Here is a 248,826-nt window from a genome sequence, read left to right as displayed (position 1 = left end):
AAACAACAAATGTCATTTTCTTTGGCATTCGTGATCCTTGTGTTCTGATGTCATGTGATGTTTCCAAGACTAGTCCCTTTCAAGGACGTCAGCGGAGACCAGTGACATGGCTTAAAATCTCTTTTCTCTTTCCCCTGTTATTCTTTTTGATTTCTTATCTCACTTTATCTCAATCCTACTGATTCCTAAGCCTCCCCCACACCCCTCTACCTGGGCAGAAACAGTTTCTCTCTCCTAAGGACACTTTCATCAGTATCTCTCATGAGATGTCTCCACAGCACCTTCTAGTGTGTACTGTGGTGATGAGCCTATCATATTTCTTTCTCCCAGACCACAAGCTTCTGGAGAGGAAGCAAAGTACACCAATCTGACTTACTGTCAAATATTTGATGGCACACAGTGGAGCGCCTAATACATATGGAACAAATGAATAAATGAAAATCTTCTTTGCAAAGCTATGAATTCTCACAGTTAGAAAAAATTATGAAATGGCCCCTGTAGAAATAGAAGGCAGCTTAAAAAAGAGCATGCATGTAAAATATTACAGCTGTAAATATGCTAAAAACATTTTATTTACTCATAGTATCAGAATGCTGGAAGAGTTTTATTTTTATGTTCCTCAGATCTGACTGCTGTTTCATCTTTTTTTTTTTTTTTTTAAATCAGAGACCCAGAGACAATTGTTTTTATGGGAGTGAAATAATGGATGGAGGTTTGGGAGGGGCAAAAATATAGAACTGTCCTTTTTTTTTTTTTTTTTTTTTAAATCTAAAGCAATTACCATGAAGATAAACAGCTTTCTTCTCAATAAAGCAATTCCATAAATAATAGTAGAATTCTTGATGTCCCCGCAGTAAGAAGTGTGCAGGGCAGTGCCAATGATATATATTGCTGGCTGGGAAAAACTATTGTTTACAAGCTAATTATTGTACAATAAGTCAGCTTTTGTTAGCTCTCTGAGAGGTTAAAACAGCAGGTTCAGAAAGATAAAGTATGTCAGCATGTATATTTAAAAAATCTGTAATTACAAACAATGGTTTGAGAGAATTGAAAAAAAAAAACAAGTTAGAAAAAAACCAGTTTATTAAGTAATATCATATAAATAACTTGTTACAAAAATTGATTTGCAAAAGGCATATTTACTCTTTGTGAGAAATCAGTTTTTAAATTGCATTCTTTTGAAATTTATAAGTCGAAGAAAACAAAACAAAATAAAAGAAGCCATTTCAAGGAATGCGTATTTGCCATTTGACTGCAACAAAAGGCCTGGCCACACTGAGCTAAAAGTTAATACTCCATTCTTCTAACACAGAAAGCTTTCTCAGGTAAACTGCGAGGTTATGAGAATCCCCCTAACTAGAAATGTTGATGGGAACTGAGCATTGCTTGCTTTTGTTAGGTGTTCTTGTTGCCAAAGACATGAACGATACTAAGAAAACGACAAGAGCTGAGCATTCCCGCCAGTAAATCTTCAAGGGTGGCATCCGTTTCAATTTATACTTGGAAGTATTTTTAATTAAAAACAATCAATACCAAAATGCTTTTATTTTCTGGGTTTAAAAATCACAAATCACAGTGGGAGAATGCCAAATTGCTTTAGCCTGGTACTACTGAAGACGCACATAGCATTTATTATAAGGCCTACTCTTATGCAGTTCACTCTCAAAGCAGTGAAAATAATCTTAAACCAAACAGTACAGTGGGTTTGAAGCGTTCCTACGTTTCTTTCAAGGAGATCAGTTTTACATTTGCTGCACAGCACTCCCCCCGAATGCCTAGTAATTCTATACATTTGATTCTTTAATAAACACTAAACTAATAGATCATAGAAAACTAAAAGCTTAGAGAAGGTGCCTCCAGACATATTTACATGAATAGCGTAGACTCACAAGAAAGACCAAGATCTCATTAGCGTGGAATGCTTTTTGCACAAAGCTGGGTCCATGCCTCATTTGTCAAATTAACCCCATTTGAGGAGAAATTTGAGTTTGTGGTTCATGGGTTTTTGAAAATAAATGGAATTAAGCAACTTGTAAAAGCTCTTTTGAAATTAATCTAATAACCCAGTAGCTCCTCGGGTAAGTGCCTCAGTCCTGTCTGAAATACAGCGGGTAAGAGCCTTTGTTTCCATTTGACCTCTTTTCAACACTTTCATCTGCCGGCTCTGTTGGGCTAATGTTTCCCCCAAATAAAAATGAAAATGCACCATAAATAAGGTATTACAAAAAGGGGAGTAGATTAAAGATTGTCTCAGCAATGCTTAAATTAAATTGACGATGCAGAGACCGTAAACTTCTGGCTTTAAAAATGAGCTATTTCTTTATTAACTTTTAACAAGTGTATGAGTCAATGTATTTTCTTTCTAAGAGGGTATTGCTCTCCACATTAAATATGGTCGGGGTCTGATATTTTTAGTAGAGAATTATCCCTTTAGAAAATTATTCCATAAAGATGCCATAGGGAGATTAAAAATGTTGTGACCGTAAGAGCTACTGAACGTTTAAGGAGACCATAGTGTAATTCTATATTCTCTGGAAAAGGAAGCTGCTTGTTTGAGCTTAGGAAATAGCTCATTTTCCTGAAGATTCACATGCCAAGTGTTAATTTTTCTACGCTTATAATCTGATAAGGAAGGTTGTGGTGTTAATTTAAACACAGTAGACTGCTTGGATTTTGAGTCCCCTTTTATAATGTCACAATTCAAACAAGATTTCATCTTGATAAAACATAAAAATTAAGATTACACTAAAATGATCCTTGTTAGAGGATACATTTCAAAATAGTGGGGGAATCATGACTTTTTAGAGCCTTTTTCCAGAGTAATTACACTGCTTCAAAACTAGTTATTAGGATAAAATAATTTATTTGGCGGTCTGTTCCTGGTGAAAATGAATTTAGCTGATAAGGATGAGTACCTGATGTAAATATTTATCAGGAATATTGCACCCAGGAATCAACTTTGATCTTTCTTTTCAACTGCATACTTTTTATGGTGCTTGAGTATACAGAATCGTCCAAGTCATAGTTTACACACCATTATCCCCAATGGGATATCTATTACCAGGCAAAGCATTTGATGTGAAATATTGTTCAGCCAATCAGGACATTGAAAATCTATGTACGTAAAAGTGAAAGTAATGGAAACATTCTAAAGTTAATTTGGATTCATAAAATTTGGATGCCTCTAAGATACAGATTCAATTTTTAAGTACTTTCTGCACAACTTTTCGGGAGCTGAAAATAAAAACTAAACCACATGTTAAACTGAGTTAAAATTAAATGGGCAGGTTTTGTTCCATCTGAAAAGGGAGTAATTTCATTGCTGAACATCCCTTTATGGACCCAAACTGTAAAGGCAGGAAAGTGCTGAAAGAAACATCTATTTACTGTGCCCAGATTCCCTCTCTTGTGGTTCTATGGAATAATATTTGCTTCCTTCCCGTTTGGTTTATTTATTTATTTGGGCACGACTGTTTTTTAGACCTTTCAGAAGAAAGTGGCCAGGAAGTGAAGGGGCTTTAAACAATGGCTTAATGTTTTTTTAAAATTCAGCTTATTCTAGGGAACATCTTAGTAGTTTAAAGGAACTCTTGCTTTTGAATAGAGGGTAAAAATATATCATCAGAAAGCTCTCAATGTCCTTGAAACAACCCACAAAAGCAATCTGGTTATGTTTAATGAATTTTCGTTTCTCAGTGATTGAAACAAATATTAAAATTTTACTTCTTCCCACTCTCCTTCCATCTTTCCCATCACCAACATCTAAAATTAGGAAACAGACAATGAAAAAACTGAGCTGAAAATTATTTTTTTCTCCAGTAATCTTTCATGTTGCCTGGGACATAGCAATTAAAAAAAAAAACAAACCTGCGCATGCACTGATGTTTGACCTGATACTCAGGTGAGGTGGGAAGGAAGTGAGACGAAGCTGGAGAATGATGGAACTATGGCTCTTATTGGTTCCACAATGTCAAAGAATCTGAATTATAGGAAAATGTCACTCCAACTTGATACTTACAATATCCTGGTACTAAATATTTAGCCCCAGTCTCAAATTATCCAATTTCCTATAAATTTACTTCATCATCAGCTTTTGTGATAAGAGATTAAAGTTATTTCCATAAGTAGTCACATTAACCTGTTCTTGGTATGCTGTGTCATCTTCAGGGAGGGATAAAAGACCTTGCCAATTACATCTCAGATATTCCACTATAGAACTACTTCCTTTCACTTATTAGGAGAAAGCAGACCTTACCCTTAAACATTGGAAATTGCTAGTGTCAATCCTCAACTTCAGATGATACCTTTCTTTTTACAGGACTATCTTCCTTTATTCAATTTGTTACATGACATGAAACATAAGGATAGAGACCTCTTTAATTTTACAGTAAATCGTGTGATTAAGGTGCTGTTCTATTGCTATGAATAACTAGCTTCTAACTTTACTAAGTTTTTTTCAACACTTACCTGTGACTATGATACATATCAATTCATTAGAGTGAAGACCTCACATAGCCTTTTGTTTGCATTAGCGCGCGCGTGTGCGCACGTGCGTGTGTGTATGAAGAACTAGAAAAAAAAAAACCCTGAAAGCAGGAAATAGCTCAAGCATGAAATACTTGTTACTATATAGGGCAGTCCATTATAAAATTGGAAACCATTCAGAAGATACAAGGAATAATATGGTTGTACAAAATTTTCACTCTAATCAGGTAACCCAAAATACTACATTTCTCTTCTTTTAAAGTTTCCATCTTTACTTCTTGGGTAATATGCCTATTTGAAACTTAACTAAACAACAGTGTGTTTCCAAACAGAAAATATGTACTGATATGACAACATCCCCAAATGGAAATGACACTAAAATTATTCATAGAAAATTAATATTAATTGAAAATAAATCCCTAAGACTAATAAGTGAAGTCAGCATATTCTTAAGTGTATATATATACAGAGCCTGTCTTTTAGGTTTTCGAAACAAGGATGTTTTCATTATAGTACATTGGAATTTCTGATGACTGCACAAGGTAAGATTCTAATGATAAATGCCATTAGAACAGCCATGTGAAATAAACGATTTGAATCTGCCAGAAGGATTAGTTCAGTTCAATTGGGTCCTCTGGATAATAACTGACTATGAGGCTAATTGCATAATTAGAGAAATAATAGATTGGATGGATTTTACATTACTTTTCTGTCATAATTTGAGACCATTACTTTATCATTAGTTCAAAGTCAAGGATGGCAGGGTGGTCATGAAAGCAAAGTTAAAAACAATGAAAAAAATTACTGCTTTTGAAAATCAACTATCATTTTAATTACAATCTTAAACACTTTTGTTTAAGGGAATCCAATTTTCCCTTTGCAAAGGTCTTCCAAACATGGAATATGTAGGTTTTCATCATAATCTCAATGTTGTTTATCCAAATGTATCAAGTTATATAAATATGTAGAGGTTTCCAGATGTCAAGGGCAGGGTATTAGGTTCAAGTGTGGCTGGCTCTAACCTCTCCACTGAACTCCTAGAGTGAGATTTAAGTTTTATTTAATCTAACTTTACTAATTCAACTTAGTCGTGTAAGAAGGATATGAAGAATCTGAATTATTGTACTTCACACTGCTACTTTCATGTACAGTATAGTGGAATGATACTGACAACTATAGACAAGAAGTTAAAATTTGTCTCAGGAAAATTCTTTCAAGAATTTTTAGACAATTTTGGCGTTAGCCTACTGATAGCTGAAAGAATTTCAAGTGACCCGTGATACATGTGGTGGCCAAAACTTTTAATGTATGCTAAAATATATTTCCTTTGTTAACATTATTAGCTATTTCCCTCCCCCTTTATATGGTACAAAGGCAAACTTTCGCACGTCTAGTCTAGGATATAACAAACTATGAGTTAGTGGAAGGAATGAAGTCGTACTAGGTTTGTGGTTGTTTTTGGATGTTACAGTTTAATTTGCTTCTATTCTTTAAGAGTAATGAGCATTTTAACATATGGGTGGATTTGAGGTTTTGAATAGTAGTTGATGCCAGAGAAAGTTCTTGAAGAACAAATAGGATGGGCGAGTGTTATTTTAAATTCTTTGTGACACAAATAAACACCCCTATGTAGTTTATCTCCTTGTGAGCCCATATGCCCTCATTTCTTTTACTGTGATGGTATTTTTATCTGTAAAGCACAGTCCTTTATCCATTAGCCTGTGAAATGTACAGTTAGGGCAGTTGGCTGACCTGACATGGAGTGTAGTAAAACACCAGGCCAGCGGAAGTGGGCACATTGCCCTGAGAACAAGTGGATATACTGTTCCCTGTACTCCCCTCCGGCACCTGCCTGTTGGGCTGACTTGGTTAACTGGATGCACTAAAAAATAAAAATTGGCCCCTTGGAAGCTCATAAAAGTGTACTAGAAAAAAGTCTCTAACATTGGATCCACAGGGACTGCAGCCATTGGCTTTTGGAACGGGTAGAACAGAGAACCCTTCACGGAGTAGTGGATAAATATAAAGAAATAGCCACTTCACATATTTCAGTGTCGTATTGGAAAATGAAAAAGGCAACAGATTAGGAGTCTTTGTCACTGTCCACTCCTCCATACATATCTGCAAGCTTTTTGAATCGAGGTCCCCAGTCACTAAGGTAATCATAGTCTTGATCTCCATCCGTGGTCACTGACTCCAGCGAGCTCAGGGAATCCGCCACGGAGCCAGTGCCTTCATAGGCGTAAGTGGCCAAGGAGTCGTATGGCGGGGCAGTGGGATCCGTGTCATTTTCCTTTAACCTTTGGTTAATGAAATCTCTGACATCGGTGTTGTCGCGAGCTGTTGGAGTCCGTCGGGGTAGAAAAAGGGCTTCAGGCACAATGTCCCTTCGTAATTTGTTGTCCTCTATGGCTTCAGGATTCCTCAGGGTGCCGATATCAAAAGCCTGGGTGTCCTCCTCTCCACCACCTTCGTCGTTGTAACTGACAATGTTATCTCTGATGTCCTCTTTGGAAATGATCAAAGGCTCTTTTTTTCGCTGCCGCCTCAGAGCTGCAAACAGCACCACTGTCACTGGAAGCAGAAAACAAAACAGAAAGGGAAGGGAAAGTTAATTTGCTGCCCAATTAATGTCAGGAAGAAACACCGTGCTCAAATGTGAAGTTTTAAAAGTTCTCTAGAAAACGCAGACTCAACTTTTATTTCTTTAAGGATGCACTTGCCTCCATCCATGATCAAACCGGGACCCATAAAATGGAGTAAATATTTGAAAGAAGGTTATAATTTAGGTAGAGGATAAAACACCATCACATTTTGGCAGTAGTTCCTTTTTACTTTGAAATGGCAAACTGGTTTCAAGGTAAGGAAAAAAAATGATAAAAAAAAGAAGCTCGGCCTCAGTGAAAGTACTGCAATCAGGGTGCAAATTATGCTGAACACCTAAAATGCTCTGAAACTGGTTACAAGGATAAGACTGGCACCTTTGGGAATGTGTTGAAGGGTTTACATAACTCCACATCTGAAATAACTTTTGCGCTATGCCTTTTTTTTTTTCCCTAAGAAAAGTGTAAAATTAGTTTAAAACCCAAAGTAGACATTGAATATTTGCATACCTTTCCTACATATAAAGCAATATTATTCCAGAAAATACCTGGAGAGACCCAGATATAATTCAGAAACCCATTTTGGATTTTGAGATTGGCTAATTTGAAAGAAGCAGGTAAGAATCCACATGCCATATTATTTCTGACTGAGCTAAATGAAATAAACACATGTAAGTGAGATTTTTTATTTTTTATTTTTCAAAGGTTCATGTTCTATAAGTTTGTTACTCGGGACGTTCATTCTTTTGATTTTTCCCTCCTAACTCAAATTAGAGGCAAAGCAAGAATTGTGTTTAAATAGCTCCTGATCTTTCTTCACAGCTGGCTGGGTGGAACACAGCTGGCTACTTGTAGAGAGACACATCTATCTACAAATGGACAGATGGGTGAAAAAATAAAAACACAGTAAAAGCTTAGGGAGAAAACAGCCATCTAGGTCAAAAAGTGCATTGTTAAAGTGGGTTTGTGCAGAGGAGTGTATTACAGGAAGTCACAGTAGTATCTCTTTACTATTTCATCCACAACAAGGCCCAATTTTTATGAGCCACGAAAACTGAGTTACTGCAATAAGAATTACAGAATAATGTATTTTCAATGAGTGTACATAACTACCTGTATAAGGATAGATGTAGGCACACCCATGTATCTACATATTAAAATTTCGTTAGTATTAATAATAATTGGTTACCAACTGAGAGCTTTCTATGTGCTAAGCACTGTACTAAGTGCTTAACATACTGAATCTCATTTAATTATCATAATAGCCCTACAAGTAGATACCATCATTAAAAATCCCATTTTACATAAGAGGAAATTGAAGTTTAAAGTTGTTACATGTACATGCAGTTCAAATCCAGGTTGGTCCGACTAAAAAGCCTGCACTCATAATTGCCATGTTTTGAAGCAGGTCTGGAGTATAGACTATTTCCAAAGAAAATGTAACTTTGCCCCTTTCAAGTGTGTGGTTTTGTAGTTGTACACACCCTCTTTTGCTGCCAGAAAGTATCTTGATGCCTTGTTTGATGCACCCATTCAGGGTATTTATTCATTCATGCATTTGATAATATTTATGTAGTGCCTACTCTGTACCAGGTACGGTTCTAGGCACTGAATGAGTGGGTAGGGTGGGGGACAGTTGGATGGAGACAAAATAAACAATATGTATGATAAATAAGGAAATTGTTAGAAGGTGATAAGTGCAATATGAACATGAAAAAGCAGAGCAGAACAAGGTGGAGAAAAATACTTCTGTATATATTTGAGGAGCCCATATGAACATTCAGCACAGTTTTTTTTTTTTTTTTTTTTTTTAAATGGAGTCTTACTCTGTCATCCAGGCTGTAGTGCAGTGACAGGATCTCAGATCACTACAACCTCCGCTTCCCAGGTTCAAGCAATTCTCCTGCCTCAACCTCCTGAGTAGCCGGGGTTACAGGTGCCCACAACCACACCTGGCTAATTTTTGTATTTTTAGTAGAGACGGGGTTTCACCATGTTGGATTAGGCTGGTCTCGAACTCCTGATCTCAAGTGACCCACCTGCCTCGGCCTCGCAAAGTGTTGGGATTACAGGCGTGAACCACGGCGCCCAGCCAGCAGAGTTTTGTATATGTTATTGGAGGGAGGTTGCATAATTTGAGCAAAGACATGAAGAGAACTGCAGGGCTTTGGGCAGAGGGATGCACATGATCTACCTTTCAGACTGGCTGCCAGTCTGAACAATGACATGGATTTGCAAAACAGACGGTTGTAAGTAAGGACATCCACTGGGATTAGAGAACAGAATCAAGCCAATTATCTCTCCAAGAATTAAGCTCTAATGTACATGGGCTCATTCAGTCATGTAAGGCAAGAGGCAGGCATTTATCACCTCCTAATTCTTCCCTGGCTTAAGGTATCTATAGCTTTTATTTTAGTCTTATGCACATCTGAAAGTGCAACTGTCTGGAAGGGAGAGGGCACATTAAAAAAATCAAAGGCATTTATTCATGGTCTAATTCTTCTACAGCTAAAACTGCCTATATCTTTTCTTATTAGCCCAATGCACATCTGAACAGAATTTCTTGAGAGTATCGCTGTCTAGGAGAGCTCTCAGAGCTAACTTTTATAAAGTGAAAATGTGATTGCTAAGCACATGGGGCAAACACATTCTTAGAAAGTGATGCCCTGATGAGGTGCCCTCAGCAGGAACTGAGTCTCCCCTTTTCCCTTACCCTTTTGAAGCCAGAGGATAGCAGTAAGATTTTTGGGGGGATAGAGGGACAATTGGGCAAATTTGTGTTCAAATCTCATCGTAAAACTAGAGGGTCAAGAGATCTGGGTTAAATTAAATGATTTGACCATTCTAAGCCTGTTTTCTTATTTGTAAAATAAAATCAATAGCACGGTGCCCAGTCCTACTGTCATGAATGTGAAAGTTTTGTAAACTCTAAGGCACCATAAGACATGAGATGTAGCAGTTGTCTAGCTGTTTTTACTGTTGTTTTATTTTTGTAAAATATCCATTACCATATGATCCACTTTCTGGACTCCAGATTTCTTCCTATATCAATGTGGCTTTCCTTCATTTTCCTCCACTTTCTTCAATTGCCACATTTTAAGTTTGGGCTGTCTTTCGGCCTGGAAATCACCCTGCATTTCATAAGTTTGAAAAGAAAGTACAGTGCAGGCTTCAGGCACCAAGCCTGGGGAAGAAAATTTAGGTCGGGAACTTTAGTTTTACCACGTGTTAGACACATGACTTGGCTACATTACTTCACATCTTGGAGTTGCAGTTTCCATATGTAAGGTACAGATAAATATACACCAAATGGTGCTGAGGATTAGGTGAGAAAAACCTTTGTAAAGCATCTTGCACTGCATCTGACCTATGGTGTATACCTAACAAAGGCTAAATCCCATTTTTTCTCCTTTTTTATTAGGTACAGAGTTCCAAAGAGATTAAACAAGATGTGGGAGGCACTGAGGCCAATTAGAAGTCATGAGGAGACAGTGAATTCATTGGAGGAAGGAAATGAAAGGGGGAGATTCAGTGAGTTGACTAGAAGGAGAAAAGGGGGAAGAGATAATGGGTAGATGATGATAGAAAGGAAGAATCACCTCCGTCAGATGAGAGTTATCTCTCCTTCCATAGACGACAAAAAGAGTCCATGGAATATGCCTTGGGTACAGCCCTACCAATCCAAGGCTTCTAAAAAAATCACCCTTTTGATCAAAAAGAACATTCATATCTTTCTCTTCCAAAACAATGTTACAGACTCACACCATTAGAAACACTGATTTGTCTTTGCACACTGTCAGTTTTTATTTATGCTCATATCTTAAAATACTTTCCCCAAGTCTTAGTTGACAAAGAGAATCACAGTTCTGTAGTTGAGTTTCAAGGCTTCTGTTATAGTTAGCAGGGTTGATGTGGAGTGTGAAGGAGCGCTCGAGCAGGGATCCCTAGGCATTCTGTTCTTGGCGAAATGCAGGTTCTCTTTTGCTCTTCTCAAAGTCACTCTGTCTTCATTTTTTAAAAAAGAGTATTTCCCCCTGTATAATTCAGGTTGACTCTGAACTTCTTACCTTTTCTTTTCACTATACAGGCAAGCTTTACAAATCTTGCTTTTATTTTTGGAAGGGCTGCATTAACAAATATTTGTTTTCTTAGTTGACAAACAGCCAAGGGCCTGTTGAGAAATCTGAGCTTGACTTGTAGGCTTAATTAGTTGGTTAGGGGTAAAAATTTCATTTGAATCATTGCTGGACCCTGATTTCCATTTTTATTACATTCATTTCTTTTGCGCCCCCATACTTATTTCCTCAGTCACAGAAGTTATTTATTGTTGAGTGTGAGAAATAGACCTTATGCATGTGGCAATCAGAGAGCAATGCTAAGAAGGTAATCATTTAAATGGTAAATCAACATTAGTTTGCTGGGTTAAAAAAATTTCGTAGCTTTTATTTTTCTAGGATGAGAGAAAAGTCAGCACACTCCTCTTCCCACTTTCCCACAGATCTTTAAACTTTACCTTTATAGAAAGGGCCCTCATCATACACTCCATGCCAGACATTTAACAACAATGTTTTCCAAGTAAAAAAAATTACACAACAAATGAAATGAAAAGGGCACATTTATGTTGCCCTGAAATCCCCCGAGATTCATTCCCAGTCTGATAGACAAGAGATTCTTTTGGTGGAACGATTCCTGGGCAAGCAAAGACACGGGCAAGTTTCACATCTGTTCATTTCCCAAAGCCATTTGCAAGCAAAAATGAGTTCACATCGTACAGCACAGATTCTCAGTATGTAACTCGACTCACCTAGATCAGGCTGTATGCCTTAATGGGGGAGGCAGATAAATCTAGAGTGTCACAGTAACAGTGTGAGCCCCTCACCATGGGGAGATAGGAGGCAGGGAGAACCAGTTTACCTAGTAGGATCACGATGCACAGAAGGATGGCAACCAGAGCCCCCGTGCTCAGTCCCGTGGGGTGGATGAGCGCCTCCGCATGGCAGGACTGCATGTTCCCGTGGTGGTCACATGCACAGACCCGGACAGTCACTGTCCCAGTGCTGCTTTGAACTGGGTAGTCGTTGTCTGAAATGACCACAGGCAAGAGATAGGTGCTCATCTCGTGTCTATTATAGCCATTTTTCCGAGTTAAGATTCCCGCCGTGTTGTCTGGAACCGGAAAGCAGAGTGGTGAATGTTTGTGGATACTGCGTCACGTATTGAATCAATTGTGATGGGAAAAGATAGATATAGATACAGATACATACACATACATATACATACAGATACAGGTATGGATATAGATGGAGGTAGAGAAGGTAACTTGAACTCATTTACCTTTGTTGTCTTGAATGGTAAAGTTTGAGCCACTGGCTGCTTCAGGGGCCAAAGAAAATGAAAATTGGTGCCCACTATAAGGGTCGTCCTTGTCAACAGCACGCAGGGTCTGAATCAACTAAGAGAAAAACCAGAACACTGCCATAAAATTTTGATAACTCAAAAGTGTTTCTTACCGTTTTGCAATAAATTGCTTGACAAAATGATTTAACATTTTAAGTATAAAAATGATAGCCTTTAAGTAATGTACAGTGAATCTGCTCTATTATGGGTTAGAAAGCCAAAGGGCAGGGAATGATTCTTTGTTGTGGGGACACTGTAGGACGTCCTGTGCATTGTAGGATGTTAAGCAGCCACCCTGGCCTCTACCCACCCGATATCAGTAGCAACTTCTAGTGTGACAATCAAACTCTCTCAAGATACTGCAAATATCCCCAGGGAGGAAATCACCCTGATTGAGAAACATTTGGCCTTGAGTGATGCAAAGCTATAAAATATCCCAATAGTCTGTGACAACATCGCACTTCACAAAGTAGAAGTTCTCTTTGGACAGTCTGTCTAGAAATGCACTCTTAGCATTACATAAGCTATCAACTTGCAAAAAATGGAAAAGAAAATAAGTATGTAGAACACGATAACTTCAGCTTTCTACCTGCACGTGTACTTTAACAGTGTACTTCTATTTTCACAAACTGAAACATAATTTTTATATCACTGGCAGCAAAGACCTATTTCACATGGGGACGAATGTGTAAAATAGGAAAACATTCATGAATTTGTATTACTTATACAGATGGTCAATGTAAATAAGTGAAATCATGAATTATAGGCAATTATAAAGTATGTTCTAGTTATTACTTCAAGTACATATGGTAATTAAACTATCTGTTCACCAATAAAGATTTTTCCAATAAAGCTGTGACTAATCTATTTTAATAAAAACTTAAGATCAATTTGGAATCAGCCTCAGTCTTTGATGAACTTCCAGTTCTTCGAAACTGTTAGTTCTCATATGTAAGTCCTGGTTCTTATTTATAGTATTAATTTCCGTGGCATTCACTTCATAGATAATTCACAACTCTCCTTCAGCTCTGTGAATCATCTCAATGATTAGAAGATCTAAATTAATCTGACGTTCAACTTGAATGTACTTTTTAATGAAACTCACCTGATCTGCCTTTGCTTTTTCACAGACAAAAGTTTCATAGAACTCAGCAAATTCTGGGGCGTTGTCATTGACATCTAGAACTTTAATATATAGAGGTACTCGACTACTTTGCTTTGGATTATCTGTCACATTCCAAAAAGAAAGAAAAAGCCATTTACATGTTGATTGCCGAGTCCCTTTAGACAACATCCACTCAACTTCTTCATTCTCATTCATGCACAGATTCCCCAAGCTACTGTACTACTGGGCATTAAGTATCAGTGTGGTCACAAAAAGTAGAATTTGATTATTTGGTACATCTGGAGTTGGATGCACCTGTTAGAGATACATGGGTGACAAAGCTACTTGTGTTGATATAGTTCAACTGTATAATAAACCTTAAGATAACACAAAACCAAGAAAGGCATTTTAAAGGTAGATTTTCAAGGAAGCAGGCTGATGGGGAGCATATGGACAAAAGGAAGAAGAGGGAAAATGAATGAACCACCAGAAGACCAAAGGATAGTTATTGGTCTTAGTGTTTTAGTTTGAGTGCTGAACGAGAGCAAGATGTCATGCTAAACACTTTGCTATATTATGTTATTTAATGTTCACAAACTTCTGAGATAGACAGAGTTACTGCCCCCATTTTACAGATGAGGAAACTGAGACATGGAGAAGTTAAGCAATTTATCTGTGTTTACAGAGACAGTAAAGAGAGAAGTCCAGGTTCAAACTTGGATCTGTCTGACTCCAAGCCCAGGCTGAAAGCCCAGGCTTTTCATCTGGAATTAATGATAGAGCGGAATCAATGTTTGCAGACCTGAGATAAATGAAGTATTTTGGTTGCCTTCTGTGGTAATCTTTTAGCACAGTATGGAAGACAGATTCCTGGTGTAAGAATCAGGAGTTAGAATCTATCACCTCAGCTCTCTTCATTTACTTCGCTTGTATGTCTATTGTTTTTTCACTTTGTAAGTATTTAGGGGGCATCTAATACCTAATCTATAGCAGCCTCTATTTGGGATGTTGGGGCACTAGGAAACATAACAAAGATCCTGTTTCCTGCAGCTTTGTTGTAATGGGGATGGACAAACCATAAACACATAAATGTATAATGTATCAGATGGTAAATGCTATAGAGAAATTAAGTAGGTAAAAAGGATTGAGAGAAATAGAGCTGTTACTTAGAATGATGACCAAGGACTGCTTCTCTGATGAGACATCATTTGCCCAGAGACATGAATGAAGAGAAGATTTAAGCCATGTGAATATTTCCGACTCTTCAGGTCGAGGAATCAGTATATGCAAAGGCCCTGAGGTGAGTGGGAGGTGGTTTTATACAAGCTTTTGGTTTCTGTTATATCAAAGGTTGTTAAGAAGATTAGACAGTAAGATTCTTTAAAATGTCTGAAATTTTACTCACACTATTCTTCGAAAGTTAGAGTAGCTGAATACTAACTTTTAAGAGATAGTCACCAATACTTTCAAATGTGTCATAGAAACATTAAATCTTAAAAACAATTTTTTTAGGCACAAAGCTTAAAATACTTATGAAATGACTGCTTTGGTAAAAAATAAAATTTCGTGGTTGTCGGAAAAATGGCCATTTTCAGTGGGAAAGAATTTTATAATTTTAAAACTTCAAAGATGCTCTGTCTTTGCTATCTACATCAGTCTCTTAATATAAATGAACATGAACTTCAAGATAAATCTTGACATAAGTTCTGAAGAGCAAATTCCTACCTAATTTCTAATGTGCTGTCCTTATCACTATCTAAAAGCAATGCTTCATTTTGCCCGTATTGGTTACTGTTCTACCAAATATCCTGTAGTCACTTCAAATCTCATGAGTTATATTGACAGAGAATACAAATGTAATAAACTACTCGATAAGGAATATTTCACACTAGATACCCAAAGTGAGCTAAAAATGTTTAGAACTTTTAAAATTAAACACAAAAACTAAAAAAAAAGTAAGCTATACTTTAGAAGCCTAGTTTTGTTGTTGTTGCTGTTGTTGTTTGGAGTTTGAGTCTCACTCTGTCGCCCAGGCTGGAGTGCAGTGGAGTGATCTCGGCTCACCGCAAGCTCCGCCTCCCAGGTTCACACCGTTCTCCTGCCTCAGCCTCCCAAGTAGCTAGGACTACGGGCACCCGCCACCACGTCCAGCTAATTTTTTTGTATTTTTAGCAGAGACGGGGTTTCACCGCGTTAGCCAGGATGGTCTTGATCTCCTGACCTCATGATCTGCCCCCCTCAGCCTCCCAAAGTGCTGGGATTACAGGTGTGAGCCACCGTGCCCGGCCTAGAAGCCTAGTTTTAAACATTGAAATTCTATTTTAAAGATGGTTTTCACTTATATTCTTCAGCCCGTACATTGTATTGACCAACTACGTTAGTTTTCATTGTGTGTAATCATTTTATTTAAAGCATTCTTTTGGCACTATTGTTCTTTGCCTTCAATTTCATGGGGGCTACCATAAAATTCATTCTAATCATTTTATTGATTACTTGGTGGTTTGTATTAGTCACTTTGGTATACCATGGAACAGTGATAATTTATATCTCTTAATTCTGTAAAGACTTCGAAATAGAAATTCTATAGTAAGCTAGAGAATTGATATCTAAAAAATTTCTAAACAATGCCCACATTTTACAATATACTTGACCACTCTCATCTTTTGCCCCCACACGCAATGTCTAATTGAGAGTCTGTTTTTTTCAGCTGTTTATGTAATGTTCTAATTTATAAGCTTTTTGGAATTAAATCCACCCAGTACCAATTCAATCTCATTTGTGAGATACATTCCCATTTTATTGTTTCCAAACCATAGAACTTTCAGGGTTGCCTCTCCATTTATGTATAAGCCAATGCATATATAGAAGAAGCATTACTGCAAATCACTCCAGGGCTCTTTCCCTCAATATATATCAAGTGGGATTGTCAATACATGGTGACAAGCTATGCTCTGCCAGCCCTTGCTGGGACACTCAGTCTATTAATGGGGGACAGCAGTGGTATTAGGTAGGACTTACTGATTTCTGTTGCTATCACTGTAATGTTGTGCCATAGCAGTGTTTCTCGGTCAAGAAGTTTCGATGTAAAAATTGAACCATTTCCAGAATCAATGTTGAATATTCTGTCCATATCTGTGTGTCGATCTACAGAGTACCTGAAAATGCAGAGTGGAATTAAGAAAGGCTTTTCTTTCTATTTCCTATTCTCACATCATAGAACATCATAACACATCTGGTACACAACATGTCCCAGAGTATCTGTGGCATGAATTTTTTTCCATCTCTAGTGCATATTTGAATATCTACAACTTGACATTAAGTAAAATATTTTGAGAAATTAGTTCTTCACAATGGAGGTCTTAATAGTAAACTCACTAGACAAGTTGCATGACTTTGAGGATCACCATTACATTTTCTTTTCTAATATGTATAAATTTGGATCAAGTTTATATAGTAATTGTTTCATTTTTAACTCAAGTTTTTACAACCTGAGAACTTTAATATGTGTGTGTGTGTTTGTATGCATATGTAGGGTGTTGGTTATTTTTCTACTTTCCATTTAATTTAAAAAATCATCTGTTGAAATAAGCAAAAGACAGCTAGTGTGGCCAAGGTTAGTGAGGCAGAAGAGGGAGATAGGAGATGAGACTAGGGAGAGAGCCAGAGTCTAGACTGCAGAAGGCTGTGATAAGAAGGTGGAATTTATTCTAAATGCAATGCGAATCTACCCAAGGGTTTTTTTGTTTGTTTGTTTTGAAATGTGGTCTCACTCTCTCACTCTGTCACCAAGGCTGGAGTGCAGTGGCATGATCTTGGTTCACTGCAATCTCGACCTCCCAGGCTTGAGCCATACTCCCACCTTAGCCTCCCAGGTAGCTAGGACCACAGGTGTGTGTTACCATGCCCTAATTTTTTGTATTTTTTGTAGAGACAGGATTTGGCCATTTTGCACGGGCTGGTCTTGAACTCCTGAGCTCAAGTGATCCACCTAACTCGGTCTCCCAAAGTGCTGGGATAACAGTCATGAACCACCATGCCTGGCTACAAAGGGTTTTAAGCAGGTGAGTGCCACAATCTAAATTATGGATAATAAAGATCACTGGTTGAATTGAGGAGAATGCTTGGACAGTGCTGCCACAAACAGAGAAAAAAGGAGTGAAAAACAGGATTCGGGGAAGATGGGTAAGTTCCATTTTTGCTATGCTGAGGCTAAGGTGCCTGAGAAAAGTACGGGAAGAGATATTTAGTCTGAAGCTCAAGATCAAGATCTGGACTGATTCCAGATTTCCTATTCAGCTGTCCAAGAAAACAATGTCCAGTGGAGGAAGAAAAGCACTAAAGACAGAATCATTTACATCACTTAAATCAGTGGGAGACCAGAGACACACAGTGGTGCCTGGAACAGACGAGGAACTTGATAAATATTTAAGAAGGAGAGTTTGAATACATTCAAGGAAAACCAAGAGAAGCATTTGGAAACCAAACATTCCAACCCTAATACTGGTGGAAGACTAGTGGATTTTGAGAAATGTTGTCTTATTTATAAATGTATTACTAGTTTTTAGAATAGCTATGTGATATGGTTTGGCTCTGTGTCCCCACCCAAATCTAATCTTGAATTGTAATCCCCATGTGTCAAAGGAGGGGCCTGATGGGAGGTGATTGTATCATGGGGGCAGACTTCTCCCTTGCTGATCTTGTGATAGTGAGTGAATTCTCATGAGAGCTGATGGTTTAAAAGTGTAGTGCTTCCCCTTACCTTTCGCTATGATTACAGGTTTGCTGTGGCCTCCTAGCCATGCTTCCCGTACAGCCTGTAGAACTGTGAATCAATTAAACCTCTTTTCTTCATAAATTACCCAGGCTCAGGTAGTTCTTTATAGCAGTGTGAGAATGAACTAATACAGAACATTGCTACCAGGAAAGTGGGGGACTGCTATAAAGATAGCTGAAAATATGGAAGCAACTTTGGAACTGGGTAACATGCAGAGGTTGAAACAGATTGGAGGGCTCAGAAGAAGAAAGAAAGATGTAGGAAAGTTTGGAACTTCCTAGAGACTTGTTGAAAGGTTTTGACCAAAATGCTGACAATAATATGGGCAATGAAGTCCAGGCTGAGGAGGTCTCAGATGGACATGAGGAACTTATTGGGAACTGGATTAAAGGTCACTCTTGCTTTGCTTTAGCAAGGAGACTGGAGGTGTTTTGCGTCTGCCCTAGAGATCTGTGGAACTTTGAACTCAAGAGGGATGATTTAGGGTATTTGGCAGAAGTTTCTAAGCAGCAAAGCTTTCAAGAATTGATCTGGCTGTTTCTTAAAGTGTATGCTCATGTGTGAACAAAGAGATGACGTGAAACTGGAACTTATATTTAAAACGGTGACCATGTGGTAGAAAAGAAAGATCCATTTTCTGGGGAGGAATTCAAGCCTGCTGCAGAAATTTCCATAACTAAAGAGGAGCCGAATGTTAATAGCCAGGATTAGGGGGAAATGTCTCCAGGGCATTTCGGGGACCTTGATCGCAGCCCCTTCCCTCACAGGCCCAGAGGCATAGGAGGAAAAAAAATGGTTTCATGGGCAAGGCTTAGGGCCTAGCTGCTCTGTGCAGCCTTGGGACATGGCATCCTGTGTTCCAGCCACTTCAGCCCCAGCTGTGGCTAAAAGGGGCCAAGGTACAGCTCAGGCTGTGGCTTCAGAGGGTGCAAGCCCCAAGCCTTGGTGGCATCTTCATGGTGTTGGCCCTGAAGGTGTGCAGAAAGCAAGAAGTTGAGGTTTGGGAACCTCCACCTAGATTTCAGAGGATTTATGGAAATGCCTGGATGTCCAGGCAGAAGTCTGCTGCAGTGGTGGAGACCTCATGGAGAACCTCTCTACTGGAGCAGTGTGGAGGGAAAATGAGGGGTTGGAGCCCCCAAACAGAATCCTCACTGGGGCACTGCTTAGTGGAGCTGTGAGAAGGGGGCCACTCTCTTCCAGACCCCAGAATGGTGGATCCACCAAAAGCTTGCACCATGAGCCTGGGAAAGCTGCAGGCACTCAATGCCAGCCCATGAAAGCAGCCTTGGGGGCTGTATCTTGCAGAGCCACAGGAATGGAGCTGCCCAAGGCCATGGGAGCACACCCCTTTATCAGTGTGCCCTAGAGGTGAGACATGGAGTCAAAGGAGATTATTTTGGAGCCTTAGGATTTAACGATGGCCCTGCTGGATTTCAGTCTTGCATGGGGCCTGTAGCCCCTTGGTTTTGGCCAATGTCTCCCTTTTTGAGTGGGAACATTTACCTAATACCTGTAACCCCATTGTATGGAAGTAACTAACTTGTTTTTTATTTTACAGGCTCATAGGCTGAAAGGATCTGTCTTGTCTCAGATGAGACTTTGGACTTGGACTTTTGAGTTAATGCTGGGATGAGTTAAGACTTTGGGGGACTGTTGGGAATGCATGATTGGTTTTGAAATGTGAAAAGGACATGAGATTTGGGAGGGGCCAGGGGAAGAATGATATGATTTGACTCTGTGTTCTCACCCAAATCTGATCTCAAATTGTAATCCCCATGTGTTGGAGGAGGGACTTGGTGGGAGGTGACTGAATCATGGGGCAGACTTCCCCCTTGCTGTTCTTGTGATAGTGAGTGAGTTCTCATGAGATCTGATGGTTCAAAAGTGTGTGGCACTTTCCCCTTCCTTTCCCTCTTCTTCTTCTGCTATGATTGTAAGTTTCCTGAGGCCTCTTGGCCATGCTTCCTGTACAGCCTGTGGAAATGGGAGTCAATTAAACCTTTTCATAAATTACCAAGTTTCAGGTAGTTCTTTATAGCAGTGTAAAAATGGACTAATACACTATGTTTATGAGCAGGGTGGGGGTGGGGTATTACAGAGAAAACTGAAGAAAGTTGATCTGTTAAGGCCATTAGAAAAAAAATTGCCCATTTCAGCTGGATTTTTAAAACTTTATGAGGTTTAAAAACATTGCCTAAGAAATTCAATTCAAGTAAATGACCTAGTGAGGCAGACATATGTGGAATCATTATGAGTGCTCTAAGAAAAATAAACCCTTGTTACTAATTTGCCATAGTATACTGCATCCAAGATTCTACTTGAATATGTTATTTTGGTTTAAAACACAAGTAGTGAATTATAATGAACAATATATTTTATCTTCATAAAATTTATTTTTATTATCTAGTGAGTGTCTAAATGAAATAGATATTCAATTATTGTAGGCCATTTAAACCTGATTTTAAAGAGAATTAATGAAGTTCACAATGGGTGTAATATTAAGTTGAATTGGAATTTCAGTTTCAATGGATATAAACTTATGTTTTTATTATCAAAAGGGTTGAAACAAATGAAACAGCTATTGTTTTGCCATTTATGTCATGAATCAATATTTATTAAGAATTTAGGCAACAGTATTGTACTTACTTGATCACGTCTTATTTTAAATTTGAGAATGACAGATATTTATAGCACATAGTTAATTACAAAAAGGAAACCTCAATATTCATAGACTTTGTAAGAAATTTTATAATTATCTATATACATATTTTTTTCTCATGGAAAATGCTAAGCTTAAGATGTGCTGCTTCTGTAAGCTGTTACAATTACATACAGCAATAATCTTGTTTTCTTCTTTTCCCCCGCTATAGTTTTAAATTTTACAAGTCATTATATTTTCCTATCAAGGCTTGACATAAAGGGTAAGAGGCGAGAATTTTTAGTTGAAGGCAGCTTTCAATTTGAAAGAGAAAGTAACTATTTAGGAAATACCAAAATTGTATTTTTTCTTTGTGTTGGGACATTTAAAAATTAATAGAAAATCTAAAATGCCCACATCATTTGGGAAAGATGTTTGTACACAAGCCTTGCTTGTTTGTTGTTTTTTCCTTCCAAGGTAATTTAAATTTATATCAAAGATATTTATTGTCCAATCACATTAATTGTAATTATCACTGATAAGAAACAAGATAATCAATCCCATCGTGATTATAGCAGTTCCTTCTGTTAGGTAGCTCTTTTTTTTTTTTTTTCTAGGACTTAATTGTATTCTGTGATTAAATAATTTGTCTTCTAATATATCCTCAAGTCAGGAAGATTTGTGGTTCTTCCTGGAAAGGATGTATGTTTGCATAAATTTTTCATAATTTGTATGTACAGTGACATATTATAAGATTATTTCACAGAAACCAAAGGGAATTTGAGATGAAGTTATTAGAAGAAAATAATTTTACGTGATTAAAGAATTAAAGATTTGTACCTGCATAATGATAAATTAGTGCTCTGAGGAAGAATTCTCTAGTGTTAATTTTGCACCTACCATATTGTCTAGCACTTAGTTGTTCAACATTTATGTTTTGAATAATCAAAAATTATGTATGAATGTATTTTTCTAATATAAGAATGAATTTTATCCTATAAAAGGACACTGGAATACCATTTATATACCAATATATCTATAAGTATTTCTAGTCTCAAATGTATATGTATCAAATCCATATGTACCAAGGAAAGGCTGGCAGCAAAAAGCTTAAAAATTAGCTGACAGCCAACATAATCTGACAAGCTAACTACTTTCTTTCATAAAACAGAAAATAATGCAGTGGGTAAAAATGGTATTTGGTATAAAAAGTAATATAGATATGGAAATATTGCCTGAATTCACAGAACATTCTCGCTTTTAATTAAAAAAATGTTGATCTATCAAGGAGATAACCAAAGCTCATATTTGTAAACTTCTAGCATTAACACTTTCAAATTGAATTTGATACTTACTTGCTAAGATTTTTTTCCTTATGCAGTTAAAATAAACTCTAAGAGAGTAGTTGTGAAAATACTTACACATGCATTAGTGAAAACTATATTAGTGAAAGCTATATTAGTGAAAACCACATTCATTTTCCTTATTAACAATATTAAATGTATGTGGAGAAACACTTGATCCATGGAGCTCACATGGTTGACCATAGCCCAATTCAAAGTGTCTTATAGATATTCCAGTAGGATGATAAAACAAGAGTTTATGTGCCCAGTGATTTAAAATTATTCCCTGAAAGTAAGCCAGGAATTTTTGTGTTTGAGATGTAGGGCTTGTCATAAGGTTTTATTTGAACAAAGGGCTCAACTGGGAAAAGTTGGAAAATGACTGCTGCCTTAGAGCCCCAAATTCTTTTATCTGCAATAATAGTCTTCATGTAGCAGCTAGTGTTACCCTTTTAAAATGGAGTTTTAGATTAGTTAACTCTTATACTCAAAGGTTTCCAGTGGCTTCTCATCTCAATCAGAACAAAATCCAGTCTTTACCATGAACTACAAAGCCCTACAGGACCTGCCACACTCCTCATCAGCTATCAAACCTCTTTGAGGCCTCATATCTGACCTCCCCTCCCTCACTCACTCTCTTCCAGCTGCGGAGGCCTCCTCACTGCTCTTTCAACTGTCAAGCAAGCTCTGGTATCAGACTTACCCTTGCTTTTCTCTCTTCTTGAATGTTCTCCCCCCAGCATCAACATAGTTCGCCCTTTAATTTCTTCTTGGAATGTTCTCCCCTCAGCATCAACATGGTTCGCCCTTTAATTTCATTCAAATCTTTACTAAATGGTCCCCTACCAAGAATGCCAAACCTGACCCCATTATCTAAAATAGTACTCCAGGTGCTCTTTATTTCCTTATTCTGCCTTATTTTCCTGCTTAAAATTTACTTTTGCCTGACGTATTACATATTTATTGTTTGTCTATTTCTGCTTGCCCCAATTAGAATGTAAGCTTCATGGGATCAGGGCTGTATTCCCTAGTGCCTAGAGTACCTGGCACTTGGCTGGCACCTTGACCAGAATCTATTTGCGAACTCACTGGCGAGAGTTTCTCTAGTTTTTCAATCTGCTTACTTTGTTTATGGGTAATAATTGACACAATGCTATTCTGGTCTAGCACTTTTCTTGAACTCCTGACCTCAAGTGATCTGCCCACCTTTGCCTCCCGAAGTGCTGGGATTACAGGCGTGAGCCGCCGCGCCCAGCTAGTACTTTTCTCATTTAGTCAACTAAGCTACTGGCTGAAGGCTGGAGGTTGGTTGACTCCAGCATTTTTCTGTTAAGATCCGAGAATACTGAAGCATCGGTGGTCCCAAAGAGCAATAAGGCCTTATTGTAACATGATTTACAACTAAGGTGTAAGGAAAGCATAGGGAAAACAGAACTAGTTTACATAGCATACATTTGGACTCTGTTGTATTAATTTCCCTAGGATTTCACGGACGTATATCATGAAACAATTGTTGTTTTTATCTACATCTACAAAAGGAAAATGCATCTGAATGGAGGATAATTCTGTCTTTTAGGTGTTACACTTGAAAAACACTTGAAAAACACTTGAAAAACAGGCTCTCAATCCCAGTGCTTGATTTGTTAAAAATCATACTTTTTCTTTGCTACTCTTTGACAAATCTTAAACTTAAAAAAATCTCAAACCTTGAAAAATAATCCCAGGTTATTCAGCCACATCACCTTATACTACTTCTATTTAAGCAGTAAACTCCCTATAGCTTGCTTTCCTTCCCAAATTTGTGTTCTTTTAAGGTTTATACAGTTAGCTCCGTGTATCCACAGGTTCTGCAACTGTGGATTCAACCAACTGGAAATCAAAAATGTTTGGAAAAAACAAAAAGCAAACAATAAAAAATAGTACAAATAAAAACATCAAGATAACAACTATTTACATAGTATTTACATTGAATTGGTACTATAAGTAATCTAGAAATGACTTAAAGCATAGGGAAGGATGAGCTTCGGTTGTCTGCAAATCTGTGTCATTTTATATAAGGAACTTCCGGATTTGTGAATTTTAATATGGGGGTGGTCCTGGCACCAATCCCCCAGGGGATAACAAGGGACTACTGTATTTCTGCCAAAATAATATTTATGCAGTGAGCAAAGAGAGTTAAAGGTGCTGTTTAGAATAGTTTTTTCAGGAAAACATAATTGTCTAATTGGAACAAAAGGGATTCATCTTTTCTAAAGTGCAGGCAGATATTTGAATATAAATGGACTGAAGCTTATGAAACAGACACATCGCAGAAGCGTGCTTACTTGACAGGATTCCTGGCAGCGTCTGGATCTTGGGCTGTGACGGAGCCTATTGTGGTGTTTATCTGAGCATCTTCTCTTATTTGTAGGATGTAGGCCAGCTTGCTGAAGACAGGAGGCTCATCTACATCCTCCACCACAATTCTAACTGTGGCTGAATCTTTGAAAGGCCCCAAGTAGAGAAATCGTGGCTCAACATGAGGATTGGAGGCTTCCACTTTAAGGGTATACACTTTCTTCTTTTCAAAGTCCAAGAGCTTGGGGTGGGGGGTGGGGGGTGGGGGAAGAAGTGACATATTTAAAGCAGCCAAGACACAGAAAGCCAAGACATGAAACATTTTTGGTGTAAATCACTGATAAATGAATGGAATCATATTGCTTAGGGAAACACATTAGTGTGATATTGGGCACAGGGAGAAAAGATAAGATGTAATTTTTTTTCTTACATCTAGGCTGTTAGGCAGGAAATGATCATAAAGTTTGTGAAGGAGTTCAGATGCCACACAGCCCTGAAAAGTGTATGGGCTGAGACCGTGCCTGCTGTTGACTTAAAAGTGGGTCCTGAGGTACAAGGCATCATACCAGGCAGGAAGGGCACTTGGAAGCAGGAGTCTGGTAGAGCCCACTCTGTCCCCACTTAAAATATACTCGCATTTTACTAGAGGGGGCCATCAGGGGCAAGTTGGCAAATACACAGTGTGTTATTCCATGTCAGATGTTCTCACATCTGGCTTTTTTTTTTTTTTTTTTTGAGACAGAATCTTGCTCTGTCGCCAGGCTGGAGTGCAGTGGCGCGAGCTCAGCTCACTGCAATGAGGCCTCCAGATTCAAGCGATTTTCCTCAGCCTCCCAAGTAGCTGGGACTATAGGCACATGCCACCAGGCCCAGTTAATTTTTGTATTTTTAGTAGAAACGGGGTTTCATCATGTTGACCAGGATGGTCTTAATCTCTTGACCTCATGATCCACCTGCCTCGGCCTCCCAAAGTGCTGGGATTACAAGCGTGAGCCACTGTGCAGGCCATATCTGGCTTTAATTACACCAGTGAGTGTTTAAAACTGGCCAATGTCTTGGCCCCACCCTGGACCATTAAACCAACATATTGGGGCATGCAGATTAAAATCGACATGATTAAACACTTCCCCCAGTGATTCTATGGTGCAGCCAGAATTGAGAGCCACAAGTTTGCATTGTGAATCCCTCGTCGTCATTCAAAAAAACATAGATTAAAGTTTTGTGTTTTTTTTTTGCATGAGGTAATGAAATATTCCAAATGGTATCCTGAAAAGGGCATTGGGCTAATTATTTGCCAAAGAAAGAAAAGATCATTGTTGTCAATATGGTATCCTGAAAAGGGCATTGGGCTAATTATTTGCCAAAGAAAATAATGATCATTGTTGTCAAGGGTCTTTAGGAAAAGTAGCTCTGCTTTTGGAGACATGGTGAACCCAAATGCTTATTGCTGACTTTTAGTTTTTGATGATAATATGACAAGGCTCACTAGAAACACAATTAATCAAGACGTTAGTGAATGTGATTTAGTCGTCTAGGCAAAATTTCAGTTCGAATCTGATAAGGCACCAAGAAAATTAAAAAGGTTAATGCACACTAATGGGCTTCCTAATTATATTACAGTTTAAAACATTAGTCTGAGTGTCACTTAAACATGTTTTATTGTGTTTTCAGATACTAAGACACGTAATCCTAAGTTTGGGAGGCAAAAAGTCTCTGTTATTTACATCCACCGATGCTTATATTTACCAGAAAAGTAATAGTATGCTAAAGGAGAGAGAAAATATTACACCATACATGATAAAAGTGAAATCATAAAAAGTTAACCAAAATTAATATTTTTAGTCTCGAAGCATACCATTCATTGGTTTTTAATTTTTGCCATATTTTTGTATACTACTCTGTGGTGCTAGACAATTTGGGGGATAAAATAATGAATCAGTACTTTGGAAAAAAATAGAAATCAGAAAAGATTTATTGTTGTGTTCCAAAAAGTAGCTAAAGAGGTCACAGGAAATTTATGGTATTTAATTTAAATTTGTTATGGTATTTAATTTAAACTTGTGATCTTTATATATCCTCTTTCTGTGATGCAAGTCATCTTGATCACTGCTTGCTGTACTCTTTTCCTTCACAGCATGCATCACAATTTGTAGTAATGTATTTGTTTGTTTGTTTACTTGGCTCCTCGTCTCTTTCACCCAGACTGGAAGTACCATGAGGGCAGAGAACATTTGTAGTATGTACCAGTGCACCTCCAGCACTTAGAGCAGTGTCTGGCACTGTTTATTTACTGTTCATTTAAAGTATTTACTTAATGTATTTTTATGAATATCATTTGTTTATATTACTTATTTACTTAGCAGCTTCCTAATAAAAATTCATTGGACGTATAGAATTAACATGAATGCATATCATTTTAGGTTCTTGAAAGCCAACCCAGGAGATCTCATTGTCATTAGAATTGACTTTCTTTCTTCCTTTCCTTTCTTCCTTTCCTTCCCTCCTTCCCTCCTTCCCTCCCTCCCTCCCTCTCTCCCTCCCCCCCCTTTCTTTCTCTCTCTCTGTCTTTCTTTCTTTCTTTCTTTCTTTCTTTCTTTCTTTCTTTCTTTCTTTCTTTCTTTCTTTCTTTCTTTCTCTCTCTCTCTCTCTCTCTCTCTCTCTTTCTTTCTTTCTTTCTTTCTTTCTTTCGACAGAGTCTCACTCTGTCACCTAGGCTGGAGTACAGTGGCGTGATCTCACTGCAACCTCTGCTGCCTAGGCTCAAGCAATCCTCCTGCCTCAGTCTCCAGAGTAGCTGGGATTACAGGCACCTGCCACCACGCCTGGCTAATTTTTGTATTTTTAACAGAGATGGGTTTTGCCATGTTGGTCTCAAACTCCAGAACTCAAGAGATCCTCCTGCCTCGGCCTCTGAAAGTGCTGGGATGACAGGCGGGAGCCACCATGCCTGGCCAGAATTGGCATTTTTTCTGAAAATAATAAGTCAAATAAAAATCTAAAGGAATGTTTATGTGAGACATAATTGCCCCTGGTAACTTAGGAACTGGAGAAAGGTAAATGGGTTCACTTTGTATGGTGTTTAAGAAGCGGCATTACCTTTTTGACAGTTATAATCCCTTCCTGGGTTTCCTGGTCAGTGATGACATCAAACATATCCAGCCCCTCACCGTCTGTGATGCTGTACTCAATTTCAGCATTTTCTCCCACGTCAGCATCGCTGGCTTTGATTCTGCCAATTGGTGTACCCGGTGGAGAAGATTCAGGAGTTTTAAACTGGTATGTACCTATTAATCACCAGACAGATATAAGTCAAACATACACTAACCACAGTCTATTATCATAAAAACAAAACCTATTCTCTAACAGTTCTTTAAGACACTACCATCAGGTAGATTTGTGCTTTCCTCAAAATAACTAATGGTGGCCTGTTCTTCTTATGTCTACTTTCATGGTTGTTAAGAATGTTTCTTCTATTTCATGACCTGTCTCCTTGCAAATGGAGAACACTTTTCTTGTCCTGTAAACAGGCTCCAAAGTTTACAGTGTGATTGTGAGAACAGCTGAACTGCTACAGGAGGCACAGAAGGCTTCAAAGCCCTTTGTTAACTTAATCTAACAGAGTAGAGAAGAATTTAATCTGAACTGCGACTTTAAGTTAATTACTAGGTATTCTTTAAAAGAGTTCTTTCTACCATTGCTAATAATAGCTGGAGGTGGAAAGAAATTATAGCAAGTTGGAAGCTGTATCCAAGTAGATATTCTTTAACTCATACATGGAGCTGGACCTAGCTGCAGAGTTAGAGATATAGGTAAATACATTAAGTGATAAAACTCCTAATTTTTTTCTTTTGACTCCTGAATTTTATTATTTTATGCATAGGTTTCTCCCATACTTATATTTGTATTACTACTTTGAAATCCATTTTTCCTATACAGAAACTTTTTTTTTTAAAATATGCTCCTGTTGCAAACTTAGTTTAGAGAGACTACATATGAATTACAGTTTAGATTGGCCAGACTATGATGTACTTAGCACCAAAAATATAAAATAGTAAAACCAAAGCTTATTCTACCCTTTTCCATTACATTTTGTCAACCATTCATACAAATGATTTGAAAAGAATTTAAACAGTCTATGGCACTACTAAAATGTAGGCATTCAATAATAGTAATCCCCTAAGTAATGAGTTCATACTTGGTAAAATGATAAAGCAAGTTAACTCAAATATGCAACTCAAAAAGAGCATTTTTTTTTTTTTTTTTTCGGACAGGGTTTCCCCCTGTTGCTCAGGCTGGAGTGCAGTGGCATGATCATGCTTACTGCAGCCTCAAACTTCTGGGCTCAAGCAATCCTCCCACCTCAGCTTTCTGAGTAGCTGGGACTACAGGTACACACCATCATGTCTGGCTAATTTATTTTTACTTGTTGTAGACACAGGGTCTCACTATGTTGCCTTGGCTGGTCTTGAACTCTTGGCCTCATGCAGTCTTCCTCCCTCAGCCTCCCAAAGCTCTGGGATTACAGGAATGAGTTGGTGCACCCCAGGTTAAGTATTTCTCTAGTGTTTTCAACTTCCATTTTTAGGGCCTCCTGCCCCTTTCTATCTTCTCCCCTCCCTTGCCTTGGCATATTGCTCAATAACAAGTCACAGGCTATCTAAGCAGAGCAGAGTGAGTTACAAATTCCTGTGGTACCAGGGTGCAGGGGAATCCTTTTGTTATTCTTCCCCAGGGAATCTCCATGTTAAAAAGGAGGTTTTGGGCAAACTGTTGGTGATCCTAATAGTTTTCGTTTCAGGCCTGTGTAAAGGAAATGGTAGGCCTCACAGAACCTTTCTTCAACTTGTTATATCAGATATTCTTTAATTAGCTCTGATCTTTTTGCATTTAGCTAACTCTGATTAAAAACTTGAAAAAATAAAGAAAATACAACTACTTTCTGTTGATTCATGTATATCTCTATTCTAAAGGAAGCCCATATTAGCTGATTCGTTTTTTTAAAAATGCCATGATAGAATGAGTGGGTTTTCTATTTAATAATTAAGATAGCTTTTGTAGGAGATCATGGTCCCAAAGGGATTTTGTTCCTGGAAGAAAAGTTACGTTAAAACCAGTTCCCTCTTGGGTAGCTTTTTGTGGGAATTTTTAGCATACTTCTGATACCAAGTTGGTATTCATGGATGTTGGTTTTCCTTCTTCTTCCTTCTTATCTAATCACGAGAGTTAATGATTTTGGAGACGACTTTCGGTATCTCAACTAACCATAATGTAGAAAACGATTTATGATTACAAATGGATTAAGTACCTAGTTACTTCCACAGTTGTATTTTTAGAAACAGTAAAATGATAAATCCTCCCCTTACAAAGCTTTGTGAGGATTTAAAAGAGATTACATGCCTGATTAAATTCACAAAACATAAAGTCAAATTTTTCCTAACAAATTGCAGCATGCTTGTATACATATGTTCTGCATGAGCAGATTTATGTCTGTGGTAGTTTTCTTAATAAGGAGAAATGAAACAATGATGTTGCCTTTACAACAACAGCAGAAATCACTCAGCTAATTACCAATACAGGAACATAAATGTTCACATTTCCTGAGCGTTGCCATGTTGTCAACTCATTTTTTAATAAAAGTACCAGTTCTTCTTAAGTCCACTAACTTTGACAATAATGATGACAATGGAAAACAAAAACTCTTAATGTTCAAGTTTTATAAAAGCACATTGAAGAAACTCATTCGATCAAATGTTCCTACTCTGGGGGAATCGGGGAGGGTTGTCGTTGACATCAGTCAGTGTGATGTTCACGGTGGTGGTCCCAGATAATCCTCCCATCTGGCCGCCCATATCCTTGGCTTGAATCACCACTTGGTACTGCTCCCTGTTTTCTCGATCCATGTTGAGCAAAGCTGTCTTGATGATACCTGTGGATGTGAAATTTAAGAATGCAAAGGGATGCATTAAGAATACTTTATGGAATCATTTATTTATGCAAACAAACATAAACTGTCACCCACAATATGCAGAATGCTATGCAGATGTCATGATATAAAAATAAGTATATACAGCCTTTATACTGAAGGATATTACAATCACACAGGGGAGATAGATACGTTAAAAGAAGACTGTAATACAAGGAGAATAAAAATAAGTACAAGTCAGATTCTGCAATAGCTTAGATTATTAAGGGTTATAAGACACTCAATATTATAATTACATTATGGATGTATAAATATGAAGTGTTATAAGATGACACAGCAAAATCTAAAACGACTTGTGGTATAAAGGTGTACTACAATAGCTGCTTGATAAAAGACATTTAGGTGAATTATGAGGAAATTGTTAGGAAAGTCACATACTTGAACGACTCTTGAGTTTCCCATTATGAATTAACTAATTACCCCTCAGATACACCTACCATAATGAATGCTCTGAGGATTTTCTAAATTGTAAAACTATGGTCTTTAGAAAATAGAAAATCAATTCTTTCATAATGATCATCTTGTATGATTCTAGAGAATTTTGGAATTAAGGTTCAAGGTCTTTAAGCCTTTTAGAATTCCTAAAGCTGACCGTGAACTTTAGTTCAACTGGCCCCAATGGCAACCAAAATTTTTAAGTTAGGTTAAATTTATCTCTGTTGTTAGGTCGTTATAAAATAGTTAAAGAACTTCTAAAAGTTTGCCCAGTTTCTATGTAACGTTTATGCTTAAATTAACTTTCTTTCAAATTTCACTGGAGAAGCCTTTATAACCTTCTGCAGAAACACATTCTAGTGCTTAACAACTAATGAAGCGAAAATATCTTTTTTAAAATTTTTAACAAGAATACTTCAGACAACAGATCAATTTTATTCCTATAGTCCGGGCTTCAGTGAAAGTACAGCTGCTTTCTGTTCTCCAAATAATAGTACTTCTCTATTTAAATACAGGAGATCACCTTAGCCTTTTGTCCTTTAAGCTGAATAATTCTAATTTTTCATCCTCATTGTTTTTCAGCTCAACATTTTCTTTCTCCTTGGGATTCTTTCCAAGTTCATTGCACCACTTAACACAGAGATTTCCAACTGGATGTGGGAACCTAGGGAGGTTTTGATTTCTACCAAGAATAATGGATGTTTAAAAAATGTATAAAAGGAAATTGACTCATTATAATAAAAATACGCGTAGAATTTACTATACAATACAAATGATATCTGCTAAAAACAGATCATTATAAGACAGGTTGCTACTTTGTGGAGAAAATACAGGAAACAGAAAACTGAGATGTTGAAAAGAGGATTCCAGATGGCATTTCACTTTGATTAGGACTCCATCAGTTAGGATGGGCTAGACAATGATGTGATAACAAACAATGCAAAATCTGAGTGGCTTCACACAACTAAAGATTATTTTTTGCTCAGGCTCTGAGTAGGTAAGCAGATAGCTTGGTTCACCATACCACTCAGACATTCAGGCTACAGACTACATCTCAACATTGGTTTCCATGATAACTGTGGCAAGGGACAGGAATGTGGCAGATCGTGTACCAGCTTTGAAAATTTTACTAAGAAGCAACTTGTATCATTATCACATCTATTCAACCAAATAAATCACATGGCTACATCTAGTTTCAGGGCAGAATAGAGAGACACAATCCTACTAAATAATTAGAAGAAGAAGATTCCGAGTATCTGTAAACAGGCCAATAGCTATCAAAAAGGGGTTGACCTTTTAGCTTCGCCCCAAACTGGAAGAAAACTAAGGCAATACATAATTTTTCTCAATCTACTCCATAGAAAGGGTGGGTGAAAGATTCATTGCCAGACTTTTTGATTACAAGGATTCAGATGTCATGTTTACAAATACAAATATATCATTAGTGTTTGGTGGATGTATGTAAGAAAATCCAATCACACTGATTATTTTTATTAAAAAATATGCTAGCTCAGCTGTGCATGTCAATTAAAATTACAAATTATAAAAAGGAAGATCAAAAAGTCTAACCTGTTTCTGATTCAACTGAAAAATAGGGCTGTCCCTGTAGAATACTGTAGACAACTTTAGCACTGTTCCCATATGTTGGATCATCCGCATCTGTTGCAGTGACTTGGACAACAAATGTACCTGTAATGACAGAAACATAAACTGAAAACACATCGAGAGTTCGTGTCAATCTTTGACACACACCAAAACCAGCACGATCTTAATTTTGTACAGGAATATCATGCTGAGGAAGTCGAAAACTTTGGTAGGATGCTGGGTGAAAAAGGATTGGCTTCTTTATTGTAAAGAAATACAACCAACATTTAGAAATATTGTTAAGGATTAGGTTACAGAGAAGCATGGGAATGATCATGACTTGGGGTAGAACTGATTCCAACCCAACTCCAATGGCGGGGTTTGACTAGACTCTTGCTTTAGTGATTCTTTTGAGTTCTCCTGGACAAAGTCAATCAGCATCTTGCTTCCTTTGTCCACAGGAATTAGTTTAGGAATTGATCAATCAGGGGCCACTCATGATTTTGCTGGAAATTCTGTCACAGATACTCTTTTTCTTGGACTGTAATGTGCTGATATACATTTGCAGCAGCTATTTTGTGATCTTAGAAATGCCAGCCTGAGGACAAAGCTGGATAGAATAGAAAATTACAGAAAAACAGCTAGAACTCAGATCAAATCCTGTCCAAAGCCCACTTTACTTTTTGACTTAAGTAATGTGACCAATAAATACTTATTTGTTGTTGTTTAAACTAGTTTGAGTTGGATTTCCAGTTACTTACCAATAAAAGCATCCTAAATGATAAATCTGACAATTCTAAACAGTTAAAAGGCCCTGAACCTTAAAGATTGTAGTTATGGATTACATAAAGAATCAATGAATTGGAACACCAGAGCACAAACATCTGGAATCTGTAATTCCAAAAGGTTATTATAATTAAATATACAAAGAACACTATTACATTTCAGATCAGCATTCTTATTTTAGTGACCACAGTTGCCTAATAATCTTCAAAGTATTCCTAACCCCCTGAAATTCCACATGAATTTTTATGTGTATGCCTACATGTCTATTTCACTGAGGAGAAATTCCATAGATTTTATATGATTCTCAAAGGACTCTGTGACTTCTCGAAAGGATGAGAGTCTCTAATTAAGATCACTTAATGGCTATTTTTTTGTTATTTGTATCAGATAACCAGTAAGCATACTGCTGGAGTTCCCCTTTCCATGAAAGAGGTAGGGAAGTTACATCCGGGGAATATTAGGAATTCTACATTGCTTTTGTAATATCTAGCCAATTTCCCTTATTGAAGAAACAGATTGTAGTATGTTAGGATTGGATGCCCTGAATGTATAGTGCTGATGCACAAAACAGAGCACTCACCCTTGTAATTTGGCAAGGGAGGTGGGGAATCTGAGAACATCTTATGATTTTAAGGTGAAAGTCAAGTCAACAAACACTCAAGTTCTTATTTAACATTAACACAAAATTTGATTGCTTTTAGAATATGATATCTGGACATTTTAAATGTCTATTCATTGCCAGATATTGTACTAGGGGCTCTGCACCTGTTTTCTCATCTAATCCTCATGATAGCCCTTAGGAGTTGACATTTATTATTTATTTTTTCAAGATACAGAACTGGAGGATCAGAGAAATCAAATAATTTGCCCAAGGCTACACTGCTGGTTCTTAGTGGAGATAGTTTCAAATGCAGTTCTGTTTGATACTAAAGTCCATTTTTGTTCCCATGCTGTTGTCCCACTGCCTTTATGGAATTTCTTGAAGATGCCTTTCTATAATCACAATAATGAGATATCAATTAAGGATCATGAATATCAACATAACTGTGTCTGTGTGCAAACTGAAAAAAGCCTTTTTATTTTTCTCAAGACATGTTACTGTCAACTACCCCTAAATGTTCGTAATACAAATTTAATTCTATAATGGCTTCAAAAGTGAATGGCACCCCCTAGAATTGTGCAGTGCAATACCTGCATATCTGGCTACAGTTGCCCTGAGTAGTGCTGATGAAGAGACTATTCTTCATGAATTCTTCTGCCTTTTACCACATAGAGGAGAAACTTTTCCTAACAAATTTAAAGAATGCCATTCTATTGCTGCTATAACCAGTGAAGAAGAAGAAGAAGAAGCAAAAAAATCCAATCATCTCCCTCTTTGCTTTGTGAGGCTTGCAATTTTTGTAACAAAACAAACTGGCTTTAAATAATGAGAGAAGCAATTTCTTCATAAGAAAAATGTAGATGTTTTACAATGATTTCCATGGATTGGTTATTTTCTATGTCTTGGATCTGTGAACTACAACGTCTCTGATATCTAACTGACAGAATCATAATAAAGTTATTATGTAATTTCAGCCCTTTTGAATTTGACAGAGTGAAAATAAAAATAACGCTTTATATAAGTAGTTTAAAATTTGTCACTGTCTCCCATGAAGTATTTCAATGTGGCTAAGAGTGATGTCAGTAGAATTCTTTTTCTTAATTTAAATCCTATTTACTTCTCTCAATTTAAACAAATTAAATCCACCATTTGAAACAAGTAGTAGAATTGTGTATAAAATATTAATTCACTCTATGTATGTTATGAAAGTCTTTTCATTTCCACCATGTAGCAAAGGATCCACTCCCTAGACATAACGTGCCTATTGTTTATGGATTAAAAAAATGTTCTCTGAATTTCCTTCCCAAATATAGAGTTACTAGTTACTTAAACCAATTATCACTACTTTTTAGACTGGATTGTAAATTTAAGTTTTTATTTTCTATTTGGGAGATTGTTACTTGGACCCTAACACCCATGTAGGCTAAGAGAAGTGGAGAAGTTTGCTGTCTTTCAGCCCAAGAAAGAGAATGGGCATTCAGGGTGGGAGAGAAAGGAGATGGTCTCTCTTTCGACCTCCCACTCCCACCCTGCCACTTTTCAGACCCTCTTTAGAGGAAATGTGGTTGTAAAAATAATAACAAAATGAGACTAGAATAATATTAGGAAACATATGCACACATGGATTGAAGAAGTTAGCATCTAAATTCATGCAGTTCAGTACTTTGAGCTCACGGGATTCCTTACTCGGTGGATGCACCAGGGGAGAGCCAGTTTTTGGTTGAAGTCACATCTCACTCACCGACATCAGACATTTCGGGGACAGTGGCTGTGTAAACCTCCTTGGTGAATATTGGTTCATTGTCGTTGATGTCATGGATCTTGATGATGAATTCAGACTCTGGCTCCACGGGTCTCCCTGTCCTTCTGTTTATAGCTTGAGCTCGAAGGATGTAAACAGGTTTTTCTTCCCTGTCCAGCCTCTTGGTGGCCTGTATGTCGCCTGTGTTTTCATTAATAATGAAGAGATCTCCTGCTCCATCTCCTGAAAGGATATATTTAAGTGATCCATCTCCTCTATCCTGGTCTGAATGTAACTAGTGTAGAAAAAAAAAAATTAAAGAAAGTAAAAGTCAAGCATGTGGTTCTAAACTGTTTTTGTCTTTTTGGTGCATGCTATGTTAACTTTTATTCAATCCTTTCTAAGGTATACAGGATTTTTTGTTTTGTTTTGTTTTTACTATTTACATAACCTCTCAATGGTAAATACCATGCATTAATGCACATGTTTCTTTATAATCGTAGAGTTTTTCAGACCTGGAACAGAGTTTGGGAGAAAATTTAGTAATCTTTATTTTGAAGAAGGGAAAACAAAAGGCAAGAGCAATAGCAAGGTGGCCAAGGACATATTAGGGTGGCCAGAATGAAACTCTTCAAGATTTTCCAATTTTTCACTATAGCTTTCACATTCTGCTAATACACTCTTGTCCTCACTTGCATGTACACAAACATATTAGAGAAGCAATATCCTGTTGAGAAAAGGACTTTGATTTTTGAATCAGAGAGACTTGGGTATATTCTATTTCTACCTTACATTTATTATCTTCGTGAATTTAGGGAAGCTTGGCAACTTCCTTGAGTCTTTAGTGATGGAGATTATAATCATTTTTTTCTGGGAAGATGTGATGTTTATTTATTTATTTATGAAATTCAACTCAAAGCATTTGAGAAATATCCTAAGTGCTGCCACGGGCAATACCTTGAAAATCACCTGACTAGATAATTTACAGGTCACTTGGAACAGTAACATTTCACATTTAGACTTTAGTATAAGATAGGAAAGGACCTTGTAATAATTTGAGCCAACCTAAAATTGAAATAGTCTTATGAGTAGTGAGTTCCCTCCTCCTAAAGGTAATCAAGCAGAGATTCTGATGACTAACTGTCGGTGAAATGGGTTTGGGTAAAAGGCAGAATTAAATGAATACTAAGGATACCATGGAAAGAGAAGATGAGAATCCTAACTTGGATAAGTAGGATTCTTATCCATTTTTCCTTTCCCAGAGATTATATCCACAGTGCTGATTTCCTATTGTTTCCTAAATTCCCTTTTTCCCACCCAGCAAAAGGTTAGAGGATACCTTTGGATGGTACCTAGACCTAACTATAGGTCTATAGGACATATATATACACACATATACATATACATACACACACACACACACATATATATATAAATTCAGTTTGTAGGTTTTCAGATAATTTAACCCTATTTGCAAATTTTCAAAAAGTGCTTTTTATTGAGGAAGACTATTTATAAACTCCCAGAGTTTTAAGCATCCACAGTATATAGAGAAGTTAGTCTTAGTGGGAAGGCTGCTACTCTCTATCTTGTTTCAACTCTGCCTAAACAGAGTACGGGCTATGCTACAACAACAGCAACAACAGCTACGCCAAGTCTTTCTCCTGTTGATTAATACTGCACAAAATGCTCGGAGAAGCATTACACATTTGAAAATAGACTCTTAGGGCAAAAAGAGACTTTAAAAATCATCTAACCTAGTCTAAAAGTGTATTCCATGGAATGTCATTTCCAGGAAGTGCTGAGGGGAAGAAATACTTTACATACGGTCTCTTTTTTAGAGTCACTGTTAACATGTCAGAGGCTCTGAGTGTCTGCAGTTTGAAACTATATTCGATTCTGTGTAATCTAGTTTACCCTTTCTTGTTGAAAGAATCCTTTTTGGGTATAACTTATATGGATATTCCCCATACTAGTTTTCCAAAAAAGATACTTTGGGAAACATGAACTAATTTAAAAATCCAGCACTGTAGAGTCAAGAAAACCGAGAATCCGGTGCGTGCTGCGTTTCCAAAATCACACAGCTCATGGGAAAAGAATCTGAAGATTAACTCTGGAGCGCAGGAAGAGGCTTTATAGATTATTTGGTGCAACTTCCTCATTTTTAGAGGTAGGGAAACTGTGTTTAATGTAACACAGCTAAAGCTAGTTAATCGTGGTGTTTAGGGAGGAGAATATTATTCATATAATTAGTAGCCTTGAAAGCAATTTGGCAGAAATATTGGAAGATAAATTCGAATGGGGAGGAAATTGCTTAGAAGTGAGATAAATGCAATCAGAAATGTAAAACAAGAGCATCCCATGATTTGAGTGATGGGATATGCTAAGGAAACGCTGAAACCATCATAACACACAAAGAGCCACTGGGGAAAGTTTAACTCTCCATCGTCAAATTCAAATGACTGAAGAGGCTCTTAAAAAGCTATTTCATTAACCCATGAGTAAGGAAACCAATGTCACCACTTGGCGGATCCTTGCTCTAGGGCAGCTGTGGTCAGCAGCCTGGCACAGTGTCGGGGGCACGGTCCTAGGCATGAGCCATGTTCATTCTTTTTCACTCAGCAAGTGTAAGACCACAGCAGAGTCAATTAACCTCCCTCAGCCAGGATTCTTATCTGCAAAATGAGGATAATAAGAACTACACGGCGAGGCTGTTGTGAAGATCTAATTGAAGACCACATGCAAATAGTACATTAACCACCATGTAAACATGCAATAAAAGCATAATATGGGTCTTATAAATTACAAAGTGCCTCCCAAATTTAAGCCAGTGCTACCGTTATTAACTCTTAGTTTATAATCAGCTTGTTTTTTCTCCTATTTTGACTTTGAGAACTTTGTTTTGAAGACTTTGAAAACCCAATTTTACAGACACATGGTATCTCTAAGGCAAAATCTGTGATCAAAAGCCAGTATTCTTTAACTGGGCAGTAGGGGACAATTGCTATCTTTACATGTGATTTATCATATTCTACATTCCACTAGATTATACACTCTCCTCCACCAGTTCTTCCATCGGTTTCAGTATGTAATTGTTGCACACTTAGTAGGTGAATTCCACATCTGGGCACAAGATTTATTCAGGTAAAAGTAATCAGAAACTTATTTTTAGCTGTCAGGCGAGACCATTTCGATGACTTATAGAACAAACACCTGAAACAATGTTAAAGGGCAGAGGAGAGGTTAAAGAAGAGTGTGAGCAAGGATTGCTTTGCAGATCACAATTTTGATTTATCAATATTTGAAAACTAGTGGGAAAATGCATCTCTTCTCTTCGCATTGTCTGGTAATAAAGCAATTTAACACCCTCCCGCTTCCTCCCTCCAAAGTGCATTTTCTGGGTCTGACAGAGTACACGGAGCAGAAGCCTCCCAAAGCCTCCGCTTTTTCTCCCCACTCTCCTCCTCTGCCATCAAACTCCCCTGGGGCCAGTTCTTTTCTTGGGAAAAAAAGGAAACCTAAGACATCAGTGCCTGTGAAAGTGGTGGTGACAGCGAGACATGAGGGGTTTATTGAGCACTTAGATTTTAATTGGATTTTTTCTTTTGTGATGTCATTCATCATGGTCACTGTAAAAGACAGACGTTAAACAACAACAAATAAAAGGTTGTAGGCTGCCCGAGGCGTGTTTTCACTAATTTCAGTTTAATGTGGCTGTTCCATTAAGTTTAATCATCTGGTTCACTTTTAACGATTCACCATCAAGTAAAAATTATCCACTTGCCTCAGAAAGTCACATCTCACCTGTGGCTGGTATGACTTTTTACTACTGTACCTGCAGCATTTTGTGCCAGAGGGAGCACTTGGTCTTTGTCTGCTTCCTCTGTTGATTTATAAAATTAATTAATTAATTAATTAATTTAGAGATGGCGTCTCACTCTGTTGCCCAGGCTGGAGGGCGGTGGCACGATCTCGGCTCACTGCAACCACTGCCTTCCAGGTTCAAGCGATTCTCCTGGCTCAGCCTGCCGTATAGCTGGGATTACAGGCACCCCCCACCCCCCCACCACACCTGGCTAATTTTTTTTGTGTATTTTTAGTAGAGACACAGTTTTACCATGTTGGCCAGGGCGGTCTCAAACTCCTGACCTCAAGTGATCTGTCTGCCTTGGGCCTCCCAAAGTGCCAGGATTGCAGGTGTGAGCCACTGTGTTAATATATATATATTTTTTAATGCAGCGTGTTGGCAAATAAACACAGGGATTTTTGGTTGTAGACGTAGCACCATGGTGGGTGGGACCAAAATCATGGCAGCATCTTTGCCAGCTGGGTGTTGTGCTTTCCTGGGGACACAGCATGTTTTTACATGCTAAATGTGCCTACTTCCAACTTGACTTTAAATCAGATTCAAAGGCATAACAAAGATGTTTAGTGGCCTGTGAAGCCAGCTACTGCTGCCCTATTCCCATTTCCTGTGTGTCCCCGAGTCACCATCTGAGTCAGTGACCAAGTGGAATCTCCGAAGCATATGCATTGTTGAGACACTAAACAGTCCAAACAATGCTGGCGAGGGTGTGGAGAAAAGGGAACGCTCATACACTGTTGGTGGGAAGATAAATTAGTTCAATTTCTAGGGAAAACAGTATGGAGATTTTTCAGAGAACTAAAAATAGAATTACCATTTGACCCAGCAATTCAGTAAATCATTCTGTAATCTATCCAAAGGAAAAGAAATCATTCTATCAGAATGACACCTGCATTCATATGTTTATCATAACACCATTCACAATAGCAAAGGCATGGAACCAACCTACACGTCCACCAACAGTTGACTGGATAAAGAAAATGCGGTACATATATACCCCAGAATACTACAAAGCTGTAAAAAAGAAAGAAATCATGTCCTTTGCAGTAACACGGATGGAGCTGGAGACCATTATCCTAAGTGAACTAACACAGACACAGAAAATCAAATACCACATGTTCTTACTTGTAAGTGGGAGCTAAACAAAAAGTACGCATGGACATCATGATGGGGAAAACAGACTCTGGGGACTCCAAAGTTGGGAGGAAGGGGAGTGACGGCTGAAAAATCACCTACTGGGTACAATGTCCAATACTGGGGTGATGGGTACACTAGAAACCCAACCCCCACCATTACACATGTAATACATAACAAGTACCCTCTGAATCTAAAATAAAAATTAAATAAAATAATCCCCTCTCCCCCAGCAAAAACAATCCAAACAGAAGTTTGCCTAGATGACACACATAGGAAAGTACCTACAGCAGCCTTACATGGGCTTAGGAAAGGTATGAAGTGATGTTTGGCTAAAATGGAAAATTGAAGTTTGGCTAATATACTTGTAGGGTGTAGTGCAAATGTAATGTTGCTCTTTAAGAAATGTTATGGTTGCTAACCTGAGACGTTACAAGACAATTACAGAACAGTGGTGTTGAAAAGATGCTGTCTGACTGGGATTGAGGGAGAGAAACAGGAATTACAACAGAGAGAGAGAACATCTTTGTGTTAAATATGTAGAATGTTACTTTAAATTAGCACAAGAAATCAAGTTATGACAAATTGAGGCTTAACTGCATCAATATCTATGTATATGTATAGATGTCTGCATGTATACATACATCTTTATATATAATGCATGTATACGTAATGCTAATAAATAGACTTAGTGTTGTGAAGGCTGGGAAAAGCTTGTTGGGTAGAGTTTATATCAGGTGGAAACTGAACCTTGCTTGAAGTACGTGGCAGGGATTAGAGTTGTTTCTGTTTTAGAGATTATAGAATTACGTAAATCAAAAGCATATTTTAATAAAATTCCATGTGACACGTTTTATGCTGTATTTGAATGTTAATAATTTGGCATGAGTTAACTAACTTATATCTGATGATTATTTTACCAATTAAAAAGCTGATGATGGCAGCATAGGATTGTGGCAGGTTCCCAGCTGTGGGTCGGCTGGGTGTGCGGCTGTTCGGCCCTGTGATTCAGTTTTCACATTGTAATATGTGTGAATGTAAAGGGTGCAACTTCAGTGTCCCTGGTTTAGCAGGACTTGGCTTGCTCTAGTCCTCTTTTTTTTCTTTTTTCCACAGGTTGCGATGTAAGTGAGGCAGTGACCTGGTTTCCACCAGGCTGAGGAGGACAGTGCCCAAGGGAATGGCAAGCCACAAAGTGGAAGGAACCCAGGTTCTAGAATAACCTCATATCCAACCAGCCTGTCATGTGAAAGATGAAAGAAAGGCATTGCACTTCAGCCATTATATTTTTGAAGTTTTGTTGTTGTTTTTGTAGTTCTGCCTTGACCCTAACTCAGTGGTTCTCAAAGTGCTGTCCCTGGACCAGCCGCATTGGCATTACCTGGGAACTAGTTAGAAATGCAAACTTCCGGAATCAGAAACTCAGGGGATGTCCACCAGTGCTGTGTTTTAAGAAGCCCTGTAGGTAGTTCTGACAAGTGCTCAGGTTTGAGAGCCACTGCCTTAACTAGTACAATCATAATAATTATAAGCATGGACATAGGCAGGGAAAGAGGTGAGTGTAAATTTATGCTACGTACGTGTCACATAACCTTGGGGAACTTAGTTAACCTCTCCAGGTCTTCATTTCCTCATCCACATGATGGGAATAATAATAATACTTAATTTACAAGTAGGTTTCTCTGACAATAAATAAAATAACAAATGTAAGATGCTTAGTAGAGGGCCTACCTCGGAGAAAACCTTCAATAAATTACTCTTGAATTGATAAACACCAAGTATCCAAAAGTGGATTTTGGGAAAGTGGTGGGATTTGGATCTGAATTCTGACTTTCCTATTAATCAGTGAAATAAATTAAGTGATCTTAGTCTCCATTCAGTCCTACTATAGAACTGGAAATGATTAACTTTGCCTCCTCTATCTGCCCCTTAAATGCTGGTATCCTGTAGGCCTGTGTCTTTGGTCCTTGTTTCCCTCCTTTCACATGCTCTCCCCACATGAGATCCTCTATCTATTTTCATGGATTCAATTGCTATCTCTGTACCATGAGTGCCCAAATCTATCTATTACCCCAGGGAAGAGCATTTTCTTGAGATCTGGAGAGAATATAGTCACCTCTTAGGCAAGTCTCTTAGACAACTTACACTCAGCACATCCATATTGACCTCATCACCTTCTCTCCAAATCATTTTCCTCCTCTCATCTTTGTGAAAGCCACCAGGGAGTCATCCTAGGCCATCCCCTCTGCCACTATCCCCACATTCATTAAGCCACCAACTCTAGTCGATTTTACCTCTTATGTATATCTTGATTCACCTAACTTTTCCCATTTTCACTGCTGTCACCCTGGTCCATGCTATTGCCTTTTCTCATTGGTCTATTGCAAGGAGGCCCTCCAAACACACACCCAGGCTTGCTTTCTTTAGATTTTCCTTTCTGTAACTAGATCAACTTAAGAACAACACCAACTCTGAAGATGCCACTCTCCTCTAATTAAATCCTGCAGTGTCCTCTTTAGTCTTGGGATAAAGCCCTCATCCCCACCCCTTCACATGGCCTCCAAAGCCCAGCAAGGCCTCTGCTCTCCTCCTCTCTTTGGCTTCATCAGCCATCATTCTCCCCTTAATTCTCCTGGTTCCAGTCATACCCTACTTCTTTCAGCTTTTTGAAGATAACATCACTAACTAGCTCTTTTGTAGCTAGGCCTTCCCACATGTGGTTCCCTTGACATCAAGCCCTTTTAACATCCTCACCTGGTTAAGCCAACTCCTGTGCCCGGTCTGCTTAATCTTTATCACCTCGGGGAAGCCTTCCTTAAGCTGCTGGTCTAAGTTAGATTCTCCTCCTATACGCAATCAATTCATTCCCCACTTAGCCATCAGCACATTCTATTGTCGTTGATGATGTGTTTTACAGCTGTTTTCCTAGCTAGATTGCAAGTTCATAAAGGAAGGCACCAAACCCGTTTAGGTCACTTCTGTATCCTCAGAGCCTGATATACAGGCACTTTATAGATACTAAGAGTCAATCAAAGCAAGGAATGAATGAATGAATGAATAAATGAATCTTCTAAAAATTAAATTGGATAAGATATCAACGATCAGTGAAGGTTTCTGGCACATAGCAGATACTCAATAAATCTTAGTGTCCTCTATCCTCTTTCTTGACTTTAGGATAATTCTGTAGATCAAAAATATACATTCCTGAAATTGCCAGATAATTTATCAATTACTACTAAACATTAGACACATGGTCTAATCTGAACAATCTGAGGAAGTAATTCAAGTTATTGCCTCAGACTTGAAAAAATTTAATAACAAATTCAACCCCAATACAATAGTAAAACCAACTTGTATTGGATTTGTTGACAAAAATGGACCAATTGTAAGTACACTGAATTCAATGACTATCATAAATACATTGGGTGCTGGGTCAGAAGTCGTCTGTTAATGGTGAAAAAGCTGCAAGATTTTACTGAACTATATTTCAAGTATCCTCCTGTTGCAGCAACTAAAGAGAAATGCTCCATTTCACAGAAACATTATTTCATAATAAAATAATTTAACTCTGTCAACCACGGCCATTAAAAACACCGGTCTGACGAGTTGCATAAAGCAATGAATAAAAGCATCTAAACTCTGCCTTCTATAAACTTGCCATTTACATTGGGATAAAATATATAGAAAAAAAGCAGAAATTAGACACTTTACTATTGTTAGGTATTAGGATTCACAAGGTAAGTAAAAAGCTGGAGAATAGCATAGAAGGAACTTGTAAGTTGGAGACGACCGAATTGGGGAATGTGTAAGCTCTTTGATGGTTTTAGGAAGACTTCTTGGAGAAGTTTAGACTACTGATGGGAGAAAAATGATTTAGCAACCAACATGAGGACATGGCATGGTTTCAAGGCTCAGTGTGGGAGAAAATCAGAAGAGGCCTTGAGTTTGTGCCTGGGGTAATAAAAGCCATAAAGTCAGCAAAAATAGAAACACTCCTTCCCTTAAGTTGCAGGGTCACATATTTTCTCACACTGCACTCAAATGTGCAAGGAAAGATGCAGCTTCCTTATAATTATTTTCGTTTATAGCTTTTCCCTCAAGCTCTAGTCCCATTGAGGATTAGAAGCTCAATACAGTTGAATATTGACTCAGTAATTTAGTGAAATCCCAATAAAGTCTTCCTGATTCCGTAATACGGTCTCTTTTGGATAAATCTCAGTCTTTCTGGTTTCTTTCTCCTCCTGCTTTGCTCCTGATCCAGTCCAAGATGACATCTGCCTGTATGAAGGAGAGGTAGCCACATGGCCTTTGTCAGTGACAAATTTGGGGGCTTTTGGAGCCAAGGATGGTCCTCAGAATGCCCTCTGACCCTCTGGTCTCTAGAGAATATCTCTTATCTATTACTTTCCTCAGTGGCATCTGTGGTTCTGGCAGATCATGACCTTTGCTCTCCAGTGATCAAGGTGACTAGCTACATCTTGCATCCCCCACTGCCATCACATACTGCCCTTGAGGTCTGGCTATGTCTTCTTTATCGCCCTTAGCACATGTAGTCCTAGTTACAGGATTGCTTTGTCCTTCTATTGGACCATTTATTGGATCAATCCACCCCCTTCTTGCTCTGGAGAAGCCCAGGAAGGCTCATGGGAATGAAACAGGGCTTCTCCCTCACCACATGATTGCCCCAGGGGGAAGTGGGAAAAACCCACTCTAGTTTCACCTTCACCCAAACCTTGCCACTGTTCCACCCTGGGGATTCAGATTCATGTGTCTCAGGGCAGTAGAAGTAAGTCTGTCCGTGTCATTTGAGAGCCAGGAATGTGAAGTTCCGTGGTTTCAGGAATATCCTACCACACAAACTGCTGTAGGTGGAAGGGCCAATTCCTAGTACAGACCCTGTGGAGATAGCTGGGGTGGAAAAATGACCTACATGCCAGAGCATGCTGCAAGTAATTCTTGGTGACTACATTTATAAATGGAATTAGTGAATTTTATTTTGGTTGGCCAGCTTATTTCTTGATCTACAAAATGGACTTGAAAAGGATCTAGAAAATAGGGCCATGCATGGTGGCTCACGCCTGTAATCTCAGCACTTTGGGAGGCAGAGGCTGGTAGATCACTTGAGCTCAGGAGTTTGAGACCAGCCTGGGCAACATGGCAAAACCCTGTCTCTACCCAAAACACAAAAAGTAGCTGGGCGTGGTGGTGCCTGCCTGTAGGCCTAGCTACTTGGGAGGCTGAGGCAGGAGAATCGCTTGAACCCAGGAGGCGGAGGTTGCAGTGAACTGAGATCACGCCACTGCACTCCAGCCTGGAAGACAGAGTGAGACTCCATCTTAAAAAAAAAAAAAAAAAAGGGGGAATCTAGAAAATATATTTTTGTGACAAAACCTGGGATCAGGCTGCCTTCATATCTCATGTTCTTTTTCTGTTACACCATGTTGGCTCTTATGACCCCCAAAATTAATATTTTCCTTTACAGTAGAAATGATTTAATTGATTTTTATAATGGTGTAAAGATTTTATCTTTAAAGTCTTCTCTTATGTGATTCATCATCTGGCAATTGGTCTGGCTGGGATTTGGGAAAATGATAATAGCAGATATTTGTTAAGCCCATACTATGGACCAGGTCATGACCTGAACTCATCACAAAGATTACATAAATTGTTACTCATCATGATTCTATTGTTTTCTTTTTTTTAATACTTTAAGCTCTAGGGTACATGTGCACAATGTGCAGGTTTGTTACATATGTATACATGTGCCATGTTGGTGTGCTGTACCCATCAACTCGTCATTTACATTAGGTATATCTCCTAATGCTATCCCTCCCCACTCCCCCCACCCAAAACATGCCCTGGTGTGTTATGTTCCCCACCCTGTGTCCAAGTGTTCTCATTGCTCAATTCCTACCTACGAGGTGAGAACATGTGGTGTTTGGTTTCCTGTCCTTGTGACAGTTTGCTCAGAATGATGGTTTCTAGCTTCATCCATGTTGCTACAAAGGACATGAACTCATCCTTTTTTATGGCTGCATAGTATTCCATGGTGTATATGTGCCACATTTTCTTAACTCAGTCTATCACTGATGGACATTTGGGTTGGTTCCAAGTCTTTGCTATTGTGAACAGTGCTGCAATAAACATACATGTGCATGGGTCTTTATAGCACATTTATAGCATTATTTATAATCCTTTGAGTATATTCCCAGTAATGAGATGGCTGGGTCAAATGGTATTTCTAGTTCTAGATCCTTGAGGAATCGCCACACTGTATTCCACAATGGTTAAACTTGTTTACACTCCCACCAACAGTGTAAAAGCACTCCTATTTCTCCACATACTCTCCAGCACCTGTTGTTTCCTGACTTTTTAATGATTGCCATTCTAATTGATGTGAGATGGTATCTCATTGTGGTTTTGATTTGCATTTCTCTGATGGCCAGTGATGATGAACATTTTTTCATGTGTCTGTTGGCTGCATAAATGTCTTCTTTTGAGAAGTGTCTGCTCATATCCTTTGCCCATTTTTTGATGGAGTTGTTTGATTTTTTCTTGTGAATTTCTTTAAGTTCTTTTTAGATTCTGGATATTAGCCCTTTGTCAGATGGGTAGATTGTAAAAATTTTCTCCCATTCTGTAGGTTGCCTGTTCACTCTGATGGTAGTTTCTTTTGCTGTGCAGAAGCTCTTTAGTTTAATTAGATCCCATTTGTCAATTTTGGCTTTTGCTGCCATTGCTTTTGGTGTTTTAGTCATGAAGTCCTTGCCCATGCCTATGGCCTGAATGGTATTGCCTAGGTTTTCTTCTAGGGTTTTTGCGGTTTTAGGTCTAACATTTAAGTCTTTAATCCATCTTGAATTAATTTTTGTATAAGGGGAAAGGAAGGGATCCAGTTTCAGCTTTCTACATATTGCTAGCCAGTTTTCCCAGCACCATTTATTAAATAGGGAATCCTTTCCCCATTTCTTGTTTTTGTTGGGTTTATCAAAGATCAGATGGTTGTAGATGTGTGGTATTATTTCTGAGGGCTCTGTTCAGTTCTATTGGTACCAGTACCATGCTGTTTTGGTTACTGTAGCCTTGTAGTATAGTTTGAAGTCAGATAGCATGATGCCTCCAGCTTTGTTCTTTTGGCTTAGGATTGTCTTGGCAATGTGGGCTCTTTTTTGGTTCCACATGAACTTTAAAGCAGTTTTTTCCAATTCTGTGAAGAAACTCATTGGTAACTTGATGGGAATGGCATTGAATCTATAAATTACCTTGGGCAGTATGGCCATTTTCACTATATTGATTCTTCCTCTCCATGAGCATGGAATGTTCTTCCATTTGTTTGTGTCCTCTTTTATATCGTTGAGCAGTGGTTTGTAGTTCTCCTTGAAGAGGTCCTTCTCATCCCTTGTAAATTGAATTCCTAGGTATTTTATTCTCTTTGAAGTTATTGTGAATGGGAGTTCATTCATGATTTGGCTCTCTGTTTGTCTGTTATTGGTGTAGAGGAATGCTTGTGAATTTTGCACATTGATTTTGTATCCTGAGACTTTGCTGAAGTTGCTTATCAGCTTAAGGAGATTTTGGGCTGAGACAATGGGGTTTTCTAAATGTATAATCATGTCATCTGCAAACAGTGACAATTTGACCTCCTCTTTTCCTAATTGAATACCCTTTATTTCTTTCTCTTGCCTGATTGCCCTGGCCAGAACTTTCAACACTATGTTGAATAGGAGTGGTGAGAGAGGGCATCCCTATCTTGTGCCAGTTTTCAAAGGGAATGCTTCCAGTTTTTGCCCATTCAGTATGATATTGGCTGTGGGTTTGTCATAAATAGCGCTTATTATTTTGAGATACGTCCCATCAAAACCTAGTTTATTGAGAGTTTTTAGCATGAAGGGCTGTTGAATTTTGTCAAAGGCCTTTTCTGTATCTATTGAGATAATCATGTGGTTTTTGTCTTTGGTTCTGTTTATATGATGGATTATGTTTATTGATTTGCATATGTTGAACCAGCCTTGCATCCCAGGGATGAAGCCAACTTGATCATGGTGGATAAGCTTTTTGATGTGCTGCTGGATTTGGTGTGCCAGTATTTTATTGAGGATTTTTGCATCAATGTTCATCAGGGATATTGGTCTAAAATTCTCTTTTTTTGTTGTGTCTGTGCCAGGCTTTGGTATCAGGATGATGTTGGCCTCATAAAATGAGTTAGGGAGGATTCCCTCTTTTTCAACTGATTGGAATAGTTTCAGAAGGAATAGTACCAGCTCCCCTTTGTACCTCTGATAGAATTTGGCTATGAATCTGTCTGGTCCTGGACTTTTTTGGTTGGTAGGCTATTAATTATTGCCTCAATTTCAGAGCCTGTTATTGGTCTATTTAGGGATTCAACTTCTTCCTGGTTTAGTCTTGGGAGGGTGTATGTGTCCAGGAATTTATCCATTTCTTCTAGATTTTCTAGTTTATTTGCATAGAGGTGTCTATAGTTTTCTCTGATGGTAGTTTGTACTTCTGTGGGATATCCCCTTTTTCATTTGTGTCTATTTGATTCTTCTCTCTTTTATTCTTTGTTAGTCTTGCTAGCGGTCTATCAATTTTGTTGATCTTTTCAAAAAACCAGCTCCTGGATTATTGGATTTTTTGAAGGGTTTTTTGTGTCTCTATCTCCTTCAGTTCTGCTCTGATCTTAGTTATTTCTTGCCTTCTGCTAGCTTTTGAATGTGTTTGCTCTTGCTTCTCTAGTTCTTTTAATTGTGATGTTAGGGTGTCCATTTTAGATCTTTCCTGCTTTCTCTTGTGGGCATTTAGTGCTATAAATTTCCCTCTACACACTGTTTTAAATGTGTCCCAGAGATTCTGATATGTTGTGTCTTTGTCTCATTGGTTTCAAAGAACATCTTTATTTCTGCCTTCATTTCGTTATGTACCCAGTAGTCATTCAGGAGCAGGTTGTTCAGTTTCCATATAGTTGAACAGTTTTGAGTGAGTTCCTTAATCCTGAGTTCTAGTTTGATTTCACTGTGGTCTGAGAGACAGTTTGTTATAATTTCTGTTCTTTTACATTTGCTGAGGAGTGCTTTACTTCCAACTATGTGGTCAATTTTGGAATAAGTGTGATGTGGTGCTGAGAAGAATGTATATTCTGTTGATTTGGGGTGGAGAGTTCTGTAGATGTCTATTAGGTCCGCTTAGTGTAGAGCTGAGTTCCATTCCTGGATATGCTTGTTACTTTCTGTCTCGATGATCTGTCTAATGTTGACAGTGGGGTGTTAAAGTCTCCCATTATTATTGTGTGGGAGTCTAAGTCTCTTTGTAAGTCTCTAAGGACTTGCTTTATGAATCTGGGTGCTCCTGTATTAGGTGCATTTAGCATAGTTAGCTCTTCTTGTTGAATTGATTCCTTTACCATTATGTAATGGCCTTCTTTGTCTCTTTTGATCTTTGTTGGTTTAAAGTTTGTTTTATCAGAGACTAGGATTGTAACCCCTGGTTTTTTTTTTTTTGTTTTGTTTTGTTTTCCATTTGCTTGGTAGATCTTCCTCCATCCCTTTATTTTGAGCCTATGTGTGTCTCTGCATGTGAGATGGATCTCCTGAATACAGCACACTGATGGGTCTTGACTCTATCCAATTTGCCAGTCTGTGTCTTTTAATTGGAGCATTTAGCCCATTTACATTTAAGTTTAATATCGTTATGTGTGAATTTGATCCTGTCATTTTGATATTAGCTGGTTATTTTGCTCATTAGTTGATGCAGTTTCTTCCTAGCATTGATGGTCTTTACAATTTGGCATGTTTTTGTAGTGGCTGGTACCGGTTGTTCCTTTCCATGTTTCATGCTTCCTTCAGGAGCTCTTGTAAGGCAGGCCTGGTGGTGACAAAATCTCTCAGCATTTGCTTGTTTGTAAAGGATTTTATTTCTCCTTCACTTATGAACTTAGTTTGGCTGGATATGAAATTCTGGGTTGAAAATTCTTTTCTTTAAGAAGGTTGAATATTGGCCCCCACTCTCTTCTGGCTTGTAGAGTTTCTGCTGAGAGATCTGCTGTTAGTCTGATGGGCTTCCCTTTGTGGGTAACCTGACCTTTCTCTCTGGCTGCTCTTAACATTTTTTCCTTCATTTCAACTTTGGTGAATCTGACAATTATGTGTCTTGGGGTTGCTCTTCTCAAGGAGTACCTATGTGGCATTCTCTGTATTTCCTGAATTTGAATGCTAGCCTGCCTTGCTAGGTTGGGGAAGTTCTCCTGGATAGTATCCTGAAGAGTGTTTTCCAACTTGGTTCCATTCTCCCTGTCACTTTTAGGTACACCAATCAGATGTAGATTTGGTCTTTTCACATAGTCCCATATTTCTTGGAGACTTTGTTCATTTCTTTTTACTTTTTTTCTATAAACTTCTCTTCTTTCTTCACTTCATTCATTTGATCTTCAATCACTGATACCCTTTCTTCCACTTGGTCGAATTGGCTACTGAAGCTTGGGCATGTGTCACATAGTTCTCATGCCATGGTTTTCAGCTCCATCAGGTTATTTAAGGTCTTCTCTACACTGTTTATTCTAGTTAGTCATTCATCTAGTCTTTTTTCAAGGTTTTTAGCTTCTTTGCGATGGGTTGGAACATCTTCCTGCAGCTCGGAGAAGTTTGTTATTACCCATCATCTGAAGCCTTCTTCTCTAAACTCGTCAGTCATTCTCCATACAGCTTTGTTCCTTTGCTGGTGAGGAGTTGCATTCCTTTGGAGGAGAAGAGGCATCCTGATTTTTAGAATTTTCAGCTTTTCTGTTCTGGTTTCTCCCCATCTTTGTGGTTTTATCCATCTTTGGTCTTTGATGGTGGTGACGTACAGATGGCGTTTTGGTGTGGGTGTTCTTTCTGTTTGCTAGTTTTCCTTCTAACAGTCAGGACCCTCAGCTGTGGGTCTGTTGGAGTTTGCTGGAGGTCCACTCCAGATGCTGTTTGCCTGGGTATCACCAACGGAGGCTGCAGAACAGCGAATATTGCAGAATGGAAAATGTTACTACCTGATTCTTCCTCTGGAAGCTTCATCTCAGAGGGGCACCTGGCTGAATGAAGTGTCAGTCGGCCCCTACTGGGAGATGCCTCCCAGTTAGGCTACTTGGGAGTCAGGGACCCACTTGAGGAAGCAGTCTGCCCGTTCTCATAACTCAAACTTCGTGCTGGGAGAACCACTACTCTCTTCAAAGCTGTCAGACAGGGACGTTTAAGTCTGCAGAAGTTTCTGCTGCCTTTTGTTCAGCTATGCCCTGCCCCCAGAGGTGGAGTCTACAGAGTCAGGCAGGCCTCCTTGAGCTGCAGTGGGCTGCAACCAGTTTGAGCTTCCCAGCTGCTTTGTTTACCTACTCAAGCCTCAGCAATGGTGGACACCCCTTCCCCAGCCTCTCTGCAGCCTTGCAGTTTGATCTCAGATTGCTGTGCTAGCAGTGAGCAAGGCTCCATGGGCGTGGGACCCTCTGAGCCAGGCACAGGATATAATCTCCTGGTGTGCCATTTGCTAAGACTGTTGGAAAAGTGCAGTATTAGAGTGGGAGTGTCCCGATTTTCCAGGTACTGTCTGTCACAGCTTCCCTTGGCTAGCAAAGGGAATTCTCAGACCCCTTGCATTTCCTGGGTGACGCAATGCCCCACCCAGCTTCAGCTCACACTCCGTGGGCTGCACCCACTGTCCGACAAACCCTGAGATGAACCTGGTACCTCAGTTGGAAATGCAGAAATCACCCGTCTTTTGCGTCACTCATGCTGTGAGCTGTAGACTGGAGCTGTTCCTATTTGGCCATCTTGGAACCTCCTCCCATGATTCCATTCTTATCCCCTCTTAAGTGATGATGCAACTGAGGCAATACAGGAGGTAAATCACTTCTCAGCATGACAGCATGAATAAGAGCAAGATTTGAGTCCAGGTGGCCTACTCTATTAACCACAATACATTTTTTCCTCCATTTTTACATTTAGTTCTACAAACATTCATTAAAGGCTTACTCTGTACCAAACAATATTTTGAGTTACAAAGAATTATCTAGTTCAGTGTTTTTCACTGCTCTATTGGCATTTTGAGCTACGTAACTGTTTGGGGAGCTGTCCCATACATTATAGGATGTTCAGCAGAGTCCTTGGTCCCTACTAGATGCCAGTAGCGTCATTCCAAGTTGTGACAGCCAAAAATGTCTCCAGATATTTCCAAATGTCCCCTGGGGCCAGAAAATTGAGAACACTGATCAAGCTTTTAAATCTGTGTGTCTGTCTATCTATGTATCTATCTCCTATCTGTCTTTCCATCCATCCATCCATCCATCCATCCATCCATCCATCCATCCATCCATCCTTCCTTCCATCTTTCTTATCAATACGTACCTTGTGACTTTTAAAATACACTTAAATAATATCATAAAGGATCTGTATTTGCAGAGATTCTGCATAACCCTACTCAATTCAATTTTTTATCTTTTGTTACATTTAATAACCCCTGAAACAGACTTGTGTCGTGTGGAGGATAATTTTTGACAAAGTGCTAAAAGCAAAAGAAGTTTAAGCCTAAACACAACAGAAATTTACTAATTCCCTTGACAATCATTTTTTTTACACTCAATACCTTGAATTTCATGTCAGAAGTAACAGAATAACTTAAATGAACACAACTTTAGAGTGATAATAGTGGTAGTAGGCAGACTAATGCACCCACTCCCCTAAAGATGTCCACGTCCTAATTCCCGGGACCTGTGACTGTGTTTCCGCACATGGAAAAAAGGACTTTATGCATGTGATCAAGATAAGGATTTTGAGATGGGGAGATTATGTTGGATCACCCAGGTGAGCCCAAGGTAATGGCAAGGGTCCTTACAAGGGAAAGAGACAGGGGAGAGTTGGAGTGAGAGATGGAAATGTGATGATAGGAGCTGAGGACAGGGAGAGAGAGAGAGAGAAGAAGAAAGGAAGAGAGAGAGAGAGAATTTGAAGCCCTTATGCTTCTGGCCTTGAAGATGGAGGAAGGCGCCATGAGCTGAGAAGCCGAGGAATTCAGGTGGTATCTAGAAGCTGGAAAAGACGGGAAATGGATCCTTCCCTGAAGCCTCCATAAAGACATCTTGCAGACACCTTGATTTAAGCCCAGTGAAACCCATTTCTGACCTCTAGAATTATAAGATGATAAATTTGTATTGTGTTAAGACACAAATCTGTGGTGACTTGTTACAGCAGGAACAAGAAACTAAGACAGTAGCTCCATATTTCTGAAATGCAAGGTGAACTGAAACTGCCTGTGGTCCTTCAAGAATCCCAATGGAGGAGGGAAGAAAACTAACCCTTCCTGAATGCTTTACTGTGTATCAGGTACTGCAAAAATGCTTAGTGTGTTGCCATCCATTAATTCTCACAATGACTCCAAGGGGCAACTTTTATTTTCTCCATTTTTTCAGGTTAGGAAACTGAGGCCAGAGAGATTAAGTAATTTATCCAAAGTTAAGTGCAGAGCCAGAAAGGATACCAAGGCCTGCCTGACTCCAAAGTCTACTCTCATTCACATCAAAGCAACCCTACCCACACTGATTATAAACATTTCTGTATTCCTTGTATTTATTATATCAGACCCCAGGCTAAGTTATTCGTAAATTCTACTGGCACAAATGATACAAACTATAATAAATGTTATTGTTCATTTGGGATTTGTCAATTAAACAAATGCCTTTTGGTTTATTAACTGCATAAAGTTGTTTCCCCAAAAAGGCATTGTTTACTGCTTTATGCTTGGCTTTTGAAGTCCAAGGTCCCTCTCGCCTTGGCAGACTGTGACATTAGTCTCAGCTCCTGCTTAGTCTAACATTTTCATTTTCAAAAAGCCAGTGGTAAATCAAGCTGAGAGCCAGATCCCAGTCAAAAATTGATTTAGTAAGGCATCGTAATTCACCAGTTAGAATACTACCTTTTTGCCTTATGTGTAATCTCTTCAGCAATCCCAAAAAAGAACACACACACACACACACACACACACACACACACACACCCCACACACACACACTCCCCCAGCCCCCTTTCTCTTTCTCCCTCTCTCTCTCTTTCTGTTTGACACATATGCCTTGGAGGAGAACATCAATAGATAAAATGCAGGCGTTTGAGATATGATAATTCAAAGGGCAGAAATTCAAAAAAATGTGTTCCTTAATAGCAAATGGACTTTTTCCAAAATGTGTTCTTCTTGAAAGGTAAAAAATATGTTGGATATTATATTCTTTTATGTTGACTTTTACTTAGGATCTAAAAAGTTAAAGCTATGTATCTCTATAAGACAAATGACTATTTTTTACTTAAATTCATAACTCTCAAGCATCCTGTATGTGCACAATAAATGATGAGTAAATTTAATTCTATAACCTCTCATACTGTCAGGGAATTAATGGCAAATGATTCTAGGAAAGAAGATAATGAGTTCATTTATTAGTTTTTTTTTTTTGCTTGGGAACCAGCTTAGATTTCAAAAGCTCTCCTCCTCCCTCCTCATATTGAAAGCTCCCTTTCTCGTTTCTCTTTTGTCCTTCTTCTTCTCCTCCTCTCCTCTTCCTCCTCCATTTCAAAAGCTCTCCTTCTCCCCGTCCTCCTCCTTCAGTTAAAGAAACCAACTGGAACACTAGTGAACAGAAATTCATACTATCTGATGGCCCCGGCTGGGGAAAGTGTCCTCACTGTGATGTCAGTGGCATGAACTTTTGTGCTCCTCTCCCTCCCATTTATGTCATTGTTTCATTTGTCCACCATATCTGAAATACTCTCTGCTACTTTAATATTTTAATAATGTGATATAGGGAAAGAGTATCAGACTTAAACCCCTAAAGAAAGCTGAACTCTAGTCTCAGCTTTGGTATTGTGCTGGCAATAGCCCTGCAGTCCCTGAACTCCTCTGAGCCTATGTTTGCTCACACGCAAAAGGAATGAATCATGTTCAACTAGACAGTGGTTATGTGGATTCTCTGAGGAAGTTCAACTAGACAGTGGTTCTGTGGATCACCTGAGGAAGTTCAACTAGAGAGTGGTTCTGTGGATCACCTGAGGACGTTCAACTAGAGAGTGGTTATGTGGATCACCTGAGGAAGTTCAACTAGAGAGTGGTTATGTAGATCACCTGAGAAAGTTCAACTAGACAGTGGTTATGTGGATCACCTGAGGAAGTTCAACTAGACAGTGGTTATGTGGATCACCTGAGGAAGTTCAACTAGACAGTGGTTATGTGGATCACCTGAGGAAGTTCAACTAGACAGTGGTTATGTGGATCACCTGAGGAAGTTCAACTAGACAGTGGTTATGTGGATCACCTGAGGAAGTTCAACTAGACAGTGGTTATGTGGATCACCTGAGGAAGTTCAACTAGACAGTGGTTATGTGGATCACCTGAGGAAGTTCAACTAGACAGTGGTTATGTGGATCACCTGAGGACGTTCAACTAGAGAGTGGTTATGTGGATCACCTGAGGAATGCTTGTGCATGTGACAGCATTTTATAAGCTGTAAAGCTAGACACAGTACGAGACAATATTATCATTGCTCTCTAGTTTCACTACAAGTTTTCTGCCATGAAACTCTGCTAAAAGGTAATCTGTGATGACTCGTAGCCTGCCAGGGAATACTTTCTCTTGTGTTGAATTCTCTTTTCTCTCTCTCCCATCCTAGACCTTCCCCTTCTTTAGGTGTTACTTGCTGGTTTGTGTGGCAGTCAAGATTTTGACGGCCACATTATCATTTTAAAACTCAGGGAAGCGATGTCTACTGTTGAAAAGCAGGTAAAATGAAATGAAGCGCCACCACTCAACTTAGCCCAAGTCACTTAATTTTCTCGATTTGACTTGAAGACTCTATTTTCCTTTAAGAGGCAAGTGGATTGGTAATCAGCAAGATCATAGCTTTAATATAAGCTAAATAGCCACCCTTTGTTTTTTCTTTTAACATATATGTGGTTGGGAGGATAGACAGAATAGTCAAGGCACAAACAGGATAAGAAAGTACAGTTGGCCTTTGAACAACATGAATTTGAACTGCATGGGTCCACTTATACTTAGATTTTTCTTCTGCCTCTGCCACCCCTGAGGCAGCAAGACCAACCCCTCCTCCTCCTCACCCTCCCAAACATGAAGGCTATGAGGATGAAGACCTTTAAGTGATCCACCTCCACTTAATCAATAGTAAACATATTTTCCCTTCCTTATGATTTTCTTATTTATTTTTATTATTATGAATATATTTTTGAGGCAGGGTCTCACTCTGTCACCCAGGCCAGAGTGCAGTGGCATGATCTTTCTCACTGCAGTCTTGACCTCCCGGTCTCAAGAGATCCTCTGACCTCAGGTAGCTGAGACTACAGTGCATGCCACCATGCCTGGCTAACTTTTTGTAATTTTTTCTTTTTTGGTAGAGATGGGGTTTTGCCATGTTGCCCAGGCTGGTCTGGAACTTCTGGGCTCAAGTGATCCACCCACCTCGGCCTCCCGAAGTTCTGGGATTACAAACATGAGCCATTGTGCCCAGCCATGATTTTCTGAACAACATTTTCTTTTCTCTAGCTTACTTTAAAAGTACAGTATATAACAATATAACACACAAAATATGTGTTAAGGCTTCCAGTCAATGGCAGGCCATTTGTAGCTAAGTTTTTGGGGAGTCAAAAGCTATACAAGAATTTTCAACTGTGCAGGTTGGTGCCCTCAACCCTTGGGTTGTTCAATGGTCAAGTATAACGCTTTTCTTATTTCCTAAAGGGGAACTTTGCTTCCTGGCGGGGGTATTGATCCTCACTGACCCCTAATACCTCTGACCCCTCAAAAAGTCTCATGCTCCAGAGTAATAAGGAAATGGGCCAGATTTTTATGTTTCACAATTTATGAAAACAAAACAAAACAAAACAATCCAGCATGCTAAAGCTTTGTATAACTATTTTAAAGCAGGATTTTCTCTACATTTCCTCTTTTGTGCTGCTTTTCTGATTTGTACTCACAAGTAGTAGAAAGCATTAAGATGAGATTATTTTCCAGAAATGATTGTTTTCTGTGAGAACTCAAAATATGTTGATTAAAAGATACAGTTGGTTAAAAGAATGTCATTATATAGAATTTTTCTGTCCCTACATTATCACATTTCTCTCTATAGCTGATATTTTTGTGAATCGTTGCAATCAACAATCTCAGGTTTTAAATGATTTCTCTTTTACTGAACACTTGAATTGTCTGTACAATGTAGCTTCCTAGCAATTTTAAGAAAAAGAAATTTGCTTTCCATTGGCCAAATCTGTTTGCCTTTTTCTCATTTTGTTTCAAACTTTCTTCTACCGAGACACTAAATAATGTCTGATTTTAATTTGTAAATGTCTCAAAGGAACCAGCTTTCATGATACAATATTATTTGTTATGTCTTTTCTTATTTTTCTTGTTAGTTTGTGCATGGACCACCACAGTGTTGTCTTCAGTTTCTTTGTTTTGCACTAAGGAAGCTTGAGTTTTCTTCTTTTGTATTATAAAATATTTGTGCCATTTTGATATGAAATTTCCAGAGGTAGTTTTCATAGAAAGACTTTCATAATATACTTGGTTTATATGTTTACTATCTAAAATATCCTTGAACTTTAAAGACATTAGATTTTCCATTGTCAAGCTAATACCACAAAACACTACCAATGATACTCATACCAAATCATTGCATCAATCAATTGGGAGGCATAGAAATCAAATGTCAACGTGGTGACTGTAGTTAATATTGTACTGTATACTTAAAATTGGCTAAGGGAATAGATCTTAAATGTTCTCATCACACACACAAATACACATGCACACAAATGGTAACTATGAGGTGATGGATATGCTAATTAGCATGATAGTAATCATTTCACAATGTATATCAAAATATATTGTACTTCCTAAATATATATAATTTTTATCAATTATACCTCAATAAAGCTGGAAAAACTAGAAAGTAGCTTTTAGATAACAAGGTGGTTTTTTAATATTTTGTGCTCACTGTAGCTTAATTCAAGTAGTATTTGGCTGTTTTTATGTGCAAAAATATGTGCTAGGCACTATTGGGTATATAAGGATGAGTACGACATGTAGGCTAGGGTCTTGCAGAGTTTGCAAAGATGTAAGTATTCCAAAGTTTGCATTAAATGTCTGAAGTACTAATTGAAAGAGTAGGTCTGGGATCCAATTTGAAACACTGCTCAATATATTTAAGGTCAAAGTTCAACCTTAAACAAAGAATTAATTATTCTACTCTTAAAAAGGTGAAACATTCAGGGTAATTAAGTAATTAAATCAATAGCAATTTTCTCATAATAAAACTTTGGTTCAATTATATAAGGAGATTATGATATTAATCCTAACTTAACTGTGATAACAATTCCTATTTAAAACCTTATTATAACCCAAGTGAAAAGATCATTTAAAAAATTGTTGGGCATCTTAAACTTTCTTATTACAAAGAAACAAGAGTTAACCAGATTCTATAATAACATTCATGGCAATTGAAATAATATAAACCCCAAGCTGTACCATAAAATGATGATGATTTCAAATGAAAGGATAAATATCCTTAAATAGAGGGGAATCTACCAGTTGCCAGGGATCCTCAAACAATGTGAGGTGTCGTGTGCATATTATTTTTCTTATAGTTAGAATAATAAAGGCAACTTCATATTTTTATATAAACTCATGCCCCGAATTGCTGTTGATGCATCAGACTCAGCTGCCTTCACTGCTTTGGCACCATCTTCTGACCCATAATACTTGGCTTCACAACATTGGCCATGAGTGGGATCACCTGTTCACCTTCGGCTCTTCTTTCTCTCCATTTCACCTGTTGTTTGAAGGCACCCTTCACAGCAGGGCACCTTCCCTCCTTACGCGGGTCTTGCTTCAGTTCCTTACTACTAAGTGTGATGTGTCGGGCCCTGTTCTAAGCCTTTTCTGTGTATTAACTTATTTAATAATCACCTCGATAATTTTATGACTCTTTTCATTTAACAGTTAAGGAATCAAGGGGGCACAGGGAGATTAAATTACTTGCCTAATATTACACACATAGTCAGAAGTGCAGCTGAAGCTGAAACATAGACAGTCTGCCCATGCCATTGACTTATACTCTCTAGCGAGTAACTGTGGAATGAATGAAAAGGATTTTCTCTCCAAATCTATTCCAAAAAGGCCATAACTGAGATAACTTCAACTACCTTCCTAACTACAATCTCTATTCCCTCTAGTGGGCATTAAATCTCACATTCAGAGTGATATTTCAAGCTTTTTGTTATGCCCTCATCACTGCCCTTAAGTCCTTTGAAACACACCAACTCACCTAAAATATTTATTCATATTTTTCTCACATGTATATATTTAATCTTTTAAAATGCCTCTCTTTTTTGTGCATATATATTCTCTGTGAAAAAAAAAAATGGAAGAAACTATAAATGCTTTCCCTGGGAAATATTTTGGCATGCTTCTTCTCTTCTTATTCCAGGTCACGTAATTTCAAATTTGACTCCTTACATGGGCCTTTGAGGATACCCATTACTTTTACATATGTATTGATAATTGTGATAAAAAAGCTCTAATTTTCTTGTGGGGAATTCTGTACTTCTTTTTGATCTACCTTCAATTCTAAATGGAAAGAAAGGTTTGCAAAGAACACTGATATATTTAGCATGTTCATGATGGTTATATTTTGTTGTCATCTTGGTAACTGGCAAAATAAAAGCTTGTAGGAAGATAGGAATTTGCTCCCAGCAGCCTACACCAACACACACACAGAGTTGCCCCCTCCAGGTTGCAATGGCACATTGACATCTAAACATAATCTCCTAATTTGATGAAGCCTATCAAAGGGAGGACCCCTCCCAAACGTCTGTTTATTTTTGGTAAATGTGGGTGGAACATAAGGAAGACATTTTTAAATTTGGCTAGAGAGGTTGAGGCCTCTAAAAGTTAAATGTATAATTCTGGTTACAATGTATTTTTGGCTTTTCATATCAATGTAAATGAAAAATACCAGTGGTTTAGGAATCTGTTGATGCTTGGTTACAATATGTCAGGAATTTATTATCTGATTTTTTAAATAAAGTTTAGTCACAATTAAAATTAGGGATTTTTGTTCTACCAAAAAGAGACACGGACTCACATGTTCAGTGCAGCATTATTCACAACAGTAAAGACATGGAATCAACCTAGGTGCCCATCAGTGGTAGACTGGATAAAGAAAATGTGGTATGTATACATCGTGGAATACTATGCAACCATAAAAAACAATGAAATCATGTCCTTTGCAACAACATGGATGTAGCTGGAGGCCATGATCCTAAGTGAGTTAACACAAGAATAGAAAACCAAATATGGCATGTTCTCACTTATAAGTGGGAGCTAAACATTGGGTACTCATGGACGTAAGGATGGCAACAGTAGGCACTGGGGACTACTAGAGTGGGGAGGGAGGTGGGAGGGAGAGGGGCAGAAGTGGAAAAACTTACTGTAGAGTACTATGCTCAGTACCTAGGTGGTGGATCAGCTGTACCCCAAACCTCGCTTCACGGAATATAACCAACTAACAAACCTGCACATGTACTCTGAATCTAAAATCAAGTTGAAAACAATTAGAGATCTTGATTTGAAAAGAAATGTAAAGTAGGATGTTGGCATTCAGCTTATTTATATTCCCATCTGCTACTACAGACCCATATTATGACAAAAAAAATGAACTCTGGTGCAATCAGTATTTACATGGTTTACTAATACTATGAACAAGTTATGCTGATCAATAAAGAAATACTTAAAAATGCCTATGGAAGAGATGCAAAGGGCTGTGTCCATAATGAGCACGGGAGCCTCTCTAACCTTGCAACAACTTCTACTCTCTGTTTAACACGTTGGGGTGTGGAAGTAACAGCTACAGTGGGAACAAAAAGGATGCAAACCCTTCACTCTTTACTTGACTCCTTGTTTGTTTGTTTATTTTTTTGAGACAGAGTCTCATTCTCTTGCCCAGGCTGGGAGTGCAGGCGCAGTCTCCGCTCACTGCAACCTTCGCCTCCCAGGTTCAAGCGATTCTCATGCCTCAGTCTCCTGAGCAGCTGGGATTACAGGCACGCGCTACCACGGTAGCCCGGCTAATTTTTGTATTTTTAGTAGAGATGGGGTTTTGCCATGTTGCCCAGGCTGGTCTCGAATTCCTGACCTGAAGTGATATGCCTGCCTCGGCCTCCCAAAGTGCTGGGATTACAGGCCTAAGCCACACGCCCAGCTCTAGCCCTCCATTTTGTTCAACAAATTGAATTCAAGCAGGAGGCTCTAGGATTCCACCGGCATGATGAAAGGGAAGGTGGAGGATCTGGGATTGGCTCCTTATGAGGCTGTGTCTATTACTCTGCTGTGCGGTTGGCCAAGGTAAGAGTTGCCTTGGGTTTGTGACGAAGGCCAGACATTTTAACTTTTCTGCTTTCCACATGAGCTGTGCACAGAGGGAAGTTTAAGAGCCAGAGAACTGCTGCTATACAAGACATTCGTTTTCTTAGTATCAAATAGCAAATTGAAACTTTTGTCATTAAGAAAGTGAAACCAGTTGGTTTCACTTTCAGTGGAAACAAATGAGGATTATTTCCAATAACGGCTGTTGAGAAGTTACTTCTAGAAATATTTTCTAAGAAGTATATCCAATGGGCAAGTGTGTGCATGCACTTTCTCTTAAATATGCTAACTCATAGAAATATAAAAATGTTAGTTAAATGGCTGAGCATTAAATTTAAATGAAGAAGAAGAGAGATATGCCCAACGGCACTTGCCCTGATTCAGGGAGAAAAGATTATTGCAGGTCATTGAACCAGAACAGAAGTTTAGAGAGGGTTATCAAGGGAAAGAAAAAGACACTTAAAAAAAAATCACAGTGACCAGAAAGATCACTAATTGTGTATCTCCTTTTAAAATGCTCACATGTAACTATTTTGAATACCACTAATGTGTTCTGGAAATTAAAAAGTAAAAGGAATGTGCATAACAATAATGCAAACATATTCGTGCAGCTCTTTAAAAGTCGCCTTAAAAAAATTTTTTCTCTCTACCTTTGGGTTTCACACAATACATTCTCAGTAAGTTTTTGTGGTATTGCGTAGAATGCAATCATTGAACACCAACGCACGTTCCGGGTTTTTTTTTTTTTTTCTACTTGTGCTTCAAAATGGCTTTGTAAAGTGGACATACAGGGGAGGGTATATAACTGAGTAGCTAGGTGGCCAGACAGTATCGTCTGTCGGGGTCTTAGCAATGTGAGACAGTGGCCTGAAATACTTGACTGCTCTGAGCCTTAATTTACTCATCTGTAACACAGGGATGGAAACAGTATCCATGCATTAGGGTTGCTGCGATAATCCAATGAGATAACCCATTTGAAGCGCCTAGACAGGGTTTAGAACAAAGTAGTGCTCAGAAAATATCAGCTATGACGATGCTTTCATCTGACATTGCTATTTGAAGCAATAAGTGGTTCAGAGACTCGCTGAATCACGCATGGAATTAGTGCCAGGAGGTTTCTACTCTTCAGCTTATGCTCTTTTTAGGAAAAAACAAATTAGTGTAAGAATTAAAAAAAGCAACATTTCAACGATGGCATCTTTTAACCTTTCAGAATGGATAAAATATTGCTTCATGTTTACTAATTTGGATCATGTAATTATAGTAACAAATAATTGCTCATTTCTAATTTTAAAGGTGTGTATGGCTGACAACTTTTATTTTTACGGTCTGTTAAAACATTACTGTCTAATTATCTTGAGAAGAGTGGCTTCACTGAATTGGGTAGACATTAATTTTAAAGACTGAGGATAAAGGCATATTGGAAAGCCTATATGTTAGAGCTTCAAATAGAACCCACATTTTCATAATATTTAAAAAAAATACAGGCTATCAATTTTTTTTTGAAAACTGTCCCCCCAAAACCATCACCAACTTCCATCAGAAAATGCCTGTGAAAGTATACAGTTCATTATATTCCATAAAAACAGATCTCCTGGCATGTTACTAAAAATAGAAACACCTCGAATGCTTTAGTGGAGGCTGGTCTTATGTATACATCGTGTGGAAGGAGGAGTTAAGGAACATTGTGGAAGATAAAATGGAGCAGATGGGAATTAAGTGTTGCTGTAGCTGTTGAATGGCACTGTGCAAATCATCTGCCTAAAGTTAGGCATAATTCTGATATTTTAAGTAAATTCATCTTTGTATTAATGAATGCCTGTGTCTTTAAAATCTAATCTGTATCTACATCTACCTGTGCTCTTTTTTTCTTATGGAAATGATGGTTTCCCATAAGAATGGTAGACTATCTACCAAGATGATCGGTAGACTATCTACCAATCATCGCCAGGAAATTGCAACATTACAGAAAACAGGCTACAGAGTTACAGGGATCTCTGAAAATGTGGAATGATAAGGCTTCCCTCCATTTTTCTACTATATTAAGTTTACATAAGCCAAAGATAACCGAAGTGGATTTTGTACAAAAATAAAACACTCTTTTCTTTAGCCCATGACAAGAAAATATGTACCTCTTTGTGTTTTCTGTGTCAGTGTGAGGACTCTTTCACTCTGCTGGTTGTTCAATCTCTAAATCTCTGACCCTTTGAACTCCAGCTTTCAGACCTTTGGCTTCTCCATCTGATTAATTGGGAGGTCCTGGCAATTCTCCCTCTGCGGTACAAGCTAACACTTGCTCTGTCTTTAGATGGGGTTCAAACACCTAGGAAGCTCTGCTGAGCCCCAGAGCCTGGTTGGCTCTTCTCCTTTTTATTTTGATAACACTTTGTGGATGCCCAATTTATCACTGAACTTGCCACATTTTGTTATCACGATTGGCAGTAACATCCTCCTAGGACAGTGGTTCCCAAATTTGGCAACACGTTAGAATCATAAATAATTAAAAACCAACGAAATCAGAATGTCTGGGGAGGTGAGACCCACGGAAGGCATTTTTAAAAGCAGCACTTCTCAAATTTTAACATGCATACGATTCACCTGGGGATCATGTTAAAATGCAGGTTTCTGATTCACTCAGATTGGAGGTGGGGCCTGAGACTCTGCATTCCTAACAAGTTCCCAGGTGACGCAGATGCCACTCAAGCTAAAGCAGCTCCAAGCAGCCCCCAAATGGAGATGCGGTTTAGAAAACAATCACATCCCGGTTTTATATCTGAAACTCACAAACTCAGAAACTTACCCAATACAGGACCATTTATTTCCTCCTATCCTGTTACCTCTCCCTGCCAGCACCATTTTAAGTGAGTGGAAGTTGACATTTTCTCGTAAATCAGAATTTGTTTTGTCAATATTTCAGCTATAATGGGCTTTCTCCACTATTCCTCCCCACCTTGTCTTGTCCGTGTCTCTGCATTCATCTCACTGGCAACAGAACGCAGTGGAAGGTTGAGCAAGGTTAAGATGGAGCAGCAAGGTCTCGCTGCAGTTGCTTGTGCTTCAGTTGTAAAGCACCATCTTGTCTATTCTCGTCATTGCCACTCCAGCCCCTGGACTCCTCTTTGGCTGCTGTGACGCCCACCGCCAGCCATGACCCTCTCTCTTTTTTTTTTTTTCTCTTCTACACCTGAAAGCCCTTTGTTTCCCTCACTGATTCTCATTTTCCTCACTCCACCATCCTCATGATGACTTACCACAAATTAATTTGCGTCATCATAATTTCGAATCAACACAAAGACAGATGTTTATAATGTAAACATTTCTTCTATGTTAAGTTTTATTTTCTCAACAGTATTACTTTTCCTCAGTTAATGCTTCTATCCTTCCACATACAGATAGATCCTTTGAGTGTTAGGCACCCACGATGGGCTCGGAGTGATTTTTATTTAGTAGTAATCTGCTTAAATAGCATGATTAAAGGTTCTATTAGCCTTGGTACACCTTTATATGTCAACCTAACTATTCTAATTGTTCCCAGAGTATGCACTGAGGCAACCTGGGTTGCAGGAGGGAGCTGACCAGGAAATATTTTTAAATTTGGAGGGATGGCCTGGTGTGGTGGTTCGTGCCTGTAGTCTCAGTTAGTTGGGAGGCTGGGGCGGGAGGACAGCTTGAGCCCGGGAAGCCAAGACTACAGTAAGCGGAGATTGTGCTGCTGAACTTAAACCTGGGTGACAGAGCAAGACCACAGTTCAAACAAGAAGAAAAATAAAAAATAAAAAAAAAAAAGGAGGGAAAAGGAGAGAAATTCAGCAGCACGTGACCTCTCCAGACCCCTTGCGAATTACTCGCTCAAGGTAGTTCACAGTTTCAACAGTAGGTGGTGCTGCATTCCTTTCAATGATTTATATTTATAAAGCTGGGTTTTCCATAGTGGCTGTAATAGAAAGCAATTACAGTGCAAAAATCAAGGTGGAAAAGGAAAGGAGAGGGCTGTGTCCAATCTGATTGAGAAATTGTGCCATGCTCAAGAGATGCACACATACCATTTGTAACTGTGGTTAAGAGTGAAATAAATTTTTTTTGTCCATTTATGTGTATTTTTTCAAATAATTATTCAGTTGTTAAAGCAAAAATTCTTATTAAGTTGTTTGAGTCTAAGTATTTAATACATGGCACTATAAGGTATTTCTTTGAGCCTAAGGGCTCTGTGAAAAAGGGCTCTGTGAACCAAGAAAGTTTTGGAACCTCGGCTCTGGTCTAATCATTTTTTTCCTGCCAAGAGCTTGCTGACCTAGTGGAGCAGGATAATCGCATCAGGTGTATCTTTTATTCCAGGTAAATTAAAGGTGGACCAACTTGTGGCCACAAATGAGGGGCAACTCTCTCCTTTATCTTTTTTAAAAATGTATTTTTTCTATTATTTTTAATTGTGGTAAAAAATACTCATCTAATTGTTTGATCTGTTGATATCATATAACTTCAAAGAGGAATTTGAGAAAATGTCATATCAACAGTTCAGAACCACCTTTAACACATGTCTGATACAGCCATGGCGGCAACTTTGACAACTTCAGCCCTTGATTTTTTTTTCCAGCAAATATCTCATGTGTTATAACTACAAGGAGAAGAAGGAGGGGCAGCAGGGAAGGACAGGTGATGAGGAGGGAGGGAAATTTATCTAGTTGCCAATAAAATATCCAAATCCAACTAATCCAGTCAAAGCTGTGGTTGTGAAGAGATTTTGCCATGATTCTCTGTATTTTCCACCGAGCTTTGTTAATTACCTCATTTTACTTCTGCAGTGATATGAAAGTCAATATGCCACTTCAATGTGTTACACATGGATTTAATAGAACATGTACGATGGATTTTTACCAATAATAGTAACTTCTTTATGCACCTACTCTGTCCCTGCCACTAGTGCCTGTATCACTTTACTGCAACTCCATCAGGTAGGTATTGCTGCATGCACTTTCCGGATGAAGAAATGAAAGTCCAGAAAGGTGAACAACATGTCCTGCGTCACATAATTGGCAACTGGCAGCACAGTGACGCATTCTTGGATCTGCTCGAGTCCATAGCTTGTAACTTTTCCCCATGGCACTATTACTTCTCATAATTATAATTGTAAAACTGATTCTTATGTGGGTTTAGCCACTGCTGTTTGTAGTATCCTGAAATAACCTGCCCCAACACCCCCACCCCCACTTTTTTTTAACGAATATGTGGCATTATAGGTGTAAAATGGCATCACAATTGGAGAGGAAAACTGGAAAGGAAAAAGGGGAACCATCACTTAGATAAAGCACTTTTTAAAACTTAATCTTCTATGGCAACAATGCTATTTGTGTTGTAAAAAGTGCGTTAAAGATTTTAAGATGATGATTATTTTTTACAACCATCACCCGATTCACCTAGTTCTCTTCAAATTTCACAAAGGAAATGGAGTGAAGTACAAGTAGCTGAACTGTCTTTAGTAGTCACACAGAGTGTGAATTTCACAGCAAATACATGGCTAGATCCTTGGGGATCTGTGTTGATGTTCACCCCTTCACCAAATGCTTCCTCTCTCACTTTATTCCACATTAATAATTCACATCATTGGAATACTTCCTGGTTACGTCAGCCCAAGCCGAGGATGGCTTCTCTTCATTTATGGTGGTAAATACTTAAAGAGAATATTTACATATGGTTATTCAGGGATATTTGATCACAGATTGAAGTGTGAACATGCAGCCTTTAGAATCTGCAGAATGTATGTTTTTTGCATGATAATATAGATGTCTTAAAATCATAGCTGTAATCATAAATGAATGCCTTTTCTCATGTATCTATTTATGTTCATTATCAGTTTGTTTAGGAAGGGATATGTGACAATGATTTTTAAAAAAATCAATATTACCTTATGAGGCATGGAACCTACAAAGTACAAGCCTGTAGCCCTGTTTTTTCTTTGACATCTTTTCAGTATGCAGATATTCTGCAACAAGGAGGGAGCCGATGATAAAATTCCAACGAAACTCATGATGACAGGCTCACCAAGCTGTTTCCCTGACTCAGCTCCAGTAATCTGTGAGGGCTATAATAAGCGATGCCTCCTCACTTTACTTTCTGGAGTCAATAAAATGGTCAGATGATATTTGGAAAGAGTACTTTTACATAAGCATTTTTCTCTTTTACAAATTTTGCCACAGTTAAATCACAAGATTTTGAAATACCTGTTTTTTTTGCCAACTATTTGAGATAAGACTAAACAGTAGCAGCAGCAGAAGCTGCCAAATCTAAGGCAGTGGTGGGTTTTGACAGCCAAGGGCTCCATTTGGCCAGAGAATGATGGTGCTATAGGTAGCAGAGTTAAGGAGTAGTTAATTTGAACTGGGCCAAAGGACTATAGCTCAGAATATTTGCTTTTAGAATGAGAGAAAAAGGAGCCTTCCTTTCCTTACAGCTTAATCTCTCCATTCCTATTTTTAATACACCCGACTTTATAGAATAGCCAGACCACATTTTTTAAGCTACAGTAAAAATTAAAGGATTTATGATAATCCTATGCGGTTGGTTGTGGGTGTTTCACTTTCAACTGGAGCATTTTCTCTCTCTTTGTTGCAGGGCTAACATTTCTCAGCTTTTTGCTACAGTCTTCTTTCCGAAACTACTCAAGTGAAAAAAAAAAAAAAGTCTTAACCAGATAAGCAACAATTCTTACTATATTGGGGAATAGTTCACATCCTCCCCGTCTATTTATTAGAAGTAACTTCTTCGGGCTTTTAAACTCAGAATGTCAAAGCACTCAAAGGAATCCTACCTTGCCCACATACTGATAATCCGATCCTGTGTATTCCTCCAGGAGAAAGAACTGATTCCACATCCAGCTCCTTTTTGAACGGTTCAGCTCATTTTTGCTGTTTCCAGAGAGCTCCAGGGCCCTTTTCTTTGCTGGGAAACCACTAGTCCTCTTAGATAGTGGAGTTGAGAGGGTTGGGTAGGGCTGGCCCACCCAAAAGAGCAGCAAGAAGTAGCGGTAAGTTCTCATGCTGATGGCACCGTCGCGTCTCTGGGTAGTGAGTGCCCCTCTCTTGGAAGTGCCTTTTTCACTGCACCGTATCCAGCCTCATTCCTCCTTCCTTCGTTAATGTTCTTTGCTTGGCTCTCAGAGGATATCTGGAAAGAATAATAACATATCAAGCATTTTTAGAGATGCTTAAAATTCAGTGTTAGAGCAAATAGGCTGGAAAAAAAGAGGACAGAAATTTGAATAGCAAAACAACAAAAAAAGTTGGCTATCAATTTTGAAATGAAGGAGACGATCTTCCAGACATGCTAAATGGAAGGCATGTGCTGGGTAGGAAGCTGTTGTTTTCTTTCTCCTTTTCTACCGCTTAAAAATCCTATTTTAAGGAATAGTGTTGCTATAGGTCAATGTGCCAGAATGGATTATTGCGCTACTCTTTTACCTTGGAATATGTGGGCTGAGATCTGGTAGAAAAAATGAGTTTGTGTTTCTGATTCTATTTGCATATTTATCCTCATGAACAAGTCTAAGGCAAAGAATATCACAGACCATTTGAATTCAATTGAAAATGGATAATGTTGAAATTTCGCTAAAATGTATTGAATCCCTGAGATGTGCCAGGCGTGAGTCAGGCAGAGCCAGCTCTGCAGACTCTTGGCTTCGGAGATGAGCTGTGATAGGACCTTTGGGTCAAATAAGGCTGGAAAAGACCATACACCTTCTCTTCAGAGTGCAGATTAGCATATCAAAGTGCCTGAAATAAAGTTTTTAAAGTGATATTTTGCAACAATAAAGATAAGCCTATACATATTTAATCCAGCATTTCCCAAACTTGTCCAGAAAACTTTTTTTTTTTTCCTTAGAGGACCTAATAATACTATAGGATGGGGGAGTAAGCAACCTATAGAATTTGTATTAAATAGACTGTAAGAATTAAATGAGCAATTCTATTCAAATTTCGTTAGGAAATCCTAAACCTTATCTATAAATTTTTGCCTTTATCATAAACAATCAGGCATATTTGTTAAAACTGGTAAAATTACAATTACATTTGTTATAACAAAAATTACAGTTGCACAGTTGCTAGGTAATTTTCACAGATGTATCAAACATATCTAAGTACCACAGTGAGGGCCATCAACTGTAAGAACTGTAACAAACTGTAACAAAAATGTCAGTTACTATACTTGTGGGTGATAGCTTTCCGTGGGAAATATTAATTTTCAAAAACACAATCTACCATAAAAAAAAATCCTGGTGACCAGATTTGCTTGGTATAGATGTCCCAAATTAGTTTACTAGTTTATGCAATTAAAGTCATATATGCCTATATCTCCTTTAGAAATTTTTTCCACCTTTTTTTGGAGAAAAAACAGTAAATTACTCATTTGTCTTACTATCTGATCTAGAAAAAACATTCTTAAATATACTAACAACAACAACAACAACAAAAAGGAAGTGTTTTGTAATGCGGAACGTAATAGTAATTGAACTGGTACATTTACTCTAAACCATGCAGATCAAGAACATGTTTTAGGTAATCTGATTGGTATTTTTTTCTCTACATCAGAAAAGATTGGTTCACTTGATTCTTGTCATTCTACCAGGTAAATGTATATGTGACAGGTTTTTGTTTTTTACTCCAGCAATGAGTAATTATAGCCACCTAATATGTGGCTTAGTCAAAGCCTTCTGTTGAAAGATAAGTGAAATAATTTATAATATTCGGCATTTTAAATCCTTTATTCCATTATTATGCGTCTTCTTGACAGCAGGCTGGGGAAGTTGAAAATTCCACAGGTAAGTAAATTAGTACTGCGACAATTAGCCATACTGGAAAAATGCCAGGCAACAGTATACTTGTCATAATGCAGCCTTGGTACAGGTGTGGAATGACTGACGATCAATTAGGTATAAATGATTCTTCTCTCTCCTCATAGATGGTATATAAAGGGGACGGAGAGTGCATATGGAGAACAGCCCTCTAAAGACATCTATTCATTTTTAGTAGCCGAGATTACACTGAGGTTGATTCTGTGGAAATTACATTTTTCTTAATTTCTCTCATTCTCCATTATTTGCAAAGACAAATCCTGCAGTGAAGAATTACACGTCTGCTGCTGCACTCCATGAGCACCCCATGGTGCTGGCAGGAAAGAGGGATATGGAGAAAGGAGGTGTCAGCTGTTTAAAAGGCAGACTCCTGAAGGCCGTTTTAGAGAAAAATCGATCCCTGTGGGTGTTGTGTGCAAACTCTACAAGCTGTTGCCACTTGAATATTAAATATTAGTTCTTTTTAATATCACAGATACCAAAATGTCAAGTATTTCATTTTTTACTTAGTTGGTAATGAGCTTTTAAGTGATAAAAATTTAAGTAGTATTTCCAAGTAGGCTACAACATCTGACTTTGCTACAACCCAGCTCTTTTTGTATCAACTTGATAGGGTGCATCCTTGTTAAAAACTTAATATATGTAATTGAATTACTATGATCAATATGCTCAAACTCATATTTGATGTTAGTTTTTTAGAGAGAGAGATTTCTCTGTGAAATTCTATAGTTTTTAAAAAAACCCCTTTAAACTGTTGAATATATAACGTAGCAATTCTCATTTAATATTTCTTAATAGGCAGGATTGCATAGTGGTTATGATCATCAGTGCTAGAGTCTGCAACATTAGTCTCTGTGAACCTGAAAAAATGGTTTAATCTCAATCTACCTCAGTTTCTTTATTCTGTAAATGGGGTAATGATACTATCCACTTCATAGGGTGTTACAAGGATTAAATGAGGCATTACATGCGAACCACTTAGAACAGTGCCTGGCATTTGGTAAGGTATTAATAAGTATTAGGTATTCTAATCACTAATTATTCTTGTTATTCTCATTTGTATTGCATGTATAGAATCCATCTACAACACATTGCAAACATCTGCAGAAGATAGTTTATTGATCAGAAAACATCTCCAAGCAAGTCAAAATTTTCTTAGAATTAAATAATAGAAGCACTTGAAAAATCTATAGTAATTTATATACTCATTGTTTTCTTTCATGTGGACTTCAATTCAGCATTTAACAGTAGTGGTATAGAAACAGGGAAGGCAGAGACACTGTGTGCCTTGTCACCACTGTTTGCATGAAGGAGAAGAATATGGGCCAAAAAGAAAGTTCACTGGAGGGTGGACTCATTCATAGAATCTATATTTTCTTCTTTCCATTTTATTACGTTAAGGTTTTAAAAGTCGTCCTTATTCAGGTGAAAGAAAATCGGAACTAGCTTTCACTCAGTAATTTTGCCCCTATAAAAATGGGACTGGTAATTAACATACTGATACTATTCTAATGTTATATCAGAAAAGAATTTGATAAGTTAAAATGAATGATATCTGCTATGGTTTGAATATCTGCCCCCTCCAAAGCTCATGTTGAAATTTAATCCCTCATGTGGCAGTATCAAAAGGTGGGGATTTTAAGACATGATTGGATTGTGAGGGTTCTTTCTGCCCTCATGAATGGATTAATCTGTGGATCAATCAGTTATCATGAGAGTGGGACTGGTGGCTCTATAAGAAGAGGAAGAGAGGCCAAGTGTGGTGGCCCACGCCTGTAATTCCAGCACTTTGGGAGGCCAAGGCGAGTGGATCACCTGAGGTCAGGAATTTGAGACCAGCCTGGCCAACATGGTGAAACCCCATCTCTACCAAAAAAAAAAAAAAAAAAAAAAAAAAAAAAAAATTAGCTGGGCATGGTGGCTGGTGCCTGTAATCCCAGCTACTCAGGAGGCTGAGGCAGGAAAATTGCTTGAACCCGGGAGGCGGAGGTTGCAGTGAGCCGTGATCATGCCATTGCACTCCAGCCTGGGCGACAAGAGCAAAACTCTGTCTGGAAAAAAAAAAGAAAAAAAAAAAAAAAAAAGACCTGGATCACATGTTAGCATGCTGAGCCCCCCTTACCATGTGACACTCTGCAAAGTCCTCACCAGATGTGGCACCTCGACCTTGCACTTAGCCTCCATAACTTTAAATAAAATCCTTTTCTTTATAAATTATCCAGTTTCAGGTATTCTGTTATAAGCAATAGAAAAGGAACTAAAACAATTCCAAATTTTAGATTTTACTTAACCTAAAAGACAGTAAATGGGAAAACAATTAGTGTGCTGCAAGTATGCCCCTAAATGCAAAAAACAGGATTCTTACTGTGCAGAACCGTCAGATGTTCAAGCAAAGGAAGACAATGGCCCAGAAGCAGGCAAAGTAGAGGGGAACCATGTGGTAAGTGGCAGTCAGATGTGGTGGCTCATTTTGTAGATGTCAGGAAGTAAATGGAAAGGGGAAAGAAGTAAGGGCATGCTCAGATACTGAACTTAAAATAGAAGGCAGGGTATTCAGTCACAAAATACCTGAACTAGATGGTGGGAGGGGGGGAAAGCAAAACAAAATAGATGTTGTACCTTTTTGCTGCCCTCACTCTGCCCTCCATTCCCTCTTAGCATTAGGAGCCAATCAATTAGAAACATGAACAACTCTATAAAAATAAAACGTGAACTACCTAATTACAGTCTAATGACATTTTGCAGTGGATGTAAAAGGCTACTTAATAGACTGTGTCTCTTCTTTCCTTTTTGTTGGGATCTTAGTTTTTTGTGAGAACTTTCTATTTTCTATAAGGAATCGTTTGTATGCTCGGAAATTTGATATGCACAAGTGGTTGGTGGTCAAGAAAACTAGTTTGAATCTTTGCAGAACCCTATTTCATTGATGACTAGAAGGTAATTGAGATGCTCATGGATAGCAGGGCAAGGCCCACATAGCTTTGGTAATTGCATACTTTGAAAATTTATTTGCCTGGCAGCCAATATGCATATGTACTTCAATATCCACAAGAATGCACGGTCAAGTCCAGATTTTATTTAATACGTGCCATTTTGGAGGAACCTGGGCCTCATTAATTTAAGTCCTATCAAGATAGAGTATGTGATAATTAATGCAAAGGCTGGGCTGACATTTTCTTTTAATTAGCAAAATCTTTTCCCCTAGATTATTGGAAATTAATAGTGCAAAAATATTTCATAGGGATATATAGAATGAGAAGACAAACTAATATGTCCTCAAGTTCCCTCGTGTACTTTGGAATCACCTTTTATTCGCAAATAATTAATATGCTAATTAGAAATTTTTTTATTGATTGAATTGCTTCTCCAGTGACATGTTTGATAACAGTTTGAATGACTCAAATGTATTATCTGGTTTTGAGATACTGATTTTATTACACTATTTGCAGACTAAATAAATATAAGACAGGTTTGAAAGCAATATAATTACGTTCAAGTTTTAAAATTCAGACTTGACATAGATTTGTTCTGGTGTTGTTGATTAATTCTAATCAGTGCAATATTACTGTAATGTTATCTAAACTTACAAATTAAACCAAGCACGTTTGTTCTTTGTTATGCGGAGCCTTAACTTTGGCATTGAAAGCACAGCAAGCATTCAGTAAAGCAACGTTATTAATATACTTTAACCAGTTACCATAGTAAGAGAATGTTTTACAACCTATTATGAATTGTTTCTTCAGATAAATGGTGTTGCATACACATACTGTAGCATAGTACTTTACATTTCTGTAATTATGGTCTATACTTAGGTCATCCTACCCCACTGGATGATCTACACTTAACTCTTCGTAAGGCATAAATATAGAAGTCTTTTTAGCATAAGTATCATAAATACCTTATTACTTTTTGGTACACTTTCTTGCATTATATCATTGAGGAAGTAGAAAACAGCTGGTTATTTATGACTTTTTAACATCTCTCTTACTGCATCACAACTCTGAGCCTGAAATCTCAAGAGTCCTGCCCTGTCTTTGTGGGCAATGAGGATGAAGATGGTACTTAATCCATGAAAGCCTCGAAAATTAAGGAAACAGAATTGGAAAAAATAAGGAAGATGAATTAAACAGAGTGAAGCCAAAGGGAAACATGTCTTCCTACAAGTAAATCTTAAAAAAATATGATATTTATTCTGAGAGAAGGGTTTTACAGCCAATTAAGCTTGCTCAAGATCAATTTCCCGATAACCCAAGAAACTTTGTTTTGAATAGGTGGCCACCTGCTGTGAATAAAAATGTGTCCGTAGAACATGGCCGATCTTCTAGAAGCGGTAACATAAGGATAGAACCAATTTAAAAGTTTTGGTAGGGATTTCACATGAAGTCTTCATTTCTAAACCTCCATTTCATTTTTCTGTAAATGTCAAAGTCACTGTTGAGTAAAATTGGTTCTGTTTCGTGTGTGTAATGAACTCCACTGAAATGTGTCAAACAGCTTTGGCACCTCTCACCACAAAGCACTTCTCTTGTGCCAATGAATCATTATGGCAAGAGTCATCAAATGATGCCTGATATATTTTTTTGTAAATGTTTATATTTGTGGATAATATGTCAATCTGTTTGCAAACTGATGTATTTCCAGATGAAGCGATTTTAACAGCATTGCCCTTGTTCTGAAATCATATTCCACACATTGCATTAATAAAGATAAAATCCAATGTGTTACAGCACATAAAATGGCATTTTATATGTAGTAGAGGGCTGAAGCGAAATACTCACTTGGAACAAAAAACAAAATAGATCAAAACTTAAATCAGAGCACAAAGACAAAGTTCTTTTACCACATGTCAGGGAAAAGTCCAAACTCTTTAATTGTGAGAACTACTAATCTATTTAAATATGACAATATGATGAAGAGCAGACTCTGGCACGCCACATGTCAAGGTGAGAATCTCAGCTCTGCACAACGCTGGCTGGACAAAGAGGGGACCAAATTGTGTCTCAATTTCTTTATCTATAAAATGGGATGATATTAATAGTACCTACCTCATAAGATAGCTGTGAGGATAAAAATGAATGAGTTCATGTGAGGTCTTACTTATGAACATTAAGATGGCTACAACTACTTAAACTGCCAAAGATCTTAGCAGAGGACACACACAGGCCATCCTAGGGCCACATATTGCCTCTTGTGCATTTTTTTGTTATGCCTTTTATTCTACAATTAAGAAACTTAAGTCAGTTGCTGTTCTTCAAGGAATCAGTAGATCCTCATTTGTGGATTAACTTGAAACCTCGTAAGTTCTGGTGGCCTTTATTTCTGGAGTGGAGGGAGCTGCTCCCACAGCAGTGCAAGGGCTTCCCGGGCTGCCACGGTCCCCACTGTCCTTCCTGTACTCCCCTGCTGCGGCCTTGTGTTCAAATGCCATTTGCCATCTCCCTTCCACTGGGGTTTTCCTAGACCTGCTTGCTTCATTCCTTTAAGCACCTTGCCTGGCTTTTGAAGGCCCTTTGGGCATGTGGACCCCATATTTTCCCAAAAGATTTACTCATGCAAACAAAGAAGAGAAAGCATTTTTATACTTTTAATTAGCTCTTCATGGTATGAATTTTAAACATTTCTGTAACAAACTATAGGTTTAGGTTGCAGAATTGTAGGAAAGACTGGGTTTCATATTATTCTCTGCTTATATGTTAGGTTCTCTGGCAGCTACATTAATTCTTTTAGACACATGGCCATGAAGACAATGAAGCTTAAACAAGACCGGGAGATGTCAAAACCCTCTTACAAATTAGCGTGGATGATTTCAATGAGCTGGCTCTTTTAACAGCTCAGTGAAAGGGCAGCCAGAGAGTATTGGCTGGCAGCTATGGGCCTGCAGGAAAAGAAGGTATCCTAGTGAGGATGGGAAGTCCAAAACAGATTTAACTTGATTAAATTGCAAAAGCAATCACATGGTTCAGTTTACCATTAAGTAATTGTGAACTTGGCATATCATAGATGATTTTTAGAGCTAATACTTGCATAAAGTGGTACAAAGAGTAGAGATGTTTAATTCATTTTGGATGATATACGTACATCTTTGATCAATTCTATGATGTCTAACTCGTAAATAATAATACTGGCTAACATTGCTGTATTCTACCCTGAACTTGTTACGTGCTAGGCACCGAGCTAAGCACATCACAAAGGTGCTTTCATGAATCCTCATGACAATCCTGAGAGATGGATAATATTCTTTCAATTTCTGTAGATGAGAAACTGAAGCTTAGGTCAAATAACTTGTCCATGGTCATGCAGTGAGTATGTAACAAAGCCAGATCCCAATTCATGCTTCAGACTAGGGTGCCCTTGCTCTGAATGCACTCTAAAGGGGTGTGTGCCAGGCTGCTGCCCACATGACAAGTGCTCAGTCTGGCTGTGGCCTTAGAATTGAGTCTTCATGAATCCCCTAAAAAATAACACCAATGCAAGTCTCCAAGAGGTAAAAAGAGTTGTCACAAAACTTACAAGCTAACTAAGAGCAGCAGACAAATGTGCCAGGTAATGTGATAAATGCTCTACACACATGTAAGTCTTACAACAATCCTTTGTAATGGGTACCATTTCTTTTTTTTTTTAAATTATACTTTAAGTTCTGGGGTACATGCACAGAACATGCAGGTTTGTTTCATAGGTATACACGTGCCATGGTGGTTTGCTGCACCCATCAACCTGTCATCTACATTAGGTATTTCTCCTAATGCTATCCCTCCCTCAGTCCCCCACCCACCAACAGGCCCTGGTGTGCGATGTTCCCCACTCTGTGTCCATGTCTTCTCATTGTTCAACGCCCACTTATGGGTGGGAACATGTGGTGTTTGGTTTTCTGTTCTTGCGATAGTTTGCTGAGAATAATGGTTTCCAGCATCATCCATGTCCCTGCAAAGGACATGAACTCATCTTTTTTTATGGCTGCATAGCATTCCATGGTGTATATGTACCACATCTTCTTTAGTCTATCATTGATGGACATCTGGGTTGGTTCCACGTCTTTGCTATTGTGAATAGTGCTGCAATAAACATACGTGTGCATGTGTCTTTATAGTAGAATGATTTATAATCCTTTGGGTATATACCCAGTAATGGGATTGTTGGGTCAAATGGTATTTCTAGTTCTAGATCCTTGAGGAATTGCCACACTGTCTTCCACAATGCTTGAACTAATTTACACTCCATGATGGGGACCATTTTCTTATCCTCTCTTTTAGAGAGATAAGAAACACAGTCTTAGAGGGACTGAATACTTTGTCCAGAGTACACAGCTAGTGAGTGGCAGAACTTGGATAAAACCCAACTAACCTAGAGGCTCCTTCTTAGCCATAACATCCACAATGTCATTTGTATTTTGCTCATGGAAACAACATCTAGGTTGTATTTACTCTCATTACAGACAAAATTTGAACAAATTTATCATCAGGTTTCTAAATCCCCCACAAATTGAAGGGTTGAGGTGAGTGCTGGAGGCTGGAGTATCAACATTAGTGGGAGGGGGTAGCTGAAAGGCACAGACAGAGTAGCTACAAAAGGCAGGCAGAAGAACTGAGCACAGAACAGAACAAGTCAGGGGCTGGTCTTGGGAGAGTGATGAATTCCTACATCCCTGTTTCAAGAACAGTTCCAGGCACATAGTAACACCAGATAAACATTTGTAAAATAAGCGAACGTGTAGATGAATGTACGCATGGCTGAATGTAAGAATGACTAAATGCGTGAATTGATGATATGACTAATGACTATAAAAACGAACATGCAAATACTTCACAGCACTTGGAGGTATCACCATGTTACAAATACAGCACACTGATATTCATCATAATGACCTCAAACCATTAAGCAAAGGTCCAAGTTCTTTTGAATGTTTGGTTTGAAAAGGCATGGATGTGCAGAATAAATATGAGGAAAATTACTGTCGAAAGTTGTAATAGTGGTATTTAGAAGAGCTGGGGTTTAGATCTCACTCTCTTCTCTTGTGATCTCAGACAAGCTATTCCACCTCTCTCAGCTCTTGTTTCTCATGTATAAAACTAGGGCTGATGTGCTCATACCCAGGGATAGAATAGCGGTGTGTTTAGAAGCACAAGGGGAGCCAGTTTACCCATTTTTATCCCAGCATCAATACTTATTAGCTATGAGACATTGTGTTCCAATTTTCTCATCTTTAAATTGAGAATAGTAAAGTTTTGGGGTCTCAGGGGAGGTACCTGATAAATAGCATCTTCCTTGTTCTTCCAAACTCCAAAGATTAAGAGATACAGGAGTGTTGGATGAAGACCAATATATCACCTTTATTACTAAAAAACAAAAACCAAAGACAACCAGGTAGGAAAGATGGCTTAGTGTAAGGGCCACGAGGGCTTGCTAAGAAAACCCCAGCATTAGGCAAGCTCTCCATGGAGTCGGAGTTACACTTTATTTTGCTCTTTCTTTTACAAAAGCACAAGTGGTTCTTACCTCTGGGTCACACACTCCAATTCTAAGTTCAGAGCCAGAGGGAATGCCTTTCTGTTCCCACCCTTGGCCAGCTCAGTTACAGACCCCAGGGTCTGAACAAAGTGATGGGGAGGAATCTGTCTTAATCCCCACTAATTAAAAAAGATCATTAGAGACATCAGTAATCCTGAGAGCCAGTAAATCACTTATTATTTACTGACGGTTCTTGTATTTAAAGCTTTGCTTTTTGGAGTTGTTTACAACATCACTAAAAGGAAAAAATGTATGAATAATTTAAAGATGGGGAATTTAAAGTTTCCCTGAAAATATATTTCACTTCAGGTCAATCAATGCATTACAGGCCAAATGAATTCTTTTGTGTCTCTATTCTCCTTTCCCACTAAACACACACACACAGCAAAAAGGGATAGTGATCCCGATTTTTATATGCTTCAGACACTTGCCTGTTAGCGTTGAAACACTACCATGACACTTCTCCCCCAAAAGAATAGCAGTATTTACAGAGGTGTAACCCTTTACGCCAAGTTATAATGGAAAGAAATAATCAAAGCTCCACTTGCTGTTTGGATAGCTTTGTTCATTCAATGTGTTTTATGTAAGTTTATTTGCAGAGAATTCATAACGTAAATCAGATGCTTCTCATAATATCTTGGTATAGTACCTTAGAATAATTAATGTAATAAATTTTGTATAATAACTTAAAAGGATACTGCAACACCAGAAGGTTTCTTCCCTGAGACTAACTATTAATAAAATAGAAGGGGGCTTGTGAAGGTGTGGACATCTTCACTAATCCAGGTTCATGTTAACTGACCATCAAATTAAACTTGCTCTAGACAGGAAGACAATGTGTTTGAATGGGATGCTGGATGTTTTATCAATTTTGATTGCCTTAATTTAAAAACTTTAATTAGAACCTCTGTTTACTAGAGTCAAACTGCACATAAAATATCACGCAAAACATTTTAAAAGAGAATTTTAATTATACCACTAAAGAAATGCCCTTGTTCGATGTTTACTAAACACTTGCCAGAACAAGTTAATTAATACATGTTTAAATAAGTGAAAGAAGAAGAAGGGAAGCAGAAAAAAATCACATTCGTCTTTTGTTGAGTTTTTCTGCAGTTGTCAAAGACACCCCATTTCTAATTTAATGACGGCACGTCACAGTGCGCTTGTGTAATTATAAACAATGGGCACAAGAACGCAATGAGGGCCAAGGAAAAGCCAATTCCCACTGGGAGCTGTTGTTCAAAATAATTGCTCGTTGTTGCTTGATGTTTCGAAGTAATCAAATCAAGCACTTTTTAATTTCCTTCCTCTATTCAGTTATTCCATGGTAGAATATCAGAATGTTTGGATGTTGAGTTTTTAGTAGGTCGGTAATGTGGCCTTTTAATTATTTAAAACTATGGAAAAATATTTTTTAATAGAGCATTTGTGTAGAAAGATAAATATTTTGATGATATTGAGTTTTTAGTTCTAATTTTAATAGGTTACCAACTTTTCCACTTCCTTTATTCTTTTAGTTTCTCCACTTTCTCCATCTATTGATGATGATTACTTGTGTTAGTAAAGACCGATATTGAAAAGCAGCGAATGACCCCAAAAATAAAATGAAACCAATCTTTCTAAGATGCGTCCTGTTATTTCAGTAGCTTTATGAAAAAATCAGAAGAAAAAATATCAAAAATAAGTTTGTAATCTTTTGGAGAAATAAAATGCACACATTGCACTAATTATCAAGATCATTATTAAGAAAATTATTTTCCTAAACAGCATAACTGGTACAGTTGTCCTCTTTATCCTCACATTCCAAGACCCCCAATGAATGCCTGAAATCAAGGATAGTATCGAACCCAACTGCAGTCAGTTGGAAGACATTTCTATTCATGTCTTCCACCCATAATGTAATGCCTTTTCCATCTTAACTAAGCACTTATGCACTATGGCCATAACTTTTGCAGTTTGACGTGAGACAGTAAAAACTAGCACAAATTTCTTTTTTCTTCTCCATGATTTCACAAATGAATAGAAGATTTGTTCTTACTGAAGATCTTAGCAACCACAGCATACAATTTTTTTTAAAAAAATTTCCTTATTAAGTCAAGAACATTCACCTTTTCACTTAAAGGAAGCACTTTACAACTTATCTTTGGCATTTTCAAATGGCCGATATCACTACTTTTGCACTTCAGGTCATTAAAATATAAAATGAGGGTGACTTGAACACAAGCACTGTGATACTTCGACAGTCTATTTGATAACCACGAGGGCTAAGTGACTAACAGGTGGGTCTTGTAGACAGCGTGGATAAGCTAGAAAAAAGGAAAATGAAAATCCTGGCAGGACGGTGTGGGAGGGGGCAAGATTTCACCACACTGTCCAGAACAGCGTGTAGCTTAAAACTTATGAATTATTTATTTCTGGAATTTTCCATGTAATATTTTTGGACTGTGGTTGACCTTGGGTAGCTGAAGCCATGGAAAGAGAAACCTCAGATCAGGACGGATTACTGTATTTACCTTTTCTTTTTTAAAAGGCAGATCTACTCACCAAGACATCCCAGAATCTTTTTTTCTGAAAAGTTAGCCAATATTAACAATTTCATTCAGAATCCCTTCTAAAAAAAAAAAACCCTATATCAGTCCTGTTATATTTGTTTCCATATTGCTGAAACTGATCACCAAATTTCTCAAATTTGGTGATCACGAGTTCTGCCACAACCTGTACAGGTCTGGGAAACAACATTGAATTGGGAGCAGGCCTCTTTGGGTGTCCTATTTGAAATTTCACTCCAGGTGAGAGAGTTGAGTTAGGTTTCTTCTAAGGCTCCACAGGTTTGTTATAAAAATTAAATATGATACAGTGCTATTGACTGAATATAAATATGCTTGCAAAAATTATATGTTGAAACCTAATCCCCAACGTGATGGTATTTGGAGGTGAGTTATTTGGAAGGTGATTAGATCACGAGGGCATTGCCTTCATGAATGAGATGAGTGCCCTTAAAAAAGAGATCCCAGGGAGATCCTGTATTACTCTGTTCTCACGCTGCTAATAAAGACATACCTGACACTGGGTAATTTATAAAGGAAAGAGGTTTAATTGGCTCACAATTCAGCAGGGCTGGAGAGGCCTCAGGAAACTTACAATCATAGTGGAAGGGGAAGCAAACATGTCCTTCTTCACACGATGGCAGGAAGGAGAAGTGCTGAGCAAAGAGGGAAAAGCCCCTTGTAAAACCATCAGATCTTGTGAGAACTCACTCATTATCATGAGAACAACATGAGGGTAACTGCCCCCATGATAAATTACCTCCCACTGGGTCCCTCCCACAGCATGTGGGGATTATGGGAACTACAATTCAAGATGAGATTTGGGTGGGGTGAGAGAACCAAACCATATGAAACCCCTTGCCCCCTTCTGCCATGTGAGGACAAAGCAGGAAGATAGTCCATGAATCAGGAAGCCAGGCCTCCCTGGGCACTGAATTTGCTGGTGCCTTGATCTTGGACTTCCTAGCTTCTAAAACATTGAGATATAAATTTCTGTTGTTTATAAGCCACTTAGTCCATGGTATTTTTGTTATAACAGCTTGAGCAGACTAAGATATCAAGTACATAAAACACTTAGCACATTGCTACATAATCAGGAAATAAATATTAGCCAGTACTGATTTTAATATTATTGCCTACAAAGAGCCATATGAGACTAGCACATGTAACAATTTACTGTATTTCAGTCAGTTAATATCAGTAAAGAACATTAAGTCAGAGTATGATAAAAGGCAGCCTTCTTAAAAAACAAAACTAAAACAAAAAGCTCTTTCTTCTATGTATTATTTTTCTTCAGAAAAGAATACTTTATACCTAAGAACAGGCATGGTTTGGTACTTAAGCATGCCATTGACTTGCTCTTATTTATTTGATTTGGTGGGACAAATAGAATTTCCTAATGTATTTTTCCTTATAAAATAAGAATCTAAAGTGCCAGTATATTTGCACACCTACCAATTATCAAATGAGTTTCCCTGAATATGAAAACTAAGCCAAAATATAATTTAGCTCTATCAACTACTGTCAAACTCAGGTATCATTCCATTTGGAGCATTCGAATTATTGATTGGATTATTTGATTTGCAATTGTTTAATGGACTTCATGCAGCTGTTTATTTTTTCCACAACTCAGTAAAAACTTTTTGTAAACTGAGCATTTTTATGATTAATAAAAAATACACACACACACACACACACACACACACACACACACACAATACACCTTAAAAGTATTCTGTCAAATATTTCTGACATCCTGTCTTTAGAAGATGTTGTGGTTCCCGTACTAATGTAGAATTTCTTTCTTATGACTGTAAATAAAAACCAGGTATCCATGGTTATAAATATCTCATTTCACATTTTCTTTAGCCACAGCAAAAAATTTCAATTAATTGAATCACAGCCACCCTCAAATAATGCCAGAAGTGCAATAGTTGGTGTTCCAGGTCATAGGCAACCATTAATTAAGATGCAAAGAATCAGCATTAAAGTCTCCAATTTTTGTCCCAGAATTTTTTTCTTGATGGATATGGACTAAAATGTCTAGAAAATACAGCTTCAGCTATATGGGGAAGAGGAAATTAGGCACAGTCTTTATTTTGCTTAGCCTGGAATTTTTGATAAAGTTCTGAAATGTCATTTTGGAATATGAAAATAAAAATAATCTTACTTCAGGACTTTTATTTTTATTTGTTTATTTAAACTTGACATTTATTTATAATAAAAAGGGCAGCTTGATGGGTAGATGTACAAGTTAACATACAGAAATGCTAACAATGTGAGAAGAGTAACATTCATATGCTTTGTTCAATGATCTAATAGAATTGCTATTCTAACTTCCCCTGTCATTTTCTCTACATTTCAATGTTCAGAGGGAAAACTGGTCATAAAGCCTACTCGGGATTATGGATATAAACTTGTGGAATCAGTTCCCAAGAGGTGGGTAGTGAAGTGACTTCCAATTCCCATTTCCAACTCTCAGAGCTGAGATTAAAAACTCCTTGTTATCAACTCACAGAACAGGGAAATACAGCATCCCCCCATATTCTAAACATCACCTGCTTTCAGGTGTAACTTCTGAACTTGCCAGAAGGAAAGAAGTGTGGAGATGTCCCCCTTAGACCTAGTGTCCTCGCCCTGGTTTGGTTTGGTTCCAGTTCCTGTATAGTCCAGACTGCCCAAGTGGTGAGGATTGCAGGGAGGAAGTGATGTTTGCTATAGAAATGCTTTGGTTCTTCAGGATGCAGTGAAGGCATTCATGGCCTGCTGCCCATCCTAAAAGGATGGGTTTTGCAGAGAGCTGTGCGGTTGCTCAAGTGGCTGAGATGGCTCTGCAGCTGGTGGTGCCCACTGCTGCCACAGGGATGTCCAGGTGTGTGCAGGCTGTGTGGGCTGCTGAGGTGCCCCTGCTCTACCTGGCCATTTGACCATCACTCCCTAGGGCCCCTTGTGCCACCACTGCATAAGGTGAAATGTGTCTTGCTGACTAGTTCCCTGCAACTGGTGCTTAGGATTACCAGGTTGGGGCTGTGTAGAGTCCTTACAAGGCAGTACTGCCAGGCTATGTGTCACTGTCCTTGTCATCCTGGCATCTTCCTTGGTGTTGGGGCTGGAAAGGAGTCAGAGGATGTAAGAGTGCCCCTCCTAGAGCTGGGCCTGTTGACATGTGACTCCTAAGTGTCAGAAGAGGTGGAGAGATCTTTCCTCCCAGCACAGCCTGGCGGCTGGAGCATCGTGACCCTTGGTGCCTGGCTCACTCTGACCCCAGGTTGGAACCCAAGAACCAAAGCATGTGTGGCGTGGAAGAATAGCTGGTTGTTGCTGAAAGAACTGGAGGGAGGGAAGTGACTCCAGTGATAGGGGCCATGCACAAGTTGCCTTGCCTTGTCACACAGTCATGTGAGGTCTCTGACTTGGGGCCTTCTGCCAGGGAATTCACAAGTCCACAGCTCTGGCCACAGTGCCGAGCTCTTTGGTTACGAAACCATATCTGAGTTCCGAACTCTGAGAGGCCTGTTTGTGCAGCCAGTTTTTCCCTGATAGCAATTCCAGGAAATCGACCTCAATCCAGACCCCAGTAGACTCTGTCTGAGGTGTTGTATTCTCTGGTTTTTGAAACCAAATCTGTATTCTAAATTCTGGAGTGCCAATTTCTCTGGTCAGTTGTTCTCTGGTAGTCATACCGGGTTAAGGGTTCTGTTCAAACTAGCCTTGCAGGGCATCCTTTTTACTTGGGTTCGAAACACTCCTTCATTGGAGTCCTCTTGGGAGAAAGCTGCATGAAGTGTTAGTCCAGTCCCTAGTGGGAAGGGTCACCTGGATTCCACAGAGACTGCTGGCCCATTGAGCAGCTCCCGGAGCCACTGGACTCATCAGGACCCAGCAGGGCCTGCCCTTTTCTTAAATACCTTCTGAATTTAGCCTTTCTTTAAATATTTAAGACCTTGATGGATTCAGAGGAAGCCAGTGAAGGTTGAATTTTAAGGGAAGTACAGATGCTACTAGGTAGTTTTTCATTTCTTACAGCCCTTTTCCAAGAATAACTTTGATCCCAGGCTCTCTGGTTTTGACATATGGAAATGGTTTGGTCTCCGTGATGTTCAAGTATTCTTGTTCCTTCCTCATTCTGGATGGCCACATTATGGAAAAGATGGGGAACCTCTCCTTGCAGGTGTACTTTGCACATTTTTCTCAGCTCCTCCATGAACGTGTTTCATTTCATCACCAAATCAATTGATTGAGGTCAGTGGAATGACATGAGAGGGAGAAATTATATAATAGGTGGATTGTTCTCAGGATCAAACCATGAATGATACCAAGTGGCATTGCATGTTGGACAGAGGGCAGCCAGGCTACTGCAACTACACAGTGTGGAAAACCTACAGCAGCTGATAAAACCCAAAAGGCAGAAAATGGGACATCCTCATTTGTGCTTTGAAGCAAACGAACACAGACTATCAGTGCTTAGGCTCGCCTTTTTTCCCCCAAATTTATTTAAAAAATATAAAATTTTAATATTTAAATATTTAAAAATATATAAAATTGCATGTATTTGTCAGGTACAACATGACATTTTGAAGTATATATACATTGTGGAATGATTAGATCTAGCTAATTAACATATGCATAATCATTATTATTTTCGTGGTGAGAACATTTTAGGGAAAAAACACCTCTCTGCATTCCATCTTATCTTTATTTTAAGGGAACACTAATTTAATGAATTCTTATTGAGGGGATGAAGGGGGAGACTAAGACCCTTTTGAAATGGTTAAAGCCATTAAGCATGAAATTTGCAAACTATAACATAACTTATGTAGAATTTTTCCCCAAATTGCCTGCCAAAGGGCCAACATAAATCCTTTTCTACAGACAATGCATGATCTCTCATAATACTACCTAGGTTTTTTGGGGTGGTATAATTTGTGTGTGTGTGTATGTGTATGTATGTGCATGTTTTGCTTGTGAGAGGATTCAGGAATGTGGATATTTCTTAATATTGCTTTATGATGGTTGAGTTCAAACAAGAAGAATTCTGAGAAAAAGATCAGTACAACTTGTTAGCCACCAATTTATCATCTACCTATACAAGATTTAATGGTAGTGTTAACCCGAAGTCTCAAGAATAATTAGAGTCTAAAACAAGTCTTAAAGCAAAGAGATGAAAAGAACTATATAAAGAGAAGGCTGTCATGAAATAGAAATTGCACAAGGCAAGGGAACTTTCATCGTGTTGAGTAAGTACTTTACTATGGGATTCTTTTTTAAATTAAGATGCCTGATAAGTTGGATGAAAATAAAATATGTATGATTATCAGGGACTACCTTAGCACAGAGTAGTTGGAAATGAGTGGAAAAAGGACAGAGAGCAGGTTTTTCTTCCCCCAAGTCATTACCAGCTTTAGTTCACAGAAAAGTTATTTCAAATACTTGCTTTGAAAGACCGCTTTGAGGTCTGCTTTTAATTTGAACAGTTAAATATCGTATTCATGCCAATGAATCTTTTTTCTTGTTTTAATATCATTAGGAAGAAAGCTTTCCTGGCCAGGGTGGATAGTGTAATTGCTTAAAAGAAGAAATATATAACACACATACTTAATAAAAACCTTTAAAACAATTTCCTTATGTTGGCTAGGCACCTTCGTTTACATAAGACCGGCTTTTAGTTTTTAAAACTAAATTACATTGAACCATATGGAAAAAATCTCCAGAATAAGATTTTAGCAAATAAATAACCTCTCACAGCTCTTGGTTGTTGAGCCTTCTCTGGTTGTTTCTGTTTGGGCTACAGGGTAATTTTACAGGAATCCTTTATTTTGCTAATGCAGTTAGAGTCAGCCACACTTTATATAAACCTGGAAAACTGCTAAGAACAAGGCAGCGTTCATCCGAAAACTTTGGTCACAGGTGCTTTGAAATTTACTATGTCTTCCGATGCCACCACTAATGGGAAAATATTTGTTTTCATTCAAAGACATTTAGAAATATTTTTTAAAAACAGAATGAATCATCACTTTTCATAGCTCAACAGATTGCTGTCTTCATGCACAACGCTTCCTGCTGCTTATAACTAAAGAAAAATGACTTTGGCACTTTATCTGTGATGAGTGATTGTAGTGGCAATTGCCTGTGAGACACCAGGACACCTGCCACAGCATCCTTGGATGTTTTCTTGTCTAAGGCAATCCTCTCCAGTCAATGTGGGGGCGGCAAACCAATATGCCACCAGATAGAAGCAGGTGGAATGTTCTGATTAAGAGAATGAGCTTTGGAATCAGCTAGATATGGGTTGAAATTGTTACTTATGAGTCTTTGGACATGTTACTTAACCTTTTAAAGTTTTAGCTTCTTCTCCTCTAAACTGAGGAGTGACCATATTCAGGTCCTAAGGTATTAATGTGGGGAACAAAAGACTCAGGTGTGCAGAGGAGCAGATACCTACTAGCTATTATTAAGTCATTTTTGGTAATGGTTTCGTGAATTGATAACTCTTGATCATCGATAACTTTTGATTTTATGATAGCCAGCACATTCTCAAACTCTTCTGCAGAGATGTCCTGAGTTAAGATCCCTGAAAGGTATGAGGGCAGAACCCAAAATGTGGAATTAAAAAAGTCTTTAGGCCGGGTGCGGTAGCTCATACCTGTAATCCCAACACTTTGGGAGGCTGAGGCAGGCAGATCACCTGAGGTCAGGAGTTCAAGACCAGCCTGGCTAACATGGTGAAAACCCGTCTCTACTAAAAATACAAAATATTAGCCAAGCATAGTGGCACCTGCCTGTAAGCTACTTGGTAGGCTAAGGCAAGATAACTGCTTGAACTGGGAGGCAGAGGTTGCAGTGAGCCGAGATCATGCCATTGCACTCCAGCCTGGGTGACAGAGCAAGACTCTGTCTCAAACAAAACAAAACAAAACAAGAAACAAAAAACAAAACACACACACAAAAACTCTTCAATGTTATCTTAAACACCTATGCACATTTTGCATTCTACTCAATAAGAATTCTAAATTGTTTTATTGTCAAAATCATGTTTGCCCCTCAAAATTTGTAAATCTGATGCTCTACGGTCACCTTCACACTGTGGCTTTGCCTGGGCCCTTGCAAAATTCTGGGCTTGAGTGTGGCCCACCGGGGCTGCGCTGGAGAAACGCCAGATAACATAGACGTCTGTAAACCCTGCTTTCTACTGTACAGATGATAGGTGGAGCTTCCTCCCCCGACCATCCCACTTCATCCCCAACTGAAACATAGTCAGGGTGGGTTCTCACTTATAAATTATCCTTGACATTTTAATTTAAAATTTTAACTCATTTGGCTGAGCAATAGGGTGCAATGGAGTGGGGGATGCAGAAAACAAATTTCTATTCGTTAGTGAGAAAAATTAAGCAACAGTAAAGCATGTGCCACTCTATGTTGCTCTCGTCACATTGCTATGTTGGAGTCCATTAAGAAAACATTAAGGCTGGGCGCGGTGGCTCATGCCTGTAATCCCAGCACTTTGGGAGGCCAAAGTGGGCGGATCATGAGGTCAGGAGATCGAGACCATCCTGGCCAACATGGTGAAACCCCGTCTCTACTAAAAATACAAAAAAAGTTAGCTGGGTGTGGTGGTGTGTGCCTGTAATCCCAGCTACTTGGGAGGCTGAGGCAGGAGAATTGCTTGAACCCAGGAGGTGGAGGTTGCAGTGAGCGGAGATTGTGCCATAGAACTCCAGCCTGGGTGACAAGAGCAAAACTCTGTCTCAATAAAATAAAAAAAAAAGAGAGAGAGAAAGAAAAAAAGAGAAATATTAAGATGGCTTCAGTCAGGAGACTTGCTCTAGAAATTATGGCATATTAGAAGTAGAGGTTGAATCTTATCCTAGGAGTCTTGAGAAATTTGAGGACAACTTAGATTAAGTGAGAAGAAAGTTAAAAACGTGCTTTGAGGAGCCGGCTATGTAGATAACGGGGATCATGGCTTAGGTTAAATATTTCTTGTATATAAAAATCCATGATGAGGAATAATCATGGTTTGAATAGTTTTCAATTTTCTGCCATTCTGATGAGTTGAACAACTATTCAATTTAAAAGTAAAAACCCTGTAATGTCCCCTATTAGCCAGCAACCCTCTTAACCCCCATGAGCTGGGACACACAAGTTGTGGAAATTGCAGAGGTAGGAAAGGGCTTTTAACATTTCATCCTGGACAAAGGCCCGTAAGCTGATGGGAAAGACAGAGGAAAAGAAAGAGAAAGAGAAAGAGAGAAGGAAAGAGAAGAAGAAGAAGGACAAACTCAGTGATGGTCTATTTATAACGGAAAAGAATTGAAATCACCATGCAAAGTGATCTCCCGCTGCCTGTTGAAATTTCCTTTGATGGAAGTAATCTGTCCTTATTCCAGGGTCCCCGACTATTTTGGCCTTTCTAAGTTGATAGATAGGCTCAGTTCAGTGATTAGACTGTGTCATACACATGCCGTGGTCAAACCTCCAAACTCAGCTTGGTGTGAATCTTCCCTCCTCCGCTGGGACTTGCTTCCTGCTAGAAGTCCACACTGGGGAAAGAGATGGGGTTCTTCTGTTGCCTGTCTCCTAGCCACAGATCCCCATTTATGACTTTGTTTTCTGCTCCATGTCAGTGTCAAAGTTGCTAGTAAGGATAAATAGCGAGGTCATGGGACTCTTCCTTATATTTTCTGGGCCTGACTGTTCACGCTGCTGTTTCTGGGGGGGCTTCGCTTATGATTAGAGTGGACTTTTCCTCTCTTGGAGAACTTCGATGGAGTCCGCAGAGGTCATCTAACTCCGGCCCCTCTTCTCCTACAGTACGTGCCTTGCCCTAGGCATAGAAGGTTCTATTCAGATTAGGGCTGCTTTCCTAGATCCCGGGTACTTCAAGACTCTTTCTATTGAGGCCACCTTTTTCCTCCAGGAAGCCCTATTGTTTACAGCCCAAGGCAACCCCATGACAGTTCTTTCCCAAGTGGCCCACATCTGGTCCATGGGAAACACACATCTGTATACTGATAAACTCTTGCTGATCCCAGTGAAGCAGTATGCTCCTGGCTCGGTCATCTAAATAGTGAGTCAGCCCCTCTCAGTCCCCAGTTCTTGCCTGCTTTCCCTCTCTCTAGCATGAGCCTCCCAACTGCAGGGAACATATTTCATAGTTCTCTGTGTGGTACCATTGAGTCCCTCTTAATGAAATCTTCCCTTCATTAGGCTTAAGATGGGAAGGTAGCAGCTCCTCTTACAAAGGTGGGTGGGGAGTCTGCAACAACAAAGCCTTCCAAAGGAATTTCTTCAGTAATCTCATCTCAGAATCCTCTCTCTGACCACCTTTTATATTCTTGATTTGATGAAATTGTCCTTCATTCCAGCTGTAAAGTCTGCTCAGGATGGGAGTTGCATCTGTATCCTTGTCTACATTGTCTTGCTAATCAGTTTCAGCTGAGTTGGGAAGAGTCTTCATCTTTATCATACACACATCTGGCTTAATTCAGTTAGAAAAATAGGCAAACACTTCCTGATAAATATAATAAAAAATATATAAACATGACACCAAAATTAAGTCACTGCAGCACATTTAACATCTTGGGGCAGGTAATCCAGCGCTTAGAGTTTGATTTGGCCATAAAAACAAGACTGCACAAAATTGGCCTGAAATTGTCATAAAAACAAATGAACTTTAAAACTCTCAAATTCGCATCATGAACTTTTCCTTTAAAAACAATATTTATAGGCTTGGTGCCTAACCTATCTGTGAGATTGGAAGCAAACTTTTTTTTTGCACATTTTCATGAGATGTCTTTGATGATGTTGAGCAGAGAGTAGATAGAATCGAGGTTTGCTTTAAAGATATGTAGCAGGGACCCCTGTTTTAGCATGAGCTGTGTTTACCTCTGGGATCTAACAGGTCTAGATGTGACTGGCATACTTGGGGTCAGCCTGCCTGGAGTCTGAGCCAGAGACGCTAGGATGTCTCCCAGGAGAGAAGTCGTTCTCAGGGAGGGAAGTGTCAAGCAGGCAAGCTTGGGCCAGTAAAGAAGCCTCAGCCATCACATCGGAAGGACAATTCCAACCACGGCATGATGCTGTCACTTGGATTTGTCCCCCCAGGGACTCAGATGTGAGTCTCAGGGAGAGAGGGGCTGCAAGTAGAAATTGAAAGAACTATTTTCACTAAAATCTTCAGAAGCACTGAAGATTCAGATGAGCTGAATATCCTGAAACCCCAACCACCTGCTGTGCTTCCTTGCTGGCCAAAGCAGGCCATCTTCCTCTGTCTGCTGAGACTGATATGGTCTGGCTTAAAGATGGCTTAGTAACCTAATTGGGATGGTTACCTTGCAAGGTGTGCCCTTTCTCCTCATGTCCCCACCTTACCAGCCCTCACTGCCTCCAGACCTGTATCTAGCAGCTGACCTCAGCAGGCTCTATTGGCCAATTATAAAATCGGATCCAGGAGTGGAAGGCTTTCACACCAGAACTACAAGATTTTGAGAAGAAATAGATTCTAAGGGTGTTATACCAGGTAGAGAGAAACACAATTTTAGATTGTGCATGTGTGCACTTAGCAGATATTCTTGGTTCCATTGGCTTGGTTGGTTGATTCAAAACTGGTCTTATCAGTGCCAGGGATTCATCTGTACAACATAGTAGAAGGAATTCAAAGACTTAGAGTGATAGAAACTTGAAGTGCACTTATTTTTTCTGACTGCTCATCTACCTTAACAGGTGCATGCCACAATGCCTGGCTAATTTTACTTTTTTTTTTCTTAAGTAGAGATGAGGTCTCATTATGTTGCCCAGGCTGGTAGCAAGCTCCTGAGCTCAAGTGATCCTCCCATCTCAGCCTCTCAAAGTGCTGAGATTACAGGTGTGAGCCACTGCACATGACCAAAATGTGGTATATATTTTCTTCTAACCCCCCAAATTCTTGTCATTCTGTAGGGAGGACCAGGCAGCAGCTTGATTACAGGTCAGTTCTATCAGATCTCCTTCCTCTTGTAAAAGACACAATTCTGGATATAGATTTGCTTTTCCTGCATGCTATGATTTCTGCCACTGCTACCATCAATGGACTCACATTGCAACATTCACTGTTACAGTGAGCTTCTGAACGACAACAACAACAACAACAACAAAAAGCAAAGCAGTGGGTTCATGCCCATGGGATTCTCTGATTTTTACCATGTTCCTCATTACCCAAAAGAGTGGATTGGCCTGTTGAGAACTCAGTTCCAGCAACAGTTGAGAGATAACATTGTGAGGTTGGGCTACCATCCCATGGGATGCTCTGATCTAATGATTAACATTGAGCTGATCTAGAGCTCAATCTAGATCTGAATGTCTCCATAAACTGAATTTATAGTTAGAATGACAGTTCTCATTATTACATGTAAATCTCACTTGTAAATATTTTATTTTCCAATTCCACAGATTTGGGCTCTGCTAGCTCAAAGATTTCATGATGCAAAAGAAAATTACTTTCACCACGGGACATAACAATGGGTCCATTTAATTGAATGTTGAGACTGCCATATGATTATTGGGCTCTGCAGGCCATGGGCCAAAAGGGAAAAACTATGCCACTGTGTTGTGGGATGATTCACCCTGATTATCAAGGGGAAATAAGGTTGGTGCTTTGCAATAGGGGCCAAGAGTAGCTCAGGGACACTGTTGAATGACACTTATTACTGCCACGGAGAGTGGGAAAAGGTAATGGAAGAGTGGAACAACTCTATGGCATAGACTGCAATGTAGTCACGAAAACATATTTCCTTTTTCCTTCTAGGCACACAGCGAGACTATAATTTCCAACTTGCTTTGCAGCTAGTTTTGACCACCGAAGGTCTGTTAGTGGACTGTGAAGAAAGCAGCGTATGCTATTTCCAGGCCTATCCTATAAAAACTTCCCATGCAATCTTCTGCACTCCATTTGTTCAGAGGCTTAATGCTGATGATGCCAGGGCTCTAGAGAAGGACAGAGCTGTAAGATAGATGGAGCAGGGGTATCTGAAAGTCATCATCATCTGACCAAGGACACCCACTTGAGGCTTTACTCGGAAAAGAAATAAACTTCTGCCAGTTAAAGCACTTTCATTTTCAGGTTTATGTGTTATAGCAGCTGGCATTACCCCAACTAATAGAAAGTCCCTTAAAAGCTAACCCCTTGGGTCAATGACACTCTTCAGATGAGAGCCTGGCCACAGGCTTGATGCCTATATTCCATCCACGATGAATGCTTTCTGGATGAGGGGATTTAAACAGCAAGAGACCACAAGGAGATGCAAACACAAGAGTTGGAGGAGGTTGAGCTGGAGTGGGTCTCTCATCTTAGGAAACTGTGCAGTTGGGCAGCCCTGTTGGATGCCTGAAAACTCAGCCTTGGTTCACATGGGAGAGCTTTATTTGAATGCCAGCCACACAGAAAGCACTGATGGCCAGCAAAGATGGGCTGAGAGACGCCATGACCAGTAAGATAAGAGACACTTGCTTTGTCCATTTTCTCCTCTCTGCACCTGATGATGAGGAGTTAGAACTAGAAGATTCATGGGAATGAGGAAAAGGGAAATAATCTCTCCCCAATCCAATTTCCTTGGGGCTGCAGAGCCCGGCTGAGGACAAGGAACTGAAAAAGCTTTAGATTGCATATGACACTGGAACTTCCAATTGGACAGGACTAGCCTGGACTGTAAAAATGACAAGGCAATCAGAAAGTTAAGGAATTTGTCCAAGTTTTTACGGATAGGGTAGGAAAGAGAGATTCAGAGAGCATGAAAGAATGTAGCAATGGAAGAAGAACAAAGTCATTTCCTAATGTACAACTCTGCTACACACAACATAGAGTGACACTATCATCACACACCCGTTTTCTCTAGTTTTCACTCTGCGCTGCCAGATGAGCATGGAGGATCATCAGAATGAATCCTAGCATTATGTCTTCTAATTGTGGAAAAAATGAATTCATATGAATAAATAAAAATGGCTGTGTTTCTTCTTGGTAGTTGGTGAGCTGTCTGAGAAGAGCAAAGTTTTCCTAGGAGACGGAGGTATTGTTAGTGGAGCTGCTGCCTGTGAGGTGCAGGATGATGACGTCACTGGTTTGGCCTCATATTTTCTGCTCCAAGAGTGGCCTAAATGATTCGACTGTGGCCTGCAACACTGGGTCTCTAAAGGCCAGGGAGCTTCAGAGTACTAATGTTGGTGGAAACTTTTCCTCATGTCCTACACCAATCAGCACCTCTGGTCTCGGAAGGTCTTCTTACTCCCGCGAATTGAAGAAAGAAATACCTAAAGTTAGCATTTCCCAAAGTGTAGTTGCATTGGATATATACAAATGCTATAGAAGGAAAAAAATCACTATGGTCAAATAACTTGGGTAAATCTGGACTAAACAAAGCCAAAAGTTTTTTTCTTTACCACGGGTCTTTTCACAGCCTTTAATATGCTAAAGTGTGGGATGGATCTCATGACAGTCATATACAAAGCAGAATTCCACAGACTTTTAAGGCCAGGGACTCTTTTTACCTTAGATTGTCTTGGAGGAGTGAATGTTCATCAGCTCACATTTTGAGACATGATTGGTCCAATTCATTTCCCCTTTTGCAGAAAAATTCACAGGTAATAAATTGATATGAATAAAAAGTAAAATCCTATTCATTTATCTGAAAGATTATTTGAAGAATTGTCTCTGTTCAAATTATGTGCTTTTTTCCTAGACTAGAGAGAAGGGTAGACCATCCCCTCATAAAGTGAAGGCCAGTGAAACTGGCAAGCATGTTTCATCCCTGTACTAAAGAGCTATGGATTCCTCTGTGACTCTTCTAATAGAGAGCCTTTGTGTGAGTGAGTTTTAAAACGAATGCTGTGCCTTTGCCTTGTCAGATTCTTCACTTTTCATCACATGCGCCCCCTTTAAACTGCCCGTGAGGATAAGAGAAGCAGTGCCGGCAGGTCACACATTTTGTTATAATTGGGGCAAACCCTAAATTCACCTTGCTTTTACAGTTGCATTTATTAGCCATTCATTTGTAAATATGTACTTCCATATGCTTCTAGGGATGCTTCTTTATATCATTTCACATTTCATATCCATATTTTCTAATAAGATACATTTTATTTTTAAAAACCTTTAAACATAAGCAGAGAAGTAAACTTCCACTAAAATAATATGGATTAGAAATACGGATTTGATAATCATCAGAAGTATCCCAGCAATAACTAAACCACTTTTCATTATGTGTAAAATAAAATAAGTCTGAACTTGAAGCCAAGAAATCCAGTTTCTATTTCTTCTGTGTTCCTAATACGTTCTGTGGCCCTGGGCAAGTTTCTTAACTTCTCTAGGCCTCAGTTTCTTTAGCTGTAAAATAAGGCTGGACACAATGTCCTCTAGGGACCTTTAGAGCTATAAAATTCTATGATTCTCCTACTATTTTTCCAAATGTTCACATTTAGCAGATTTCAATATGTATCTGCCACATGATGCCCTGCAGAGGAACAGTTATGATTTCTGGAACCACACAGTGACGGAACGTTGAAATAGATCCCCTAACCAGCAATATCATTCCCCATCATTTCATGAAGGATGAACTGGCATGGTTCTTCTAGCCATTGGTCAAAATTGTATTTGGGCATTTGACTACTTAAGTGTGTTACTTTTTCCTAAACATATATAGAGAAGTAAGTGTATGATCAAAAACTCAGACTGGCTTTTAACTTTTCAATATCCTACATGCCATTAAGAATAAAGTTAGGAAAAAGCTAACATATGCACAGCATAGAGAAGAGACAAAACTTTCCAGAGCTGTGTTGTCCAATTCAGTAGCTATTAGCTACATGTGTCTATTGAGCACTTGAGATATTTATAGTCTGAACTGACATGTGCAAAACACACACACCAGATTTTGAAGACTCAGCATGAACCAAAGTAAAATATCTCAGTATTTTAAAAAACCTTTTACATCTATTTTTCCTTTAAAACTTATGGTTTCCATTCTCTTTAAAACACATATGATTCTTTCACTACCTTCTTACTTATTGCCACAATTGCAGTAATTGTTTTGATTATGATAGTGAAAACAAAAGAAGAAGAAAAAAAGAATTTAGAAAGACAGTACTTTCTGTCTCCTTTCAAGGGAACAGCTGAACCAAGATAGCTCCATGGGGGAAAGTAGGGCAGCTCTGGAGTGAGAGGGTCTGGGGAGAGAGTGACAGGGAAGGCCACTCCTATGCGTGGCCTATCTTTCCTTGAAATACTAATATACTTTGTAATGGGTACATTTCAGTTCTCACCAGAGAGCACAGGGCATTATTCTAGCTCTCCCATTTGATTGTTTTAAAGGATACTTAAAATGCACAATAGAATTTGATTAAATTATCATCAGCTGCCACCCTCTGACAATTACTTACCAGACTAAAAAATCCCTAAATGTACCCCTTAAGATAATTAAAAAAAATCAATTTGTTACTTATGTAAAAAGCAAAAATTACAAGAATATCTGAACAAAGATTTAGATGGTCCTAATTTCAGAGTATGTCTTTTCTTGTTCCTTCAAGTTTTCATTAAAGAGAAGAACCAAAGGAAGAGAAAGGAATTAACATCCACTGGCCATCGTTTAGGTACTAGGCACTAGGGAAGTGGATTAAAAGATCTTTGGAATACTTAACTATTGCAACAGTCCTGCAGGGTAGACCTCATGATCTCCATTGACTGAGGAGGAAACGGACTCCAGAGTTTCCAAGAAGTTGAATAGGCCGCCCGCGTTTGCACAATGCATAATACAGGGGTCAGCAATGCATTCTGTTAGCTGCTACTTCTACTTCTACTTTGCTGCTTCTCCTTTGTCTCCCGGGAAAAAATGTGAAAGGAATAACAAGGTGTGAAAAGAATTGAGGATGTGACATGTATATCACACACAAAGAAATATTGGGGGGAAAAATGGTCAGATCCATTCTCTTACCTCTGTCTCAGGGATGAAAAGTCAATTTTTAATTATATGGCTAAGGTTGTCTGGGGGCCAACCTATCAAAAATGCTGAGTTCAGGGTTGGAGATTCTATACGGAGAGAGAGGCTCAGATTTATTACTGTTGGTGAGGAATAAACCACCTTTCATAAGATAGAGACTGGACTCTCTCTGCCTTCAGCCTGCCCTTGACCCTTATGTGAGCAACATGAAGTATGATCTCTCTGGACGATAAATAAATAGCTTGTGGATAGCGTGGTTCAAAGTGTTCGCCATATGATCTAGGGTGCTGATAGCATGTGGGAAACCATGTGGCTATCGCCATCTGCTGACACCTCCATCCTTTTAAGGACACAGATTTGCTTACCTCGTGCAATGCCCCTGAGAGTCTACTGAGAGCTCCTTTTAGCCTTGTGATAACATGGAGCCTAAACCTGGTGGCTGATTCATTCTTTTCCAAACGACATGTCTTTGATTGCTAACTATTTACTAAATATTATTCCTTACATTAACCTGCCTTGTTCAGCTGTCCTCTCTGAAACACGGGGAGGTTTAAATAAACAAAATGGATTCATTCATTCTTAAACACATACTATCTTGCCAGAAAGTTATTTTTCTGCATGTTCAAAAATATAAGATGGCTAAGTGGCAATGTATTCTTAAACATACAAATCTATGTGGATTTTCTTCCAAAATGAGATAAATTGTGCTCCTTACCATCTTATCAGCATGATTCCACAGTACTCCCCAAGCATCTGAAATCACATCGAATAAGGCAGTAACTGTGATGAAAGACAGTTAGAGGAGAGAACAGTGCTTGGGGACCTCCTTCTCTGTTCAGATGTTGGGCACAAATATTGACATTAAATCCCAGCACGAGGGACCAGATTTTCAAATTCTGCTGATCAAAACAGGTTCACAGCCAGCACACTCAAGTTCGGAGAGAGGACAAAATGACACTGGGAGATGTGGGGTGGGGAATCCCTCCCAAGCAGAGCCCTCTTTTTTTTTTTTTTTTTAAATCCCCAGTAATGTTCCAGTAGATTAATAGCAGAGAGGCCAGCCACAGTTGGAGAGGTTATAATGGTGTTTGCGGTAGGATGCAGCACGTGGCAACAAAGGTGTGCCAGAGCTCACCACGTGGCGGGGCCTGGGAAGGACGCCTTGTGGAACTAAGATGATGGGAAAGCAATGTGCCTCCTTTTCTCTGTTTCCCATCACCTTCGTTCACATTGTGTGCCCACCCCTTCTTAATTAGAGTACTATAGTAATGATCCTTCAATGGGTCAGATAACTGTAACTGAAATAAACTTGAGAGATTTGTTTCAGTGAAAGACACCTTGGTTGAGATGGTTATTAGTAAACTATAGGGTACAATGAGAATAACTGATGTGAATATTGTCATTATTTAGGAATGTCTTCAAATTTTCCCATTAATTTTCCTGTGATTAAACAAAATTACTTACATTTAGCCAACTGAATATAGAAAATACAAATCATTTGCCAGAGTGTAGAACTGCTATTTGTATATACACCATTAATAAAAATTTCTACTGCAAACTGCATAATAAATTGTTACATATTTTTAGACATTTGGTTCTCATTCAAAAATCTGACAAATGTTTTCTATAGTTCAAAAACTGAATGGAAAAAAGAATAAATTCTTGGCAATTAAAAGCAAACAGAAATGCAAATATCAATCGTATTAGTACAAACAATGGGCATAAATTAATACAAATATGGTTAATGACTGTCTCAAAATGTCCACAATTCCTTTCTGATCAAAGGAATAGAAAAACTGTAAAACAATTATTTTATAATAAATTTAAATTCCATAATTTAAAAAATTAATATTCTAGAATGTGGCTAAAGTATTGCTCCTTGCCTGTGTTTCAGTATATTCAGTTTTTGGCCTTTCATTTGGGGTTAAAAAACCAGAAACTATGTTTGGAAATGAGGTTGTCTTTCATTTGTTCTCCGAAAACAAGATTTATTCATTTGGTTTTTATTGCTACAAATACATTTCTTATTTGGGGCTTGTTTCTCTAAAGTAAAGGGTTTGTGTAGTGAGTCATGCTTAACATTCGCTGTTTCCCCCCCACGTGGTCCAGTAGCTGCTTGCAGAAAAATCGCATGAGTACTTAGTTTTCACTGTCATTAGAGCAAACTGGAGACAAAAGAATAAAGGAGAACAGTAAAAATCAAATAGAAGAAGACTCTAAATGTATCAGAATGGTGGACAGCTATATAACTGTCGAGTCTGAAATGAAATCACAAAACAATATTTTCTTATGGGCACACAAAAGCCACTCAAATCACAAAATTATGCTTGTTGGTGTTGCCTCTGATATAATGGATTGACTGAAAAAAAAATGAAATGTTTCTATCTTTGAGCTTGAAAGAATGGCATACAAGGCAAAAAAAGAAAAAGAAAAAGGAATAGAAAAGATGAAATAATATGGTATCATAAAAATATATTTAAACCCTAAAGAAATTGATTATATGGTAGTACGACCTAGGATTGAATGGGTGATTCAAAAATTTTCTTCTACCCCATGGTCTTCTCAGCTGGATATTTGGCAACTCACTCAGTATCTCAAAATCTAAAATAGGTTGAACCATCTATTAAATGATGATATTGACTACAGTATGGCAAACTCCCTCACCCCCAAAGTGATGCCTTCACACTGCACACCTGTGGGTCATGGCGTGCTTGGGGACAGGATGCTTTGAGTTACTTAGGCTAATAGTGCAAGAAATTAATTTTAAAGTAGCTTCAATATAATAATGAGTATATATGTATGTATATGTGCAAGCCTATATACACATGAATATGTGTATGCATGTATATATATGTGTCATGCATATATATGTATGTGTTTATATATATAATTTGAGCTAATCATCAATATAATAATAGAGGCCCAAGAAAGAAGGCCTGGAGCCTAGAAAAGAAGACAGGTCTGTTTTTATAAAAACTGATTAAATACTTGTGGCAGGGAGTGAAAAGAGTCATAGAAGTGAAGCAAAGAAATGGAAAGGAAGGAATGTGGACATTCTGTAATTTACAGTGAGAACCTGGTGTTGGAGTGGAGGTGGAGATGTGATTCCCCACCTATCAGCTGTATTGGATTCTGAATGGCAAGTATTAGGAAAATGGCATTTAGTTATTAGTAACACTCTTTTAGGGTAGTTACTCTGTGGATACCTTCCCATTATCAATCTCTGATGGTTTTGCTAAATAAGACTTATTTAGCAGACATACACTCCATATATGTGATAAGATTCTAAAATCATGACACAGTCCATGAATAAAACCAGAAAAAGTCTTTTAAAATGTTATCCCAGTTTATAGAAATTTACAGATGTACAAATTTTTTTTTCTGGTACTATTTTAGTGCAATCTTTGCATGTACTTGAACATCTAGTGTATCATCAGTTCTTGTTACAACATCAGGCAAGAGTAACATGTTAATAAAGAATAAAAATATACCTTTAAATACAATTGTTAGGCTACACATTTAAATATTTTCAGTCTTTAAAATTTGAGACTCAGTCAAAGTATTAAGAACACACTTTAAACAGAAAAACATTATGAAAAAATTTGAGATATAGACTATTACCACAATTTTTCATTCATTCAAAAGCCAACAGAATGGAACATTTAATAATTCAATCATTCACTGAGAGTTATCTTTTGAGTTCCTAACATGTCCTGCCTCATGGAGTTTATGTTCTAGTAGAGGAGACGCACTGGAAGCAAGTGAATGATAGTCAGGCAATATATTTTTGAATCATTGGTGAGGCCTATGGAGAAAAAGGGATGCTGAGTAGCAGAGAGTGAGGCAGTGGGTGTTTTATAAAGTCAAGGAGGACCTCTCTGTGAAGAAACTGTAATCATGACAATGAGCCAGTCATGGGAAGAACTGGCAGAAGTTTCCAGTAGAAAAAACAGGAAGTGTCATAGCCACACAGGAAGTGTCATAGCCACACAGGAAAGAAACTTTCAACGGTCTTAATGAAGCAAGGTCAGAGTAATTGAATTAGAGTATGAGATGAGATGACTAGAAATTGTAATGAGTAATGATAAGCAATAACAAGGAAATGTAAGCATTTTTTTTTTTTTTGAGATAGGGTCCGACTCTGTCACGTCAGCTGGAGTGCAGTGGCATGATCTCGGCTCACTGCAACCTCCACCTCCCAGGCTCAAGCGATCCTCCCACCTCAGCCTCCTGAGTAGCTGGGCATGCCCGGTTAATTTTTGTATTTTTTTGTAGAGAGGGGGCATTGCCATGTTGCCCAGGTTGGATAAGTAAAGTTTTTAAAGCTTTGATTCAAATGTTTGTAATTTATCTCTCTTCTCTTTCAGCTTTTATACTTGAAGTGATTATTTTTTGTATAAAATATGCTCCTTATACCATATACTCTCCATATGTGTATATGTGTGCATTTGTGTGTATATATGTGTTATACATATATATACACATATATATTCACATGTTACATGTGAACGTGTATTTATGTGTAACATGTGAACGTGTATTTATGTGCCTATATGTGTGTTTATAGAGATATGTCTATGCACGCCGTGTGTGTATTTGCATATTCAGTTGTTCACTGCATGGTAAGAAACAGCATGATATAGTGAACTTTGGACCGCCTGGGTTTGCACACTGGCTCTTCCATATTCTAGCTCTGCAACCTTTGAAAGGTTATTTAACCTCTCTGTGACTCAGTTTCTTAATCTGTCAAACAGGGAATATTAAAGGACCTATTTTGGAGGAATGTTGTGGGGATGAAATGAATTAATATATGGAAAACTCTTAGAACAAGGCCTGGTGTATAGTACATGTGGCAATAGTATAAGTGCCATACAAGTGTTGCATTTATAATTTCCTCAACCAATAACATTTTATCCAAATGAATAAATGATATTGTAATTAATAATTACAAGTTACATTCTCGCAAGCAAAACCAATAACTAAAAAGCCTGACTTGATATGTTTTCATTGGCCACTCAAATCCATTTGCTTGGCAAACTTGTTTGAACTTTTCTTTCTTTACAGAATATTTTTAGCTTAAAGAGGAAACCACTTCTGTTTCTAAATTGGGACAGTGAAATACTCCTGTCTTGGATAGAGAGTGCAGCCAAAAACGTTTTCTAGAGATTAAGGGTGCATTAAACATAGGTCCACTTGAGGGAGCTCTAAGATTCCTCCAAAGCCTGGGTCTTAGAGTCTATCCAGCCTGGAGGCAGCACCTATGACACTGGGTTGGGTTACGTAAATGTGGAAGAAAAATTTAAAACGTCCAGAATGAAAGCTTGGAAAATAAAGTGCAGGGTAGTAAAACTGATAATTATTTTACTGTTTCCCAGTTATGTATTTAATTGAGAGGAACAGAAACACTTTTTTGAGAACTTCAAACGGCTCAGCTGGAAGCACAGGAATTAGCATACAGTGAAATATTTATGGGAGCTTAATACTGTTTAAGACTCATTTTCTCCTTGCCTTAAGACATGAAGTCAAATTAACCATTTCTAATTAAAGAGTGAGAAACAAAGTAGTGTAAGACCAGAAGTAGAAGCTAAATGGTAATGCCTAAGTTGTGAAGTCTGAAAAACTCATTTGACATAGAGGTCAAGAACAGGAAGATACAAAATAATTCCTGCAGAACAAGAGAAACAAATCAGGGTGATTTGAAAGGAAACATAATTATAGTAGGCTTACTCTATTCCTTAAGTGAATATTTTTCTTCTAAGAGCAAAGGTCTAAAACTGGACATAGTAATGCCCTTGTATTTCTTTATGTTAGAGGTTGAGCTACAGAGGACATGCCATGCTTTGAATATTTATCCCTTCCAAAACTTATGTTGAAATTTAATCCCCAGTGTGGCATTATTGAGAGGTAGGACCTTTAAGAGCTTCATTCATGGATTAATGGATTAATGAAACAGTGGGTTAATGAATTAGTGGGTTATCAAGGGGAGTAAAGCTGGAGGCTTTATAAGAAGAGGAAGAGAGATCTGAGCTAGCACATTCAGCCGTCTTGCCATGTGGTGGCCTGTGCCACCTTGGGACTCTGCGTAGAGTCTCTACCAGCAAGAAAGCCCTCACCAGGTATGTCCCCTCGACCTTGGACTTCTCAGCTTCCCAAACTGTAAGAAATAAATTCCTTTTCTTTATCAATTACCCAGTTTCAGGCCTTCTGTTATGAGCAACAGAAAATGGACTGAGGCAGGAAGCGTCCATGAAATATTCAAAATAAGCTGGAACTGCTTGAAATATGATTCATGGGAATTCTGACCCCGCCAAACAGTAATCTGTTAAGGATACTAAAAAGGAAAGAAATTTCCAAAGGGCAAGGAAGACAAAATCCTGGGAGTTTCAGGCCACTCTTTTTCTCCTTATTGCTAAACCACTATGGAGATACACAATGATTTGATTAAAATATCAATTTTATGCACATATTTTAATTTTAATTGCATCGTGAGTAATCTGTTAAAAAGAGTTTGAACATTTGGCCTCTAAATCATTATAGGCTGAATCACCTTAAGATGAAAATAAGGCAATGAAGACTGTTATCCAGAAGAAAAGAAAAATATTGCATTTGAATATACTTTCAACATATGAAAACTATAATTAAAATATAATCATGTGATTAGAAGAATATTAAAAAGAGCATATTGTGTTCCCTGCATATTTTTATATGCTTAGGTTTTACATTTTAAAGAGTTTGTTCGTCTTAACATGGATTTAAGTATTTTGCACAAAGATTCATACTAATCTTTTCATTCACAGTTCATGAAGTCCCCTACAATTGTTTATTAATTAGCATACAACATTTTTACCTGGATGCTATATTGTAGTGTTTAGCTTCTTTTGTATACATCTCTAATTTCTCTTTAGACTTATTTTGAGTTTGATTAAACTCAATGGATTTGTTGTTCCACTTGAGGACACAGTCAAGATTATTCTGTGGATGGTTTTTAAATCATAGGTTAGTTTTTTTAAAAAATAGCATTTTCACTTTTTCACGGAGGATTTGTTTCTCTTTGCTTTGCCTATAAGTTTCTGCTCTCATTTTTCATTGAGTACATTACCCATGCTCTTAAACATCTTCCGTTCCTTTCTTAAAGATGAAACAGGAAGATATGTCTGTAGAGGAGGCCTAATGCTTCTGGATTCTCTGTTAATAAATACACTGGAAGTGTATTTTAACGGTGTTTAACATAAATACTTTAATACATACTCTCAGAGACTCTTTTTCTACTAAGTGAAGGAAAATGAGCCAGGATTTAAAAAAAAGATTTTCTCTGCCTGTGATGGTTATACAGACAAACCTATGTACAATCACCTAGTGAGTTCTCTATGTCTTTGGAGAAGTCACCTACAGGACAGAGATGACTTTTCTCCCATGCATGTTAAGTTGATCTTTTAATTTGCAATGGTAGACCCTAAACATCACCTTCAGTGAGGACCTGCAGGAATTCAGAGGCCCTCAGCTTCTTAACTGCTGTGTCTAAATTGGGACTTCAGGGTCCTTTCTGTGCCAAAGAGAAAGCAAATTCTCTTCAACTGGGATATTCTGCAAGGAGCGGAATCACTGTTATTTTGACTTTGTTGTTCAGACACGCCACAGTGGCAGCAGAAATAGCATCCGCCAATTAAACGCCCATACAGCATTCAAAGGATATGGAAGATAGAATTTAATTATGAAACAGATGACACTACTCAATCTTAATTGTCATACCAGGATCCAAGTCACTGGCCTGATAATCACCAGCCAGGAGAATGGAGAGCAAAGTCCCTTACGTCACCAAGGGCAAAAAGCCTCAGCCCATAATTATGCTGCTCCTTAATAATCCCAATTAAGAGCAACAACAACAAAAACACAAAACTTCTTCCTATGTTCTGTGATATTAAGTACTGAGAAATGTTTATTCAGCTACCATGATGGTCCACAATTGCATTTCTCTTGTCATAATTCATTCTTTCACTAAAAAATCCTTAGGTGGGACTCTGGAGTTTCTTGAATTCTCACAAGTGTTTTCAGAGTTAGAATTCTTTTTACATAAAAAATTAACCACACTTATTGGTTTAGCCAATAATATCAGGGGAACTAGAGACCTATAAAAGCTTCCAAATTGGCACCAGCCATACAGTCGTAAGAGCCAAGCTGCCTTAACAACTTGTTACAAATGCCTAACAGCTCCTGAGAGAAAATATTTTCCTGAGCCTCCAGTTCCTCATTCTGTTTTGCTTTTCTGCAAACTTCACAAAGATAACAGGCAATATGCTTCGTTTCCTACCCTCCAATCTATTTTGGCCCAACGTTTAATTTCTAACCAGTATGGTGACCAGAACTGGATAACAAGAGGTCTGTTAGGGTAGAAAAGCACCAGATTTGGAGTCAAAACAGTAGACTTGCAGTCTTTGTTTTGCCCTTTCTTCTTTTATCACTGACTGAGTCTCTTCACCTTGATCGGACTCAGGTTTTGGAGAATTGGGTAGAGCATGTGGGCTGTGTTGTAGATTAAATAAAATGATATAGTTTGGGCACCTGGTAACCTTGGAAATGGCACACAAGTGCTAGTTACTATTACAGTGATTAGAGCTGTCAGTGTCAGAATGGCGAAAGAACTAACCTCTATTGAACATCTACTAAGAGTCTATCATTATATAAGGTACTTTTGTATTCTTTATGCCCTATGAGAGATTTATTATTTTCTGCACATTACAGGAAAGGAAATAAATCATGGGGAGATCAAATAACATGCCTAAGATCAGGGGTCCCCAACCTCTGGGGCCATGGACCAGTACCAGTCTGCGGCCTGTTGGGAACAGGGCCACACAGCAGGAGGTGAGTGGCAGGTGAGCCAGCATTGCAGCCTGAGCTCTGCCTTCTGTCAGATCAGCAGCAGCATTAGATTCTCATAGGAGCACAAACCCCATCGTGAACTGCGCATGCCAGGGATCTGGGTTGCGTGCTCCTTATGAGTACGTAGCTAATGCCTGATGATCTGAGGTGGGACAGTTTCATCCTGAAACAATGTCCTCCGCCCACCCCACCACATCTGTGGGAAAATTTTCTTCCACAAAACCAGTTTCTAGTGCCAAAAAGATTGGGGACCACTGCCCAGGGTCATACAACTGGGTTATTGGCAAAGCTGGGGTGGGGAGCCCATGTGTGTCTGACCCTGGGACATATGTTTCTCCATTCCACAAAGTTTGGAATCAAGGTGAATGCAGCTTCCTTCTCCAGCTGATTCACTTCCTGAATCTTGGCACTGGGGTCCGTGGTAGGCAGAACAAAGGGCTTCCAAATATGTCCATGTCCCAATCCACAGAACCTACGTTATCAATACCTTGCATGGCAAAAGAGACCGAAGTTATGGTTAAGGATCTTGAGCTGCAGAGATTATCCTGGATCACCTGGGTGGGTCCAATATAACCACAAAGGTCCTTAGACCTTATAAGAGGGAGGCAGGTGGGTCAGAGAAGATGTGACAGTGAGGCATGAGTCTGAGACAGAGAGAGAGAGATTTAAACATGCTACACTATTGGCTTTGAAAATGGAGGAAGGGGCCAAGGGAAACAGGTGACCTCAGGAAACTGGGGACAGTAAGGAAGTGGCTTCTCCTCTAGAGGCCCTAGAAAGAACACACGCAAACTGACAGGTTGATTTTAGCCCACTAGAATCACCTCTGACCTCTGACCTCTAAATCTGTATGAGAATAAGTTTGTATTGTTTTATGGTAATGTGTTACAGCAGCAAGAAGCAACTAATACTGGTTCCTTGTCTTTTTTGGGTTTCTTAAGCTTTGTTTGTATAGATGTAGGATAGTTACGGTAGGGGTCCATTCACTCAGGAGGTGGGATGGAGCATGGAGACTGGGCATGTTGATGAGCAGGGAATAGCTGAGAAGCACAGCCACACCTTGTGGCTGAGAGGGAACATGTATTTGATTCTTTACAGAAATAAAATTGGGGTTAGAGGCCACATGGATGTAAATTCTGGAGGAATCTTGGCAGAAGCCTTGATCTGTGAGGTTTTAGGAAGAGGTGAAGAGTGAGGGTGTTTGCCTCTGATGCATTGCTAGGGACGGGGAGGTGTACATTCTATTCTAGAACGCTGGGAAAAAGTCGGGAAATATTTCTCTTCAGAACTCCCAAAAACTATACAGCAAATCACTTCCAAATGTATATGCTTGTTTATTTATTATATTATGCTTGTTTATTTATTAATGTACTTCTGTACTTGTATACAGTATATGGGACTGGGCAAATAAAAAATATAAGTTGAAAGGGTACATAATGAAAATATGTAAAGAAAATACATATCCCAAAGCTCAGTAGATTGTCTTCCACATCCACCGTGGAGTGGAGGAGAGGGTATGGAGGGTTTGGGAGAATGTGGTTTGATGGGCGGAGGTACTCTCCTGCCGTATGTTCCTTTCCTTGTCTCTCGCCCAGCTTAGTTTCAGAAAGGGGTTGAAGTAGGATAGGGTGAGGAGATACCTCCTTTCATCTCTCCCAGTGGCAGCTAGGCAGGGAGATTTGTGTGCTTTGGAGTTTGAGGAGCCCTGTTTTTAGAGGAGTGTGTTTGCTGTAACCCAATGTGTGGTGCAGGGAGAAGCGGAGCAGCTTCCAGGGACAACGGGTCGTTGTCAAGCTTTGCCCTTATATGGTTGGAATAGGCTCAGCCCTTTCTTATGAAAGCCATGAGACCACCTTTCTTCACATTCAATTCTGAGAAACACAACATACTTCAAAATCCTTATTTAGTCTCGCAGAGTGATTTGATTGCATAATAATGAGGATAGTGGGATTTCTCTGTCACATCTTCAAAAGCCTGGTTTTTTCACCACGTATTTGCAGTCCCAAACAGTTTCTGAAAATAGCAAAAATGACGAATTTGTATACCTAGTTTGTAAAAGCATTTCATATTCAGGAGGACTTTGAACTGACCGTTTTATTCTCATGTTGGCAGGAAGGAAGTGGGGACCCTGGGAGAGGAGGCAAAAAGGGACAAGAAGTAGAACTGCACTCTGGTTGTGAACTTCCCTAACATGCTATGTGAACATGGCCAAGTTGCACAACCTCTCTGTGCCCTGGGTTCCTCTTCCAAGAAAAGAAAGTGGCTGATTAGAAGAGATAATCACTTGTATGCCATCAGAGATAAATACCCTGGGCCGGGCGCAGTGGCTCATGCCTGTACTCCCAGCACTTTGGGAGGCCGAGGTGGGTGATCACCTGAGGTTAGGAGTTTGAGACCACCCTGGCCAACATGGTGAAACCTCTTCTCTACTAAAAATACAAAAATTAGCTGGGAGTGATGGCAGGTGCCTGTAATCCCAGCTACTTGGGAGGCTGAGACAGGAGAATCGCTTGAACCTGGGAGGGGGAGGTTGCAGTGAGCTGAGATCGTGCCACTGCACTCCAGCCTGGGTGACTGGGTGAGATGCCATCTCAAAAATAAATACATAAATACATACATACATACATACATGCATACAAACATACTCTGTGTATACTGTTCAAAGTATATTTTTCTGTGTAATGGGAACATTTCTTCTCAAACCTCCTATCCAATGGGCTACTTAGTTATATCTAACCTGAGAAGTGCGTTACTTTATTTCAGGAAAAACCCTATTCTCAGTGCAGCAAAGGACCAGGGCAGAACGTAGGACTCTACGTTTCTCTTGCTGATTATATCTGGGGTATGTTGAACGGAGTGTGTCCTTGGAATGTGCATTCTGGTTCATTTACTTACCAGCTATGCAATTTTAGGAAAGTTATTTAACCTCTGTGCTATTCAGATTCCTTATCCACAATACTATATGGGGAAAATTGCACCCACCATGCAGTACCATTATGCGCATTTGAATATGTAACACAGTTGGACAGTGATATGGTTTGGCTCTGCGTCCCCACCCAAATCTCATGTCGAATTGTAATCCCCAATGTCAGAGGATAGGGCTGATGGGAGGTGACTGGATCATGGGGGCGAACTTCCCTCTTGCTGTTCTCATGACAGTGAGTGAGTTCTCACATAATCTGGCTGTTTAAAAGTGTGTAGCACCTCCCCCTGCTCTCTCTTCCTCCTGCTCCAGCCATGTAAGATATGTCTGCTTCCCCTTTGCCAACCACCATGATTGCAAGTTTCCTGAGGCTTTCCTTGCCATGCTTCCTGTACAGCCTGTGGAACTGTAAGCCAATTAAACCTCTTTTCTTTATAAATTACCCAGTCTCAGCAGTTCTTTATCGCAATGCAGGAATGACTAATACAGACAGTGTATGTCCAGAATGAGCTCTCATGTTGTGTAATAATAATAACAATAATAATAATAATATAATAATAATAATAATAAGAGTAATAATATCAACAAGCCCGAAGAATACATGGCTCACATCCTCTGAGACTCTGAGGGATGATGTCAGCCCTCTATGTTGATGCAGTGTCTTCTATAAACACAAAGCCCAGAGTCAGTTATGCATCAAATAGAACAGTTAGAACAGAAATCAAGCCATATAAAGGCATGGTTACCAGAAAATTATTCATTGGACAAATCCTTAAAACAGGGTTTCACAACCTCAGCACTATTTGCATTTGGGCCAGACTATTCTTTGTTGTGGGGACTGTCCTGTGCATTGCTAGACGTTAGTGGCATCCCTGGCTTCTACCCATTAGACACCAGTAGCACCTCCCAGTTGTAACAGTTAGAGATGCCTCCAGGTATTGTCAGATGTTCCCTGGGGAGCAAAATCGCCTGTAGTTGACAACCATTGCCTTAAAATTGTGAGTTAAGCAATACAGAAAACTTGGCTGAAATATAAATATTGTGAGATTACATGTTAATTTACAAAAACAGTAGTGAGAGCTGGGTGCAGTGGCTCATGTGTGTAATCCCAGTGCTTTGGGAGGCTGAGGAGGGTGGGTTGCTTGAGCCCAAGAGTTTGAGACAAGCCTGGGCAACAAGGAAAAATCCTGTTTCTACAAAAAATACAAAAATTAGAGGGGTGTGGTGGCATGTGCTTATTACTTGGGAGGCTGAGGTGGGAGGATCATTTGAGCTTGGGGAGGTCAAGGCTGCAGTGAGCCATGATTGGGCCACTGTACTCCAGCCTGGGTGACAAAGTGAGACCCTGTCTCAGACAAACAAGAAAGCACTAGTAAGAGTGATTCAAATTTTGTCTCTGGAAACTTGGAGTTTAACTGTGTCTTCTAGCTGTCTGTACGACTTTAGATAATTTACTTAAACTCTCAAAGTTTAAGTTCTGTAATTTATGAAATGGGGATAAAAAATCATTCGTGTCTTACAGGGTGTTACGGTTTAGCTGTGTCTCCACCTAAATCTCATCTTGAATTCCCACTTGTTGTGGGAGGGACCCAGTAGGAGGTAATTGAATCATGGGGGAAGGTCTTTCTTGTGCTGTTCTCACGATAGTGAATAAATCTCACGAGATCTGATGGTTTTGTAAAGAGGAGTTCCCCTGCACGGGCTCTCTTTCTTTGCCTACTGCCATCCATGTAAGACATGACTTACTCCTCCGTGCCTTCCCCGATGATTGCAAGGCCCCTCCAGCCATGTGGAGCTATAAGTCCATTAAACTTCTTTCTTTGGTTAATTGCCCAGTTGCAGGTATGTCTTTATCAGCAGTGTGAAAACAGACTAGCACACAGGGTTACCATGAGGATTAAATGAGATAATGTCATAATGTTGGGCCCACAGAAGCACTTAGTACATGCTGACAATTATTTTTTCATTGTTGTTTATCGCCACTGCCACCACCATTGTCATTATCATAATCATTGATAAATCTTTCTCTATGCAGCAGGGCAGTATTCCTCAATCAAAAAGTATAGCTTTAAAAAAATAATTATTTTGGCAAATACATTTTAAATTCTTTTATACGATTTCAAACTTCAGCCTTCGAAAGGAAGGGTGCATCAAAATATCCATTCTTCTTTCTTTTCACTTGTTCATTCATTAGTAATGATTATATTGGACACAGTTAAATATGCCTTTCATCCACTGATGCCCACAGGGAATCCAGTGCAACATACACCACCAGAACCAAAATGTAATGTTAATAGAAATTAACAAAAGACAAATCATTCCATAGCACACTAATTAGTTTTTTAAGAATTAAATCACTGAGAGCTGCACATTCTACAAATAATTACAAAAAAGAATAAAATAAGAATCTCATTAAACTATTTAAACAAAGTACTGGATTTATAAAACTCCTAAGTTCCACATTAGAGAGCACAAGTATGTTTCCCAGAAGGAGGGATAATGTTACAAAGCTTCCATTTTTTTGAAATCCTAATTTTATTAGCAGCAAAGTAATTAATTTTTGTGACAACAAATTCTTCAAGGGGAAATAAATACAAAGTCAGAACATTGTGAGCAAAGCAGTTAAAGAAAGAGATGAAAATGCATCAAACAAGTTTTAAGAGCAATTTTTATCCCCCACTATGAAACTATGTCCTTAAAATGTGGTTCACCTTTAAAAGGGCTTCTAAACAAATCTCTACTACTCTAAAGATAAAGATGGTATCAATGAACTTGTACATAAGTCAACAGGGAAAGAAAATGAGACGTATTTTTTTCAGGTACTGACAGATACTGTATAGCTTGAGAGAGTGAAGAGGTGGCTGAAAAGAAAGTTCTCTGTGTATGTGTGTGTGTGTGAGAGAGAGAGAGACAGACACAGAGAGAGAGGAAATGTGAGAGAGAGAGAGAGAGAGTTGGTATTGCAAAAGAACAAAGGACTTCACCATCTCAAAAACATGAGAACTTTGCAAGAAAATATAGTCCCTCAAAATAAATACCTAAGGATCATGGTATTGATCAGGGTAATGCACAAAATAATAAAAACAGCAGATGACCTATAATTTATAGTAGATTGGCTTAGCTTTATTTTTGCCAGGTGTAATAGAGGCTATGTGGACTTAGACAGACTTTGATTTAGGTTATAAAATCACCATTAACAAATTATTCTACTTTAAGTTCTTAATTTCTCTGGATCTCAATTTCTCGTCTGTGTAATGAATTTATCTCTATGTATTTAAATATATACTTATGTTTTATAGATATTAAGAGGATTAAGTGAGATAAAGTGTACTAAAGTCTTAGCACTGAACTTGGCACCCAGGAGGTGATTCTAATTGTGCCGATACTGAATCATCAGCAGAAAACACTTTCATGTTAAGCTCAATTTAATGTATTCCTTTGGAAAGTTTTTAATTAAAAAAACTTTCTGTAGCATTATTCCAGATAAAATGAAAAATGCATAAAATTTGATTCATATGACAAATAGAAAAACAAGGAACTTAACATACTTATGTCTAATTCACTTTCTCTGATTTATGTGTAGGGCAAACTTTTACACCTGTGTCAATCACTTTTACAAGATGGCAGGATTACATTCTTAGAATAAGGAAAAATTGGCATTAAGGAATGTTCATCTGTCAGAGTTTGGTCATTGTATATCAGGTATTAACAGTTACATATTTCCAATATTAAAACATTTCTAGAAGTAGTGAATATCCCTATTCATAAAAAGTTACTTGGGCCATTTTAAGATTTATTTCTCTTGCAAGAAGTTTTATAGAAGGGAAATCTTTCATATTTTTAAAACTACAATAGAAAAAGGTATTTTATAGTTGCATTGAAAATGTTAGTAGGTAGAGAAAGGCAAGCTAACACATTCTAAAGCTGACTAGCTGGGAGAAATCCTCCCGGATGGTTTTACATATGGTTTCTCATATAATCCACACCACAAGTCTAGCAGATTTGATCCCCACTTTTGCAAGTGAAAAAAAATTAAATAACTTGAGGAACTACCTGTCTCAAAAATTCCTAACTCATTATGGCCAAATTGGAATTTTAAGTTTCATGTGTAATATTCTACAACTCAAGCTTGTCTACCACATCACATCATCTTTCTTAAACAACTCTCTTCCCAGTACCTTACACAATATTTGCATTGATTAACTGACTAATGTGCCTAAGCTTGTTAGCTTGTTCAAATTGTGAATAAAAGATGAAGTGCAAGATGGCACTGTCATCAAGTTTTATCATAACTCTAAGCCAGGCTTTCTGATTCCTTCCAATTTCTTCCATGAGTCATCAGTCTTTGATGACAGTCTTTTCTCAGGTGTATTTAATAACATGTTTAATAAAGGTCAGTGAAAAAATACTGAAAAAAAGATAAAATCTTCATCAATGAAATAAGTTTTTTGAAAATTCTACAGAATGATTTCTCTCTTAATTCCAAGATTCCATGACTTGGAGCTGTTGTGCGTGAATTCTTTCTGAATAGAATTAAAGTTGACTGCAGATGACCGAAATGTATGTGAGTTGAGCCCAAGACCGATAAAGGGTTTCTGGTTCTGGCCTACAAAATCAACACTATTGGTATGTAAGGAAAAGAAGTATTGATTCAACCTATCTAATCAGTAGTGTTTACTTTCTAAAGGGTTCTGGCAGTCAGCCAGAGTGCTTGACTAGTGAGTGAGTGACTGGGGACAGACTGAGTCGCTGCTGTTGACAAAGGACTTCGTCAATGTGCAGCCAGGCTATGCTTGCATAATGAACATTCGGGATATCTATTAAATCAAGTTCTGCTCAAGAGATTCAATTTGCATGACAAACTACATGGTTTCTATTTAAATGTCTCCCCCTGAATAGCCTGTGTCCAGGATAGGGTAAGAATTCAAGAAAGACAGCTTAAGATCTCAGTCAAAGGCTAAGGGAAAGAATAAATCCAGATGTTCAGGATGATGCCCCATGGAAAAAGATCCCTAAGAACTAAAGGTTCTTAAACTGGATCAGTCACTTGCTTCCCTACACTCCTTATCCATTCTGACCCCTCTTCCTGGGACTCTTGGCCAGTTTTCGTCTTCCCACCCCCAGTTCTTCTCTTGGCTTCCTTCTTTTCATCCTTCAGGTTGGGGGATAAAATGTCACTGCTACAAAGAGGCTTTTTATAACTTCTCTGCCAGAGAATATGCCCTCTTAGTTATTTGCTACCATTATTCCCAGGTCCATCTTCTTCATAGCGTGCATTATAGTTTTATGTATATATGTATTGGCTTATTTGTTTACATCTTTTTTTCTTCCTCCATGAGACTGTAAGCTTCTCAAGGGCAGGGGCTGTGTCTATTTTATTCACCAATGTATACTTAGCACCTAGCTCAGTATTTGGTGCTTAGCGATGCTTCATAATGAAATGAATGAACAGATGAGAGAATAAATAAATGAATAGAGAATTTGGCATCTCTCACTTTAATAACTCACACAAACTCTAAGAGTATAAGATACTATGAGATATAAGGAGTGTGATATAATGTGCTTATGAAGTTAAAATATTCCAAACACTTTTAAGTGGATTTAGCATATCTGTTGGAGTTGGTCCTGCTTCCTGAGTTCTCACATTTAAAAATCAGTATTTTGCTTTGGTTTTGGCAACATTGTCTCATTAATTCAAAACAGGAGCCAGTTAGCAGGTAGAACCTTTGAAACTAGGTCCACACACTGACAAGACCCTTTGATACTCTTTAACATGGAAGATGTGTCATAGAAAAATATAAAGAACTGTTTTTAATTTTGGAAGTGCACAAAGGAAGAATAAGGTTCTAGCTCTAATTTAATAAGAAATGTATTACACTTAACTATGCGAAATAAAAGAGAGGTTTAAGACAATTTTAGTAGGTATCTGAGTTTCCCCATTTAAGACTTAAATGATACAGTATGTGTGGAAATTAAGAGGGGAACAACTTTTTCATGTGATATACAGCTATCTTCTTCATTGTATGAACTGTGAATGGAGATTGACCTCCTGGACAAAACAAATTCTGATGGTTGATTGATAGTGCACAGAAGTCACTTGAACTTTTAACATTTTAACTAATTCATTTATTCAATAAATACTTACTAAACACTTGCCCCATGCATTGTTCCAGGTGCTGGGAACCCAACAGAGAACAATATATAACAGATTTTTTTCCCTTCTGGAACTTGGAATCCATCAGGGGAAATCAGACAATATGCAAATAAATGAATAGAATTCATTTCAGGATGAGAAGCTCCATGCAGGAAATGAAACTGGGTAATGCGATGGTGTATCTGGGGTGAGCTCAACATATATAACTGCCTCCTTTACATCATTCAGGCCTCAGCTTAAAGAAGGCATGAATCATGTGACGAAGGCAGTCATATGTTGAGCCTGGAAAGGGAATTTCAGAGAGTAGGAATGGCAAGAGCAGAAGTGTTACAGGGAAAGTTGGGTATGTTTGATGTGTTATAGTTGGGGGTGCTCCAGAAAAACAGAACCTATAGGATGTGATGTGTGTGGCTGTGTGTATGTGTATCTCTCTCTCTCTCTTTACCTACCTACCTGTCTAGAGAGAAAGACTTTAAGGAATTAGCTTACACAATTGTGGATGGAGGCCTGGTGAGTCAAAACAATCTGATGGCTTATCTTGTAGAACTTTAAAACACAGGTAACCTGGAGACTCAGAAGAGAATTGCAGTTTGAGTCCAAAGGCCGTCTGCTGGCAGAATTCCTCCTTGCTGTGTTTGTGTGTTTGAGTCTTTGTTCTATTTGGCCTTCAATTCATTGGATGAGGCCCATTATGGAGGCTCATCTGCTCAAAGTCCACCAATTTAAAAACGTGTTGATCTCATCCAAAAATCACCTTAATAGAAACATTTGGCATAGAGATCTGGGCACCTTGGCTCAGCCAAGGTGACACATAAAATTAACCATCCCATCTAGGAAAGAAGTTAAATGTGACTGAAGTGGAATGTGCTAGCAAAGAGGGAAGTGGTAGGGGATGAGGGTGGGTTAGTGCTGTGGGAACCACTGGAGCTTTTAAAGCAGCAGGAGTAAGATGCTCTGACTTAAATTTTATAGATGACTCTGTGTTAGACCCTGGATTTCACAGAAGCAAGAGAGAGAAAGCAGGGATACAAGCTGGAGGTCTCTGCTGGAGTTTGGGCAGGAGGAAATAAATGGAGGTTTGGACTTAGGTTCTGTAGATGGAGAGAGGAAAGGAAATGGATTCTGGACATATTTGGGCAATAGAGATGACTGTGCTCTGATGGGCTGGATGTGGGGCTCACAGAAAAGGAACCCAGAGCTTACCCTGCATTTGGGTAAGATGGGGAAAGAGAGCAAGAACACACTTAGGAATTTTCTGTTGAAATAAACAAGAGTGGGTCCAATTTCTTTAAAAACAAAAACCCCCGTGCTTTCTCATATCTACAATTTCTACCAGTAAAATGAGCTCTTTGTTAAACAGATGAAATTGCTGTGCATTTGGAATTACCTACCCATGTTTTACTTTAATTAACTATAAATCTTTGAGACATGTGAGATAAACCTCTTTCAGGTATAGTTTTCTTTTGGCTATAATTTTAAATACAATGATTGAGTATTGTGTCCTTTTTTTTCCTGTTTTTGTGAATTTATCTGCTTATAAAATGCCTAATTGCTTCATTGGATGATATATTATAATTAAGCTTAAAATAGTAATGGTTGCAAGAACATATTGCAAGTATATTTCAACTTGGTATTTCCATGATTTTAACTGTCCTGGAATTTCAAATGTATAATAATAATAATACCATTTTTAGTAATTTGGTTATAAAAACAAATTAAAATAAACTTAATAGACTTTAATGACAATAGAAAAAAACAAATGCCGTTTCTATTTCAGCAAGAAAACTTCTAAATACCGAATTTTAGCTTCATCTATCCTTACATTCAATTTTTATCTGTATTTAAGCTAAATATAGCTTAAAGGTCTTTCTACTTGCAAAAACTGGTTTAAATTTTGGGGAATGATTACACCTCAATAGCAAAACAGGAAGCCACGCCTTAAATCCGAGGTTAATGAGAACATTAGTTAAATAGAGGCAGAGCTGGGCCTGGGACTTGGATTTATTCTCTTATTCCTGGAGGCTTTATATTGTAACCTGTGCGTACCTGTGGCTGAGCTGAGAAACGTTCACCCCCTCAACATCAGTTACTGTTTGTTACGTCGCCACCTAACCATTCAGTTCTCTGAGGTTAGGGAGGGTGTCTTGCTGATCACAGCATCCCAGTGTCTGGCATGGTGTCTGGCCCAGGTACTTATTAAAGTGCTCAATTAATAGTCCTGAAATAACCGATTGATTGAATCAGTTCACTTGTGAGTATCCAGCTATTTATTTTGAAATAATATAGGTCCAGGTTTTCACACTGTTGGTTATGACTCATTAGTAGGCCACTAAACCCATCTGGTAAGACTGATGAGAATTTAAAAATAGTTAAACGGAATAGAATATAAAAGAACAGATACTTTTTGATGTAGAAAAGTTCTTTTTTTCAATAACCTTTGTTTTAATTATGAGTATATATGGATGTGTGCATTAGGCTGTGATGTGAAATGTATTTCTTATTGTGGTTTACAATTTAAAAAGTTGAAAACCACTATATTTGAAAGTTAAAAATGTTTTTCTTAAAACGGATCTAAATTTATGAAAATTTTGCCTACTAACAAAAGAGAGACAAAGATTATATGGAAAACTGACTGTTCAACACACAGAACATAGAAATGTACAAACCTCACTTCATATAACAGGTATATATTGTTGCACCTATACACGCCCTGGGCTGAATTACTGTGAAGAGTATCAACATGCATAATATAAGGTCCCTCTGCTCAGAGAGCATGACAGCACCCAGGGAGAAGGACCCTAAAGCCACACATGAGCCCCGCTACCGTCTATCAACCAGAAAAAGGTTATGGAAATCTTTTCCTCATCTCTTTTGTAACTTACAGCCACATATTTCTAAACTTCATAACTCAGGATTTAGTCCTGCAGTTAAAATAAACTATAAGTTAATCGGCATTTGCAGGCCAGTCAGGAATCAAACTGCCATTTCTTATTTGGCTTTCATGGATAACTGACTTCCAGATGAATTTTTGGTATAAAACCTATTTCTAAGTTGAATACTCCTTGTTGCATTTTTTTTTTTTTTTTTTTTTTGGTAGCAGGGCATGCTATATTACAGCAGGAATCAGTGGACTGTTTTTCTAAAGGGCCAGATAGTAAAGATTTTAGGCTTTGTGGGCCATACACATCTCTGTTGAACTATTTGACTGTGCTATGGTAGAGGGAAAGCAGCTATAGACAATGCATACATAATTTGTTATAAAAATTTTATTTGTGGACACTAACATTTGAATTTTATATAAAATAATATGTAATACAGCATATATCATAAAATACGATTTTTCTTTTGATTCTTTTGAACTATTTAAAAATGGACAAACCATTTTTAGCCTGCAGGCCACACAAAAGCAGGCAGTGGCTGGATTTGGCCTGAAAGCCATAGATTGCTGACCCCTGTATTGGAGCAACAACACTTTTTCCCTCAAGGCATGTACTGTAATGTTTATGTGCAACTGAATTGACAAGATAAGCATTAGATTGCAAGCAAACTTCTTAAACTCAAATTATTTCACTTTTTAGAACAGACCCTAAGTTTTCCAAAAAAAAAAAAAAAAGTCAGATGTATTTTAAGTTACAAAACTTCATTGAATGTGTACATAAATGAATGATCTAAATAATATAATAGCCTATGTTGCAGAACTTTAAAACACCTTACGACCCCTTTATACTTTTGCTGTAGGAGGGCATAGATTTAAAAAAAAAATCAAAGGGCCTTCTTCCTGCTTTATGATGGTGAGTGTAAACACACAGTCATTGTCAGGAAACACAGGTTTTAGGTCATCCGTCTCTTGGTTGCTATGTGGAAATTTGTTGTCCGTTGTCAAATTGGATAATCCAGGTTTAATTCTACGAAGGGAGCTGGTTTCCTTACATATGAGTCAAGAACTGTGCAAAGCCTTTACCATCCATCTCATTCAATCTTCCTAATAATGTTAGGGGGTAGCTCATGGAGAGAAAAAGAGATCGAGTGATTTTCTCAAGCTCACCCTGCTGGTGAGTACCAGGTAAAGGCTTTGACTCTTAGACTTGATTCTATCCTGCATCTGGATACCCATGGCAAAGCTCTTTACTTTAGACATGGAGACTTTGAATACCCACAATGAGAAAAAAAAAAAAAAAAGAAATAGACATGGAGACATTAAAATCATCATTTTGGAATAAATAATGAGTCTGCTGCACACCAGACCTAGAATTCTCAATTTACCTAACTTTATCAGAGTTATATTTTTTTATTAGGTTACATCTTCAAAGCATTGATTTGCTCCAGTCAGCAATTATTTTACATGGTAGAACTGAATTGACTTCCAGCTATTTGGTTTTACATTTTTTATTACCTAAATATTGATGGTACCCCTAAACCTATTACCTTCACAGCATTCTTAAATGTGTGGATAGTAAAACCAGAAAATTAAATGTTTTAAATTATTTCAGGGACCCAGTGTGGAAACTATATTGAAACCTAGGTTGAATAGTATTCATACCCACAGCAGTTTATTATGGTTCAATAAATGTAGTATCTAATTCTATGTGATATTGTATTTAAAGGATTAAAAAGTAATTAAATATTTTCAATAAACAAAGTGTCAGAAAGCATCACTTAACTAGTTGATTGGTGCTTACTAAAGGAGTTTTCTTCTAATTATAGTTGAAAATATATTAATGTTAATTATAGACATCATTCAAGAGAATATTCACTGAGAATTATAGTAGAAAAAAGTTGCCAATTTATCCCAAAGTGGGTAAGATACCTCCTCAGCAGCAAGACTATAATTTCAATTGTAGAAATTAGATTAAAAAAAAACAGTAAAATCAATTCACTCATATATGCAACTTAATCCATTTGCATTGGATCTCAGGAATGAACTAATATGAATTGTGAAGCTTTTTACATTGAAGTTTCAAACATTTTGAAGCTAGACATTTTGAAAGTAGCAAGATGAATGTTATAGTATGAAATCATTCAAAGTTGGCAGTTTCTAAGAGGTTCCAAAACTTTACCAGGACATGCTCACATTTTTTTTTTCATTAATTTCAGGTCAAGATTTATCTGCAATCAGTAAATAAAGGCTTACAGAAATGTGGTTCCATTGCCAAATGCCTTAGCTTCGAATGTGATTTTCTTCCAATGTGATTTCTTTTAGATACAACATAATTTCTTTCTGATCCTGAGCATATGGGCCTATGCTAATATGAAATGGTGTCTTAGAAAGATTATTTTTGTTTTCTGCAGAGAGCAGTCATTCTTTGACCTATATTCAATATGCGACACAGATCTGATTGTGCAACCACCATTAGCCTCATCCAAATCCCCTAGTTGGAGGTTGGGGCTTAGGTCAGGGACTATTACTCTTGGGTGTCAGAGCTAAACTTAATTAATGCCTTTTAAAAATATATGGATGATTTTTTTTTCCCCTTAGGATGTAGAAAAATGGCCTGCAGAATTTAATTCTGAAAAACGTTAAAAACAAGAGTGGTTGAGTTGTTTGACCTGCCCTGTGACCTCTCTCTGAAGTCAGAAGCATTGCCCAGTGTGTCTGGCTTTGTCCAGCCTGCTGCCTGGTTTTTTTTTTTTTTTTTAAATTTTTTAAATTTTTATTTTTAAGGCACAGATTCCTTTCTGTGCACCTTTCTGGTCATCAAGGCCCCCTCTGGTACATCATTGCCCTTTCAACACAGGCCCTCCCCAGTGGTGACGTTCCAGAACTCATGAATGCCACAGGGGAAGGGAGTTACAAAGTAGAAGCCTCGGACTCACAATTACGAGGAACAATGGCTGTTTCTATGGTGCCAATGGGCAGAGGAGGGAATTCTTCTTGGGAGCTGGTGCTGAAATGTTTAGCAATCATTTTTCAGTGAGAATTGGCAGGTGCCTGCCAGGAGGGGGGATGTTATGTCAGCACAGGTGTCAGAGAAGGAGAGAGGTTTCTGAAGGAGGTAATTGACAAATCAGATAGGGCTGGGGAGGGTGAGGGGAAGAGGGCAATGTGCTATTCAGCTGATAGCTTTAAAAGCAATTTTTAACCAACATTATTTAAGAGCCTTTTAGAAAGCAGATCCCCCTTTCCCAGAGGCATCTGCCAACTGACAGTCCAACAGGAAAAGAGGAAACTACTTCCGAAAAGGCTTTAAAAAAAGGACTTTTAGAGGCTGTTAAAAAGACATACAATCACATTCCGCGTAAACCTGTTTAAGCAGCAGTTTATTCCACAGACTGGGCTGTTTCTTTCACTTAACAGTCTGCTGTTTTCCTTTATCCACCACCCTACCAACCCATCACCTGCTCTCTAGAGCCTTTCACCCAAGAGCTGAGGAGCACCCCTGTTTTCTTGCTGAGCTCCACACAGGACAGAGACACCAACAGTTAATTCCTGTGAGTGTGATTTGGAGATACGATTTTGATTTTAAGCATTTCATCCTGGCAGTAAAATGCATCTGTTCTACATTTGAATATCTGCAACCTGTGCTGCTTGGGAGATTTTCTGATGGGTGTATTGCAGCCTTCATTCTGTACTTTCATTGTTTGAGTTCTAACATTCTTTCCCATCCTATTATCTATAGATAACATCCAATATTATCTAGCCAGTGATGTAGCTTGCATCTGTGTTTTCAGATTTGAAGAGTACACATTCAAAATAACTTCTACCACATATTTTTTGAGAATTTTTCTAGAGACGTAAAGCTCTTGGTGAAGGAAAAGTAATTATGCTTATCATCTTATCTTCTGTAATTAGTACATAGTAGGCAAACAATCAGTACTTGCTGAAGATATAAATGAGTAAATGAATGAGTGATTATGAATAAATGACTACTGGAAGAATAGGAGTGGGGAATAGCAAAGGAAGGTGTCCAGGGGCATCTACGTGGGCTGGAAAAGCAACTTCAACTAGCTGGTAGCCTTGATTTCTAGAATTGTAAGTCAATTCTCCCATTTTATTTGGGGCATTGTTGGTGGTGGAGCTGTATGTGTGTGTGGGCATGCGCACGTTCATGTGAACACCATGAGTTTTTGATGCCACAGTTGTGATCTATCACTTTTCTCCAGTCATTATCCCATGGACAAGGGCAGGCAGGCAGACAGGTTAGAGTAATACCCTCAGGCCCAGACGACAAACTTCTTCACAGATTTTACATCTCCCATTCTTACTTAATTTTGGCTGCAGTTGGTTCACACCTTCCTAAGCTCAAATGAGAAATGAAATCGGGTTGCAGATTTTCTAGGGAATGGTGCTGAAGAGGCTCTGAGGAATTCTGAATTTCAGCCGCATTTGGCACATTGCGGTTTCAGCCAAATCACATTTCAGTGAGTAGAATTATGGGACTATTACCCCCGGTGGCACATTATATTTGTGATACAAAAAAATGTCATGGCTCATTCCAATTAGTGAAAAAAAATTTTTAAAAAGCTTGCAGGTTGCTTAAAAATACCCAAGACCTCCAAGTTGATTGAAAATTTGGAAGAAATAATAGTCACAACAGTGATAGCAGCAGCAGAAACATCTGACATTTTGGGGGTGTTTTCACATGCTAGACCCCTTGTGAAAGTTCTATTAGCAATTAACTGAGTTATTCCTCACAACACCTTGATTAAGTAAAAAGTATCATTATTCTCATTTTATTGGTGGAAACTGCATAAGAGAAATGTCCAACAGGGCATCTTTTGGACAAGGTAGTTCTTACATCTACACAGTCAACATGGGATTCCCTTTGTCATACAGAAGTAGGACAGTTGAAGAGTTCAGTGATGAGTTGCCCCCTTTTCTCCAGATTTCACACAAATATAGCTAGTCTCCTAATTAAATATGGAGTTTTTATGGTTATGGTTCCTTAATTCTGTCCCCAAATTGCTAGGCCAAACAAACAACAACAGCAAAACCCCACAAAACACAAAACCTAACCACAAACAAAACATATTTGTCCTAGTTACATTTGCAGAGAGGCGAATTCACACTGTGGCAAGGTCAGTTCTCAGGGAATACAAACAAGATCAAGAACAAAATTTAAGATTTTAGATTTTATTCCACTTTGGGAACATCCTGTTGTGTGGCATACATCACAACCACCTAAAAGCATTTGTAAAAAAACCCCCCAGAACCTCATTTTCTGCCTAAAATTACCCAGATAATAGATGTAGAACTCTGTTGGCTTTTCATTTTATATTTTATAATTATTTCTCATACTGTTTTGACTTGGATTTAGATAAACATCTGCATTTCAGCTTATTTGCCTTTCCAATAAAACCTAAAAGAGAAAGAAGTTCCTAAAGAAGGATTTGGGATATTTATAGTAAGAAAGGAAAAAGAAAACTGTTTTGTGATTCTATTTTTGAAGAACACTTTTTTTTTGTTTCTTAAAGCTCTAGTGGTTTAGGAAAGAGCTGAAGGCAAAAACTTTCTCAAGAAACACTTCAGAACATACTCATAAAGTTGAAGCCCAAGCCAAATCCCCCCACCCCACAGAGCAAGGAAAGTGCTCACATAGCATGATGTCCTTTGAATCTCTTAAGGTTATTTTCTAAATGAGACTATGAGAACAAAATGAAATTATATTTTCCTTCCAGCTAGTTAAGCCTCAAATCCCTAGATGAAAAAAATGTTTTCCTTTTGGACAGTGATGTATTTCTAGTCAGTCTATTCCCAAAACAAACACACCAAAAACCCATTTCACACACAAGCTAAAATAAAAGATAGGAACAGAGGTCATTCAAATAGTTAGTATTGCTCTAAATTGCTATTTTGCAGGTAACCCTCACTGAACAGAATAAGTGGGTTTGGGTCTTGTTATCTATTACCTCTGAAGCTATAGTTTATTAGATGGAATTCCATTGAATCCTTTACTTATACAATAGTTGGCCCTCTGTACCTGTGTGTTCAGCTTTCACAGATTCCACCAATCATGGATCAAAAATAGTCAGGAAAAACAAAAAATAGTAATACAAAATAATACAAGTACAAAAATACAGTAAAATAACTATTTCATTGCATTCATGTGTATTAGGTATTATAAGTAATTTAGAGATGGGAGGATGTAGGTAGGTTATGTGCAAATACTTCACCGTTTATATAAGAGACTTGAGCATCCTTGGATTTTGGTATCTGCTGGGAGAAGGAGGGGTGTCCTGAAACCAATTCTCTGCAGATACTGATGACTGTGCTTATATTTTCACTTAGTATCAGTATCACTATCTGCAATAGTTGTTTATTATTTATTTATTTATTAAGATGAAGTCTCGCTCTGTCAACCAGTCTGGAGTGCAGTGGCGTGATCTCAGCTCACTGCAACTTCCACCTCCCGGGTTCAAGGGATTCTCCTGCCTCAGCCTCCTGAGTAGCTGGGATTACAGGCATGCACCACCATGCCCGGTTAATTTTTGTATTTTTAGTAGAGATGGGTTCTACCATGTTAACGTGAACTCCTGGCCTCAAGCAACCCGCCCACCTCGGCCTCCCAAAGTGCTGGGATTACAGGCATAAGTCGATGCACCCCGCCAGTGATACTGACTTTAAGTGACTAAATTATAGTAGATGGTGTTTGTTGACTACCCAGCATGTTTCTCACCTTTTTCTTTCTTCAAAATGGAATCTCAGTTTTGCTCAAGTATTTTCCTTCTGCAAACACACACACACACAAACACACACACACACAATTTAAGAAAAGTTGGTCCCAAGAATGGGCCTTTAGTCTAAAAAGCTAAATAGCATCTAGAATTTCCAGCACTTAATATTGTATTGAGTGGTCATATGACCTGAGTTGGCACAATGAGCTGAAGGACATTACCCTTAATCCTTAATTGTGAGAAAGATTTTTTTTCTCTTTTCTACTAGACAAAAATAAGGAAGGGTGTAGCTCCAATTGCCACCGGCAACCATCTTCGACTCTGAGGCAAATCACCAGGTGAATGACTTCGATGCTGAGGATAGCAAGAGGGAGACAGAAAGATCCTGAGATTTTGGTTATATCACTGATCTAACAGATCAGTTGGAGCCTGCTTTCCTGTAGACTGTCTCTTATGTAAAATAATAATTTTACTTCTTTTTAAGCCAGTTTGAAATGGGATTTTCTCTTACTCATAGTCCAAAGTATCCCAATACACCAGCTGAAAACACTTAGAGAATCAGAGTGAGAAGCAATCAGATCTTTAGGATGCTGAGCATGAATGACTGTAACTTGCTTTTCTGACTGCCTTTCCCATTAATAGGGTTACTTATTGCCTTCCCCTTTACTCCCACTAGCTTAATCACTCCTGAAAATTATTTAACTCTCTACTTATCATTCTAAAGCTGGGAATGTGCAGTGTGGGAGAGGATGCCCTTAACCAGTTTAGATTACTTGTGTTAATAAGACACGTTACTGATTGGAAGGCTTTAAGCAAGAGAATGGTGCAGAGGCTCAAGCACAATGCTGGGAATCACTGATCTCATTTTTCTGAGTCCATAATTTCTACTCCTTTTCCTTGGAAGTTACAATTTCCCACAGTGGTGAGATGCAGTAGAACATTTGCCAGAAGCTACCATGGTACCTACTCTGGTCTAGGAAATTCACTTATGTAAAAAAAAAAAAAAAAAAAAAAAAAACAACTAATTTCTATTCTATTGATTAATAAGTTTAAAATTCTCTATATACCTTTGGCTTCAGAATGATGGCTATCACATTAAATAGGGGAAATATAAGGGAAATCATCCAAACCTCTCCCACTTCATCTCACAACCTTATAAAACATTTGGCATGCTCAGATAGAGCTGAGTTGAACTGCATGTTTCACTGCCAAGCTATATTCATGAAGATCCTATTCCATGCATTGACGGCCACTTAAGGAATGAAATTGGACTACATAATCAGTTGAATTTAATTCAATCTTTTTGGTACAGCCATGTTCAAGGACAACAAGGTACATAGAATCTGGTATTAGACTTCCTGTAGAAACTCAAGAAACATTTCCAAGGTTGGAATCTAAAGGAAAGGTAATTTTGCTCATGAAACACACACATAAGAATTTTCCATATTTTTTTTTTTGTAGATTCAGTTTCATGTACTACTATGGGTTGATAAAAAACTAAAAGATAAGCAAAGTTGATCATAATAGCCTACACCAATAAGAAATAATAAACAGCCACAGTTTCCACCATAAACAAATTAACAAAAACTGTAAACAATTCAATGCATTGGAGTAGAGTGACCAAAAAAATGTCAACTTTCCTATAAGACACTCAATTATTCTGTTAGGAGATCCATCAGTTATAGAATCTGTAACCCTATTTCAGACATTTGGCCAAAGGCACCTGTTGGTAGAAGAGCTGAGGCAGGACTGGCTTGTCTGTCATAATATAAAAGAGTCTTGGAGGATATCCGGGGTCCAGGGTCTAAAGCCCCTCGTGGCCTTTGGAACACCAAGCTCTGTGCCAAAGGGTGGAAAGCTGCCCTGCTGCACCACAAATCTAAGCCCAGGGCATGAAATCCCTTGTGGCTTGGAAGGAATCCAGGGCTCAGGGCATAAAACCCCTCGTAGACTCTGGAATGTGCACAGACTTGTTGGTTGCTCTCCCAGGCTCATAAACATGCTCTCCATTATCTCAAGTATCAGAGCATATTCTATATGCATCAAATAAAACGCTAAACCATCACAGCTATGCTTGATGCACTGCTACCTTTCTACCCCACCAACAAATAGTGTGGACTCCCAGAGCTTGGGGCCTTCGCAGCCTCCAATCTAGCTTTGGCCCCCTGGACCCACTTTATGCACTCTTAGCTTGTCTTTTCTCATTCCTTTGACCCTGCTGGACTTTGACCCCGATGGCCTGGTGTTGGGCTTGATCACCCCAACAGGCACCAAGGTCATCTTGAGAATATTTCCCTTCTGTTGGGTGTACCCCTTTGAACAGTCTAGAAGGCTGGCCCCAATCTTCTTGCTTCTTAAGTGTATTGCTTCAATGTACCCAAATGAAATCAAATTATTAGAAAAGAACACTAACTTCCAACATGAAAAATGTAGAGAAGTATATAAATGTAGTACAGAGTTTCATAATGAGTTCTCTCCTTTTGTTCTCTTAACAAACATCTAATGTGTTCTTGCCATTTGTCAAAAACAAGGCTAGGCCTTGTTGGTCAAAGGAAGACTCAGTGGTTTTGTCCTCCAGATGCTTACAGTCTGATAGGTGAGGCCTAGACAGTCATGCAGAGACTTTTGAAAAGATGTTTTTACAGTTACACTTAGACTAAGTAAAGGCTCTGACACACTCACACCATGAGGAATGTAAGCTAAGAGCGAGACAGGTAGGTGGGGGTCAGAGAATGCTTCTTGGAGAAGCAGATTCTTGGTATTTGCCCTGAAGATCCAATAAGATTTGGCCAGGTAAACATAAGTGGGAGCACTGGTCAGCTGGATATTAGCATGGAGTGTGAGTGTCAACACACTCAACTCCAAAGTTAGCAATGGTAGAGCCCAATAGATTTCATGACTAAAAGACCTGAATTCTGAAAGAGTTAACTTTGTAAAATAGCAGCTTTTAATGGTCATGTTTAATCTCGACCACAGACTGCACCTCATCTGACATCGAAGCATGGCATTATCTGTGGTGCTCGACACAATGCTTTGCCCAAAAGTATTCATTAAATGGCTGAGTTGAATTGAAATCCCATCACCTCAATCCTAAATTTTAACTAGTCTTCTTGTGTAGACTGATTTCTTGATGAACTGTATTTCCACTGACCAGTGTATGTATGGCTTTGTGCTTTGTGGCAAATTCACTGGGGAAATTGTAGGGATTAGTGAAGGAACCACCATGAAAATATTCTGAGGCATACCATCAAAAATATAAAACCATGTTAAATTTTTGGTAGTGAAGGGAGGTATGGTGTTTCTTTCTAAGCTGAGTAGGAGGTTCAAAGTCAAACCTGAAGATGAATAGAAACCTTACAAAACCTTACAAATCATGAAACTCACAGCTAATTTCTGTATTAATGTAAGATATAAGTATGGGAGAATAGAAAACATAATAAATTCTGAATATCCTATTCATTATATACAAAGCTAGTATTATTGGTATGTATGAGTATACATAGATAGAGTATGAGGAAATAATCTATTTTCCCTAAATTGCTAGTCAATGTATATTTGTCTTATTACCTGCTTTCTCTCTAGAACTGAGCACAGGGGCCCTCAATAAACATTGTAGAATGAATAAAGTAATTAATGATGAATCTGAACCTTTCAAACACCCTTGCGAGGTTTTCCTTGGGACCAAGAGTAAGTGATTATAAGACTGACTCAAATTAAAGCGGACAGGCCTAAAGCTAAAAGGCCTCTATGAGGCTGAAATCTGTTGCTTTGGGCTATAATTAATTGATCTCACTTGTTAAAGAATATACTTATACACTCACTGAAGGATGAAAAAGAAAATGAGTTTTCTTTCTAATTGTATTTTTAAGCCCTGAGAAATGTGTACATGTTACATATAATATATATGTATATACAAAATCCATATACCTTTGACTTTTTTTGTATTTGAGATTCATACATTTGAATCTATCTTTCCTGTCTTCTATCTATCTATATATTTTCCATCGATTCTATCATCTATCTATCTATCTATCTATCTATCTATCTATCTATCTATCATCTACCTGTCATCTACCTGTCATCTATCTATTCTGTCTATGATCTCAGTACATGTATATAGAGCACAAAAGGCCAAGAATGCAATAGTTAAAACAATGTGGGTTCTCAACAGTGCCACGATTTAATTTTAGCTCCAAAAAGAACTAACTGTGTGACCTTGGGCAAGTTGCATAACTGTTCTGTTCCCTAGTGTTATCTTTAAAATTGAGAAGATTGACAGTATTTACTTGAAAGTCTTGTTGTGAACATTAAATTCATGTAAGATATTTAAAATGATGCCTGAAATATTGTAAGTGCTAAGTGTTAGGTTTTATTATTCTACTCCATTTTCCCAATCATCTTTCTTATTTTTAATCCTTAAGTAACAAAATTCAAAATACTTTAACAAGAACATATAGGATTATTTGAATGAGGGGCAAAAAAAAAAAAGGTCATTCACTTAGAAAATAAGCAATTGTTTTATTTATTATAGAAAATACATGGTAACACACATGGATACTAAAACTGTAAGAGAAAATAATTCTTGGCAAGGACATTGTTTAGTTTAGGTATGAATTCTAAAAAATAAAATATGTTAAAAGTGTAAACTCAGGGGGTACATTCTGTTTCCAAACACAAACTAAGAATTAAAAAATCAAAATGACAGAATTCTGCTAATCTGCTTTGGAAGGCATAAATTATTAATCAGGCTCCAGGCAACAATGTTGAATACCAACTTTAATAAAATGCCTGCCTGGAGGAAGGTGAGGGCTGGTGGCCCCGTTGTTGAAAGCTCGGTTGCCCTATCAACTTGCTTGGTCTTCCTGGCTCTCAGGACACCACTGATAGGGCTTCCTTCAAAATAGGCTCATTTGAAAGTGGTCAGAATTATAAAAAATTAAGTTGTTAGCATGAGATAGAAAAGTTGTATTTTCACTGGCATGAATAAGCTTGAACAGGAAATCAGTTGTAAAAATACTTAAGAGGTGCTTTTGTAGCTTACATGAGAAGAATTTCACCTAGTAAGCATTTGTTGAGCCTTCCCTATGTGCTTACAGTTACAAGGGATGCCCTCATCTTAAAACTCTCATCTTGAGATGGAAAAGTGATATTTTAAAAACATTTTCTCATTTCTCCCCCAACCTGGATTTATTTATTCCATAAAGCATCTTATGTTTGTATCAGGTGGGCTTTTGCTGTGCAGGGAATTAAATAATGGATTTTCCAAAAGTCTTGGCTGAATATCATTCTTAGGAACACTTGTCAATCAGGGAAAACCTAAATTGGAAAGTACTTGACAAACTCAGCATCTCCTTAGTAGTCAGAGTCTTGTAGCTGCTTTTTTGGATTGTGGAGTTTAACATGCAGTGCAAATTTCACTTCTTGCTTTAAAGTCTTTTATAAGATTATAGACATTAGTGCATATTTTAAAATCCAAAATGGGACAGGTTTGGCTCTCGTCTTCTGTGGTTGGTTTCTCTAACCAGCCGTGATAAAAAGATTATCGTACAAAGAAAAAAGAGAAAAAAGCCATTTAAAAATCCAATTTGGTTTAGTGAGAAATTGGGAAGCAAACATATGCTCAATTAATGTTCAGAACCTCAAAGGTGCAAAGCAAACTTTTTATTCTATAGTGCCCAATTAATCCAGCTTAGGGTTTCAATAATTTCTCCTTTCTCTGCCTACCTCATAGAAATCTTTTATTATATCAAATTAAACTCAGTTGCTTGAGAGCACTTTACTCTTATGTTGCTTCCAACTTCATATTTTAAATAAAGAACCCGTCCTCCTTCGTGTTACATTTGGGGAGAAAGTGTTTATTTGGATAATCACTAAGCACCTTGCTCTGTCCACTCATGTACTAAGATTATCTCTTCAATTTAATTTCATTGCTTTTTGGAACACAAAGTACATGCCCATTTAAATTCAAGAAGAAAAAGTTTTCTAAGAAAAACAAACCACAGTGCTCTTTGGAAAGATATTTTGGAGTGTGGTGACAGAATTAAAAGTGAACTTGAGGAAGAAGAAAAAGTATAAGACAAAATATCTAAATATAGCGCTTGCATTAGACATTCCCGCCCTGTTATCTTAAATGCAATTTTCTTCCAGGTAATCGCATTTGCTATGAATGCAAAAGTTATTGCTGAGCAGGCACTTTTTGTATCTGGAGGTTTGGGACCAGCTCCTCCCGGGTACACTAACTTGTAAGTGACTCCACTTCATTCTGTTGTCTTAATTAAGACCTGCCTGAAACGTCTCTCTCTCTTTATAAAAAGGCAGGTGAATCAGAGAGTGAAAATGTGGCACTGATATTTATCATAAGGCCACACTAATGGAATTAATCCTTTATGAAACACTGACAATATCTCTACTAGATACTTTTAAACAAATAGCTTAATATGAGAATAATTGCTGGGAGAAAAGTCACTGAATTTGGTTCAAATGAAGAGTCAGCAGTAATATAACAGTCATGGCAGATTTCATCAGTTTGCATTGGTAATTAGACTGACCACACGCCATTTTGATTGGTGTTAAATTAGCACCTGTTGCTAAGGGGACCTTAGGATATTTTGTTGAGTATGAAACTGAGCAGTTGCAAATATATATACATTTTGCGCATATATATATGTGTGTATATATACATATAGTTACATATATGTTATACATACATATATACACATATATGTATATATGTATAAATATGTGTGTGTGTATATATACATACAGTTGCATATATATAGGTGTGTGTGTGTATATATATATATTTTTTGAGGCAAAGTTTTGCTCTTATCACCCAGGCTGGAGTACAATGGTGTGATCTGGGCTCACTGCAACCCACCTCCTGGGTTCAAGCAATTCTCCTGTCTCAGCCTCCTGAGTAGCTGGGATTATAGGTGCCCACCACCACATCTGGCTAATTTTTTTGTATTTTTAGTACAAACGGGGTTTCACCATGTTGGTCAGGCTGGTCCCAAACCCCTAACCTCAGTTGATCCACCCGCCTCAGCCTCCCAAAGTGCTGAGATTAGAGGCGTGAGTCACCATGCCCAGCCTGAAAATATTTTCAAATGGATGATAGTAGATTAATGAAACTCTTTGTTGTTTAATTCTGCAAAAGGAGATTTAAGCTTTGTAGTCAAAAATATGATAAGCTCATTTTAATGACTGAAATCTATACTATACACTAGAAGGCAATTGCTTTTTGAATGCATACCTCAAAATACAGACCAACATGTTAGTAAATTTTTGTCTACAAGTATACAAAGTTCACTTTTAGAAAAAAAAGACACCCATTTTATAATTTATATAGTTAAGGTGGGCTGTGTTTGTTCCAGCTTATGGAGTTAGATATAAATTTAAAACTTTTCATTTCCCACTGAATTATCCACTATGTAATCAAGTAGGAAAATTCATTATTAATGACACATTCTGGCCATGAGCTTGGCAAAGCATATTTTTTTTGAGGATCTGTTAATATGGTCAAAGATCATATTAGTATTCCAAACGTTAGTATTAATCTCTATAAGTTTTAATTAAGAGACTCAAGGATACCTTTTGATTAAATGGATTTTGTTTAGTTTGTCTTTTTGGTGTTTTAAATATAATTATAATTCCCCTTTACTTTTTGTTCATCCAGATAAGAAGGAAGAGAACCAGGTCAATCATTTTTCAACATGATGTCAGTCATTGTATAAACCAGTGGTCCCCAGATTTTTGGATTTCATGGAACATTAACGTTTTACTTTTTAAAAGGGAGAGGATTGACATTGAGTTACTTGCCAAATTTAAATTTTGCCATGGAAAAAGCCATCATAATCTTTCCCCATATTTCCATGAAAGAATTGACATTTTAACTTCAAAGCAGTGGGAAGGTCACTGTCTGAGTTCTTTAAATCAAACAAATTGAGATTTATGAGAAACACAATAGGTTGTCATCATTTTTCATATCTAACCACTAATAATTTTTTGTTTCAAAGATGGATACAACTTGGTCTCCTGGGGAATCACTGATTTAGATAAGGCTTACTCAAAACTGCCATCAAGCCATTACAAATAAAACAAAACCCCAAACCTTATCATATGTCTCCCTAGCAATGGTCAATATTTTGAGGGAAATTGTTAATTCTTCTTTGCAATAGGAAATTTACAAAATGTAGGAACACATGAAATTCCTAAAGAAGCCTACATCCTTATCTTCACCACAAGTTTCCACATTTGTCCCTTCACAGAATACTTATAAATAATAATATTCTGGATTTAAATTTCCTTTTTACTTTTTAATGCCAGAATTAAATGGTGATGATAAAAAGCAAGAATATTCAACAACTAGAACTCAGGCCACAGCAGAGAAAGATAGAGATAACAGAACAAAATAAATCAAATATATCCATGGATAAGTCATTCATCTCTCTGGTCATCAATTTTCTCACAGTTAAATGAAGAGTATTAGATAAAGTCATCTTTAAGCACCTTCCTATGTCTCACATTCTCTGATTATATTTCTAATGATCAAACTTTCCTTGAAGGCTAGATTAACTACATGACTTTTTGAATGGTGGCAATAGAAAGAATAGAATATAATGAAAATGGCTCATCATGTCAACCATATAAAATGTGACTGTATTAAGAGGGTTTCTTCCTCCCTTCTTCCCTCTCTCTCTCTCCCTCCTTCCCTTCCTTTCTCCTTTCCTCCCTCCCTCTTTCTTTCCTTGTTTTTGTGGGGATTGTCTTCCGGTGGCATGGTAGTGGTGTATATGTATGTGTGTGTGTGTGTGTGTGTGTGTGTGTGTGTGTGTGTGTGTGAAATTTTACTTGATAAATCATTCAGAACAAATACCAAATTGTGATAGTAATGAAGTAATGAAATAATTGTGGTCACAAAATAAAATACTTTTACTTATCAGATAAGGAAGGACACAAACACTATCTTACTTAGCTCTACCCAGAGTCCCAAATGCTACATCCATGGTAATGTCAACGAGCTGAGAATGGACTGATGCCCTTAGTGGGTGCTGTGAGGTTGAGGTGTCTCTCCCATCTCAATGCAATGAACAGGTGTCATTTTAGCTACCTTCCTGAAATACTCCCTCCCTCATAAAGATCCCTCTGAAGGCAGGAGAAGATGTTTATTCTCTTATAAAAGGTACCATCATTATGTTCAGAAAAATGGCCCACACAATGCTTTCTACTATAATTATAAATTCTGACACATGCTTGCAGATTATTTTTCAAAAATGAATAACTTAGAAAACATCTTCCTCAGCCTTCACATCTGCCAAGCTCTGGTCAAAAAATAAAATCATTCCCACGCCCTCTGTTGCTCTGCAGTTCTCAGAGTCACACTTTTACTTCCAAGACACCACAATTGTTTGTTAACAGCACATTCATTAAGTGCTTGGCTTAAATGGAGATTCCCTGGAAATTCAAACCAAAAAAGGGCTAAGTAAAGAGGATATAAGTGTAGCAGGGTCATTCTGATTTACTGTGTAAGTATTGCTATGCGAAATGCGTGTAAAATACTTAGAACAGGGTGTGACTTAGAAAAGCTCAGTAAAGGTTAGTTTATTATTTATTATCATTATTATTTGGATGTATAAAAATTCCAAGCCAAAATAGTGGTTTTTTAAATCTTCGCTGGATATATGTATATATGTATACACACACATATATTATCAACTGTTTTCCTTTTATCCACTACATATATCTATATGTGTGTGTATAGATATGCTCTGAGCATATATATACACATATGTGTGTGTATATATACCATGTAAAGTGTATATATACACATATATATACCAGATATATACCATATATACACATACATAATTATCAACTCTTTTCCTTCTATCCACTATATATATGTGTGTGTGTGTAGATATATATGCTCTGAGCATATATATACACACATCATGTAAAGAGATGGGGGCTTGCTGTCTTGTAGCTCTGCCTTTCATCATGCTACATCACACACAGGATCCAAATGGGTGACAAGTAGAATACTTGGTCTATATTATTATTATTATTATTATTATTTTTTTTTTTTTTTTTTTGAGACGGAGTCTCGCTCTGTCACCCAGCCTGGAGTGCAGTGGCGCGATCCTGGCTCACTGCAAGCTCCGCCTCCGGGGTTCACGCCATTCTCCTGCCTCAGCCTCCTGAGTAGCTGGGACTACAGGCACCCGCCACCTTGCCGGCTAGTTTTTCGTATTTTTTAGTAGAGACGGGGTTTCACCGTGTTAGCCAGGATGATTTCGATCTCCTGACCTCGTGATCCGCCCATCTAGGCCTCCCAAAGTGCTGGGATTACAGGCTTGAGCCACCATGCCCGGCCGGTCTATATTATTACTGTATACTTTGGATTGTAGGCATCAGAGGAATACACAGTTTTTCTATTTAGCATGCAGGACAATGAAGGAAAAGAGCTGATATTCTTCAATGCACCAATAAAATCTTTTCCTTGATTCTGATGTGATTTCAGACCACTTTAAAAAAGATATTCCTCTGGTTAATTTACCATCCACCCAGGGTTATCTACCTTAGATGGTGATTTTTTAAAGGTAATTTTCAAGTTTGCACTTTATGGTAGAGAAGAGTAGTGTGTATAAGTATGTTAATGATGCAATTATGTTTATAAAGTGGCATTTAACAGTAGCACTATTTATAAAGAGGAAAATGCACCCTATGTAAAAATGGCAATTTTGATTCTATTTCTATTCTTATGTTTCCCTCTGCTGTAAAAATTTACCTCCTCATCTCTTTCCATTTTACTCACTTGGACACTTCTCGAAGTTAATTTTTTCTTGCTGTTTTCTCTTCCTATAACTTATTAGGTCTCTTGGATATCTTTTGGCCAGACCTACCAATTTCGGAAATTAGAGAAAGAGAAAAACACAGTGTTCTTTCAAGTGCTGAAATATGAAGATAAATCATACCCTGTGGTATGCTAGCTTTATGTGCCTCATCTTCTTCATAAGTCATTTCTCTCACAAGATAGTACCACATATACTAAGAAAAGCTTGCAACCCGTGCTGCCCATTTACATGACAAATCAAATTTAATATTAACACTCTGGCATTAATGAAACTCTACCTCTTATAAATCACAGCAAGGTGATCTGATTGCTGGAAGAAACCAGCTCCCAACGGTATAAGTGTAAATATATTAACCAGATGAAATAAGATGAAATAATCTCAAATAGTCTCTGCATATGTGTCTACTCTACATTTATGAATGTGTGCTCACAGCATTCAGCCTTCAATAAGTTTTCTTTGTTGGAAGAGTTGAAAATTTCTTGGATAGTTCAATTTTGAACAACTAGACTGTTGGCTATAGATGGCTCCCTCTGACCCAACTATTTTGTAGTAATTTTAAGTGCACCACTTTTTTGAAGGTTTATTTATATTCTCCCCTCTTGCCTTATCTTCCTACTCTGTGGGTGATAGCATCACAAACACTATATACATTTAGTTCAATAGTTAACTAGAGAGAACCTGAAGTTCCTCATAAGATTGCTTTGAAAAAGAGAGGCTTCTGTATGAATAGAAACTCAAAAAAAGTAGACCAGTTAATCTTTGTAAGAGGCAAACTTGAACAAAAATATTACTATTATTTAGTTTCAGGAAAGTGCTTCAAGCACTCATCTGTCTTCAAAATAAAATAAAAATCCCAATGGAGAAAACAACATGAAAAAAAAAAAAAAAAAAAAGAAGAAGAAGAAGAAAAGAAAATCAGCCTAAAGGCTGCACTTCTGTATTTCTTTTCTAATATTCTTGGAACACTGTCACAACTGTGTGCTATGTGTGTGTGTGTGTGTATGCCTTCTTCTTTCTGCAATTCTCCTATTACCATAATGTTCTTGAGTCTTTGAATTTAGAATCATTATTCAGAAAAACATTTAAACCAGAGAAGGTTTGGTTATCTACGTTTTCACTTTTTTGTGAAGTAAATAAAGCGTGCTCAGTAGACACTGCTAGGTTGAAACACTATTAGGAATACAATTCAGACTGAGTCACCGCTTGTTATTTTTATAAGCGAGACCCTAATTCTGATGGACACCAAAGAATAAGCAGCCGTGACTAAGCAAGAAGCACAAGGCAACTGGATTTTGCCGGATGTTATCTCATTTGGAACACATTTCAAACTTTAGAACAGATTTTTAAATTGGAAGTTGAAACCTGCAGGCTGTCAGCAGAAGAGGCTGATTCACCCTACAGAAGTTACCTTACTCCAAGTTCCAGGCAGAGTATTTTAAGGAGTAGGTTACCTAAAATGTGTTGTGATACATCAAGGAAAGAAATGAAACAGAAAAAACCTGGAGAAAGGGTGACACAGGTATCTAAACATCTTTTGGATATTCAACATATTTATTTGAATAGGGAATTCTTTGAATTAGATGGCTTTAGTTCAGCATAACTTGTGAATGTTCACGGATTTCTGAAACAATCATCGTACTTTTTTTCCTGCAAATATTTCTTTTGTTGTTCGGTGGAGGGGGGGGCACTCTTCATGTAGAACTTTTGGAGTTCTAAATATAATGTTATAATTACTGGGTAAATTAGAAGTAAGGAAGTAGAGTCTTGGGAAGGTCAGAAATAAGAAAATCTTATATTGATGATGGTAAATTCTTTATTAATTGGCCATTGCTTTATTTGGAACCATCCAGCAGTTACCAAAAGTCTAGATATTCAGAAAACCATAAAAACATTTATAAGTCCCCTAAATTAGAGAAAGTACAGAAATAATAGCAATAATGATTTGACCTGTCACAAATATTAAGATAGTGCTTAGAGAATACTAACTTGTTTACAGAGAAAAAGTTGTTATACTCTCATCTTAGATAACAAAATCCATTCTGCAACTGAACTCCAGGGAGAAATGCATGGAGTGACCCACTAGAGGTCCCTTCCAACTAAAAAAAGTTTGAATAGTTCAAAGGGTTCAGCCTTAGTGTATTGGCATTCATGACTGCAAAGCAACTACGGGACCAGAAGAGGGGACCACACATTTCAATTTGTTAGGAAGATTGTAGTTTCACTCAGAATATTTGTCACATTTCGTTCCTTTTAAAGAAATCCCTATGTGGGACATTCACTCAATTAGTCCCAATTTTCAGAACTTGTTGCAATGTATTGCTATAATAATACAGTATCATGTAATACCCTGTGACTGTAGCTGTGCTTTCTAGAAAATGTTTAGCTATTTTCAAGTGTCTCAAGCAGTATTTTGCAAGATACATTTTTTTCTTAAAAAGGAAGAGTGCCTCAGTAAGTTTTTCCTTGCAAAGCTGATGGAAGTGGTGGGTGGAAGAGGTAGGGTACACGTTTTTCGATAGTAGGCAAGTTGGTAGAAAATGATTATGTTTCCATATATTATCTTTGCAGAGTTAGCAGTACAAAATGTAAGTGCAATAAATTGGTGTAAAAGCCAGATAGTAAAGGGACTAAAAGTCCCTATGGAGATACTAACCTGTCACTTTCTTGTAATGGTAGCAAAAGATAATTGTAGACACAAATACAGTAAAACTGAATTGGTGCCATTTTCCTTCAAAAATGGGCTGCTGCCTCTTAGTTTTTCTGAAGAAATTGGTTACTTCCTCTGCTTCAAAAGTATGGCATGAACCGTTACATTAGGTGGGAAAATATCTGCTTTTTATTTTCCTTCAGTACCTTTTTAATTAGAACACGCCAAAGAGCAAAAGGGGATGAGATACAATCCTATATGATTGCATTTTCCAGTCAATTGTTGGATTTCTTTTAAGTGTCTGAGCTCTGCATTGACAATCTGGCCTCTGGCATAAACTTTGCCCTCCTGGTTATGACATAATGAAGACATCTGCTCAAGTATACCCCTTTCTTCACACAACTGGTTTTACGGTTCTCTAAAATAGCAAGCATAGAGCCATGCAAGTACTATTACACAAGGCATGATGCTCAAGTCTCGAGTGAAACTGGAAGAGTTTTTTTTCCTCTGTCTCTCTCAAAGTAAAATCTTAAGGGTTTTCCTTTTCAGATAAAGCTTTCAGTAAGAAAATAAAGAAAATAAGCAACTCTTGGCAAAATTCATATAAACATATTTGTTAGTCCTTCTTGGAAGAGGTGTACATTAACTAGGCATATCCCCGGGTTCCTTTTCCAACACAGGGAGGAGTTTGCAACCCCCTGGATAATTAACCATTCAGAAAGCCCATATTTTGGTCTGCACCCCTCCAGAGCAGCCATATATGTACACGACAGCCACTCCTGCAACATTCTTGCAGGGAAAACCTCTTTCTTCCTTCCCACTGTGTGCTTTACGAAGTGAAAGTGAAGATTCGCAGAGACACGGTTTGATACAACTGTATAGTGTGACTATCATAATTTATTATTATTTTTTTTTTAATGAGAGTGGGAGAGAGAAAAGTATGGCTATTCCAGATGATTAAACTTCTTGGTTCTTGAATGTTCTGAGTCATAGTTAACTCAGGTGGCCAGCCCCTTGCACTAACAGAGACCTGCATTTAACTCCCCATAAAATATGGATTTTATTGCAGCAGTGACAACACTTCTTAGCACCACGCTGACCTCTCCAGCATCTGCCATCTCGAGATCTACGGTAACTCACGGCAGAATATCTAACTACAGAAGTAATCTCAGCTGTGCAACTGCTGCAGTCCACATTGCAGCGTCCCTTTTTATTAAATTCTGGGATTAACGCATTGGGGGCTCCAATTTTCCTGCATCTGGCACCTAAAACCAAGCGCACTCCAACTACTCTCCAATCAGTCCGGGGAAGGCTTTATCCCCCAGATTTGAGCCTGGCCAGCCGTGGAGGAGCACGAGCGAGCTGCGCCTTCCACATGACTTTTCCCTGGACAGTGTGCTCCATTTTCGGAGTCCAGTGTTGGACTTTCCTCGCAACCTAAGCATTTCTGTCCTAGATGAGCCGGCAGGCGTTGCCCGGAACATGCAAGCTAACAGTTTTCTTTAGCTCCTTCTCCCAGCCAAATCGTCTCTTTAGTTTAAGTTTTCCCTACTGGGAGCATTCCAGAGTTTTCAGACTACCTGATTTTCTGCTTTACCCCCAAAGCTAAGAAATGGAACTCAGCCCAAGCAGTCACCGCACAGACCCTTATGATGCGGGCAGGTGGAGATAAATCAAGCCCCAAATGGCTCAGCGGGTCCTGCACGCACCGGCGCCCTTTGGTAATTGACCAGCCAACTTTGCAAATGCCGGAGCTCCCCTGGCAGCCTCTGCCGGCGTAGAGAAAGGCAGCGGGTCCTTCTCCGGCGGCCCGCTTCCCCGTGCCCCCACCCAGCGCCACGGCGGATCGGTCTTACCGGGAGGCGGAGGAGCGGCGCCCAGGCTCCCCGGGAAGAGGCGTCAGTCCTGAGCAGCGGCAGCAGCGCCGCCCGCGCAGCCGGACCCGTGCGCCCGCCCCGACCCGGGCTCGCAGGCTGAGAGCATTCCTCCCAACTCCGGCGCGCGGCACCCACCGGGCGGAGAGGGCTCTCTCTCTGATTGGCTTTCATCAACGCTACAGAATTAAAAAAATGGGAGATGTACGCACAGCCAACGGAGCCCGAACCCACCTCTGCTCGCCTTCCTGCGCCCGCGGAGACCCAGCGACCCGCCCAGGCTGTTCCTGCCTCCGCCGCCGCCGCGGTCGCCGGCTCTGCCGTTCTTGCTCTCGCGCTGAAACTGCAGCTCTCGGGATGCGAAGGTTACGGGCTCGGCAGAGCTGGCTCTTGTGGGCACACACTGATTTGCAAGTGAATGAAGTGGGAGGGAGCAAAGAGAGGAGGACTTTGTTAAAGAGGCCCAGTGCCTGCCCCCGCCCGCCCCCTCCCCTTGACAGAATGACTCCCAGTGTTTGAAGTCCTGAGCAATTCGCTCCCTGTAACACTCCTTCAGCCCCAGGCTTTCCCTTCCTTTTCTTTCTTTCTTTTTTTTTCCCCCTTGGGCGGGGGTTTAAGATATACTCAGAACTTGTATGACTCCGTCTGTTTCCTCTTTTACACTATCAAAATGCACCTTGTGCTATTATCAGCAACGGTCTGATGTTCTTTTTTTCACCGACCAAGCAATTACAATTCCCAGGGACACAGTACCTCGTCACGCTATCAGTTGGCCAGTTTCGTGTGATAGCACGTATAACATGCACACACATAAAACAAGCCGGTCTCCTGAGATGACAATACCGATGGCTTTTCTTTACAACAGAACAGGCGTTCTCCAGATGCAAGCAGACATGGATAGATTCATACATGTCTTTCCTTCTCGCCTTCCAGGAAGACACGCTTTCACGTAGCCCCATGATCTCTGTTACTCTTTTGGAGTGACCCCAGGATGTCGTACTTCCCTGGGCTTGCAGAAACACTCAAAACCCAAACCCTTCAGGCTTGCCAATGACTTATGGCTGATGCCATCGTTCTAAATGAATTGATACAAGCATACAAAAGACTTGCAGAGGAGGAGTGTACAATGATATTCAAGGTCTGCTTAACGTTAGAAGATCCTTCTGGAAAGTTGCCTAAGTAGGGTAACCTCCAAATTAAACTCTTTGGTACACATAGCTGTTTGAATGGCTAGATTGATAGTCACAAAGAGGTAATATCTAATATTAAGGTACTAAGCCACAAAAATATGAAACACGTCAAAGTACCATTAAATGAGAGTAATGATTTTCTACATAGGAGACATAGGCATGATGGAGTCAGCCACTGTTTGATTAGGAAAATTAAATCTAATTACCACAGTGATTGCACCCAGGGTCACTAGCCTCCCAAACCAGCTGTTCGCCTGTGCTGCAAGTTCTCAGGGAGATTTTCATTGCACAGAGCTCTAAGAAATGCCAGGCTGCTTGGCCTCTGAGTGGTTAAACTGGCTGGAGGTTGGTCCTGTTCCCAACTGAGCTCTTACTAGAAAACCTTTTGTTTCTCCAATAGAAGTTCAGGCATTTAAATAAAGCCCAAATCAAAGTATTCCTCTAGGCAGCCAGTGCTTCAAAGAAGTGTGCATGGAATAGTTTTAGCACAGATGTTCGGCACATGGATGATGGAAAGACTTGAGTTTCTTTCTGGAAAAGACCTTCCCCGAATGAAGAATTACTACCAATTTGTGAAAAGAGGCTGAACATTTTCTTTTCTTAGAGCTCTTTAAACACATATGAAGAAAGAATGGGGAAGAAAGCTGTTTTGGATTCATAGTCCATTCTTCAGATTATGCATTTCTTATACATTTAGTTGGAAATATTAGCTCTGTGTGTCTGTGTAGTCCTTTACTGCTTACAAAGTACTTTTGTAGACTATTTTATTTAATTCATCCTTCAACAAGTGGTGTAATATTTTCCCTATTAAGACAGAGAAAACAGGTTGATAAAGAGACAGCAGAGGTTACACAACATGTCCAAGGCAGTGAAACTGGAACACACAAGAAGCAGAAATATTATTGGTAAAAGGGTGTGCAGGTGTGTATGCAGACATAGAGACCCACAGATTATATGTACAGGTATAATTTATTAGCATATGTGGTAGTAGAAGAATACATGAATACATAATATGTACATATGTCAATAAAATAAGTCATATTTTAAGACCACCTTTAGCAGAAAAAAATGTGCAAATTGACTGATTTTTATGGTGGACGAGGGTTATAGTGAAGTTGATTTTCTAACTGTTGAAGCAGTTAATATCTCACAAAGGAAACCTCTAATTGTTTGCAATATACTATTCTTCAAACCCCATTAAGCTACATGTCAAAGGTGTTTAGAACAACTACTTTATGAGTGGACAATCCGTTTGCTTCTGAACAGTTCAGATGGCAGCATTAAATTATATAAAAGACAGCACTTGTACTAAAGGATTTTATGTAATTTTTGAGGCTTTCTAGTAACATTTGTCACAATAATTATTAATCTGCAAATACAGGATTGATGTAAATATCCAGAATTATTTTATTCTAATTTCAGAGACTAGAAACTGAGAGTTACTGAGGTTAAATGATTACTTGGAGTTGTGTAAGTACTGTTTCTGGTTTGTTCTCTATCATCACACCAAAACCTGTTGGCAAGTAACAGTAGCCCATCAGAGATAGTTAAACAAATGAAGAGGTATGTGTCATCTTTGTATAGGGTTTCTCCTGAAAGCTAAGAGTGGAAATTCTGCAGTCTCTGGAAAGGCCCAAGGGCAGGTGCGAAGAAGCTGCCAGCATTGTACCCCTAGCTCTATCTCCTCCTCAGGGAGCTTCTGCTTTCCTTTCCTCTTCATTCACATCCTGCCTCCTTCATCCTTCAGTCCACAGGGCAGAATGGCACCCCAACAGTTCCAGAGCTTACCTGTCGAAAGGAGGGTTTCTCTTTCGGCCCCCTTTCCAATTTCTTAGAAAATGGCCTTGAGGCCTGGCACAGTGGCTCAAGCCTGTAATCCCAGCACTTTGGGAGGCCGAGGCGGGAGGATCATTTGAGGTCAGCAGTTTGAGACCAGCCTGGCTAACATGGTGAAATCCTGTCTCTACTAAAAATACAAAAAAAATTTAGCCAGATGTGGTGGTGCACACCTGTAATCCCAGCTACTTGGGAGGTTGAGGCAGGAGAATTGGGAGAATTGCTTGAACCCAGGAGGCAGAGGTTGCAGTGAGCCAAGATTGTGCCACTGCACTCCAGCCTGGGCCACAGAAAAAAAAAAAAAAGAAAGAAAGAAAAAGAAAGAAAAGAAAAGAAAATGGCCCTGATTGGCCGGTACTGTTTTGGACCCATCAGCTGGGGCTAGCACCCCCAGGATCAAAGAGAGGGGGAGCATTTAAGGAGTATCCTTATATACTGGAAAGACAGTCCAGAAAGTGTCCTGTTCCCCAACTCTCTTGTTTTGTTCAGTAGTTTGGTACAGCTGAAACATCTCATCAGTTTTTAGGCTACTTCATTACTTTATATGCTTCAGTCAAAATTACTGGTACTTCTCTCCTTTTACAGCTTGCAAAGTTTCAATTTCTATTTTTTTTAAAAAAACTCCTTTATAAACCATTATTAGGGATATTAATTTTGATGAAGGATTTTCCAACTTCCACTATATCTCTCTTCAGATGATTAAGAGGCTGTCTTATCTTTATAATGGGGATGCATATAAATAAATAATTACAAGTTTTCTGACTTTCTTTTAGATAATACAAATCTGTATGCAATGATTATCTGATAACAATGTTTTCATGATCGTTAACAATTATTCTTGATTAGGAGAAAAAATTCACTTTTTAAACCATGAACTTAATTAAGAATCTTGGCATCAGCTGTTCTGATCAACCAATACAAATCATTGATCTAAAACTTAATCCTAAATGTGTTGCTGCTAGGAAAAGCTCACATACTACAATGCTATGGCTCAATCATCATGGTGTGCACAAGCACAGATTTCAGTGAGGAATGAATGACCATCCCCTACCTCTGCTGCACACACACACACACACACACGCGCACACACATGCCATACACATACTGTGTTTAATGGGGAAAAAAGCTTTAACCACTATGGATCTTACTGAATTGAAACAAAGGAGACAAGAAATCTCAATGGAATTTCCTTTTTGTAAGAGCCGTAGACATCTCAATACAAACTGAAATTCACACAAAGTTCATGTGCTTATCCAGGTTTTCTAATCCTGGGACAGCTTCCAATACTGTTATTTAAAGTGGGTTGGATCCCAGGATGCATTAAGACATTTCCCTTTTGATCATTATAGTTGACTCATCACTATAGGTAGATTGCAATAAGCCAGAAGATTTCCAAATGAGATAAATGCACAGCAGCAAAATGTTATTGACCTACACAGGGTATTTTAGTACTCTGGGCATTTGATAGTAGGTGGTGTGGACTTCAATTTTGCTGAATTCTTTTTACATTTTATTCCCTGTTTGTAGTAAAATATAAATTTGCATGATCAGATATGTACAACTCAAGTTTGGTAGACTGAGAATCAAGATTGTATTATGGCAATGAAGAGGCATGTCCTTGTTTAGAAGAAACAGTTCCTTAAGAGGAAATGTGTTGTCTCAGTACATTCTTCTAAATAAATGTATAGACCAGAATAAACAGAACATCTTCTACTTTCCTCTAGAGGAAAAAATAATTCTCTCCCACCAACCCCTTTCCAATTATAGAAGCACTTGATGGGAAGAGTGACAGGTTGGAGTGGGAAAGACAATATAATAGCATGTGTTAAAAAACATTTTGGGATTTTATAGATTTTGAGAACATCAAAATTTTACAGGATATCATGGCTGTCAAAAAGAAGACAAAGATTAAGATGAGAAGATGGAAAGACCATCCTCTGTCTAGGCTTTAGTATTCTCTTCAGAATAGACAGACCTCACCTACAGCCTTCTGTTCCGCTTTGAGTACTACATTTAAATATACTTTTTTTTTTTTTTTTTTTTTTTTTTTTGCTTATGTCTCTACTGCATTTCACAGAATACCTATAGCACTTTGGCTTGATGTCATTGTTTACATGTTCTAGAGTGCATATTCATTGAATTATTGATGGCAGAGTCATTGTTTTGGTCATCTTTTTATCTGGGGTGGTAGAAAAAGTGCTTAGTGCTTGCATGTATGAATAAGAAGAGATTCAGATAAACTAGAATGGGTTCTGTAGACAGAAGCTGGAGATGGTTATAGTCTTAAGATTTGCATATGAGCTAAAGGTGGTAAGACTGGAAAAGGAGAGGTTTAAGTTGGTCAAGGATACTCTGCAAATACTTTAGGAACTGTCCTATGAAAGAAAATTAGACTAGGTTTTAGAGTGCCATAGACTTTAATTAGGATCAGCTGGTGAAGTCACTGGATGATAATTGCATTTAGTTGATTGTAAGACACTCATATTTTCATATTTTAACTACTCTGAAATTTTGATGTCTCTTACGATTGACATGGTAAGAAAAACATCATGTCATCATATACTTGTCAGTGTCTCTTCTTTCTCAGCAACACATTAAAGAATGGTGCTACTTCTTACCAATGGTATTGTAGCTCTGATGACATGCAGATGGTTGATTTCAGCTCAACATACGAAAGGATTTTCAAGCCATTTATGTTCAAGATAAAAGGGCCTGGCAGCTTTAGGACAGACATGAGCCCCATCCCTGAAGACATTCAGTCACAATCTAGACAAGCGCTTGTTGTAAATGAGCTCAAGCATCACATTTGGAACTGAATGATCTTTTACATTTTTGTCAAACTTGAGGTTCCTGAACTTGGATCCAACCTCTGATTTTTTGCAGATGAGAAAACAAGAATCACACCAGTTGAGAGATTTCTCCGAAGTCAGATGTCTCATTAGAGCTAGAGAGGCCAGACTAGCATGCCTCCCATGATCCAGTCTGCAGCTACTTTTACTCACTGCTTATCTTTGCTTTCTCTTCAGGCTTAAAGTATAGAAAATGGGTTCCTCAATATTTTGATGAGAACAGTAACTAATATTTACTGCATACAGACAATGTGCCAAGTACTTGTTCACCATGTATATTATTCACATTTAATCTTTTGACAGCCTATGCACTAGATACTGTTATCATTCTTGTGTGTAGATAAGGAAACTGAGGAATGGGAGGTAAAGTAATTTGCTTAAAATCACGCAGTTAGTATGCATCTGAGCTGAGGTTTGAACATACACTTTGAGGTGAATTCCTGTGGTCATAATCATCATGTAGGTGCCTCCAGATTGACAGAACTTTCTGTGGAATCTATGTGAAGCGATGTAAAAATTGAAACCTGGGAAATTTCTAATTTTAAGATAAACATATTTTGGGTGTTACATGACTGTCTTCTTTATTATTTGCTTCAAAATATCTGGATAATGACTTCAGTTCCTTAATTATGTTCAATCAAAACCTGTACTTTTGTTAATTTTTTGTGCTAACAGAAGGCTTACTAATAACGCAAATAATTTTTCTTTTTTACAAAAAAGGAAAATTCAGTTTTATCCTCTGCCATGTGTGTACCCTGCCTGCTTCCAATTTTTCCCTATTTGGGGATACCTTAAAGTTGAGAAAAACTGAATTTAACTTATTTATTGACCTTTATGTCTTATTCATTGTGAGCCCTTGGCCATCTGAAAAGATGCATTGACTCTTGCTGGTCTTTTCTGTGGAGAGCTATCTTTGTACACTTCTCAGCCCTCAGGGGAAGTCTTTATTCCTCAAAAAAGGAATCCTTCACCAAGGATTCAGGCAGAATTCTTGGTCACAGCTGAGGTCTTATCTTTGCCCCTGGGAAACTGTACTTATTAGCTGTTTGAGAAGGAAAAAGAAAACTGGAAATAAAGCTTCTCAGTGTCAATTGACAAGAAAATTGTAAAATCTTAGGTAAGTCCATTTTGGGGTATCTTTCCAGACGTCATAATATTCATAATATCCAAAAGCCTTTTTCAGATGCTGGTGGCTTGCTGAAAAATTGTGTAGTTTTGGCCAAGTTCTCATCTCTTGGCCTTAGTTTCTTCTGTAAGACGAAGGCGTTGAATGGCTTTTTACTTCAGCAGTTCTGAAAGCCTTCTCTTTACCTGTTGTTATTTTGTATGTGGCCACTAGGGGGACAAAGGAAAGCTCTTTTGTTGAAACTTGCTGCCCATTACCGATTCGGAATAATAGTCTTGAAGAACAACCAACAGGGAAAGCCGATTTTTCTTAATGAGGCATTGAATATTTTAAAATGCCTTTTTATTAATTGGTATTACAGTGTGATGTGAACTGGTACTTCTTTGTAAAACTTAAGAATTTGAGGAAAGCGATTATTACTGTTTCTATGACTAGTAAAGTCTTTACAAGCGTAATCACATATCTCCATGAATATTACCATGTAGATTTCACTAAGCCCATTAAAAATCAGGGATATAAGTCTTCTTTGAAAAATATCACAAACCGTGATGTCTTAAGAATGCAGATAAAGACATTTAAAGGATGTTTTGAAATTTTTTAGTGGTTATCAAAATTGCTAATAAGTAGTTAACCTTTTAAAAAATGAAAGCAATACAAATGAAACATTTCTAATTGCAAAGTGGAAAAGGAACTCAATACTTTGTAAACCAAAAAGGTCCATAATACATTTTATTAGCTAACCTTTATTGAACACTTACAGTGTGCCAGGAGATGTATTAGAAGTTTTTGTTTATATTCTTTTGTTTATTTTGACAGCTCTGTGAAGTAATCATTCTTATGCCTGTGAATAAATGGAGATTTACAGAGCTTAATGGCCATGCCTTCCTACACTGCTACTGCCAGCCGGTAGCAGGGTGGAGCTTTGAACTCTGGCACCCCACATCAGCGTGGCACATTGCTGCCTCATGTAATAGCCTGTGTTATACAGCACTTTCCAGATTATAAAATGCTTCATGTCCACTACTCCTCTGCATGTTCACTCCAGTTCTCTTCAGTAGAGGGTGCATTTACATTGGCCATCATTTTTTCGGGTAGGGCAGGCAAACTCAGACAGGTTAAGAGTCCTGAACAAGAATCTACTGTTTGAAGTTAGACAGAATGGATTTAGAAACAAGAGGTTTTAAAAATTGATATATAATATTTGTACATATTTATGTGGAACATATATTTTGTTACGTGCAAAATGTGTAATGAGCAAGTCATATTTGGGGTATCTGTCACCTCCAGTATCTGTCATTTCCATGTGTTGGGAGCATTTCAAGTCCTCTCTTCTAGCTGTGTTGAAATATATAACATGTTGTGGTTAACCATAATCATGCTTCTGTGCTATTGAATATTATAACTTATTCCTTCTAACTGTATTTTTGTAACCAGTAACTAACCTCTCAACCTCTTTTCATCTCCCCTCTTGTCCACACCCTTCGCATCCTCTGGTAGCTATCATTCTCCTCTTTACCTCAATGAGATAAACTTTTTTTAGCTACCACATATGAGTGAAAACAGGTAATATTTGTCTTTCTGTGCATGGCTTGTTTCACTTAACATAATGACCTCCAGTTCCATACGTGTTGCTGCAAATGACTTGATTTCATTTTTTGTGGTCAAATAGTATTCCATAGTGAGTATATACCACATTGTCTTTATCTAATCATCCATTGATGGACACTTAAATTGATTCCACGTCTTTGCTATTGTGAATAGTGCTTCAATAAATATGCAAGCGCAGGTATCCCCTTAACATATTGGTTTTTTTTCCTTCGGATAAATACCCAATAGTAGAATTGTTGGATCATATGGTAGTTCTATTTTTAGTTTTTTCAGAAATCTCCATACTGTTTTCCATAGTGGCTGTACTGACTTACATTCCCAGCTGTGTATCAGAGTTCTCTTTTCTCTACAGTCTTACTGTCTGTTATTTTTTTCTTTTAAATAATAGCTATTTCAACTGGGCTAAGATGATTTCTCACTATGGTTTTAATTTGCATTTCCCTGATGATTAGTGATGTTGAGCATTTTTTTCATATACCTGTTGGCCATTTATATGTCTTCTTTAGAGAAGTGTCTGTTTGCATCCTTTGCCCATTTTTAATTATTATTATAATTTTTTGCTGTTGAGTTATTTTTATTCCTTATATATTCTAGATATTAGTCCTTTGCTGGATGACTAGTTTGCAGATATTTTCTCCCATTCAACAGGTTGTCTCTTCACTCTGTTGATTATTTGCTTTGCTATGTAGGGGCATTTTAGTTAAATACAGTCCCATTTGTCTATTTTTGTTTTTGTTGCCTGCGCTGTTGAGGTCTGAGCCATAAATTCTTTGCCTTGATCAGTGTTCCAAAGTGTTTTCTTCTAGTCGTTTTATAGTAGACACAAGAGTACTTTATCTTCAACTATTAGAAACAGAATCTGGGGATGAGATGAAAACTTCTAAATCCTGAGCTCTTTGTTTTGAAAAGCTTATTCTTACAGTTTGTCTCTAACTTAAAAACAAGACCCTAAAATTCTCAGAAAACTTAGAACTTCATGTTTTTGAACAACAATAGTCACTCCATTTATTGAGTGCCTATTGTGGGCCAGGAACTACACAAGCAGTGCTTTATAAGTTACCTTTTTCATCCCCATGAAAACTTTCTAAAGTCATTTATCTCACTTTATTTATAATCTCACTTTATTGATGAGGAACATGTATCTCAGAGAGATTAAATAATGTGTCTAAGTCACCGAGCCAGCCAGTGGTCAGAGCTGAACCCAAATCTTGCATGTGATTTTAACTCAATATATTTAATGAGGTTCAGGTATCATATTTGTTCCAAATGGTTGTGGTGACACTTTCTGTGCTTAGATATGAATATGACCCAAGTTGCAGCTGATAAGGCAGGAAAAAATCCCTTGGCTTTGTGTGGACGGGAGAGATTATGTGCAATAGAAGAGGAGGGTAAGTTTTCTGCTTGTCTGCTGTTTATTTTGCAAAATACAATCATTTTTTCATGAAAAATAAGTGCAGAGCTACCCTATTGTACAGCAAATTGGGGCCGTTGCCTTGGAGAGATTGGCTCCGAGCAGTGAATCGTGGTGCTTGGAGCCCAACACTGTCTACTGATATGATGATATCCAACTAGTTAATTAGTATTTCTACCACCTCTAGCAATGGGTGGTAGACTCTTCCTGTCCCTACCTGATCCTCACAGCTCAGCCTTTCATCTCTTAAGATTCATTTTGCTTTTTGTTCATTTTAATATGATATTTGCTTAAAGTGGAAGAAGAAGGAAGCACAAAGCTTGCCTCTCCTCAGTTTCCTTCAGACCTTCAAGATGCCACGAGACAAGGGGGAAAACCTGATAATTTTATATGACAGTTCAAAATTAAATGAATAATTCTCCTTCTAAGAGTTTTATTTTAAATCACTGATGGTACATGTAAGATTAGTTTAATACATTGCACAATGTTATATGCCTCTGCATTGTCTTTTTTTTTTGTTTGTTTGTAAAACATCTCTGACAGTTTGTCACGAGGCTTTTGGATAAATGCATGCAAGTTATATGGTGTGCATAAAGATGGTGGTTTCATTTATTAGTTTTTTTTTGTGCATTTATCTACAAATGCATGTAGGCCCCATGTAAGTTTTATCAAAAAACATCATTTTTGTACTGAAAACAAGTAGATTCTCACAGTGTGACTTGTTCCATGTATATGTGAGGTTAGACTCCAACTCTATCACGTGCCTCCCCCGTTCCTTCACTCAGGTTTTCACATAAACTTCTACATGAGGCAAAATGTTTGGTGAAACTTGAATTATCTGCATAAGTATTGCAAGATTACATTTAACTGTGACATCCTAGTTTGATTTCTTCATTCCTTATTACCTCTTCTTCCCCCTTTCCACCCGCTGCTTGGAGCATCTAGGCTACCCAAAAAGAAAATGATTATGTGATTACGATACCAGAGAAAAGCAGTTACAGTGTGTCTTGCTAAATCATTTTTGGGCACGTATCTTACTCTGCAAGCATTCATATGGCCCATGATTACAAACATAACAGAGTGCTTGAAGATTGATTAAACATTAAAAATACAGCATCCTTTTGCATTTCTAAATGAAAATCATTAGAACAGGCTAGTAAAAATGGCAAGAGAGTACACAGCCTATTGGATGAAACATTTAAATTTAGATATTTCTGGTGCAAGTTTTTATGGTGGAGACCGTGTGAGAAATATTACTTAGTTCACAACTCCTTTGAATTCCTCTGCATGTTGCTGCCTCTGTGGCTTTTTTTTTTTTTTTTTTAAACTAAAAAGTTACAGTGACTTCAGTGAGATTTTGTGATAAGCTGAACTCCTCACAGCTTGATCCTCTTCTGACTTTGTAGTGAAAACCACTGTTGTTGAGTGGAATACAGGTCGCTAGTTTCTCTGCTGGACCTGGCATTGGACCCAAATGCCTCGTGTTTATTTGTTGCCGCCCGGTGACTCCATTTGACTGGCCCGGCTGATGCATGACTCTGAATATAGACTGGGGTATGAAAATATTTTGGGGTTCAATATCTAGGAACAGAGTTTAATGACATGGATCTTCCCGTAGAGCCGATTTCCGGGTTTGCGGTTTGCCCTCTTGGATTTGAGACTAATTCCAAGATGCTGATGGTTTTAGAGGCTGGTCTCTTGGGAGGTGGCAGCTTGCCACAATGCCATCAGTTTAGACTAATGATTGCACAGGATTCTCATAAAGCAGATGGCTACTAACCACAATATTAATATTATTTTGCTTGGTAAATTTAAGGAAAAAATAATTTCCACGGTTGCAAGGGAAACCTTGTTTGGATTTTATGAAGAATGATCTGCAACAGAAATAACATGCTGTCAGGACCTGTTTTATATGCTTTCATTATCAGTGACAAATTGTTATATTAATTCTATAGCAAATTTGTGCTTGGGATTTTAGCATTTCTTTGAGCCATTTCCCTCCTCGGCATAGCTAGCTGTAGAATAAAATGCTATGAATTTTACCTTGGAGGGATCGACAGCTGGATTTAAATGTTACTTCAATAATTTGCTTAGAGATACTATTGTTTATAAATTTGAGGACTGGATATTCTTTGACAGGCTTCGGAATGAAGTGGATGTTTGAGTAATTGCTTAGAGAATCCAGGTAGGAGAGACACTTCTGCCTGGATTCCCTTAATAACGTAGCCAAAACAAGAGACATTTATTTCTGTTTGAATTAGCCAGGTAATTACTTCTGTGCTCTGCCTTGTTTTGCTGATGACATTCTGGTTTATGCAGGTTGGGAGAGATGACAGTGACAGTCAGGTTCACGTTGATGGAATCCTGTGATCTGTGTAATTCAGCCTGGGGTGCCAGTCACTATTTTGTTTTGATCAGCGTTCTGTACCATCTATGATGCTATTTTCAGGAGAACTCAAAACAAAGGTAATTCAGGAATGCCTAATGTTAGGACATGAGGGAATTTGGCATGACTTTGCCTCAAGCACAGGAATTTTGAAATTTGGAACATGAGGTTGAAATGGAATGCTTGGCAGCTGTGTGCATTCATTTTCTGTTCCTTCTCAGATTGTCTTGAAACCCAGCTCAGGCAATCGTGATTCGTTTTGTGTAGCTGTTTTGAATAGACCAGATGTTTGGAAATGATTTTTCACCTGTTTGGTTTTTTGACTCTCTTATTCTTGTGAAGCTCTTAAAATGTAGTGTAAAAAATGGAGGAAAAAACCCCTGTATTTTAGATTTATTCAACTAACAAGAGAGATGTAAAAATCACAAAATGCTAGGAAATGGCTAACAAGTAAGGGAAGAAAATCACGTTTTTCATAGAAAGGGCTAGAAGGAAGACTCAGTAAGGGATGATAGTCCCAGTCTTCTTAGAAGGTTCGTTTTGAACTTTTGACAACTTAATTCCAAACCCGAAATGAGAAAAACTAAGATAGTATCCAAGTGACTGTTTCTTAACAATCCATCTTTAATTATATTCAACACCTAGTGTTTTTTTTGTTTTTGTTTTTTTTTTTGAGGCGGAGTCTCACTCTGTCGCCCAGGCTGGAGTGCAGTAGCGTGATCTCGGCTCACTTCAAGCTCCGCCTCTCGGGTTCATGCCACTCTCCTGCCTCAGCCTCCCAAGTAGCTGGGACTACAGGCGCCCACCACCACGCCAGGCTAATTTTTTGTATTTTTTTTAGTAGAGACGGGGTTTCACCATGTTAACCAGGATGGTCTCGATCTCCTGACCTCGTGATCCACCCACCTCGGCCTCCCAAAGTATTGGGATTACAGGCATGAGCCACTGCGCCCGGTCTCAACATTTAGTTTGTGACCACTTAGCAGTTTTGTAGCAATAAATTAGAAGGACAGGAGTTGACATAGTGTTAGAAGGAAGCTTAATAACAGGAGAAGTGACAGCTGACCTTGAGTGGAAAGATAACCACCACCACCACAAAAAAGCAGACATTGAGGGTACTGCTGCAGAAAAACTATGATGAAGCCTCACAAAGATGACTCTGAAACTCAAGAAAAGTTAGTTTATAGTCACTTTCCCTTAGAAAGCTACTAATAATTGTTTAAGAAGTTGGAGAATGAGTTGATGATGTTTAGCATCTGAATAGGTGTGCTTCGATAATTTGGTAATTCATTTATGTGGAATAGTTGGTTCCCAGTGATGCAGATGGTCAGGTATCTTTGCAGGTGAGTTGGGTCACGTCAAATCAAACACTGTGTTCTTCCCTGGGTAATAATGATTCAAGGAATACTGGTGTGGGTCAAATATCTGAAGTCATTCATATGGAGATTTATTTCTGTGGGCCTTGAAGACATTTTCATTTTACAAACCTGTTAAAATTAAAATGTCAATAGGTCAAATAATTGTATGTTGGTAATCCGTTGGTATTAAATTATTAGATTATGATGGCAGCGAGATGCTGTGAGAATTTGATGCAGAATGAACACTCATTCATTTCTTTAGCTATAATGATCTCCATGCTCTGGATACTGAGGAAGATTTAAAAGACAAATTCATCCAGCTTGTTTCAATTCTATAAATAGTTGCCCAACTTTCATTTTCACCTTCCCAGGGAATAGAAATTGAAGCTTGATGCACTGGGCACTCCCATCCATGGTGTTAGCTATAGCTGATGTGTTGGTTGGTCACTCTTTTTGACTCTATGACAAGCTTGCTGAGTTACTGATACTGCAATTGCAAAATAAACCATGCAATTAAACTGCATTTAGTGTTCTACAAAGAGAACTCAGGGATGATTGGCCATATTATGTAAGTCAGCCAAGGAAATAATAAATATGTTCAATTCAAGCTAATACATACGTACATGGACAGCCATAATTTTGAGTGTTAATAACAAGAGAGAATAAAAGATGGAGACTACATCAGTGGTGAAGGAGATGCTGTGGTTGTAGCCAGTGTGGACATCACATGAAATATTGATCAAGTGGCCCAGCTCCTTTGGAAAGAGCACCAATGATAAACTCTACCGATATCAGTTCCAAGTAGAAAAGCATTTTGTAGTAGGATTGCCTGGCTTTAGGGTGATCATCCAGCCTAGTTTGTCTGGTTATACTGATTTAATTATTAATCGTGCCTTATTTTACTGCCAAGAGTGTTTTGGCTTGGATGACAAGTAATTATATGGTCACTCTACTTAACTTTGAATGAAACAGAAGAGAATATATAAGCCCATTTGGAGATGATCATTCACGGGTCACCTCTCTCAGAGCCTCTTATTTCCTTACAAGTGAAATAATAAAAACACACCTGACAGTCGTAAGTCTAGTTTCCTACCTAGTAAAGAAATGACATCAAACCCTACAGTAACTTCAACCTTTTCTCTCTACTCCCTTTGTAGTTTATGGAGCCACCTATGCTCATGGTGGAATTGATAATAACATGGCAAAAACTAACATTTCAGCTGAGAAATGTGGAGATAAATAATGCTACACTTCTGAGTTTATATCTAATAGCATATCATCCAGGAACAGGAAGGGAAAAGGTGAAGTCCAGAGATTCTGTCCAGAGAAATATTAATGTCCCCACACTCTCAGCCTGCTGTGTCTGGCCTGAGTGCAGCACTTCCCCCAGCAGCCCAGCCCACCCCACATCACCAGCTAGGGAGGCTATGGGAATGGATTGATCATCCTTCCGTGGTCATTGATGCTGACTGTGGTGTACGGTAAATTTTTTACACTCTTTATGAATGAGTCTAGAAAGCAGTTTCAGAATTTTTCAAAGTGACTTTTGGGAGTGATATTTATCATACCAGGGACATATTTTTACAAACATGAAGAACATGAAGGCCTGTCTCAACAGTTACACAGAGTGTCTTTTATGGTGTTTCTGGTGTTGAAGATCCCTAGTTGCTAACTTTTATTTTCACTCCCTTATGTAACATTGGTATTGTCTCACCACTAGGCTTTGGAATATATTCATGTATCATCAATATATCTTATCACTGGCAAAGATAATTAAGGAATTGTGCTTATCTAATTGCACCAAACCTTCTTTTATTTTTGCATCTGTCTGATATATTTCTGTATCTATACCCTCTTTTTTTGTCCCTACTTTGAAAATGCTCCTGAGAAAGCATTTGAAGATTACACAGGGGATTCAGGATGTAGTATGAAGCCACTGGTAGAAGTATGGCAGGTATTCAGTGGGCACATGACACATGGGGTGATGTGGAAAGAAAGGATTAAGGATATGTATTAGTCTGTTCACACACTGTGAAAAAGAAATATCTGAGACTGGGTAATTTATAATGAAAAGACGTTTAATTGGCTCACGGGTCCACAGGCTGTACAGGAAGCATGATGCTGGCGTCCGCTCAGCTTCTGGGGAAGCCTCAGGAAACTTTCCATCATGCTGGAAGGCAAAGGGGGAGCAGACATGTCTTACATGGCTGGAGCAGGGACAAGACAGAGAAGCGGGAGATGCTACCCACTTTTTGTTTTTTTGAGGTGGAGTTTTTCTCTTGTTGCCCAGGCTGTAGTACAGTGGCACGATCTCAGCTTACTGTAACCTCTGCCTCCTGGGTTCAAGCAATTCTCATTCCTCAGCCTCCCCAGTAGCTGGGATTGCAGGTGCCTGCTACTACGTCTAGCTAATTTTTGTATTTTTAGTAGAGGTGGGGTTTCACCATGTTGACCAGGCTCGTCTTAAACTCCTGACCTCAGGTGATCTACCTGCCTCAGCCTCCCAAAGTGCTGGGATTATAGGTATGAGCTACTGCACCCAGTCAGTATTATATACTTTTAAATGACCAGGTCTCATGAGAACTCACTCACTATCGTGAGGACAATACCAAGAGGGATGGTGCTAAAGCATTCATGAGAAATCCATCCCCATGATTCAGTCACCTCCTGCCAGGTCCCACCTCCAACCCTGAGGATTACAACTGGACATGAGATTTGGTGGGGACACAGATCCAGACCATATCAGGATGAGAAAGTGGAATGAAGGGATGCAATGCTTAGGTTCCACAGTGCTGTGTAGCAGGCATGTAGAGAACAGTGGGGTGGCTGTTAGACCAGGGATTTCAGTAAGCAGGAGTGGAGGCTCTCAGCAAAAGTGATGTGGTGGCAGGGACCTCTGAAGCCTGATAAACTGTAGGACAGTTGAGACTCCAGATTTAGGCGCCTCAGAGCCTGGATCTATATCCCAGTGTCTCCCTTTAATAGCTGTGTGTTTCAGAAAGTTTCCTAATGTCTCTCTGCCTCAGTTTCTTCCTCTTAAACTGGAGATAATTGCAGTACCCATCCAATAGGGTTGGTGTGAGGCTTGTATGAATCAATCTATGTAAAGAGCTTAGAATATTTCTAGGCACATTATCAGCACTGAGTAAATGTTAGGTCTATAAAAACACCCTGACTGTTGGTTTTTGGCATGATCCTCTCCCTACAGCTGTGTGTAGTGTAACACAACATTGCTGAGCCAGGAAGGACTTAGCTCACAGGACCAGCAGCAACACAGCCATGGGATCCCAGCAGGATTTCTCTGTAGCACAGCATGGATTCTCAAATGACTGGCTTGAATTCCCAATTCCCCTCCGGGCCAAAGAAGACAAAAAATGCTGAATGAATACCATATAAAATGGAACAACTATGACCATTGGGGAATATGAATTGGCCTTAAAGCAATATTCTCCCCTTGATGATAAGTGCTAGAAACACTGAAAGCACCTCATCTCTTTTAGCCCATTTCCACACTGTGACTGGGTCCTTAGTGATGGTGTTTGTCACTGTATTACTTCCTTCATAGTTGAAGATAAATCATGCCCTTACAGTTACACTGAGGTGACCAAAAACCCCATTTGGTTATCTTGGATTTAAAACATCTTGAACACTGATTATTAAGTATACCAGATTTTCCTAGGTTCTAATATCAATACTCAATAAACTAGCTTTTATTGAGTATATCTAGGACTGTGCTGGGGATAATGGACCTACAAGACATGGTTGCAGCCTCCCGGGAACTTATGATCTAATTGAGGAATAAAATACTAGTGTGGTTTTGAGTACTGAACTGCTGGATGCTATTACCATTATAGTCTATGGAAACAAAACCGAAAACGGTGTCTCCCAATTCACTCTTCGTATATATTCTGGTGGTGCAGCCTTTCCTTTTTCACTTGTCTTGATTTACTGTCTTAGTAACCCAATAGCTAACGCAGTGCTTCGGTTTGCCTGTGGCACGTTACTAATAAACGTTTGTTAAATTAATTCCTGCCCAGCTGATTATTGACTGAACATAGAAAAGCTCTTGTTTTCTATGTGGTTTTATGACTTATCCTGCTCTTGCATGTCATTTTTGTACTGAAATTTTTACCTAAACTCTATTGTTGTCACTTTGATTTCACGGTAATTTTTAAAAGCCTCTTTGTTTAAAAAAAACTGAGATCATCTATGTAAGCTGCCTAATACAGGGTCTAGGGCATATGAAGTGATCAATGAAAGTAAATTCAGCCATTTAATACATTTTTGCTTTTCTGCCAGGCACTTCCACATCATTCTTTTCTTGAATATGTGTCATATTCAAGTCAATTTACATTTTATGCTTTATTTGTAAATTATGGAAGATGAAAACTCAAGTGGGAAAGCACCAAGAAGAGGGTCATCTCTCTCTCGGGACAGGAACATGACCTCGAGTTATATATTCTGTGGAGAAAAAGCAAGAGTAAAAACAATAAACGTCCTGAATATACTTCCCATTAAGCAAGTAAAATTATTCTCTTCTTCTCACAGCTTTGTGTTTGAGGCTCTGTATTTTATTTATAGCATAAATTCTTTGCTCTTTTCAGTAGGTGCTGCTTCTTGTACTGAGCAATGGTTACTAGAGTCTATTTTTCACGCGCCATGTAACGTGTTCCTGATACGCAACTGAAGCTTTCTTTCAGTTCACTTGCTCATGCTTTTCATAGCTGCAACATGGAGCAATATTTTAAATCCTTGCAAACCTCAGGTTTATACCTGGTGATGTTTATTCGTATAGTCCTTACAAAATATTCCTCCTGCAAAAAGTAACTTTCAGTTCTTTCTTTGAGCTTAATTTTATAAAAAGACAGCATGGGTAAGTTGGATTTTGTGATTCTTTCTAATTTCAAATTTGGGTTTTCTTGTCACTGACAGGTTTCTTTCCCCACCTTGGAAGATGAATTGCATTTTATCAGTTATCTCAGAGGAGTCCTTTGAAATGAAGTAAGGAAATAAACATGGCTCTACATTTTTAAATAGATGATTTGTTACCAGACTATGATCATAATGGAGAAGATGTCAACTCCCTTGAGGTTTCTGATGCCAAGGCATGACTGCACATGGAATGTCATTAGAGTTCTCCTGGCTGGTGGGGGCTGGGGACCGTCTTCCTTCTCCATCATGGATGTTACCATTTTGATTCTGTGTGTTAAAGAGGAGACTTCAAAAACAGGGTATCTTGGTGCATTTACATGGCTTCTTGGCATGGTATGTTGACATCTGATACACAGACCCTTTGTCCATTTCCATTATAGTATCCACTAGGGAGACCAGAAAACTACTGGTTGTGATTTCATTTAGTACTTGTTCTAAGTTAAGCAATCTCTTTTGATTTGCCCATAACATTAATTCAGTTTAAAAATATATAATTAATCTGAGAAAGTGATGAAGATATATAATCCATACTTACTCTCAACTTGAGAATTTGCTGTTCATTCGAGATTTAACTCTGACTGCAAAAAACAAAAACAAACAAACAACAACAACAACAACAAAACTTGTTCTTTTCTTTAACCTAAAAGACTGGTTTATCTTCATTTGTGTTGGTTGGCAATAAACAAACAAACAAACAAACAAAAACAAAAACCAAAACCCAGTGTTCAGGATGATGAAACACTGGTTATTCCTCAGGAATGGCTCAGAAAATTTGTTCTGTTCAGACCTCATATTTTTATTTATAAGGCATAGCCAGTATCCAAACTATGCACTCTGTCAGCCCCACACAGCATCTGAAACTCTTTAGGCTTCTATTATTTCGTACAACCACCATCTTTTATTGTCCACTCTAGGTGGACAATTAACCAATTCACTAAACTTTTATCTAGGTCTGAAGAAGAGAAAAAAGGCCAGTTATAAAAGGTTTTGTAACTTAGACCTTTGGATATTACAAATCTCTGTCTTGTAAGACAGTCATGCTACGCTTTTAAACCTTGGATCTTTTTTTCCCTATGTTCTACAGTATTTATGTGAAGTAAGCAGTGTATGAGCCAAGAGAAATTGAGATAGAAGAGAAATAAGGGGTACCTGTGACTTAAGCTTTATAACTGCACGCAGTAAATAACGATGCATTCAATAAGACATATTAGAATGAAGAGACAGGAGATATAAAAAAAATCTATACATCCCTTCTGTATAATTTTTTCCCCATATCCAAGACATACACTTGTATTTAGAAGACAACTTATAAATCATCTTGGGGGTTATTGCATTTAATGCAATGTCTGTATGGGTGACCAGTTGGCATGGCAGTGATCGATGGACTCACACAACTAGGTCCGGTGGTTCAAATGTAGTTCAGTTTGGCAGTGACTAAAAGTCTTTATGATCCAGCAATTGTTCAGCGACCTGGATGAAATGAATTGGTCTCTTTCCTAGTGAATAGCTGTCCATGTCACAAGACTAGAATGTAACTGTTACTAATTGTCTCCCTGGTTGATAGTCTCAGCAAGAGGGTTAAAGGGGTCATAAGGAAAGGTGACAAAGTGCTCTGTCTTTTCACACCGTTGCTCATGTATTGAGCTCATTGCACCAGGTCATCCCATTCACTGGACAGAAAGCAGGAAACCATTCATTGTTGCAACCTGAGTTAAACTGAGCCTATCTTAAATGACACATCCTCAATTATTTTGATGATCTCTGTGACCAAATCTTTATTCATGCTGAATTTAGTCCAGCATCTTTACCCCCAGGGGGACAAAAGCAAAAGCAGTGTTAGAAAAGAGAAAAAAAAAACATAGTCCTGAGAATGACAGACGTTTCTCCTCATTTAGAGCAAAGTCTAGATTTAAAAGATTCATAAAGTTAGCTTCATAGTTTCTTTATAATTATATCCCGCTGTGTTAGAGAGTTGACTTAAAATTTACTCTCATTAATGCTTGTCCTTCAGGACCCATAAAAATATTTTTAAAAACATTTTTGTCTCACATAAAATGATGTTTGAAGAATCTTCCCTGGGTAGGAATAATTAATAATAATAAGATGTTAAGTTTTACTAAATGAATATAAAAATAAAATTCAATCTTGGCTGGGTGTGGTGGCTCAAACCTGTAATCCTAGCACTTTGGGAGGCTGAGGTAGGAGGATCACTTGAGCCCAGGAGTTCAAGTCCAGCCTGGGAAACACAGCAAGATTTCATCTCTACTAAAAATAAAAAATTAGCTGAGTGTGGTGGTGCATGCCTGTGGTCCTAGCTACTTAGGAGGCTGAGTCAGGAGGGTAGCTGGAGCCCAGGAAGTTGAGGCTGCAGGGAGTGATGATTGTGCCACTGCACTCCAGCCTGGATGCCAAAGCAAGACCCTGTCTCAAAATAAATAAATATGTAAACCCAAAGATATAATCCTAATCAGTATCTAAAGAGTTGATATTAAATTTCATATGAAAAAATCCAACAGAATTAATAATGATGAGGTATGTACAGTGATATTGAACGATAAAAATTGCTTCAATAAAACAAGATGATATCAAAAGATAGACAGGCAGATCAATGGAACCCAAGTAGACAATGACCAAAACCACATCCCTACATAAGGGAGCATAGTATTTGTTAAGCAGGGTATTTCAAATCCATGAGAGGTTTGGACAATTGGATATTTAAAAGCAGAACACAAAATTAGATTCCTCCCTCACACCATATGAAAAGGACAAGCTACAGATAGATAAAAAATCTAAATGTAAAATCTACAAAGTATAGAATATGTTTATAAGCTTAGAGTGGCATTCTTAAGTAAGACATGGAAATCAGACCCCATAAAGAAAACATCATGGGCAGATTTGAGTTTGTTAAAATTGTAAATTCTCTAAAGGACAGCAGATGAAAAGTTAAAATACACACAGCTAATGTGAAAATATTTTTCCCATATATGATAGGTATGTGTAGCAAATATTCCTAATATTTAAGGAGTTCCTTCACTACATTAAGAAAAAACAATAACCATGTAACATGAAAATGGACAAAGAATGTGAATAGGCACTTCAGAGATGAAGAACTAGACAAGACCTATAAACAGGAAGTTCTCAATCTCTGTATTAATAATAAAAAAGGAAAATCAAAACATAACATCCCTCTTTGGCTTTTAGACTGCGATAACATAAAGAAAATGGAAAACTTTGTGTGCTGTGCTATATGGGGCTGACCTGTGGCATGAATGTGACCTTCTCATTCCCTACAGTATTAAAGTAAATTTGCAAGACCTTTGGAGATTGGTTTGGTAATAGCTATTAACATTTTAGGTGCTCATTTCTTATAACCTAGAAATATCATTTTGAGGAATCCTTCTTATAGCTATGGTTCAAAAGCATATGTTTGTGCTTATTACAAACATGAATATGCGTTAATAAGAAAATGGTGGAATAAATCCTTACAAACGGCTTTATGTAACCATCAAAAAGAATAAGGTAGAGTTATATTAATAACATGAAAAAAATTTGTGCTATATGGATGAGTGAAAAAATGTGCAGTGTGATGACAATTCTTTCATATTTGTGTGTGTGTTTGTGTGTAGTTCTATATAACCTTAAGACAATGTTAAGAAGTATATGACCCCAGTTGGTAAAAGGAGCTAAAAATGAAAAGTAGTTGAAAGGGTGGATAGACTGGAGAAGCCAAGAGAGGGCTTTTACTTCTTTGAATAACTTTGTTAAAAAGGATGGGAATAAAGATAATTGTCCAGAGTTGAAGTTTGGGGCTTTGTAGTGAGATCGGTTTGTGCCTACACAGCCATGTAACTTTGTACTCTTGCCAACTTTCATTTTTCCAATAAGGGTAAAGCAGCAACAATCATTAGGGCTTAGCCTGATCACTAAAGGTGCTCTTTAGAGATGGTCATTGTGAGTGTTCAAAGCACCAACCTGGTTTTAAGGGATGCTCCAAACTGGGATATAGGGAGGAGGAAAGTGTGTCCCTTCAATGTCTGTTGGGAAAATATTTGCCTTCTTGTTGCTGATAATTAATTTCAGAACCTTTTGCCTTTGGTTTCTTTTCTTGTTAACATGTAGTACCGACCATGAAATGATCCAATACATATCAACTCTGCAAAGTAATTGTCAATTGGAAAATATACTTTTTACAAACATTAGATCTTTAAATGCCATGCTTTCATATTCTGTGAAGGTTTACAATGTGAGATCATAATTTCTTTTTTCTTGCACTTCTATAGACTCAAACTTCTTCTGTAAATAGTTTTAATAGTTTATCTTGTCTATCTGGCATTTGAATCAAGGAGAGAATTCATCATCCCCTCAAATAAAGAAGTGGACCACAATTTCCAATTACTAAAATGCAAAACTTGTCCTCTCTACTTATGTTTTTATAACACAGCATGGAAATCTGTCTTCTGATTTCTCAGAGTAAGAAATTAGTTTCTAAAGTATAAAACTGCATTTTAAATCACTTTCTTTTTCCCACTCTTATTCCTTCTTTCTCTCATATAACATTTTCTGTGATGGGCTTTTGGAATGGGTTTATTCTATGCTTTTATGCAGCATACATCAAGATAGACATTTATACTTTCATATTTAAATTTTTTTTAACCATGATCAGTATTCCAACTTGTAGTTATGATATTTCCCACATGGGAGATATTTCATCTCCCATGAGATGAAAGGTTGTATGTAAACTTCTGTTTATCAACAGCAGCTTACTGTTGTCATTTCTTCTGAGAAAACACTTTTGTTCTTATATAGAAAAATCATAAGAAAAATCTTAGTTTAAGGGATTAGTGAGGAGAAGAGATTATGACCTTTGCCCTGCACTAAGCTAATAATAAAACCTAGAGAGAAGGAATTATGGAGATCAGTTTCCCCAAAATGCTGCTTTTGAGTTACCAATTTTTTATTCAAAATCCATTAATGTTTGAATTCTTTAGCGCCCTTTAGGCTTCATAAAATGAAATAAAACATTTACCCTTGGCCTTCTCTACTATCTGGTACCACCCCATTATACCTGGACAAGGTGAAGAATGCTGAAGAACAGTAACCACCTGCTGGCAGGACAGGCCTTGAAAGAGCTCACCTGTTGTTTAAGCAGAAGTTACCGGGAAAAGCAACTCTCACATAAGTGATCATTTTTTTTAATCTTGCCTCTATTAAAAAAAAAAAGAGAGACACACAGAGAGGAGACAAAAGCAGAAATAAAAACCTAACAAAAATGAAGACAAAACCAAGGCGTGTTTCAAAAAACATAGACACATAAGTGGATATTTGTATAAGGATTTTATATATGGGAGTAAAAAGTTAGGCATTTTAGAATGAACGCTTTGGGGATAAGTTCAGGAGATTTAGTAGTGGTAATTCAGATTCTAGGCAGGAAGGTCCTTGATGTCTGCTTTGGAAGTAGGACAGTTTTTTTGGCTAGAAATCGAAAGGGGGAAAAAGGCACAAAATAGTTGGAATAATATTAAGTGATACCACGGAGTGGACTTGGGATAAAAATGATTTATATGTGGTTTAGTAATGAAATGATGCAGACATTATTTTAAGTGAAAAGCAATGTGATATAATAAAGCTTGTGGCAGCATTTAGATCCAGGCTACGGGGACCTAGGTGAAGAGCAGCTTGGTGACAAATGGAGGCTGAGCTAAGTCATTCATTATGGAGGGACTAAGGGTGACTCACACCAATGCAAAAGGGCAGTCTGTGCCTGCCTCCTGGGTTTTGCACAGCACTAAATGAGGTCAGATGCCTCAGGTGCTCGGAGGAGGCACAGGAGCAAAGATGCTGCTCTGTGCCTGGTGTGGTTAGACAATCAGCAAAGACACGCACCGTCCATCTCCCTATGCCTGCTCAGTAATTGGGCTTCCCTTGTCTTGTTTCCTCATTTATTGGGCAGGAAGGGATCTGTCCATTTAATACAGAACTTATACTTTCAATGTAGCTGACATTGGGTTAAAAAATCAATATAAGACTGACATGATACAATAATGTTATTTTACTGATAGCTATCAATAATGGATAATGAGGCCTTAATTTGAACTTCCTTGAACAAATAAGGAATCGAGGCTGTCAATATGTTATAAATGAAATTCTAATGATGTAGAATTATTAGCTTGAATTCCAGTCCTAGGCATTGATATAACAAATTTGTGTAAACTGGCAAGTTGGGTGTGATAAATCAAATGTTTTATTACATTTTTTTCACAAATAGGTAGATTTTTAGAGAAAAGTACCTTTCCTCTCTGCAAATAGAACCATCGCACATGCACTTATGACACATGAGCACATGTGTATATGATATTCACAGTATTTTTTTCAGGTTATGGAACGTCATTATACATCTCCTGAGAAGAAAGAAAATATAAGTTGCTTAGGTAATCTAATAACATTTAGATAGAAATAATTGTGTGTATACTCAAGTTCCTCAGTATCAGCTGAACATTAAAATAATTTTGTGTGTGTGTTCTGTGAAGGTAAGGCCACTGTTAAAATCCCCTGCTTTTTCCTTGCCACGGTTTAAAATACACGAGCAACAGCACAGCTCTAGAGGGATTTCCAGTAAGTTGACTTTTCTAGAAATTAGGATCCTTAGAAAAGAAGAGGTAGAGATAGATTTTTTAAAATTCTCTCTTCTGCAGCTTTATTGGTAATGTCCAAAACTGGTAAGGAGATAAGATGTTCTTCCATAGGTGAATAGGGTCATCAACTTGGTATGTCCATGCAATGAAATACTATTCAGTGATAAAAAGAAATAGCTATGAAGCTATGAAAAGGCATAGAGGAAACATAAATGAATGTTGCTAAGTGAAAGAAGTCAGTCTGGGAAGACTATATACTGTATGATTTCCCCTATTTGATATCCCGAGAAAGGGATAGCTACAGAGACAGAGTAAGACCAGTAGTTTGCAGGGACAGGGGTGGGAGGGCTGAGGAGGAGAGATGAATAGGGTGAAGTACAGATGAATTTGAGGACAGTGTAACTACTCTGTATGAGACTGGAATAGTGGACTATTGCATTATACATACAACCTGAATCCTATGGACTTTAGTTAATGATAATGTATCAATATTGGCTCATAAATTATAACAAATGTACTACACTAATGCAATATGTTAATAGTAGGGCAACTGTGTGTGTGAAGGGCAGGGGGAGATATATGAGAACTCTGTTTTTTCTGTTCAATTTTTCTGTCAACTTAAAACTGTGTAGGGGAGAAAAGACTTTTCTTACCCATTACTGGGTTCCTGGCTGAGATCCCTGTAACAACTGGCAGATTTACAAGAGAAAGGCATACAAATGTATTTAATGTAAGTTCTATGTGACATAGAAGCCTTCAGAATTGAAAACCCCATGAAACAACAGGGGAAACTGTATTTTTATGGACAGCCATGCAGAAGTATGATTAGAGGACAGGCGAGTATGTTCGAATGGTAATGAACTGGGCTGAATTTAGCAAGGTCTGTTTATTCAGACTTTTTGCTGTGTCCTTATGTGGCATTCCTTTCCTCTAGTATACAGTGGCCACCTCTTGATGAAGGTCTATCACCTACTTAGAGGAGGGTGAGATATTTCCTTTATGGTCTGCTTCAGGGAAGACAGGAAAGAAAAGGTCAGAGAGACCTTCCTGCTTCTGCTGTTTTCTCAAATGCCAAGGTGCCATGTTTTGGGATAGCATGTCCTGAATCCCATCAACTGCTCTAAAAAAAAGAAGTCTATGGATTCAAAAATTCTCTCTTTAAAATTAGGGCTCAAAATAGAAACTTTCATTTCATAAGATTAAGGCTAGTCTGAGTGATCATTGTTTGACACCCCATTGGAAAAGGGACATAGCACTGCTTCTTCTTTAAATTTCATATGTACAGGGGAGGGAGAGAGGGTATGGGCTGAAAAACCAACTATTGGGAACTATGCTCATGACCTGGGTGATGAGATCATTTGTACCCAAAACCTCAGCATCATGCAATATACCCATGTCACAAACCTGCACATCTGCCCCTTCATCTAAACTAAAACTTGAAATTATATAAAACATTTCATATATTCATATATGTATATGCATATGTATGTATACACACAATGCATAGATATGAACATGTATGTTTACATAATTCTATATTTTATGTACATGCATTTTATATTTGGTATAAATGTGATTGTTGTTTCAAACCAGTTTTCGAAGTGAGCTACTTTGCCCCCAGTGTCGTCTCACTTTGAACCTCCCCACAAGAACAATGTTACCATCTTTATTTTTTATTTATTTATTTATTTTTTTGAGACGGAGTCTCGCTCTGTTGCCCAGGCTGGAGTGCGGTGACCCGATCTCGACTCACTGCAAGCTCTGCCTCCCGGGTTCACGCCATTCTCACCCTCCTGAGTAGCTGGGACTACAGGCACCTGCCACCTCGCCCGGCTAATTTTTTGTATTTTTTTAGTAGAGACGGGGTTTCACCATCTTAGCCAGGATGGTCTCGATCTCCTGACCTCGTGATCTACCCGCCTTGGCCTCCCAAAATGCTGGGATTACAGGTGTGAGCCACTGTGCCCGGCAATGTTACCACCTTTAAAGGCAACAATATTCTCTCAAGTCCACTTATGTAGTGGGAAACTTCTTTTTTTTAAACAGGTGAATAAAAGAATAAATAAGCCAAACTTCTCCATATCACCATCTTTTCCATAGTTTCATTTCAGGATGTATAGAATTATAGAAAGAAGAGGAAGATAAAGCAATATATACACACATAATATATATGTAATATATACACATTTGTACATTTAAGTGTGCACATGTGCAAGTGTATCTGTGTCTGTGTGTATTTGTCTCCTCTGTGTGTGTGCTGGTATGTGTTTTTCTCTTAAAGATCTCTAAGCAACTAAGAGTCATCAAATAATTTACCTTCTCTTCTATGGACAAAAGTCATCAACCATGCTTAATTTTTTCCCTTTTCAATTTCACAGTAAATGAGTACCATAAATTGCTCACATCAAGGAATATGGGCGGCTCTCTTTTGCATATGTACAAATCAAAGTCTTTGTGATTGTGAAGGAGACAAATATTCTTTGGTAGGAAGTGGCTTCCTATTGTTTCCTTTCTTTTCTTGCAGAACAATAGTACACATGTATTTCTATAACAAGGTATATTCCACAGGGGAGGGCAGGAGAGTCAAGAGGTTTGTGCCTTCCCTGGGAGATTAGAAAGATAATGTAGGTAATTCAATTCCTTTTTCCTATTTGGTTTTTGCAGCACAGGATGAAGAGAAAGATGGGGAAAAAAGGTTAGGATGTGATTTCTGACTTGGATTCCTTACATGTAATGGGTCAATAATAGTTTTTGACATAATTTTGCATCCTCCAAATTTTCAAATACCATCCATAATAAGTAGGTTATTATGTTTACTGTGGCAACGCGTATGTATGCATTTGTGGTTTTGCTTTTTTTAATCATTTGAAAGCATTTTTGAATTTCAATTTAAACATTACCTCATTAGAGAGTCCTTCCAAATCTAATCTAAGCTCTACCCTATTCTAGTTTTCTTTCTCACTGCATTCCATTCCTTGACTTCATAGAATTTTACATGATTTGTAATTATACATTATTTGGTCACTTTTTCATTGTTTTCTACCACCAGAATGTAAGTTTCACAACGACATGAATGTATATTTTGTTAATCTCTGTATTTTCAGCACCGTGAATAGGGCTTGACAGATGGTAGGTGCTTAATAAAGATTTGTTGAATGCAGGAATGAATGAATGGGTAGCTTGTATAGCACTGTAGGTGGGAGCATGGGCTGTAGGACCAGAATGCCCAACCACATCTTGGCTATCACACTTAATAGTTAGGTGATTTTGGACAAGTTATTAAACCTTTTTGCCCCTCAGTCTTCTTATCTGTTAAACGGGCCTGATAACGATAGTTTCTGCCTCATGGGTTTGCTTTAGGGAACTAAGTAAATTTGTGTATGTAAAGAAGTTAGGTCAAGGCATTTTCTTAGTGAGCAGTCAGTAAGTGTTTTTAATCATTATATTTTCTTTTTATCTGAAATGAATTTGTAACACATGAAGTCTCTATAATGAATATTATTAGATACAGAAATATGGAATTTAAAAATAGGCATGACTTACTTATTTTAGGAGTTCTGGTGGATGAATATACAACAGTACATGTCTCTGTATAATTGCATATGTAGAGGCTACCCTAAAACAATACCACCTCACTTTTGCTTTATAATTCACAGCTAGTATGCTGTGTAATATTGTATTTGATTCTGACACCAACACTGTGGAGTAAGGATCGAAGGCTTGGCATTGTATTGAGGAGGAAAGTGGTTCAGAAATGTTAACGGAAAGTCCCCAGATCCCATAGCGGACTAAACTAATGCCTGACTTTAATCACATCTCCTGACTTTCAGTCCAACTCTCTTTATTATATTATCACATACAGAATTATTGAGTTGGAACTTTACAAGTCATCTGTTTAATCAGTGTTTACTAAATACATGTCTAAGATTAACCACGTGCACAGCACTATTTCCAACTCAGCCTTATCATATAACTCTCCTTTTATTTGAGTTAGATCATTACATTTTGGAAAGGTATTAGAAAAAGTAATCTATTATATGCATATAAGTTAGATATATTTATTTTGATATGTACTTGCCCCCTCTGTGTGCTCATATTTGATTAAGAATAATAATCTGGAACAATGCTTCTCAAACATCAATGTGCATACAAATTTTAGGGTATTTCATTAAGGCCCAGATTCTTATTTAGAAGGCCTGGAGTGGGGCCTGAGATTCTGCAATTCTACCCAAGCCCCAAGTGACATGAACGCTGCAGTCCATGGACTATACCTTGAGCAGCAAGGGTATGAATTACTCTGTCAAATACATTTACGATTTTGTGCATATGTGTGAGTGAGTGTGCATACCTACATGGGTAATCATCTAATGGATATTTTACAAATAATGGAGAGATGAAAAATGAGTTATAAAAGGAGCTAATTATGGAAATTCAACGAAGAAAATGCTTTTTCAGAGAGGATGAGAACTGTAGGTAGAAGGGAGAGAGGTAGGAAAAAGTGTGACATGCACTTCATTCTTTTTGCTGAGTGTCAATAAGCTTTTGGATCTCTCCACCCAGTTGCTTCACAGACTCCCAAACCTCAACAAGTTCAAATTGAGCAAAGTATCTTCCACCAAGAGTCAGTTACAAGAAGTATGACTCTGGGGGCACACACGGAGCCTTTGGAAAGGAAGTGCTGTTTCTATTTGTTGAAGCCCTCTCAAGTGGGACCTACGTTAGACATAGGTTGACAGTGCTTCCAATGTGCCTTTCTGGCTCACTGATAACCCTTTGGGTTCCCAGTTCAGTCTGAATAATTGAGCCTTGGAAGGAATGACCTAGGACCATCAGTTCAATCTTTTCTGTTTTTTTTTTTAACACCTTACCAGGTGGCATTGGTGTGCCCCATGGCATGACTGAGACTGGCCGGGAGACATCAAGAGGTATTAATGTGTGTTTTGTATGGAAGGTGCAGGAGCTGGGGCCTTACCTGCTGTTGCTGATGGATTTCTTGGTGAGAAAAAATGGTGAGCAAATTGTAGTCAGAGCTATCTAGAGGGGCATGGTAGACCTTGTCAGCCAGTTAAATTCAACATACTGTCAACAGGTTGGGAGACCTTCACTGGGGCTTTTGTTGTTCCCCTGAGGAAGGCTCCAGGTGGGAAACTTCTCTTTCCTCTGAACATTCCAGGATATAAGATGTTTCCTTTCTCATTTCCTGGATTGTTGCTGTTCATCCAGTGTCACAAATTGTCCTGTCTTCTTCAAGTGGTAATAACTTTACCACTTTCCAAACCTCGCCTCCTTATGCTGAGACATTTGATCCAGAAATGTGAGATATTAGAAGAGGAGAACATTGTTAGAAAACTTACAGAGATCCAAAGTATCCCAACTTTGACCCGCTGAGACATTTTAGGGGTACTATCCTCCTGCTCTAAAATCATTAGACCAGAGTGTTCATTGTCCTTATGGTCTAAGGCCATGTCAGTCTAAAAGGAGAATCCAGGCAGCTGATGATCCTCAGCATCCAGAATCCAGAATCAAATTAGAATCCCCTACTATTTTTTTTTGATTGGCCTGTCATCCAGGGAATATATGAACCAGATTGAACTGGAGTTACTGTTCAAAGAAAGGATAGTGCATCATGCCCAGGAATAGTCAGGCTGGAGTTCAGAATTTTCATAATAGGTCTGTATAAATGCTATGATTCTTTTGCCTTGATCACCATACTTAGGTAATTATTCCTTGCTTTGTATTATTCCAACATTACTTTTATTTTTTACGAGTCATATTGAACAGTTACTATCTCTCTACATGTTTATTTTTCTGACAAAACAGTGAGTTATTTAACAAAAGGAATTTTGACTTTTGCCTTGGTATTCTTCTTTTATTTTTATTTTTAGTTCTTGGGGTACATGTGCAGGATGTGCAGGTTTGTTACGTAGGTAAACGTGTACCATGTTGGTTTGCTGCACAGATCAACCCATTATCTAGGTTTAAGTCCAGCATCCATTAACTATTTATCCTGATGTTCTCCCTGCCCCAACTCTACCCTCCGACAGGCCCCAGTGTGTGTTGTTCCCCTCTCTGTGTCCACGTAATCTCACCGTTCAGCTCCCACTTATAAGTGAGAGCACGTGGTGTTTGGTTTTCTGCTCCTGCATTAGTTTGCTGAAGACAATTTTTCTTGGTATTCTTAAGGCATAAGAGAATATCTGGCACTGTAGAAGTTCCTCAAAAAATGTTTCTTGACTAGAGCTCAATGGGGAAAGATGGACTAGGAAAACACCGTTCAAATTAACTGTGAATTGTGTAAAAGACACAGAATCCGGTTAAAAGGAAATTATTATTGATTAGTTATGTGTAGAGGAAACAATAGAATTGGGGATAGATATTACATATTTCTTCAAAGATTCTATAATTGTGTATTACTTCAGAAAAAATCCAATAAGAGTCTAGGAGATTAATGTATGTTTCTTGTGTTTTTTTCCTCTATTGCATTAAACTATTTAGTAATGTTTTGACATTTAATAGCTATCTATAGAATTATTTGATTGGATTGTATTAGTTTTTTTGGTCTTAATGATGCTTATCAAATTAGTTCATTAAAATTAGAAACATGAGGCTGAATTTCAAAGTGCCTGCCTGAGATAAATGACAACTTTGCAAAACTAAAGCAAAAGAGTCATATTCTTAAGAAAAATTAGGACAGGTTTCCTCAAGCTTTGTTCAAATATCCTGGGCTAGTTCAGGTAACAGTGGGAAAACCGCTCTGGTACTCTGACTTAAGGACTGATGATGTGCTTATATTTGGAGGAGTTCTGCTAAGCAGTTTTATAAAGGCAACATGAGAAGAGAGGAGTCGCGGAGAAGCGGTGAACGGTCTATGAATGGTGCGGGCAATAATGAGCTTGTCTCTGACTCCTTGGTGATTCAATGGCATGCATTATTTGCTAGCTTGCAATTCTGAGTTACTGGTTTACTGCTGGGCTGCAAGGCTCACCTTCTCTTGTTTTTCTTCTTATTTCTTCTGAATGCACACCCCAGGAAGTGAAAGTTACAACTTGTTTTGACAGACATACCAGTGCTTTTGGACTTTATAGACAGAGGGAATGTATTCAGAAGCTTCCTGCTTGGTGATCACATCCTTTGTTCTTTTGTGCATACCCTAAGTGAACTTTGCTCCAGACAAATTAGCCTAGGGCAAGGCATTAAAAAGACAAGATTCCAAGCAGGACACATAACACAGAAAAAGGGAGTGCTCCTTCATTTCCATTTATGTTCCTATTTTTAGCCAAACATTTATCATTTTCATGTTTAATTACTCCTAAGAATGCTAGTAACTCATGGTTTTATTTTGTTGTGAGTGAAATTGCTTCTGTCTTAAAGACCTTGAAGTTTTTAAACATTGGTTAACTTTAAGGACAAGAAATCCTTATACTTAATGGGGAAACAACTTGACCATCATGTCTGCTTGAGTTTTTCACTCTCTGGAATTTGAGGCAGCGTACAGATGTCATAGATCTATTGAATCATGCTTGATTGCAATATCCCATCTCATGAAAGATCTGAATTTCATTAAGCAACATCTTACTCTCTTGGTTTCTGATTCAATAGTCATTTTTGGGGGGAAGTAGTCCTTGACTGCTGGTACGTTATTGTCACATAATAATATAACACATATGTATGTATCTGGCTCTTGAGTGAGTTGAGAAGGTAAGAAGAAAGTTATATTTGTGTTTTGGTTTACCCATCATTGAGCCCAGTACTTGGCATGGAGGGTGCATGTCATCCATTGCTTGTTGACATGAATAAAAGTAAATCCTACTCTCATCTGAAAATTTAGTGGGGTTGCTTCATTTTTATAGAAAGATGGTCGTCAAATTGCTTTGATCTCATGAGTGAACAATAACTTGTCTTCTCAAATAAAGATTGTCGTTCTGACTTTTCTTTTTCCCATTTGTAATATTAGAAGAGCGTATTAAGTTCCTGTTTCTAGTACTTCAATTCCTAGTGGACAACAACAAAGTCAGGCTTATCTTCTAGAAACACTTATTTCATCATGTCTTCTCTTTGCTAAGAATCCTTTAAAACATCCCTATTAGGAAGGAGTAAACTGGGCCACTTTACATCCCTTGCAGTGCCTAGCATGGCGCCTTGTACAGAGTTGCTCAATGGATGCTGATTAACGGGAAGATGCCAGCCTGAAGGTGATTCTAACAGTGGACTGCTGAGCTCTGCTTTTAGCCACATCTTGTTGCATTCATGTATCAATGATGTGTTTGAATACATAGAATATATGCTTATTGGATTTGCAAATGACCTGAGGCTGGAATGGATAGCAAATATATTAGATGACAGAATCACAATCTGAAAACATTTTGACAAGCTTCCTCTAACAAGATGAAATTTAATAGGGATACAGGTAAAGTCCTACCTTAAAAGCAAAAAACCTTCCTGCTTAGCAACTGAATGTAGCAGATTCTCAGAAAAGCTCATCTGTAATAGGGTAGCCACACAGGTCAATGAAATCTTAGACTTATTTGGAGAACAGAAAGAGGAAGTTGAAGATCTCTCCTCTGGTACTGGTCAGACTCCATCTGTTTATGTACAATTTGTGTATGGTTTATGGACAATTATGGGTTCCACATTTCCAGAGATATATAGACAAATTGGAATGTCGTCAGACAATATCAAAAGTTATTAAATCTATTCTGTTAAATGAGTACTTTTCTATGATAAGAGAAAATTCAGAGAAAATATAGTTTAAAAAACAGTGCAAGTAGCATCATGAGGAAAAGATATTTGTCTGGAGCTTCACGGTCTCAAAGGTTTGACTAGCATTAGTATCTAGAAGTTATAGGGAAAAAAACTTTGGCTACCTCTGAGGGAAAAACTTTTAATAGTCAGCTCCTGATTAGGGCATAGCTTACCCAGGAAAACATTGAGTTGTCCAATTTCGTTTTAAAAGAGGAAAATTCCAATAAGGAAAACCCTACATGAAACCGACAATGAGATGCCACTATCCACCTATTAGAATGGCTACAATCCAAAACACTGACACCACCACATGCTGGCAAGGATGTGGAGAAACAGGAGCACTCATTGCTGCTGGGAATGCAAAATGGTGCAGCCATTTTGGAAGACAGTTTGGCAGTTTCTTACAATACTAAAGATGTTTTTACTCTATAATCCAGCAATCATGCTCTTTGATATTTACCCAAAGGAGTTGAAAATTTAGGTCTACCTGAACTAGATACCCGAACTATAATGTTTACAGTTGTCCTTCAACAGGTGACTGGATGAACAAACCGTGGTACATCCAAACTATGGTATATTATTCAGTGATGAATAGAAATCAGTTATCAAGCTACAAAAAGACATGGAGGAACCTTAAATGCATATTGCTAAATGAAAGAAGTAAATTTGAAAAAGGCTACCTGCTGTATAATTCCAACCATAGGACATTTTGGGAAGGCAAAACTATAGTGACAGTAAAAAGATCTGTGGTTGGTGGAGGTTCAGGGGGAGGGAGGAAAGAATGAATAGGGCGAGCAGAGGGGATTTTTAGGGCAGTGAAATGAATGTGCATTACAGTCTAACAGTGGATACACATCATTATGCATTTACACACAACCATAGAATGTACAACATAAAAAGTCAACCTTAATTTAAACTACGGACTTGGCAGATAATGAGATGTCAATGCAGGTTCACTGACAGTAAAAAATGTACCATACTAATGCAAGATGTTAATAAGAGGGGAAACTGTGTGGGAATTGGGGGTGAGGGGGGATATGAGAAATCCCTGTACCTGCTACTCAATTTTTCTCTAAACTTTAAACTTTTCTTTAAGAAAGGCTGCATAAAATAGTGATGGGGTAGGACAGAAGGACTGATGTCCACTGGACGGAGGTTTCTTCTGTAGTATCTAGTAAGAGTTAACAGAGATTGCAGTGCGGAAGAGGGCTGATTTCAGCATCACAGAAGTAGTACTGAGTATCAAGTCCAAAGGACATTTGTGAGACCAAAGACAGGTTCTGCAAGAATCTAGAGAAGTGTATGAGTGTAAAGTAGTATGATTATTAAGACAATATGAGACTAAAACCTTCAAGATGGAAATGGAAAGTGCAACAGGTTGTCATGGCTGCAGGACTCTGATGTGGGCTAGCTGGTTCAAAGGCATAGCGTCTGGCTGCTCTTAAGTTTCCTGTCTCTGAAGGGATTCACAATAAACTTGGGGACTACTTCCTAGGAATGCCACACACATATACATGTGTATATGCACCCACATATATACACATAAGTAAATGTGTATATGCACACATATATGCACATATACAGATGTTTATATATAAATATAGATGCACACAAATAGATAAGTAGGATAATTTTGTATACTGATAAGAGCCACTAAAAATATATTATGGAAAGTGACAGTGGCGGGGTGGAAGCAGGAGATTAACCCCACTCAGTGTGCTCAGGCAAAATTCTGTGGAAGAGACAATTGAGCTGATACTTGAAAGATGCAAATAAAGCAGCACTGAGAACAGCTGAAGAAAAAACGTGACAAGCAATGGTACATATTTTTATATTTACTTGTTAATATCCTGTTAGTTCCTCTTGGTTGTGTGTGTGTGTGTGTGAGAACAGGTGTGTATTATGAGGGTAGTAAGGATGAAAGAAAGAAATCTTGAGGAAGCACAGGAAGAAAGGTAAGTGCAGAAACCAAAACTATTTCAAGGATTGGACCCAAGAATTTTGCAGAAAGTTTTTAGAAAGACATAGGAATCTTGTATCTGCCAAGAATGAAATTAGATTATTTTTTCTTGTACTGGGTCTGATAAATAGTTTCCTAACTAACTAGAAAAGTGTGATTACTTTGTCAAGTTTAAAAAGATAAGCAAGAGTTGTGAGAATAATTCAGAATAAAAATGTCTTCTATTTAAGCATTTTTTAAAACGTGAAGGGTTAAAATAGCTAGCACAAACTGGGCACCTCTCTGAGTGGAACATTAAGTTGTGGGTGTGACGATTTTCCGTTAACAGAGGTGACAGGAAGAGGTCATAGCTAGGGTCACTGTGAATATGGCCGACTATGCACACGTCGGAGGACATGCTGTCCAAGTCCTGAGGAAGACAGGAAGTGATAACACACTTTCAGTCATGCAGGCTTTGCAAATGTACACAGAGAGCCAGAACAGCTAAGAGAAGAGAAAAGTGAGGGAACAGGGAATAGGGGGAGAGAAGAGAGGGATCATAGGATGTACAGTAGCGGAGCAGGATAGGATGGATGCAACAGATGAGAGACAGAAGAGGCACAGATTCCCCTAACATATGATTTTGGAAAGAATATTTAAACCATGAACTTAAGAGAGATTTTTGAATAAATTATGGCTTTATTAAGAGATTGATAGATGAAACTTACTAAAGTGAGACTCACCCGATCTAGTGTTGACCAACACAGCACTGCAGATGTCTTATGTAATGTTGCCTTTAGGAAAGTGGAAGTATCACATGTCATGTTCTCTCCTCTTCCAACTCCGTGACCCTTCTTTCCATGTTTCTTTTCTGTGGAAATGGCAGAAATGTATCGGGCTTGTGATACACCATTACAGATTTTGAATGGTCTATCCGTTTGTTTGTTTGTTTGTTTTTTTTTTTTGGTTTTGGGAGCCCTCAAATGCTTGCCCACGACAGTTCAAATCTCTGAGGAGAGGGTTGCTGGGGCTTTGCAGTGTAGAAATATTTAAATGGTATTGTCCATGATACACTATGTGGCTTTCATGATGCTTTCAGAGTTCTACAACTGCAACTTCTGTCCAACAGCCTCTTTCAATGCCATAAATCCGCCAATTTAAATTCCAGGAAACCCATTCAATGCAGTGAAATTAAGTAATAATTGAAGTGGATACTGGCTACTTCAGCACAAAAGGTTTTATTTTGGTGTATTTTTAAGGCTTGGTACAACACACTGATACAAAAATACTAAATCACCAGAAGAAAAAAATCAGTAGTGTTGTAAAGGATATGAGAAGGGAGAAAAGAACAAAGGACTTTTCTCCAATCAAATACAAATGCAAATGACCTGCAAGATTGTGAAAACAGTCTTTCTCCTGACAATGAACATTTTCATGCAGTGAAATCCGTTTTTGAGACTCATTAGCAAACGCTGTGATCTTGCTTATTTTCTATAGCGTTCGGTTATTTCAAATTGATTAGGAGACCTCTGATGTGGGAGAGAGAATCACTGAACTACCCCAGGTATTTCTGTAATTGGTTATCATGCTTAATTACAAATGTTTCAGCACAACCAATTTATTCTGGGCCAGATTTCCCTTGCCTTTCTGCTGCTGCTCTTGCTGGTGCTGTTTTCTGTTTTCAGGGATAGAAAGGAGAGAGAGAGAAGACAGATTAACCTTCTCCTCTGCATGTTTTGGTTTTAAAAAAAGCAGATTAATGGATTGATGGGATTCATGTGAAGTATCCTATTAATGGTAGTAGTTAAAAATGAAAGAAATGGAAACATGTATATATTAGTTTGTAGAGGGAGGTCATTCATTGCAAACTGTTACCAATCTCTTCTGGTTCTATTATTTCCATTAACTAGTGCTGGGAGCTGGAAGTTCAGCTCTCTCATCTCTCTCACCCTGCCATGATGCTGGCTGACCTTCATGTATTCAATCCACTTGCTCCTGAGCTCATCAGAAATAAATGGACTAGAATAAAACAGAATATGACTCCACATAGTGCTATTCATCGTCCAGCAATCCTGAAGACCAGAGCAAGTGGCTAGTTGTGCCAGTGTCCCAGGCTGCAGATGGGGCACACATTGCATTCTCCATAGTCTCTCATCCACAGCTTGGGGCAATTCAGCCCAAATAATGGCAAGTGAAACCCTGGTGAGGGCAACAGTGTCATGCATCCTGTCTCAGGAGGACCAGTGAAGATCCACACAAAGTTTGCAGCGCCAAAGGAAGATGGCAAGAATCTGTCTTTAATATCCTGTGATCAGACTAGGATTTAAGGAAAAGTGGGCATTTTTTCAGACCATTCCTGCTAGACACTGCACATCACTAGGGGAGCTGCTACCTATTAAGAAGTATCCCCTTACTGGTGCTAGGACAGATATCTTGGCACAAAAGCAAAATATGTATTATGTGATGCAAACTTTGATTTCTGACTAGGACTTTCAAATTTAACCATTGTTGTTATGATTATCTTAAAAGTTGAAGCAAACCTTCAAATAAAGTGAATTTTTGAAATCCTTACTGCTAAAGAATAGGAGGGGTTAAATTTGATCCAGCTTGATTCCCTATTGATGAAATTTACTGGATATTTAGGAAATTATAAAACAAACAAAGATTGGTACGGGGAGGGCTCTTTGAAACAATTTAGGCTAACTCAGTCATTATTCAGATAAGAGAGATTAAGAGAAGTCAAGTGACTTTTCTCAAGGTCTATTAGTGGCAGAGCGGGGGCACCAGAATCTAGCTTTCCTTCAGGTGTAGAACATGCCTGATAGAAAAGCTTTTCTGTTTTCTGTGTATTTCCAACAACCAGCATCCTCTTTATGTCAGGAATTTTCTGTCCCTATAGAGTGATTTCATTTTGCTTTTGTTGTGACAGGAATTGCTGATAATAACGTAGTGTAATAAATTATAAGAAGTGACATTTTTCGTTTTTCAAAATTTATTTCAACATCTAATGAAACTGTTTGTGTTTGATTCCTGAACATTTGTGTACATAGAGAAAGCACTTTTCTTCTGTGGCAAAGATATCTGTTTTACAGTTCCTAATATTTACTATCAGTACTTCAGCAAACTTTTGTAAATAATTATTGAGGGTGAGAATTAATTTTGTGAAAAGTAGCCATTGGCAACGTTCACATAAATCTGTGAGAAAAACATTCCAAATTGGGATTTTATAGTCACCGAAGGAAAAGCTCTTCTGTTATATTAGAGCTGCCAAAAGAATTCAGAACTCAAAAGATCCAAATGACAGCAAAGCAGATTGAAGCTGCTCTTCTTTCCACGTTCTCTTTTCTTTATGCATTCAGGGCTCTGCATCAAGAAAACTTATATGCAAGGGGTGCAGAACAGATCCAATTATACAGAGCTTCAGCTAATGTCTGATGCTTTAAGTACATTTCAGAATTTCTGTAGATCGCTACAGAGCCACCTCTCAATTTCTCAAAGTAATGAGAAAAGCCTTGGAATACATTACCCCAAAACCCATAGAATGAAGTAATTAGCATTCATTACCAATTTTATTTCAATGGCTAATTGCACTTCACACTCATATATTGATACAAAAAACTGGCCAGTCAAGAAGCATCTATGACCATTTATTATATGAATACAGAAAGAGTGTTTGAAGGGAAGTTTTACTGCTCCAAAGAGCCAGTTTGATAGATTGCTGTAATCCATCCAAAGCTACACCTGAGTACTGGTGAGTGGAATGGGAAGGGGGAGTGGGTTTGATGGTTATGACACATGCCCATTAGATGCCCATTAGATTTGAGAGGTGAGTGGAGCAGGGAACAGGTGGCTGTGGTGAAGGTGGTAGTGGTGACATTCCTACATATACATGTGCACTCCGACATTCAGGAATGCCTATATGCATACCCTAGCAAATATTCCAGAACTTTGGCATGAGGGTCTACTGGGAATGCTAAACTGGGAAAATTTCTATTTGAGGGACCTGCTTTTGATTCTCTGCTTGGAGACTCAGAAGGTAGAAAACCCCAGTAACCTTTGTTTGAAAATACCAGAGGGCTGCAGTTATACATGCAATTAATTCTTATCTTACTTTTGGCTCTCTTGCTTACCACATCCACGGAATAGGAGAAAATGAGTACATTTTGTATCTTTATTCATGGAAATTTTCTGGAACCCTTTTAGAAGCCAGGTACTGTACTAGGAACTTTTGCTTGCATATTGGGGCCCCAGATTGAAACAGAAAGCAGAGGAAAAATAGGAAATTTGGGAAGGATATAAAAATAGAACAATTTAGAATATGTGAATATTATAAAGAAGAAAAACCAGAAGGGATCATGTGTTGCCTTGAGGCTAGGTGGTATTCATGACCCCTAAGCCAGAAGGGCAAATGGAACTCAGAGAGACATGGCTGACTCAGGATTCTAACTCTATGGAACCACGCAGTCAGTGAACAGCAACCCTTGAGAGAGAGAGAGCTGAAGGAATAAATGCTTTTCCCCAGCCCTCCTTCCTTCATCACATCTCATGCTGTGGCATTCTATTGGCTGAAGTCAACCGGAAACCAGAACAGAAAGAAACTCCTTAGTGCAGTCCATTAACATTTGAGTGGACAGATCAGGGTGAGAAGGAAGAAATGTACTGAGAATGCATGCTTTACCTCGTTTCATTGTGCAATCTCATTGTCCACTATCTCAGGGTGGATTGTGTCAGGCAGAATTTATAGCTGGAAACAACAGAACTGACTGGCTGGCTTAAGCAGGAGAAGATACTGAGATCCTTCTGGGATCACAGGAGAGCTGGAGAGCCAGGTTCGGGGAGGACACCGCAGCTGATTACTGTGTGCCTACATCACAGATGCGACTGCTCCGAGACTCCAGCCATGGTGGAAGCTGCCTTTATGGCTAGAGATTCTTCCTCATGGACCTTTTTTCTTGTTTTATCGGCTACTAATTCCAACCAGGGCTTGTGCCTATGATTGCCAGAACCTAGATCTCTTGACTGAGCATCAGTACAAAAGAGGGTGGAAGAGTGAGTTCCTGGCATTATTAGCTTTCTATGGAATTATTGGTGCCTCGCACAAGAGTTTTGGGTGAAGAATTCTCCAAATTTAGGAATGGGGTTCCAATGGTGGGTGGCCAAGGAGCATGTGAGATGCCCGCTACACTTAGATTTTATTAACTCCGTCTTTAGATGAAGATCTGAGGTTCAGATGAGCTAAAAATCTTGCCAGATTTATAGCTTTAGTTGGGAGTCAAACCTCAAGTGCAGGTTTTGGCTCTTTCTACTCTGTCAAAATTTCTCTCTACTTTCAGACAACTCAATCTGATTTTCACTTTAGTGACTTTTTTTCTTTTTAAGACAGCACTGGATATTTTTTTGAAAGTGCAAATGATTCTAAAATTGACTTGGATGAAGAAATGTATGAGAAAAACATTAAAAAAGAAAGAAAAAAAGAATAGTGAGAGGAATGCTTCCCTAGTATTAAAACATAATGGAATGCTATTGTAATTGAAATAGTGTGGGCCTAGCAGGGCCTCAGCAAGAAGCAGAAAGCACGCAAAAATAGAAAATTTGGAAGGATATAAAAATAGAACAGTTAAAAAATGTGTGGGTATTGTGTGTAGAAAAACCAGAAGGGATTGTGCATAAGAGGAGCAGACTGTCTTCATGACCCCTCTACAGATTACAAGGATATACAGATTAACACAATAAAGCAGAAGTGCTAGAAAAAGATCCACATAAGTATAGTACTTCAATATGTGATACAAATGGCATTTTAATAGTGAATAGATGAGAAATTTGTTGGGCAACCCGCTGACGATTTGGCTTTTAAAAATTACATCTTACAGGAATCCAATTCTAAAGGTGTTAAATGTTTTAATATGAAAAAGAAAAAGAACAAAAAGAAAATACAGATGAATATTTTTACAATCTTGATCTATGCAGAGCATTTCTAAGTATGGCATCAAAGAGGCAGGAAGGTGGAGAAAACCATTGCTAGATTGGTGTGCATAAAAATTAAAAATTCTCCAGGCCATAACAACATAGACCATTGCCACCTGGAAAAATGCTTGCAAAATATATAAAATAAAGGACCTAATATTTTTAGTATGTAAAAAAGAATTCACATAAGAAGACATAAAGATGGCTGATTAACATATGAAAGGCTCTTTAATTTCATTTGCAGTAGTAATCAAATGAATTCACATTACAATAAAGTTAGCAGAACTTGAAATAATTAACAATGTCCAAGGTAGGCAAGAAGAGTGCGGAGGAGGATTTTTATTTTATATTATTCTGGTCAGGGTCAAAAATTGGATTTCTTTTTCTACAGAGTTATTTGACATTATGTACCAAAATTTCACTTCTAGGAATTATATATCAGAAAATCGTTCAACAAACACAATAATCACACAGGGCTAAATGTTGTAGTGTTATTTCTAATAGGAAAAGTTAGTAAAAGAACAAGTATTCATAAATGGTACAGCTAAATGACTCATGTACACTTATAAAGTGGAATATTACTTAGCTATGAGAAGGCAGATATCTATTGATAGCAAAAGAGATCCATGATATATATTTAGCTGAAAAAAGCAAGGTATGAAATTCTATGAGTAATTGATGAGAAGAATAAACAGCATATTTAGAAAAAACAGGGAAGATTATATCCTAAAATGTAAACTGTGTCATCTGGCTAGTACCATCTCCAATGACCTTTATTTTTCTTTCTTTATTTTTACAATTTCTAATTATTTTATGATAAGCACTGATAAGCATAAAAAACAAAAAGCTGTGTCTATTTTGAAAAAATGAAGTAAAATACATATTTTATCCTTAAGTAACATACAAAGACTAGATGTATTAGTCCATTTGCATGTTGCTGATAAAGACATACCCAAGACTGGGTAATTTATAAAGAAAAAGAGGTTTAATGGACTCACAGTTTGGGAGGCCTGGGGAGGCCTCACAATCATGGTGGAAGGCAAAAGCATGTCTTACATGGCAGCAGGCAAGAAAGAATGAGAAACAAGTAAAAGGGGTCTCCCTTATAAAACCATCAGATGTCATGAGACTTATTCACTACCATGAGAACAGTATGTGGGACACTGCCCCCACGATTCAATTATCTCACACCAAGTCCCTCCCACAACACTTGGAAATTATTGGAGCTACAATTCAAGATGAGATTTGGGTGGGGACACGGCCAAACCGTATCTCTAGATGTTAATGTTCTCATGTTAAATGACTCTTCTAGTCTAAGTGTGTGTGTGTGTGTGTGTGTGTGTCTGTGTGTAAAAGGGTAGTAAAAATTGAGAAAGAGCCAAGGAAGAGAGAAAGAGGGAGAAGATAGTGATTTGTCCTAATTTGCAATCCTCAGTAGATGTGGAGGGAGGTGAATTGCATCTACAACCCACTGTTTCGCTGGAGCTGGTCCCAATCCTGTGTGCAGCTTTACAGGCACCTCGTTTAGAAGACAGTGACTCTTCTACACCTCTCTCCTGCAGCGGTGCTGATATACAGTGGAGATGACCAGATATCCACAAAGCAAGCAGAGGGCACAAGCCAGCCTGAGGCTGCATAACCTTCTCCTTGATTACTGGATGTTGAATGGCTGTACTCTGGAGACATGTTCATTTTTGAGTTGATAAGAATGGTTTTTGCTACAAGTAGAAGAAAATGAGGCATTGGGGAAGCACCGTTGGGAGGATGAGGAAAAGGGTTCAGGGATGGGCCAAGGCCCGTCACCTTGAAGGGTGCTCATCTTCAGACTTCAGAGGTTATTGTAGACTTCACTATTCAAATAAAGTGATTCCAGCTTCCATGCCATGCACTGATACGGCCCTGGGAGCTTCCCGGCATGCTCAGCAGTGGTCCGGGTGGCTCTGCCCATGGCAATGAAATTTCATACCTCTCTTCCATGTGTACATGCTGGAGCCTACCTCCCACTCCTGTCTCCCTTGGTTCTGGAGGCTCCACTTTCCTACTGTTTCACCCCATACTGGACATCACCTCTTTTATTTTATTTTATTTTGCCTAAAGTATCAGCAATACAAGCCTGTATGGGCAGCAGATTTTCACTGTAGCGCTAGAATGCAGCAATGGAAGATGCGGGTGGTGAAGGGAGTAAATTGTTAGAATACATTCAACATTAGGTCTAAATGTTTCCTAAAGTTTATTTATATTTATATTTATTTTTTGTTTTCTTAGAGGCAGGATCTCACTCTGCCATCCAGGCTGGAGTACAGTGGTATGATCACAGCTCACTGCAGCCTTGACCTCCTGAGCTCATGCAATCTTCCTTCCTTAGCCTCCTGAGTAACTGGGGCCACAGGCATGTGCCACCACACCTGGATACTTTATTACTTTTTGTAGAGATGAGGTCTTGCTTTATTGCCCAGGCTGGTCTTGAACTCCTGGCTTCAAGCAATCCTTATGACTCAGCTTCCCAAAATGTTGAGATTATAGGCATGAGCCACTGTGGCTGGCCCCTAAAATTGAGTGGTATTTAGAAATCCCTCTTTCATTAAGCTGCCTTACATATGCCCTCTTCCTCAATTTTGGGGGCACTTACCCTTTCTATTGCAGGGGAAGGAACTTAAAATATCTTTCCAAAGGCAATTTAGTTCTCTATTTTTCAGTGCAGGGAGTAGAGGGAACCCATCTTTCATATCAAGAAAGACCCTCAATATGGTTTCCTAAATAAAAGTAATCTGTCCTGGTGATTAATTATATTGCTCACATGTTTGCAACAGGAATTGGTTAACTTTTAAATTTTCTCCATTATGTAATACTGGATTGGCACAAGACTGGAGGAGGGCCAAGGTATTCTTGAGACCTTTATTCTATTATAAGATCTTTCTTAACTCTGGCCATTCTGTTGACTGGTTTAATCCTGGTACCAAATGTACCTTCATTTTGGGTCATAGTGGGGAACCAATAGGACTTCAAAGCTAAAAACTGAGAAAATTCTATACTCAAGGCTGTCCTGAAATTGAACTGATAAAGAGAGATGCTTTATAGTGAATGGGCTGTGACTAGAGAAAAGGAAGACAATGACTCAGCAAAAAAGAAAATGAAGGAGTAAAGGGGAAAGGGAAGAAACAGAGAGAACAGAAAACAGAGTATATAAGGCAAATAAGGGACAGAGTCAGGCAACAACTGGAGGAGGAACTAGTTGAAAATTTCTCCCAGAGTACTAGACTCAGAATGGACATAGTGATCTACTCAACCCTGCTCTTAATACAGAAAAGGAAACTGAGGCCCCACGAATTTAGGTGACTTTCCCAAAGCCATTTGATTAATCTATTGGGGTCTTCTAGCCAACAACCCAGTGTTTCTACGAGTACATATTTTAGTTATTCCTGGCGGTATCAGACCAACCAGATCATCATTAATTAATGAAAATAGTGTGGAACATATGGACATCAGTACATCAAGGTGACTAACAATTTCAAGGGTTCTCTTTTGGGGAATTTTGGTACCTCCTATTTTCCCTGGTTACTCACAAAATTTAGTAGCTTTCTTTTTGCCTAAAACTGAATATTATGTTTAGGAAAGTGACTTTCATTCCTTTTTTTTTTTTTTCCTTTGAGACAGAGTCTTGCTCTGTCACCCGGGCTGAAGTGCAGTGGTGTGGTCTCTGCTCACTACAACCTCCACTTCCTGGGTTCAAGCGATTCTCATGCCTCAGCCTCCAGAGTAACTGGGACTACAGGTGTGTGCCACTGCGCCTGGCTACTTTCTGTATTTCAGTAGAGAAAGGGTTTCGCCGTGTTGGCCAGGCTGGTCTCAAACTCCTGACCTCAAGTGATCCTCCCACTTCAGCCTCCCAAAGTGCTGGGATTACAGACATGAGCTAGGAAAGTGACTTTCAACATGAAAGGATTCTAATACTAATAATAGAGCTCATTTTCTAAATAGTTAAATAATAATCTATGAATCTAATAGACATGCAATAATAATAACACATTATTCTTGAGCAAATATTTGCATATTGGAGATGTATATATCTATATACAGACATATATCTTTATATACATATATCTTTATACACATATATCTGTATCTAGACACATATCTATATATAGATATATGTCTGTATATAGATATATCTTTCTCTGTATATCTACTGTCAGTTGGAAAAGACCAAAAGACCAATATTCAAGAGACCACTTCAAAAGGCAAACCAGTATTTTGGACTAAGTTTTATCTCTTTGCATATAGGTGACTACACAGCAAGAACAGCAGCAAAAGGAAAGGCACCAAGTGTAAAGGAAGAACATTTGAAGCAGAAGAGAAATAATTTCTGAGCAAGAAGGGCTATGTGATGATGGTTCATTCAGCTGGTGATCCATTACACCTGTTAAGAGGCCAAAGAGAGCTGTAGATCTCTGAGGTCCATGGGAGCAGGGGCAAGGGAATAAGATGAAGGGAACACTAGAATAAATGAAGTGCCTTAACAGCTGAAAAGGCTGATGGATGTGCTCTGCACCTCAGAAGACGGAACTCCCAGCAGGAGAATAAAGAGTGCAACAGAGCAGAGCCTGCTAGAACCACACAGTTAGGGAACTGATCCTCTAATAACCTCTCCTTTCAGAAGTTTATAATGTGCTATAAAAACCCCTTGTCTCTGGACTAAAACCTGGCACTACCACACTTAACTGCATTTTATTGCCATTGCACAAATCTCCGATTTGCTGTTACTTTCTCTTAAATAGAATTGGTTCTATTTTCAGCAATGCAGGTGCCAGGATGTTTTGTAAAAATTTTCCGTAGAGAATGGATTTGATTTTTAAAATGCAGCGACTGGATTTCAATTCTTAAGTTGAAATGCTGGACTAAGCACCAAGGACTTTTGATTAAATCATGCCTATGTCCATGCTCTGAATCCCACTTTGGATGGTATCTGTTGATACAGAAAACTGTATGAAAAGCGGAGATATTCAGCTTCATGATTTCCAGTGGTGAACGTCATCCTATAACTAACTTTCTTCAATGACCTTCATAACAAAATTTTGGAAAGCATCTACTTCTCATATGTATATTGGAAGTTTCATTTGCTATCAGTCAAGAGGAAATAAAATACTTTATTTCATGATCTAATGATACTTAAAACATTGAACCAATGATAGACACAGCCATTACAGATACATTTCAAATGTTGCAACCATTAGTAATGAGACTTCATACATCTTTACCTGACACAATGTTATTTCAATGGTTGGTTATAGTTCATGATCTATCCATGCTTTTGTTTGTTTGTTTTTTGAGACAGAGTTTCACTCTTGTTGTCCAGGCTGGAGTGCCATGGCGCGCAATCTCGGCTCACCGCAACCTCTGCCTCCCAGGTTCAATTCTCCTGCCTCAGCCCCCTGAGTAGCTGGGATTACAGGCATGCGCCATCACACCTGAGTAATTTTGTATTTTTAGTAGAGATGGGGTTTCTCATGTTGGTCAGGTTGGTCTTGAACTCCTGACCTCAGGTAATCCACCTGCCTTGGCCTCCCAAAGTGCTGGGATTACAGGCGTGAGCCACCGTACCTGGCCTCATGATCTATCCATTCTATACCTCAAAAACAGGCTAACTAGAATTCCAGTCAAATTCAATAACTATGTATAATCAAATTCAGAGTCAGAAATAAAACTTGGGTCATTATATCTCTACTTTCCTTCTCTATATCACTGTCTGTAATCAGAATCAATAATAATGAATGAGTTATCATTATCTATTCACTAATTTTCAAGTAAGTACCTTTTCCTAAGTACATAGGGTACCATATACAGTGTTGAAAAATAGGCTACCATCATGGAAGCATAATACATTGAAGTAAAAAACACACTTACCTAGACAGCCAAAAATCTAATTAAGCAATTTATACTATTTTATATTTTCTAGGATTTGTTCCTGAAGAAAGGGTCACTTTGATAGTACAGATGTTCCAGTTAATTATTTTCAAAGTTAATTGCTATTTGTTTTTGACTCTGTTGGTTTATTTATTTTCAGGTTAGAGGCCCAGCTTCAAGCTAATATGTTTAATTCATAGGTCTAAATAATCCCCCCTCCCTTCTAGTTCTAGTTTTAAAGAAACTAGTGGGCTGAGTATGCTCTCTTAGGAAAGAAATATTTACACAATGGATGGGGAGATCGTATAGGTTTTTTTTTCCAATTTTGAGCGTATGTTTGCATTTTTCTCCCTCTCATCATTAGAGCTGGTATGTGAAGGGCAAAAAGACCCCTCACCTTGAACCATACTTTGTTTATTCATTTATCTTTTTTGAGACAGAGTTTTGCTCTTTTTGCCCAGGCTGGAGTGCAATGGCGCGACCTTGGTGCTCACTGCAACCTCTGCCTCCCAGATTCAAGTGATTCGCCTGCCTCAGCCCCCCGAGTAGCTGGGATTACAGGTGCGCACCACCACACCCGGCTAATTTTTTTTTTTTTTTTTTAAGTAGAAATAGGGTTTCACCATGTTGGCCAGGCTGGTCTCAAACTCCTGACCTCAGGGGATCTGCCTGCCTTGGCCTCCCAAAGTGCTGGGATTACAGGCATGAGCCACCGTGCCTGGCCACTTTATTGTTTTTACAACTCAAGATTGAGAGTTCTGGAATTAGACTAAGAACCAAAGAAGAGTCTCACGTGTATGTGGGTCCTTTGCAAGCACGTTGATTCTGTTTTTAAGGCTAACTCTTCTATTGTGATTATCTGAGCTACAGGATCCTGCTTTGATTTTTTTTTTTTTTTGACTACCTCTGGTTCTTTTTATAGATGTTAAACTGTGGTAGTCAACAGGCACACTGATTTGGACAATAATTGTCCTGCAGTTGTTTTTGTCCAACTTTCTGAAGTACTCTATATAACAAGATTCTAAGTGAGATCTGTTTCTATATGGGATGCTTGGAACTTAAAACGGGACCCATTATCTCACCTAGGCTATGGCTTTCTGGAAGAATGACTCGAGTCGTTCACTTGGGGGTAGGAAAGGAGGGGTTGAGGGGTAAGAGACACTCTCTGAAATATTTCAAACAAGTAATCAATTGCTTAGGGTTAGACCAACTTACTTGACATGCTGCTTTGGAGCCAAATGAATTCATTATTATACCACCCAGCAGGCTGCTCTCCAGCATCCATAAACCGGCAGTCTTTCAACCAAATAGAGCAATTGCCTGGGTTTCCTAATGGCAGGACGTACACTCTGGTGCCATAAAGGCCTCTGGACCTTTCCTTACTGTTTTCCCTTCTCTGCTTTTTAAAATGCCCGATTCTTTCCCAGATATCCTGACAAACTATTGTAATAATGGGTAAATCTAGATTAACATTATCCCTCCCTTGTCATATATCTGCATTTGAGCTAGAATCCTCAGAAATGCCTTTACTGGAGGAGATTTCAGGCCCCATACCAGGCATAAAGAGACGTGAGCTTTCAACTCATCTCAAACTAGGCCATGTAAGTTACTGTCTACGCTGACTTCAAAGGCATTTAGTTTTGGTGCTTAATCTGGTCTGCCATTGAGAGGCTCACCATTATACCTTCTAAAACTAAACTGTGTGTGTGGATGTGTATTTAGATTCAGCATAACAGTGTGTATGATTTTTTTTTTTTTTTTAGTTTGTGCTTTCAAGAATCAAATAAGAAAGTTCTGTTATTTGATCCTGCTGATGTTCTCTTTCAGACAGCTGCCACCAGCACTGCTTGGCCACTTCCTTTTTATTTCCTATTCCCTTTCAACTGTCTAGCTTACTTTGATATGATTTCGTCTCTCTCTGTAATGGCAATGAGAGAGGATGTTTTTTCCCAAGGCCATGGCATGATATGCCTTTTAATTCGTTTTAGGCTTATTACCTTACAAATTTAAGAATGAATGAGGGCTCTATTTGCTTGGGCCAGGCATGCTTTAGACAAGTGGGAAGGTAAGAGGACAACGTTAGATCACGTGTTCGGTTGGTGGCCCCTTTCTAAGACAGAATTGGTTGTTAGAGGTTTGATTCCTGGGTCTGCCCCTTTTCTGCCTTGTGACTTTGAATAACCCACATAATCTATCTTCTCACTGCTTCCTTCTTTATAAAATAGTAAAGAGAATATAATTTTACCTTCCTGGACTCCTAGGGATGCCAGGAGCTTTCAGATCATGTGTGAAAGTTCCTTTAAATTCTCTGAATTCCATGCGAGAATGCTTTTTAAAAAGGCTTAATACAAAAATGTTACACAGAGAGCAGATTTTGTTTTGGAAAACAATGTGTGTTTTTTAGGAATAATATTTTCATTGCACAATTACAGTTTTTGAATTTTTTTTTACTGTGACTTCTGGAACTTATTTTTAACACATGATTTAACAATATGCTGTGTTTTTGACAGCCTTATATATCTTTCTCGAGAAATCTGCAACACTATGCTGTTAATTTGAACCTAGGGAGTGAATCTGGTCCCCAGTGAATATTGCCATCACTGGAACTTGAGGTCCTATTAGCAATCCACAAAATAGAAATCACACGTAAGGCTGCTACATAGTACAGTGACTCTTTCCTGTATATTATAGTACCATTTTGCAATGCATTTTTCTTTCTCAGTCATTCTCTCTTGAATTGCATTTGGCTTCTGCCTGACCTATTAGTAACTCCAAGATAAGATACATTACTCGTTAACTTTTGGAAAAGAAAAAACTTTGTGATTAACACAGAGACCATCCATTTATATTAAGTAATATGCATAATGAAGTACGCTTATATTTGTAATTCCTTGTTGCTAGACATCTTCCATTCTTTCTAGGTTGGATGGTGGCAATTTGCCACTATTTTCTTCAGAGGAGAGGGAGCATATGGTTAGTTCCCTAGATTTGAAAATTCAGACCATCTATATTCACTAATGAAATGATTTTGAAATATGGAAATTGCTTCTTTCTCTCTTGAGACCAAAACTGCGATCCCCAACTCCAGTTTCATCACCCTCCAGGGTAGCTCCAATCATCCCAGAAAGTGGCGTGAAAATTTGAAGACAAAATTAATTTGCATTCAGTTTAAATTAAAAACAAAGGCATGCCAAATTGAGCTGTTAAAGAAAGGGTTATCCTGACAACCAATAAATGCCATTTTCAATCTGAAAGTGTTCTATTCAATGCATGTTGTACGCTAGCTAGGAGCAATGTGAGACATACTCAGGGTGGTGCCTCTAAAAACAGCAGACTAGGGAGAATCTCATTATTTTCCAGAAGGTTCTTTTTTTCAGATTTTCTAATTAAGGCTTGAAATAATTTCAGGACAATGTGAAGGAGGCGGAATTATTGATCCCTGCTTTTTGTCAAATCTGAATTCCATTTGAACCACAGAGTTTCTCAATGCTGGGATAAAAAACATTTATTTCATTTCTTTCCATGTTATGTTTTCTGTCCATCAGTATCATCTGCTGGGTGCCTATTAGAAAGTACTTATAAGAAACATCCCTTGCTTCATTGCATCACCACCCATCATTACCATGATTTTAAAGAAGTATCATTACGTCAATTAAATGGTCTTTCAAGAAAAAGAACGTTTTTTATTAACCATGACAGTGTGGTCCTCAACATTTTTGCATTATTTCTTCTCTTCTGATCCTATTGCTGAAGTTCAGCATAATTTCTTTTGAGCCCAAAGGCATCTTATTTCTTTCTTGTTGTCTATGAGATCTCTGCCTCATCTTAAATGAGATCCCTTCTTTTTCTTCTTAAAATATCTTTAGGATCATTTCCAGGTAATTTTTACATTTATAGTTCACACAAATCTTATATTTACTGCCCCATTGATATGGAATGAAATTATAAGCACTTACTTTCCTTGGCACATGATTTATTCTCTAGTGCTGAGGAAAAAAGGCAAGTCTTAGATTCCACAACAGCATAAAGTTATAGTCATGGCAAACTGTGTTCTGATCAGTGCGGTCTGGATGTTGGTGTGAATCTTGGTTCGCAATTTGGTAAGATCTGAAAAAGTGTAAATAAACAAGGTCACTATCCTGTTGGGCCTCAGCCTACAAGATGCTAATGGAGTCCCTGACGGATAAAGGACTTTTCATTAATGTAGTACCTAACATTCCTTTGATTTTCTGTTTAGAAAATGGGAAAACATGTTTCATCATAGATTTGAAACTTTCAAGAGGAGTGAAGAGTGGGATGGGAAAGGAAGAATATTCTTTGTATATTCTGACATCTTTTCTTTTTCTCACCCCAATTTTCAATGACAATAATAATAATTATTAGTAGTAGCAGCACTATTCTATATAAAGATCCAGATGCAATTGAAGTCTAATTTAGTATTATGAAAGAGGCATCGCAGATATTTCTGTCCCATAACAAGAAAGGTTCATTGCATATGGAATATGTTTGGCGATTTGACTCCCTCTGTAACCAAATTTGGATATTTAAAGGCAAAGAATATTGGCAAGAAATGCAAATGTCATATGTGGCTGAGACACATAGCTGAGCAGTCTGTGGGGCCTGTCCAGTGAGGAGATGCTACTGGGCAGTGACAGCTCAGCTCCTGGCTGCTTGTCCCAGTCCCAGTCCTAGGTGGGGCTACGTGACTAGTTCTCACCAATGGAATATAAAGAGGAGTGACAGCCAAACCAGTGTGATTAAGAAACAGGTGAGCCTTGGCACCCTACAGTGTCTTCCACCATCAACCAGCTGAGTGAAGAGCACTCCCATGGCCTAAGATGGAAGAAGTGACCATGTGGAAGGCCATCCAACCAAAAAGACACTCACTGATTCTGATGTGAGAAATACGTTTGCAGGCGGGGCACAGTGGCTCTCGCCTATAATCTCAGCACTTTGGGAGTCCAAGGCAGGTGGATCACCTGAGGTCAGGAGTTCGAGACCAGCCTGGTCAATATGGCGAAACCCTGTCTTTACTAAAAAAATACAAAACTTAGCCAGGCATGGTGGCACATGCCTGTAATCCCAGCTACTCAGGAGGCTGAGGCACAAGAATCACTTGAACCCGGGAGGCGGAGGTTGCAGTGTGCTGAGATTGTGCCACTGCACTCCAGTCTGGGCAACAAAGCGAGCCTCTGGTAAAAAAAAAAAAAAAAAAAAAAAAAAAATCTGCTGCAGCAGCTCGCATTTATTAACACTTTCATAAATATAAACGTTCATAAATATAATATGAAAAATATCCTATTTTAGTTTTGGGATACTCAGCACAAACCATGTGCAGCACAGTCAACAGTAGGAAGAATCAAACTGAATATATCCTTACTATGTGCTTCTTTCTAATTTCAAAACTTGGAAAATACTCTAAAATGATTCACTTATTTCTAGTTGTGTTGATTCTCTTTCTAACTGACAGTATTACCTGAAAGGCTTTTATGAGCCCTTTGAAAGGCTGAGTTTCAAAGGACAGTTTATTTTAAAAGTTTCTTGTATAGTGGGTCATCCAAGTGTGCGCTTATCACTTATGTATAATAATATACGGCATGTGATTCAAATGTACAACATGTAAGGGTTTGCATGTGGCCATATATTAGCATTAATGTTTTGAATATTGCACAGCAACATGTATTATGATATTCTTATCATGAGATAATTAAAATCATTCGCAGGTCATAAGATTTAGAAATGACGACGCACCAGATATCAACACTTGATAAGGAACAGATTGTACACGCCCCAACATTCTAGTCTTCATCATCCTTTAGCATCGATATTTTTCTTTCTCTCCTTACTCTTTCCTTCTCTCATACAATTCCATGGAGACTTGACAATACTTCAAATTCTACAATGTCTCAATGGAAATGTGACATGATCATATAAATGCAGATCATAATTCTCAGCTTACTTACCTTCATTCTAATGTACAATAGTTCTGAAGGCTTTTACTTTAAATACTGCCTAAGGAAAATCTTACTGTTGATCATAGGTGGAAATATCATATTTATAACTCAATTGCAATTCGCTCATTACTTTGGAGACACAGAGTCCTCCAGGGAGAGTCAAACATTTGCGTGATGCATCCCAATGCTCAGTTATGTATTTGTAACTTTGCTTTAACCAAGAGATGTGTAAAATCACAAATGACTGGTCAGCTCCCTACAACTGAGAGACTTTAAGAATCCCATTTTTCCACCTATTAAAATTTAATGTTTTAATATTAATAGAGGCTATGAACTAGGTTCTTGCTAAGATTTTCAGATGAGAATCTGAAAATGGGCCAGACTTAGCCAGTACCTAGCCATATTTTGAAATTGGACAATTCTTTCCTTTTTAAAAATCTGTGTTCTGCCCCCCTTTCTCTCTCAACCTTGACTGTTCCTTTGTAAAAATTATGTTTGTTTTGCATCCTTTCTTGGTGACTAGTGTTTACATTTTGGCAAGGGTCTATTTTCTGTTGTCTCAGAGGAAAATAATTTGATCCTGACTTCCTATTCTACTTTCACTCTCTATTGTCACTTCTTACCTGAATTAGTGCAAGCACCCTCTTACCTCATCTCCCTAAATCCAGTCTTCCTACTTCTTCATTTGTTCTCCAGGCTATATCCATAATGATGTTCCAGAAATGCAGATCTGTTCATGTTTCTCCCTACTTAGAGCCTTTTAGCGTCTTCCCACTGCTTTCAGAATAAAATTTAAAGTCCTTAACAAGGTGGATAGGATTTGGATTTGAGGTCTGGCTTGTTATTTATGGCCATGTGACTTGACCTAGTTACATCTCAGTTTCTCTTCACCATTGATTCTCATTATTTGTGGTAGTTATGCTCTGTACATTTTCCATAAACACTGAATTAGCAAATATCGAATCGTTGCTCCTTGGGAAAATACAGGGTTAGGTTCCTGTGAGCCTCTGGTTATACCACTTTTGTCAACAGATCAATATATAACCTTGTTTTACAGGTGCTTCTTTTTAAAAACACCTTATTAAATATATATTGTCGATTCATTAACATTGAACTCGTGGGTAACAGCATTATAATGCTTACTTAAATGAAGCTTCTCTAAGACATATTTTCTCCATAAAGTACTTTAACAGTTTTCTTACCCTCAGAAACACTAGACAGCATTTCCGTACCATGCTTGGTGAAATGGTGAAATCACCAACAAAGCACAAAATTCCAAAAAGCGTGGCACTTTTAAATAGACTGTGAAAAGGACACTTGTTTATAGTTCGGGAGCTGAAACAAGAAGGCACAGAATCACCTTGTTCGGCCTCAGTCTGGAGCGGAAATGCCCGTTGGGTGACTCAAAATTTTCATTTCTACCAACCCCCATTCCCTGCTGCATAAGTCTGTGAATGACTGAAAAGATGCAGTAAGTACTGATTTGGGGGTTAAAGTAAATTTTATCCAGTAGATGAATTTTCAGATCTTGATCTGTGGATAGAAGGTTAACTGCACATGAAAAGGGATATGTTGCTAGCAGACACTCTTGGTTTCCTACCCTCCATGTCCAGCTTGTGCTTCGTTGGCCAGCTGTTTTCTATATAGCCGTGTACTCAGAGAGCCCCAGACCTCTGCTAAACCATAATCAGTGGAGGGGAGAAATTTTCTTGCCGATGAAAAGACGCACCGGAAGAGATACCCTTCTTCTTTTGTTGTTGTTGAAATATTTTGTGCCTGCCTCAAACAGCAGACAGCAGGGATCTCCTCTGAAACCATGGTGATAGGCTGAGTATGACTCAAAAAACATTTGAACAGGACTGAGGTTTTTCAGGACATTGATGAGCAACTGAATTAACCAACCAAGACTTCTTGATATATGCGACAATCAACCTTTATGCCAGTGTGAGTAGGTTTTCTTGTTAATTAATTATTTGCATCCTAAAACATCTAGATAGTAGGCTTTATTTTCCATAAGGCAGTATTAGGAATAGATGAGAGAAAAAAAAACAAAAAAAAATGTATATATGCACATATATGCCGTCTGTTATATGGTTGAAGCTTGATAAATGTTACTTTTCCCTTTATTTTTATTTTTATTTTTTTGAGACGTAGTCTCGTTCTGTCTCCAAGCTGGAGTGTGGTGGCACAATTCTCGGCTCACTGTAACTTCTGCTTCCCGGGTTCAAGCAATTCTCCTGCCTCAGCCTCCTGAGTAGCTGGGATTACAGGTGTGCGTCACCATGCCCAGCTAATTTTTGTATTTTTGGTAGAGATGGGATTTCACCATGTTGGCCAGGCTGGTCTTGAACTTCTGACCTCAAGTGATCTACCTGCCTTGGCCTCCCAAAATGCTGGGATTATAGGCATGAGTTACTGTGCCTGGATGGTATTTTTAAATATAGAGACTATACAAGTTAAAGAGTAAACTACCAAATATTTGTCCTCGCTGTTTCTAATTAACAAGGAAATGAACGTAAGCTAACTCAAAACCTTATGGGATATTTTATTTCAATATTCTTGCTTAAAATCATTATCTCCTTAACTCCTTTTTCCCACCTGGCTATCTGTAGGTCAACTATTCACTTTTTTCGTATATAAAGGTGTGGCTGTATGCTTTTAAATTGGAATATCATAATTATTATAAAGTTGTCACAATATCTCATCATGCTGTGGGGTAGAGAGAAACTATATTGCAGGGGTTTTGTGAATATCCTAAAAGAAGAATAGCAAATGTTTAGAAATTGAGATTTTATATATAAGAAATAAATGGAGGAGGTTAATTCTAAATGATTGTTTATTCATTCAAGTAAGTATCTATGAAACCTTTACTATAATCAAAGCCTGGGCTGGGTTCCAAAGTGCTCTCCAGGGCATATATCTGCCTCCATGGCTTAGAATGCTCGGCATGGAATAGATTGTAACTTTTGGGAGACCACAGGATGTTTTTCAAACATCTTTGTACCGTCCATGCTGCCAAGTGGAGGAAGTTTTACACAATAAGTCCTCAATAGACCTGGCGTGGTGGCTCACGCCTGTAATCCTAGCACTCTGAGAGGCTGAGGTGGGATGATTGCCTGAGCTCAGGAGTTTGATACCAGCTTGGGTAACATGGTAAAACCCCGTCTCTATTAAAATTAAAAAAATAAATAGCTTGGTGTGGTGGCGCGTGCTTGGAGTCCCAGCTACTCTGGAGGCTGAGGCATGAGACTTGCTTGAACCTGAGAGGCAGAAGTTGCAGTGAACTGAGATCGTGCCACTGCACTCCAGCCTGGGTGATGGAGCGAGACTCTGTCTCTTAAAAAAAAAAAAGTCCTCAATAAATACTTGTCAAATAATGGTCAGTTGTGTAGAACACACACACACACGCGCACACAAACACGCACGCGAGCACACGCGCGCACATACACACAGAACTAATATTTGCCAAAAGAATATATAATTCTCTCCTTTATTGAGTTTTTAAATGCTATTGGATGACCTTGGGTCCTAGTATTTCCTCAAGTTCACACATTTTTCTGTTAATTACATTGCCTGAAACCATCAGAGAAATGTCGTTTGTCCAGCTTTGTAGAATGGACCAGTCACTTTTTAACACTGTCATATCTCGTGGTTCGTAGGTGACAGTTCTTGGTGGCTTTCTTTGTGATTTCACTTTCCTGAGAAGCCTGATGAAGCCACACAATTCTGCAGGGATTTGCAACCCTGCCATCTCACGTGAGTGCACACTGAGACCTCGAGCTACCGCTCTTTAACTTCCTAACGATTTCTTTGAGACATTTCTAGGATTCTGACAAGTAGTCTAACCTGGAGCTATTGTTTTCTCTCTCTCTCTTTTTTTTCTTACAGATACTGCATTAGAGCATCTAGAATAAGACCATATTCTCTCTTTGATAGAAATAGTATTTAATTTCCTTCTACTCACTTAAGACTAATATTTTTACTTACTCTCCTATTGTTTTTCAAAATGCATTTCAATTAGTGTGACATTGGAATTGTCATGTTTTCTGTACAACACACGTGATAAAACTGAGACCCTTGTAATGAGACATCCCTCAATCCTAATTAAATTAATAAAAAACACAGATTTAAACTGTTTTGGGGTGCTATGCAAATATAAATTTTGTCACTATTACTGTTAAGTACTATTTTAACACTACTGCTAAAAACATCACTATAATTTAAACACTTATTTTTTAAGGGAAAGCAATGGATTTTTAGATTTTAAAATCTTTAGATTTTAATAAGAACAACTTTTTATAGATTTTTAGTAATATTTTATTCATGCTATTTTGAATAAACCTGTTATGATGTTTGCTAACTTTTGCTGCCTCCTGTGGGATCACTTATGTTTCTAAATGAGATGATGTGTTAGGGGAGGTTAAGTTGCAGTAAGACAAACAAATCTCAAAATTTTGGTGAATTAGCACAAAAGTTTATTTTTTACTCAGGTTACATGTTCATTGTGAATCTGCGGGGTGGGGGGCAGTACTCATTGTTGTCACTCATGGATAGAAGAAGCCATTGGAGGCTCAATTTGGACATGAACTTCAAAGGGACTAGAGAATGCGGCCCTTAAAACTTCTGCTAAATGATGTGTTTCCTTTGTGCTTCCAGTTCTTTGGCCACAGCAAGTTACATGACGTGATAGGAAGCACAACCTTCCCACAAAGTCAGTGGAGAACTGGGATCTTTGCAAATGTCCCTTAAGCCTGTCATCTGTGTGTGTGGTAACCGGAGAGGGAATTGGAAAGATGAGTTAGGGGCTGCTTTCTGAAGTTGTGTTTGCAAAACACATAAACCAGTTTGATATGGTCAGGCTTTGTGTCCCTACCCAAATCTCATCTTGAATTGTAATCCCCAGATCTTGAGGAAGAGACCTGGTAGGAGGTGATTGGATCATGGGGGCGGTTTCCCCCATGCTGCTCTCATGCTAGTGATGAGTTCTCATGAGATCTGATGGTTTCCTGCTCTTGCTAGCTATTCTCTCTCCTGCTGCTATGTGAAGAAGGTCCTTGCCTCCCCTTTGCTCTCCACCATGATTGTAAGTTTCCTGAGGCCTCCCCAGCACGTGGAACTGTGAGTCAATAAAACCTCTTTCCTTTATAAACTGCCAGTCTTGGGCAGTTCTTTACAGCAGTGTGAAAATGGACTAATACACAGTTTTACCTTTATTTTATGTTTCTGTGAGGTGTTTTTCAGTTGAAGGTATTCATGGTGGATAGTAAGAGAGAAGCTGTAGCTGTTACAAGCTACCTTTTTTTTTTCCTCCTGCCTGTACTCATCTTTAGGAAGTATACATTATTTTAAACTCTGTAGGCTGAATGATAAGTGAATTATTGCACAAAGGACAATCAATTTAAAAGTTTACTTATATGTGTGAAGTTTAAGATGATTAAATGGTGATTTTTTAAGGTATCAATATCTATTGCTTTTATTGTCTGCTATATAGTAATAGAGTAAAATCCTTAACCCTGTTATAGTAAGTGAGACACAGCTTCCTCCCACACATGTGCAGTATTCTCTTGACTACTTTAAAACATGTGAGTACTTTTTCCCCTCTGAACTGCGTGCCCATTTAAAAAAAACACACAAATCATGCTCTTTTAAGTGTGTTTAATAATCACATGATGTATTCATATTTTTCCATTGCCAATCCACTGACAGATTATAAGAAAAGAAAATTGAGAGAGAGAAGAAAAGAAAAACGCAAAATTGAGAAAATTGAGAGTGAGAAGAAAAGAAAAACGGAAACCACAACACTGTCATGATGGCAGGTTTTTTTTTTTTTGAGACGGAGTCTCGCTGTGTTCCCAGGCTGGAGTGCAGTGGCGCGACCTCGGCTCACCGCAAGCTCCGCCTCCTAGGTTCAAGCCATTCTTCTGCCTCAACCTCCGGAGTAGCTGGGACTACAGGCGCCACCACCATGCCCAGCTAAGTTTTGTATTTTTAGTAAAGACGGGGTTTCACCATGTTGGCCAGGGTGGTCTCGATTTCTTGACCTCATGATCCGCCTGCCTCCGCCTCCCAAAGTGCTGGGATTACAGGCATGAGCCACTGCGCCCCGCTGAGAGTGTGATTTTTGAGAAGAGATTGGAATGGCCCTGGGTGGTAGGGAGGTTTTATTGGCCTGAGTACACATCAAAAAGGCTATTTGCAAAATTAGCTTAAGGAAATGTAAGCCAAAATGAAATAATTTTCATTTAGTAGAAATTAAAAAATAAAAGGTGGGTGTGTTCTTTTTTGAGCACAAGTTTAGTATTCAAGTGACTGCTATGCCAAGTGGAAAGTAATGTCCTTAATGGAAATATAATGAGTAGTGAGGTCAAGAAATGGATGTACTCTAAATTATTTTCTTAATAAAGAACAGACCTTTATTCTCTAATTTCTTTTAATTTCAACAATAAAGATTTTTAAACAATAGACAAAGGGTGAGAATCTAGGCTTCTATTTTGTGAAATGTTATCAAAAATTCTTAAAAAAGTGTCAAATAGGACTGTCTCATAAATGTGTTTATTTTTCAGGGACTTTGAAGCTAGGTTTCCTTAGCTTTCGAGTTGCTTTCTTTTGTCATTGCATTGCCTTCCTTTGTTTGTTTATTGCCACACTATAAGGTGGGTTCTTACCGGAGCAGACACCCTCCTGGCTGCACAGCGCTGGACCTGAGTAGGCTTGGTCCAGGGAGGCTATCAAGGGATGGAAAGGCTTTTTGCAGAGCTGTCTCTGTTCGCAGCAAAAGAGGAAACAGGAAATGATTCAGGGCGAGTCTTGCTAAACTGGAAAAATCAATTCGACACACTCTTAAATAGTATCGGAAAGCATTATAGTCAGAGAAAAAGGAGAAAGTGTATGAGAAAGGTTGCTTTGCCGTCCCACCTGGGAAGTGAAAGACATTTAGGGCGGTGCAGTACCTCTCCACAGCTAAAGGTTTCTTTCCAATCATGTTAACCTGTATAGGGAATCACGACTGAATAGGTATTTTCATTATTTCCATTGATTCTACTTTTAACATTTTTATTTTAAAAATGTTTTCTAGTTACAAAAATAGCATAGTGGACTGGAAACAAAAATTAGTGAACTTGACTGAAATATGCACTTCCCACTTAAAAATACTGCAAATAAAGCAGTAATAATAGCTCTGACCCCAGAATCATGTCCTTTACATCACACAGTACAAATCTGGGCAGTGGTCTAACATCAGGTCTGCAACCAGTTGCTACAATTGAGTTGCAAGCTTTACGTTCTTTTTTTTTTTTTTTTTTTTTTTTTGAGACGGAGTCTGGCTCTGTCACCTAGGTTGGAATGCAGTGGTGTGATCTCGGCTCACTGCAACCTCTGCCTCCCGGGTTCAAGCAATTCTTCTGCCTCAGCTTCTCAAGTAGCTGGAACTATAGGAGCATGCCACCATTCCCGGCTAAGTTTTGTATTTTTAGTAGAGACGGAGTTTTACCATATTGGCCAGCCTGGTCTTGAACTCCTGACCTTGTGATCCACTCTCCTCGGCCTCCCAAAGTGCTGGAATTACCGCGTAAGCCACCGTGCCCGGCCCTATATTCTTAAGTCGTATTATTTAGGCAGGACATTGAAAGCTAGGAAAGCAAATTTATTTCCCAGAAGAAAACTCCCAACAATAGCTTCTGCTGGTCTTCATGTTGCTCTAGTACAATTGGTCGTCCGGTATCTTCAAAAACAAAACAAAACAAATGGAGTTTGAAAGTCCAAAACTCAACACCAACTACACAGCCTCTCATTTGATGAACTCTTAGTTTTTGCTTACTTTTAAGCGTATCTGGTAAGGATGTTTGGTAAGTTATTGCTAAACCTCTTTGGACATTTACTTTCATTTATTCTGAGTACCAGAAATTCAAAAGACAGGATTAAATGGCTACTCTCAGGAATGTGTAGAGTCTATAATAAAATCAAAATATAGACTAAACAACAACACAATCAAGAAAAACAGAATGTGAGCTGAAGAGAAAGAAAAAAGAAAACCCCAGCATCTCAAAATTAAGCAGTCATTAGTGTTTATATCAGTTGACTGATGTATATAAGTGAGAGTTTCTTGCCTCATCTACTTTCATCTTGTTCTCTTCTTCTCTTCCCTTTTCCCTTCTTCTTTATCATGATAATTGCTAGAAATTTATGCAAAAAAGAAAACTGATAGACAAAACCTAAAAAAAGTAATAATCCTTACACACTTACTAAGAACCAGGAGAAAACCAAAACCCCATCCACAAATATTAGTCCTAACAGAAAATAATATTTTTGGATACTCTGAGATACAGACATCAAAGGAATGTCCTCATGGGGAACTCTCTCTATGACATTGTTTTGAGGTGAATGTAATTAGCAACTGTGTTATAGCTTTCTATTAAGCTCATGGTGTATTCACTGAACTGGTATTTTGGAAGTCAGGCTAGCCACTGTCTGCTTGACACTTATCCATAAGTTCTAATAACATTTAGACATTTTGTCAATTTCTAAGCAAAATTACATTTTCATTATTCAACATCGTGTTTTTAGAGTATCCTATTTCCACCACAGTTGAGCATCCAGAGGAATGAACAGAGCAGCCCTGCATTGCAACGTGTACATTTTGCATTTCCTTAGTGGCTTGTCATTAGAAGGTTTGAAAAGATGTTTGTTCCCCAAACTCAGGTTGAGAAATATTATCGGGTATTTACACATGTCTATGTTTACTGTCTAATTTAATTGTGAGTCACATTTAACACAGAAGAAATGAGACACTTGCATGGTCATGATTATCAAGAGGTTGAAGGTACTATTTTCTTTGGGCGATAACCCAGTGAGTGATGCAGGACTCAACACCGTGGTCGACTGCACACATTTCAGCACCATCGCTCTTGGAAACCGTTTTGGTTCAGTGCAGAACTTCTTAAAGATTAAAACAGATTTATGGTATCAAAAGGTATTTTGATGGCCAGCCAAAATTCCACACGGATAGGATTACGCCCCATAAACCTTATCCTCCTTTCCAATGATTTTTAAATATGACTTTTAGAGATGGATTAAATGTAGATTCCTTTGTATTTGTAATACATATTTCCAATTACTACAATAGATTTACTGTGCAGGTCTGCGTGAACTCCAGGGACCTGAAGGCCGGCTTGGTCAAACGACTTCCAGGAGTGTTCTGGTTATTAACATGCTTAATGTTGTAGGCGAGATGAAATAAGGAAGCCAGCAGAAAAGCCCAACTTTCTTTGGAGAGAGTACACTCTATCTTGCTTTAATTTGCTCCTTGGAGTCTGTACACGCTACTGGTGATATAGGTAAGGCAAGGTTACAAAAAGGTCTTTCTACTATTACTCTAAGGCAGAGTTTCTGCATTATAATTAAATTCTGTAAATTTGGGCTTCCTTAAATGCATAAAATCACAAAATACTACATTTATACAACAGGTTTACAATCTCTCCTCCAAAACTCTTGGGACCTGAAATGCTTTTAAAAACTCAAATTCTCCCTCCCACAAATTTTAGAAAGATAACATTCTGCACATATTGCATATGACACCATCAATACTATCAGCAAAGTCTAGGTAAAACCCCACTATCAAACACATTAATATTTTTCCAGAAAATGTGAACGTTTGCAGTAAGTAGGATAAATAGAAAACATGCTCTCCTCAGTTCAGATCAGATTTTGTCATCAAGCTTATGAAAAATCTTGAAATTTTTCAGAGGTTTTGGATTTTGGAATTTCAAATAAAGAATTATGGGCCTGTACCAATTTTGCTTTTCTGCTACAACCTGGTAGACTTTGTGAAGCTTTGAAATATTTATCAATAAAAGGATGCATAGGGAGATTATTTTAAAATGTTAAATGTATATAATATCTTTAAAATATATGGAAATATTCTGTTATAATGTGTTGACATAAAGATAGTATAAGTATTACTGATAGTTTATACAGATGCAAGCATTTTTGTTTGCTTCACAAGAGGATGAGATGAAATTACATATTCTTTAGGTGATAACCAAATAATTTATTTATTTTGAGATAGAGTTTTGCTCTTGTTGCCCAGGCTGGAGTGCAATGGTGCGATCTCAGCTCACTGCAACCTCTGCCTCCTGGGTTCAAGTGATTCTCCTGCCTCAGTCTCCCAAGTAGCTGGGATTACAGGCATGCACCACCACGCCCGGCTAATTTTGTATTTTTAGTAGAGACGGGGTTTCACCATGTTAGTCAGCCTGGTCTCAAACTCCTGACCTCAGGTGATCCACGTGCCTCAGCCTCCCAAAGTGCTGGGATTACAGGCATGAGCCACCTTGCCGGGCCTGAAATTACATATTTAAATTAAAAAATTTTTCAGGCCAGGCCAGGCTTGGTGGCTCAAAGTGTAATCTCAGCACTTTGGGAGGCCCAGGTGGGCAGATCACTTGAGGTCAGGAGTTCAAAACAAGCCTGGCCAACATGGTGAAACCCCGTCTCCACCAAAAATACAAAAATTAGCCAGGTGTGGTGGCACGTACCTGTAATCCCGGCTACTTGGGAGGCTGAGGCAGGAGAATCGCTTGTACCTGGGAGGTGGAGGTTGCAGTGAGCCGAGATCACACCATTGCACTCTGCACTTCAGCCTGGGTGACAGAGTGAGGCTCTGTCTCAAAAAAAAAAAAAAAAAAAAAAAAGTTTCCTTAGAATCTTTGAACACTAGTATTCTTGAGATATGTATAATCATATCTGTCCTCCAGTTCCCTTGAATCTGTTTCCTCTTTCTTACTCCTGGCACTTTCCTTCTGTAGTTACTCCTTTTCTTTCTTGGATCATCAAATTTTCCCTCTTGACCATTCAAGTCAACCTATGAACTTTCTCTGGATTATTCTGTATTTAAAAATATCCACGACAAGATTTAAATGTGCAATTTCAGCTGAGTGTAATAATAAGATAGATGCTGCATTCCAGAGCAGGAATATGCAGAATTTCCAAAGGAGTTTTAGAAAAGTTGTTACATGACGCTTGAATTCTACATGCACTTTGAGTAGAAAAGGCTCAGATTTAAAGCAATATTTGGAGGAGATTTCTTTGAACACAAGCAGCCCCTGTGTGATGAGTCTTCTTCCCTTCTCTGCTGTCTGTCATCTCGGGTGTATGAGGACCTTCAAGACACCACTTGAGAGCATGACGATGTCTCAACTCAGGTGTGCGAACCCATGTTGAAATACTTAAAAGGCAGAGATGAGATGGTTCAGAAAACCAAAGTGAAGACATATTGATGCTGCCTAAGGTCTAACTCTATTGCCAGGATCTGTTTGGGCAAAAAAAAAAAAAAAAAAAAAAAAAAAAAAAAGAGTGTTTCTTGGGGATTGGTTGAGCACTATAAGTGAGAAAAAGCTGTTCTGGAGGCCTTTGTTGATTTGATCTAATAGGATCATCTTTAGAGGATTGAAAAGGCTTCAACAGAGAAGCTGGAGATGACCTGAGGAGAGATTAGGGACCTGCAAGAATAGAGGACATTCATCTGGCTGGGGGAAAGGCAAGCGAGAGGCCACAAGTGGTCAAATATTGTAAGAAACCTGTGCAGCAAGTTTCACAAGGGACAACTTTAAACATCTACCAAGCCAAGAGCACAAAGCCAGCTTACAAAGTGCCAATCCTATAAGCATTTTCCTGTACTCATGATTTCTCTCGCTCTCTGCTTCTTCCCTCTTCCTCCTTCCCACCCTAGATTGCATGAAAAAGAGTAGCTGGCCATGGGAGAGGGGTGATTGAGAGAGAGAAAATAAACTCATTCCATTTTCTAACATTTCTTGTCTCACCCAGGGAATCTACATGGTGTTACTTCTATGGGAATTATTGGATTTAAGGTTGGAACTCCATATAGATTTTTTTAATGAAACTATAATTTATATATAAGACTTTCCTTTGAATGAAATTGGAAGCTTTGACTCAAAATGACCCTGGAGATTGTAATTATAATTATCAAACTGAGATCATGTTTTGTGACTTAAGGTGACTGTAGGAGTTTGCAATTACTAAGAGTAGTTAGAAAAGTCATGGGATTGCCCAAGTTTTCATTCAGGATAAAAAGAAGAAAGTAATCCTTGAGTAGAGTTTAAAAGAATAGTTGGAGGTAAAAATAAATTTGATCATGATTACACACCCTGAGTCTTTTTTGGCCAACATAATACTTCAAATTTTATCTTTTTCTTCTATCTTTGCAAGCATACCTTGGAGATATTGTGGGTTTGGTTCCAAACCACCACAATAATGCAAATATTTCAATACAGTCACATACATTTTGTGGTTTCCCACAAAAATGTAAAAGTTATGTTTATACTATGCTGTAGTCTATATTAAGTGCATGATATCACTATGTCTAAAAGTATACATACCTTAATTAAAAAATATGTCATTGCTAAAAAAATGCTAACAATCATCTGAACTTTCAGTAAGTCATAATCTTCTTACCGGTGAAGGGTTTGCCTCAGTGTTGATGATTGCTGAGTGGTAAGGTTGGTGGTTGCTGAAGACTGAAGTGGCTGTGGCAATTTCTTAAAATAAGACAATGATGAAGTTTGCCACATTGATAGACTTAAAAAATGAAAAAAAAATTTCTTTTGAGACGGAGTCTAACTGTTGCCCAGGCTGGAGTGCAGTGGCGCGATCTCGGTTCACTGCAACCTATACCTCCTAGATTCAAGAGATTCTCCTGTCTCAGCCTTCTGAGTAGCTGGGACTACAAGCATGCACCACCATGCCTGCGTAATTTTTGTATTTTTAGTAGAGATGAGGTTTCACCATGTTGTCCAGGCTGGTCTCAAATTCCCGACCTCAGGTCATCTGCCTTCCTTGGCCTCCCAAAATGCTGGAATTACAGGCATGAGCCACCGTGCCTGACCTTAATTTTCATATTTTTAGTAGAGATGGGGTTTTACCATGTTGTCCAGGCTGGTCTCGAACTCCTGACCTCAAGTGATCCACCCACCTCGGCCTCCTGATTGACTCTCTCACAAAAGATTTCTCTCTGTAGCATGTGGTGCTGTTTGATAATATCTTACCCACAGTAGAACTTATTTCAAAACTGGAGTCAATCCTTTCTAACTCTGCCACTGTTTTAGCAACTAAATTTATGTAATATTCTAAATCTTTGTTATCATTTCAACAACGGTCACAGTATCTTTACCAGAAGTAGTTTCCATCTCAAGAAATTACTTTCTTAGCTCGTCCATAAGAAGCAACTCCTTATTTGCTCAAGTTTTATCATGAGATTGCAGCAATTCAGTCACATCTTCGGACTCCACTTCAAATTCTAATTATCTTGCTATTTCCACCACATTGCAGTTACTTCCTCCATTGGAGTGTTGAACTCCAAAAAGTCATCCATGAGGGCTGAAATAAACATCTTCCAACCTCTGGTTAATGTTGATATTTTGACTTCCTTTCATGTATCACAAATTTTCTTAATGACATTTAGAACAGTGAATCCTCTTCAGTGGATTTTCAATTTACTTCGCCCAGGTCCATCAAAGGAATCACTATCTATGGCAGCTACAACCTTATGAAAGGCATTTCTTACATACATAACAAGACTTGAAAGTCAAAAGTACTCCTTGATCCATGGTCTGCAGAATGGATGTTGTTTTCACAGGTAGGAAACAACATTAACCTCCTTGTACATTTTCATCAGAGCTCTTGGGTGATCAGGCACATTGTCAATGAGCAGTAATGTTTTAAAAGGAATCTCTTTTCTGAGCAGTAGATCTCAACAGTGAACTTTAAATATTCAGTAATCCATGCTGTAAATTGATGTGCTATCATCCAGGCTTTGTTGTTCCTCTGATAGAGCTCAGGCAGAGTAGATTTAGCATCATTCTTAAGAGCTCTAGGAGTTTTGAAATGGTCTGTGAGTATTGGCTTCAAGTTAAAGTCACCAGCTGCATTAGCCTCTAATAAGAGAGTTAGCTTATCCTTTGAAGCGTTGAAGCCATGAATTGACTTCTCCTCTCTAGCCATGGAAGTCCTAGGCAGCATCTTCTTCCAATAGCAGGCTGTTTCATCTCCATTGAACATCGGTTGTTTAGTGTAGCCACCTTCATCAGTTATCTTAGCTAGCTCTTCTGGAAAACTTGCTGCAGGTTTTATATTAGCACCTGTGGCTTCACCTTGCATTTATGTTATGTAAATGGCTTCTTTCCTTAAGCCTCATGGTTAATCTCATAGCTTCTAACTTTTCTTCTGCAGCTTCCTTACCTATCTCAGATTTCATAGAATTAAAGAGAGTTAGGGTCTTGCTCTGGATTAGTCTTTGGCTTAAAGGAATGTTGTGGCTGGTTTCATCTTCTCTCCAGACCACTCACACTTTCTCCATGTCAGCAATAAGGCTGTTTTACTTTCTTATCATTCGTGTGTTCATTGGAGTAGCACTTTTAATTTCCCTTAAGAAATTTTCCTTTGCATTCACCACTTGGCTAACTGTTTGATGCAAAAGGCCCAACTTTGGACCTATCTCAGTTTTTGACATACCTTCCTCACTAAGCTTAATTATTTTTACTTTTTGATTAAAAGCGAGAGGCCAGGCATGGTGGCTCATGCCTGTAAGCCCAGCACTTTGGGAGGCTGAGGCAGGCAGATCATTTGAGGTCAAGAGTTCGAGACCAGCCTGACCAACATAGTGAAACCCCATTTCTACTAAGACAAACATAGAAACAAATAAACAAACAAAAAACAAATATTAGCCAAGCATGGTAGCAGGTACTTGTAATCCCAGCTACTCGGGGAGGCTGAGGCATGAGAATCACTTGAACCTGGGAGGTGGAGTCTGCAGGTAGCCAAGATTGTGCCACGGCACTCCAGCCTGGGCAACATAGTGCGACTCTGTCTCAAAAACATCAACAACAACAACAAAAAGTGAGAGATGTAACTTTTTCTTTCACTTGAACACTTAGAGGCCACTGTAGGATAATTAATTGGTCTAATATCATTATTGTTGTGTCTCAGAGAATAGTAGGGACGTGAGAAGAGGGTGAGAGGTAGGGGAATGGTCAGTTGGTGGAGTAGTCAAAACATACACATTTAAAAATTAAGTTTGCTGTCTTATATGGGCATGGTTCGTGGTGCCCCAAAACAATTACAATAGTAACATAAAAGATCACTGATCACAGATTGCCATAACATGTAATAATAATAATATATTTTAAAGTTTGAAATATTATGAAAATTACCAAAATGTGACAGAGATATGAAGTTAACACATGGTATTGGAAAAATGGCACCAATAGACTTGCTCAATGCAAGGTTGCCACAAAACTTCAATTTGTAAAAAATGCACTATCTACAAAGCATAATAAAGTCAAGAACAATAACACTAAGTATGCCTTTACTTCAGTAGGTGTTCAGTTTTTTTTTTTCATTTCCTTGTTGAACAGATGTTTATCTATACTCAACAGTCTTTCCTTTCACATTTCTCATTCATGATTCAATTCCCTCAAAACTGTAGTCATATCTGTCACTGCAGGAAAACTAGTCTTAGATATCAACAATGACCTTCTAGTTGTCAAATCCAACATACACTTCTCTGTTTCCTTGTTATTGAGTCCCTCAGTAGTATCTGACCTAGCTGATTACTCTGTCTTTGTGGAAATGGTTTTCTTTCTTGGTTTCTTTGATACACGCTAACCTCATTCTTATTATCTTTTTGTGACATCTTCTCAGGTTTCTTGATTCCTCCATTCCCTGTTCTCTTCTACATCAAAGGTGCCCAGGGCTAGGCTATGGATCTGTCTCTTTTCTGTACATTAGGTGATTTCATTTGGGCCCATTGCTTTGTGTCAGCTTTAGGCTGATGACATGCAAATTTATAGCTCCATCTTTGGTCTTCCCCCCTAGCTAAGGACTATGTATGTAACTGTCCACCTGACCACATTGTTTGGATGCCTAATGGACACTCCAAAGTTAATATGTCCATCAGGCAGTTTCCCCTTGAATTTGTTTTCCCCGGCTTGCCCATGGCAGTAAATGGCACCATCCACTCACTGCCTCGGGCTAAAAACATTGGAGTTGTTATTGCTTCCTTTTCTTTATGTTCCCACATCCACACTATCCTCATGTCTTATCAGTTTTAGATTCAACATTCCTTGTGAATAAAGAATCTATGTTTACTGTAACAATCCAGATGAGAGATTAGTTATGTTTTAGATAATTCTAATAGATGTCTCAAAAACAGCTGGTTGGGGATGATGGTAACTTTCCACTGCACACCTCCAAAGGTCTGATCCCTACTTAATGTCTTAAACCTTATCACACACCACACTTTCTTTGGCTGACTGTACTCTTGGTAGATTTGCCTCCTCTTGTCCTTGACACATGTCATACTCATTACTGACTCAAGGCCTTTGCATTTGTCGGTCCTCTTGTCTAGACATTGTCTTGTTTACATATTGGTTCACCTGTTTATTGTGTCTTTTCTTGCTCCCCTCACACAGAGGCTATGTTGCTCTCTTTCCTGTCTGGCACTGTATTCCCGACAGCTACGGAAGACCAGCACACAGTAATTTCCTATACATATTTGTTGATTGAATGAAAGAATGTAAGCATTTAAGGCTTACAAGTTAAATGCAAAAAAAAAAAAAAAAAAAAATCATGCTGTGATAGAAAGAGTACTGGTAGGCCCGGTGTCTACTCTTGAGTCCTGACTCAGCCACTTTGGATAACTCAATTAAAAAAAACTTCTCTACATATTTTTATCCTTACTCTCAAACATGCAGCTTCTTGTGTGTGTTAAACAAAAACAAATGACAGCCCACAGAAATGAATGTGTCGGACATCTATTTCTACATTGAGTTCACTACAACAAAAACCACTTATAATTTCAAACAAATAGTCTCTCCCCAGTAACAGTGCCCTTTTGATAAAATTTCACACCACAGGAAATCCATTATAATAAATATCTGTTCCAGTATCTGTCCACTTAGCAATGATTCTCTTTATGCTTGATGTCTCTTTCCTGATAACTATCCTAAGGACCCTCCTTTCCTTCCCTCTGAGAGTTCCAGAGTTTTAGCTCTGCCTCTGCGTACTTGCTGTTGTCATGGTAGCCTTGCTAATTTTGCTTATATATTTTTCCCCATATTTTCCCACAACCTTTGAAAAGACCAAGCGAAATATGTGCCAAAGGCTATTTCTGACTTAATGTTATAGGCATGAAAATATTTCTTTTCTTAGCCTCTTGAAAAATATTAAATGGTTGTCTCAGCATCATTGATTGAGACTATTTGTTTATTCCCAGGGCTGAAAGTTAAGGCCATTCTATTTTGATAGAACTATTTATTTAAAAGAAGCTCAAGATCAAAGACATCTCATCTAGTATGCAGGGAATGCTGTTTAACCCAAGTAATCCAAAAGTAAATAATTTATTGGATTACTCGATAGATTGAGAAATGAAGGTAGGATTTGGGTGTATTTGTTTTGCCTTTTTCTTTTTAATTACTCACTAAATAAGTGCATGCGATGTGTGAGTTTAGAAGAAAAGAAAGTCTTATTGCAAGAAGACATCCTGGTAATAACCTTACATGGTCCCAAGAAAGAACAGATCCCATCTATAGGCATGGAGCCAGGGCAGCCCTGCTGTCCATGCCTGCTTGGTGGCCAACATACTTGCATCTAAGACCTATCTTTGCCCAAGACAAAAAACAGCTGTGTGGCTGCAAGAAAGCCATTTAAACTCTCTGAAGTCCAGTTTCTTTACCTATAATACAAGAAAAAATCTCTCACATCCCTTCTGGTTCTAAGATTGAGCCATCTCATTCTTAACCAACCAAAAATTATGATAGCAGTGGGGCAAGATAGCAGGCAGTTTAGCAGGGGCGGAGAGGCCCTCATGTGAACTTCTGCAACTCCAGGCATGGATTCCTCTTCTCTCCTTTTTAAAAATTAAATGCTTGCTTCCTTTCAGTCTGATAAAATGTCATTTTGTTTCATTTGGGTTTTCATTTATTCTGGAACATGCCAGACAGATCTTGTACCAAAGTTATTTTATTGTTGTGGATAAAAGAACACAATACCCATTTTTGTTCCTTATTCTTGCCTTTTCAATGGGTTTTTGAATTGCTAATTTTTTTTGTTGTCAATTAAAAATACATCTCCACAGCCCAGCTGCTCATGGACCCATGTCGAGTGCACATCGTACATCCTTGATAGTCCAGCTTCTGTTGTGAAGTCCTGAGAAACACAGTTTATTTATTTATTTAGTGAGAAGAATCCCGATTAGTTCTTTCTGGTAAAAAGAGGAAATTGGCTAACTGTTATGGACTGAATGTTTGTGTCTTTCCCAAATTCTTATGTCGAGGCTCTAATCCCTAATGTGGTGGTATGTAGAGATGGGGCCTTAGAGAGGTAATTAGATTTAGATGAGGTCATGAGAATGGGGTCCACGTGATGGGATTAGTGCTTTTATAGCAAGAGGAAGAAAAAGCAGAGCACACTTTGTCTCTCTTTGCCATGTGGGGACACAGTGAGAAGGCAGACAAGGAAAAGGGCCTTCACCAGGAACCGAATGGGCTGGCACCTTGCTCTCTGTCTTCCCACCTTCCAGAACTGTGAGAATGAAATAACTATCTGTTGTTTAAGACATCCAGCCTATGGTATTTTCTTATAGCAGCCCAAGTCAACCAAAAAACTAACTAATGGAAATATCTGAGTATAAGATAGAACGTATTGACCCTGGAGCAATAAAGGAAAAGCTGGCCGAAAGTGCTAGGAGTTGCAGGTGGATAGTCTACCACCACCTGTTTGAAAGGCTTTACCATTTAGTCAACTCAGTACGGAGACCTCAATCAAATGAAGTGCATACAACCACAGTCACTGGTCTATCAGCTCCAATCGGGAAACCCTTGAAAATGTGACACAAGCAGTTTAGGCAAAATTAGAGAAAACATTTATAAAGCTCATGATACAAAAAGTAGTGCGTGATTTAAAACATCATCAGATGGGTTTAAGTGAATTTGTGGATAAAGATGTATTGCACATTAATAAAGGAAGTCACGGACATTTGAAATAGATACTTGATCTGAGAAACACTGCTGCTTATAGCCTCAAATATTTTGAAGTTGACAACATGCACAAAATGTACTTTGTTGCCACTCTCAGAGACAGCGTATCACACTAACTGGCTCATTAATTTGACCTATTATGGCATTTCTTATGATCTTACATTCCTATGACCTCCTTGAAGGCTCATTTGGCCTTGAAGCACCACAAGGTGAAAAAAAAATCTCAAAATTAATCAAGAAGTTGCCAGAGTGCTTTTACACAGGCTTAGCAAATTGTCAGCTTATCCTTGAAAGAACAACCTTCACCAGAACCTTTTTCCCTATGACAAAGGGGAGGAGAAGGGGATTGTAAAGTTGCTGTCAGACACTAGGTTTCCTCTCTAATTCTCATTCACCGTTCAGCCAGATACAGAAAAATCTTGAGTTCAAATATTTAGACAATCTCAGATGAAGGAATACAGAGCTATTCATTCCTGAGACTTTCATGGGAAGGCCTGGTTAACCAGACACAATGGGCAAGCAAAGTGTCTGGCATTGCTAGTAAGAAATCAAAACAGACTCAGCCTGAGGTAAACAAAGCCACACGGAGCAATGAGGATAATGCAACATGCATGTCTATTTCAAAATACCATAATCTTAAAGGTGTGTTCTCTTGAATCCATATGATTGAATGAGAAAGTAATTAGGTACCTAGGTGTGATTACTTTGACTTATGTCTAAGATGCACAAAATTTTTCAGCCAGAAGCAACAGAATGGGACAGCAGTCACCTACGAATAGATCTGTTTTGATGAAAAACACCAGTATGCAAACTGTTTTTCCAGAAGGTGGACACTTGCTCCTGAGGTGGTTGACTCTTTCACCTATTTGTTATGTCTGAAAAATTAATGCTTGTTCTGCAACTATAAACCAGCCATAAGTGAAAGCAGCTTTGCCAGCATTGTCTGAGTCATTAGAAGAGTCAACCAGTTGTTCTCCTGTCCTTTCTGCGTGGCTGAATTTCCTTAATGACCAATTCATTGTGTGTCTTCAAGCATGACACCCGAAAAGCTGTGATGTCTTTAATGAAGGATCCATTAGTCTTTCAAGAATGTGCACATGTGAAGTTGAAAAACCTATTCAATAAGGTATCTCCTTGAAAGAATGCTAATCTCACTGGGAAGTACATATATACAAAATATAACTTCTTCATGCATGTTTAACTGAGCAGAATGTTTTTTGGAGTTACATTAGCTGACCCTGAGAAGAACACAGGCTTAGTTTACTAGATATCTTCCGTTTTCATAAAATTGCTAAAATGCCACTTTTCTCTTCAATCCACATTTATATATGTGGCAGAACATTCTTTCTCAGAACAGAAGCCATTGTACGGTCCTGTTTCTGTGTTCTTTGACCTTGGCAGCACACCATCTCCAAGATCCCACAATCATAGACAGTCACCCTGCTGTTGTGGGCAGACGACTGCCTTGCACAAACCTTTCTGGTGCCATTGGAAGTGACTCTCTGGAGACAAAGCCCAAGAATGACCCCGAGTATTACGTCTTTGTACATTCACTCCTGCATTTCATCTTCGCAGTTCTAAATCTATTCAAAGGTCTTTCTGTTTGAGCTTCTAAAATCTAGTATATCCTCTGCTGAATCGAGAGAAAAAAAAGATGTAATTATAATACATCAACTGCCCTTGTTCTGCACATTAACACAGTAAGAGAAAATAGGAGTTTTTAATAGAAAAAATAGATGTTTTGCTCTTATTTCATGTATTTGTAAATAATGCAATATATCAGGAGTTAATTTTAAGGTAGTCAAGTGTGATTCATCACCATTAAGTCACTTTTACCAAGGAAAATAACCCAATATACTTCTATATGATAGAAGGAGAAATAAAGTATATTTCATTTTAACACAGAAATACAATTTTGTCCCGGAGTATAATTGGATTAGTGGTATAGGAAGGCAATTCTTAATAGGGTTTTATTGTATTTTCCCTAAAGTTGCATAATAAAGGCACTTACCTGAAGAATCATCTGAATGCCTCTTTCTTGGTATATTCCATGGTATCCATTGAACATGTTCACTTGTCAGACTTCTATGATAGTATTAATTTTTTATCATATTAAATATTTGGATAATGATTATTTGATAAAAATCAGAGTTAATAAAGAGTTCAGCAAGCAAAATATTGGTCTACTAAGCAATTTTGGGGGTCAGGGAGGGTTGAAGCTTATCGCTTTGATTATGTGAGAGGTGAGACTACGATAAATACCGTGAACTAGGGTCTTGCCTGAGCCAGACCCCTTGGATACAGACATGTCTGGTCATCTCTGAAACCCTGCAGGGCACTGCCCCCTCATTGCACAAAGGACAAAGGATGGAGGAAATTTCTTGGGAGAGGATGCCTTCTGAGAAAGGTGGAGGAGGAGTTAAGCTTGACCCAATAACAAAGACTTAATCTTCAGAAGGAAGCAGAGATTTTGAGTTCGGCACAGAGTCTTGTTTGTTTGTAGCTGAGTTGTCTTCCAGGCCAGCCCCGTGGCCTCCTTCCTGTGGATTCTGAGTTCTGTGAAGTGTGTGTGTAAGAAACCTGGGTGAGAAGGATGGTTTTAAGTAAAAACTGAAAGCACTGATTGACTAGGGAATCTGTCAGACACTGTCTGATACCAATACTGGTAAGACGCAACACAACAAGTGGGAAGAGTGTCCACTTTGTAAACAAACAAACAAACAAAAAACTAAATAACCCCCCGAAACAACATCCCCACCCCATAAAACAAAAAACAAATAAACAAAAATACTCTGCTTCTTCGATTGCTGAAAGACTCCATACACGTGTAGTGTGTGAAATTGCAGGGCAAAGTGGAAAGTGATGTAGCTCAGCAGAAATGCATTGCTGTGTTGTAGGATTTAGAGGAAGAGGCCATAGAACTGGAGAGAAGATGGGGAAGAAGAGAAAATGAGTAACTGAGGCCACCTGTATTATGATTAAATTTTGTGATGATGAACAAAACGCTTAATTGCTTTCTTCCATTTTAAAATTATTAAAATGGATGTTAATACAACTGGCTCACTTTCATGTTTAATGAACAGTGGAAATTTTATTGCTTTAAAAGTTTTTAAAACAGTTTTCTAAGGGATTTGCCTATTTATGACTAGTATTTCCTATTAGCATTGAAATATTAGAAAAACTCTATTCTTGACCCCCTACTTAGCATGGATAGCTATTGCAAATTGGAAAGTGTATGGAATATAAGGTTCACTGGATTCCTCACTCTTCTGGGCTCCCCAAAAAGTTGACTTAAAATTATCCCACTAATTTAGGGTTTCTCATTATTTTGGACCAGAAAATTTTTTGTTTTGAGAGACCATCCTCTGCATTGCATGATGTTTATTTGTATCCCTGACTTCTCCCCTCTAGATGCTTGTAGCATATCCTTACCCCATTATTACAATATAACACATCTCCAGACATTGCCAATGTCCCCTGGCGGGGAGAAGGGGAGAGAATTGTTGCAAATTGAGAATCACTGCTGTAATGTAGTCATTTGAAGCAAAATACTTGAAGAAAAAATCATGTTAGAATTGACTATAAAGTTACCAAGATAATATTAACATCGGCCGGGCGCGGTGGCTCAAAACTGTAATCCCAGCACTTTGGGAGGCCAAGGAGGGTGGATCACGAGATCAGGAGATTGAGACCATCCTGCCTAACATGGTGAAACCCCGTCTCTACCAAAAGTACAAAAAATTAGCCAGGCGAGGTGGCGGGCGCCTGTAGTCCCAGCTACTCGGGAGGCTGAGGCAGGAGAATGGTGTAAACCCGGGAGGCGGAGCTTGCAGTGAGCTGAGATCCGGCCACTGCACTCCAGCCTGGGCGACAGAGCGAGACTCCATCTCCAAAAAAAAAAAAAAAAACAAAAAAACAAAAACAAACAAACAAAAACATTAACATCCTGATGCATTCTTTACTTAATTCTTGAGATATTTTTCTTAATGTGGGAATGTCATAGATGTTTAAACGGAAAAACAATACTAGCTGCCATTTATGCTATTTATTGAGAATTTTCTGAGTGTCCCACATTGTATTAAGCACTTTATCAACATACCACTCAATTCTTGCAACTATTCCTTGCAGTTGATATTATTATCTGTCTCTTTCAGAGAAGTCTAGGGAAGTAAAAGAGCTTTCTCAAAGTTACACAGCTAGTCACTGAAATACATAGTATTTAAGTCCACATCTACATGGGTACAGGCATTGGAGGTTTACTTTGCGCCTCAGTCAAGGTCCCTGAAGAAAAATGCCCACTCCAATGGGGTAACCCAGGAGACCTTACCAAACAACATATTTACACATGAGAGCGGGAAAACTGACAAAGAATCATGAAGCCCCCTTACCAAGATCTGCCAGACCTTATGCTAGGTCTGAGGGGCTCAGGAAAAGGAGTAGTGACCATAACCCATAACGAGTGGATGGAACTTCAGAGGGGACTGACAGACAGGAGCATGGAGGGATACAATCAACTCAACAGCTGCTAGGCTGGAGGGCACCTGTGGGTGGGAGCACCTTAAAACCTTCCACCCTTTGAATTCCCCTTGATGAGCACCCACATCCAACAGGACACCATGGGCAAAGGACCCTGTGGCTGTTGCATCCATACAGGATGAGCTTCCAGGGCTCAGAGCTGGCTAAAAGTAAAGAATGGATCTGAAGGGGCAGAGGGAAAAATTCCAGGCTGTTTTAACCTTAATAAACCTTTATATAATTCAGATTTTCATTAAATATTTTTGAGCACCTACCCAGACCATGGTAATAACTATTGGTGATAATGTACTGTGGCAGGTGTCAGCAAACTTTTTCTGTGAAGGGCCAGTTAGCAAAAATTTTAGCCTCTGTGGGCCATATAGTGGTATCTGTTGCAACTACATCTGCTGTTGTAGAGCAAATGAATGAATAAGTCCAGTAAAGTTTTTTTTTTTTTTGGTCCAGAGGTTGGAGTTTGCTAACCTTTCTGCTATAGAAAAACACAAAGCTACATACCATGCATACTAAATTTTGTCAAGTCATTGTTTCTCCAACTCCAAAAGTTAGGAAAAAATATGGTTCATGTCATATATATGTGTGTATATATACGTGAATGTGTACACACACACACACACACACACACACACACACACACACAGAGACACACACAGATCACCCTATCTAGGCTTACAAAATTCAAGTCATCTTGCAATAGGATTTGTAAGTTTCACTTTTTGTTATTTTAACTCCATTATTGCAAAATTAGGTTGAATGAAGAGATTGACTTTGTATTTAACATACTTTTTTTTTTTGAGACTGGGTCTGTCTCTCTCACTCAGGTTGGAGTGAAGTGGTGTGAGTGATCATGGCGTACTGCTGCCATAACCTCCCAGGCTCAGGTGATCCTCCTGCTTCAGCCTCCTGAGTAGCTGAGACCACAGATATGTGCCACCACACCCAGAAATCTTTGAAAATTACTTGTACACATGAGGTCTCCCTATTTTGCCCAGGGTGGTCTTGAACTGCTGGACTCAAGTGATCCTCCCGCCTCAGACTCCCAGAGTGTTGGGATTACAGGTATAAGCCACCATGTCTGCCATTTTAACACACTTTTAAAGCACAATATGGTGCTTACTGGAAAATGGGGAAAAACAAATAGAAGAAACAGAACTGTTGTTTTTGAAACCAGCAAACCTGTGGGAAAAAATGATATTGATTAATGGTGTATGGAAAACAGTTTAAATGTAATTATAGTGTCTGTCTAAATAACCCTTATTAAAGTGGGACCAATTTTATAAGGTCAGGCCATTCAGCTCTGAGCTGATGCTATACAGTTGTTCCCCATTATCCACAGTTTTTCTTTCTGCAGGTTCAGTTACCTTCTGTCAGTCATGGTCAGAAAATAAACGAGCACAGTATAAGAAGATATTTTTAGACAGAGGGAGCGAAAGACAGAGACAGACACCACATTCATTTGGTTTTCATTATAGTATATGGTTGTAATTATTCTATTTTATTGTTAGTTATTACTGTTAATCTCTTACTGTGCCTAATTTATAAATTAAACTTTATCGTAAGCATGTTCGTATAGGAAAAAACATAGTATATATAGCGTTTGGTGCTTTCCACAGATTCAGGCATCCACTGACAGTCTTGAAATGTATTTTGATGGCTTGTGGATAAGGGGGTATATTAGTCCATTCTTGCATTGCTAAGAGGAACTACCTGAGATGGGTAATTCATGAAGAAAACAGGTTTTTAAAAAATTAATTTTTATTTTATTTTAAATTCCAGGATACAAGTGCAGGATGTGCAGGTTTGTTACATAGGTAAACGTGTGGCATGGTGATTTGCTGCACCTATCAGCCCATCACCTAGGTATTAAGCCCAGCATGCATTAGCTATTAATAATTATCTTGATACTCTCCCTCTCCCTGCTCCCCTGACAGGCCCCAGTGTGTATTGTTCCCCTCCCTGTGTCCATGTGTTCTCATTGTTCAGCTCCTACTTACAAGTGAGAACATGTGGTGTTTGGTTTTCTGTTCCTGTGTTAAATTGCTGACGATAATGGCTTCTAGTCCATCCATGCCCCTGTAAAGGACATGATCTCGCTCCTTTTTATGGCTGCCTAGTATTCCATAGTGTATATGTACCACATACAAAAGAGGTTTAATTGAATCACAGTTCCACAGGCTATACAGGAAGCATGGCTGGGGAAACCTCAGGGAACTTCCAATCATGGCAGAAGGTGAAAGGGAAGCAGGCATGTCTTACATGGCCGGAGAAGGAGGAAGAGAGTGAAGGGGGAGGTGCTACACACTTTTAAACAACCAGGTCTCATGAGAACTCACTCACTGTCATGAAAACAGCAAGGGGAAATCTGCCCCCATGATCCAGTCACTTCCCACCAGGCCCCTCCTCCAAAATTGAGGATTACAATTTGACATGGGATTTGGGTGGGGACACAGCCAAATTGCATCAGGGGTGGACTGTGTTAGTCAGATGGTGGTGCCAGAAAGTTTATATTTTATAGAGAGTATTAATTTCATCTCAAGATCCTAGGGACAAATACTGAAATTTCAGTGAGGTAGCTTTATCTCTTTCTTCCTCGCTCCCACGCTTTCTTCCTTTTCTCCTTCCTTCTTCACTTCTTCTCCAGCTCTCTGTCTCTTCCTGTCTTTTCTTCTTTCTTCTTTATATTTAAATGCAAGTGACATTGTCTTGATGAAGCCCAACCCATATGTCATGGGACTCTAGCATCCTTCTCTGGTTTCTTTAGGCATCTCTGGCTTCAACTGCAGCTGCCAATTTTATTAGTCACTTTGCCATTCCAAGTGTGCCACCCTATTGTATGCCTTGATTTTCCAAATGTGACAGTGTTCCTCTTCCTTGATCCCCAGTCCCCTTGCCCATTAAAACGTCCCCATGTATAGTGAACTTTATTAATGCATCTATAAGATGTAGGAGCCCTTGTAATACAAACAACTTATAATTGATTATTTGGCAAATTCATAGATTGTCTAAAATCCTTGACTAACTCTCTTTGACAGTCTCTAGCCTCCAAGGCATTTGGCTCTCATCCAATCCCTCTCCTTTCTCCTGGCTCCTGGAAACACCATGTTTTCCAACAAATCTCTTCTACCTTATCAAGGGCAGCATTCGGGGTCTCTCAGAGCTTCACTCTGCATATTAAAATAATCCCTGATACCCTGTGCTTGCCAATGGACAGGCTGCTCTGGCTTGTCCCAATCTCCCCTCCTCCACCATCTGTAAGGGGAAGGAAGGAGCCAGAGGAATTATTTCTCCCCTGATATGAATTAATTAACCTTCCCTAGAGGGCAGACACAAAGAGTCTTGTTTAATTTAGAAAAAAATAGACTTGATCTTCATTATGCATTATAATTTTGGCAACTGCAGCATGCAAGAAGTGTAGATTTTATCCATTAGTTTTTGTGTGTTTTATATCGTTCAATTTTAGGTTTTTTTTTTTTTTTGCCTGCCTGCCACTCTCACCTTTGCAAAGGTAATAAGATCCTATTGACCATGTAATGGGAGAGAATGGGCCCCAGAATAGCTAAGAGTCTCTTTTTCACAATTTTTATTTGGGGTTATACTCCTGGCAAAATATAGACAATTGAACAATTTGGGTTTATTTTTAAAACTCCTCTGTCAGGCTTTCAAAAAAATTGTATTTTATTTATAGAAGTCTTCTGTTTTCTTCTCCCTCTTCTTTAATCACTCTCTCACTTGAAAGTGAACAATTAAGCAATTAATTGAATAATTTAGGTCTCAAATCCCATTTATTTTAAATTATACATATAAGATCCTCTTTGTCCTACTTAATCTTACATTTTGAAGAGCCAATCACAAAGAACAGATGGGATGGGAAAAGTTTTTTTTCTAAGAACAGTTAGATGAATAGAGAGCTGGAACTAGTATGTTTAACTTCTGAGATACTGATTGGGATAATCACAGCATAGCTGAGAAGAACCAGAGATTGGCTCTTGGTGTAACAAGAATCCCTTCTCTAGCAGTTTCCTACTTCCTGTGGTTTTAGCCTTTTTGGATATTAGTCCTAGGAATGAGCCAAGTGCAATGAGTCAGGTTGAAGTGGACAAGAAATATGTGGTGTTATAAATGGCATAGACCTGAAAGTATTTATAAAATGTGATCCAGTGAGCACTGAAAAAAAAAGACACAGAATATCTTGGCTTTTATAAAAGCTTATTTTACGGAAATTATGTACATCATAGCCCAAGGAATCGTAACTACATTTCTTTTTGAAATAAAAAGCTACATTACTATAATGTTGATGTTAAGGAAACCTGTAGAGGAGAAATTCTGATTAAAATTAATTCCGGTTACTATGAAGGGAAAAGGCAACCAGCCAAAGTAGGGGCAAAATGAAGTATATGCCTCAAGGAAGAGCAGTTTCAGACTATAAAAATGTGAGTCTAGAAAAGGAGGAAATAGGGATAATTTGTTTAACTAAGTAACGAAACTTAAAGGTAATCTAAGTAATGGTTTCTAAAGTAACCTAAGGTGCAAAACCCTCAACTGTGAAAATTTAACTCTCAATGAATGTTAATTTATAACAAGAAGGTATATCCCCACATATTGAATAACAAAAGGAGTTTACAAAGAAATATCCAAAACATAAACTCATAGAGAGAAATGGATGGCAGGGACTCATTCCTGGGCACTTTCGAAATTAGATTATTATTTTACTGCATCAAACTTTGTGGTTAGCGTGGAGTTGGTATCACCAACAAAGCTCTCTTAGTGAGGATAAAGGCACAAATTCCTTCTCTGTAAAATTCAGTTGAATTCAATCGGATTCTACAAATGTTTTTGAAGGCTAGATGATCTCTGGGGGCCTTTTGAAATACCATTCTGACTTGCAGAAGTCATAGTTCGATATTGCTACTTGCTGGGTTAAGAAGAGTTTTGACCAGAGCATTGGGGTACATTTTGAAGTTTCCTTCTGTTTCCTCTTCTTTCTTGACTTTCTAGAAACTTCTCCTTGTAATTTGTTTATTAATTACTGTTTTTCTCTCTCAGTTCTCCCAGTTTCTTTTTAGCATTTTAATCCCTTACTCTCTTGTGGTGAGTTCTTTATGGAACCAAGTCTCTTTGATGAACGATTCTCAAGCTCATTTTCCTTTCTGAGCCCTACCATGCATGATACCCGATTTTAACAAGGATTCCGAGAACAATGGTGGTTTCTGAGACTTTCAGTGCAAAGAAGATGCCAGAATGACAATTGTTCGCATCTTGAAAATGTACACAGGGATGAGAGGTGAAATCTCCTTTTATCCTTGCATTTGTTTTCTGCTTTATTCTTGAGGCATTCGCACAAGGACATGCCACACAGATCGCTTTTTATGTGCACCATTTTACCTTCACCCTCAGATCAGCTACATCATCCGTTATCACCAAGTAATAAAGCTCCTGCCACTGCCACCCTAGTCTAAGGTAACGGCATCTCTCTCCTGGCTACCACAGCTGCTTTCTAATTGGCCTCCTGGCTTCCACTCTGATTTCCCTGCAATTCACTCTCCACGTGACAATCAGGGTGGTCTTTTAAAAGTAGGGTCAGATTTGCCTGAAACACTGTAAAGGCTTTTTATAATACTTAAGATACAATCCAAACATGATGTGATCCCCGCCTTCTCCCATACATCATCTTGCACTGCTCCCCCTCTTGCCTACTATACCCTGGTACCACTCACCCCACAGGCCTGTTCCTCGGTGGGCACCGCTCATTCCTCCATTCACTCCGTGCCCACCCTCTGCTGTCACATACCTGTTGATTACATCGTCACTTTTGCAGAGAGGCTCTCCCTAACCAATCAGTCGGTAGTAGCCATATACGACATCATATCACCTCTTTCAATTAACTCCATACCCTTACCATTAAGGGTGCTTGCCTTCCTTGTTTATTCTTCTTGTGCTTAGGCTGCCTTCACCCAATGAAATACAGACCTTATTTATCTGCTTATTTATTTAGTGAGACAGAGTCTCCCTGTTGTCACCCAGGCTGGAGTGCAGTGGCGTGATCTCAGCTCGCTGCAACCTCCGCCTCCTGGGTTCAAATGATTCTTCTGCCTCAGTCTTTTCAGTAGCTGGGATTACAGGCACCTGCCACCATGTCCAACTAATTTTTGTATTTTTAGTAGAGACGAGGTTTTGCCATGTTAGCCAGGTTGGTCTCCAACTCCTGACCTCAAGTGATCTGCCCGCCTCCGCCTCCCAGATTTCTAGGATTACAGGTGTGAGAGCCACCATGCCAGGCAAAATACAGATTTTTTTTTTTAAGTTATACTTTACATTCTGGGATACATGTGCAGAATGTGCAGTTTTGTTACATAGGTATACATTTGCCGTGGTGGTTTGCTGCACACATCAACCCATCATCTAGGTTTTAAGCGCCACATGCATTAGATATTTGTCCTGATGTTTTCCCTAATGCTTGCCCCCCATCCCCCAACAGGCCCTGGTGTGTGATGTTACCCTCCCTGTGTCCATGTGTTCTCATTGTTGAACTCCCACTTATGAGTGAAAACATGTGATGTTTGGTTTTCTGTTCTTGTGATAGTTTGCTGAGAATGATGGTTTCCAGCTTCATCCATATCCCTGCAAAAGACATGAACTCATCCTTTTCTTATGGTTGCATAGTATTCCATGCTGCATACGTGTCACATTTTCTTTATCCAGTCTACCACTGATGGACATTTGGGTTGGTTCCAAGTCTTTGCTATTGTGAATAGTGCTGCAATAAACATATGTGTGCATGTGTCTTTAGAGTAGAACGATTTATAATCCTTTGGGTATATACCAATAATGGAATTGCTGGCTCAAATGGTATTTCTGGTTCTAGATCCTTGAAGAATCGCCACACTATCTTCCACAATGGTTGAGGTAATTTACACTCCCACCAACAGTGTAAGAGCATTCCTATTTCTCCACATCCTCTCCAGTATCTGTTGTTTCCTGACTTTTTAATGATTGCCATTCTAGCTGGTGTGAGATGGCATCTCATTGTGGTTTTGATTTGCATTTCTCTAATGACCAGTGATGAGGAGCTTTTCTTCATATGTTCGTCGGCTGCATAGAAGTCTTCTTTCGAGAAGTGTCTGTTCATATCCTTCGCCCACTTTTTGATGGGGTTGTTTGTGTCTTTTCTTGTAAATTTGTTTAAGTTCCTTGTTGGTTCTGGATATTAGCTCTTTGTCAGATGAGTAGATTGCAAAAATTTTCTCCCATTCTGTAGGTTGCCTGTTCACTCTGAGGATAGTTTCTTTTGCTATGCAAAAGCTCTTTAGTTTAATTAGATCCCATGTGTCAATTTTGGCTTTTGTTGCAATTGCTTTTGGTGTTCTAGTCATGAAGTCTTTGCCCATGCCTATGTCCTGAATGGTATTGCCTAGGTTTTCTTCTAAGGTTTTTATGGTTTTAGCTCTTACAGATCTTTATGACAGCGCCTGGCTTGCTCATCTGCTTCCTCAGAGCATAGGATAGTGTTGGGTATGCAGCAAATGCTGCACGTGTCTACTAAGTGAATAAAAATCTTTACATTTTCTACCTGGCATGTCACACTGCAAACAAACGATAAAAAATCTAGGTCCATTACTCATCCAATTGGTTAATTGTGTCCCCTGTGTAAATAATGAGATAAAATGTACATTTCCTATAATAACACAGAGTATCTCTAATGTGCTCCTTTTGTTAACAAGGAATTTCTGCTACCCTTGGACTGAAAGTAATTTGATATTTTTTTCATTACAAATCTTACGCATTTGAATATTGGATTCGTTCTTCAGCATTAAGACAGATTATTTTATCTTCCCCTTCTATCTCTTTAATTTTAGTTTCAGTTCAAGATATCCATAATTTTAGGATCCTAAGGCCAAATGTTTTAAAGATCTTCATATTTCCGAGAAGCGTATTGGAGAGGTCTGTCCTTGAGTTCGTGGTGCCTGATGAGAAAACCAGTGGATTGTTCATGCCCAGGGGCACTTTATTTCTTTAAATTGACCCTAAGTAGCAACACTAGGACTGTGGCGGAAGCCAGACATCACAACGAGTTCTGTCTAATGAAGCTTCAGTTTTAATATTAGAAGCTGGAGGTAGTGCCCAGAGGTTGCAAAGTTGGAAAAACAAATCTCTGACTTGCTCAAGCTGAAAGCACGAAGTGCATAAGGACTTAGGGCTGATTCAAGCATATATCTATGACCCATGCTTACAGGGGCTTACGAAGCCAACTCATGTTGTTAAAGCCCCTGTTTGAAAACGAGTTGTAATTTATTTAAGGGGTGTCTGATCCTTAAATCCATGACCCATTTCACTAGGCCCATTCCACATAAAGATCTAGACTCTGAAATAACGTTTATTAAACTGTAGCAGGATGACCCCATTTGTGAGTTGTAAAATCAATTCAGTGGGTCAGTAGGGTCTTTTTTTAAAAGGAAGTATAATAAAGTTAAATCAAATAGAAAGTATCAGAGGGGATCATGCATTGTAAAGCTTCCAACAGTTTCATCAAAATTTTCTATCAGTTATATGACTATAGCATGTGTGATATCATGATGTAAAATACATTTCTCACAATGGGGTCAAAAATTTGTGAAAGCCACCAGAGATTATTGGATTGGGTTGGATTGGGTTCATCTGCCATAAAATGAAGAATAATTTACAGAGAGAATTTTCCCCAAGGGCAAAAGGACCAGTCCCCAAATAGGCGCAAGTCAAACTGTCTCTTAACTTTGTGAAGTAGAAAACTGCTGAAACACAGAAGAGAAGACAGTGGACTCTATAATTCACAATTCCCTTAAACATAGCCCCACAGTCTTTGCCACTGCTAAAACATAACTTGTTTAAAGGTGTTTTGATCTCTCCAACAGAAGTTCAGCAGCTTGAGGTAGAAGTGGCCATATAATTCTTCTGTATGTCTTGTAATGTGAATAACTTAGTACTCATATGAAACATTTTTGTTAATTGACCAATTGAAAAAATACAGAGGCGGGTAACTAAAGAAGATGAGATCTAGTCTGTATTATTTTAACTAGCTCAGCATTATAACCCTGTAGCTTTGCCCATCATCCCTGCCTGTCAGTAGCGTACCTATCAACTTTCTATCTGCGTGTGTTTTCAAGACAAATCTGTTTTGAATGTATTTAAAAAAAAATAGGCCATGACATAGTTACCAGTCATTAAAAGCACCTTTTTATGGTGCTTTTTGGAATAAAAATTCCAAATAGCTTATCACAATCTATTCCAGTTTTTCAATCCTCAAATCTCTGATTCCATCAGGGAAAGAGATCCCTTTCTTATAGCTTGATTTGTTTTTCTTCATTATGGCAAAGTTGGAACGCAGAGGAGGTAGAAATGGTTTTAAGTTTCTGTTTGGATTCTTTTCATCTAACTCAGGTTTAGGATCAGTTCCTCCTTTACAATCCAAAGTCATTGAGTTAAATTAAACAAGAGATTCCTGAGAAGGGGAAGCGAAGCATGACAAAAACTTTGTCTCAGACACATGTCAAGCTTGGTTAGAAATTAGACCTCCCTTCGTTACTGCCAGGAAAGAAGGAAGTCTCTTTTAGTAGGACCCAGCAGGAGTGAGCAGGTCTCATGTTAGTTTTAAGTGATTTACTTTTGTATTTCTCTTTTATAGTTCACAGCAGGTCATTTTAGGAGGAATAAAAGGGCTCACTCTGCAATCTGCCTTTATTGTTTCACTGAAGAGTGGAAGCAAAACATATTTCAATCAGAAGAATTATACCTGAGTGCTATAAATGTTTCCACAGACAACAGAGAAAGCCCCTGATACATTTAAGGTCAGGGCTGATATTTTCAGAGAAAAGGTGATGATCAACCCAGTAGGGAAATAAAATCATCTCCTATTCCAAGTGAATTATCTCATTGGGTAGTAATGAGGAGATAAGGCCAGAAATTCCAGAGGTTAGCTACCACAGATAAGATTCCCAGACTTCTAAAGAAAAAAAACACATTGCTAGGATACGCAGGGACTCCTGTGGAACTTGAGTGCCACTATTTTATAGTGCACACACCTTTCTATTGATCAGTATTAATGAAATGAGAGGACCCCACATTGATGGATTATCAAAGACTACCTAATCCTGTTTTTTTACTATTTAATCTTTCTTGTTGCTATATGGTTAGAAATATGTGCGAACTAAATCCTTGTTTCTTCTTTCACTTGACCTTATTCTGATTCATCAAATTAATTCTCTTACACTCTGAACTATGCCAATTATTGTGTCTGTCAAGCTGTACATTCATTAGAGTATCGGGGCTAATGGACATCCTGTAAGAGCACATTCATCTTTAGAAATACGGTAAAAGCTAATTCTTTTGGCTCAGCAAAGCTCAGGTTGACATCTTGCCACTCTTCTGCTGCCAGGAATATCTGGTGACTTAATGAAGCAAAGATCTTAAGCACACAACTTAGTGGCTTATTCAATATCAAGGTTTGCACTAGAGTCCGTGAAAAGGGATTAACACTTTCAGTTCTACAAAAGCCCGGGCGATGAGTTGAAACACCAGAGGACTCCCAGAATGGACAGTTCATCAGAAGGATTACAGAGTAACTTGTACTTCATGAGCCCATTGATCTTCCTTTTCATATGGTATTTAAAAAATAATCTTTTATATGCCGGTGGTAATGCAACTGGATTAGTGGAGCTAACAGGCTGTGACTATTTAAATATTAATTGGGACAGCAATGTCTAAATCAGTGGTTCTCAACACTGACTGCATATTAGAAATTACCTAGGGAGTTTTTAAAATTTGCCAATGCCTAGTGCCTATGTCCAGAGACATCACTTTAATTGGTCAGGGATGGTGCCCTGACATCAGGATATTTTAAAAGCTCTCCAGGTGATCTGCCTGTGTAGTCAGCATTGAGCACGACTAATAAATAAATAAATGCTAAAATGGAATAGCTTTTCGTTACCAGAGCACCGAACTCAAACATTCTATTCTTTTAAAGATTCTCCATGTGTGTATGTTTCCTTAAAAAAATGGAGCAAGCATCCTGTTTCGTTCAATCTCAATTACTTTGGCCTTTGCCATGTGATAACATAGTATGGGCTGTTTGAATGCAATTAAAATATTTTGACCAAGTTTAGGAAGCCTTTTTAAATCTCAAAATACACTCAAGAAGAAATTTAGGATCTAGAGAAGTATCTTGGATTTTTTGCAGTGTCATGGAATTTGGTTATTGGAGCAAAAATTGCAAAATATACCCAAAGACTCTTGCCGGTCCAGTAAGCAAGCAAGCAAACAAACAAACAAAAAAACCCTCCTTAAATCTGTTTTGTTTAGTTAGGTAAACTCACTAAAAAGAAGCAGACAATCATTTATTCATCAATTTGTGCCAGAAAAAAAATGTTATTTTTTTTTATAAGGTAGTGGTATATAAAGAGGAGCAATAATGGAGACGTGCCAGTAACTGCCTGTGGGGTTTCGATCAAGGCCCTCAGCCTTGCTGGGCCTCAAAGTCACATAGTTGGTGGAGGAGCTGGAGTGAGTGTCTGCCACTCTTGTCTCATACTCTGTGCTGGGCTGTTTTGGAAAAAAATGATGAGGACTGAGCCGGTAGAGAAAGAGGTGGAAAGGACTTGCATTGGCCCCTTCTGTAGAAGATGAGTATGGTTTTCAAATTTCTCTGCAGGCTGCCCCTCCTAACTCTGTGTGCACACTTGCTTGAGCTCTTGTGGAAGTGGCGGTCTTAATTCACTGTTCCGTTCTAGATTCCAACTTCTAGTTGCTGGCTGGTTTACACAGGACACTCACTAAACTAACTAAATGAAACAGGCTTAAGGGTTTTTTTTGTTTGTTTGTTTGCTTGCTTATTGGATTGATAAAGGGTCTTTGGGCATATTTTGCATTTTATGTTCTGATGAACAAATACCTCGACACTGCAAAAAATCCAAGAGACTTTTCTAGAGCATATATTTCCTCTGAAGAAGAATGACCAGGCCAAGGGTGTTCCCAGCAACAATACCAAGGGCGCAACTGGTGATCTGGATCCAGAGCCAGGACCTTGCTTTCCTCTACTCTTCACTCTGACCTTTCGTTTCATCCACAAAACCCTGTTCATGGTTTTGCCAATTTTCCTCTGAGGTGGAACCACCTTCATAAAGGGCTTCTGTACCTTGAAGAGTAAGTTATTGTTTTTCAGGTGGTTTCTTAGTAAACTGCTATCAAAAAGGAAAGAAGCCCAGTGAAGGCAAAGAGGGATGTAATTTCTTTTAGAGAAAACTGGAACCTAATTGGCCGAAATTCCTACAGTCCTTTTGTGCCTCTTCTCTCTTTCTCTCTCTTCTTTTGTTGCAAAAATGCAAAACTTCTACACTTCTTGTTGTTTTCTCTCCTTATATTTGTTTTCCTAAAATATTTTGGTAACGTTTACACTTTTCTCTAAATTTACTAACTTTATAAATTCTTTTTCTAATAATTGTAATACATTGCCTTCCTCTAATCCAAATTTCCTCTCTCATCAATCTAGCCATGCAACATCTTCTAACTTTTATGTGTCTTTCTAATTTGATTGCTGTATAAAAAGACCCCATTTATGACACATTTTTTGGTTTTTCCTTTATTTCTTTTCTTATTTAATGATGAATTTTACAATGCAACACTGAAAGAATAGTGTAACCTTTCATTATGATAATGCAATTCTTCCACTCTATTCTTATAAAAGTGACTACCTCTTTATCAAACCTAATTGCTAAACCCAGAAACAGTGACTCTCGTCCATCATAAATAACTTTGTTCTGCTTCTTGCCCACTTTTTCTTTTTTTGCATATTGCTATCTTCTACTGCATTCTGCCTGCCCCATAACATACACACACTGTTTTCTGGTATTTTTTTAATGGTATATTTCAAACATGCAGAACAGTACAGAAAATGACACTGAATACTTGCTCACCAATGAGTTCAGTGAAATCTTGACATTTTCTAAATCTGTTTTAGTTATTTCAAAGAAATAAAACCTGCAGAAACAATTATAGTCACCTGAGTATCCCTTTCTCTCTCTTCCCATTCACCTTGGAGGAGGCCAGAGATCTCCTTCAAGGTAAGTGTTACCTTAAATTTGTTGTTTATCACTTCTATGCATGCATTTTATCATTATTAAACACATACATCAAAAAATAAAATATAGATTTTTAGCAAGTGACATTTTATGAAGTACCATTCTGTAAACTGCTTTTTTGGCTCAATATTATGATTTTGAAACACATGGCTCAAATTTATTTATTTTGCCTTCCCTATCATGTTCTATGGAATATTCATGCAATTCATGTAGCCGGATGATGGACACTTTAGTCTTGTTTCTAGTTTTGAGTTATTATAGGCAACGTTTCAATGAACATTTTTGTTCTTGTTTCCTTGAGCAAATGGGTCTGATTCCTTCTGTGTTCCCAGTGCTACGTTAGTTGTTGTAACAGCACCTCCAAAATTAAACTTTCTTGCCACTTACTGCCATGGGGCTAAAAAGCAAATTTCCTTGTTTCTATTTCATTTTAGTACACTCTGGAAATGTCAATAGTAAGGTTCTGACCAGAACAATTAAAAGGGATTGAGCTACCTGGTTAGAATAAAAACAGCCTGTGCTGTGAACTCTTTGTGATTCACTGGCTCCCTTACTTGTAAATGTGCACTGCTCTTGCAATAGATAATTGCTGATACGCCACATCTCCAGTGTTCCTTCTATTTTACCTTCCATTTGGAGCTCAGAGGAAATTGTTCCACATATCCCTCTAGGATGAGAGTCATTTTCATGGGTTCTTTCAGATACATACATCGCAATCCTCCTAGAGCAATCAGAGATTTGATATTTCAGATCACCTTTCTGTAAGGAAGTTGGAGTGATCTTAAACATTAAATGACAATGCAACTCTATCGTGCTGCACCTTATCCCATCTTTGCCCTGGGCTCATATTTTTTATATAATAACAGGGGAATCTTTTCTGCCAAACAGCATCAAATAATCACAACAATTGAGTAAACATAAAATTCTAGGCCATGCAATATTGCCTTTCTCTTCTCTTCTCTTCTCTTCTCTTTTCCTCTCCTCTCCTCTCCTCTCCTCTTTTCTTTCCTTTTTTTTTTTTTGAGACAGGGTTTCTCTCCATTGCCCAGGCTGGAGTGCAGTAGTGCAGTGGCTCAAACATGGCTCACTGCACCCTCCAACACCTGGACTCAAGCAATCGTTTTGCCTCAGCCTCCAGAGTTGCTAGGCCTACAGGTGCATGCCACCATGCCCAGCTAATGAAAAAAACTTGTAGAGATGGAGATCTCACAGTGTTGCCCAGGCTGGTCTTGAACTCCTGGTCTCAAGTAATCCTCCTGACTTGGTCTCCCAAAGTGCCAAAATTACAGTCATGTCTCACCACACCCAGCCTTGTATTGCATTTTTTAAGTGAGACTGGAGAAAGTTTGGGTCAATCATGGCAGCTCTTGCTTTGTGGAATTGCTCCCATCTTCCCAAGTTGTCTCTTATGCCTCTACAGATACAGGTCCAATTTTGCTTTTTTTCTGCAGTCTGACTCTCTTCAGGTTGGGAAGGATGCCCAGTTTACTTTACACAGCTCTCCTTGGATTCTGATGAACTCAAGGGGAGAAGACTAAGCCAGAGGGTACCTGGACCACCACTCACCTTACCCAATTTTTTGTTTGGTTTGAGACAGCCTTATATTTGACCCCTGTGATATCCTACAGAGCAGTCAACTTCTGTTCCACATGGAGTCCCATATTTTTGCAGTGAAGTGACCAAAGTGTTTCTACTTTTATCACATAATCCACCAATAATCTCAACCTGAGCCACATTTGTTCCATTAGGGAAAACAGGGCAAGGGCTGACATTAACAAACAGAGGGGATCAATTCCTTGGATCAATATTCTGACTGAATAAGACCCATGACCCCTCAACTTTCAGTAAATGATATAACATTTGAAATGAGGAAAAGGAAAGGTAATGTCTACTCCAAGTAAGCTACATTTTTATTTGAGCTTTCATCAGTTAATCACAGCTGATTATTATCCCTCTGATTATTCCACTACTTAGGATGGCATGCATGGATAATGCTACCTCCTGGACACCAAAGTCTGATTTTTTTTGCCTTTTTTTTTTTTTTTTTTTTTTTTTTTTTTTTGAGAGAGATAGGGTCTGGCAGTATTTCCCAGGCTGGAGTGAAGTGGCTATTCACAGCTACAATCATAGTGAACTACAGTCTCAAACTCCTGAGCTCATATAATCCTCCTGCTTCAGCCTCCTGAGTAGCTGAAACTACAGCATGCACCATTATACCTCAAAACCTGAATTTAACATAGAAGGAAAGATTGACATGCTTCCCATTGTCAAATTTTCCTTGCAGGAAGGGTTATTCTATGCATTCCCAATCTTTTGTTTTTTGCTTGTACCTATAGGCAGGTGCCATCAATATTTTTAAAAAGTCATCATAATAGAAACACTTTTGTGTACTCTAATTCTCACAGGTGAAAATGTGGCTCAGACCTAAGAGGAAGAAGAATAAGATGAAGACAAAGAAGAAGAAGAGAATGAAAGCAAAGCAAAGCAAATTTATTTTTATTTTTTATTTTTTTTGAGACAGAGTCTCGCTCTGTCGCCCAGGCTGGAGTGCAGTGGCCGGATCTCAGCTCACTGCAAGCTCCGCCTCCCGGGTTTACACCATTCTGCTGCCTCAGCCTCCCGAGTAGTTGGGACTACAGGCGCCCGCCACCTCACCCGGCTAGTTTTTCGTATTTTTTAGTAGAGACGGGGTTTCACCGTGTTAGCCAGGATGGTCTCGATCTCCTGACCTCGTGATCCGCCCGTCTCGGCCTCCCAAAGTGCTGGGATTACAGGCTTGAGCCACCGCGCCTGGCCTCAAAGCAAATTTAAAAAGCACAAGATAGAGTCTTGAGAGCCTTAGTCTCAAAAGGTTTTGAGTCAGCTTACCCAGTGGGCTTGTGTTGTTATCATCTAAACCATACACAAAGACCCAGCATGGTATATAAAGACCTAATACGGTATCCAAAGGACCTATATAAAAAGAAGGCAGCTCCCCTATCTTGGCTAAGGAAAAGGGCCGTGACAGGGTCTGTGCACCATTGCTACCTTATTTCCTGCCGTAAGCTCTGCAGCTTGTTGTGCTGGCATGCTCGCGTGTGAGCATGTGCTGTACCCACTACCCATGAAGCCAATTTATTTAAATCCAGGACAATCTGCTGCTGATTATTCCTAAACAGTGCTGTCTGTTTAGACTCCTATGGGGTGACACGGTGGCATCTGAGCGCTGAGTGTTGGGCTTCCCACTCCTCCATCCTAGTTCTGATCTGAGTGGGGAGGAATGATTGAGTATTACCCGCCTACCCAAGTAAGACAGCAACTTTTAAAATTAATCATTTCTTGTCAGTGAGGTTGCAGCCTTTTTCCCATTCTTCAAATTTTACTACTTAATGAGTTTGATTATGGGCTTTTACTGATGGCCGCTGATCGGGCTGAATAGATTTTAACTAGTCAGTTAATATTATGGAAAGTGTCCTGTGGGTCTATGCTTAGGCTACCTAATAGGAGGAACACATAGTTCCCATCTTCCTACATGGTTCTTGTCTTCTAAGTGCACGTATGTTTTCCAGCAAGCCCATGAACAATTTGAAAATTGTGTGTGTGCAGTGGGTAATCTCCAAATGAAACATACTGGGAGGGCCATGCCTACCATGTACTGGGCTGGACAATGGTTCAGCACTTGAGATATCATTAGTCATCTCCGACCAGTCTGTGGAAGGTCCCCTGATTATTGCCATAGATCACAGCAACCAAATCTTTTTCCCACAAATAAACAGGAATGCCACACGTGGCTTATGGGTGTAGAGCTTCATGGCTAAACGGCTGAGTGAGATCTGGTCAAGCAGTACTTCTCACTGCTCGCTGTCCCCACAAGCCACCATACCATCCCCAACCCCCAGCAGCCTTCCCAGTTCACCGCAGTGTGCCTCCCCAGGATGATTATAAAGTGGGAAGTCACGTGGAAAGGTTTGGCGATCTCTCTGTGGACATGTGTTCTTAGGCTTAGCTGCACTTTAGGATCATCTGGGAACTTCAGGTTTTAAAACTCACTTCTAGCCCCCACAAAACAATCAAGTAATAATTTCTGGGTAAGGTCTGAGCATTGAAATTTAAAATATGCTCCCTGGATGATTTGAATGTGCAGCTGTGCCTGGATACTGCTGCTTTGGACTGAAATTCAGACTAGAGGAAAGGGATTCCGGAGGGAGAGGGTGAGCAGGGGAAACACCTGGAGGGAGGTGAGGTAGGTTTCTGTGGCTTGATTGAGGCTAGAAGATGAGGGGCCAGGTTGGGTCTAAGCGAGGCCCAGAGAATTCTCCCTCTAAAGGGTTTAACTTGGTAATTTACCCCCGGAATCTAGGAATAACCACTAGTGTTGCTTAGCTATACATTTCTATGTCCTACACTGCAATCCCTGTTAACTGCTGGAGGTCACAGCTTGCAGGAAGAGATGTTGTCTGTTCCACACATCTCTGTTGCTCGCAGAGAAGAAAAAGCCTCATACTGAAACTCCTAGGCCCAAGACTTTCCACTATGATCAACACTGAGGTGAACCATGATCTGGCGTGAAGCTGGAAACACTTGTTTGCGGGAGCCACTTCCAAGTGGACAACTAGGGGAAATGAGGCAGAAACGTTGCTTTCCCAGCATGATACTTGAAACTTGGAGTTTCAATTCAATGTTTGAATTGCAGGCAGAAAAATACAGTAACTCATAATGTAAAATACAGTAACTCATAACGTGTATATGTGTGAATAGAACATGCACATCTTCCATCTTCCTCATTACCAGCTATTCGTGATCTAGGGAAGCAGACCAATTTACCCAAAACCAGTACAATAAATGATCAAGTAAGTGAATGGCCAATTCTTCAAATAGGCAGCATGCCAATTTATCCAATTGTATCCATTCGCCAAAAACTTTGGATATTCAAAAGCGGGTGAAAAAAATCACATCACATTGAAATGTAAACCTTTGTTGCTAGGAACACAAATTAAGGCTTATGTACTAATTGAAGGTATTGGCATGGGATACTAAACACACCTACACTTTATTTTAAAAGTAGAAAGTAAATAACTTTTAGACATGTGTAACAGAAATCAGAAGAGGCCAAAATAATCATGTCACACAAAAAAATGTGAGTTCTAATAAGGGGGATATGTTGACTTGGCAGTTGTTAGCAAAGAGATTCAAGACAGAACTTGCACACCTTTCAAAGTCATGGAAAGGAAGTGAGAATGCATGGGAGCTATCACTACCACTTACGATAACAATGGAAAGACAATAAGCGCAAGTCAAAAGAGCAATACATGGCTGAAAAAAACCCCACGTGAATTTGGTTAAGTCTTAAAAATAGTGAAACCTTAAATATGCTAAATAGACAGGAAATTTGAATCAGGGAAAGACAAGAACAATCATGTACTATGTTAAATGTTGGCTATCAATTGTAGAAATCACATACTAATGTTGATATACTACATGAAAACTAGTAAATGAATCTCAACGTTTTCTAAAAGCAGAAATGACATAAAAGAATTGGAGAAACATCAGCATAAACTGAAAAATTTCCATATAAAATTCTGAAATAAAAATCAGTCAACCAAAACCTTGCAGGAATCCTCAATCTATCAGAAACCATCTCATCCTATATATATTGCTAGAAGCTTTATCAGTAGTTGCTTTTTAAAAACAAATATTTTGATCAATAGATTAGTTAATAAATATGGCAGTTGGCCATTCAGCATGTGGATTTTTTTTTTTTTTTTGTGAATTGACTAGAACAATAAGGTACATAGAGACAGTTGAATTAGCCTCATTTTCTAGAGAAACTAGGTTAATTTCATCGATAAAGGAGCAAAGTTTCTATGTGTTTTGTTTGTCCAAGGGTATGGTTTCATTTTCCTTAGAAATCTGAAGATTATAGAGTACATTATTCAAGCTCATGTCTGACCTTTGAGAGGTACAACAAAAATAGTTCACAAAGCATATTAATTAAAGAATATTAGATAATAAATATAAAATGTAGTACAGCTAATTGCCAGAAAATCTCCTACCAAGCTTTTCAGAAACACACATTTGAGCTCTTATGGAGCAAAATGAATCTATACTACAGAGCTTGAAGTGCCAGTATATATGAGAAAATTGTCACTTCCAGATCTAGGATGGTATTTGGCACATGGTATGACATATGTCATGTTCACTGCAAGCAGTTTCTTCTGCATATGGTCCTTCTAGCTAGAGGAGCCCATCCACAGCCTATGTTATCAATCGTGAAGACACTCACACTGAAAATAACCTTATTTTCTGCATTAAATAGAATCAACATATATTTGACCAAGAAAGCAATATATATTTTACTGATACATTGTTTTCCTTAAGCCATTATTGCAAAAAAAAAAAAAAAAAAATCCTGTACTGATGGTATAGAACAGTTTCATGTCTACATACTAAATATTAACTGTATTGTAACAAGAGTTTAAGAGTGTTCACTAAATGTAGGGATTTACTATGGAGTCTCTGAGTAAAACTAACCTTAAACAAAAAATTTCCTCTTATTTTTTGCAATTTGAAAATCATTTATAGTTTTGATATCCTTTTTTCTGATGTGTAGCATTGGAGGTTTTATTGGTCAATAGCATTTAAGGATGTAACTTTCAAAAGGGAGTCTTGGCACAAATTCTTTGATTATATCTGACCACTCCGATATACTAAGTAACTAACAGGTAAATGCACCATGTTAAGTAAAACCCAATTCATTCCCTCTTAATAGGTATTTAAATGAAAAGAACTCGGCACATCATTTGTGAATTCTAATTTGATTGTTTTCTTTCAAAAACCCAGGAAAGTAATTTTAAAAACTAAAATAGACCATGATTTAAATGCTCTTTTTTTTTTTTTTTTTCTGAGACGGGGTCTCACTATGTTGCCCAGGCTGGTCTCAAACTTCTGGGCTCAAGTGATCCACCTGCCTCAGCCTCCTAGAGTGCTGGGATTACAGGTGTGAACCACCATGCCCGGCCTAAATATACTTTCTAATAGTGGAAAAATGATTTAAAAAATACGTTTTACTTGTGTGGCAAATAAATTTTTATAAACATTAAGGACACTCAGAGGTAAATTTCAGTGGCTATTTTTAAGTATTGGAAAGTATCAAGGAATTATTATTAATATCAAATAAATGGAATCCAAAAATGCCTAAGAATTCAGAAAAAAGAAAACCAAAACCTAACATTTCAATCAAAAGAATAATTCTTCACACTGCTAAAGAAATCTTTGTCACAGGATTTGTAAGAATGCTTTAGCACTTTCACCAATATTCTATGATGTCAGAGCCAGAGAATCTAGACTTTGGTAAATTACGGTGAAATTACAGTGTCGTGCTTTCTATAGTGGTACCATATTTGGTTCAGTCTCCACAAGCGAAAGCCCTTTAACTACACCTCTCTTTCTGATTGTTTTTGGATGGGTTACAGTGACTGTCCTAAGAGGTTGTCTCAGATAGTCTGCCTCTCTTTCTTCTGGGCATGTGGTAGAATTGGACTCACTGATTCTCTTTAGATTCAACATGACCGTGTGACTTGATTTGAACAATGAAATATGATTGGAGTCGATGTATCACTCTGGGTGGAAGCTTTGAAAGACTTTGTGCCATTTGGTTGTGCTCGGTTTCCCTCTCTCACGGTGTTGGGTACTTCTCCATGGAAATGTTCTGTCAGCTTGGTTCCTGCAGAAAGAGGACACACGGAACCCCCAGCTGGCCCAGTGGACATGAGAAATGAGCCTTTGTGGTTACAGGTCATTAAGATTTGGGAGACTGTTTATTCCTGCTGCATGTTTTCCATCCTTATTTCCTTAACAATAATACAAGTAACAGCAGAGTAGCTCCTCTCCCAGAAAAGAAAACCAACGAAAAGAACGTATCACAAAGTATTTGCTAAAGAGAGAGCACATTTTCTATAACACGTAAAAAAATATACAATGAGAAAATCAATTACTTTAACTGTGCTTTATAAAACTGTATTTGATTGTAACGTGAGATAAAGAATTTATCACTGTCCCTACATCACTTTATTTTATTAGATAGGGGTCAGGAAACTTTTCTTTTTGTACATGAACAGATGGTAAATATTTTAGGGTTTGTGGGCCATACTTTCTCTATCACAGTGACTCAACTCTGTCACTGTAGCCTGAAATTAGCCATAGACAATATGTGAATGAATGGGCATGTTTGCAATGTTCTAATAAAACTTACAAAAACAGATGGCTGGCCTGATTTGGCCTGGTGACTAGAGTTTGCCAACCTCTGCCATTATTAATAGATAACATATTTATAAGACCCAATACTATTAGTCCTAACAATACTGACATCTGTTATATTTTCCTATGTGACCCAAGCAAATATATTTTTAAAAAGTTAATTGCATTTTGTTTTTTACCAAGTTCCAACTAGTTTTGTGGTACAGGTGGCATAATTATCATCAATGGAGAAATTATATTTAGTATATAGTATCTAGGATGCATTAAAAGTTCTGATTTACTGAATTATATGATTTTTAACTAATTTAAACACTTTTTTTTATCTTAACAGGTAAAGCCATCGAAGCACATTGAGACAAGAGGTTTGTTTGAAGTCGTGGAGGGGGTTTGCAGAAGAGTGAGATCTACAACCTTGGTTTTTGGGCATCCCCCTATTTCTATTTTATTTCCATTATTACACACTGGCTTCCAAATGAATAGAATAAGTTTAGAAGGATTAGGCCAAGAATTTTAAACAGGTTTAACATTTAAAGACATTATTTGGACTTTATCCTGGACTTTATTTAAAGATTGTGGGAACTGATTTTAGTTAATATTGAATAGAGCATGTGTTAAATGAATGCATGTGAATATGCACAAAATGCATTAAACTTCAGTTTCAGTTTTTTTTCAAGGTAGGAGGAAAAGAAAGATACAGAGTCCTGCTATTAACCTAATTTATGAGGTTTTCTTATTCTTACCTATCTGACTAATGCTCCTTTTGTTCTCTTTATAATTCTTAGTTTCTATCTACTACCTCTGTCCTGCCAAGAGGGGCAAACATTAGCTGATTAATACTCAGTCTTCTTAGCTGCTGTGATCAGTAGAAGTAATCTCTCATAGGGTGTTGATATCTAAATCAACATAATACATCTAAATCACCTTTGCTAATCTGTTGGAATTTGCTTAGTGTTTCCTGAGCTTATATCTCCACTACTACAATATGTTTGGAAAAAGGAGTACCCAGGACATAAAGATATGAGAATTCAATTCTGGAAAAGAGAATAGATTTCACTTTTGCAGTTTGAAATGTTTCATCAAAGTGTTTTTTTAAAAAAAGGTTGTTTTCTTTTCTTTTCCAATTCAAGTTATTCTGAAGAGACTTTTTCCACATACAAACAGCCAACTTGGCCATTTTCCTATTTGTCTATCTGTCTATCTATCTATCTATCCACCCACCCACCCATATATACTGTTTTTCCTTTTTTTTTTGTTTTTTGAGACAGTCTTGCTCTGTTGCCCAGAAGGGAGAGAAGTGACATGATCTTGGCTCACTGCAACCTCCGCCTCCCAGGTTCAAACAATTTTCCTGCCTCAGGTTCCTGAGTAGCCAGGATTACAAGTGCCCGCCATCATGCCTGGCTAATTGTTGTATTTTTTAGTAGACGGGGGGGTTTCACCATGTTGCTCAGGCTGGTCTGGAACTCCTGACCTCAAGTGATCCACCTGCTTTGGCCTCCCAAAGTGCTGGAATTACAGGCATGAGCCACTGCACCAGGCCCATTTTCCCTTACATTTAATGCTCTCTTTTTTCTCCTTAGCCAAATAACATAGGAGAAGGGAAAAAACCCCTTGAGGCTAGAAAGAGGAGTATATTTTGGAAATTTCTGTTGTTCGGCTGTATGTTATCTTGCAACTTAAAGTGTCATTTGATTTATTTTTTGAAGGTTGTGTTATGGACTGAATGTTTGTGTTTCTCCCACTAAATTCATATGTTGAAATCCTAACCCCCAGTGTGATGATATTACAGGATCAGGTTTTGGAAGGTAATTAGATTATGGAGGTGTAGGTCTCATGAAAGGGATTAATGCTCTTATGAAAGGGACCCCAGAGAGAACTCATTCACCTTCTTTCCAACGGGTGAGGGTACAGAAGTCTGCAGCCTGCACACGGAAGAGGACCCTCACCAGAACCTGACCTTGCTGGCACCCTGATCTTGGACTTCTGGCCTCCAGAACTTTGAGTAATACATTTTTGTTGTTTATAAACCACTCAGTCTACGGTACTTTTGTAAAGCAGCTTGAACTGAGTAACACACTGAGATTGTTAGTTATAGCCAAATCTTGATTATTTGTACACTATGTGAATTCTCTGTCCATGGACTTGATCAGAGATTGAATTTGGCTACTGTGGTGGCCTAAATAATTACCTATCAAAGAGGTCTATGTCTTAATACCTGGCTCCTGTTAATATGTTACTTGAGATGGCAAAAGGGACTCTGCAGATGTGGTTAAGGATCTTGAGATGGGGCAATTACCTTGGGCTATTCAGGTTGATTTAATGTGATCCCAAGGGTCCTTAGAAGAGGAAAGCAGTGGAGTTCGAGTCAGAGAGGAAAAGATATTTTTATGCAACTAGAGGTTGGACATCAAAAAGTTGCAGGAAGAGACCATGAGCCAAGGAATGTAGGCAGCCACTTAGATGCTGGAAAAGATAAGGAAGCCCATTCTCTCTTAAACCCTCAAGAAGAAAGAGGCTTGGTGCAGCTGTACCAGTGCCTTGATTTTAGACTTCTGACCTTCAAAACTGTAAGAGAATAAACTACCACTAAGCTTGTGGTAATTTGTTAATGGTGCAACAGGAAACAATTACACTTACCTCTCTGGGCTATCAAGGAATGGAAGCAAGTTTGAATTTCCCACTGAAAATCTACAAGAGAAAGAACCAGGTTTTGGATCTCAAACACCAGAACACATATCTTAGTAAAACATACATTTGCTTTGGAATATTTGTCATTTTATCTTCTTTTTTTCCTTTTGGGATAATTGTGAGTTCTTAGAAATGCTACTGATCTTAGGCCAGTCTTCCGTTTGGTGCCATTGCTCTGTGGTTTGCTCTGCTAATCGTGTATTTTCTTCTTGCTTTCTATACATTTAAGGAGTGCTGTGGGGAAGTGAGAAGCTGGCCTAGCTTGGAGAAGGAGTGGGCATGTGAACTTGCTTCCAATTAGGCACAGAGAATGTCCCCATTTTGTTCCATGGTCATCACCTGCATGGCCCTGCAGTGGAGCCAGGGGCCAAAACACAGCAAGGGAAACAAAAGTCTCCTGTGACAAATTAATTGAAGGAGAGGACAGGAGAAAAAGAAGCACCCCACTCCTTCTCTTTACTCAAGCGGTCTGTGAAGTCGAGTCCTGGAAGCGAGAATAAAACTCCATTTTATAATGCTTTTTAAAGACTTGACCACAGCCAAGATGCAGGACTTTTAAAGATACAATAATCCTAGAATTTTCTAGAACTTTTAATCATAAACCTCAAAAAGTGTTCAATCACTTGATGGTGGAACTCACAAACCCCACACGCTGTTGTCTTGCATAGTCAGTGCTCTTTGAAGAATATACTCACAGTATATTTGGGTAGTTTTATTTTACACGTTATTCCTGGCTGGTCTCAGATTTTATGAAGCCCAGAAGGAAAACCCGTCCTAAAACATCAACAGTTGCAAAGTTTAAAATGTAGATTCTGATAAATGCTGTTTTTATATGCGCTCTTCTGTCCTGCTGCCCATCGGGGATTGATTTGTCCCCCTTTCCCACCTGATTTTAGAAAATGTTTGCTGTGGAAAGTGGTTATATGACTTATTGTCCAAGTAAAAAATAATTTACCTTTACATGGGTGCTGAATTTAAAAACTTAACATAGGATTACATATAAATTGACCTATTCTCAGGAAAGAGATGAACAAATTAAGCAGTTTGTACTCACTGGGTTGTTGGTATTATACAAAGTGAGATGAAATGCTATTTATTTGTCTTCAGTCCTTACTGGGGAAACAACGTCAATGCTTGAAAAGGCTAGTTCATAAAGCACAAATGCCAGGTGGTCTTACATCCCGGGGAAAGATGTAAAGCTAAAGGAATGAGAGAAGAAAGTGGGCTGGATGGAGATGGTGAAAGAAATCTCCCCAGATGGGACGGGGCCCAGTTCTATTTGGAAGCCTAGGGAAGGATCTAGAAATGTGATAAGAAAGGAGGAAGGGGCGAGTTTAAGACACCAGGGGATAGCACCAGCAATTCGGAGCTCATCACGTTTGAAAGATGGAGAGGAGCCCTGCCTTGTGCATTTATAATCTAATTTGAGGACAGGCCACTGCAGTATTTTTCTTTTCCCTGGGATGCTTAAGAGAAATATGCTCCTCATTCCCAGGTGGGGCACAGCTTTTCCTCTGTTTTGCCAGCCTCAGCTGGTGAAGTGCTGTTGCAGTTGTAATAGCAGACTCTTCTCCAACAGGCACAGACTTATCTTGAAGGCGTAGCATCCTGTCACTTTTCACTTAGCATTTGCTTCAAATAGATGAAAAAAAAAAAGTTCTAGCAATTGGAAGTTTTGCAGTATCAACAAAACCTGTGTGAGAACTAGTCCTTAAGTGTAAAGTCTGCCTGTTAAAATCTGGTATCTCAGGTTCCCCCATTCCTCCCCATAACCTGCCAGTAAGGTATCATTTTGACATTATCAAGATTTGCACTTGTTTTTATTTATTTATTTGTGAACAGTTTCCAGCTGGGTGCCATGAGAAATAAAATGTTCTACCAGTCATGGTCCCTACCCCGAAATTTTGAAAAATTATTATTTTTTTTGGCCTGCCTCAGAGCTTGAAAGTCTGACAAACTCTGAAAAACCACCCTTTGAAAGTGAAAACAAAGCGGGTTACGTCAGATTCTGTTTTGAGGCATGGCTTCCTAATTATCTCGTAGGACTCAAAAACCTTTTAGAAGAAAAACCTAATTTTGGAAATAAACTTCTTTCCAAGAGTGAAAACGTGCCACACGGCTGAGTGCTGTTATTATAACTGAGAAGGAGAATTTGCAGGCTGCGCATGAGGCCAGCAGCCATGGCACCTTCTGTACTTGTTTTTCACTTGCGTGCTCACAGAACACTCCCAAACCCACCTTCTTCCAGCTCTTGGTATTAATGGTGTGGTCTCCAACCTTCACGACCAAATGACACACAACGGCTTGCTATAATAAAACTCCAAGCCCTTTAAGCCAACAAGCTCTTCACATTCACATCAAGTCTTCAGGAAGATTTTTCAAAACTTCCTCCTAGGGTACCATTTTCAGAGCCAAATACACTATTTGTTGTTGTCAGTGCATAATACCTATTAAGTAATGACTCCAGCGTTTATCTATTTAACTACTTTCATTTGACACTATGCACTCTACTTCCATGTTTCCAACAGACTGGTGGGATGAAGGCACCTGAATTCAGTAAGTTCAAAGCCAAGCTGATTAATTTTCTCCCTAAATTGCTTAAATCACCGACATCAGCTAATTACCTTATAAGTCATCCTGATGCTCAAACCAGGCACTTCAAACTCTTCCATGAGCTCTTCTCTTGCTGCTGCCCTCCATCCCCCTCAGGGCCTCCGTTCCCACAGAGCCTCTGCTTCATTTCAGACTCCCCTAATTTCTCACCTGATTAGCACCAGACACCTCATTTTTTTCCCTGTTATTTCTGACCTAGTCTTTGCATTGCTTCAAGTAAAATATCTTCCCAAAACATAAAATTGTTCATTATAGTATCTTTTCAAAAATCGTTTACCCAAAGAAAAATATTCTTGACATGAATTATGTCCTCCTTTGTAATTTGGCACTAACCTACTTTATTTTTGCTCTAGATACATAGAACTTATTAGTCCCTCCCCAGATCTATTATTCTTTGTTAAGTCTTTTTGTTTATCCTCATTTTTACTTGAAATTCCTTTCCGCTTATATCTACATGTTAACACACTCTTTTTAAAGATAGTTCCAGTGCTACCACATCAATAACTCATTCCTGATTTGGCCCTTTCAACTCTCATTACTCTTTATCTCTCCCTCTCTCTTCTGGTGAATATCAAACTTACCTAATAGCATAATTTGATAGAAGAATGTTTGAAATTGTCATCGCAAGTTTATGTTCAAGTTTTGAGCTTTTATCTGTGATCTTGGGCAGGACATTTAATTCTTTCTCAGTCATTAAGAAGTGGATACCATTCCTTACTTTTAAGGGACAATTTACTTTTATTAAATTATGAAGTGCTACAAATGTGATTTGTTAGTATCTGAGGGACCAGAACATGGTTATAAGATGAAGGCCATGCTTGAAGTTTCTATGGGGCAGATCCCTTGAAATCAAAATTTGTGATTGAAGTGGCCAGGAGTGGATTTATGCACAATGAACACAATTAGCAGAGAGCAGTCCAAAGTGTCTTTGAATTTACAGTGTCTGTCTCTAAGTTCATAGAAGTCTACTTGCTACCGTTGTGTAAATAAAAATGCATGGTGGTTTTATTTTTTTTTGGAAATGGGAAAATTGGGGTTTAAATGGTGAGCAAACCCTCACTAGCCACGTAGCATGGAGTGAGTTATCTAACCCCGGGAACCTCAGTTCCTTATCTATAAAAACAATTTACTGGCAAAAATTTGCAAAAGCCTACTATGAAAGGCACCAATGCTATGAAGCATCATTCCTTTTAGATGGCAAAATTAAAGAAAATTCCAAAGAAAAGGATGTTGATTTTTGTAAGAAATGGAAAAGGACCTCGGTCTCCACGGTGTCCTGAGGAAGTGTTTCCAGCTGTTAGTCCAGTCATAGAACTGGGGTTTCTCCTACTAGAGGAATTTCAGGCAGCACTCTCTCCATCTCTGAAGCTGAACTCAGGAAGAGTGTAGTGTTGATAAAGAGTGGATGCTTTCAGAAAATCTGCAATCTGTGAGGAGTGTCCGGGAGTTTTTGGAAGGGTTGGAAGACTCATGAGATGGACTTGTAGATGGAGTAATTTTCTTTCTTTCTTTGAGACAGGCTCTGGCCCTGTCACCCAGGCTGAAGTGCAGTGGTGCCGTCTCAGCTCACTGCACCTTCAACCTCCTGGGCTCAAGCTATCCCCTGCCTAAACCTCCCAAAGATGTGAGCCACTGTACCCAGCTTGATTTTCTTCTTTCTTCTTTTTAACTCTGCACTCTTGGTACTGGATTCAGGATATTCATAGCCTTATGGGCACTCCAAGTGGTGTTGTTTGTTCCATTTTCATTGAATAAAAGCTACACATGCCTTCTGTCTTCCCCTCCCCTCCCCTCCCCTCCCCTCCCCTCCCCTCCCCTCCCATCCTCTCCTCTCCTCTCCTCTCCTCTCCTCTCCGCTTGTCTCCTCTCTTCTCTTTTCTTTTCTCTTGGCAGTTTTTTGATACCTGATATAATTGCTAGGACATGGTATACTTTTAAAAATTATTTTTTTCAAATCATCGCCTCTACTTTTATGGAATAGTAAAACTAATTTATATTATAATCACATGAAGGAGGATGGGAAGACTTTGAGTTGCTTTTGGTTCTTGGCCTTTGACTTGTTGGTAAATCAAATATATAAATGTCGTTGCGAGAGCTACATACATAAGGTATATAAAGTATACATTTTATATGTAACAAGCACTAAATACTTCATTTTTCCTTCTTTTCTACCTTTTATTTTTCCCATCCAAAATATTTTCCCTGAAACTTATATTATCTCTGATATAAATAAAAGTAGGTTCAGCTCACCTCCCGAGACAAGGATTGCAATTGGATGTGTTAAAAAGGATTGTGAAGCTCTGTTTGAGTGCACTGGGAAACAGGGTTATGGACAATTAAGAAAGTTTGCCATGGAAATGCCATGGGGACAGTGGTAACAGGCAAACAAGGTGTTTTCCATCCTTGATGTATGTGTATGACATGTGGCTGTTCAGTTTGTGCAAATGTTCCTGGAAAGGTTCCTGTTAAATGCATGGATAAATGGTTAAGGCCTAATTGCAAACTCAAGAATACTTCTTTCATTTTGAAATGATGAAGTTCTGACTGTGTATATAAAGTTGCATTTTTCTTGTTATTGTTTAGACTCATGATTTTGATAACTAAAATCTTGAAGAAAAAAAGCAAACAAAACCACCAAAATGTGAAATGTTTTCTCTACTTCTTTAGTTCCTGAAAAATCAAATGGATAATTCTTTTGAAACTCAGTTTCAACATAATAAATAAAATGACCTATCACTAAAACCATTGTAGCATTAATTTTTAAAAACATTAAATGTACTTTTTTAGGAATGGATTTTTATGACTGGGGCTACTTCCCCTTGACCTGTAGGACTATTTGCAATGAATCTCAATCTTTCACCTTTTTCTGGATAAAAGCTTCTCTCCTTCCTGCATTATTCTTCCTAGAGCTGATCCAAAGGCTAAAGCTAATAAATAAATAGAGGTTCTTTTTACCAGTCTATACCATGGGCCCCAGCATGAATTAATTGATTCTTTGTGGTCAACAGCAGATTTCAGGTGTCTGAGTAATGCTGGCAAAAGCTCTCTCTTTTTTGGGTGAGTGGGGAGGGGAGGAGGGCAGGGAAAAAGAGGAGTATTTAAATTTCCAAAACGGTTAACTTTAATCCTCTTCTATTTTGCCCTAAACTGGACTGTGTCTGTTGTTTGAGAGTGACAGTATGTGGATATTTTAGTTACTGCCAGGTGAGACTCAATCTTTTTTTGTTCTTTCAGGATGTTGGAGGATCTTTCGCTGTATTGCTCAAATTCCCTCTCAGTTCCCCTACATTTGTTAAACTGAGGCCCAGAGATTATAGCTAAGCCTAGCAACGCATGCTGCTGTAATGCTGATCATTAACTGCCTTGTCCAGATGGTCCGTGCTCTCACTGACAGATATTAAGGCTAAATTGTTCATCTCTAGCGTTTCTTGTAGACTGCCCAATATGTTTACTGTGGTCCATTTACAGGAGAGTGACATTAAGCGGATCTGATGCTAACATTGTAGCAGTAGCCCTGATGAGAAAAGTGGCAGATGTAGGGAGCAATGTGGAGGATGCAGCAAATCGGTAAGTTACACCCGAAAGCACCAGCCTTCCAAGGGCAGCTATTTTAGTAATCTGTCAAAGACAGGTAGGAATTCCAGCTTAGTGCTCACTTCATGCTGGCCTGGAGAAGATTAGCAGTGCAGCAACTGACACTTTGAACTACTTCCCTTTAAGTCATGGAAACGACAAGCAAGCA

At 38.5% G+C, this 248,826-nt stretch overlaps 1 protein-coding gene across 2 annotated transcripts; it reads right to left on the bottom strand.

Moving 5' to 3' along the window:
- Positions 1 to 5,293: 5,293 nt before the first annotated feature.
- Positions 5,294 to 141,466, bottom strand: CDH6 (cadherin 6). 2 transcript variants are annotated; one of them, XM_015139786.3, is made up of 12 exons: positions 141,021 to 141,466; positions 69,049 to 69,404; positions 35,816 to 36,110; positions 32,673 to 32,792; positions 30,444 to 30,611; positions 27,782 to 27,969; positions 24,673 to 24,926; positions 16,609 to 16,745; positions 13,591 to 13,712; positions 12,423 to 12,540; positions 12,003 to 12,254; positions 5,294 to 7,059 (listed from the first exon to the last, which is right to left on the bottom strand). In XM_015139786.3, the coding sequence occupies exons 2-12, from the start codon at positions 69,274 to 69,276 to the stop codon at positions 6,569 to 6,571; spliced, it is 2,373 nt and encodes a 790-aa protein (XP_014995272.2). In that variant the 5' UTR covers positions 69,277 to 69,404; positions 141,021 to 141,466; the 3' UTR covers positions 5,294 to 6,568. The 2 variants fall into 2 exon arrangements, with proteins under 2 accessions (XP_014995272.2, XP_014995271.2); XM_015139785.3 differs by having other exon boundaries at positions 141,273 to 141,466.
- Positions 141,467 to 248,826: the final 107,360 nt, after the last annotated feature.

The sequence above is a fragment of the Macaca mulatta genome, chromosome 6, assembly GCF_049350105.2.
Source record: "Macaca mulatta isolate MMU2019108-1 chromosome 6, T2T-MMU8v2.0, whole genome shotgun sequence".
Taxonomy (NCBI): domain Eukaryota; kingdom Metazoa; phylum Chordata; class Mammalia; order Primates; family Cercopithecidae; genus Macaca; species Macaca mulatta.
The sequence above is the reverse complement of the archived record's forward strand: the minus strand, read 5'-3'. Positions and strand labels throughout refer to the sequence as shown.

Bases quoted from the DNA above. Each gene is read 5' to 3' on its own strand.
- CDH6 (XM_015139786.3), bottom strand. From the start codon at position 69,276: ATGAGAACTTACCGCTACTTCTTGCTGCTCTTTTGGGTGGGCCAGCCC. The intron at 32,793-35,815 runs GTGAGTGAGATG...CTGTCATTACAG, and splicing joins CCCCGAAATGTCTGATGTCG to GTACATTTGTTGTCCAAGTC. The intron at 12,255-12,422 runs GTAAATGAGTTC...TTCCGGTTCCAG, and splicing joins TACCATTCAAGACAACAAAG to ACAACACGGCGGGAATCTTA.